The following is a 228501-nucleotide window of genomic DNA, read 5'->3' as shown; positions in this document are numbered from 1 at the left end:
CTAGTAAGGATTCAGACTTTATTCCTTCCATCTCTTTGTCTTGTCTTTTGACTTGCTATATAGCCTAGGATGGCCTCATACTCAGTATATAACCCAGGCTAGCCTTAACCTTTTAGACTTTTAAAAATGTGTATGTTGTGAGTTCGAGGCCAGCTTGGTCTACAAAGTAAAGTGAGTTCCAGGACAGGCTCCAAAGCTAAAGAGAAACCCTGACTTGAAAATCCAAAAGGAAAAAAAAAATGTGTATGTCTGTGTGGTGTACAGGCATATGTATTTGCAGATGTGTGGGCATGTACATGTGAGAGTGCATGACCACTTGTGCCCAGGTGTGTAGAAGCAAGAGGTTGGTGGTGTTGATAGGCTCTCCAGCAACTCTCTGCCTTATTCCCTGAGGCAGAGTCTCTCAATGGAACCCACAGCTCATTGATAAGGCTAGTTTACCTACCCAGTTTGCCCTAAGGGTCCCATGTCTCCTCTTTCTAAATTCTGGAATTACAGGCAGGTAAACACAACCACCCAGTAATTAAGTGGGTCTGGGAATCCAAATTCTAGCCCTCACATTTGCTGAGCCAACAAGTCCAAGCCTATTGCCCTCAGACTATTGACCCCCTGACTCAGCCATAAGTGTCCTGGGATTACAGGTGAGTTCCAGAAAGTCGGATTGTATTTTGAGTACCGTGGTTCATTTTGAATAAAGTTGGGCCCATCCATTGTTTGGGCAAAAAGTCTAAATCAAATCAACAACAGACACCAAAAATAGAAACAAAAAGCAACCTGATCTTTACTGAAATGTGTGAGCACAAAGGGGTATTTATTTGCATGAATCTCAATGCACATCTCAAAGTTATGCTTATCACAACCTAGACTCTCATAGTTTGTTACAGGATTTTCTTTTACTCTAGATCCACATCGGAACCCCAAAATGTTTTTTTACTCTTTTGGTTCTCTCCTTTTTTTTTGTTCCTTTCTCTTTGGACTCTTTTGGAGGCCCACCACCCAGCCCCCAAATAAATCACTCACAGAGGATTATTCTTGGTTATGAATGCCCAGCCTTAGTTTGGCTGCCCTGACACCCTCCTCCTCAGTGCCCCTCCTCTCCCAGTTGTCTCCTTCTACCTATACTCTGCCTGCTACCCACCTCTCCTCTCTGCTACCTCACTATTGACGGCTCAGCTCTTTATTACACCATCAGGTGTTTCAGGCAGGCACAGTAACACAGCTTCACAGAGTTAAACAAATGCAAAATAAACAAAAGTAATACCTCAAAATAATATTCCCCAACAATCCTTTGTTTTTCCAGACAGTGTTTCTTTGTGTAACAGCCCTGGCTATCCTGGAACTCCCTCTGTAGACCAGGCTGGCCTCCAATTTACAGAGATTCTCCTGCCTCTGCCCCCTATGGGCTGGGATTAAATGTGTGCTCTATTATGCCCAGCTAATCTCTCTTCTTAACCTTTTACCCCTATTCCACATGTGGACCTGGCTTCTCTCTCTTCTGCCCCCTCCTCTCGTGGTTCATTTTGCTCTCTGAATAACTCCATGCCTTTAGTAAACACATCCTGTCTGCCTCATCTTTGCCAGCTAACCCTGATCAGCACAACAGAAAGCTCAGAGGTTGAATCTTCCCAGGAAAGTATGGCACTGAAAAGATTAGCAGCTTTTTTCTGTTTGGTTGGTCTGTTTTGTATTTATCATCAATCCCTTTGCTGTTGCTTTCATACTGGGAATCCACTTGGCTTGTAGAGGAGCAAGAAGTCATCAAAAAGACTCTCATTCAGCGAGCTCAGGCCAAGGATATGAATCCCCTTCAAGCTCTTGTGTCCTCCTCCCCCACATCCCCAAAGCACAGCATTGTAAGGAAACAAAGGGAAAGAGGCCCATTCTGTCCTGAAAGAACTAGAAAGGACTTTATCATGTTTGTGCTGAATCTTTTAGAGAAGTAAAAGTGAGAAGCTATTTTAAGTGCTCACCCATTCCCAACCTAATCCTTCTGCTATGTCTTCCATCCCTTTTTTGTTTGTTTGTTGAGGCAGGTTTTAACAGCCCTAGCTTTCCTGGAACTTGCTCTGTAGAACAACTCCAGGGCATTAGACTCCTTCTGGCTTCTGCAAGTACTAGCACATCACATACACATAATTAAAATTAAATCAGGCTAGGCAGTGGTGATGCACACTTTTAGTCCCAGCACTTGGGAGGCAGAGACAGGCAGATATCTGTGAGTATCTGTGAGTTCGAAACCAGCCTGGTCTACAGAGCTAGCCTAGGACAGCCGGGGCAGATACACAGAGAAACCCTGTCTCAAAAAACAAAAAACAAAAAAACAAAACAAAACAAAAAAATTCAAATTAAATTTAAAAAAGAAAAGGCTGCGTTTACACAGCTTCAGAAAACTAAATACTAGAGGTTGGAAAGATGGCTCAACCTTTATGAAATTTACTGCCCTTGAAGAGGACCAGTTAATTTCTAGCACTTACTTTGGGAGGCTCACAACCAACTCTAACTCTAGAGGTTCTTCTGACCTCCACAGATCACTTCACTCATGTGCATGCATGCAATACAGACAGAGGGGGAGAGGGAGGGAGGGAGGGAGGGAGAGAGAGAGAGAGAGAGAGAGAGAGAGAGAGAGAGAGAGAGAGAGAGAGAGAGAGATCTCAGAGAAAAGAAAACCAAATACTGCCAGAAGGCTGATTTGAGCCTGGGAATAGGGGAAAATGGCAGAATACTTGCCTGGCCTGGCATCAAGGCCAGGCATGTTATGGCCTCCATCACAAGGCTAAAGGGAAAGGGGGAAAATAGCTCATTTTTAAAAATAGATGTTTGCTTTGTTGTTGTTGCCTTCAAAATCCCTCAAAGAATTGTTGAACCTTCTGAAAATGATTAGTGGTTTGTTTTTTCCTCAGGGCATCCTCCCGGAGCCTCCCCACCCCATGTTCTAGGACATCTGTGCAGCTGTCAGCCTGGATTTCCCTTCGATTCTTGGCTGAACATGTATCCTATTCTTTCTCAGGCCAGGACCTTCCTCTTTTGTCTATTTGTTTGCATCTTTGTTCTGTAATTGAGTCCTAAGAAAGGGTTTGCAGGTCAAAGTTTGTAAGGTACTGAATGTTTGCAGAAGTCTTTGTTCTGCCTGTATTTGATTGATCTGGTTTGGAAATGTTTCCTCAGACAGTTGAAGGAATGGCTCCATTGCCACACAGAAGTCTTTTTTTTTTTTTTTTTTTTTTTTTTTTGCTTGTTGCTGTTGTTTCGAGACAGGATTTCTCTGTGTAGACCTAGCTGTCCTCAAACTAGCTCTTGTAGATCAGGCTGACCTCGAACTCACAGAGATTCACCTGCCTCTGCCTCCCAAGTGCTGGGATTAAAGGTATGTGCCAATACCTCCCAGCCACGCCACACAGAATTCTTAACTGCTATTGATTAACCCAATGACATTCCCATTTAAGATCAATGTAAAATCTTTTCTTTCCTCTCTGCAAGTTTTTAATATCTTTTCTTAACTTTTTTAGACATTATGTTATTATGCCTTACATATGGCTTTTTTTGGTTGTTGTTGTTAATTTCCTGGGATGAATACCAGATGTTTTCCTGGTGGGAAAATGTTATTGTATTATTCTTTGATAATTTATTTCCTGTCACATACTGTCCTTCCCTGCCCTGCTGATGACCCTGTAGACTACAGACTGTCATATCCCCTGCCTTTCCTGATGCTTTCTGGCTAGTCCATTCTTCCTGCTGTGTCCCTCTTGTCAGTTACTACATCTACGGGAACTAGCTTCATCTCAAAGCCATAGGCCGGGGTGGTCTACACTGTCAACTTGAGAGTATCTAAAATCGCCTTGGAAACAAGCCTTTGAGTGCACCTGTGGGGGATTACATCAATTGGGTTAGCCTCTGGGCACACGAGTGTGAGACTGTCGAGGTCTGGTTCACTGAGGTGGGAAAACCTACTCTGAATGTGTGCAGCATCATTCCACAGGCTGGGTCCTGGCCCAAATGTGAAGGAAAAAGCTAAGTGAGCAGTAATGTTCACTCTTTGCTTCCTGACAGGGTGCAATGCAGCTAGCCACCTCCTGCCATCATCCTCCATGAACGAGCATGTCCCCTTGAATTATGAGCCAAAATCAACCCTTCTTTCCTTCCTTTTTTCTTTCTTTCCTTCCTTCCTTGAATTGCTTCTGGTCAGGGATTATGTAATCAATACAAAGGCCTCTGCTCCCTGGCTTCATTCTGACTGACCCAGTCCACTCTAGCCCCTTCAGAGCTTGAGATGCAACGGCTTCTCCTTGTTGCTAGTCACAAGACACTATACCACCCCCAGTTGTTCCCTTATTCCCTCATGCTCACAACTCTGTAAGGAGTCCCTTCACCACAATCTCCATCTGCTGGAACTCTGATATAATAATCTCTTTCTCCCTTACCTTCTCCGGCTGCCTCCTCCATCTCCAGCTTCCCAAGAAATAAGGGGCTTCCTAGATTAGTTTTATAACAGTGTCTTCCTGTCCTCTACTTTCTACCAATATATCACCTCTTGAGTATCCTTCTGAGGAATTTCCTTCTTCATTTTCCAAACCCTCCATGAATGTCTTATTTCAGCAACCATATATTTCATTTTCAAAATCTCCTTTATTTACCAATTATCTCCCTTTTCTCCAGATTTCTCTTTATTTCCGTGATACTTGATATCTTGAAATATATATATGTGTGTGTGTATCTCAAGTATTGCTATAATATATATATATATATATATATATATATTACATATATAATATATACTTTTAAAATAAATGTATTACCTTAGGGCAAAGATGAGAGAATGCTTGCCTAGCATGTGTGGTGCTCTGGGTTTGATGCCAAGGATACCTCAAAAATATTACCTTGTCTTTAGTTCAATGCTATTTGCATGATTACATAGCCTTTTCCAGAATGATCCTTCTGGAAACACTGAAAGACCCCATACCCCTCCCTCCAGCTCCTGAAAACCACCATTTACTTTGTTTTTGTAATTTTGACAGGGTGGAACCGTATAGTCTTTGCATACTGGTTATTCTTATTACATTTGTCTATTCACTTACTTTGTGTATGTGTGTGCATGTCAGTCTCTCCAGAACACGTGACCTGAGAAATGAACTCAGGCCTTCAGCTTTGTCGACAAGCGCCTTTACCCATTGAGCTGTCCCCCTGGTCCCAATTACTCTCTTCTAGCATTCCACTGCTGTGCATTCACACACCATGGAGATAACAGATCTTTCTGCATTGTTGCTGCTTTCTCAAAATTCCTTTGTTTTGGTATCTGCTTTCATGATAGACACATTCCTCAAATGTCAAGTGACTCCCACATAATAGTTGTTTGTTAACTCTGAATACTCAGGTGACCTTTGCTGGGGGATGGGGGTTCACTGTGGAATCATCAAGTAGGGTCCCTGTGCTTCAATAAAGGACCTACAGATGGCTTTGTGTGTGTGACATGGGATTTGCCCAATGGAAACCCTTCCACCTTCCTGCCTAGTATTCTTGGATCTGAGTGCAGGTGCTAGGCTGAGGCCCTCAAGCCCAAGGTGAACTAAACTTGATGGGAATATTTTTCTGGAAGAAATCCCTTGAGATGGAATTTTGGCATTCTGGGGTATGCATTTTCAGACCTGGTAGGTTCCAGTGCAATTTTGGAAGCATCCAAAGAAAAAGTTCAATGTGATTAAAAAGGACCAAGAGAACAGTGTTTATAAGCTTTAAATGTCAACATAATTTAATGCAGTGCTATCTTAATGGACTTAGTTTCCCAAGAGACAAAATCGACTGAAATAAATTCTGCTTTTCCGTGTATCCTGTTTGGCTTTGAAACTAGTGTTAACATCAGTTATCTGAAAGGAGAAATTCTTTATCTTCCTAGAAAACAACATTAGATTATCCTCAGAAGAAGACATTTCATTGGTAGAGGCCAAAAAAAAAAAAAAAAAACCCAAAAACAAAAGAGAAACCTTCAGAGAAGTGCTTGTTTTATCTGTATGAACCTAAGGAATTAGCAACTAAAAGAGAAGTTCCTTAAGCCACATGACCTTCGTAACTGATATCTGAGTTTATGGCTGAAATGTTTACAGGGATCAGCCCTCAGGGTGATGATTGGCCTGAAGGTCACGAGAGGGAAGTAGGCACACATATGAGGACAAGTAGCTTGTAAAGTAGCTGGATTACACAGGCCACGGCTGACCCGGCCCGTCTCACCCAACTAGTGAGCAGGCTTTTTCCTTTCTAAAAGTTGCTGCTCTTCTTACCCCCAAAGGCTCACTCTACACTGTCTTAAATTCCACCCTATACAGCAGACAGGAAGAAACTCTTTATAGACTCCAGAGAGGCCAAGGCTCAGCCAGAAATAGACATTTTCGATTCCAAAATGATTAGAAGGAAGTCTTTAAGTTTTCTGTCTCTATGGTGACAGCTTGATGGAGATAGTCGAGGACCAGTCTAAGAAATAAATACGCCTTGCCCTTTCAAATTCTGTAATAGCTGCTCAGGGAGAGCTCCCAGAAACCAATCATTTCTGTGCTGTAGCAATCACTTCACCATTGCCAAATGGGAGCTGGGGCTACTTAATGGAGGGAAGCTGAAGTGAGAAAACACATCCAAGCCATGCCACAGTGCTCCTAACTCATTCCTCCTCCCTGATCATTTTATCCTGTAGATACAGATGAATTTTGCTATGCACTTAAATGTTGTATGTTGGCAAATGTGTAATTCAACATTTGAGCTTTTATAATGTACTGTTTTCTTCACGTTGTCAGTAAGTACATGTAAGTGAAGGGTATTTGGAGCACTAATATAATTAATTACATCAGTGATGATTGGAATCATTATTTCTTTTTTTAGACAGGCTTTCACGATATAGCTCTGGCTGGCATGGAACCAGCTGTATGGAGTAGGCTGGCCTTGATCTTACAACAGCCTTCAAGCCTTTGCTGTAATGAAAGGGTCTGCCACCACACCTAGGCAGGCCATGCATTTTCTTTTTTTCGATCACTTAACCCTATATCTTGGAGGGTAGGGGGACATGAACAAACTATAGTTGATTCCTCCTTTTTACTGAAAACAAAGGCCTGACCAGATTGTGTGTATTGAGAAAAGTAAAGTAAGGCTTTGTTTGACTCAGCCCTTAAGTAGTTATTATACATGAGCATAATGGCCTCTTCTTGAAGCTCTCTAGGGAGAGGTGAGTCAGTGGAGTAGCAGTCTCCAAGTCCTCCTACCTATAAATGATGGCAATCACCCATCGTATTGGATACGCGCTCACACACACACACACACACACACACACACACACACGTTATTTATGTTTGGGGTGTGCTTGTTCTGGCAATAATCTCATATAGCACACATTACGCAGTGTGTAATTGAGAATGGCCCTGAACTTCTGGCGCCCTTGTGCCTCCTAAGTGCTGCCCTTAGCACCACACCTGGCTTCCTTCTTATTCTGGCAGTTATAAAATTGCTGCCAGGGCTCCGGCCTTTAAAACGTAGGATGGCACTAACAGTTCTGTTGGGAGTTAACATTTATTGAACACTCTTGCGTCCCAGTTGCTGGGCTGAGCACCACCCACACCATTCCACATCTCCACATCATAGCAATTCTATGCAGTTACTGTTTTTAACATTTTTATGGATGAGGGAAAGGAGGGGTCCATGTTTAATAGGAGTGTATAGAAAACACAAGAAATTGTCAGGAAGCCTGAGAGGTCACACTCTCAACCTCTGCACTGTACGGTCCCCCACCCGTGTTCTCTGACTTCAGAGGGGCAGTCTGGAATAGTGACTAAGTGGCTTTGGAGCCACAGTGCCTGGGTTCGATGCCATTGCCTTACTCACCACATCCTCTGGAGCCAGTTACTCAGCTTCTCACAGAGTCCCACTGACGTTGTGACAAGCTTAAGCCTGTCCCACAGTGAGCAGTCTGTGGATGTTGGCTTCTCTGGTTCCAGGCCTCTTGGGGCCTTGCTTGCTGATCCATCTTTGCTTCACCCCCAAGGCGGCAGTTCTAGCCTAGGCCGGGCTACTGATCTTCCCTTGGTAGCTTCCACATGGTAGGTAGGTGGCACTTCCACAGATGAATTCATGCCATCCAAGCTCAGAAGCTCCCAGTGACTCTACCACGACTTTTGTCAAGCCCAAGTGTGTTAGCATACTGGTCAGGTGTGTATCACAGCCTCCATGGGTTAACCCTGTCATTTCTTTCTACTCACAACTCTTTTCATATTAGGTTAGGTTCTGCCATCTGTCTTTCTAGACTATGGAAAAACAGGGTTTTCTTTGTGCCTTTTAAAAATGCCCTTGATCCTAGCACTTTGGAGGCATAGACAGGTGGATCTCTGTGAGTTTGAAGCTATCCTGGTCTATAGTGTGAGTTCCAGGACCACAGCTCCAAAGCCACAGAGAGACCCTGTCTCAAAAAACAAAACAAAAACAAGAAGAAAATAAATGCCTTGAGCTAGATAGTGGTGGCCCACACTTTTAATCCCAGAACTCAGACAGAAGGTTGAGGCAGATAAATCTCTGAGTTCAAATCCAGCCTGGTCTAAAGAGCAAGTTCCAGGGTAGCCAAGACTATACAGAGAAACCTTGTCTCAAAATAATAATAATAATAATAATAATGATAACAACAACAATAATGATGATAGATATTTTTTTAAAAATGTCTTTGTTTCCCTATTCAATTAAATCTTCAGGAGCTATCCTTGCAACATATCCTCTCTCACTCCACCCAACCTTTGATTAAGCCTCTTAATGACTACATGTCTGGAACCTCTCTGCATTTTGTTAATATGTATGTGTTTGTATAGAACTTGGTATCTTTCTGCTTTCTTTATTCTCATACAAGCAGTCTCTTAGTCTTCAAGATCAGAGAGAGATCCAGGATTCTCCTCCTCTTCTACCTTCCCTTCATGCTTAAGGCTTCGGAATGCTGTTGAGTGACCAGGGTGTTAACAACTAAGGGGAGAGAGAAAGGCCTGTTAGGGGCAACGCTGGGCTGAGTTCCTTTATGTCCAGGTAATAGGTAATCCTTCAGCCTGCAGCTTTGCACACCATGGTAGTATTCAGAGCCAGGCAGGCTTCTGCCTCTGACAAACAGAGCACCCTTTCAGTGGGAGCCAGAAAGCTGATCCCCTGACTCTCCGTTCCTGGGTGTGTGGCATGTAGAGTGGAAAGTGGCAAAGGACAAGCTGCCAAGATGTGTCTAAGGAACTCTGCAGAGACTGTGCAAATTAGTAACCCCACAGTGGGGAGATGAGTGTGGTCTCAACTAACTGTGACATCTGCCTCAGTAGAGTTTGCCTCTGGCAGCTTTCCCGATCCCGGGCATCTCCCCAGCTCCCTCCCCATCCTCAGCATCCTGTGATCCTTCTCCCAATTCCCTAAGAAGTCAGGAAGATCAGATCTGGATAGATGGTAAGAGGAAGGAGGCCTGGGGTCTTCAGAGGGCCTAAAGAGGGCCCTGAAGGAGCTGAGTCATGCAGCGCCCTTTGGCATGCTGTGCTAACTTCTGAGGTAGCATGGCAAATGGAAAACAATAATTAACCATTGTGCCAATTACTTCTTGGGTCCATGGCAGATGGAAAACAACCATTCATTGAAACCACTGAAACGAAAGCCAAACCATCCCACTTCTGTCAAACAACCGAAGGATGAGCTAATTTCATGGGGCAGTAGGTGTGGCTTTGCCTTCAAAGGGGTAAAATTTCAAATCCTTCCCAATCCTCCAGGTGCAGCCATGGGTTTCAGAGGCAAGGATACTTCAGAACTCACATAGTACACGTTAGGTATTTTACAAGAAGGACAACTTCATGTGAGGGATGCTTGCCAGCAAGCCTGAGAACCCGTGTTTGATCTCTGGGATACATGCAATGGAAAAGAAGACCCTCAAGCTGTCCTTTACTTCCATATGAACACTTTGTAACACACACACACACACACACACACACACACACACACACACACACACAGCAGCTAACTGAAAGGGAGAGAGGAAAGGTAACTTCAGAGAGCCACATGTGCGATAGAGGCAGGATGAGTATTTAAGTTCCCTGAATTTTCTGCATATCCACTGAGCTGAAAGGTGCCTGTAACCTGGGCTCGGGATATAGCTCACTGGTCTGGCCTAGCATGCAGAATGCCCTGGTTCAATGCTCCGTCCCCAAAAATAAAGTAAAACAAATGTTAGAGAAGGATGTCTGTACCCAAGCAAGAGGCTCAGCTTCAGCGAGGCCCTGGGGAATCCAGCCACAATATACAAATACAATACAACATACAAAATACAAATACAACCTTCCGGTGTCTCCTCCCCCTTGGGTGGGCCACAAAGCAATAGCATGGGTTCTCTCAGAAGTTCTAGGTTTCAGAATTTGCATGTAGATCTCATATGAAAGTGGGGATAACCGTGGGAATGAAAGACAAAAGCTGAGTAGTGTAACATAAAGTACAAACTGCCTTCTTATGTGCTTGGGGCATTTGATAGCAGATGAGACATTGGCAGGTCATGGATTCTCCCAGCCATCTACCGCTGACTAGATCTGAAAAGTCATTCAACAGTTGTGAGCCTCAGTTTCCCCATTCGAAAAATGAAGCCACTGTATACTCAATTAATGCTAATGTCTCTTTCACTCCTAATCATTGAGGAAAATATACAAGCCTCACAACATGAACAGAATTAAATTATATACCAAAATTAGTAACAGGTATGCACTGGGTGAGGCTGCTGAACAAGGAGGTGCCTGATTGCGAATTCATTCGAATATCTATTAGCCGCCTGCTCTTTGCCAAGCCCAGGGTTCTGAAGACAAAAGGCATAGCTAGCACTGCAGCCACCCTCAGCCAAGAGGAGAGACCTCCGAGAGGCTCTCTGCATCCAAAGATGATGTCTTACCTAACGTGGTGCAGGCCTGACCAAAGATCAAGTTAAGCCCATCTGTTCAGAAGGGTTTTGTTAGAGGAGCCTAAGCAGCAACACCCTGGGCTGGCCACCCTCACTCCCAACTGTGAGTATCGAGGGCTGAGTGGCTACTCTGGAACTCTACCTGAAGAACATTCCACCTCAAACTTTCTAGTAAAGGACATAGTGGGTCAGACAAGGCAAGGTGGATCAATGTGAATTCCAGACCAGCCTGGTCTACATGACAAGTTCCAGACTAGCCATGGCTACGCAGTGAGACCTTGTCTCTAAATAAACAAATTGTATAAAAGGTTAAAAAAAAAAAAATGATCCGTTCTAGGTTTCAAATATGTTAGATAGAACAAAAGGGCAGATACTTAAGAAACAGTCTTTTAATGTATGAATTAGGCCATTTGAGAAAAGATTTCAAGTAAAATAAAAAGAATTTTAACTGACTAATAAGGAAGAGTTTGATCTCTAAACGACTGGGCTGGGGTGGGAGGTGGAGGTGGGAGGGGCGAGATCTACGGAGGTGGGAGGGGCGAGATCTACCCCAGCCGGCCGCCTACATGGCCAATTCTGGACCCACCTGGGGTCCTTGAGGCTGTGTCTGTCTCACAAAAAACAAGAAGCTGAACCAAAACAATGTGGACAGCCTAGAGGATGGTGAGTAGTGGTGCCTATGACCAAAGAACATTCTACAGATGTGTGAAAATTAAATCTGTCTTAGACAATGGATACACACTATAGCACTGGAGAAATGGTCCAGTTAGTAAAAGACTGCCCTGAGTTCAAGGCTCTGAGTTCAGCCTCTGCACAAAAAGCTGATGCAAGCCGGGCAGTGGTGGCACACACCTTTAATCCCAGCGCTGGGGGAGGGGGGGCACAGGTAGGCGGATCTCTTGAATTAGAGGACAACCAGGGATACACAGAGAAATCCAGTTTTGAAAACTAACAACCAAAAAAAAAAAAAAAAAAAACCAAAAGAAAGAAAGCCAATGTGGTCATGCGTCCCAGAAACTGTAGGGATGGAAAGGGTAGGTAGGGAAACCCCTGGGACTTGTTGGCTAACTAGTATAGTCAAATTAGCAATCTCCATGGCTCGGTGAGAAAAAAAGGATGGGCGTGATTTAGGGAAATACCCAATGTTGGTTTCTGGCCTGCTTGTGTACCCCCAAACCATACACACAACAAGTACATACATACATATATTAATGAATTAACAACAGCAGCTATTTTTAGCTGGTAAAAACTATTTATACAAGATGCAAGGCCAGACAAATACATTTCCTTTCCTTTTTCCTTTTTTTCCAAGACAGGGTTCCTCTGTAGCTTTGGAGCCTATCCTGGCGCTGACTCTGTAGACCAGGATGGCCTCGAACTCACAGAGCTTCTCCCTCTGCCTTCCAAGTGCTGTGAATAAAGGCGTGTACCACCACCATCCGGCTTCATTTATTTACTTACTTAGGTCACCCATACCTCAGTGCTGCAACAAAGTCAAGGTTTAACCCTGACTGCAATCACAGACAACAATCTTAGGACATAGGATTAAATGCAGTGTATGTGAGAACCCTGGGTTGAGGTGGGTTTGGGAAGCCTTAAATAAACTGAAATAAGTCACTCATCCCAGAAATGCAGGTCCCCGTGCTTGCCAGTCATGGGCACAGAACGGCTACACACTGTGGAGTGGGACCTTGGGCCTTGCCTTGAGTCCCTGGATAAAAGTCTGGCATTGTTTGTCTTCCATGGAGTGGACAGCCTGTCCAACTTCACCCCCCTCTTCTACCCTTGTGACAGTAGTCTGCTACGTGTCCAGGACAGTAAGTTCCCCATGTTTTACCTCTAACTTCCGAGTAAGTGTTCTTGAGATAGATCAAACCGGATCAGGGCTCTGAGCTCTATGAATTTCAGGTGCTGTTCTTGCTTTCCAGGTTTGTCTCTCTGATTCATTATCTCTCATCTTTACACACACCTCTCTCTCTCTCGGAGATGTCAAAGCCTGAAGTATTTCAAAAAATTCTGAGATATAAAGGAAAACTATATTAAAATGTGTCATTTTTCCTTTTTTAAGTGGCAGAGTTAATTTCCTTTCTGTTTCCCCACTGTTTGGAGAGATGTTAACAGGCTATAGAGGATCACATGAGACCCTTTGTTTTACTCTTGCATGGAGATTTATTAAGAAAGACATAGGTTGGGCCAGCATGATGGTTCAGCAAGAATGCCTTCTGTCAAGTCTGCATGGCTTTATACACACATGTGCACACACACACGCGCGCACACACAGACACAAACACACTCATTCACACAGACCCACACATTAACATAGACACATATACACACACACAGATACACACACATTCACATAGACATACACACACACTCACAGACACAAACACACATATTCACATAGACATACACACACACACAGACCACACACACACACACATTCACATACATACACACAGACCACACACACACATTCACATATAGACCACACACACACACATACACACAGATACACACATTCACACACACACACACAGACCTCACACACAGACCACACACACACACACAGACCACACACTCACACACACATTCACACAGACACACACATTCACATAGACATACACACACACACACACACAGAGTGATTTTTTAAAAAGTCCACAGGAAGGCATAGTGGAATTGCCTGACATTCAGCATATTGTTGCTTTCTATGAAGTTGGCAGTGCTCACATCCCTGCACCACTCAGCTGTCTTCTCACCATCTCACATGATACCAATACATGCTTATTTGCACGTTAAGTGCCCTAGTGAAAAGACTCTTTGTACCAGAGAAGAACCAGTGAACAGTTTCTGTGTGTAAAGCCAGGCTCTCAAGATATATTTACAGTGGCACACCTGCATTCTCTATCACGTAAGACTCACCTTTGGAAGCCCCTCAGACTTTGGTCTAGAAAAACCCCGTGTGAGAATGAGGCTAAAGAGAAGGATTTCAGAGCTCAGAGAAGAAAAATAAAGTGTGTGGGAGATTTTCCCTCTAATTTTAAAAATAGCCTATCACCACTGTTTTCTTTGGCAGCAACAACTATAAGACTAAACAGCAGAAAGATACAACCAGAAAGAATTGTGGGCGAGAAGCCCGACCACTGAGTCTTGGCTGTGGAGGTGAAGGCCAAGGGTGGGTCTGGGAGGTCAGCAGCACAGAGCTCCATCCACACTGCAGTGGCTGTCTTTACCGTAAAGCCAGTGGCTAACCTAGAGCCAGGCTTCTGAAGCATTCTCAATGAGCCTCTCCAGTAGGCTGACTTGAAACCCTTTGTGTCATTTTTCTCCCTCCAGAGCGACCTTCCCTTTCTGCTTTTCTTGACCATTTCCTTTCAGATGATTTTTAATGCTTTGGACAAACGTCTATAAAAACAACCAAGAGGAGGTTGGAGAGATGGCTCAGCGGTTAAGAGCACTGGCTGCCCCTCCAGAGGACCTGGGTTCAATTCCCAGCACCCACAAGGCAGCTTACACCTGTCTGTAGCTTCAGCTCTGAGGAAACCGGACACCGTCACACACACATAAATACGAGCAAAACACTAATGCACATAAAATAAAATTAAAAAAATAACAAGGCAGAGTTTGCAAATGGGCTGAGTTTTTGTTTTGTTTCGTGACAGGGTATGTGTAGTCCTTGCTTTCCTAGAACTTACTATGCAGACCAGGCTTAAAGATCACCTGTCTCTGCCTCCCAAATGCTGTGTGCCTACACCTGGCTCAAATGGACTGATTTTGACAGTCCCATCTGTTTGGCGACGATGAGTCTTTTCTGGAGCTTGTTTATGGTGCTAGGAATGAACTTTCAGCCTGTGCTTCCTAGACAGGTGCTCAGCTTTAAGATAATCCAGCTGGGGATAAAATAATACAGCTCCCCCACCCCCCAACTAGTCAATACTCTAGAGCAATGCAGAGAACAGAGGAGTAGGTAGCAGTGGTACCTGAGCAAGAGAAGGGCTGAAGGGGAAAAGAACGAGCAAGCTGTCCTGCTTCAAAGTGGGTGGCTGGTTCTCCTCTCCCGTGTGTTAAAATGCCAGGCATTTCCTCTGGGCTTTGTGATCGTGTTGTGTCTGGAATAAAGGTTCTTGGAGCAGGTACAAACGAGAAGCTCACAAAGACTTGGAAGTAACATAAATGAATAAACCTTGTAGAGTCTAACTCTTACTCGGCTTGGGGAAAGTCCGGTCCCCACATAGGAGGCATTCACATAAAAACACTTTGCAAATATTTTGTAGCCCAAACCAAACACAGCTGGCCAGTTTGCCTCTGTGCTCACCACACTGCTCTCTTCCTAGAGAACAGACACTAAAGTATTCATTTTTAATTGTCACAAAAGTAATCGAGGGGAGGATTCTAGAACAAACATGATTTGCTGGAATTCTAAGAATTCTAACCCAGCTGAAATGAAGAGTTCTGGTGGCCTGTCTGAATTCTTCAATTCTGCCTTGGGCTGGGAAATAGAAAACATTTCCTTGTAAACCTCTCGGAAAGCTTTTTTTTACAGGTCAGATGTCACAACTTGCTGAGCCAGATAAAATGGAATGAGCTGACTCCATTTTACCAGGAGCCGTGTCTTTTTATAAATTAATTGCCCCAAGTATGCTGTTGTTGAAATAGAAAACTGGCTAATACACTATGCAATGATTATGTGTGTATGCACACACGTGTGTATGCTATGTGTATGTTTGAGTTCATGCATATGGAGGCTGGAAGGACAAGCCTGAACTCCATCTTTCAGGAACTACTTTATTTTTCTATCTATCTGTCTTGTCTATTTTTTCTTTTACATTTATTTGAGTGTGTCTGGGTATGGGGGGGATGGGGTGCAAATATACTACATTGAATATGTGGAGGTAAGGACAATTATTTGTGGAGTCTTCTTCTATCATGAGGATTCCAGCGATTCAACCTGGTTAGTCAGATTTGTCGTCAGTCACCTTTACCACCTTACTTTTAAGGACCATCTCTCACAGGCTGGTAAGTTGTCATGTAGGCTAATTAGGTTGGCTGGCCAGCAATATGCAAGGGATGTCCTGCCTCTGCTGCCCAGTTGGAGTTTCAAGTGTATACTAACATACCTGACTTTTTTATGTGGGTTCTGGGTACTCTGGTCTTCATTCTTGCAAGGCATGAGGTATCTGCCCAGCCCTGTTCTTATTTTATTTTATTTTTTCGGTTTTTCGAGACAGGGTTTCTCAGTGGCTTTGGAGGCTGTCCTGGAACTAGCTCTTGTAGACCAGGCTGGTCTCGAACTCACAGAGATCTGCCTGCCTCTGCCTCCCAAGTGCTGGGACTAAAGGCGTGTACAACCATCGCCCGGCTATTTTTAGTTTTTCAAGACAAGGTTTCTCAGTCCTGGTCATCCTGAAACTCACTCTGAAGACCATGCTGACCTCAAGTTCACAGAGATCCACCTGCCTCTGCCTCCTGAGTGCTGGGACTAAAGACATGCACCACCACCCTCTGGTTCCCAGTCTTGTTCTTAATATTGGTGCCTGTTATTTTAAGGTAGAAAGAAAAAAAATTGAGACAGAGTCTGTGTGCAGGCCTGACTGTCCTGGAACTCACATAAATTCTTCTGCCTCTGCCTCGGGGTATGCACCACTATGTGAGGAGGCCCTTAAGGTAGAAATTTTAAGCAGGAAAAAAAGAAAATACTACAGTAACCAGAAACTATTTCCTCAAAAAATTAAATACTGAGAAAGCCAAAGTCAATTGGAAAAATAAACAAACCTCTATAAGCCAACTTTGCTTGTAAACTATTCTCACAAAACTTGGCTAAACTTTGACAGAATTCTGCCAAATGCCAGGGTTCTATGAAAGACACCTTTTCTGATGTCTTAAAACTTGTAAATTATGGGCTGAAAGATGGCTGTGCTGGTCAAAGTACTCACTGTGCAAGCCTAATGACCTGAGTTCTGTCCCCTGGAGCCCTGGAAAGTCAGACTCAGTGTCCCATGTCTGTATGTAATTCTAGTACACCCACAGCGAAATGGGGGGCATTTAAGAGAATGCCTGAAGCCTGTACGCCAGCTCGTGTGAGTACACAGTGCAGGCACAAGCAAGCGAGACCCTGTCTTGCAGTGGACGGCAAGGGTTGACATCCAAGGTACTCTGTCCTTCACTCATGTGCCATAGCACACACAGATGTACACACACACCCATACACAAAAATAAACTGTAATTCACATTTCACTGCAAAACTCAAGTGAAGTCCTGGGATCATGCCTTTAGCCTATGCTCTTCTGGAGAGGACCAATCTGCAGGCTTCCTACTTACGTCAAACCTCAACTGGGGGAAAGCACTGCACCTACATGTACGTGTGTTCATTGGGCCTGCCCTGATAGCTGGATATTGATAATCAAAAAGAAAACATTACAGGACCACTAATAAGATGGTTCAGTGGGCAAAGGTACTTGACTCCAATTCTGAGTTTGAATTCTGGGACCCACATGGTAGGAGAGAACAAACTCAGGCAAGCTGTCCTTTGACCTCCATATGCAGGCAACGCACTTGTGTACTAGAGTGCACATCACACTCATAATAAATAAATGTAATAAAAAAAAGAAAAGGCTGTGGTGGTACACACCTTCAATCCCAGCACTCAGGAAGCAGAGGCAGAGGCAGACAGGTTTCTGTGAGTTCGAGGCCAACCTGGTCTACAGAGCAAGTTCCAGGACAGCCAGGGATAGACAAAGAAATTCTGTCTCGACCCACCCCAAAGAAAACATTACAAGCAAAATTTGACAAGCAATGGTCTTTGATGGGAAACGGTTTCAGCAATTAGAACATGAATTAGGTGCGCCGCTTAGTGGCCAGGCACGCCACCTAGTGGCCAGATGGCACAATGACGTGCTGCTGCAGGTGCTGGTAACTGCTGCTTGACATCTTGTAAAACTATCTCAGGAATGGTGGTGTCTAGTCCTGCAGATCACAACCAGATGTTTGCCCTGATAATAAAGTTGCAATTGACCTCTGTCATCAAGATTGACAAAATTTCCTTGTCAAACTGAAGAAGCCCCCTTTTCTTACATTCATGGAGATTTGTAAAGATTGATGACTTTGCATGCTTTCACATTTTACTAAATATGATGAGTAAAAGCAAAAATGCAAACAACAAAATGTAAAATAGAAGCATTTGAAATATCTGAAAATCAAGACTTGCTCTTCTGAAAGCCATAGCGCTGAATGGAGTCTGTGGGTAGCGCAGTCATATATACATCACAGCCATACTTTCCCTCCGTGCTGATGGTTCTGTTCAACTTAACTGCAAATAAACACCACACATCCTGCAGCCTAATTCACAGATGATGTGCAGTCAAGTTGCTTACAAGAATCCAGAGTTAATCAGAAGAACTAAGATGGCTGACTTAATTATGCATGCGTGCATGGTTAGGTGGTACTGGGGACTGAACTTTACCAGGCAAACACTCCACCACCAACCTCCATTTCTTGCCAAAAACCCAGATGTATAAAAGCTAAATAAAAATATCTTTAAAATGAGACAAAATAGTATTTTGGCATCAGCACAGCAGTTAATGAAACACTGTTATTTCAGAGACAGGAAACTGATGGGACTCTCTCTGTCCAGACAGCTAGTAGACCCAGGAGGAGACAAGACAAGCAGCTATAAACCAGGAGTAGTAAAGGAATGCTAAGTTGGAATGTGTGTGGTCCCCACAGGTAGATACATTGGAAATTCAGGCTGAAGGTTATGAACCTGGTAGTCACACCAGACCACTGACACAGGTAGAGTGTTTGGAGGAATGACTAACTGTTGTAATAGGGTTTTGTTGTTTCTGGTTTTTCAAGATGGGGTTTCTTTGTACAGTCCTGGCTGTGCAGGAACTCCCTCTGTAAACCAGGCTGAACTCAGAGATCCACCTGCCTCTGCCTCCTGAGTGCTGGTATTAAAGGTGTGCACCACCATAACCTTAAGCAGGAAGGAAAGCTGGGTGACAGCACCTCTACTCATGACATTGTCTTTGCCTATGTCTCTTTGACCTCACACACACACACCACACATCTGCCACCACCTCTGCCGAGCCTTGCTGTTCTTTTCAAGGTGCTCTGACCCACTTTAAAGAACTAAAAAGGAAGGTAAGTGTGGTGGTGGTGGCAGGCAGGCCACAGTGAGCAAGAGGGCACGGGGGGGGGGGGCAATTTCAAGGAGCCAGTCCTTTGAGGGATCAAATGCAGGTTACCAGATTTGTATGGTCAGTTTTTCATTATTGTTGTGTTTTTCGAGACAGGGTTTCTCTGTGGCTTTGGAGCCTGTCCTGGAACTAGCTCTGTAGACTAGGCTGGCCTTGAACTCAGAGATCTGCCTGCCTCTGCCTCCTGAGCGCTGGGATTAAAGACGTGTACCACTGACCATTGACAATGTTTTGCACTGAAGCCCAGGCTGGCCTTGACTTGTAAAGGTAACCCTCTGCCATCTGAACATTCTGAGATTTTTCTTGCTCCCATGAGAGATGATCATTTCCTTGTGTAACCCGAACCCAGACGCTGGGTCCCTTTGATCTTGTTAACCCTGATTTGGTCTGCTACTGCCTCCCTTCCACCACTGACTCACCTCGGTGTAGGTTCTCATTATCGCCTGTCAGTGCTTGTCTATATGACTTTATTCATAATTCCCTTCCTCTCAGTCCATTCTTTATGCTAGCAATAGGGTTAGCTTCTTTGAAACCTGCTGATTAAATTCTTTCACTCACTCCCACGTAAGTTCAGACTTGCATGCTTGCCTATCTGGGATAGTTGTGTTATCTTCTCTCTCTGTCCTTCCATTTAGCATCCTCAGTCCTACTTTTTGCTATGGGGTGTGTGTGCATGTAAGCCATGGGTTAATGTCAGGAGTCTTATTAATTTGATTCTCCACTTAATTTTTGGGACTGGGCCTCCCATTGAACCTGGAACTCTATTGGTCTGGCTCATATGGTTGGCCAGCAAGTTCCAGGGATCCTCCTGTCTCTACCTAGTCTGGGGTTACAGGTGCGTACCACAACCAGCTGGGTGCTGGGTATCTGAACTCAGGTCCCCACGCTTGTACAGCAAGCACTTTTACCATCTCCCCAGCTCCATAACTTGATCTTTTGAGATGGGGTTTCACTGTGTTGCACAGATTGGTATGCTGGACTCAACAATCCTGCTGTAGCTTCCTGAGTGTTGGCATTGCAGATGTAAGCCACTATGCCAAACTTCTGAATCCAGCCTTAATGTTTGCAGCCTTCCCTGCAAAAGCTCATTTTCTGGTACCTAGGGCTGTGTGGAAATGGCAGCTCTGCTGAGAGGACCAATGTTCTTCTTAATTCATTCCTACTTATATACCAGGACAGTCATAAGGGGGAACTGCTTAGTTCATTCCAACTCAAGTAGGTATCCCTCCCACGACTTCTCCCACATTTACAATACGCACTATAATTTCAAATCTTATTCTGAGAGTAGGGCTTGTGTTTTGGATTTATTTTTATGTGTACAGTTGTTTGTCTACATGCACGTCTGTGCATTGCCCTGGAAACCAGAAGAGGATTAGATCCACTAGGACTGGAGTTACTGATGGTTGTGAGCTAACATGTGGATTCTAACTGAACCTGGGTCCTCTGCAAGTCCAGCAAGTGCTCTTAATGGGTGAGTCATCTCTCCATCCACATCAGGGTTGTTTTCAATCACCAGTATGTTTTTCACACATTAATGTTCAAAACTTTTTTTCCCTCCCTTAAAAGGTATTTTATTTGTATGACTGCTTTAACTACATGTATGTATGTGCACCATATGCACGACTGGTGTCTATGGAGACTAGAAGAAGGTTATCAGATTCCCTAGACTAGGGGTTATGAATAGTTGAGAGACACCATGTGAAAGCTATGAAACAAATCCAGGTCCTCTGAGAAAATAGCAAGTACTCTCAACCTCTAAGCCATCTCTCTCTAGCTCCCCTTTCTTCTAATTTCTAACATTTTTACTTTAATTTTGGTTTTCCAAGACAAGGTTTCTCTGTGTAGCCCTGGCTGTCCTGGAACTCAGTGATCATTTTGCCTCTGCCTCCCAAATGCTGGGATTAAAGTCATGTGCCACCACCACCCAGCTCTCAGAGAAGACCCTGCTATGAGCTCCTCATACTCCTGTGTGTGTAATCCCAATGAACTCATTGGTTTACCAGCTGCACTTGGCAGTCACTTCTTTGGTCAGCTGGTGTCCTATCAGTGCTGACAGACATGCCCCTAGGAAAATCACACACCGCCTCAAGTTTTCTCCTTCTGGAGAAGCTGTAGCATACTTTTTGGTATCTCTCAGTTCATCTTTTTAATCCTGAAAAATAAATCATACCAATAAAGTGAATGTAGAATTTGGCCTTTAAAAAGCATTATAGAACAAAAAGAAAATTAATCACTAGAAGAAGGGAGCTCCTTGGGAGGAGTATAAACTGGGGAGGTAGACCAGATAAGCCACCCCATTCCTCTAAGGACGTGCAGTTATCTTAAATACCCCACAGCAGGTTCTATAGGGACCTGTAGTACTGCTCCTGTAATACCGCACACCAGACTAGAGTCAAAAGGAAAAGAAATCCTTGAACCTATGACCCCTCCCTAAAACATCAGTTAAGACGACAACAGAGCCTACGGGAGGGGAGCAGACTACAGTTGTTCTCCAGCAGAGATTCCCCTGGTGCCTGGCTGGGTGAACGCACTCCTCCTGAACATGCTTTCCCGTAGACTGGTACAGGGTTCCACTGCATGACAGACAGGTAGCCAACACATGGAATCCATTGAGAAACATGAAATGTGTTGTCCTCCCCAAATATACATTGCCTGTTAGGCAAGTGATCTGGCTGTTATGATGGTAGAAATTTGCAATGCCAGCTACTCTGGAGGCAGGAGCAGGGTAACAAAGACACTGGAGGAGGAAGATGAAACTTCCTAAAACATAAGGATCTCACCAAAAAGATTACTCAACAACGTAGTCACCAAAACAGCATTAGGTGACAAAAAGGAGTTGAATACCAGTAGTGGCTTTGGGCAGCATCTAACCACTTGAACTTGTTCTTGGCCACTCTAACCACTGAGCAGACCTTATTTATGTTTATGAGTTTTCCTTGCCACAAGCAAACTCAAAAGCTGTAGTTTAAAGCTAAGTATAAAATAAATCACTGGGATCCCATCCATCACTTACCAGCTCTGTGCTTGAGGAAAGGTATTTAAATTTTCTAAACTTCTATTTCTTCACTTATAAAAGAGAGAGAACACATATGACAGTGAAAACTGTCAACTGTACATAAAACAAGTAACATGGTGTTTGGCATATTGTAAGCAGCTAGAAAGCAGCAGCTATGATTCTAACTGCGGCTAGTATTCTGTACTACACTAAGTTATACAAGTCATATTAGAGCATGTGCTGACTCTAGGCAAAGTCTTTATGATATCATATTAGCAATAACAATTCCTGGAGACATAAAATAAAAACACTTAGAGGGCTAGAAAGATGGTACAGTGGTTAAGAGCATTGGCTCCTCTTCCAGAGGACTTGGGTTCAATTCCCAGCATCCACATGGTAACTTACAAACACCTGTAACTCCAGTTTCAGGGAATCCAACACCCTCACACAGACATGCATACAGGAAAAACACTAATGTACACAAAATAAATAAATCTCTTAAAAAAACACTTAATGTTGTCATTAATATGATCTTTAATAAATGGAATAATGCACCATTTTACAGCAAGCCTTTTTAAACCTAAAGAACTGCCTTAAAACTTCCTTTGCCAATGTCTCTGTCTCAATACAATCTTTGTATTTAGGTTTATATATATCAAAGCATTTACTTACACTTATTCATAGAAAACTCTTTAGTGGCTTAATGTCAGCGTTCATAGTGGCATCCATAGATAATACAAAAGAAAGTGATCTGCTTTATTTCATACTCACACTGCTCCATCAAACACAACTTATACAGCATAGCAAGGTCTCAGATGGCTTATACAAAAGCAAATAACTGAAAGTAATTATTCATAAATTCACACACGATATTCTATCTGTAATGTAAGAACAGAATACACCAACAAAAGATACCCGTTAACAAGAAAGAGGGTTCTGAGGAAGAGCCAATATTGTCAGCCTTTCTTTTTCTAAAAAGCACCCTCAGAAATGAATACTTGGTAGCTAATGTTTTTCTTGTCCATTCAGAAAAAAACATGGCAGCTAGACATCTCCATGTTTCAGCTATAACACCCTAAGAGTTAGTGTATTTTACAGTTATCCATGTAAGTTCACTTGAAAAGTTAGCAACAGAAAATTCAGGATGATTCCAGCTTACACAAACACTTATACAATACAATTTCTATAGAAATGAAGACATGACATACAACATCCTTTAAATAAATAAATGTTACCATGGAAGGAAAAAAAAAGCCACTTAAGTGAAACAACTCATTATTGAATTGAAACCTAATTGCTTTGAATTGCATGTTTTAGTCATTAGTTTTCTTACGTATACATTTTTACAAATGTTTCCTTTATATACTTAAGACTGATAACAAGGTAGGGAGCCTGAGACAAGACTGATTACAAATAACTTCACTGCTAAGATTTAAATATACAGCAGACCAATTTAGAGCTTAAGTTTGTCTGACTTAAAGAAAAATTGTTTGGCTTTGACAGTGTGAAAAACTGGTTACCATAGATCACCTTCTCAAAGCCATCAAGCCATTACTAAAGCTACAGCCATCAGCTCACTTTTACAAGTTTTATAATGCTAATTATCTCTTAAGAAAATTCTATCTCAGAGTAACTTTTCCTAAGCTCTGTTATTAAAAAAACAAAACAAAACAAAATGAAACATTTGTTCTATCCAGTCTAACCACAGAACCAAGAACAGAAGGTGTTTAAGCCAGCATTTTAATCCAAGGCTTAAATCTGCTGTGACATGTGGCCAATTAGTTGAGTCATTCCTAATATTCAGTAATTACAGAACTGGGCAAGTTTTTATGATTAATGAAATAAAATATCATGTTGATGTGAATTAAGTCAAATAATATAATACACTATGCAACAAACACTTTAAATATTCGACTTGATCTAATTGCTTGTTTGCTATCAACTGAACATTCTCAGTGTACAAACAGATGAAAGGCGCCCTGAGTTTTTAAGTAATACTATGTCTATAAGTGATTCTAAACCATGAAGATGTTTCTTAAATTTAAAATACAAACAAAATAGGGGGGACCTTTTTAAAAGAAAAAAAAACAGTCAAGTTGTAATTTCAAGTACAGTCAATTTTTGTTAAAATTCAGTTACAAACTGGACATCCTAATGAAGCAATTTATTAAAGATGCTTTCTGCTCCAGGTTTTAATGTGGGCTGCAAACCAAGTTTTACAAATGAATGTGTGTGTTTACAATGTTCAGTAGACACACCTCAAACATCATAGTAATAATAAAATTGGAATTTTAAAAAAGATTCAATAGATTTGGGGCATAATTTTAACATATAGTATAGCCTCTCTAATGTTTGTTTACTTTCAAATCTATATGCCATGAGATAAATTTTAAAGATTTACTCTCTACATAAACACCCAACTTTAACCACTTAAAAGTTAAATAAAAGTTGTTCTACTTCATCCACTCTATGCTGCAAAAACAACGGTAAGCATTTCAAAAGTGGTCTACAGAGATACAAAAATACCCATGGATTATACCTGATGTTTGTAGGGTCTGCTTTTGATAGATAATTTTGCATTTTGTGTTTAATATAGTACTTGATAGGAAGAAAAATGTACAGTATTTGTTGTGGCTCAATTGCAATTGTAAAACTCACTGTGACATGGGTGAGAGTTTAATGAAAATGATACACAATTATGTATGCATGGCTTTTCAGTTCTATCTGTGCAGATATAAAATCATAAAATACACTTTAATAGAAAATGTAGATAATACAGAAATTAAGTGCTGATTTTTGGGTGGTCTGATGAGTAAATCCAATGTCAAAAGGTAACATCTTTACTCTGAATTCTATCAAATTACTATGCTATAAATTAAGTGGAACAATTAATTTGAATACAACATAGAATTTTATATGCTCTTAAATATAAATAAAGTAGAAAAGACCTAAAGGAACTGGAAAATTTTATCTGAAGCCAACTAAAGAGCATTGCAGAGAAGGATGAACGACCATCTCTTCCCTTTTCCCTACTAGGTATGACAGACACTTCAAAGCAAACAAGAGAGACAGATCAGGTATGAAAGAAGAACTGTCCTGACATGACTGAAAGGCAGACAGGACAGGGACAGTTAGCATGAACCATGAGGGGTTTGAAGAGAGGAACAGCAGGTGTTCTGTCTCTGTGGGCACACAGGGTGTTCTTGTGCCCTGAGGGCGCCTGTAGAGAAGCCTCCTTCTGATGGGAATCTTTGTGTGATTGACAGCTCAGGAAGTAACAGGCTAGACAGGCATTATCAATGAGCATAGTCAGGAAGGGATCCTGTAAGGTGGTTTGGGGCAAAGTTTGCATAGTTCATAATCTAAAAAAAAAAAAAAGTTAAAATGCAATTTTATCTTCTGGAAAACAAAAACCACCACAACCCACTGCTAGTCAAGGGTGTGAACATAGAAAATTATATCCTAAGAGATTCCTGGGGTCTGTGGGGAGTGTCACACACTTCTAGAATGACAGGTCCAGAATACAACTAGCATACATAAGAATCTATCTTTTAAGGAGTTAAGGATAAAGCAATTATACGTTTAAAAAAAAGTCTGTGGGTAGTTGTGTACTAACATACACATGACCAGTACTAAGCTCAACACAGGTTTATAAAATATGGCATAAATACAATACAATATCAAATACTAGTGAGTGACTCCCAATGAAATATGTCTATAAATATAAAAAGGAAACAAATGCTTATTAATTTTTTTCCATTTTAAATGACTAGTTAACAGAGACTAAATATGCAGTATAACAGTTGCAACCTACCAGGTATTCCCTTAGGATTTAGAAGTCAAACTTGAAAATATTTTAAGTAAAAATATTTGCCAAAATTTGTGATAATTCCCACTGACTATTTGAGTGTTCCTTCTCTACTTTCTCATTCAGAACCAACATACAGTTTCTGGAACAAGAACACATAAAGTAACTACACCAACCTACTTTATATTTTTTTCTACATCTTACTTAGCTCTCTGGTTTAACAATTTTTCTAACACTGTTCAAAGCAGAAATTTTAAAGATGGAGTCAAAGGGTTGACAAGACTGAAAATTTACTTTTTAGGAGTCTCTGTCCCCACAGCTTCCCTCACTGTTTTCTTAAAATTTACTTTGCCTTTAGTTCTGCAATATAAGAATACTAGAAGATAAGTGAGGTGATTTTAAGATGTAGGTTGAATTTTGTACTGAATTAGTAACTGTTTTTTAAGCAATAATGATTGCAGACTTTGTTATGATTACCTAACTTCTCAAGTCATTAAGGTATCTGGCGTGGCTTATATACAAGCCACAAGTCTGCTGGACTACAAAATGTCAGTACATTACCCATCTGTCCATAAAGAATTCATCTATGTGTGTGGATGAAAGAGATGTGTAGAAACAGACCTGGAATTTTACCCCAGGTAAACTTGGACAAATTGGTTACTTTCTCTTAATTTTTGTTTCCTTGTTTGTAAAATATGAACACTAATTAAAATATGATTATTCTGAAGATGAAAAAAATAGTGTTTGTATATGCCAGTTTTTAGTATATGTCTTCACAAATTACTACGGTAAAAATGTTTTTAAATTAATACATTTAAATTTTTATTTAAATCATTTTATTCTATACATGAATCCAAATCAAGTTCTTTCCATTACTTAGTTCTGATATACAATTAGAATTTTAAGATTTATTTTTATTTTTTTAATTATGTGTACGTGTGTACGTGTGTGTGTATAGTGTTATATGCATGTTATTGGAGGCCACCAGAGGGAACTGGATGCAGGGATAGTTGTGAGCTGCTATGTAGCTGCTGTGAACTGAACTTGGGTCTTCTGTATGAGCAAAAAGCACCCTTAACTGCCTTGCCATCTATCCAGCCCCAGAACTGGCATTTTCTTAAGGGAGCTGACACTGCACTCTGATGTCCTGTTAGGCTGCTTTAAGATTATAATACTGTCCAGGGAAATATCTTTGACCTGAATGACTTTTATTCAAAAGGTCCAAAATTATTTTTTTTTAAATGTGAAATGTTTTGGTAAATTCAGTTTCAGCTTCAAGAGTCAGATAAATAAAGCTAACAAGTAATTTAAGTTATTAAAGGAATTTGTGTGCTGTGTACTATAGATTTCAAATTTTCTGGGTATTATAGATTTCAATATTTATTAAAATGACCTATACTTTCTACCTTTCCTATTTTCCAAGCAGTTATCATATATCAGTGAAAGGAATTATTTGTTTTAAATATATTTGCATGAGATGGGAAACTATACTTATTTCTTTTAATCTGCATACTAATTTTTAAAGCATTTTATAAATGCATTAATCATTACAGGCTGTTGAAAAATTCACAACTGACTGGTACTAATACAGACTACATCAGAATGAAAGACAATTTTCTGACAGTAAAAGATCAGCTAGGCTCAAAGGGTCATTTATTTTCAATGCTTCAAATTGGAAATGGAAAGAATATAACGTTTTTTGATTTAAAGTTGTCCCACAACTGAAAACACAAAAATCCTGAAATGCATCTGAAAGCCATTTGGACAAGAGAAATAAGTGAAAGACACAGGTTGTTACATAGATTAAAAAACAAACAAACAAACAAAAAAAAAGTGATTAACTGAAAGAAACTGTATGCTAGAAGGCTAAAACATATACTAAGAATCTGAGTTCGAAGCCAACCTGGTCTACAGAGCGAATTCCAGGACAACTAGGGCTACACAGAGAAACCCTGTCTCAAAAAAAAAAACCTGAACCCTTGACAAGAAGGCTAATAAGTCACACAAGGGAGAAAGGGATCCCGGGCACAGATAGGACAATCTTAATTCTAAGAACTGAGAACTCCAGTCAGCAATCCAGCTGAATAAATGTTGTCACATCAAAGAAGCACAGCAGATGGCAAGTCAAAGAAGCTTACAGGAGTGAGACACAAGCACTATGGACAGTGTGCTGGGAAAAGTGGGCTGTCTTAGTTAAATAGCAAGGGCAGAGGGTTACAAATAAGAAAGTGGCGTTCAGGACATGAGAACCGAAATCAAGAATTTGGAGATTTGTACTTTTAACCTTTTTATCTCCCCTGCAAAAATTTAAAACTCAATCAGATAATGGATATTAAGGATTCTGAGAATCTGAAAACACAAGAACAATTTGTTTGCAAATGAGCAGCAAACAGTGTTTAAGGAAAATTCCCGTATTTGACAGAAAGTGCTTTATTAAGACACAGAGCCTGTTTTACAGAATATTAATAACAAAAGAAGCAAAGGGAGTGTGATACTGGTATGTTATTACTAAAAGGCATCTCTGCTACAACATAAAAAATCCTGCTCAAAGAAGAAGATCGTGTGAAACTGGTAAAAGGAGAAATTATGAAAACAGGAACAGCAAAGAAAGTTGTTGAAAGAAAGTAAATCTTAATCTGCTCAATAGTCTTAAATTTGGCAGCAAGCCCTTCTTCCATGGGATCGGGCGTGATAGTTGACTGAGCTTTCCACACAGTGTTTTAGGTCATGGGAAGAGGAATCATTTTCACAGAAGCTGACAGGCTTTGCTGGGAAACAATAAAAGATACTATAAATTCAAAGCTATGAGTTTTTCTGACGTTATTATAAATAGGAAATGTAATTTAATTTGTGATGATCAGAAAAATCAAAGTTCCTACACTATATCACCTTTCCCATCTACTTATTTAAAAATTCCATGTAAGTTTAGTTCTATAAATTTTCTGATAAAAAGTATTTCTTAAATAAATGAATATGGAACATGAACATACATAGAAAAATAAAATGGAAAAGGCTAATATTTGCTTTCTTCTGTTTTGTTCTATGCTCTCTTATGAACTTCCAAAATCAGAACCAAATATACTTATTAAAATGCCTGGAAGGAAATACTTAGTATTTGGAAGGTTAAAAGACAATGGCATTTCAAAAAAGTTTTGGTAAGTCCTTTTTGGAGCCCTTTGGACAGTGTCTATGCATTCTCCCTAAGGCAAAAGGAAGAAAATGTTCATATTATTGAAGAATGGGGGGAAAGTTTCAGCAGTGGAAGAATGTGTGCCCTGCTAAGAAGAGAGCTGGTAAGAAAGCTTCTTTGTGGTCTAAAGACTATTGCACATTCAAATAAAATACAAGAGAGAAGAATGTCCAACAGACAATATGTTCAAAAACACATCAACATATAAACTAGCTTGTGCCCAGAAATAAAACACGGATACTAGACACCACTGCAGTCGAACCTGCCTTAATTTGCTTCTGTTTTAATGACCTTTAGAAAATGGTCCAAACTGATTATCAGCAATACATTGTTTTTGATTTTTTTCTTAAAAAAATATTTTGAGACCACTTTTGATACGCACACATATAATGTGGTCATAACAGACAAATATAACTTTAGCAAGACTAAACAAAAGTGCAAAACTTAAAAAACAAAATTAAAAAATATGGAAGCATAAGCTAAAATTTTCTGCATAGCTGAAATCTATTTAAAGCAAGTCCTTGTTGCAGGGGTGGGAAGGGGTGCTGACAGGAGGTTAAAGCAGTTTTTTTTTTAATGTCTTCTGCATGTTTAAATGATGCAAAAAAATAATTTCACTCCATAGGCTTGAAAACATCTCACAGACAATTCATCCCTATATCTTTAGACACCATGGTTGTGGCAGTGCCTCCTTCTGCAAGGTACACAGCAGTGCTAGACTTAGAATGAACTGCTCTGTCCCTGCCATTGTTGACCTCACAGTCCAGTGGTTCAGTAGAGATGACCCAGGTGGAGGGGCGCCACCGCTTAAGAGAATATGGAGTTTTCACACGTCTCTTGATCTTTTCACCTGATCCCGATTTTCCATCTTGTGTTGACTCACCTACTGAAAATAAAGTATAAGAAATGAGCTGCATGAAAGGACAATACTTAGAAGTAAAGGGTTGCCTGGATATAGATAATGCAGTTGACAGAGTGCTTGCCTGGCATGCACAAGGTCCTGAGCTCAATCTCAGTACCACAAAAATTCCGGTGGTGGTGCTTATCTGCAATCCTAGCACTTTGGAAGTAGAAGTAGGAATATCAGAAGCTCAAGACCATCCTGGACTCCCTACTTACTTACTACACAGGCCAGCCCGAGCTATGTAAGACTATTTTTCTTTTTGCCCCTGAGACAGAGTTTCTCTGTGTAGCTTTGTAGACCAGGTTGGTCTTGAATTCACAGAGTTCTGCTTCTGCTTCCCAAGTGCTGGGATTAAAGGCATAAGCCACCACTGCCAAGCTTTTCTAAGACTTTAACCAAACCAAACCAAACCAAACAGGATAGGAAAATAAAGAGGCTAAATTTCATGAACAGGTCCAACCATTTATCTGTAGAATCAAATGATGGATATTTCTTGAAATATATGATGCTAAGCAATGTTTTTCTAAGCAAAATTCAACCAAATCATTTTTGAGACTTAACTAAAAAATAACTAAAATTCACAAGAACTGAGAAAATTCAAAATTCTTTTTTTGTTTGTTTGTTTGTTTTTTTTTTTTTGAGACAGTTTTTTTCTGTGTAGCCCTAGAAATCTCTCTGTAGACCAGGCCGGCCTGGAACTCGCAGATCCACTTGCCTCTGCCTCCTGAGTGCTGGGACTAAAGATATGTGCCACCACTTCCCAGCAAGAAAATTCTAAGTCCTTTTGTTTTGGTATAGACTTCAACTTGCTAAAAATAAAAACAGTTACTATTTGACTTAATACTGAAAGGTGGGTTATGTATGGGGTGGGTGATGTACTCCTGTAATTCCAGGTTCTCAAGAAGCTGAGGCAGGAGGAAATTAAATTCAAGCCCAGCTTTTGGCCACAATGAGTTACAAGTCAAATATCACCACAAAAGGCCTTTAACATGTAATTTTTTGTTGTTGGTTTTTGAGACAGGTTTTTCTGTAGCTTTGAAGCTTGCCCTGGAACTCACTCTATACACCATGCTGGTCTTGAACTCACAAAGATTTGCCTGCCTCTGCTTCCCAAGTACTGGGATTGAAGGTGTGCACATGAAGGAAGCAACATGTAATAATTTTAAGATAGATGAACATTTCCCCTTAATTCTCTGTTCACATATTTGACAAGATGCTTTATGGAGACAGAAGCAAGCAGGGTGTACCAACTAGTTTGTAATGTAAACCACTCAAGTAAAAGGCTAGGTTTTCCTTTCTTTTTTTTTTTCAAGACACTCACTCTGCAGACCAGGTTGGCCTCATCAAACTCAGAGATCTTGTGCCTCTGCTTCTTGAGTGCTGGGATTAAAAGTGTGTGCCACTACCCCCTGGCTGAGATTTTCTTTTCTTTGTGGTGCTGGAGATGAAAACCTGGGCAAGTTTTACCTCTGAGCTACATGAACTGCCAAAGGCTAGATATTTACTTTTTTGAGACCTTTTTTCAATCCATTCTGTAGTTTAAGAAAGCATAAGACATGACTTAATTTTTCTTTCATAAATACAAACAGAAGAGAAGCCATTTTATGTAATAGTGACTGTTCAGAGACTGGTAAGCTCCCCTGTCTTGGGCTATAACTCTATTAGGGCAGGACACAAAAACAGCAGCTTAACTGTCTATGCTCCACTCCACGGCACTGCTTTGTTTAGTATATGAGACTCAATAAAAAGATGGCTAAGAAACTGACAACAACTTTAGAGTTTTCTGAAACTTCTCTTGACCTCTATGACTTACTGAGAGCTGGATGTGGTGGCACATGCCTTTAATTCCAGTACACCATGAGTTTAAGACTATCCTGGTCTATATAGCAAGTTCCAGGGCATCCAGGCCTACATATAGAGACTTTGTCTAAAACAAACAAACACAAAATACATAAACCTAAATGTTAATGTGTTTTAGAAATAAAAGTGGCTACTTGGTGCTCTGACACTAATAAGTACTGATTTAATCTCATTTGTCATAAAAGTATGTGAACCACATCATAAAAAAAGCCACCAAGTAAAAAATAGACTAAGTTGGTAGTTTTTCTGACTATTGTGATACTAGCTTTTTAATTATCAATAACCAAAGTGTGTGTGGGGGTAGATAGAAAGGAAAAGAAACGACCACTTGCCCCCACATTATGTAATTAATTTCGAGGCCCAGTCACTTTGTCTCTGGAAGTTATAAAGGTAAAGAATCCTAAAGGGTACTCTATGATCCCTCCACTTACTCTGTATACTGCTGCCATCCAAGATATTTGTGGCTGAAAGATCCAGAGAATTGGGTCTCTGTGCTCTTCTGGGCTTTGTTGGCCCAGGATCTGCAACTGTGCTTGTAACACCCTGTGTAAGTACATCTTGTTCTGAACATGGATTGCTGTTGTTGTTATTGGAATTAGTTCGGCCACCTTCTAGTGGCCGTTCTCTCCTGTCTACCAAACGATCCAGAACCCCTTCGTCATGGCCAGCTTGTTGCTCTCGTCTCAGTAAAGGTTCATGCTCATCAGGGCTGGAATTAATATTCAGACGGGTATCCTCACCAATAAATTGGTTCTGCAGCATTTCTTGAGCCCTATGTGCCACTATGTTGGCTGCCTGGCCAGATGGCACTGCCCCATTGGCATACTGGGTTGTGGCAGCATGGGAATTAACACTGTGGCTTCTACCTGCCACACCATTCATAGTTACTGTCACCACATGAGGTTCTGCTGCATTGATTGTATTCATCTTGGCAACTCCAGTTTCTACTTGCTTCAAGTTTGATTTGTGCTTGTTGCCAAATTTTAGCCGGGGTTCTTTTGTTGAATTTTTGGTGTTCAAAGGCAAACTAGTAGGTCTCTTAGGAAGGTTCTGCTGCTTAGGGAGAGGATAGATTTGGGCAGGTGGAACATCAGGAATTAAACATGCTTGGCCATTTGCAGCCTGTGTGAAGTCCTGCTGTCCAGTCACTTCCACTGCAAGCTTTATGAGTGGATAAAGCAAGCTGGAACTGGTACTGCTCAATGGGTCTGGCCCACTGAACTGCTTGAGAGAATGCTCCATGAGGTTCTCGTCAGAGCTCTCCTTGAGGTTCTTATCAACTTCTTTTGGGTCTAGCTTATTGGTCTCCAAGTCTTCTTCTGTCAGCTGTAAGCAGACAGGGGTTGGCCCCATTGACTGTGCAACATTTGTGGCATGTAAATTTGTTTCATCTGGGTACGGCATCTCAGATATAGTGGTCATGCCGGTACTTGGAGTGAGGCCAGTGGTGTTAGTGGTGGTTGTGTTTGTGGATAGGCTGGTGACACTTGTTTCAGGGCTGGGGATTCGAGCTTGTGCTTGCTGTCGTTCATAATTAATTGAATTTCGGTTCTTTTCTCCTATAGTCAAAGGTGTGCTGGACATTGAATGCTCAGAGGAAATATTCTTCACAATGCTGTCAGTGTGGTGTATGGAGTCTTCAATATACGAAGAAGAAGAATAATCAGGATAAGGCCCAATTTTTGGCACACGCCTATTATGTGATAGGTTGCTTGAAGAAAGAAAAAAGAAAAGGCATGACAATAAGAACATAAACTTATAACAAATTGTCCATTCTAAGTAAACACCACTTATTTCAAAGCCCAACTGTTTTCTCCTCCCCACCCCCACCGACCCTCAGACAAGGTTTCTCAGTATAGTTGACTGTCCTGGAATTCACTCTATAGATAAGGCTAGCCTCAAACTATCTGCCTCCCATGTACTGGAATTAAAGGTGTGTGCCACCACCTCTCAGCTTCAGTTACTACTTTTTATTTTACACTTTGCATTCTTTTATTGCACTTATTTACTTAATATGTATTGATGCATATAGAGATCAAAAGTCAACTTGTGGGAGTCAGTTCTCTTCCAACACGTGGGTTTCAGAAATCAAACCAGGTTGTCAGGCTTAGCAGCAAGCACTTAACCTGCCAAGACATCTCACTTGCTGTGCTTTACTCTTAACTCACATTCACGAGTTACTTCAAAATCCTAGTAAGTGTTAACAGCTTGCTGAATACAAATTTCATGACATTTTTACATAAAATCTGTAAGATTATGTGAAAAGTCTATAGTTCCAGATAGATAGAATTTTTATGGATGCTCATTATTTTGGTTTACAAGAGTTAATTTAGGGGCTGGAGGAATGATTCAGTGGTTAAAAGGCCTAACTACAATTTGATTCCCAGCACCTACATGATAGCTCATAAATGCATGTAATTCCACTCCCTGGAGACACACTGCCATCTCCAGGCCTTGGCAAGCACTGCAAGAACATGGAGCACTCACATTCAGACACTCATCTACATGAAATAAAAATAAAATCTCAAGCTGGGTGGTGGTTGCATGACTTTAGTCCCAGCACTTGGGAGGCAGTAGCAGGTGGATCTCTGTGAGTTCAAGGCCATCCTGGTCTACAGAGCAAGTTCCAGGGCAGTCAAGGCTACACAGAGAAACCCTGCCTTGAAAAAACAAAAAAAAACAAACCCAAAAAATGCTACCTTAAAAAAATACATAAAAGAGTTAATTCTCAAAATCTCTCCTATAATTTTATAATATCAACAAATAAACTTTTTATGAATTGTATACTTATACAAGTAGTATTGTTCTGTAACTAGAGGAACTATGGGATATATTTACTTTGTATTTCTGGAACCCTAGGCCCAATAGTATATGCACAACAAATATGTCATAAATTAGGTTCAAATAATGAAGTGATAAAAAGAGCATAGAATTTGTTCATTTTCCCCAAACACCTTCATTTAAGAGGCACAGACTAACAATGGAACATACCTTCCTGTGGTAGCAACTACCAGTGTAAGCTATAGAGGCATAGGACGACACTCAGAGGAACAAAAAGCTAACCAAGCAAGAGCTCGGCAGGAGAAAGAATAGGCAGGGCTGGCAGGCAGCGAGAACAAGGAGGAGGAGTGAGGATCAAGAAAAGGAGAAGGGAAGGAGGATGCCAGGGGCCAGCCACCTAGCCACCCTGCCACACAGCCAGACACAGAGTAAGAAGGAAAGAAAGATATATACAATAGAGAAAGGTAAAAAGCCCAGAGGCAAAATGTAGCTAAAGAGAAAAGGGATAATTTAAGCTAGAAATAAGCCAAGCTAAGGCCGAGCATCCATAAGCTAGAATACACCTCCATGTATTTATTTGGGGACTGGGTGGAAAAGAAATCAGGTACAATTCAGAGCTTCTCTTCAGTCACTGAGGTGCACAACTGGCATCATCACTCCTGGGAAGGGACAGCTCTAGACTGTCATGCTGTTATGTAATTATTTAAAATCTCATGAAGTGATCAAGTACTGGGAACATTAACAGATGAAAGCATTACAGAAGAGAATCAGCTGAAGGAAAAGAGAGAGGGTCCATAAAAGAAGACTGCTGTATTATAAGAGAACAACAGCAAGGAAGCAAAGGCTGTTATACAACCACGAAAAGGGAAGCTAAGGAGATAAGGAGAGGTTAAAGCACAGTAAGAGGAAGCCTACAATGCAAATGATTATTGAATGAACTGTTGTATACCTAGGAGACACTGGAGGTGAGAAGAGCCATTGTAAGTAGAGGTGACTAACATAAAGGGGGGGGGCAATAGATACACAGGGTTTCTTTTCATCAAAATTATTCAAAAATATTTCTTTCTTTCTTTTTTTTTTTTTTTTTTCAAGACAGGGATTCTCTGTAGCTTTGGATCCTGTCCTGGAACTCACTCTGTAGATCAGGCTGGCCTTGAACTCAGAGATCTGCCTGCTTCTGCCTCTGAGCACTAGGATTGAAGGTGTACCACTGCCCAGCAATTACAAAATATTGAAAGTAGGAGCTTGTGGCACATACCTTTAATCCCAGCACTTGGGAGGCAGAGGCAGGCAGATCTCTGCGAGTTCAAGGCCAGCCTAGTCTACAGAGCTACACAGAGAAAACCTGTCTCAAAAAAACTAAATAAATGTGGGAATGTTCTAAAGACTTTTAAACTTCATCTATTTCATGTATTTGCCTGCACATGCATGTGTGGACCATGTTCATGTGTGGCACCTGTATAAGTTAGGAGAGATAGGAGAGGGGGTCAGAATCCCTGGAACTGGAGTTACAGATGGTTAGGGACCACCATGTGGGTGGGTGCTGGGAACTGAACTAGGGTCTTCTTAAAGAGCAACAAGGGCTCTAACTGAGCCACCTCTCTAGTTCCTTCATCTGATTCTTGACAGACATATAAACTGCATGTTTTACAGATTATGGGGCAGCAGAAATAGAATGAAAATGGAAGCAGAAGACTTTTCTAACCCTTGTAAAGTGAGAGCACTTCTATTTAGAATAGCTAGTCTCTTTCTATTCTCCTTGATTTGTGATATGCAAGACACACAGCTAACACAGGAAATGTCTCATAAGATCATATTCACAGTGGGGTAGAAAGAAGAATTAGTGTGCTCTTTAAGGGAGAGTACTGGAGAGGCTGAAAGTCCTAGTGTGCGGTGAAACAGCAGGAGATAATACGCAGGCAAGTCACAAAGTCACAGTTCTGCATGCTTTAACAAATAAAAGAACGCTAATAAAAAACAAGAGATATACCACAAAATGTATGTAGAAGCGGTTATAAACTTTTTACAACCAGGAAAACATTTTACTTTTAACACACACACACACACACACACCGCCACATGCACTTTTCCCTTTTGGTTTTTTGAGACAAGGTTTCTCTGTATAGCAACAGGAATCCTGGAACTTGCTCTGTGGACCTCAAACTCAGAGATCTGAATGCTAAAGGCGAGTGTTAGCATGACTGGCTAATAAGAGTAATTTCTGTTACTGTATCTTTAGATATAAAATTACAGATTCACATCAAATAAATATTTTCAGTACAAGAATGGATATACAGAGGGGCTAGAGAGAAGGCTCAGTGCTTAAGAGCATGCATCCTCGTACAGGACCTGAATTCAGTTCACAGCACCACAGTTCACAACTGCCTAAGATCCCAGCTCTAGAGGGATCTAATGCCTCTGGCCTCCAGACACCTTAAAAAGACTGGGAATACTGAAACAACAATGAACCTTGTACTATACGAGCTACCACACTATTAGGCTGGCTTAGCAGCGTTTATTTCCTGTCCTTTACTTGGTCTCAGTTGCCAACACCATTAGATAGCCACAGGGTCTTACCGTTCATTCTGCATGGCAGTAGACATTGGGTTGACTGTTGGGCTCACAGACTTGTTTCTTTCCCATATCATCATAAGTTCAGCCATTCTCTCCTCAGCACACTGTGCAGTGAGCCGAGCCTCTGCATCCTGATCCCAACAGTCTTCGATTGTTTCCTTGAGTGATCTCACTGCCTATAACACAAAATAGACATCAAACAACATGCTATTTTTAACTGTCTTCAGGATTTTAATTTAAAATGTCAAAGAAAGTCAGGTTATATGTGTGTGTGTATGTGTGTGTATGTATGTATGCATGTATGTATATATGCATGCATGCATGTATGCATGGTTGTTTTGGTTTTGTCTTTTTCCCCCCCTTCTAACCCTTCTTCCAAGCCCTGGCTGGCTTGGAACTCATTATGTAGACCAGGCTGGCCTCCAACTCAGAGATCTACCTGCCTCTGCCCCTGAGTGTTGGGATTAAAGATGGCTACCATGCCAGGCTCCAAACTAATATTTTAAAAATATGCTGAGAGGTGGGGGTGGTGTGTGCCTTTAATACCAGCACTCAGGAGGCAGAGGCAGGTGGATCTCTGTGAGTTCAAGGCCAGTTTGGTATACAAAGTGAGTTCCAGAACAGCCAGGACTGCTATACAAAGAAACCCTGTCTCAAAAAAACCAAAATAGATAAATAAATAGATAAACTAAAAAATTAGATATTTTGAATGTTGCAGTAGCAAAAAAAAAAAAATAGTTATCTTAAGTATTATATGGTGTATGTACTCTCTCTCTCTCCCTCCTTTCTTTCCTCCCTCTTGACTGGCTTGTATTAGGGACCTCCTTAAATCTATTTTAAGTTTAAGCCTGAAATGAAGCATACTTAACTAAACGTAATATACTAAAAAAATAAGATGATCTATGTAGCCCTGCATGTCCTGAAATTCAGAACAGGCTGATCTCAAACTCAGATATCTACCTGTCTCTGCCTCTTGAGAGTTGGGTTTAAAGATGTGTACCACTATGCCCCAGGTCCTTATTTTATTATTTATTATAATGTCTATTTATCTATTTAGGTTTTAGAGACTTAATTAAGCTACATCTATAGCCCCAAATGTCCAATTTCAAACAAAAAAGAAATTGCAAAGGAAGCCAAGTACAGTGTTATACTTGAAATTTTAGTATTTGGGAGGGAGGTAGAGGAAGGAGGATCAGGAGTTCAAGAATAGTCTTGATCCTAGAATAAGTTCAAGAACAGATTGGGATACAGGAGATCCTGCCTAAAAACAAAAAAGAAAAAAATTAAAAAAATAATAAAAAAATAAATAAAAAAGCAAAGAAACAAGAATGTATTGCCTATTTACAGGAAAATAAAATCTTAACAGAAATCGAGGAAGTACACACATTAGAGGTATCAAACATTTCAAGTGAACTACCTTAAATATGTTCAAAGAACTAAAAAAATAATGGGTGAAGAACTAAATGTAAGAAAACCATTCTTTTTTCTTTTTTGTTTTTTTTGAGACAGGATTTCTCTCTGTAGCCCTGGCTGTCCTTGAACTCTGAGAGATCTGCCTGTCTCTGCCTCCTGACTGCTGGGATTAAAGGCATGTTGTCACCACGCATGGCTAAGAAAACAATGTTTAAAGAATTTATTTATCAGGGATTGACAGATGAGAACTGAACCCAGATCCTCTGCAAGAGCAGCAAGTACTCTTAACTACTGACCTTTCTCTTCAGCACCCCCACCCTAAGAAAGTAATGTAATAAACAGAGCAGCAATAAAAAATAGACACTGTTTTTAAAAAGACTTAAAATGATATTTTAAAGCATAATAACAACTATCAGTATTTATTTGAGTGGTTCAACATCAGATAATAAGCAGACAGAAAAAAGAACCTGTGAATTCGAAGATGGAAAAACAAAGTTATTCAGTCTGAGGACAGAAGTCAAAAGAATGAAGAAAAAGGAACAGAAACTAGGAGACTTCTGAGAAGTAATTCCCAACACAGGAGCAAACATATTGATACACAAAATAGAAGTTCCAGAAGGGAGGAAAAAGGGCAGGAGGAATACGTGAACACATGATATGAAATTCAAGTTTATCCATATACACAAGAAACTTGAATTCTAGGTAGAATGAATCCTATAGCTCCATGATAAGACAACTTACAATTAAAGTGCCATAAACCAAAACTGAACAGAGATCCTGACAATGAGATCAAAAGCCACTGGAAATCAGAAGGCATGAGCAAGGCATATTTAAGCACTGAAATAGAAAACAACTGTTAAGAAGAATTACATATTGAGGCTGAAGAGATGGTTCAGCAGTTAAGTGCACTGACTGCTCTTCCAAAGGTTCTGAGTTCAATTCCCAGTTATCAGATGGTGGCTCACAGCCATCTACAATGAGATCTGGTGCCCTCTTCTGGCATGCGGGCATGAATGGAGGCAGGATATGTAATAATAAATCTTTTTTAAAAAATCACATATCAAATAATTTCTTCAGTAATGAAGAAATAAGAGTCCCAGATATATTGAATCTAGGAAGTCACTGTGTAAAGAGGCCCTGTAAGAAAGTTAAATGGGCCTCTCCACACTGAAATTTAAAAAGTAATTACAGATATCTGTAAGAGTCGATAAGCTGTTTTGTTTTGGTTTTGGTTTATTTCGAGACAGGGTCTCACTATGTAGTTCTGGCTATCCTGGAACTCACTGTATAGACTAGACTGGCCTCCAACTCACAGAGACCTGCCTGCCTCTTTCCCAAATGCTAGAGAAAGAATGCCATTAAGCCACCTAAACTGCCCCAGTAAGGAAGTATATAGTTTATTAAAATAACTGCAGAGAAATATTTTTTTTTCTTTTTTGGCTGTACTAAATCAAGTTTAAATGGATTTGTTGGAAGTAAACCAAGTATTAAAAACCCCTTACATAGCATTTCTTCTAAATCAGAAGTAAAAAGTTTTCAGGTTAATCTGCGTATGTTGCACATCCTACAATGGTATGGCTGCCAACAAATACTTCAAAAGAATAGATCTTAGTTGTTTTAGTGAAATAAACAATTTAAGGAAGATGAAAAATAAAGTTGCAATTTATTATAACAAATTCTCAGAGATTTCATAGACAGTTTGCTATGAGGCTGGCAGCTCTGGGGAACCCGGGTAGAGTAGAATTCATTCTCTCACCTACTATCTGGGCCTCCTAAGGAACTGCCCAAGTTTGCACACCAAAAACTACATTGGGAGGCAATCATGTATATAAATTTAACAAGCTTTTCAATAGCCACATACTTAAAGATTTAAATCTCATTTGAGATTAATCTATTAACAAAGATGACCAATAAGGATAAAGTTCAGCCTATTTGAATGGAATTACATGGGGTTTCTCTAGTTTCTCTGATATGAAACAAATGAAAATATTCTATTCTACTGAGGTGATCTGTAACTGGGATGGGAAAATATATAGTAAAATGATTTAAATTACTAAATTTTCATTTTTTATTTAATTATAGTTAAGAAAATTAATTTGTACTAAGTATAATGATGTAATAAATACCTTCAGAAGTAATCATCATTAAAACCTTAAAAAAAGAAGAGATTACAGAGGAACTATGAAGCAATACAACATTTTAGAAATAAAAATATGATTGTAGGAATTGAAATAAAAAAATTCAATTTATTTATTGGGTGAGAATGGCAAATGTCGTGGTGTGTATGTGGTGGTCAGAGGACAATTTGCATAAGTCAGTTCTCTCCTTTCACTCTTTGGGTTCCAAGGACTGAAATACATTATCAATCTTAGTGGCAAGAGCCTTGACCTGTCATCCCACTAAAATTTAAAAAATATAATGAACAAATGATACAATAGTGCTAGTGAGAAATTAATGGATATCTCAAAAGGCAAAGCTGAACAAATGCTAACAATTAGAACAATGAACAACAATGAAAACCAGATGGAAGCTAGAGATGCAGCTTCAGTTGGTCAAGTGTTAGCATCCATGAAACCCTGAGTTAAGACTGACAGCACCACATAAATCATGGCAGCAGCATTTGTACTTGAGAAGTGAAGGCAGGAGTTCAGTTATCCTCAGCTAGAAAATTAGTATGGACTCATATATCCCTGTTTCCCAAACAAAAAAGACTTGGAATGTCAGGTAAATATCAGTTTAATGAGAATTCAAGGACAAAGAAATGTAAAGAAAGAATATCCAGAAGAAATGTGTGAAAAGAAGTGAAATTTCAAAACTGCAATGGCAAAATTGCTTCCTTGGAAAGCATTAGGAGAAGTGGCTTTGATGGAGGACATATGTCACTGGGGGAGGGTGGCCTTTGAGGTTTCAAAAGTCCACACCACGCTCAGCCTCACTCTTTTTGCCTACTGCCTCTGGATCTGATGTAAGTTTTCAGCTACTGATCAGCATCATGCCTGCCTGCCACCATGCTTCCTGCCATGATGACTATGGACTTACACTCTGAATCTTAAGCAAGCCCCCAATTAAACGTTTAATAAATTGCCTTGATCATTTGGTTTCTGCACACCAATAGGACGGTAACTAAGACCTCTCCAATATGTGAGAGGTGTAGGCAGGAAGATGAAGTGTTTAAAGTTATTCTCAGCTATGTAGGGAGTTTGAAGGCAGTCTGGGCTTAATGAGCTCCTATCTCAAAACAACAACAACAACAAATATACATATACAGAAAAACATGAAAAAGCAATGTAGGGTCTTTATGATATGGGTTGGTAGGTAAAAGCACTATTCATGCCAGCCTGACAACTTGAGTTCTGAGTTCAATCCTTGGAACCCATTTTAAAAAGGATTCAGTGTTATGCATACATGATCTCAGCACTTGTACTGTGAGATGGATGATGAGACAGAACCACCTAGAAGCTCACTGAGTACTCTGGAAGCAAGCAGTGTGGCAGAAATAAAGAGGGACTCTGCCTCAGCAATGCAGAAGGTAAGAACTGACTGCCAAGTTATCCTATGACCTCCAAACATGCACCACAGCATACACTCACCTGCCACAATAATGGAATAAGACTGGCCCACATCCAAATTCTCATTATGAAGATGGAAATTTTTTAAACATGCAAGGATTTGTAATGTCTGACGCCTAACACACAAAATAATATACATTACTTAAATGGAACTTCATCAAAAGAATAATATTATCTATAAGAGAAAGGCATAGATTTAAAAAAAAAAAAGTTTCTCCTAGGTAGAACCTAGAAAGAACAGAAAGGAAAGATGACAAGGACCCAAAGAATCTACTAGATGATGTTTAAAAAAAAAAAAAACTTTCCCAAACAGCAAGGGCTTAGAGCAATGAATACATTCCTACGAGTTCCTACGAATAAACACAATTCTAATGTTTTTGTTTCACTTAAGTTGGTTATATACCTACCTCTACACCACCACCCCCAATCTGTCTTTGACCATGTTTTGGGTTTTTTGCTTGTTTGTTTTTTGGTTTTTTGAGACAGGGTTTCTCTGTATTGCTTTGACACCTGTTCTGGAACTCAATCTATAGACCAGACTGGCCTCAAACTCAGAGATCCACCTGCCTCTGCCTCCTCAGTGCTGGGATTAAAGGTGTGAGCCACCACCGCCCAGCTTTGACAATATTTTACACCAAAGCTCAGGCTGGCCTTGAACGTGATTCTTTTGCCACGCCCAGTGATAGGATACAACAATGAATCACCAAAGCTAGGTGGCTCCTATTTTTGCTTCAAGAACATTTAGACATATCTAGTTCTAGTCAGAAGTCCTCGTTTTCTTACCAGGCTATTTTCTTTCCAGGCTTCTGGGAACTTGGGTCTCTGCTTTTCTCTAGATACAAGAACCTGCATATCCTCAAAAGTGGGATGGTTGCCAACTTCTGTCTGAAAAGCCATCTGGTATTCTGGTACAGATTCACCTGTGTATTTATAGAAAGAATGATAGAATTTCTAATTATCATAGAGGACAAAATAGAAGAGGTCTTTCTAGTACCAAATAAGCACAGAAATCATATATTTAAACCCTTTCAAGCATACATGCAAATTTCAGAGACTTTATTGTTGTTTTATTGTACTGTTACTATTAAGAATAGTCTCAATTTTACTGATAAATGAAATAGTAGAGATATTTTACTTAACTTATTCTTTGGTGTTGGGGATCAAACTCTAAGCCTTAAACATATAAAGTACATACTTGAATACTGAGCCTTGGTTTTCATTTTATTTGGGTTTTTTTTTTTTTGTTTGTTTGTTTTTGGTTTAGTTTTGTTTGATTTGGTTAGGTTTTTCGAGACAGGGGTTCTCTGTGTAGCTTTGTACACCAGGCTGGCCTTGAACTCACAGAGACCTATCTGCGTCTGCCTCCTATGTGCTGGGATTAAAGGTGTGCACCACCACTGCCTGGCAACCCTTGTTTTTAAATGCAGTGCAGTATTGTAACAACTTGGGCTCTGCTACATAGACTATAAAAACATATAATTATATATACCTTGATAGAGGGTAAGAATGTATGGACTGTTTTGACTATTCAAACAGAAATAAATAAAATCTTGCCATATTTTATAGAGTTTTTTTCAACTGGGTCATTATAACTCTTTTATTGTGCCAGTGAGATAAGGAAAGCAAACATTACTATTTTGCTGACAGGAAGATCGAAACATACAAGAGTTAAGTGACTTTTCCAAGGAAGAGATGGAACCAAAATGCCCTAACCTCCAACCCTTCTACCTCGTTATTTTAATATATTAGAGTGGCATTGAGGAGCCAGGAAGACTGTAATTCTCTTGTGTCCTTTGCCAAGATTTCCTGCCTACAGTGGTTCTCTACATGTGGGCCTCAAGCCCTGTGGCAACCTCTATTTCAAAAAATATTTATATTAAATTCATAGCAGTAAAATTGTAGCTATGAGGTCATAACAAAAATAATTTTAAGGCTAGGTGTCACCACAACATGAGGAACTGTATTAAAGGGTCACAGCATTAGGATTGTTGGGAACCACTGCTGTAGGCCACTGGATTTTATGAATTAGTTTTATGAGGTCTTCTGTATGGCTCAGTAGGTTTTATTTATTTATTATTTATTTATTTATTTCAAGGCTGGGTTTCTCTGTGTAGCCTTGGCTGTCCTGGAACTTACTCTGTGGACCAGGCTAACCTTGAACTTACAGAAAGCTGCCTTCCTCTGCCTCCCAAGTGCTGGGATTAAAGGTGTACACCACCACTGCCCAGCTTCAGTATGTTTAAAAACACACTTTATCACTTTTTTGTAAAAGTCAGAAATATTTCATCATAAGCAGCAAATTGTTCCTACTGATGGCACACACAGTTATCAAATACTGGTGATAGAATACATAGTGACATTTTAAAATTCTAGATTTAAATACTGCTTGTTAAGAGGAAAATTAAACAATGACATGGTCATTGTCATAATTTTTTTTATAGCATGGATATAGCTCAGTTGGTAGAGTGCCACCTAGCATGCAGAAGTCCTGAGGTTAGTCCCCAGCCCTGCACAAACCTGGTGTATCCCTGTAACCTTATCCCTAAGGTGGTGACAGAGAGGATCTAGTTCAGAGCCATCCTTGGCTACATAAGGAATGTGATGACAGCCTGGAATACATGAAACCCTATTTCCAAAGCAAAACAAAACTGAAGAATAATGAGATTTGATATATTCTGGCAGAATTAGAATAAAACCAATGACCTCATAAGGCATGGAATATTATCAACATTTAGAATAGTCTCAAATTTTATTGATAAATGAAATAGTAGTTTCAATGCTATATAGATACTTTACTTGTTCTTTAGTGTTGAGGAACAAACTCAAGGCCTTAAACATTCTAAGTATACTCTTCAACACTGAACCCTGGACAGTTTTTTCTTTCTTCCTTCCTTCTTTTTTTTGGGGGGGGGTGCGTTTTTGTTTTTTTGTGTCAGGGTTTCTCTGTATAGCTTTGGAGTCTATCCTGGAACTCCATTTGAAAACCAGGCTAGTCTCACAGAAATCTTCCTGTTTCTGCCTCTTGAGTGCTGGGATTAAAGATGCTAGCCACCACCACTCAGTCCTGGACAGCCTTTTGTTTTCTTTTCTTTCTTTTTCTTTTTTGGTTTTTCAAGACAGGGTTTCTCTGTGTAGCTTTGGTGCCTGTCCTGGCACCATTGCCTGGACAGCTTTTTAAAGTTTTCTACCATGGGACTGTATCTTATCCAGACAGGTGTTTTAAAATAGTTTTGACTGCTTTTAAATTTAGGAGTGAAATGTTGTAAGTAATGTTTAATACTTAAACTTATGCCTGAATTCTGATATCATATTAAGAAAATAAAGAAAAGCTGGGCAGTGATCGTACATACCTTTAATCCAGACACTCAGGAGGCAGAGGCAGGCAGTCTATGAGTTCAAGGTCAGCCTGGTCTACTGAAGAAGTTCCAGGACAGGCTCTAAAGCTACACAGAGAAACCCTGTCTTAAAAAAAAAAAAAAAAAAAAAAAAAAAAAAAAAGAAAGAAAGAAAGAAAGAAAGAAAGATGCTAGGATTTAGCACAACAACATACAAGAGGAGAGACTGAATTATCACTCACCAAAGAAAATCACACTAAATATTATGGTTCTAAATTTAGTTTTTCAATAAACACTTATCTGGAGCTAATTTTATTAATACACTGAGGACATAAAGATGTTAACCTCCTATGATAATGGGAGATATTAGCCTTAACAGATTTTCTTAAGACTTTAGTTACTGGATTGTTCAAGGGAAGTCCAATAATCTTATTTTCTTTCAAAAACCTGAAAGGTACCTGAAGACTAATTTTTAAGGTTGTCTTCTGACCTTCATGCATCATGAAGGCAAGCACTTGTACCCATGCCTCTACAGCCAAACATACATTTAAAATGGTAAATTCTTGGGGCTGGAGAGATAGCTCAGTGGTTAAGAACAGTAGATGCCCTTACAGAGAACCTGGGTTTGGTTTCCAGTACTTACATGGGAACATCTGTAACTCTAGTTCCAGGGTATCTAATGGCTACTTTTGAATTCCACTGGCATCAGACATTCACATGTGCACATTCATATGTGCAGGTAAAACACCCATACACATAAAATTTAAAAATCATTGAAGAACAATGGCCCCCATAAGATCATATATTTGAATATTTAGTCACTAGGGAGCAGAACTCTTTGATAGGAATAGAAGGATCAGGAGGTGTAGCCGTGTTGGAGTAAATGTGGTCTTGTAAAAGGCAACGTGACTATCATTAGGGTGGCCTTTGAGGTTTTAACAGCCCAAGCCAGACCCAGTCTCCCCTCACTGCTGACACAGATCAAGATGTGGCTCTCAGCTCCTCTCCAGCACCATGCCTACAATGCCTGCTGCCATGCTCCCACCATGAGGATAATGGGTTAAGCCTCTGAAACTGTAAGCCAGCCACAGCAAAATGTTTTCTTTTATAACAGCCTTAATCATGGTGTCTCTTCACAGCAATAGAACAGTGACTAAGACAATCATAAAAGTCAAAAACAAAATAATAAATTCTTCAGTTATCTATCAATATTCCTTTTCAAACTTCCCCATAGTTAAATCATCCTTCTGACTTAAACATTTAAGTTCCTGGTTGTTACTCTATTTCTCAAACCTCTTAATCAGATTTCTTCTCTTTGAATTTACTTTCTTGTTTTGTTTGTTTTGTTCTAGACAGGATTTTTCTGTGTATTCCTACCTGTCCTGGAGCTCACTCTGTAGACCAGGCTGGCCTTGAACTCAAGAGATCTGCCTGCCTCTGCCTCTGAATGCTGGCATTAAAGGTATGCATCATCACTGCCTGGATGAATTTACTTTTTTTTTTCCCTCTTGTTTGTTTTTCTAGATAGAGTTTCACTGTGTAACAGCCTTGGTTGTCTTAGAACTAGCTCTGCAGACCTTCAGAATGGCCTCAAACTCACAAAGATCCACCTGCCTCAGCCTCCCAAGTGTTGGGATCAAAGGCATATACCACCAATACCGGTCTTGAATTTATTATTAAATGTGTTTTTCTTATCCACTTCTATGGCAATATTATACGTATTGTGATTGTAAATTAATCTTTATCATCTACTAGATTGGATTAAGAAGTACCTAGGAGGGTCAAACATTCTGGGGTGTCTGTGAGGGCATTTCTGGACATGCTTAGATCGTAAGAGCTATGACATAATGAACATTCCTTTGATTCATCCATTGATGACTCTCAATATAATTATTAGAAGATGATAAAATTCGAGAGGTGGGATCAGTAAGAGGAAATTGGTTGTGGGATAGTATTCCTGGGGTGATATGTATTGTCTGGACTATTCCTACTTCCCGTCTCCCATGAAGAAGCTCTTCCATATGCTCTTGATACACATAAGGCTAAGCAACTATGGACTGAGATCTCTAAAACTTCAGTCAAAATTCTTCCTTTGTTTTCTCAGGTATTTGTACAGTGATAGTAAAAGTACTGTAAGTATCTCATGTAATTTTTAGTCATATTTTTGTTGTTGTAAAATAATATTGAGTACAAAAAACCTATTATTTTAATCATTTCTGAGTGTACAGTTCTGTGGCATTACATTCAATTTCCATTGTGCAACTATCACCATTATCCATCTCTAGAACTCTCTTCATAATGCTGAGATTCTAATCACTAAACAAAAAAATTTACCTTTGAATTTTAAACTTTTATAATCCTTTCTATTTTACTTATTAGTTTTTAATGTTAGTATACAAGTCAGGTGATGGTGGTGCACGCCTTTAATCCCAGCACTTGGCAGGCAGAGGCAGGTGGATTTCTGCAAGTTTGAGGCTAGCCTGGTCTACAGAGCTAGTTACAGGACAGCTTGGGCTACACAGAGAAACATTGTTTCAGAGTGGGGGGGATAGTACACAAAGTAATAGGCTGCTGATGCTGCTGCAACTGCTGCTTCCTCTTCCTTTTTTTTTTTTTTTTTCAAAACAGGGTCTCACTAGGTAGCTCTGGCTGTACTGGAACTCAATGGCCTCTTAACTCAGATATATACATGCCTCTCTGCTTCCCAAGTGCTGGATTATGCTTGGCCTCAAAGTGGCTTACTTTACATAGCACAATCATTTCCACATTCACGCATTTTCTTATTAATGCCATGATTCCATTTTTCTTCATGGCTGAACAAAATTCCATCACACACACTTTCTTTTATCCATCGTCTAATTCCAGTTCTTAGCTATTACGATTACTGTAGCAATGATGAAATGGGTAAATATCTCAGTCAAAAGGGCTTAAAAATATACCCTAAAGTGATATTGCTGTATTGTGGGATAATTTTTTGTACACTGTGAAGATGTGTTATTCTGATTGGTTTAATTAGAATATGAATGGCCAATAGGTAGGCAGTATCTCCAGGCACAGAGGACACTGAGAAGAAGGGAGGAAACACCAGGAACACAGAGTAAGCCAAATTTTCATAATTAACAATAAGTTTCTGTGTTGTTATTTGGGAGCTGGCAGGCAAAACAGAAAAATCCACCTACATTGCTTGGTCATATCCTAGGGTTTTTTTTTTTTGTTTATAAATTTTATTTTTTAATGCATGTATTTGTGCCCATGACAGACAAGTTTCTAGAGTTTCTACTTCCATCTTTAATGGGTGCTGGGGATTGAACTCAGGTCATTAGGTCTGTGCAGCAAGTCTTCATCAGGTGAACCATCTTACCAGCCCATATGGTAGTTCCATTTTTACATTTCAAAGAAACCTCCATATTTATTTCTGCAGCATCTGTGCCAATTTACTCCTGCCAGCAGTGACAATCTATTCTATATTAAATCATCATATATATGTATATACATGTACACACAAACATACATTTATATATATACATATTTATATGTTAAAATATTGTTCTGCAAACAAGATTTAATTGTCTCCTTACTTATAAAACTGAGGGGTTTTTAATTCCTTTTGTGGGGATTAAGCCCAAAGCACAAATGGAAGGCGGGTACTCTACCTCTGAGTCACACTCCAACCATTAATATTGCTTGTAATTGTTTATTAGAACCAAAGTAATAGTCACCCTTTAATTGTAGTACTTTTAAAACAAACACACAGAGAACACTGTCTCAAAAAATCAAAAAACAAAAACAAAAAACAAGTTTCTGGTAGCTAGAAGATGGCTCAGTTTGTAAAGTGCTTACTATATATGCAAGAGATCCAGGGTTCAGACCCCCACGACCCATGTAAAAATTTGGGCCTGGCTGGGCATTGGTGGCACATGCCTTTAAGCCAGAACTCGGGAGGCAGAGGCAGGTGGATCTCTATGAGTTCGAGGACAGCTTGGTCTACAGAGCTAGTTCTAGGACAAGCTCCAAAGCAATAGCAATACAGAGAAACCCTGTCTCAAAAAATCAAAAAAAAAAAAATAAATAAAAAAGTTGGGACTAGTAATATGTTCTATAATACTAGTGCTGGGAAGGTAGAAACAAATGGACTCCTGGAGTTTGATGGTCACTAACTGAATCCATAAGCCACAGGGTTAAGTGAGAGATCTTGTTTCAAAAGGCAGAGAGCCATCAAGAAGATATCTGGTAACAAATGTGAATATATATAGGCATGTACACCACACACACACACACACACACACACACACACACACACACACACACTTCTCTGGGAGTGGTGTGCATGTGTGCATGCCTGTAAAACCTGCACTCAGGAGGTAGAGGCATGGGGAATGCAACAAGTTAGAAACTAGCTTGGGTTATATAGAGAGTACTATTAAGCCAGCACTATATGGTGAGGCCCTGTATTTAAAAACAAAACAAAACAAAACAAACAAACAAAAAAACCCCCAAACAAACAGAGGAGCTAACAGACCCCCAGACTGATAGCTAGGAAACCAGCAATGGACGTACTCAGACCCCCCTGAACATGTGTCACAGCTAGAAGGCCTGGGCAGTCTAAGGGACCTCTGACAGTGGAACCAGGATGTATCCCTGGTGCACAAAAGGACTTTGGGAACACATTCCCCATTGAGAGATACTCCCTTAACCTAGAGGCAGGAGGGAGGGCCTAGTCCCTACTCCAAATGACTTTGACCAAACCAAACAAAAAAGGTGTGCCAAATTCCCAGTTGACAATTACTGCTGTTTTTAGAAAAATGTCTTGATTAACATCTGCACTTCCAATTTATTAAATATATGCTTTAAAAAAAAGACTTATTCTATTTTTTAGTTATATGAATGTATATGTGCATCAGTGTGTAGATAAGTGCATATGGGTACAGGTGCCAGAGAGACCAGGGGAGTTGGATCTTCTGGAGCCGAAGCTGTAGGCAGCTGTGAGCCTCCTGAGATAGTTGCTGGGTCCTCTGCAAGAGCACACTTGGAGCTGCTGAACCTTCTCTAAAGGCTCCAGAAAATGAGAGTAGCTGACTTATAGTAAGCTAAATAATCATTAGTTCATTTCATCATGTATTAGAATTATAAACTAATTTTATCTGTGTCTGTGTGTATGTATGCCACATGTACACTGGTGTCTGAGGAAGCCAGAGGGTCCCTGGCCCCCTGGAGTTGAACTGAGGGCTGAGGATCTACTATTGGAATAAATCTACTTAGATGATAACCTGGAGTCATTTTTTTGACAAAAAAATTTCTGATTTATTTTGTCTTGTTAGTGGTTTCTAATCTGAATATTCCATATTTAGATGGCAATGAACTGAAAGTTTAAAGGAAAAAAGACTACTACATCCAATTGAGTTGTTGAATGTAAGTGAGAAAGAAGATACAACTGTATCACTTCAAAACAAACTTGATAAAGCACTGGAGGTGGTGGCACACTCCTTTAATCCCAGCACTCTGGAGGTTGAAGGAGGGGGATCACTATGAGGTTGAGGTCAGCCTGGTCTATAGAGCTAGTTCTAGAACAGCCAAGGCTTCACAGAGAAACCCTGTATAGAAAATTCAAAATAAATAAAAACAAAAAAGCCCTAATAAATCTAAAAGCAGCTCTTACCCGGGAAGAGATCTGTACATCTCATGAACACCTCCCAGTAGATGAGTCCAAGTGCATACATGTCTACTTGCTTCAGAGCTGACTCACAGTCCCTCAGGTTCACAGCTCCTTCTAGCACTTCTGGTGCCATGTAGCGAATTGTGCCAACCTGGTAAATTAAGAGTGGTATTTGAAAGAAAAAAAAATGCAACATATCCTGAAGAGCAAACATTAGACCAAAAATAATATGTAAAATTTACTCCTGATGATGATACTATGCATCCCTAAGCAAGTCACTGAGCCCTTAGCTAGTTCCAGGACAGTCAAGGCTACATAGAGAACTGTCTTGAAAAAGCAAAACCAACAAATAAAACCCACAAGGCTGTAGGCTGTTCTGTAGTTAACTGCCTAACGTGTTGCCCACCTTTGCAGTGTAGTCAATAATGCAAAACAAAAACTATTAATTATGGTGATAAAATTGTGAAGCAAATGTATACCACTGAATAATTTTTAAAATTGCAAATCTGCATATATCTATGTGTGTGAAAGCAGAGAAAAGGATCAGAAAGGCTATGTTGACATTGTAACCACAGAGCAGACTTTCCTATATCAAACTTGGTAACTTTCTCTTGCTTCAAAAATCAATCCCTGGCTGGGTCTGGTAGCAGTTGTCTGAAATCTCAGCCCTTGAGGAGAATGGTCAACTCAAGGCCAAATTGGGCTATATAAAGAGAATGTCTCAAAAAAAAAAAAAAACAAACAAACAAAAAAAAAAAAAAACAAAAAAAAAAAACAAAACCAACAAAACAAAACCCAACAAATCTAGTAAGTTCCCTTTTATAACAAACAACAAAAAATCAATTCCGAGATAATTCTCTGTGATGTCTACTCAAATGAGCTGGAATTTTCAAAATGAACTGATCAACTTTACATGGGTTTTTATACAATGTATTTGGTGTTTCCCAATTCTAACTCCTAAAAGTCTGCAGCTAACAGTACCTGGGATAACTGTTGTGAATGGCATGATTTCACAGTATGGCAGTGTGATGCTTATAGACTCACCTCACTTATAGCCGCATTATCTTCTTCCCCAGGGCGCACCAGTCTATTTCCAGTTAGCCTCATGGACAAACCAAAGTCACTAATAACACATGTGCCATCATTTTTTACCAGGACATTTCTGCTGTTTAAATCTCGATGGGAAATTGCAGGTTTATAATGATCTGTTTGGATAATTTCAAATACTTGTTAATGCTTAAATAGAACTATTGGAGATTAAATTAACATGCAGATAACATGTAAATAAAAAATAGAGCTATTTTCAATCCATTAGTGGTCTAAAAATGAGGGTGGGGGAAAAAAGCTGGTTGTCAAGGCACACACCTGCAATCTTAGTACTGGAATGCAGAGGCAGGAAGATCAAGAGTTTGAGACTAACAAGGGTTACTTACACAGCAAGACTTTAACTCAACCCAAACCAGAATGCCACAATTTCAACTTATTACTACTTTCTAATAACTCCTCCTACATAGTTAATCAAGCACTGAACAGTCAACTGACTAGTTCTAATTGTAGTACAAACTTGTCTTTTCTCTCATTTCTTTCTGTTCTTTTTTTTTTTTTTTTTTCATGTTGTGGTTGGCTGGTTAGTAGGCTGGTGGTTTTTCAGACAGGGTTTCATGTAGATCTCCATGTAGTTATGACTCATCATTAAGGAAGTTTCTTTTTGCAGCAGATAGAGACCACTCCACAAAGCCACAACTGGCCAAAAGTAGAGAACGTCCCACCATGAAGTGCCTAGCTCCAACTGATGCAAGCACAACACAAAACCTAAGACTCAGAACATCATGAGAGCTGGAGGACCAGAACACCTGGTAAGAGACTACCTTCTATACAGGACAGGTAAGCTGCACCCATGAAATCCTAACAATATGGCAGCCTAAAGGAGACCTGAACAATGAAGACATTAGTTGATATGTAAACAAAAATGGGGGAAATCTCACACAGCTTCACAATAGAGAAAGAGTCATAGGTAACTAATGATTGCTGAGAGAGGGAGAATCAATTCTCTCACAGAAACAGTCCTTTAACTGGTTATCTAATACCAAGTGGTCAGCCCTAAAATCCACACACTTATGATGGATTCATCAGATGTTTTACTTCTATATTTACTTATTTATTTTTTGGTTCTTGAGACAGGGTTTCTTTGCATTGCTTTGGAGCCTATCCTGGAACTCACTCTGTAGACCAGGCTGGCCTAAACCTCACAGAGATTTGCCTGCCTCTGTCTCCCTAGCGCTGGGATCAAAGGCATGCACCACCACTGGCTGGCCTTTACTTTTTATTTATTATTGTTTTCTCAACATAGGGTCTCACTATGTAACTCTGGCTGTCCTAGAACTTACTATGTTGGCTGACCTTGAATTCACAGAGATTTACCTGCCACTGTCTCCTAAATGCTAGGATTAAAAGCAAGAGCTACTGTTTGAGAAAAATAGCTTTGTTTAAGTAAAAAATTTCAGACAGTGTTTGGCTTAAATCCTTGCTGAATCATACAAACCTTGAAAGAGGAATGAGGATATTTTAAATTCTGCTGTAAGGCTGCTTCTAAAAGGATTTATAATATTTACAAGTAAGGAAACAATGTCCAATGGCTAATGTGCTAAAACACTGAGGCAAGAGCATCAAGTTGCTGACATGGGCAATAACACATCAGTCTTGTACCAGGGAAGGATGTCAAGTAAATGAGCCAATACATTATTCAGAGGAAATTATTTATATATGAAGCATCAGCTAGAAAAGATGATCCATGCTATTATATAATGGAACAAAGATCTAAGAAATGGATACCTTAAAGTCTCCTCACTAAAGAGGTCAGAGACACTACTGGAACAGTGACAGGTTACAGTGTGCCAAAATGTGGTACAGGGAGTAAAAACTTGAGAAACCACAGAGACACAATTTTTGTAGTCATGCTAATTTAGGGGTGCCTGTTATTTGAGTATATATTGAAACAAAGTGAGAAAGCAAATGTATTTAAAATAAGTACTTTGGACAAATAGTAAAAGAATGCATGAAAGCTGAAGAAGATAAATTATAACAGGTAATATAATACAGTTCCAAAATACTGGCCAAGACTGTTTTCCATTCCTATTTAATAACAGAATCCAACATTATCTGAATAGCAATTTACTCAACAAAAACAAAACAACTATATTTAAGTGGGTGAGCATGGATTAGTTAAAAAACAAAACAAAACAAAACAAAATGTGCATGAGAGGAGCTTCTGGAGATGGTAGAGGACAACCCCCCCTTTCCCCTTGCTACCTAGAATATAGTGCAATGGACAATGAAATAATTATGAAAATAAAAGCCACATGCAAAGGATGGTAGAGAAAAAAAATACTGGAGTTTTGTGTCTAATATCATGCTGCCAAACCAGTCCTTGACATTCTTGCTTAATGTTCTGGTTTTGTTTGTTCCCGGGGACTGAACTCAAGGGCCTCATGCACACTAGTCAAGAGCTCTGCACTCTACCACTGGCCTATACTCTTAATCCTCTGTTCAGTTGTTTCTTCTTTCTTTTCCTTTTTTCTTTTTTTTGTTTGTTTGTTTATTTTTATTTTTCCCCCCGAGTCAGGGTTTCTCTGTGTAACAGCCTTGGCTGTCTTGGAACTGGATTTGTAGGCCAGGCTAGCCTCAAACTCACGAGGTCCACCTGCCTCTACCTTCCAGTGCTGGGATGAAAGGTGTGTACCACCACCACCCTGCCCTCCTCCCTTTATAAGACAGCTCTCACTATGTAGACAATAGTGGCTTAGAATCACTAGGTAGCCCAAGCTGGCCTTCAACTCACAATTCTCCTGTTTCAACATGAGTATGAGGATTGTAATTAGTATGTGACATTTTATTTGGCCTCTCTTTAGATTTTTTTTTAAACTGGTCTCACTATATGACCCTGGTTGGCCTCAAATTCAGATCAACCAGCCTCTGCCTCATAACTGTTAGAATTAGAGGCATGAGCCACCATGCCTAGCTCTCTTATTCTTATATGTATATGAGAAAGAAAAAAATGTTCTTTATTAATAAAGCCACAGTTATCTATCTCCTCCCTCCCCCTGACTCTAGTTAGCAGAATATTAATTTATAAAAAGATGTTTGAGTATTACAGCTTATGGAATACCATCCATGTATTATTAAAATGAACACACTGTAATTTATTCACATAAACAAAATAAATACAAGGAAAATATAACCAAGTCAAGAGTATTAACCACACTATGATTTTCCTTGTCTGGTCTTATGATATTAGGGATCAAATAAAGGGCCTTACATATGCTAAGGAAGCATTCTATCACTGAGATACACTCAATCTCAAATAATTTTTTAAAAAATAGCTATATGTATATTCTTAAAATGAAAGTCTTCAAATTCTTAATGAGATCCATGCTTTTTTTTCTTCCTGTAACATTCAAATACATTTCCTCATGATGGAGCTTTCAAATAATTGGCTAATATTCAAATTTTAACAATATAAATTACGGTTTTTCTTCTAAAATATGACTAAAATCTCATTCATCCTTACCTCCTCGTGGTAATTCTGTGTGAAGATAAGCCAATCCTCTAGTCACAGAATGAGCCAGACGGCAAGAGCTTACCCAATCACTTGTATGGAGGCTCAAATATTTGCATAGAGATCCCTATATAAAGGAAAAAGTATACCAAAAAATGAAATTAATGTGCTTCAACAAGGAGAGGTAAGTTAGGTAACCTTATAAAGGATTTGAATAGACTAGGATTCCATGAAGATCCAATGATAATGATAAGGTATTTCTGAAAAGAATTTATGTAAACTTTGACACAAGCTATAGTCCTGCGGGAAGAGAGAATCTTAACTGAGAAAATCTACCCATATAACCCAGGCTGAAGGCGAGCTTGTAGACAGTTTTAAGTAGAGATTGATGTGGGAGGGCCCAGCCCATTGTGGGTGGGGCTACCTCTGGGATGGTGGTCTTGAGGTTTTATAAAAAAGCAGATAATTACAAAACATAGCAAACAAAGAAACAAGCCAACTACAGTGGCCCACACCTTTAATACTAGCACTTGGGAGGCAGAGGCAAGTGGATCTCTGGAATTTAATGCCAGCCTGGTCTACAGAGTGAGTTCCAGGACAGCCAGAGCTACATAGTAAGAGCTATGTAACAACAAGAACAGTCCCCAAAACCAAGAAAGGATGAGCAAACCAGTAAATAGCACTCCTCCATGGTCTCTGCATTAGCTTCTACCCCCAGACTCCTGCCCCTTTTGGGTTCCTGTCCTGACTTCCATTGATGATGAACATATTAAAGTGTAAGCCAAATAAACCCTTTCCTCTCCTATTTGCTTGGTCATATTGTTTCATCCCAGCAATATTAATCCTAACTAGTACAGTGAAAGTAGGAACTTAAGTATTAATTTTTATGTTTCAAATATTAAAATTATGGATGGTTATTTCCTTTTTAACATTTCTTTGGACTATCATATAACTTGGGAAAATTAAAAAAACACAAAATTTTATAGACAATACTGTTACGGTTTATAAGCAGAACACACATGTCTCTTGTAAATCTATACAGTCAGTCCTCTACATCTGCAGGCTTCACACCGTAGGGTTCAATCAAGTATATAAAAGTATTTAGGGATAGGGATGCGGCTTGACGAAGAGTACTTGCTTAGTATACCCAGACCCTGTTTTCATCTCTAATAGAGTTAAGAAAAACAAACAAATAATAACTCCAAGAATAACATTATTTTTTCTTGTCTGATCCCTAAATAAACAATAAAACAACTATTTAACATGGCACTTACACTGTATAATCAAGAAATGATATGAAAGTTATATGCAAATGCTATATGGTATTTTTATGTAAGGGACTTGAATAGCTATCAATTTTGGTGTGTGTGTGTGTGTGTGTGTGTGTGTGTGTGTGTGTGAGAGAGAGAGAGAGAGAGAGAGATGTGTATGTGTTAGTTATCCCAGAAGCAACTGCCTGAGGATACTAAGAGATGACTGTGTATATGTACCTATTCCCCTCAAAGTATTCACCTACAAACTACAATGAGCTTCTGATAAGGCAAAGAGCTTACACAAGAATAAATGTCAATTGGGGTACTGCTAGATCTGATGAAAAATGTCTGGCAAAAGAAACAAAGAGAGAAAGTTAAAGAGAAGAGGGAAGGGTAAGGAAGAGAAGGTATAGGGGAGGAATGGAAGGAGTGAAGAAAAGAAGGGAAAGTTAGAAAAGAGATGAGTAAGGAGAATTATTAGTGTTCTGCTTTAGTTTAATATAGGGTCTTAGAATAATAGCCCAGGCTTGTCTTAATTCACAATCCTCCTGCCTTAGGCTTCTTTGGGTGTTAGGATTACAGGCATGTGCCATGCTATCTGGCTGAGTGATGTATTTGATTCAAATTCTGGCATAAGATCCTTATTTCATTGAAGAACATTACTAACAAGTTTATAAACAAGCAACACTGCTAAAAAATCTGATCAGTAGTACAATAAATGACAATATCTTTTTATGAAGAACTTACATTGGGATAATATTCCATCACAAGCAAATACTCCATGCGTCCATCTGCTGTGAGTCTCTCATCTCCAACTATAAAGCGAGCAATGTTGTCATGTTCCATCAAAGGCACTCTGTAAATGTTTTTTTCATTTATAAAATTCTGACGGTTGGCAAAAGAAAATACTTTTACAGCAACTGGACGCTCATCCAAGGAACCTTTATATACTGCTCCATATCGACCCCGTCCAATCAGCTGTAAATTTGTTTTTAAAGAGGCAAGGTATTAATTCATATTAAAACTGAACAATTAAATTTACTAAAAAAAAAAAAAAAAGAACTATAAAGCCCCGCTCTATGCAGCAGCTCTCTTCTGCTTTTAGTTTATTCCATTACCAAGAAGCAACTAATGTCTATGTAGAGTATGACTGAGGAAGCTCCTACCTGACTAATCTTCCAATACATGATAGCTAAACACTCTGGACAGAATTTTAAAACCCAAGAAAAATCTAAATACACTGAAAAATAAGCAAAAGCCATTAAGAGTCAAAAAGGCATCAAGGCAAAGAAGAAAGGAATGCGTATGGTGAGTTACCAGTTTCCAGAGGTTGTAGCTGGAAGGCAGACTGATTAGCTTTGAGCAGCAGAACCAAAAATAGTACAAGAGGGTCTTTTGAACCAAAGGAGATATTCTGTGGCAACTAGAGCTTCAACAGAGCGAGGAAGAAGTCTCAAAAGGAGAAAGCCAGAACAAGGGAATTCAGGGAACACATGGGACAGATTCTGGCTAAATATAATAACTGAGCTGAGATTTGAGCTTCTGCCCAAGAGACATGTTTGTAATATGTGTCCAACCAATTCAACTTCTTACAAAAACAAACAATAAAAAATCAACATGCAGAGCTGGAGAGAGTCAGTGCTTGATAGCACATATTAATCTTGCAAGGGACCTAAGTTTGGTTCCCAGCAGCCACCTCAGGTGGCTCACAGCTGCTTATAATCCCAGTTCCAGTAGACCCAGCATCCCTTTCTAGCATCAACAGCACTGACTGCACTCACATGCTCATACCTGCATGCACGCACTTCCACACATATAATTAACTTAAAGTTTAAAAAACAAGCACAAACAGAAATTAGTAAGAATCTGGGAGTTCCACAGACAGTATCTAGGACAGAATAAAAATCTACTCAATGCACAAAAAACAATAGTAAAATGTAACCAGTTCTCTTTATTTTGGGCTTCTGGGGACTTTTCAATAAAGCAGGCTAGGGAGGGAAATCTATTGCCATTTCTTTATACATGTTTATTGTATCATTATTTTATTCATTTTTTTGTTTTTGTTTTTGAGATAGGGTCTTACTATGTAGTTCTGCCTGTCCTGAAACACCCTATGTGGACCGGCTGGTTTCAAACTCACAGAGATCTGTCTGCTTCTGCCTCCTAAGCATTGGAATTAAAGTTGTGTGCCACCATGCCCAGCTTTGTATCATTATTTCTTGGTAAAATTCAACACACAAAATAAACACAGCCCTCTGAGAAAAGTGAGCAAAATATAGTTAAGCACATGCCTTTAGTTCCAGCACTCAGAAGGAAGAAGCAAGCAGGCCTTAAACTCTATTGTGAGTTCAAGACCAGCATGGTCTATATTGCAAGTTCTAGGAAAGCCAGAGCTACAGAGAGACCCTGTCTCAAAAATAACATTTTAGTTGGTACTTCTCTCAATGTTGTAAACTGCACATCATTTAAACCTTAGACCTTCTCCTTTACTTTTTTTTTTTTAACCTTGATGTTTTGAGGCAGGGTTTCTTTGTGTAGTTCTAGCTGTTCTCAACTTTTTCTGTAGATCAGGCTGACCTAGCACTCACAGAGGCCAACCTGCCTCTGCCCCCTGAGCTGGGATTAAAGGCATGCACCACCACTATAGCCCAGCTCCTCCACTTTGCTGCCCTGGCTGTCCTGGAACTTGCTACACAAACCAGGTTGGCCTGGAACCTGAGAAAATCCTCTTGTTTCTGCTTCCTGAACACAAAATTACAGGTGTACATCACCATGCCCCAAAAGACTTCTAACTAATTTGCTCCTGAGATACTGCCAGAAGAAACAGTACAAATCAGGAAAGCAGGTAACAACTGTGACAGCCAACAATCTATGCACAACCTCACCTCCAGCAGCTTCAGATTATCCAAGTCCAGAGAAGGCTCTGATGCTGCTGCTTCCATCATGTTCATACTGTGAAGACCTTGTTTTCGATCTCCTAGAAGAATAAGAAAACTTACTAATGTGTAGCCTTCTTAAAATGAAAATGTCACCTTTCTAATATTAACAGTTAAGAAGAGCTGTAGCAGGGGTTGAAACAATTCACTAAAATAGAAATCATTGAAAAATGAAGAATAAAAATGAACAGCACGAGAGCAGAACTCTATGAGATAATTCCATGGTGACTACTGAGTCATCATGAGTTAAAAGTACAAAGTCCAGGGGCTGGAGAGATGGCCCAGCAGTGAAGCACTGGCTGCTCTTCCAAAGGTGCTCAGTTCAATTCCTAGCAACCACATGGTGGCTCACAACCATCTATAACAAAGATCTGCTGCCCTCTTCTGGTGTACAAGCAGAACACTGCACACAAAATACATAAATAAAGTTTTTTTTAAAAAAAATGTGTAAAATCCTAATACCAAATTTTCAAGAAAGTGTTAGAATTACCCAAATGAATGATTAAGTGCTGATTTCCTAAACAACCCATCACACCTAAAATGTATTAGAACTGCTTAGATACCTGATGAGGAATTACCAGCTTCTTCATTAAAGAAAAAAAAAAAATGGCATTATGATTATACAGGTTTAAGTCATTATATTACAGATATAATACTTACAGATCTATGGCATCTGTATTTTGATTAAAAGAATTCAGTGGTATGAAAGTAGCAGTGAGTGGGGATTTAGAGTTAAGTTGTGGTTGGGTAAGTTTAAAACTTCTTGGGGTTGAAGAGATGGCTCAACTGTTAAAAGAGCTTGCTGCTCTTTCAAATGAGCTGAGTTCAGTTCCCAGCACTTAACATGAGGTGGCTCACAATCACCTGTAACTCTAGTCTAAGAGATGCAATGCTAATGTCTGGTCTCCTCAGGGAGCACACATGTCATGACATACAGGCACACACAGACATATGAATAAAAATAAAAATTTTAAAAACTTCTTGTAAAAACTGGGGGGAAATGCTTGTTAAAGCTACAAATGGGAGCTACTATAGCTCAGAGTTTTTGTTTGTATAAACATTTTCCACAGAGATTTAAAAACAAGACAAAAACAGGGCTGGCAAGATGGCTCAGCTGGTAAAGGTGCTTCCAACCAAGCCTGATGACCTTGGTCCCCACAACCCATATGATCAAAGGAGAGAACCAACTCCTGCAAGGTGTCCTTTCATCTCTATACATGAATGACACCTACCATTACACAATAAGTAAGCAAACAAATAAAAAGAAAATTTTAAATAAAGTAAATTCTGATTAAATAGTATGTTTACTAAATGAGACAAAAAGAAGTATTTTTTTTTTACCTGTCAACATCCTGTATCCAAAACATAAGGCGACTATCAAAACAGCTAATACAGAGACTGATGCCAAAGCAATGATTATTGTCTCATCTCGATTAAATGAATGAGGTGGACCTAAAAGAAAATAGAAAAGTATTTTATTTAATTCTGATAAAATAGCTTTTAGAAAGGCTTTATTAATATATAACCAAATCAGCAATATTTTTTCATGAAAAGAAATTACAGAAAAAAATAATCAATTTATGACAGTTATAAATGACATGTTTGATCACATAGATTATCTTACATAAACTTAAAATACTTGTCAGATACGGTCCTAATTATTAAAATACCAACTGGGCACTGAAAGAGTAAGAGTTTATACTGCCTTCTCAGAATCCCGGCATCCACATCACAGAGTTCATAACCACCTGCAACTCCAGCTCCATATGATCTGACACCTCCTCTGGCTTCTGAGTATCTGCATTCATAGACACATATCCTGCCTCTGACATTCATACTTAATTAAAAATATATAAAACAGCAACCATTTCACAGAACAAGACATTTAATCATACAGAACTTTGGATTATTATTATTATTTTAAGGAAGGGTATTTTGCCATGTAGCTGTGATGGTCTGAAATGGCCTTCACAGGCTCCCATATTTGAACACTACATCACCAAGCAACTACTTGGGAAGGGTTAGGAGGTGTGGCCTTGTTGGGGGAAGTGTGTCACTGGGGAGGTGCTCTGAGGCTTTGAGAGGCTTTCTATCACAACAATAGAAAAATAACTAAGGCCACAGCTAAGGCTGATCTTGAACTCGTAGCAATTCTTCTGCTTCTGCCTCCTAAATGCTAGGACTAAGGTTTGCACCACTAAGCCCAGCTTCACATTTTGCTTTAAAATGTGGCTTTGAAACATGTGTTCAGTAGGCTTTATCAGGTTGCTTGACTTTTGTGTGCCTCGTTTCCTTATTTGTGCCCTGTAACTCATATGTCAGTTATGAAGCTTGATGAGAGTCTAAGTGTTTAGCAAAGTATAAAGTTCTATGCAACCAATGGTAATTAAGATCTTTAGTACTGATACCATTAATGAAAAGGACATTTCTTTGTGAGCAGCTAAATCTAAATTGAACCTTAAGTTCAGTCCCTCCACTTGAGAAAAATTTCTCTGACATGAACCCATGTTTATCTACATGCAGAATGGAAACACACTGTAAATAAATTACAAGGCCATTACAAACATATAAACATTTATTTGATGGTTTCATCTTATGGGTCAGATCTTATCTACAGTAAATACCCTTTGGGATAGATGTCCACAAACTAGAATACACCTAGAAGGAATGGTACAAGAATGAAGATACAGATACTCTATAAAGAGTAGAAGCAAATTAAAGTATCTCACACAAACAAAGAGAAAATGGAAGGATACATTTGTCAGCATGTTTTAAACAGTAATAAGGAATAACTAGATCCAAGTAGTATATATTCAAGACAACAGTTTTAACAGAATACAAAACAATTGCTTCAAAGTAAGCAGTCTAATGTAGACTTATTTGTGTTCAAACTATAACTTTCTATAGCAAATAAGAAACCTCAATGGCAGTGTTTCTCCAGTGAATTTATCTCAAATTTTGCACAGCTGTACATCAAAGTGTCAAAACCAGTATTTCTATAGAAAAATACATTGATACAGTGAAATATTCTTAAATTATAAGACAATTACTAGGTACTAGCCAGATGGTGGTGGCACACACCTTTAATCCCAGCACTCAGGAGGGAGAGGCGGGTAGATCTACAAAGTAAGTTTCAGGTCAGCCAGGGTTGTTACACAGAGAAACCCTGACTCAAAAACCAAACAACAACAACAAAAATAGAGATAATTTAAAGTATTTGGGAAGGTATGCATGGGTTGTATGTAAATATTTTGCCATTTCATAGTTTATAGAGTCATGCTTCAGGGCATCTGCTGGATGTGCTGAAGAATGTCTATTTTTTTCTTATATCTCTGATAAAGTTTACTTTATAAATTAGGAATAGCAAGAGGTCGATTCCCAGCAATTACATGGTGGCTCAAAACCATCTATAATGAGATCTGATGCCTTCTTCTGGGACACATGCAGGCAGAACAGTGCATATATAATAAACATTTTTAAAAAGAGGTAAACAAAATAACTTACAAATACAGAGAATAATACAACTGTCAGCATCACTCTGATCCTTTGGAACCATTACTAATCAAACGAACTGAACACAGGCACTGGTGACACATAACCACAGTCAGACAACCGAGGCAGCTATTAAGCAACTACAAGGCAAGGAATGTGTCTTAATCACCGTTCTATTGCTGTGAAGAGACACCACGACCAATGCAACTCTTACAAAAGCATTTAACTAGGGCCCACTGGCAGCAGGCAGAGAGAGACTGGCCTGGTATGGGCTTTTGAAACCTTAAAGCCCACCCCCAGTGACAAACCTCCTCCTACAAGGCCATATCCCCTAATCCTTTCTACTCACATACCTATTCTTTACTTCCTCTTTAACTTTCTCTTGTTAGATCTCCCACGAGTATGTGTTAAGGGATTAAACTATGTCTCCCTCCCCAGTACTCTGTGATGGGGTTTGGAGATTGCACCTTGCAGAGAGCAAAGCTCTAAGGTAAAACTTTCATGATGGGATTAGAGCTTTAGAAGAATTATGTGGGAGGTAGTGGTAGATATCTTTAACCCCAGGACTTAGGTGGAAGCAGTAGGATTAGGGGTTCAAAGCCAATCTATCCTACATAGTGAGTTTGAGGCTAACTGGAGCTACACCAGACCCTGCTTTAAAATATTTTTAGAAAGAAAAAGATGTTTCATTTTCTTTTTTACTTCCAGAGTATCACAATAAACAGTAAACACTCTATCATTGAGCTACAACCCCAGGACCCAGCATGACTTTTTCATGATTCATCTAGTTCTGAATTGTAGAGGGTTTTTCCTCCTACTTAATGTCTTTTTAAGTATAAAAATGTTAACCTTAAAGTACAATCTATTTTCTTCTTTTGTTGCTTGTTATTTTGGCATCATATCTAAAAATCTGTGGTCAAACTCAGTCGTAATAATTAATCCCACTCATACATCACACATTCAGGCATGCTTAAGAATGCACTATGGGGCTGTGGAAACTGCTAAGTAGGAGAGTGTGGGGAGTACATATGTATACCCACCAAAACAAAGCATTTTATTCTCAAAAAACACCAACACCTCTAGCTCTACTCTAGCTGAGAGTAGCTCAGTATGGCACTTGCCTAACATGTGAGAGGTACTGCTACTTGTGAGGTGGGGAGGATTTCTTTCCTAGTGCTGGTGGTTCTAAACACTACGTATTTCTTCCCAGAGTAAAGGTTATTTAAATATACAACTGAAAATGGAAAAATAGAAGCATTAAATTCATTAACTCAAAATAGAGAGGGTGAAAAGGTGTTAAGGGACTTTTAAACATGTTAAATGCCATACTAATGGTTAAATGTCTCAAATTAGGAACATTCCACGTTATGTCATCTGGTCTAAAAACTTGACATTACTGAGAAACTGCCAGGAAAAATACTTTAATATGTGTATCTGTGTGTGTGGAATAAAAGCTTTTAACTGGAAAACTCCTCATTTTTATTTCTTTAAAAATTCTTTTAAAAAAGATCTGTTTATTTTAACCATGTGTGTATATGCATGTCTGTGTGTGGCTATGTGCATGTGAGTGCAGGTGTTCTCAGAGGCCAGAGGTGTTGGATCCCTGGTTCTGGGAACCACAAGTGGTATGAGCTTTTTTTTTTTTTAAAAAAAATAGTAATTCCTTTTAGGTAATATATGGTATATAAACCATACCTGAAATTTCTTACTCTTCAGTCCTAATATACCCTCTTTTTCCTCTTTTAGTTTCTTTGGATAAATAATCAGCCAAACATAAACAATACTAAGCATGCCTATGTGCAATGGCTGGGCTTTCACAAGCAAGAACTTCCTGAGTGCAGAACAGACAGGGACCTGCTGTCTGCCTCATTGGAGCCTGGGATGTTTCTGTTTACAAATCCTGGAGCCAGGCGGGGGCTACTGCTGGAGGCGGGCTGTCTGCTTCCTTACTACACTCAGCTTTTGTGTGGGTCTGTGTCAAAGAAAGAACAACATTGTTACATGTGCAGAAACCAGCAGGGAGAAGTTCAAATAAAACACCCTAGTGGTTATGTCAGCTGCTTAATCTTTAACCACTCTGTGCAGAGAAGCAAGTTAGAGCTGAGACTTTTTTTTTTTTTTTTTCAAAAAAATGTATTTTTTATAAAAGCAAAGGAAAATAGTTCCAACATTAAAACAAGTAATATAAGAAGAGTTTAGTGAATTTCTAAGGTTATTATTAAGATTGCTAAAATAATTCAATGCTGTATTACATAGCTCAGTATTTTCAACAAATATTTTTGTAAGTAATGAATGATACTGACTTAAAATGTGCATGGAATGGTACCTATACAATAACTACAATCAGATTAATGTTAATATATTTAGCATTGTAAAAAAAAAAACTAAATAGAAGATTTCACATTTCTTTTTGCTTTTCAACCAATTTTTAACACTGAATATTTAAGGCCAGTTTTAATTTAACTTGTCTGGTTAAACATTCTGACTAGTTCTTATATCACACAAAACAAAAATAACAATAAACAAAAACAGGCTATGGCTTGTTAATTGTCAAAGACATTTTATGTCTGATTTATAAAAGAACAGGAGAAAAAATGAACACACACACACACAGAGGATAAAGTTAAAACAAACAAAACAAAAGTCATAAGAGAGTAGAAAAACAATAGAAAGCCATCTAATATTTGACCTTTTTACCTTTTAGTTTCATTATTTGTAGTTTCCCCCCCCCCAAAAAAGTAAAAAGGTGTTTTATGTGATAGTATGTACACCTGACTGTATGTACGTGCACAAATCTCTCACAGGAGCTCACAGAGGTCAGAAGAGGGTATCAAATCATCTAGAACTGGAGTTACAAATGGTTGCAAGCCACCATGCAGTGCTCTCTTAATCTCTCCATCCCAGTGTTTTACTTTTTAAAATTACCTTATTCCTTTCTTTTCAGGTACTTAGTTATGAGCTCCCTCTTATTTTAACTTTATTTACTTTAAAATCTGTAATGAAGGTAAAGAAAATAGTCTGTAAAACTAAGAGTAATAGAAACACAAATACCTGATGTCACTTCTGTGAATGAGGTTCTAGAGTAGTCAAATTCATAAGATCACAAAGTACAAGGCTTTGGAGGAATCAAAGTAATGGGGAGTGATTAAATAAGTGTAGCTTCAATTTTGCAAAATAAAAAAGATTTTTAGAGATTGACTATACAACAGTGTAGACATACTTACAAGTGCTAAGCTTAACACTTAAAAATGGTGGTTTGTGGGGCAGGAGAGATGGCTCAGTGGTTAGATCTCACTTTTTTTCAGAAGAAAACTTATTTTTTAAAATATTGATTATATAAAAACAATTTTAAAAATATATATTAAAATATTTTATATATAAATAAAAATAAATTCATTAGTACAAATTTAAATATGTAAAGTATCATAACATTGGAATTATTTAGTAAGTTAGATCCTGAAATGTTTTACACTGAAAGTATTTTTTAAATGTGTCTTTTAATTTTTGAATGACATGAAAATATAGTTATTCAGTGAAGTGTCGTCTTCTTAACATTCCTATTCTCAACAGTGCATGTACACACACCTGTGTTCTTTCACAATTTCCTTATGTGTGTAAGATACAGAAACAAATAGGAATATATAGCCATATCCTCCTCTTTTCTGAAATACTTAATACTCCTTTGAAGCTTTTCTTGTATTTATTTAGTCTAGATATATTTTAAAGTCATTCTAAAACTTCATCTTATTTCTTTATACTATTGTGGTAAAGTAAGTTAACCTATTGTCTACTGTTGTACATTTAATTATTTCTTTTCTGTTTTGCTTTAACAAAATGCTGCAAGAATAACTTTGTTTCTAATCATTTCAAGTCAACACATTTACACTAATGTGATGGCTAATCTTGGGTGTCAGGTTGACTGCTTCTCAAATTATCTAAAACCCAAACAGCTGGGCACACCTGTGAGGCATTTCCTTGAATGGATGATTTGAGGTGGGAAGGCCCACCCTAAATCTGGGCCACCTTCTTGTGGCTGTCCACTTAAAATGACATGGAAGAAAGTTTATGCTTGTGGCTTGTTTGCCCTCACTGTCACTGGCAAGTTCATCTATTCCATTGCTGAGGCATTCCTTTGCTGGTATTAGAGCTTACTTCTTTGGGATTCCAATGTAGACTGAAGACTAGCAGCTTTCCAGGAATTCTCTGGAACTGTAGCACCAGGTAGGGACTGACTACAGTATACTTTGCCCTTTTGCCAGGCGACATCCATGGCTGGACTACTCAGCCCAGAACCTGTAAACCACTCTAATAGATTCCTAGACTAATATAACAAAAGACTAATTCCCAGAAATAGAATTCCTAAGTTTGGAATTTATTCTCTGTATTTTTCTTTTCATTGAGTGAATTAAAGAAATGTACTCGAACACCTTCAAAGAGTTATTAACCATGAAACATATCAATGAATTAGAACCATGACAGCATGAATAACACCAACCATACTCCTGGGAGATCTCTGTGATTATCTTAATATCTGTCCCCCAGAATCTGTAATCACATGAACTGTGTTCCTATGACATTACTAACAATTTTAATACTTAAAAGCCATACCAGTATCATGCTCTCTCTCACACAGTAATCTTTTCACATTTATTATCATGGAATAACTTTTAAATGTGGTTGCCGTGTGTGTGTGTGTGTGTGTGTGTGTGTGTGTGTGTGTGTGTGTGTGTGATGCTTAATCTAGGCTGTCAACTTGACAGGATTTTGTATTACCATAGAAACAAATCTCTGAACTTATCTTTAGAAATTTCTTAGAATAGGTAAGAAAATCCACCATAAATGTAGGTAGTGCAATTATGTAGGCTGCAGTCCATGTCTGAAAAGGAAAGTACAATGCTGCTTCCTGACTGTGGATACAATGTGACCAGCCACATGGCTTCTGTGACTATAAGTTACCTGTCTTGATGAACTGTATCTTCTAGATATGTAAACCCAAACGAACCTTCCTTTAGTTGTTTTGGTCAAGTACTTTGTTGGACAATGAGACAAATAACTAAGACATTATGTTCTATTTCCATGGAAATGAGAGAGGGATATTCATTTTCTTTTTCAAAACAAACCTGTAATAAATAGTCTTGTTCACATGGTCTTAAAACTGGGACAATTAGGGTCTTATTGCAACTTCCATTAGCAGCTTTACTGAGAAATGTTCCGGCCCTTTACTTTGTCCTAGGTCTAAGCCCTCACCTAGCAATTAAGAGTTTTAAGACATGGTCATCCCGGTAACAGCGGATCTTAAATTCTGTGACAGATGTCTTTTTAAAAGGAAAATTAAGATTGGGTCTTATTATGTAGTTTGGCTAGCCTGGAACTCAATAGGTAGACCAGACTGGCCTTGATCTTGACCAAACTGGCAAAGACCTACTGCTTCTGCCTCCCCAGTGATGAGATTAAAGGCATGTGCCACTAACCACATAAGATAAAATAAGAGATTACTTTTGGTTTGTGTATGTAGTTTCTTTCTTTGTTACATGTTTGCAGTGCTATGGAGTGTATGTAGGGCCCATGTATGTTAGGTAAGTGCTCAACCACTGAGCTATATTCCTGGCCCAACAGATGTCTTTGTAAGAAAAAAATAAAAGGAGATTTGAGACGCAGAAATGAAGGTCAAGTGATGTGAAAAACAGATGTTACAAGTATGCAGCTACAAACCAAATATCAACAGCCACACATCAGAAATTACAATAACACTGGACAGGTTCTCCCTCACAATCCTAGAAGGAATCAAGTCAATAAACACCTTGGCTTCAGACCTCTGGCCTCCAGAGTTGTTTCTTTTTTCCTTTTTTCCTTTTGGAGACAGGTCTCACTATGGTCTGGCTGTCCTGGAACACTGTGTAAACCAGGCTGGCCTCCAACTCACAGAGATCCACCTGCCTCTTCCTCGAGTGCTGGGATTAAAGGTGTGTGGCACCAAACCCAACATATACACATCCTCTTTTATAGTCTCAATTCAGAAAAAAATGTGGCTTTTGATAAAAGTCTAAAGGACATATATTTTTTATTGATTTGTTTATTTTTATTTTATGTGCATTGATGTTTTGCCTGCATACATGTCTTTTTGAGGGTATCGGATCCTCAAGACCTGGAGCTAGAGTGGTTATGGGCCACCATGTGGGTGCTGGGAATTGAACCCAGGCCATGTAGGAAAGTAATCAGCATTCTTAGCTGCTGAGTTACCTCTCCATTTCCTAAGGGATATAATCTTATGCCTCCTACTAACCCATGACATTTGTACTTGGCAGGCAATTTAAATCTATTTTCTATGAACCTTTTATTAACTTCCTATTATATGATACATGATATTCTCCAGTACATGTTCATTGGTGTGATTCTTTTATATTAGCAGACATTAGCTCACTAATCACACAATGTACTCAACCCATATAGTTAATTGGGTGTGGGCTTTTGCTTTTATTAAAGTGACAATTTTATATAGTATTTATTTCCAATGATATAAAACATGTTGAAATTTTTAAAGTTATGTGCAGATACATTTATACTATCAGCACTTGAAATTTACTCACCTACATTATAATTTACTGTGTGTTTGCCTACCATAGTTTGAATGTAACTTCCTATGTCCATACTGTGAAACTCAATATCCAATGCAAAGGTAGAATCTTTAAAAGTGTCGTGAGAATTTTATCCTTATGAATGGGTTAATAAAGTTATAGGCATTTTGTTCCTTAGAAAAAAGATGAATATGGTCACCTTTCTCATTCTTATGTCTCTTGCTCTGGAGAAACATAACTTTCACATTTGTGAGCTAAATAAATTTCTGTTGGCTATTATTATCCAGTCTCATGAATTTTCATATAGCAACACAAAACTGAGAGTAAAAATATATGTATTTCACTACTTTCCCCTGTGTCTTAATGCCTTCACCAGAGTAGGATGGGTATATAAGTAAGTCTCAGAATCAGAACACTTACATTTTGAGCACTTCAAAATAGTTTGTATAACTATAAAAATCAATAAGAGCATGAGTGAATTGATAAATGACAAGGAAACATGTACTATCAGTACTATAAAGAACATAGCTTTACAGCTGAACCATCTCCCCTTTAAGTAAATTTTTGAGACTATGACTGATTTAAGTGGAGCTTAATGGGCTATACTGGTAGAACCATGGAAGACAGGAGTACTGAGGGTGATCTGAACTGTGGGAACTTGGCTCAAGAGGTTTTAGAGAAAAAATAATATTGGCATGTGGCTTAGAAACTGATTGTGTGATATTTTGGTAAGGAATGTGTCTGCTCTTGTCCAAAAAAATCTGCCTGAGGCTAAAGTTAAGAGTTATGGATTCCAGTTTTGACAGAGATTTCCAGACAGCCTAGCCTAGTATTGACTGTGTTGCTTGGTTATTAGGAGCCACACTTATGCAGATCTTTAATAAAAAGGAGTAAGCTGAGCAAGGAAAAATGCAAAAATACACAATCTGAGGAAAAGGGGGCACCAAGGGAGTACAAAGGAGCTGAGTCCTGTGTTCAAGAAGATTAAAGAAAAGTCTGATGCTAAATGAAATAAAGAGAGTGGTGACCTCAGGGCAGGGCCCCACCCAGCTAAGCTTCTAATTGTGAGACCCAGCTAAGCTTCCAATTGAGAAAAGGAATTAAAGAAAAATTTAGGGCCTGGTGTGGTAGCATGCCTTTAACCCCAGCTCTCAGGAGGCAGAGGCAGGGGGACTTCAGAGTTCACAGCCATCATGGTCTACAGCGAGTTCAGAAAGCCAAGCTTATGCAATGAAGGAAACCATCAAAACAAAAAGCTGGTGAAAATGTACTAGACCCAGAAAGCAGTAGAACTTGGCACCTTTGACCACATGGTTCTGGTTTTAGGAGTCAAGGACACAAGACTCCATGACTAAGGAAAGCCTCTGAATGGAGGCCCAGAGGCAATTGTGTGAAGCTGTGAGGTTGAAGCCTGGAGACACCAAGATGTTGGAGATGCCATAGCCATGGGATACCTGCTGAGGGAAGCTGCTAACAGGAAATAGAACCAGCCCAAGAGAACGAGTGTGCTGCAGTCAACAAAGCTGGATGGAGTTGGAGACCTGAAGAGCATTTTGACATCATGCAGATGCAGAGTTTGGAGTTTGCCCTGCTGCTTTTCAATCTTGTTTTGGTTCAATGTTTCCTCACTATGTTCCCTTTCCTCCCTTTTGGAACAGTAATGTATGCCCTGTGTTGGAAGTATGTGATAAGATTTTTCATTTAGACTTTACAGGGGACTGCATTAAAAGATTACATGAGTCTCAGAAGAGACTTTGAACTTTGGGCTATTAAACAGTGCTGATACTATGACAGACTATGGGAACTTTTGAAGTTGGAATAAATGCATTTTGTATTATGTATGGCTAAAAGCCTACGGTGGCCAGGGAGTATAAAATGTAACTTGTTTTGCCTCTTAAACAAGCATCTTGATTCATCTTCATTCACATTTTTCTCATGAGTGCCCTTACAAAAACACTAAAAACTGAAGCATTATAAAGTTATATAGTAGCTCATGGCCTACTTGCGGGGCCCCATGCCAGTATTGACTTTCCTGGTTGTAGGCTTCTTTCCTAGCTTGGTATGAGATGAAGACAATTGTTGCCAGATACCAGAAATTATCATTTCTAATCTTAACAACACAGAATAAATTATAATGTTATTTCATAAACTTGGGTTTAGCTGCAATTCAATCTTTGTTTCTCATTGTTTGGCCCAACCTCAAAGTAATGAATAATGTAAGTAAAAGAAAAGAATTCTACATTTATAGTCTGGCATCCACACAAGAACTGCCAAGGTTCAATAGAATGAATTAGGTTTACTTAATTAAACATATATGTACAGTTTTTTGCCTGCTTTTCTACTAACTTAATTATCTTGTTTATATAGTTAGGGAGGTTAATTATAGCAATCCCAGATATCTTCTCATGAAAATGTTGTAATAAATTTCCAAATATTATAATAATGATATACTTCTTTATAAATGTGAATTTACAAATACTTGAAAATTTCTTAAAGGTATAACAAGATAAATAAATACTATAGCTATAAATTCATTCACTTAAAAACAGATTTTCTTTTTAAATTATGTGATATATATGCATACAGGCAAAATATTCACATAAAAGAAAAGTATATATAAAACTTAATTATATGATTTAAGAAAATATTAAACAAAATAATGAAGGAAACATATAATTCTTAGTGCAGTATTACACTAAGTAACATGGTTATTTAAAAAAAAAAAAAGAATCTATCCCCTCACCCAGCCCATTACAAAAAATAAATGGGCCCACTATTTGTGTACTGATGAAACACATCCTGGAGTCAGAGCACCTAGATTTCAATCTTGGCTCCACCACTTATTATCTATACAACACCAGGAAATTATTTTTACATATTTAAGCCTTAATATACACAATATAAGAGGGTAATAGTAACTATTTCATAATGTTTCTGAAAGGGTTAAATTAAAATTTAATGCATATAGAATAATAAAAGAGCAATGCCTGCCACATATTGAGGGTTCAAAGAGTCCCTGTTGAATCACTAAGCCCCTTACAGGTGTACTGGAGAAGCTGCTCCATGTATTAACTATAAAGGGAACAAGTTTAATCACTCAGATTATCCCACATGCAATAATATTCTTCACTATTTTAAAATTTAATACTAGTATTTTATTAATAAAAACCCATTAAATAGTTATCTATAATTACTGTCTTAAACCACTTGGAAACCATGCAAATAACAGGATTGTTAATGAATGAAGAAAGGACAGTGTGTAGAAAAAGTTAACAAATTCAGGTGGGGACACTAGGCATAGGAGAAACTGTGTGTTCTTTCTTCATAAAATAAGCTCTCAAAGGGAAGAAAAGAACTTTAGTTTTCTTAATTTCATAATTTTGTCTGAAGCCAAGCCTACTTTAAATTGTATGTCAAATAGATACAGGAGTACTTAGTACATTTTTTAAATTTAGATTTATTTGATGTGTATGAGTACTCTTCCTATATGTACGTGTACTATAGTGCAGTGCCTGCAGACACCAGAAGAGGGAGTGAATCAAATTGGAGTCACTATGTGAGTGCAGGATGTTGTACCTGGATCCTCTGGTTATCTCCCCAACCTGTAAATTATTTCCCTAGCTCCAAGGACTTTTTAGCACTTTTTAAGTTTTCCATATATTGAAAGCAGTCAAATATGTTCTAAAACTCTGAAAGAGACTAGCAAGAAGATAAAATCTTTGAAAAATGAAAACTGAGGTTAAAAAAAACCTAAGACAGTAGTTATGAACCCTTAAACCTTAGCTCTAGCCAGTTTTGTCTTAGAAAATTATCTGCTAACATTCTCCTGATTGAACAAACTTTCAGCCTCTGAGAGCCACCTCAGATCTCTATTACTAGGAATTACAGAAGAATATTTAGCTTGGATTTCTAATTATATAATTGTTAATATTTCTTAGTGATAGTAATTAACCTCCAAGGAAGATACAGTAACTATGCTTCAACTGCCAAAACTGAAAAAGCAATGGCTTTTATTTTTTGAACAGAGTGAATGACCTTATGAAGTAGAAATAGTTCGTGATCTATAGTAAGAGTAGAAATCTACATGTGAATAGACTGTAACAGTACTCACATATCTCTTTTCAACATTAATAATTGTCAGTATTTAATTACCTTAGAACACACTGCAATTATGTCTCATCAAAACTACCAGTAGACTTTGTCTTCTGAAATCTTTTGATAATGTCCCCATAAAAACAGGTAGTATTGATAGTCTATCACAATTTTATTAATATATGCTTACTTTACTGTTTCTAAAAATCTATGCAATACAGTTGTATAAGAATTTACAAAAGTCACTGAGCCTAATGGCATAGGCCTTTAATCTTAGCACTCCAGAAGCAGAGGCAGGTGGATCTTTCTCTGTAAATTTGAAGCCAGCCTGAATTATGTAGAGATCCTGTCCTTTTTTTTTTTTTTTTTAATCTCTTTATTTAACTGCAGTTTCTTTCTTTCTTTCTTCCTTCCTTTCTTTCTTTTTAAGAAATCTAAAACTGCAGTCTCTCTCTCTCTCTCTCTCTCTCTCTCTCTGTGTGTGTGTGTGTGTGTGTGTGTGTCTACAAGTGAGGAAAGAACTGTCCCTGGCCCCTGCCTCCCACCATCCTCTTGTCACACTCCCTCAATCATGTCTGGGTCTTTGATGGGAGAGGTTCCCCACTGTGACAGTCTTGAAGATCCCTGAGGATGTTCCAGGGGGTCAGATAGAAGGGTTCAGGGCTGAGATATGAATGACTATGTTTATAACTTCCCTCATACTTGGTGTTCTGTGGCCTCCCTCTTCTCCCCAACCCATTGATTTTGGCATGAGATTTAAAAAAAAAAAAAAAAAAAAAAGAACAGAAACACTTATTTCTGGGAAAGTGGGGGAGATGCACGTATTAGCACCCAGCACATATTTAGCATATTTGGCAAGAACACCCTCCCCATTCATTCTTCTCCACTCTGCAAATAGTTTAAAAAGAAAAAATTTAAAAAGCATTTTGACTTTCTTAAAATTATTGAGTTTAGTCCATCCAGCCTTGCCCAAAGGTTATTGGAAGGGGAGACAAGATGCTAGATGGGAGTCATGCCCCCATCAATACAGCAGAGGTTTGCTTGCACAAGCTAAGAACGCCTAAGTGATGAGGACATGCTGTCCTGTAAAATCCACTTCCCATCAGGAGGCCTAGAGCAAGTAGCCACCACCAGTTCTTTGTTATTACTAGGTCCCTTTGGCTCTTATTTCTCATATGGGTAAACAAAAATAAATCAATTAAAAAAATACAACCACACACACCAAAATCCCTTCTTCAAAGTATTAAAATTTAAGGATCACCACTACCAACAAGAACAAAAAACAAAACAAAACAAAACAAAACAAAAAAAAAAAACTTCAAAGCACAGCCAATAATTTTCTACAGTAGCAGAAACTCCCTCCGAGGAGGTAGATAACTGAGTCAGACAATCCTGTCCACCAAGTGATTCTATTGGTTTAAGATGAGGTAATAAAGCCATCCGGAGGGGCAGAAGGTGGGGATGTATGGGGCGGGGAGATGTCCCAGGGCCTCTGTCCAGGAGTCCCCATTTTTGGCATCTCTGGGGCAGGCAGGGCTGACTTCTCCAGATTCCAGAGTATTTAAGTGGGGTGGTGTAGATTTGAGAGAGACAGAGAAAGATCTGAGAAACAGATACTTGTTTTCTGTGTGAGAGGAAAAAGACAGAAAAAAAGAAAAAAGGAAAAAGAAAGAAAAGAGGGACACCCCACTCTCACTGCCATGTAGTCAGCACCCAACAATGAGTGTCTAGTTGGGGAGGGCACAACCCGTTTGCCCTTCTCTGTTTTGGAAGAGACCCTGTCTTAAAAGTAAAAACAAAATAAAAAACAGACAGCAAAAGAATTCACAAAATCTATAACTTTTTTTTTAAGTATAAACTAAAAGTACATAAAATACTTTTTCTCCATAGTCCTAACTTTATATACAAGTAATTTCTGAATGGCTCAGAGCAATTAGACACCCATTTATGGTCATACCATTGGTCACATCTTAAAAGCCCATTGGTGTTACATGCTTTACTTAATTACTAACATACATTCCAGAGTGGCTAATGAAGTCAGGAGCTACTTTTTTTCTGAAGAGAGTTTTATTTTTTCATCCTCAGTGAGCCACTGATTTTTTTTACTGTTTGCTCCTCTTTCAAATGACCTGAGTGCAGGTCCTGGGACCCAGATCAGGTAGTTCATAGCCTCCTATAACTCCAATTCCAGGGATCTGATACCCCCTTCTTGCCTCTGTGAGAAAATGCACACATGTGGTTGACACTCACACAGAACACAGATACATATAAATAAAAGTAAAGTATAGCTTTGTGGACTAGAGAAAAGGCACAGCAGTTAGGAGCACTCCTGGCTCTTCCAGAAGACCCACATGGTGGATGACAACCATCTGTGACTCCAGTGCCAGGGCATGTAATGCCCTCTTCTGGCCTCTGAGGAGAGACCAGGCATGATGTACATACACATGTGAGACCAAAGCACCTATAAGCATATAAATGTTAAGTGTTTTTTTTTTTTTAAGAAATAAGCTCTCCAGCTAAAAACAATATCCAAGGAAATAATCAGAACAAAGAATACTAAGTAAATACTTTCTGCTATTACCTAGAATGTAGCCTTACTATGTAGTCATGAAGTGTTTTCTTTACAAATTCAAAGAAGCTACAAGTATATTTTTCAAGGATATTTGTTTGAAAATGTGATGATATGATGGCATCTAACGGAAAGTTTTCTGGGTCCTTCTATTACTTTAATAAAATCAAGTACCTAAAATATTCTGATTTTCTTTTGGGGGGGGGAGACAGGGTTTCTCTGTGTAGCCCTGGCTGTCTTGGAACTTACTCTGTAGACCAGGCTGGCCTCAAACTCACAGAGATCTGTCTGTCTCTGCCTCCTGAGTGCTGGTATTAAAGGTATGTGCCATTACTGGTCGACATGATGCTTCATTTTTGAAGTGCAGAGATAAGAAACTAAAAGTGGTACTATATACTTAACAATGAGTAGAAATGAGGAGCTAATATATGTATGGGTGTTTTGCCTGCATAAATGTCTGTGCACCATATGTATACAGAAGATGGGCATTAACTTAATCTCTTCAAATATTTGTGAATTGCAAGCTTTTAATAATATTTCATAATTTGCACATTCACACAAACTTATTTATTTATTTATTCATTCATTCAGTATGTGCCCAACACTATAATACCAGAGACAAAAGGGCATTTTTTTAAGTTTTATTTTATGAATATGGTTGTTGTGCATGCATGTATATCTGTGCATCATATACAGGACTAATGCCCTCAGGGGTCAGGGGTCAGAAGACAATATCAGATGCTTTGGGACTAGAATTACAGATGGTGGGAGCCACTATGTGGATCCTAGAACTCAAAACTAGGTCCTCTGGAAGAGCTGTCAGTGCTCTTAGCAATTGAGCCATCTCTCGAGGACAAAAGGGCACTTTTTAAAAGAAAACAAGTCTGGTACAGTGGTATACACTTGTAGTTGCAAGGCTTGTGTACTGAAAACAGGAAGATTTTGAGTTTATTGCTAGCCTGGAATACATAGGGATTTAGAAGCCAGTCTGGACTAACAAAGTGCTCTAAGAGAGAGACAGAGGGAGCAAAAACAAAACAAAACATGTAGTTGTGAGCTACCATGTGGGTGGGTACTGAGAATCAATCCTGGGTCTTCTGCAAGAGCAGCCAGTGTCCTTAACTACTCCAGTCCACCAGAAATTTTTTTGTTTAGCAAAATATGTATTTTCAACATCATTGTGTACTTTTCATAATATTTATTGATATGTTTTCTTATTTATTTAGTTTTTTTGAAACAGGATCTCATAAAACCCAAAGAGGCCATGAATTTGCTAAATGGCTGAGGTTAGCCTTGAGCTTCGAATCCTCCTGTCTCCACTTCTCCAAGTACCGGGATTACAGGTATGCACCACTTTACCTGAGTTTATAGCTGTTTGCTTCAACAGTTAAATAATATTTCATATGAAATAGATATTTTCCACATTTATTCTCTTATTCTTAGCTATTTAGATGACTATTAAACCACAATATTGTTATCAGTAAAGTTTAACACTGAGACAATGTTAAAGCATCCATTTATTCACTTGACCCACACTGCCACTAGCACACTATATGTTGTGTGTGCGCATACACACATGTAGGTACCTGTGCACATACAGCTGTGTGTGCACTCACATGTATGGAAGCCACAGGACAGCTTGGTGTAATTCATGCACTGTCCAGCTTGTTTTCTGAGACAATGTCTCTCACTAGGACCTGAGGCTTTCTTATCTGACTAGGTTGGTGAGCCCCATTCTCTGCCTGTCTCCCCAGAGCTGAGATTGCAAGCCTATGCCAACATGCCCACCTTTTTTTTTTTTTAATGATTACTGGGGATGGATCATTTGCCATTAATTATAGGACAGTCTAGTCATTATAGCAGTTCAACTATTGCTTAATTAAAAAGTCCTTTTAGCACTTAAAAAATGTTTTATGGGGCTAGACAGATGGCTTGATGGGTTAGAGCATCTAATGCTCTTGCAGACAATCCAATTTTTAGATCTCAACACCCACATAGAGCAGCTTAGAGCCACCTGTAACTCTATCAATTCCTTCTTCTGGCCTCTGCTGGCACCTGCACTTACATCCTCAGATTGTTGTGGTAAGGACAAAAAGCTACCACATTCTTTGCCAAAATATCACAAGAATGAACTCTAGGCTAGTTGTTAAGATTGTTCCCCTCTGAAACCTCTTGAGTTGTCCTCCAATGCCCACAATACTCTCAGCACTATTCTTCCAAGCTCCTACTAGTATAGCCATTCAACCATTTATAGTATTGAGCCACTCTCTTATTAAAGAAAGTCTCATACATTCCTCCAAAAAAACACCATGGACAGGCCTGTCACAGCAATATGCCACTTCCTGGCACCAACTTCTGCCTCTGTTACTTTTCTATTTCTGCGAAAAGAACATGACCAAGGTAAGAAATAGTTTATTGGGCACCATCATGATAGGAAGCATGGTGGCATGCAGGCATGGTAGTATAGCAGTAGCTGAGAGTTTACATCTGATCCATGAGGCAAAGAGCTAACTGGGAATGGTGTGAACTTTTAAAATCTCAAAACCCCCAATGACACAATTCCTCCAACAAGGCCATACCTTCTAACCCTTCCCAAACAGTTCTATGAACTCGAGACCAAGCACTCAAGCATGTAAGCCTATGAGGCCATTCTCATTCAAACTACCGGAGTATGTATGATTAAATTTATACACTTAAGATATATGCACATACACATTATATATGACTATATACATGCATGCATGTAATACATGTGATGTACATATACATATTTTAAAACTCCTAGCTATATCAATAAGTTGCATTGCAAACTTCAATTACACAGTCTTACCTTCTTCCTCTATTCTATAGTTACATGTTTATCCTTTATGAAGGAATTTGTTGCTAATGTTCATTTTGTTTGGTTGAATTTTTTTGTTGTTGTTTTATTTTGGGTTTTGGCTTTTCATTTGTTATGTAAAACACGTTGGCCTCAAACTCACAGAGATCCACCTACTTCTGCCTCCCAAGTGCTGGAATTAAGGGTGTCCACCACCATGCCTGACTTGTAGTTTTCTTGATATTACTAATTTCCTTCCTTAAGAGGGTTTTAGTTTTCTGTTTGATGAGACGTGGTCTTGTTATATAGTCCAGACTGGCCAAGAATTTACCAGGTAGCTCAGGGTGGCTGTGAACTTACAATCTCTAGAGTTCTGGAAGTACAAGCACACACCACCATTTCCTAACAAAAGGAAAAATATATCTTGATTCAGACTTAGAAGGTGACATACTGATGCTTTGCTGGTGCTGGTGAATCTCTTGGAATTTTAGACAAAAATTTACAACATTGGAACTGTCTCTCACTTCTACTAACCTTGAATATTTATCTGTTTTATATTTTCAAAACTTGTAAAGCAAAGAATTATAAAGAAGTTACTGTAAATACTTACTGAGTGGTGTTGTATCAGGAGGTGGAAAATTCTCAGTAAAGTTGACATTACATAAATCTGTACTACAGCAGCAAAAACGGTATGTTCCATTCTGAATTGAAGGTGGGGTGGTAGTTACTACACATTCTTCATAGTGACACTCTTGGGGATCACCAATGTGAGACCAACATCCTACAGATCAATATTAAAGTAAGTCAGGAAATAATACTAAGTGAAACAAAAAACTATGAAATAATTGCAGTAATATGAAACTAAGTAATATATATCATAAAACAACCTGGAAAAAAATGGTAAAAGATACAACAGAAATTTCATGAGCAAAAAAGCAACCAACAACATGGTTATAAGTAACTGCACTATTATTATAAGAATTATTCCTAAAACAGTAAAGTCAAACTGTTTTAAATTGTCCTGTTTTAAAATAACAATATGCAATCATAACAAAGTGTTACTGACAGTTACTCTCATACAATTCTATAATAAATGTAAACATGATGATAATTTTGGAAAAATCCATAGCAATTTTAATATAGAGCCTTTAAAATAATCATACATTTTATGATCTGCTAATTCTACATCAAAGAGTCTACTTTAAAAAACAATCAGACACAATTTTTATATGTTTAAAGTTTTTTTTTTACTGCAGGATAATGCATTTCAGTGAAAACCTTAAAATATCACATTATCCAAAGCATGTAAGTAAACTGTGATACATGTACATAGTGAAATATAGTGCTGAAATGCAAGTATCTTCAGAACTTATTTATAATTACATGTGGGGAAAGAGCATGTAATTATTATATAGCGTTACTTTAATTTTCAAAGAAGACTGGTACACATGTAAATATTAAAGTACATAAAAATATATCTAAAGGGAACAAATCAGTATAAAAATAATACTTTTTAAGAGAACTGAGTTGTATACCTTGGTTTTTCTGAGTAGTTTTCTCCAACTCAGAAAAAAAAAATAGTTTTTCCAAACCTCATTCACATATATTAACTTATAAAGACAAAGATGTAATTAAAATAAAACATTATTAAAAGGCTAGGCGTGGTGGAACATGCCTTTAGTCTCTGTACTTGGGAGGCAAAAAAAGGCAGATCTCTATGAGTTCCAGGCCAGCCTGGTTTAGAGACCTTATCTCAGCCAATCAATCACTCAATCAATCAACCAACCAACCAGCCAGCCAATCAATTAGCCAATCAATCAAACTACACTAAAAAGTAAAAATTTTACAAATTTGGAACTTGTGGGTAAATATATAGGTATATGTACATGTTGGCATTCTTATTTGCTACTGTTCTGGATAGGATCTTAATCTACTGACATGTCTTTTCTGATAAGCTCTTACTGTATAAAAACATGCTGAGGACATAGCCCTGTGGCAGGGCGCCTGCTGCCTCTGTGCATGGTATTCTGTGTTTGACTCTCAGCACCCAGAAGGGGGGGAAAAACCCACAAAGAATTTTTAAGTTTAAAAAAAAAGGTATTACTTGCCTTGTTTCACAAGATTGATGTCCCCTTTTGATTTCTCCCATAGACCATAACATGTGCTACCTTTGGAGCATAATATTGTTCCATTTTCATGAGAGATTCTACTCTCACCTATCCCAAGGTCTTGTTGATAGGGATCTTTAAATGCACACAGCCGTTCTTGATTCTGGGAAGCTAAAAAAAAAAAGGAAAAAAATCACAATGATAAATTGATGTTACTTTGATCATACTATTAATTATGATAACCTTTTAAGATTTCCTATTAATATAACTTGAATAAAACTATAAATTTTCCTACTAAATTCTTCAAATTTAGTTACTGAATTAATTTTTAATTCTACATCCACCCAATAATTTCCTTTTTCAAGATTTGATTTTATTATTTTATGTGTGTGTGTGTGTGTATACAGGCACCCAGGGGGCCGGACGACTTGAATACTTATGTAACTGGAGTTATAGGTGATTATGAGCTGCCTGACATAGTTGCTGGGAATTGAACTTGGGTCCTCTGTAAGAGCAGTACACATGCTTTTTAATCACTGTATCATCTCTATCCACACCCTCCAGCAATTTCCTTTTGCCCATTAATTTTTACATTCAAGCAAGAAGAAATTTTTAAAAATATGTTTCCTGAAGAGAGTCTTCTTTTATTTATGTAACTTTTACCACTATTTCTACTATTAAATATTTTTGCTGCTCAGAAAAAAAAGACAAATATCATGTTCAATGGGACATGGTGTTGTACATGTTTAATCCCATCACTTGTCAGGCAGAGGTGGGCGATCTCTGTAAGTTAGAAGCCAGCCTACTCTATATAGCCTACATATGCAGGGAGAGAGAGAGAGGAGAAAAGGAAACAAACAAACAAACTAAAAACCCAAAAAACATAAAAAATCTGGCAATTTTGGCCAGGTGATGTGGCACACGCCTTTAGTCCCAGCACTCAGGAGTCAAAGGTAGGCGGATCTCTATGAGTTTGAGGCCAGCCTGGTCTACAGAGTTCCAGGACAGCCAAGGCTACATAGAAAAACCCTGTCTCGAAAAAAACAAAAAAGACATAACAAATAAGGAAAAATTACTGACCAATTCCCCTGCTAAACATAGATGCAAATGTTCTGAAAAACATGCCTGCAAACCAAATTGATGTTAACGAAAATGATCATTCACCATTAGCGAGGTAGGGATGGCTCAACATATGTAAATCAATATATGCAACAATCACATCAATACCCAAGGAGAGTTTTATCTCAACAGATGTAGAGTTTTGATGAAATCCAACATCCCTTCACAAAACCCCTGAAAAGACTAGGGATACAAAAAATATACTCAAAAGATACATATAACAAATATATAGCCAACATTAATTATACTAAATAGTTAAAAACTCAAAGCATTTCCACTAAAATCAAGAACAAGGCAAAGGCATTCACTTTCTTCTTTATTTTTGAGAGGTAGGTGTGTGTGTGTGTGTGTGTGTGTGTGTGTGTGTGTCTGTCTGTCTGTCTGTCTGTCTCTGGAGATCATGTGGGTCCGGAGGATAAAACTCAGGTTCATCAGGCTTGGAGGCAAGCCTGTTGAACACCTGTTGAGCCTGAAGGTAAGAGATCCCCTAATACAGGATCTCACTATGTAGCCTTGGCCTGCTTGAAACACCACTTGTCTCTGCCTTCCCAGTGCTGGGACTGATTAAAGGCATGTGCCACCACACTTAGCTCACTTTCTCCATTCTTACTCAATATACTGCTGAATGTTTTAGCTAGAGTAATGAGCCAAGAAGGCACGGGGATACAAAAAAGGAAAGGAAAAGGTCAAAGTATCCTATTGCAGATAATATCCTATATTTTAAACCTCCTAGCCATTAGAGAAATGCAAATGAAAACTACATTGAGATTATATCTCCCCAAAGTCAGAAGGGGCATAGTTTAGAAAACAAAAGCTGATGAGAAATAAGACAAAAGAGAAACCTTCTTTATACTGCTTCTAGGGATGTAAAGTCATCTAGTAACTGTGGAAATCAGTATGGACATTTCTAACAATAGATCTACCTAATGGTCCAACTATACCAATACTGAGTATTTACACCAAGGACCCAAGTCTGTACATCACAGGGTTATCTGCATATTAATATTTTTCAAGCACACTCACAAGAGTTAAGATATAGGACCAACATGGGTTGCTTCTCTATGTGTGACAGAGACAGATTTTTTTTTCAACCATGAAGAATAAAACTATGTCACTTATAGGAAAACAGATAAAACTAGAGATGATCAAATTAAGTGAATTACGAGACAGATACTGGGGTTAAAGCTGAAGATTAGATAAGCAAAGCGGTCAGCCTCAGACCAAAGAGGTGATCCTGTTCTCCAGACCACACTGCTCCTCAGACTCCACAGCTCCCCACCAAACCTCAGACTCCCATCTCCTCCTGCCTTATACTCCTCTCTAGTGCAGTGATTAAAGGTGTGGGGTCCCAAGTTCAGAGGTCACCTTTGTGTGAGCTTTGTTTCTCTTTTAGACTGGATCAATTTTGTGTAACTCGGGGTGGTCTTGAACTAAGAGAGATTTGTCTGCCTCTGTCTCCCTAGTGCTAGAATTAAAGGTGTGTACCAACACTGCCTGGCCTCTATGGCTAGCTAATGTGGTCAGCTTTGCACTCTGATCTTCAAGCAAGCTTTATTTGTTCAATAATAAACAAAATATCACGACAGGCATCCATTCACAAAACTATCAATTTAGGAAAGTCAAAGAATAGAGTTTACTCAATCAATGAGGAAGACTTAAAACAAGGAAGGAAATGGGGGATTTCAACAGAAACAAAAACAACCTTGGGTTTATCAACAGGACATCTAATTTAATGTAACATTTTGAGAGGGGCCTATACCTTTTCTATCTACAAAGTCTGGCATCTATAAATATAAAACTCTAGAAATTATAATTATATAGAAACATTCTTCAAATTAATTCTATAGAACTTTTTTTTTAAAAGATTTTATTTATTATGTATACAGTGGTCTGTCTGCATACCAGCAGAGGGCACCAGATCTCATTATACGCTACTATGTGGTTGCTGGGAATTGAACTCAGGACCTCTGGAAGAGCAGCCACTGCTCTTAACCTGTGAGATATCTCTCCAGCCCCACTAAACTTTTTCAGAATTCAAAAATAGCCAATTTTTATACTGGAAAGATTTAGGAGGGAAAAACATTACAGTGATAAATGAGTTTACTCATGGGTAGAAATTTGGTTTAGAGAATGCAAATAAAAATGAAGCTGTTACAATAAGACAAAATGTGGAAATGAAAGGAATGATTACTTTTCTGAACATCTGTTAAATTCACTATGAATGAATAGTAATTTCTCTGAAAGACAATAGTATCCATTGAAACCCAGGCTGGCCTGGAACATACTGTGTAGCCCATACTGGTCTTGAAATCAGTTCCTGCTCTAAGCCTGAATGCATGTGGATGAGTCACAATACCCAGTTTAGTAAAAATCTTCCAAGCTTCACTGCCATTCAACGTCTAAACAACCCAGAAGCCTCACAATACTTACCCCCAGTAACTGTGATGTACTTATCTGCACTGGAGAAGTCTAAGCATTTTATCTCTGCCCTGCAACAAAGTTCAGGGACTGATTCTGGGTATGCTTATGTGCTTAGCTTCTGTTTATCTAAGTGTCAAAATGAACTATCTAAAATAAACAGCACAGAAACCTTGCAGGCATGGGACAAATAACTGAATAGCTGAAGCAACAGTATCCTTTTCCCAGAACACAAATGCCTGAGGATAAACTGAACTATGATTTCAGAGTAGCTCTAGTTCATGTTCACTGTCCACCTCTTTCTTTCTTTCTTTCTTTCTTTCTTTCTTTCCTTTCCTTTTTTTTTTTTTTTTTTTTTTTTTTTTTTTTTTTGAAACAGGATTTCTCTGTAAAGCTTTGGAGCCTGTCCTAGAACTAGCTCTTGTAGACCAGGCTGGTCTCAAACTCACAGAGATCTGCCTGCCTCTGCCTCCCAAGTACTGGGATTAAAGGCATGCACCACCACCCGGACACTGTCCATCTTATTTTATTTTCTGAAAAAGTGTCCCAGAACCTAGAGCTCACCAAAGAGATGAGGCTAGCTAGCCCAAATCCAGACCACCTGTCTTTGCCTCCTTAGCAGTACAATTACTATACTGTGCATTTTTGTTTTACTTTGAGTACTACGGATCTAAACTCAGGTTCTCATATGCTTACTGGGCAAACATTTTATGAACTGAGTCATCTCAACCCCATGAATATCTTCCTTTAAAGAGTCTTTATTTTTATTTTGTATGGGTATGCATGTTTCCCCCACATGCCTAATACCTTTGGAGGCCAGAAGAGGGCATCATATCCCCTGGAACTGAAGTTACAAGGGGTTGTGAGGCACCACGTAGGTGCTGAGAAGTGAACCTAGGGCCTTTGCAAGAACATTAAGTGCTCTTAACCCTGAGTCATTTCTCCAGCCCCATGGATATATTATTTTAACAGGAATGCACCCCAGAAATTTACTATAAGCTTAATATTTTAAATTCAATTACAATAAATCAAGTAAAGACCTTTATTTTCCAATGTTACAATGAATCATTTTGTAAATTAAACAATCTCTTTTAAAGAATGGACTGAATATTGTCATAATTTCAAATTAAGAGCACACTGGGAGGTTAAAATTATCAGAAGACACCTTGAAGCATTTTTTGGATTTAATGCCATGCTGTACTCCTGAGAATTACAGATATCAGCATTCAGCAATGTTCCAGAACATAAGATCAATATATAAAAATCAACTATTTCTACCCATTAGCAGCACACAATCCAAAAGTAACAGCAAGATTCATACCCTAAAAACTAAAAACATTACTGAAAAACATTAAAGCTCTTAGCGAACATTTCATTTACATAGAATGTCAAGAAAAATGCTGTGGATGGCAAAACTCCCCAAACTTATCTGCTTATTCAATGCAATTCCAATCAAACAGCAGTTTCCTTTCCTGCAAAACTAGCAAGTAGCTTTTAAAACTTATATTGACATAAAAAGAACCCAGAACAGCTAAAATAATCTGACCAAAAAAATAAAGTTGGATGATTTCCAAACCTACTGCAAATCATCCAATGAAGACAGTGTGATATTCTCATGAAGAAAAACAGGTACATCTGTGGAACAGAAATTGGCGATTCAGATATACACCCTTAACTTATGTGGTAAATTAATTAAATGTTTTTGTTTTGAGACAAGGTGTAACCCAGGCTGGTTCTGAGTTTGTGATAGTCATGCCTCAGCCTCCTAATGGCTGGGTAACAGGCATATACTAGCATGTCCAGCTTGGTGAACTTATTTTTAAGACAATGCCAAGATAATATGAGGAAAAAATTAATCTTTCTAACAGTGTTTCAACTGGATAACCATGTACAAAACAACAAAGTTGAAGCCTCCTAGTTTCAAATCATTAACAAAATTAACAAATTAACTACAAATAACTCAAAGATTCTAAAATTCTATATAATCTTCAGAAAAAAAGCAGATACCCAACACATCTTTGTGACCCTGGAGTATGAAACAATATTGTACTATAGCAGTAAAGTCACAGCACAGAAGGTAAAACAGGAAAACTAAACTTTATCAAAATCTATAATTTCTGTGCTTCAGAATATACATACCAACCAGAAAATAAAAACAACTCACAGAATGGGGATGATAATAATAGGGAACTGATGCCCATTACATAAAAAAACTTAACACTTCCAACATATATGCCAGCAATTGTACTCCTAGAAATATAACCAACAAAAACTAGTACATGTCCATTGATAACCATATTGCTCATAATGTTGAAAAGTAGAGACAACCAATTATCTATCAACTAATGATAATTCAAAAGTGAAACAAGGATTTAGGATATGACTCAACATTTAAAGTGCTTGCTGCAGGAGCATAGGGACTTTGGTTCAGATCCTTAGTACCTGTGTTTTATTGCATGGTAACAAGCACCTGCACTCCCAAGCTAGGAGATAGAGACATAAGAACCTTAGGGATTGTTGAGTCAGCCAGTCTAGTCAATTAGTGACCTTCAGGTTCTGTGAGAGACCCTGTTGCAAAAAATAAGGTGGAGAATAATAGAGTAAAACACCAACATCAACCTCTGACCTATACGCACAAATAGACACACAATTAATGCTACAACATTGATGAATCTTGAAAGCATGTCCAGTGAAATAAGCCAAACACAAAAGGACACATATTACTTAATCAAATGCCTTTAATCCCAGTACTTGAGAGGCAGAAGCAAGCAGATTTCTGTCAGTTTGAGGTTAGCCCGGTCTACAAAGCCAGTTCCAAGACAGACAAGGCTACACAAAGAAACCCTGTCTCAGAAAAAGAGCTGAGTTAGGATTCCCCAGGCCTCACTGATTGGCCAGCCAGATTAGCTGAATCAATGAGTTCCAGGTTTAATGACAGATTCTGTCTCAAAAATAGTGGACACCTAACAGAGATTCCTGGCCTCCACATGCACACCAGTGCACACACACACACAAACACAGGCACAACACATAGAGGAAAAAAGTGAGGAATGGAGGACAAAAAGTAACTATAGCTGGTGGGGGCATGCCTTTAATCCCACACTGGGGAGGCAGAGGTAGTCCGAACTCCATGAGTTACGGGACAGCCAGAGCTACACAAAGAGACCCTATCTTGAAAAACAAAAACAAAACAAATCAACAACAACAACAACAAAAAAAAAACCCAACAACATAAAAAATATAACTATGATTTATATACTCAACTGTTTATACTTATTAGCCTTATAAGATAATTCCTTGCTGCAGGGATGTTCCATGAACTGTAAGAAGTTTAGCAGCTTTTATCCAGCTAATTAAGCAACCAGTCACTACAACCAGTAATACTTCCATTCATTCTTACAAACCCACCCCTGGCTAAAACCACTAAGATAGTCTGGGCATGGTAATGAATGGACTTTAATCCTAGCACTGCACCCCTGAAGCAGAGACAGGCATATCTGTGAGTTCAAGGTCAACCAGGTCCACATAATGAGTTCCAAGCCATCCAGGGCTATATGGAGAGAGTCTATCTGGGGGGGGGGGGGAGACACCCACTATAGTAATGGAATGAAACAGTATGTTACAGAATAACCTTAAATTACCAATGATAAACCATTACCTCATGTTACATATTAACAATTTCCTACTTACTTGTAAAGATAGTTAATCTTTGTGATCTAAAAATAAACAATATTTTCAACTACAAAATAAAAACAATCTTAGGGAACTTTTCTGATTGCAAAAAACTCTTCAAAAACCATCTATTTCTTCATTTGGGGGGGGAGATTAACTACTGTCATTTAAAATCCAACTTACCATATTATATTATGCTAGTTCTTTTATATATCTCATCATTTTTAATAACAATCTTCATAAACATACATATAATGTATAAACATGAAAGTAGAAAGTACTGGTACTTACAAATAAATAAAATACTTTTGAAAGTATATAGAAACTAATAAAACAGCTGCAAAAACTTCACTATATATTCTCATACTATTAGAATTTTAAAATAAATGTATATTTTACATGTTCATTTAAAAATCATTTCAATCAACCCAAACTATAAGTTGTTCTTGTATGAACATTCAAAGAGGCTCATCATCTGCCCAATTTTACTAGAAAGTGATACAAAATTCATATTTATTTTATTCTAAAGACTTAATGTTAGCACCAGCCCTGTTTTTTTATGTATTGTATATATACTCTTATACATAAACATACTTGTTTTAAGACAGGAACTTAGCCAGTCAGTGGTGGCACATGCTTTGTCCCAACACTCAGGAAGGAGAGGCAAGCAGATCTCTGAGTTCAAGGCCAGCCTGGTCTACAGAGCAAGTTCCAGGACAGACAGGATCACACAGAGAAACCCTGTCTCAAACCCTTCCACCCAAAAGTTAATATAACAGATATTTAATGACTCATGTACTGGAAAGGAAATCTTGAACAAGAGAAATATCATGAATGAAAGCTGGGGAAACTGTGTTAAGTTCCAATAACCATAAATAGTTCAAATGTTGCTGGAATGCACAATAGAAAAAGAGTATTATTAGAAAGCAGTACTGCAAATTAAGCAGGAACCAGGTGACAGGCTTGCCACAAGAATTATGGATCCAAACTGAACTAGAATAGGGTTTGACATTACACAATCAAAATTAACAACTATTCTGCATAAATTCCTTAGCCTTTTGAATATCTCAACCATACAACAGGACTAAGAAAAAATCCTCCAGGAATGTTACAAATATGAGTTTTAGATGTTTCAAATGTTTCAGTTGTTTCTAGATAATGTTACTTAGAACTGACAGGATTGCAGTGGTGCCTAGTTGGACATTCTGGTACCTAAACATGTGGGAAGAAGGAGGGGAATAACCAAGAACCAAAGATCATTCTAAAAACCTAAGCAATAACTTAGTCAGAAAAAAAAAAAAAAAGAGAAAGAATAGCTCAGAAGGGAAAAGTGTCAGTATAGAAATAAACACAATGCTGTGTGGGCATATGAAAACATTTCCAGAAGCACATTAAAAAATGGTGCCAGGTGGTGGTGGCGCACGCCTTTGATTCCAGCACTTGAGGGGCAGAGGCAGGCAGATCTCTGTGAGTTTGTGGCCAGCCTGGTCTACAAGAGCTAGTTCCATGATAGTTTCCAAAGCCACAGAGAAACTGTCTCGAAAAATCAAAAAAGAAAAAAAAAGAAAAAAAAGAAAAAAAGGAGTATTTATGATGGACCTGAAGAAAAAAAGATACCAAAAAACTAGAATGAGGGCTGTAACTGAGTCCATGTAAACAAGAAGGGTTAGGGAGGGGTAAAATTAGCAAGGCTGAATATATTAAGCTCCTCTTTGCGCAAGTAAAATGCACTACACCTATACCTGGGTAAGATCAGCTGTTCAAAAACATAGACAAATACATCAGTAATAGAAAAGATGGATGAAACAATAAGAATTACTTCTTAAAGACAGTTATGATGGTACACACCTATAATCCCAGCAACTAGGAGGCAAAGGCAGGAGTATCTGGAGTTCAAGTTCATCCATGACTACACAAAGTTCAATGTTAACCTGGGCTACTGGAAACTCCATCTCTAAATCAAACAAATAATAAATAAATCATTTTCTAAAATGCTACATTAGAAGTATAATACAATTTTTAGCCAGCAAAGTACTGTGAAGATGAGAAATGTGTAAATGAAGAAAAGAAATTACAGTATATCCTACCTCCCTCCCCTCTCCCCCAGAACTCCCAATTTGCTCAGGAGCTCTTGTCCCTTTCCCCTTCTCTGATGGACTATGTGTGTCTCTCTTAGGGTCCTCCTTGTTTCCTAGCTTCTCTGGTGGTGTGGGTTGTAGGCTGGTAATCCTTTGCTCTATGTCTAACTAATATATATATATATATGAGTGAATACATACTATGTGTGTCTTTCTGTGACTGGGTTACCTCACTCAAGATGGTTTCTTCTAGTTCCACCCATATGCCTGTGAATTTCATTGTTTTTTTTTCCCACTGAATAATACTCCATTGTGTAAATGTATCACAGTTTCTTTATCCATTCTTCAGTTGAGGGGCATCTAGGTTGCTTCCAGGTTTTGGCTACTACAAATAATGCTGCTATGAACATAGTTTGAACAGATGTCCTTGTATGAATGTGCATCTTTTGGGTATATGCCTAAGAATGGAATTGCTGGGTCCTGTGGTAGATTGATTCCCACTTTCCTGAGGAACCACCATACTGATATCCAAAGTGGCTGTACAAGTTTGCACTCCTACCAGAAGTAGAAGAGTGTTCCCCTTTCTCCACATCCTCTCCAGCATAAACTGTCATTGGTGTTTTTTTATTTTAGCCATTCTGACAGGTGTTAAGATGGTATCTTAGAGTTGTTTAGATTTGTATTTCCATGATAGCTAAGGATGTTGAGCACTTTCTTAAGTGTCTTCGGCCATTTTAGATTTCTCTATTGAGAATTCTCTATTTAGTTCTGTACCCCACTTTTTAATTGGACTATTTGGTGTTTTTAGTGACTAACTTCTTGAGTTCTCTGTATATTTTGGAAATCAGCCCTCTGTTGGGCTGCAGTTTTGTCTTGTTGACTGTGTCCTTTCTCTTACAAAGCTTCTCAGTTTCAGGAGGTATCATTTATTAATTGTTGATCTCAGTGTCTGTGCTACTGGTGTTATGTTCAGGAAGCAGTCTCCCGTACCAATTCGTTCAAGGGTCCCACTTTCTCTTCTAAGAGGTTCAGTGTGGCTGAATTTATGTTGAGGTCTTTGGTCCATTTGGACTTCAGTTTTGTGCATGGTAACAAAGATCTATCTGCAGTCTTCTACAAGTCAGCATCCAGTTATTCCAGCCCCATTTGTGGAAGATACTTTCTTTTTTCCATTGAATAATTTTAGTTTGTCAAAAATCAGGTGTTCATAGGTGTGTGGATTAATATCAGGGTCTTCAATTTGATTCCATTGGTCTACCTGGCATTCCTTTCTCCACTTTCTATTTTCTTAGGTCTCCTTAGTTAGGTATCTTACTGTCACAGTTTTTACAATGTTCTGAACCGGAACCCCTAAAGGCACCTACCCATCTCTATCCTAAACTGTGATTTCCTTAGATACTATCCTTTTATAATAAAGGGACCAAACTACCAGGAAGCAACAAAGTAACTAAGAAATAAAGAACTCACAATTTTTTCCTCTTGATCTCTGTGAGTTCCAGATACCCAGGGCTATGTATAGACACCCTGTCTCAAAAACAAAATCTTCATCTTAGGGTTTACAAAATACTATTCCCTGGACTCAATACAACTAATGTAATCACATCAACTCTGTTGCCTGTACCAGGGCAACACAAGACCAGCCCTATCAGTAATCAGACAAGAAAGGCAGAATGGTTCATGGGGCTCTATCATTTATTTCTGAACTACTAGCTTTCAATAGATTCTAGGAAAGGGAATCACAATCTTTAACTCTACTGAGACCACCAGACTACGATGGATAACTCCAAGTCACACAGATGGCCCTGGTTATCTTGGTAGGTCACAAAGCAGACATGAATGTGAAAGACCTGTGGGGGTGGAGGGAGTTTGGGCAGGGAAGGGCAGAGGAAACGGGAGGTGAGAGTGGTACTGTAACTAACTCAGGTCACCTGTAAGTGTAACTGAGGCAGTAATCACTGAGCTATCTCCCTAACTCCCTCTTTTTATTTTTCATTTTTATATTTTGCAGTGCTGGGGAAATCAAACACAGAACCGTTGGCAGGCCAGGCAAGCACTCTACTACTGACATATGCTCCAAGTCTTTTTTACTAGTTTTAATGTCTATTAAATTTTTGCCACATATGCCTTATTTTCTCTATCATAAATAATAACCAAAAACAGAAAATTAATTACTCAACTCCAATTTTAAGAATGGAGTGATAGCCGGTGGTGGTGGTACATGCCTTTAATCCCAGCACTAGGGAGGCAGAGGCAGCAGGAGCTCTATAAATTCAGGGCCAGCCTGGTCTACAGAGCCTGTCCAGGACAGGCTCCAGAGCTACAGACAAATCCACCTGCTTCTGCTTCTGCTGGGATTAAAGGTGGTTGCCACCACCGCCAGGCCAAATCTTCATTATCTAAGGCATGTATGTATGTATGTATGTATGTATGTATGTATGTATGTATGTATGTATGTATACAACATTCTGCCTTCATGTATTCCTGCAGGCCAAAAGAGAGCACCAAATCTCATTATAGATGGTTGTGAGTCACCATGTGATTGCTGGGAATTGAACTCAGTACCTCTGGCAGAGCAGTCAGTGTGCTTTTAACCTTTGAGCCATTTCTCCAGCCCCCCAAGGCTACTATTTTCTGCCTAAAGAAAAAAGCCTTGGTCAGTCATGCTGGCAAATCAAATGCATTTAATCCCAGCACTTAGGAGGCAGAGGCAGGCAGATCTCTGTAAATTCAGGGCCTGTCTGGTATACAAATCAAGTTCCAGGATAGTCAGAAACTCTGTCTGGAAAAAACACAGAAAGAGGGGGGTGGGGCTTAATAGCCAAGAACAATGCTTAAGGCCTAAGCCAATATAACCTCTAAGGATAGCTTTTCTCCTTTCCCACCTGCAAACCCACAATTTTCTAGGCTCACACCTACCTGTAGGTGTTGACTGATTTTACAAATGAAATTAGGAGGTAATTGAAAGTGGGGCTTGAATATGCTATGGTCCATTTTCACAGATATGGAACATTCTGGCTATCTGTAGAGACTATTCATAAAACTTTTGTTTTTGTTTTGTAGCCCTGGCTGGCCTGGAAATCACTGTATAGACAGACCAGGCTGACCATGAAGTCAGAGAGATCCACCTGCTTCTGCCTTTGCCTCCTAAGTGCTGGGATTAAAGGGCAGAACCAACACACACCTAACTCCGAATACCTACTTGTACATCTAAACAGACTACATAAAAATTCCACTTTTAAAAACTATAGCCAAAAACACTGAATAAAAAAAAAAAAAAAACTGGCAACATGAGCCTGGCAGTGGTAGCTCCTGCCTTTAATGCCAGAACCTGGGAGGCAGGGGCAAGTGGATCTCTATGAGTTCAAGCGTGGTCTATAGAATGAGTTCCAGGATTGCCAGAGCTATACACACACACACACACACACACACACACACACACAAAGCCTATCTCAAAAAAAGTTGCCAACAGTGCAATTTTAGTGCAGTAGAATCTGAATAATAACAAATTATAGGATCACATCTATAGTTTCTGTCCTTGGAATTATGCCCAAAAGTAAATAGTAGCATTAGTCCTAAATTACTAACAAATATTCTTTTGTCATTTCTGATACTGTCTGTAGCATGTAACAGTTGGACTTCAAGTGATGGTTTCAGTGAAGTAGAAATACATTCATATACATAGAGATAAAATTTTAAAAATGAAGTAAATTGAGAATTCTTTCAGTATCTTTAATGATCTTATAAAATACTTTTCTTAACAATTTTAAAGTAAAATTTATCAAGGATGAATGAATTTTGCCTAACAAAATGCCTCAATAATAAACATAAACTTGGGGACATTATCACTTCCTTCTCTGGTAAGAATTTTTCTTCTGTCCCCTTAAATATGTTCAGAATTACAAAAGAAACGTCTGTCTTTGTCAAGTTTTTATTTTGAAAACACTTGAAACTTACAAAAATTAATGGTTTTTGTAGACATTCTCTCAATTGTCCTTAATGTTAACATATTATGTAATCACAGTACAACTGTAGAATTTAGGTGTGTAGTTAGTTCATTCATTCATTTGTTCTTTAGTTATTTGAGGGTCTCATAATATTGCTGAGAATGACCTTGAGTTCCTGACCTTCCTTCCTCCATTTCCCAGGTACTGGGACTACAAATGTGAACTATGACACCTGGTTTTATGCAGTATGAGGGATTGAACCAAGAGCTTCATCTATGCCAGGCACACACTTTGCCAACAGAGCTACATCTCTAGCCATCTTGTCTTTAATCTTAGTTTTCTGAATCAGGATAGTCTTTTCTTCCCCTACTTTTTCAGCATAGTTGTTATTCACTTATAATCAGCTTCATTTGTTACTATTGATATAACTTTTGTATTCTCCCCACATCCTGGTTGACCTGCATGATTTATTTACTATGGAGCTCATATACCTACTTTAATGAACATTTAAGAAGAGAACTGTTTCTTCAACTAATAATTGGGACAAACATTCACTTAGTTCTTAGTAATAATGGATCAATTCAAGACATTCCAGACATGTCTAAACATAAGACTCTGTGTCTTAGTGTTCTAAAATGATAATGTAATAAAAACAAGATAAAGATGCAGATAAAAACACAAAAAATACTTATACAACCATTGTTTTATGATTCCCTTGTGTTTCCAAGATAGTTCAAATGGAATTCGAAATAAAAACATGGGTAATCTTCCTGTTTCCTTGTAGATCCTACGCCCTATTTCCTGTTTCTTTAAAATCTCAAGATAGAACATTGATTAGAGTGCCTGGAAAGGCCTCATTCTTACAAGAATCTGAATTTGTATTTTTAAAACACTTGTATGTATCTTACATGGCAGGGACAATGCTAAAGGTTTCGTATATATTTATCTGAGAGCATTGGAAAAGACCTATTAACTCTGGTATGACTCACACTGATTTGTCCAATACCTGACCGTATCTCACTATGTCAATATAGTCAACATCTGGTGATAAGGAAAAGCTAAGAACAGAAAAATTTTTTAAGAGTAGGGATGCACTCAGGAAGCTGAGGCAGGAGGATTACTATGACTCTAAGGCCATTCTGGGCTATATATTAAGTCAAAGTCAGCTGTAATACAGAGCAAAAATGTCTCAAAACAATACTGTCAAGACCAATCCTTTATGGGAAGCAATTTAACCAACTTGTATGATTAAGTAGATATTTAACAGTGGGAACTAAGAAGCAGCCATAAGTATATGCTTCCTGTGAAGAAATGAGAATATGAAATTATTTTGCCACCTAAAAAGTTCAAAGGTAAAAATCACTCCATAAAAGTATTTTATTGAGCATCCCAGGTTTGATCATAGTCAAGAACTATATTATTATTTTCACACAACAGAGGGATTTGGCTTTTCTCAATTAATCCTATTTGTGAAATGCTGTTAAAAGAATCTTTGCACAATAAAATGTGAACACAATATTACTAAGAAATATAATGAACAATGGGACTCAAAAACACGTGCTGCTCTTTTAGAGGACCAGGATTTGGTTCCAACACCCACATGGCAGCTTACACCCTCCTATAATTCTAGTTCCAAGGGTTCCAACACCTTCTGGCCTCTTGTAGGTGTGAGACATGCTCTCTACCAAATGAGCCACATCCCTAGCTCAAGTCAAATGTTTATGTCTGGGGTCTGGATGGCTCAGTGATTAAGAGCACTTACTCCTCTGTCAGAGGGCATAGATTCAGTTTCTAGTACCCACGTGGATGCTTACTGCCATCTGTAACTCCAATTCCAGAGATCTGACATCCTCTTCTAATCAACTCTGACCTCTGTGTGCTCACGTACACATAAAATAAAAGAAGTATTTTTCTATCTGCATTTTCAATAAGCACTTCACAAATACAAAAAAAAAAAAAATGGCAAAATTCATTGAGAACGGTCTAAATTTTTTAATTACTCTAAGTATTATTTTTCTATCTGCATTTTAATGAGCATTACACAATATAAAGAATGTCAGCCAGGCATTGGTGGTGCATACCTTTAATCTCAGCACTCAGGAGGCAGAGGCAGGAGATCTCTGTGAGTTCAAGGCCAGCCTGGTTTACAGAGTTAGTTGTAGGACAGGCTCCAAAGCAATACAGAGAAACCCTGTCTGGAAAAACAAAACAACAACAACAACAACAACAAGAAAAAAAATGTCAAAATTCATGTGAATAGTCTACATTTTTTTTATTATTCTTTTCTTCAAATAATATTAAATGGTAAGTTTTAAGAATATGATTTATCAAAAAAGAGACCATAAAAGAAAGAGAAAAGCTAGGTATTTTAGGGCCTTTGACAGCTCTCATTTCCTGCTCTTTGAATAAGAGGGCCACAGTTTTGTTTTCCCTTAGACCACACAATGATGTAGGCACCCTGCCAACACTCAACCTTTCCTTGTCTGGACTTCTAATGAGTGAATAAAAAAGTATGATGGCTTAGAAAATAACCATTCAGCAATAGTCACTACTCCATCTGATTTTCTTTTCAGGCTTTAGGGCCACAAAACTTCATTAGTATCCAAATTACAATATAATAAAAAACTGGAGACCAATATTCTAAATGAAGCTCAAAAAACGTCCAGATGGTATGACAGTAAAAGTTAGCAAGGAAAAGAAACAGCCTATAAAACAACTGAATCACAATAGTTTATTTTTTCTACTTTATTAATGTTTTAATTAAAAATATTGACCAGAAGTTCATACAATCAGTTCTGTGAAACATATACAATACAAAATAAAGTTGCCTTTAAAAATATAAGACAAAAAAATAGGGAGCAGAGAGATGGCTCAGTGGTTAAGAGCACTGGCTGTTCTTCCAAGGGTCCTGAGTTCAATTCCCAACAACCACATGGTGGCTCACAACCATCTATAATAGGATCTTATACCTTCTTCTGTCATGCAGGTATATTTGCAATTAGAGCACTCATTTACATAACACACATGAATAAATAAATCTTTTAAAAAATAAATAATATTTAAAACTAGAGTAAAGTTGCTTTTAAAAAAACCTAGAGTCACTACAGAGATTCATTTATGTGTTTGTATATGTTTTGTAAGTGTATGTGCTCATGCCTGTGTGTGTAGATGTTCTGGTAACAGAAGGAAAAGAACATAGAATTCACTATGGGCTGGAGAGATGACTCAGTGGTTAAGAGCACTGGCTGCTCTTCCAGAGGACCCAGGGTTCAATTCCCAGCACGCACATGGCAGCTAACTGTAACTCCAAGATCTAACTCTCTGACATAGACGTACATGCAGACAAAACACCAATTAAAATACAAATAAACTATTTTGACAGGAAGTGGTGGTGCAGGCCTTTAATTCCAGCACTTAGTTAACAGAGGCAGGCAGATCTGAGTTCAAGGACAGCCTGGTCTGCAAAGTGAGCTCAGGACAGCCAGGGCTACACAAAGAAAAAAAACTCTGTTGGGGAGAAGGGGTATTTTTTGAGATTACATTTATTTGCTTGTGTGTATAGTACATGTGTAGGTACACACATATGCCATAGTGCACATGTGGTCAGAGGAAAACTTGCAGGAGCTGGTTCTCTCCTTCCACTTAGGAAGGACCACTCTGTAGGTCCCAGAGATTGAACTAAAGTGGTCAAATTTGCAGTCAAGGCCAAGCCTGACAATATGAGTTTGATGCTCAGAATCTTTGTGGTAAAAAGAACCTACTCCTGAAATTTATCATTGGATCTCCAGAGTGCACCAAGGAATATACACACACATCCCCACACTAAAACAAACAAATAAATGCAAAAAATAATGTAAATATGGGATATGGGACTAGGGAGTATAGGTCCATTGTAGAGTCCTTTCCTAGAATGTACAAGACTCTGCATTCCATACCAGCACTAAAAAGAAAAAAAGAAAAAAAAAGTACAGGGGCTGGAGAGATGGTTCAGTGGTTAATAAGTATTGGTTATTCTTTCAAAGGACCTGGGTTCAATTCTAGCACCCACATGGTAGTTCACAACCATCTGTAACTCCCGTTCCAGGGGATCCAAAATCCAATCCTCTCCTCTGGCCTCCTTGGGTACCAGGCATGTGGTACATAGCCATACATACAGGCAAAGCACTCATAAACATTGTTTGTTTAAGTGTGTGTGTGTGAGAGTGAGTGAACGCTAAAACAAAATGGATCAAGGGTTAAGAGCACTGGCTGCTCTTCCAAAGGACCAGGGTTCAATTCCCAGCACCCACATGGAAACTAATAACCGTCTGTAACTCCAACCCCAGGAAATCTAATGCCCTATTCTGGTCTCCCCAGGCAGTGCACCAGACATACATGCAAGCAAAACACCCACACACAAAATAAAATTAGATAAAATCTTTAAAAAAAAACATTTTATGAAAAATTACAAAATTGAAGATAAAATTCATTAATAACAGAACTGTTTAACATTTTGGCAAATTTAGTTTTTGGCTTAGCACAAGACTTGCTTGGTATTTTTGAGACAAGAGTTTCTCTGTGTAGCCCTGGCTGTCCTGGAACTCACTCTGTAGACCAGGCTGGCATTGAATTCACAGAGATCCGCCTGCCTCTGCCTCCAAGTGATGTGTCCTAGTTTCCTTTCCTGACAAAAAGAAACTTGAGAAAGGGTTTCTTCACCTTTACAATTCTAGGTTATAATCTACCCCTGCAGGAAAGCCAATGAGTACCTTACAGCAACCAATCACATCTAGAGTCAAAATCAGAGAGAAAAATAAATACATGAATGCCTGCTAGTGCTTGGACACATCCCTTCACTTTTACTGTCCATGATCCCCTCCCTAAGACATGGTGCCACCCATAGTGGGCCAGGTCTTCCCATATCAATTAACATTGAGTAATTGAGACAATACCCCACAGATACACTCACAAACCAACCTGGTCTAGACAATCCCTCACTGAGCTTCTGTTCTCAGGTGACTGTACATTATCTTAAGTCAACAACTTAAACTAGACACCAGGGCTGGAAAAATGGGTCAGCAGTTAACAGTACTGACTGCTCTTTCACAGAATACAGGTTCAATTCCCAACACCTATATATCAGCTCACAACTCTTGTGCCAAGAGATCTGACACTCTTCTGACCTGTGAGGGTATCAGGCATGTAAGTGATACATAAGCATGCCAGCAAAACACCACATACATTAAAAAAGAAAATTTTTGAAACAACTACCATATTCAGTAAAAGGTTTTAATGTTTTATTTAAGTACATCCTCACAAAATATTTCTTCCCTTTTGGGGGGAGGGTGATGGTAGTGGTGGCATTGTTTTAGAGGGGACTTCTCATATAGCCCTGACTGTCCTATAACTCTCCACCTGCCTCTCGTTTCTGCATGCATATATAAAAGAACTGTACCACCAGACTGGCTTTTTTTATTTTATCGTATTTTATGTTATTGACATAGGATCTCATTATGTCTCCCCAACTGTCCTGGAATTCACAAAATCTACCAGCTTTACACTCAGCCCTCTTACTCTTTTTTGTTTTGTTTTGTTTGCTGATTTTTTTTTTTGTTTGTTTGTTTTTTTGAGACAGGGTTTCTCTGTGTACCCCTAGCTGTCCTGGAATTCTCTCTGTAGACCAGGCTGGCCTCAAACTCAGCCACCCACTTGTCTCTGACTCCAGGGTACTGGGATTCAAGGCATGTGCCACCACCACCAGGCAAGTTTCTATTTCTTTTAAATAGGAAAAAAAGAATTAGTCTGTTTAAAATTACACAGGAAAATGACAGAAGTTGGTAAAGTGGTAGTGCATTACTTGAGTCCCAGCACACTGGGGGAGGGGGGCTCAGAAGCAGGCAGATTCTGAGTTTGAGACCAGCCTGTTCTACAGAGTTCCAGGACAGCCTGGGCTAAATAGAAAACCCTGTCTTGAAAAGCTAAAAGAAAATAATAATAATAATAATGATGATGATGATGAAGGAAAAATAAGCAAATTTTGTTATCAATATTGTTTCTTGTTAACAAAAAAATAACAAGAGAGCTTAAGAGGCCTAAATTAATTCCAAAAGTCTGTTAAACCTACTTGATACAACAAAAATCTATGTTACTATGTAAAAAAATCCCTACTCCAACCTTCTATTCATTATCCCCCACCCTCCACCCCACCTCATTCTCTTTCAGCCACTCTTCTTTGGTCTCAAGGAAGTTTGGGGTTTTTGACCAACTGAATGTCTGGCTACAATCCAGCACTGGCTTAATGAAGTCCTGGCAACAGGGCTATTGGGCATTATAGACTTTCCCTAAAATAGGCAGGATACACAGGCAAAACTGTACTAACAACAGAGCTCTTTACAAAAGCTTTCCAATTCTTTTTTTGCTACATGTTCATTTTAAGAATTTCAAGCATTTAAGATTCCCAACCTTTTACACAGAGCAATCTTAAAGAAAAATGTGGACAGTCTGGAAATCTTTCAACAAAAAATAAACTATTAATTAAATGATACTATATTTGTTAAGTAGTATAATGGATACACTAAGAATCTGTTTAATATATGATTCCTTTATCTGGAACTTTTCAATAATTGTTTTTCCAAAAATAGTTCGTTTTGTTCAGCCTTTTGCTTTAAAACTAATAAATCTAAAAATACTCATTTATATCATGTTAATATATCATGAAAACAACATCTTCCTGATTTGTACTAAATAAAAGACTAAACACATCCAATACATAGTAACGATTACCAATCCAAAAGGAAGACAACCTTACTAAACATCTATAAATTCATTAATAAAGAAAACCACTTATGCTTATTCTCATTTCTGAATACCTTTCCCTCAAAGTGTTTCGGCAATGTTCTCAACATCCTGTGACCATATCCACTACCAGAAAAGTCACTGAATTAAAAAAATCTGATAAAAGTCTTTCATTCACCACTATACCATGCAACTAAAGTGAGATGAAATGTGAGGTTCTACTAGCAATCTTCATTACTGCTAGTGCTCCTTCACTCACTACTACTGAATTGAGTGGCATGCAAACAAAAGACATTAGCATACTGGATAGCTTGAATGGCATCTAACTGAAAGGAAACTGCCACCCTCTCCTTGGTTTAGATAGTAAGAATGTTATTAAAATGTTCATTTCACTATATACCCTTTTAAACTATTTGGAACTTTTTGTAATAGATTCATATTATTTGGGAACTAATTGTATTTTTAATGCCTTAAATTAACATACAAAGTAATGTGTTTCATTATGGCATTTTCACACAAACATGCCACTTTTTTTTTTTTTTACTTTGTTCTTATCATTTCCCCCTCCACTGCCCTCCCTAATCCTTCATTCCTCTTTTGCCGGTCCCCATCTCCTCCCATATAATTACTCCCTTCTGCTTTTGTGTCACATAAATTCTCTCAATTTGTCTTGTCCTCTCTTCCATCTTCGTTAAGATTTCTTCCTCCCTTTCTTTGAACCCCTTTCAATCCTCAACACACACACACACATACAGTCCACATGAGAGGAAATAAGGTATTCTGAGTCTGAATTATTTCACTTAGCATCCATTTCCTGGAAATGTCATGATTTTATTTATCTTTATGACTAAATAAAACATAAACCTCCACTACAAAGATAGTGTTTTTTGTGGAGAAGGGCTGATTTCCCAACATAAGTTTCATCTGACAGAAAGGACAAGTATTTTAAGGAAGAGTATGCAGTGATGCAAATTAGCTGAAGCTTTGTGAACTCTTAACAAGAAAGAATCAATGAGATAATGTGGAACAGCATCAACTCTGGACAGTTTCGTGCTCAATATGCAGCATGTCTCAGCCCCAGCCCTTTTGTTCACTCAAGCCTTGACTTCGCTCCTCCCCTCCCAGCACCCCTGAGCTTGGCACCTCTGAAGCAAGGTAAGCTCAAGGCCACTCGGTGGCTTAGTTGTACCCCACTCTCCTCAGCCCAATTCCCAGCCAGTGCCCCACATTATCTTTTCTTTTCTTTTTGGTGGGGGGTTAGACATCAGAGGTTTTTCATTCATAACAACTTGGAAAAACTCTATAAATCTAGTCCAATCATGAAAACTGACAACACCAACACCAAATAACTCCAAACACTATTATTTCAAAATAACTAAGAATAAAAAAATGTTGTACTGACCAAACAAAACTATAAAAGAACATTTCCTTATGATGGGGAGGGGGGGGTTAATCAACAAAAACCACAACAGGATCAAAGTGATACAGTGACTATGTGCCTATGTAGGGAAACAGAAAAAGTTACATGCCCTTTAAATGAAAATACAAATGACACATGGCCCATGTCTTTGAATGCTGCAATAACAGTCTTTTAAGAACAGGACAAACAGGAAGGTCCTCATTTGCAAAGAGCACAAGAGTAGAAATTAGTAGTCATTGCATTATAAACGTAGTCAGGAAGAGCAACTACCTCCATTCTTTTAATTTATTTCAAGGAAAGAATTTTCCATGTTTATAGTTTCCCATAAATAAAAAAAGTACACATAGAACCAATACACATTTGTAGTATATACTGAAACATGGAGTAACAGAGACCTCTAAAAGAACATTTCAGTGAAATAGTTTTTGGTATTTTTTTTTTTTAACTAATTCAACTAAAGAGTCTAAATGTAAGAGTTCTTACTATTCAAAAAAACAGTACACCACAAAAAGCATATGGGCAATGACAAAATATGATTCTTGGGACACCAGAAAAGAAAAGACCAGCTTGCTGATTCCCTTATCCATCCTGACTAGTCAATCTTCCAAGTCTCCCACAGGTCCTCTCCAAGACTTCTCTACCTACAGGTAATTTCTGAGATGAGCAAATTAGATCATAAATTATCCTGCTTCAAATTTTTCAGAAAGGAACCTAGCAGTGGTGGTACACACCTTTGATCCTTGATCCCAGCATTCGGGAGGCAGAGACAAATGGATCTCTGTGAGTTAGAAGCCAGCCTGGTCTACAGTGAGAGTTCCAGGACAGCCAAGGCTACACAAAGAAATCCTATCTCAAAAAACAAAAACAAAACAAAACAAAAATTCCAGAAGGGAAGGTAGGAATGAATATGACAAAATATATTTATTGCCAGGAGGTAGTGGTACATGACCTTAATCCCAGCATCTGGGAAGCAGAGACAGGATCTTTGAGTTTGAGGTCAGCCTGGTCTACAGAGTCGCAGGACAGCCAAGATTATACTAACAGAAGAAGAAGGAGAAGGAGAAGGAGGAAAAGAAAAGAAAGTGTGTGTGTGTTTATGAAATTCTCAAAAAATACACATATTTTCAAAAACATGGTCTCAACATGTAGCCCATGGTCTATGCAGACCATGTTAGCTGCAAAGTCACAGAGATCCCTCTGCTTCTGCCTCCTGAGTACTGGGATGACTGTGCCACCACATCTAAATGAAAGAAATATAAAGAAATATTCTTTAAAAGTTAAAAAAAAATTAAGCTTAAAAAAATATCTTTAAGAACTTTTTTGGAGGGGTTGGAGAGATGGCTCAGTGGTTAAGAGTACTGACTGCTCTTCCAGAGGACCCAGGTTCACTTCCCAGCACCCACATAATAGCTCACAACTGTAACTCCAGTTCCAAGAGTTCCAATGCACATACATTAAAATAAATAACAACAAACAAACACTTTTTTAGAGAGCTGCCTTTAATGCCAATGCTTGAGAGACAGAGGAATGTGGATCTCTGAATCAGCCTGGTCTACATTGTGAGTTTCAGGACAGCCAGGGCTAGAGACCCTGTCTCCAAAATAAATTTGTGTGTGTGCATGTGCACATACATAAAATAAGCTCGAGGAGCTAAAAGGATGGCATAATTTACTTGCTACAATGTAAGTTGTATTTTATTTTATGTTTTTACACTTCAATGAGGTTTGTTGGGGTTTTTTGTTGTGGGATTTTGTTTTTGTTTTCAGTGTTTTGGTTTATGGAGATAGAGCTTCTCTGTATAGTCTTGGCTGTCCTGGAACTAGCTCAAACTCAGATCCCCTTGCCTCTGCCTTCCCAGTGCTGGGATATAAGATATGTGCCCTCACAACCTGGAAAGTTTTTATATTTCATCTCACATTTCAACATATTTGAAACAGATTAGTCTTTTTTTTTTTTTTTTAATTACTCTGCCAACCAAGTGCTAGGATTAAATGCATGCCCTGCAGGATTAGTTTTAACAATTACTACACTTTCATAATCTAACTGACAGTATTCTTTCTTAGTTGTGCTTTTGGTTTGATTTAGTTTTAGTTTGAGACAGGGTCTCACTATGAAGCTCTAGCCGTCCTGGAACTCACTATATAGATCAGGATGGAACTCAGAGATTCACTTGCCTTTGACTACTGATTACTGGGATTAAAGGCATACATCACTATGCACAGGTTTTAGTGGTAACTTTTAAAATCTATAATGAGGGCCAGACATGGCTTTAATCCCAGTACTGGAGAGACAGGTGGATCTCTGAATTCAAGGCCAGCCCGGTTTACACAGAGAGAGTCCCAGGATTGCCAGGGCTACACAGAGAAACCTTGTTTCAAGAAAAAAAAGTTTCTTCTTGAAGAAAAATAGAAAGACATATTAATATGAATATACACAGTTTACATATAGAGTTCATATATAAACTATATATATATATGTGTGTGTGTGTGTGTGTATATATATATATATATATATATATATATATATATGTTTGTTTTAAGATGAGGATCTTTTATGTTGCCCAGGATGTCATAGAATACCTAGCCTTACTTTCCCACCTCAGCCTCCTAAATTGTTAGGACTATGTATACATATCCCTACACCCAATTTCCAAAAAGGTCAAGCATTAAAGTATCTTTGACAGACTAGTTATTGTATAATATGTGTTATCTAATAATTAAAATGGGGTTCCATTTCCTACATCCCTATGTTCTTTTTTATTTTTGTTTTTCAAGTATTTCCTATTCCATGACTTTTTCATGGTTAAGAAAATTGGCTTAACATCACTCAAGTCTACCAAGAATTAAAGTACTGCTGAACATGGTGGCACATGTGTATAATCCCAGCACTTAGACAACTACAGCAATAGGATTGAGATACCAAGGCCTATCTAGGCTATATAACAAGACCTTGTCTCAAAAAGACACAAACAAAAGAATAGACATAATGAGAAAATGTGGTATAACTGCAACTCTTAACATTATTTTTGAGATCTCATCTGTTCGTTTGTACTGTCACTTTAATTGACAGCATCTTAACTATTTATACTTTCCCTATAACCCTTCATCCCTATAAGATTGTCTTAGCCACTGTTCTATTGCTGTGACGAGACACCATGACCACAGCAACTCCGATTAAAGAAAGCATTTAATTGGGTATAGATTCAGAGGTTTAGTCCATTATCACCATGGTGGGACATGACAGAACACAGGCAGACATGGGGCCGGAGAAGCAGCTGAAACTTCTACATCCAGATCCACAGACAGGAGGAAGAGAGAGACCCACTGGATCTGACTTGGGCTTTTGAAACCTCAAAACCCACCCTCAGTGACACACTTCAATAAAACCACACCTACTCCAACAAGACAACACCTCTTAATCCTTGTCAAGCAGTGCTACTCCCTGATGATTAAACATTCAAATATATGAGCCTGTGGGGGCCATTCTTACTCAAACCACCACAAGGATAATGCCTCATTAGTTAAATCTCAAATTTTCAGTGCTAAGAATAGGAACTGAGCTATAACATATGCCAGATAAGCACCGCCTTCCTACCACACCTCAGCTCATCCTATTTATAACTAACTCATATTTACTAGGTGTCTGGTCCCAATGCCTTCTCCTCTTGGCTGCTCTTCCAAAGAACTTCATAATCACATCAGTTCTTTAGCCAAGCCTCAAGGAAATGTTAAGCCCTTTTTAGTACCTCTCCAGCAACAATGACTTGCACAATGTCTATATTGTTACTATCATTTTATTACTACCTATAAGTATTCTGTATATCTTATTCCATCTTATATTTTGGTTGTTATCCTGTTGCTGTGATAAAACACCACAACCAAAAACAATTTGTAAAGGAAAGGTTTTATTTGACTTACATACTTAGAGTCACAGTCCCTGGAGTGGCGCTAAGGCAGGAACTTAAACTGGACAGAAACCTGGAAGCAGGAACTGATTTAGAAGCTATGGAGGGTGCTGATTAATGGCTTGCTCCTCATGGCTTACTCAGCCTGCTTTCTTAAAGAATCTAGGGCCACCAGCTCAGGGATGGCACCACCACTATGGGCTTGGCCCTTCACACCTTCCCAGCACTTGGGAGGCAGAGGCAGGCAGATCTCAGTTCAAGGCAGAGTTTGTTTACAAAGTGAATTCCAGGACAGCCAGGACTGTTACACAAAGATACCCTGTTTTGAAAAACCTTAAAAAAAAAAAAAAAAAAAAAGTCCTACAGCCAGATCTTATGGAGACATTTTTTTCAATTGAGATAATCCTAGCTTGTGTGAAGCTGGCAAAAAAAAAAAAAAAAAATCTAGCCAACATAGTTGTTCTCCAGTTATTTACATAGAGATGGATGTCTAGCCATTTTGCTTAGATTGGTCTCCAACTCATGGGTGGTCCCCAACCTTAGCTCCTCTAGCAGCTAGGACTATAGGCATGTGCCACCATTTATCTAGCCAAACATGGACATTTTAACCCACAATTTAGCAGCTGAACACATACCATCAAATTCTGGAATCATAACTCACACTTCTGTACACTAACACAATTGCACATGACAGGTATTTAATGTATATATGATAAATGTGAAAAACCTGATCAAATAGAAAAATATTTTGCTAATAAACCAAGTATTACACAATTACTTTGAAGAGATTAATCAACTTTTCCTAACTCGCTAAATTTACAGAAAAACAATTAACAAAACATAAACATTAAAGACAACTCAATATGATCAATTCTGCCTTATAACGTGAAAATGTATTGAGAGGATATAATTAATTGAAATTTGGAAGTTGGGCATGACTAACAACTGTAAACCTAACACACAGACAGATAAGCCAAAACAAGAATACTGCCTCAAGTTCAAAAACAGTTCAAAAACTGGCAACACAGTTCCATGTTACCGTGGGCTATGTAAGCGGTCCTGTCTTCCCCCAAGCCTCCCCAAATGGAATAGAGACTTGACATGCGAGCTAGAGCTATAACCCAATGAAGTAGCATTTGCCTGACATGTGTAAGTTCCTGAATTATATATCAGGCAACAGAGAAATAAGCAACAGAAACTTTTTTGAGTTGTTTTGCTTTGTTTAGGTTTGGCTTGGCTTGGTTTTTTCTGTGTTGCCTTGGCTGTCATGGAATTTGCTCTGTATAGCAGGTTGGCCTGGAACTCAGAGATCCACCTGCCTCTGCCTCCCAAGTGCTGGGAGAAAGTTTTAAAAGTCAAAATAATCCTGGGTTGAAATGAAATTTTGATATATTTCAGGAATTTCTATGCCTAAATAGCTGTATATGTGAAAAAAAAATACCTGTAGCAAAACTTATAATAACCACATGAAACCAAGTACAGCATTTAACACAATGCTTCAAACTAGAAGGTTTGCAACAAATAACTTAATTAGATATTGTTAAAAGTGTATGCCAGTCAGAATGGTGACCTGTTTTATCTCTGGAGTCTACATGGTGAAAGAAGAGAACTTCCAAGTTGTCTTCTGACCTCTACACACATATGTGTTCATGTGCACACAAATGAATAAATGAAAATAACAAGCAGGGTGGTGATGGTGGTGTGCACATTTAGCCCCAGTCCCCTGAAGGCAGAGGCAAGTGGATCTCTGTGTTTCAGGACAGCCTGGTCTACAGAGCGAGTTCCAGGACAGCCAGGGCTACATAGAGAATCCCTGTGGAAAAAAAGAAAGGAAAAGAAAAGAATCAGCCTGCACTGTACTTGATACACAGCAGACACTCACAATGGAGAAGTTACTCTAGATAAATAGCAGCTCTCTCACTTCACTTGTTCTTTCAGCCGCATCTAATATATAAGCATTATTTTACAGGGGTTGGGTTATTTTTTGGTAAATCTTTTATAAAACTAGTTCCTTTAAACAACAATGAAATGCTCAGATGCTTTAGAAATTCACTGTTTCTCCAATATAATTCTCATGACAATTGCTAAGTACATGACTCAGCTGAATCTCACAGGAATCTCTCTCAGCACCTTAACAAAAAGATGTCATGTTCTAAACAACAAATGCTATAATTAGTGGCCTAAATAAGTCTAATAGGCTGAGAAGACTTCAAGAATCAGCTCACCTAGTTTACAAAATGAAGAATACAGACCAAAAGGACATCCTGTTAGTAATTTAGTACTAGTACTTGCTAACTTCCTTTTGATATTGTTATTTATTTCATCATTCAGAGTTCTCCCTCAAATACAATTAATATCCCCAAGCTAGATATGGTGGTGCATGTCTACAATCAAGTACTTGAGAATCTAAGACAAGAGGATAGAGAATTCCAGGCTATAATGGACTACACAGCAAGACCTTCTCTTAAAAAATTAAAAAAATAATAATTACAGGACTCTCCAATACCAAAATTACATTTAAAATGTATGAATTCATAAAGCTACAAAAAAGGATAGACAAGCTAGAACTGTTTAGGTAGAGATCAAGAGACGGGGAAGTCTACTAGATTTGTAAAGCTCAACTTACTAACAAAGACAACCATTTTGACTAACGATAAAGATGGAACCAAAGGCCAAGGGCCCTACTCTTTAGCTAACCTGATAGCTTTTATTTTTAATTTTATGTATTTGAGTGCCCTGGTAGTTTGAACATAACTAGCCGCCATAAACTTACAAGGAGTGGCACTATTAGGAGGCATGGCTATGTTGTAGTAGGTATAGCCTTGTGAAGGAAGTGTTCACTGTGGGGGCAGGCTTTGAGGTCTCATGTATGCTCAAGATACTGCCCAGTGAGGCACAGCACTTCCTATTGCCTACAAGATGTAGGGCTCTCAGCTACCTCTCCAGCACCTGCCTGCACACCACCATGTCCTGCCATGAAGATAATGGACTAAACCTTTGTAAGCTGTCACCTCACTTAAATGCTTTCCTTTGTAAGAGTTGCTATGGTCATGGTGTTTCTTCACAGGAAAAACAAAAAAAACAAAAAACAAACAAACAAACACCTAACTAAGACAAGTGTTTTACCTTGACTTAAGTTTGTGTACTATATGCATGCCTGGTGCCATTGGAGGCCAGAAGAGGATACTAGATCCCCTAGAATTGGATTTGCAGATGGTTGCAAGGTCCATGTGAGTTCTGGGAATAGAACCTGGGTCCTTTGTTAAAGCAGGCTGTGCTCTTAACCATTAAAACATCTCTCTAGTCCTCAACCCAATATTTTGCTTTTAAAAGAATGACTTAGTATGGCTGGAGAGATGGCTTGGAGACTAAGAGCATTGTCTATTCTCCCAGAGTTCCTGAGTTCAATTCTCAGCAACCACATGGTAGATCACAACCATCTGTAATGAGATCTGGCTCCTTCTTCTGGCCTGCAGGCATACACGCAAACAGAGCATTATATATAAAATAAACATAAAACTTAAAAGAACAACAACAACTTAGCCAGGAGTGGTGGTGCATGCCTTTGCAAGGCAGGCAAATCTCTGTGGGTTCTAGGCCTGCCTGGTCTCTATAATGACCTGGCCAGAGCTACACAATAGAGAGAGCCTGTCTTTAAAAAAAAAAAAAAATGGGGGGAATGGGGAGGGGGGAGGATTACTTGAAGGAAATGGAACTTCTCAGAAAACTAAGTATATGGGCAAAACAACAATTCCTATAGAGTAGCTATATAAAAGGGAAAATCTTTTAGTGCTAAAAGATAAATTTATAAATTAAGATTCTTTATAACATTTCATCAAGCTAACACATGGGTTTTGGCCAAAAGACAAAAACAACTTAACAGCCATATCCATGTAAAACTGCTTCAAAAAGTTAAGGAATAATTTTATTACACTGGTTTTAATCTTGCTTTCTTATCACTACAATATTGCTTTTGGTATAGTCACTAAATATAAAGTTACTCTGGTCCCTAGGGATTCTAATCACTATGAACACATGGAAACATTATAAACACATCCTCAACTAAATTATGTCATCATCACACTCCTACTCAACTGTTGTTTTCCACAACTGAAGCTTTGCATCTTCAAGGAAAGGTTTTATTATCCATCAACATTTGAACATGACAAATGAAAAGAAAACCTCAAAATCTGTTATACTTTATAGATAAATAAGAGATTATAACTGATACAATTTAGTTGATCAACTATTGCTAATAAATAAATATAAAATTTTACATATCTAAAATATTTTTGATTGTTGGTTCTTTGTGCTGTTCGCTTGTTTTAAATGCATGGTTTTGGTTTTTCTATACAGGGTTTCTCTGTGTAGCCCTGGCTGTCCTAGAACACCCTCTGTAGACCAGGCTAGCCTCTGTCTCCCAATGCTGGGATTAAAGGCATGGACCACCACTACCCAGTTTTAATGTACTGTTCTTATGTAGTCCAGATTAGCCCTGAATTTACTGTCACGACACTGAACTTCTGGTCCTCCTGACTTCCTTACCCATCATGCCCCACAGTTTATTCAGCATTAGAGATTAAACCCAGACTTCCCTGCACACCCAGGGAGCTACAATGACAGCACATCCAAGTTCTATGTTTATTTGAATGGGAGTGGAGGGTATTTTTTGAGACAGAGTTTCATTACATTTCCCAGAGTGGCCTTGAATTCCCAAGTGCTAAGATCACAGGCCACCACACACGGTTTCCAAGTCCTTTTATACCTTCAGGTTAACACTGTGTGTTATATGAATGTCTTTCTTTGGAACAATAGAGTTCTGACTTAATCTCAAATCTCCCACTCATTTACAAAAAGAACAAAATAATACTAATGGGTTGAGAGCTCTATGGTAAAACTCTTACCTAGTATGCTTTAGACCCTGGATTTAAAGCTAAGTCATAAAAACACAGGAAAAGACAAATAATATCGCTCAGTCTGTTTAGGGGACAGTGAGATAACAATAAATATAAAAAGAACTTAAATATACTAAACTCTCAAAAAAAAAAAAAAAAAAAAGGCTGGGGCTGGAGAGATAGCTGAGAGCACTTGCTGATCTTGTAAGACCTTAGTTCAATTCCCAGTACTCAGAAGACAACTCCAGTTCCATGGGCTCAAAGGGCACCAGGCATACATGTGGTACGCATACATACATGCCAGCAAGACGTTCATACATATAAAATAAACATAAATAAATCTTTTTTTTAAATGTTTATACATTCAAGGTCCAGCCTGGTCTACAGAGCAAGTTCCAGGATAGCCAAGGCTACACAGAAAAACCCTGACTTGAAAAAAATAAAAAATGAAAAATGAAAAACAACTGTTTATATGACTCCTTCCTTACTCCTCAGCAGAACTCACTGTGACTCTTGTGATGCAGTTCCATATGTGAAACTCAAAGAAGTAACTATACCAAGTAACACTCCAGAAATGACAGTGATTGATCCACAAAGACCTTCCTCACTCTGATAGCTTCCTCAAATGAGGAAATTGCCTCAGCCAACCCTACAGATGATCAACTGTAAACGATTCACAATTCACCATATAGAAGGATAGTTACTCATGCTTGTTATAGTGCTAAACAGAGCAGGATGCTAAATTGTACCTTTCAAGAAAAGTGCTAAAGTAATCACATGTTTACCTCTCATCTTTCCAGACATTATTCTTCACTGTTAAAGATTCATAATTCCTTGGCAACACCCCATACTTTAATGTAATTAATTCTTTTTTTGTAGTACATTAGATGTACTACTCAAAAAATAGTCTATCCATATGTGGGTTTTCTTATTGTTGTTGTTATTTTGTTTGTTTGTATGTTTTTTTTTTTTATTTTCCACAGAGTTTCTCTGTGTAGCTCTGGCTATCCTGAAAGTCATTATGTAGATTCATAGATTTACTTGACTGCTGGGATTAAACGCATGTACTACTATACCCAAATTACATTGTGCATATATATACATTTGGAAATGATTAAAACAAGCCAAGTGGTAATGGGTCATGCCTTTAATCCCAGCACTCAAGAGGCAAAGAGATGCTCTGAGTTTGAGGTTAACCTGGTCTACAGATCCAATTTCAGGGCTACACAGAGAATTCCTGTCTCAAAAAACCAAAAACAAAACTTAAAATGGCAAATCTTATATATTATAATGTATTATAACAAACCCTCTAAATAATATATTTTAAATGGCTAAATTATGTGAATAAAAAAAATCAGTAAAGTTGCATTTATTTTTGTTTTTAAGGACTGGAGAATATACCTCAATGTTAAGTACTTGCCTAGCATGTACAGAATTCATGTCTTAGGTTCAATTTTTAGCACTGCTCAAACAAAATGGCAAAAATCAAGACACACATTAACCAAAGTTTAAACATCAAGCCATGTTCGTTGGCTCAGGCCTACAATACCAGCACTTGGGAGGCTAAGGCAAGAACACTGCTAGAGGTTATAGGCCAGACTGGGCTACAAACTGATATTCTGCTTCAAAACACAAACAAAAAGCAGCAGTTTAAATAATTAACTAGGTCTAACTGATTTAAAATATATGATATCTGGGTCAAAGACTGAGCTGAAACTAACTTTGGCGTTATTTACTTTAAATTTAAAGTCTGGGAAGAAAAATGGCAAACACGATAACAGACATTTAAAAAAAAACCAGGGTCTCTCTATATAGCCATGGCTGTCAGGCTGGCCTAAACTCCACATGCCTTTGCCTTCCTACTACTGAGATTAAAGGTATCCCTGCCCAACCCAGATGAACTAGTCTTTATTAAAACTTCTAATTATTTGGAGTACATTCTGAAGTTCTTTTCAATCTTAAATTTTTAGCGTATCAACTCTTTTCAGAGCACTCCTCATATATATATATATATATATTTGGTGTGCATAAATTCTTCTATTTTCATTGAAGTACAGCCCTACAGAGCCCTTCTTTACACTTTTGTTGGGCTAATTCAACACATGCCCTCATTATAAAACATTTTTTAATTAAATTATGTTTTTCTCAGTATAGTTTGTTACAATTTTAGAATGCCTCAAAATTTCCCCAGTCTAAGGTAAATCTGAAATACTGGGTCTGGGTGCAGCTCAGTGAGACAGTTTGCCTAGCATGCACAAAGACTTGTGTTTGAGCCTCATCAGTGTATGAGAAAGAAACAGACACATAATAAGCAAATATATTATTCAAAGTGCTTATATACCTACTAAAACCTATGTGGCCCACTGGCTTTTCTCAGGCCACGCCCTCGATTCACAAATAAAGACATGGAAGCCAAAAAAAAAAAAAAAAAAAGGGGATATCTGCCCAAAGTAAACAACTAGCAGCAACACAGCAGGAACTGAAGACTTGCTGTTCTAGCTGCACACTTCACTTAGGCATCATTCACTTCAAAGATAATTAAAGGCTGGGAGAGAAATAGCAAAGAGGGAAATCAGCAAGGAGAGGAGCAGCAATAGAAATGAGTTCAGGAGAAATAAGTCAAAAAGCTGAAAACTGACTACACTTGGCTGTTAGAAAACCACTGCTAGCTGGGTGTGGTGGCTCACTCAGTATCCTGGGCATTAGAAAGACTGAGCTGGGAAGATTGCCCCAAGTCAGAGGCCAGACTGGGCTACAGAGTGTCAAGCTAGCCAGGTTACACAGCAAGACACTAACTTTATAAAAAAGCTAAAGAAAGTAGTCCTGAAGGCTTCTGCACTGGGAAGCTTAGGGTAGGGAAGCCAGGAAGTTTTGTTTCACTGATCTTTTTAAAAAGGGTTAGATGGGAGAGGAGTGTTTTAAAAGACACAGGGATGGGGGTGGGGGTGGGGATGGGGGATAGGAAGCAGGAAGAAATTTTAAAATTCTAACAGCCCACCAAGTGCCAACTTTTGCTTCAAATAACAAGCAATCTAACCTATATCTCACCATCATGGCATGAGATGGCTGGGCACAAGCAGGTTGTCTTTTCTTTGTATCACCCTACTATAAGATTTACAAAATAACTGCATACTAGATGTTTGTGGGCTGGATACTTCAGTTCTGCCTTCTAGATCACAGCTATCCTAATACTCCTCTACCTACCCTTCTGGCCACTCCAGTCATGCATATTTGAACAAAAACTGTAAAAGATTAAACTCTTTTTGTTAAGCACAATATTAACAATAAAAGTGAACATATATGCATGTTTACTTAAAGTAATACAGTCGAAATTTCTCTATCCAAGTCTTAAAAGAAATTCATACTTTCTAGAAGTCATTAGCTCCATATAGCTTAGGTGATAAACAAGTGATAATTAAAATGTGAAATAACTGAGATTTTGAAAGTACACTGGTCATATTTTCTTCTCTGATCACTTTTCCTATTTGAATTTCTTTTCATAATACATAGCACTCATTTTATAAAGATTAAATTCATGTTCTTTTTAATATATTTTATAATTTTATCAAGAAAATTCAAAATAAAGTTATTTTATAATACTAATAAAATACCTGCTTACTTTAAAAATGAGTGAGATCCTTTTTGTCAGGACTGGAGAGATAGTTCAACAGTTAAAAGCACCAGTTGCTCTTCCAGAAGACTGGATTCCCAACACCCACATGCTGGGTGATTCATCATCTCTGTAATTCTAGTTCCAGGGTACCTAAACTCCCTCTTCTAGCCTCTGCAGGCACCAACCAGGCATGCACATGATACATAAGATACACATGCAAGCAAAAACCCATCCATATAAAAGTTTTTTAAGTCCTGTCATTTATTACCAGCTTATTTCTAATTCCATAGAAGATATCCATAAATCGTGTATGTATTCTTATATCCATCTCACAGATTAAAAACAAAAATGTTTTAAAACAAGTCTATCTTATATCTCATCACTTGGGAAGGGTGGGAGAAAGTAAATTCCAAGGCCAGCCTCAGCTCTACAAGTTCAAAACTAGCCAAGCTACAGGAAACCTTGTCTCATATAGATAAATACAATCTGCTGTACTCGGTCATCGTCATTGCTTTTGAAAAGGACTAAAAACTAAATCATTCAGACCCAGGTTTTAGAGCCAAACATGGTATATGTCTATAATCTCAGAACTTGAAGGACTGAGGCAATTTTTATGCCAGCCTGCACTATATCATAAGACCTTGTCACAAAAACTAGAAAATTTAACTGTAAAGGGAACACAGTTTAGCAATATGTAGTAAGTCCTTATGTGTGTTACAAAAGATATTACTAATGAATTTCTAGATAGTCAGCTTGTTTTTTCCAACAAGCATCCATCAAATCAGAATCCAGTTCTTATTCTGTGAATATAGAAAGGTTATATATATATATATGTATATATATATAATTGGTCCACCACAGAATATTAGTTTATACTAAAACCAAAACAATGTTACCTAATTTAGTTTGGCGTTAATCCTTTTATACTTCATCAACAATAATCATAGAATTTATAAAAATTAAAATCACTTAAGGACCATCAAAATGGCTCAGTGAGTAAAAGCACTTGCTGTGTAACCCTGGCAACCTAAGTTCCATCCCTAGAAACTACATAAAAACCAGATGCAGTGGCTCCCATCTGTAATTCCAGCACCCTACTATAATAGGAGGCAAAGACAGGAGAACTAGCAGGAAGCTCACATACATCACAATAACACCATCAGAAATAACATGAGGTTCTTCCTCAAAAACAAGGCGAAGGACAGAACCCTGAAAAGATGTCCTCTGATCTCTACATGTGCACCCACACTCACATGCATACATACACAAAATAAACAAGCAAGTATTTAAAACAAAAAAAGCCACTTACATGTGTATGTCTGACAGTGCCATAATAAAGGCCATTGCTTTGTATGCTAACTAAATTAAAAGTAATTTTTAAAACACACACTTCTTTCTACTAACAACTTTTGGTCTGGGGAGAAATAGGAAGAAAATAAAATGCCAAAAATAAGAATACACAAGGCTGATGATGCAGCCCAAGAGTGCTTCCCTGTCACATTTAAGAGCCTGTTCTGATTCCCAGAACCACAAATAAATAAATAGATAAATAAATAAATAAATAAATAAATAATACCAATTAAACTAACATATAAGACTGAGCAAGTAAAGCCTTTGTCACTAAATAATGTACCATTCTTAAGACAGAGATAAAGTTGGCTATTAAGAAGGCTTAGTGGTGCTGGGCAGTGGTGGTTCACACCTTTAGTTCTAGCACTGGGGAGGCAGAGGCAGGAGAATCTCTATGATTTAGAGGCAAGCCTGGTCCACAGAGTGAGTTCCAGAACAGCCAGGACTGTTTCACAGAGAAACCATGTCTAGGGGGGGAGGAGGAGGAGAGATAAGAAAGAAGGCTTAGTGGGGGAAAGGTGCTTGCCAATGAGCCTGACAACTTGAACTCAGTCCCCAAAACCCACATAAAGTTAGAAAGAGAAAAATGATTCCACAAAGTTGTCTCTGAACCTCCATGTGCATGTTAAAATAAAGTTCCAATTCCTTTCCATTTGTTTTAAATATTTATTTTATGTGTACAAACATTTTGCTTGTATGTACATGAAGTAGGCCTGGTATCTGCAAAGGCCATAATGAGGTCAGATCTCCTGGAACTGGAGTGATAGATGGTTTTGAGCTGCCATTTGGGTGGGTGCTGAAAACAAAACCAAGTTCTCAGCAAGAGCAGCAAATGCCACAGCCTCTAAGCCATCTCTCCAGCCCTCCAATTCCTTTTTATACTTCATTCATTAAGTATTTCTTAAACATCCTCTATATGCACAGCAATATGGCAAATTACAAAGCAATCTCAAATAAGAGGCTTGGGAATATAGCTCAGTGATAAGCATGTCTGCCTGGTACACAGGAAGCCCTGAGTCTAAACCTTAACATTATAAAATGATTTGGGTTTTTTGTTTTTTTTTTTTTTTTTTTGGTTTTGGTTTTCAAGATATGATTTTTCTGTGAAGCCCTGGCTGTCCTGGAACTCAAGAGATCTGCCTGCCTTGATGCCTCCCGAGTACAAGGATTAAAGGCATGCACCCCACCCCAACTGCTTGACTGAATTTTGTACTGTGTATACAATTATCAGTTGGGAGAAGACAATACATAGAATTGATATTCACCAGCAAAGTTGCATGAGTAGGAGCCCAAATAAGTGGTGTGGCCAGTAATAAAATTAACTCATTTGATCCAACTTCATTTAGTACCTAGAACTTACCCATCAGAAACCAATATTCAAATTCTTCTCTTAAATGTTTTTTTTTTTTTTTTTTTAAGTTGGACTTCAGCTAAGGCTGCATCTCAGTGGGAGAGGGCTCTTGGATCTCCAGAACCAAATGAAAGGAAAAGAAAAATACCAGCCTTTTAAGCAGGAAAGGGTTAGCCCTATTACATTGCACATACAACACCATCACAAACATCACAGGAGATACTCCAGGATGTAGAAACCAAAGCTTGTATGATTTTCATGCAAAAGCCCATTCAAACGGTAAGAGAAACCCTCCTTGTGCTTTTCCAAGTTCTCTGAGGTAGACTGGGAATTTGAATTCTTCCTTCCTCTGTGGTATACTATGCATCCTTATGTTATATGAAGCCTCATTATATGCACAATGTACTGTTTTATATACCTTGTCTTTTCACCTAGAGGCATGATTCGGTAGGCCAATGGGACATTATAGGAACAGAGTCTGGAAATATGCCAGTGGGATTGAGGGTGCCTTCTTACCCTTCTGTTGTGTTATTGCCTTGACAAATGCTCCTTCTAGGTAAGTATTACTTTCCCTTCAGGTTTGGGCTCACAAAGACACAGATAAAATGAAATAAATTATTGTTGCATGATATGAAGATTTTGTGGCTGCAAATTATCTTGTAACAGAAAATCACTACTCTAAGAATCAATTAGCACTGATGATACAAAGCACTTGTTCTCAGATGCATCCTTTAAAACTTTTTAGGGTTAAAAATGCACCCCCCAAAAAAGGTATGTCAATTCAATATAATTAGACTACAAAGAAAAATCCAAACTGGGAAACACAATGAAGATTACTAAAATTGCAGTAATTGACAAAATTCACTAACCACTCAATAATGCTAAAGATGACTCTCTCATTCTAGACAATTATAGTCCTAAAGAAATGTAAAGCCAAAATATAAACAACAGGATTATTTCAAATGTATTACAAAGCTGACTCTTAAGCAAGCCTAAATTACCTAATTAAAGCTAGCAGTGCATTTAATAATTTTTTATTAAAATAATTTATTTTAAGCAACTTTATTTTCTAAAAAATTCCAATTTTTTTGCATACCAACTATTCTTAGAATTAAGGAGTCCAAGAATTAATTAGAGTAAAAAAGGGATTCAAAAGAAATTATTTATCTAATAAACCAGACCTGGTGGCTCGAACCTATATCCCAACAATTAGGAAGCTTAGGCCAAGAACTTGCATCCAACCTAGACTACACATAGTGGCAGGACACACTGCCTCAAAACAACACCTAAACAATCCCAAAGAATGACATAATATCTATTAGTCTTGCAATATTATTTCCTATTGGACTACATTAATTGCACCTAGCAGCTACACAGCTTCATCAATATATACCAAATATACACAGACTCCCTAGTCACTTAGTACTTAATGAAGCTGAACCACTACCCAATCTACTATCAGGCAAAGGTTGGCTTTTGTTTTTTTTCTATGATAGGGTTCTCTATGTAGCCCTGGCTAGAGCTCACTAGGTAGACCAGGCTGACCTCCAACTCACAGATATCTACCTGTTAAACAAAGTTTTGACATGTTCTGAGCCACAGCAGTGCATGATCAGTACCTGGACCATTATTTTATAAACATCCAAGCTTCCTTTCAAATCTCATGCTCCAGTTCCAGAGAGAGAAAATTGTTGCTGGCTCTGCTGCTGCTGCTGCAGCTATTAGCACTGAGGAGGTAGGGAAGGATACAGGTTATAATCCTGGCTCCTCAATTTACTGTGTGATGAGTTACTTAAAATTCTCTCTCTCTCTCTCTTCCTCTCTCTGTAAAAAGGGGGAACAATAATAAAAAACCTAGGATACAGAACTGTAAGGAGGGTCAAAGGAAAAAATAAATGTAAAGCTCTTTTAATATTTGCTGCTACATAGCAAGAATTCAGTAAACCACCAGCTATTACGCCTCTGAAATCCAGCATCAAAAATGCCATCATCTAGTACTATAATACACATACACACACACACAAAGACTAAAATCACTTTTATACAAGGATTCTTTAAATATAACCATTTTAAAAAGAGAACAAAATTCATTTACCAAATAGAAATTATTTTGAAATCAATGTTACTTTTTCTCTGATTTTTTAAAATCAGTTCTGGTCACAAAATGATGAGCACAATACTACAAATGAGAACCTGCAATCTAAAAAGGTAAAAAAAATTTAAAAAACAAAATGTTCTTGTATTTCTGCTTGCAGAATACTGCTTACGTGTCAAGGCCATTTTTACTCTTTTCATATTTTACAGGAACCACATGACTTGTGGCTAGAGAAATTAAACAACTAACAAAGAAATTTTGAGAAAAACTGTTCAGTTTTGCTTCAAAAATAATTGAAATAATACCAAATACTAAAACATCAAGTTTTAAGATGTAATCTAATTAGATCTTCCAATGATTTTTAACACTACATAGATTACTAAAATACTAAATAAAATGGACTGCAGAGATGGCTCAGTCTTTAAAGGCTAGGCTCACAACCAAACATATAAGATACTAAATATTAACCAACAATAGACAATAATATCAAATTCACAAAGGAAACTTCAAATTTGCTTTCAGTATTTTCCCAGTACAGACCTTTAAAATGTAAGTTAAACAAGTAATTGTGTGTCTAATACAGCAATGAAAATTTTATTGAATATGAAAATTACTTTTAAAACATTACTTTGTCTACTCATTTTAAATGCATATTTCATGTGATTAATTTAAGAATTCATTCCTGAAATTTTCTAAAAGCAAATCACGAAAATTGTTGCTTGAAAATAACTGTAGTGAGAAAATTAGTTGTTTTTTTTCTCTCAAGGCGACTGAAAAGGAAATGGCCAAAGGAAAGGGGAGTACCCATTTCCTTTCACACGTTAGTAAATGTCAAAGAACTTTCAGGAGTCAAATCTCCTAGAAGTCTGATTCGAGGTCAAAGTTGTCTCAATGACAGGAAAGCCAACAGACGCCAGATGACTAATAGTAAAGTTATCAAAACACTTGTGTGCCCAGCAGTAATTACAAAAGCATACAAAGTACAAATGTCCAGATGAAAAGACAGAGAATAGTTAAGATTCTTGGGAGCAAAACAACATTAATGATGATAGCAAGAAACAGTATTATACAACGTATCAACATCTCACACTCCAGCTTCCTCAACATTTATTCTATTCATCAGGTAACATTTTTAAATAACGAAAAGTAACATGGATTCCCAAAGGAGTGATCTAAATGTATAAATAAGGTTCAATCAAGTGTGTGTTTAGTTCTTTTAACTGTAAACCAAACCTGCTTCTTTACATAAACAAAGCAAAACTACCACCTCTGGCTCCAAAATCTTCTAATAGAGACAGTTCACTAGTGATTAAAATATTATTTTTAATCCTTGCATTACCTCACAGCTAAAAATGTCAAGATACCACACCCAATATGTCTTTCCCCCCCCCTCCGTGGGGGAGGGGTCAGGGAATACCGAAGTGGGGACGGGAAACTACAGGAAAACAGGACTGAAGGTGATTTCCCTGGCAGGTTCCTCCACCAGGAACCGAGCGCACACGTTGCGAAGGGCGAGCACAGGCCTGGGCCATTGCAGGCTCCCTCCCTCGCCACCCGCTGGGATAGGAGCCCAGACGCGCCACCCAGGGCTACTCACCAGCCGTAGTGCTGACCAGCAGGACGGCCCATAGTAGCCAGGGCACCCGACAGGGTTGCTGCAGAGAGGAAGTCATCCCTGGGCCAGCCAAGAAGCAGGAGAGCAAAGAAAAGAAATCTGGAAAGTAAATGCGGGCGGAGAAATCCGGCCAGGAGGCTGCTCGTCTCTTCGTCTGATTTATCCTGCCCGGATTACAATGCAGTTTGAAAGGACAAATGGCAGATGCGAGGACCTAGCTGTAGAGCTCTCATTCCACTGCAGAATTTCCCTTCATTTCGCTCCCTCGTGGCTGGGGGGCTTCATTCGCCTAGGACGGGGTGCCTTGGCTCCCCAGACTGAAGGCATGTCCGTGGGGAAGCAGGGAGCCCAGAAGAAATCCCTGCAATTATTTCCCTCGTAGTTTCACGATATCAAAAAAATACCCAGATCTGGGAGAAAACATATCCAGAGCGCCGGGGGTGGGGTGGGAATAGAGGGCGGTGACTCGACGGGGGCACTGAGGATCAGAACAAGTTCCCGACCGCCGGGGAGGGCGAAGCGGGGCAGGCAGCGGCACCCGGCCGCCCGGGTCGCATCGCTCCCGAACCGGAGGACAGCAGGCTTCCTTTTAAAGTTTCGCTTCGTCGCTCCCTTCACTCGGATTTCGACATCAACAAACCCTCTCCGCCGACTGGGTCGAAAAAGGTGCCTGCCTCCATGGGCGAGCCCACAGCCTGCACGGAACAATCGCGCGAGGGTCGCGCAGGCCGGGCCTCGGGGCGCGGGGGAGGGGAGGGTCGCGGCGGCCCGGCTAGCCCCGGAGCGCGACACGCGGGGACGTGCGGGGCTGCCCCGGCTGGCCCTCCGAGGGCGCTCGGCCCGCGGCCTCGCTCTCGCCTCAAGTAAATTCCACCCTGGAAGCCCGGTCTTCTGCCGTCGATGGCTCGCGTGAGCGAATCACGGCACCCCCCGAGGAAGCTGTCGCCGCCGCCGCCACCGCCGCCTCGTTCTCCGCAGCTCTGGGCTCCGGGCGGAGCTCGGGCGTCGCGGGCCGAGGGCGGGGGGCGGCGGGAAGACGGACGTAGGTGGCCGAGGAAGGGGTGGGCAGCAGAGCTTGCGAAACACCCCGCGCCCCTCCGGGAAGCACCTCCAGCGGCTCCGAGCAGACCAGACACAAAGGGGGGAGTCGCCGCAGCTGCCAGTCTGAGGCGCTCCCGGTCACCGGAGTCGCCCCGCCTCCGCCGCCGCCTCCTCTCAGTCTCCGGCTCTCTACCCGACCCCTGTCTGTCTCGGGCCTGTGGTGCAGCGCGGGCGGCGGCGGCGCCACTGAGCCGCACTGCGCCTGCGCGCCCGCGGCCCCGCCCGGCCCCGCCCCTCGCCCCCAGCTAGCTGCTGTAGAGCGAGGCCCTGGCGAGGCGTCTCTCCCCGGTGCGGCCCGGGGCAGGGTGGGGCCCGCGTGGGGCGGGCAGCCTGGGTCCCTCTGCTTACACACGCGTCCCTTCCGCACGTGGATGGTGTGGCGAGCTGTGTGAGCATGTTAGAGCGGGCGGCCACATCTTTTGTTTAACGTAGGCCAATGCTGCCCTGGGATCTGGGTGGAAAGCCTGGAGGACAAACTGCCGCTGCTGTTGGTAGCGGCGGGCGCTTCCTCCTCGGTTTCCCCGGGAATCCCGGGCCCGAGCCGCCTTTTCCCGGGAACCGAGACCCGGGGCCCGGTCGGTTTCCCCTCCCTCGCGGCGCAAACAAAAGCCTCAGTCGTGAAGACCGCGAACCTGAGGTGTGCGCGCTAGTCGGGGACGGCCTTTGCTCGAGCAGCCGGCCCCGCGGCCTTCTTAGGTGACAAGGCTGCTGAGCGATGGCGAGGATGGAAAGCCGGCGAGGAAACTTAAAAATCGCACTCGCCGGCCTGCTGTGCGAGCGTGAGCCCGCACCTCTCCCGGGGAGGGCTGCATTCACAAAGGCTGGAGGGGCTTTGCGGGGCCTGTGTAAGGGAAACTGCGGCGGGCGCAGGGTTGTGGCCTCCAGGTACGGAGGGGGAATCCTGTCTCCCCGTCCAACCGAGAAGGTCTCTCCCGCACCGCAGTTTCCTACGACCGCTTTTAACCTTTTTTTTTTTTTTTTTTAATCTTAGTTTGGTTGGACTCAGGCAACCAGGATGGGGGTGGGGGACATGAATATCCCCTGCGGGGGTCAGCCGACTTGGGTGGGATTTTGCTAGGGGAGAGGGGAGAAGGTGACGTGCTTGGCGCCATGATCGGAAGTCTGGGTTTAATTCTTTAACTGCGAGGTGGAAAAATTGCGTGGGAGGGCGATCTTAAGAGATGGAGTCTAGCCCTCCCTTCTCTCGGTAGGCAGAAAGGCTGTTCTGAAGGCTGGTTTTGCCGGTCTTTCATTGTGGCTACAGGCTGTTCCAGAATACATTCATAAATACACTCCTCAAGCATTACTGTTCGCTTGCTTGTTCAAGTCTTTTATCTTTTTATCTGAACGTGATGTTAATAAATCACATTCCTTAAACTGGTTTCTGTTATCATAGTAAATATCTGCTATAATTAAGAGTTGTGGTAATACCTGCCCAGGGCTCTTTTTTTAGATGAAATATTTTTATATTGTTTATGCTTCAGGCACAGAGAATTTTTTTTCTATGTAATAAAATCCCTTTTGAAAAATAAGGAGCATATTCATTGACTCTTTAGCTTTACTACCATATTTTCTTTTGCCTAAAAGGCCTAAAATAAGGAACTGGCATTTTTTTAACATTTAGCTTTCAAAACATGAAATCTAGTTCTCAGAGAAATGACAGATGTTGAAGGTGCAGGAAGTTTATTAGCTGCTGAAATACAATTTTTTTCTTCCTAGAATTGAGGTCAAGTACTTTATTATTCAATTATTATTTGCATAAAATTTTCCTAAGAAGAATTAAGTGCCCTTGTGCATGTTATAAATGTGTAATAAATTATGTAGGAAAGATGTCTTATGAAATTCATGTGGAAAAAGTTCATGCCACTAACTTAGCAGGAATAATCAGTAGACCTCGGTATGCAGCCCTTGTTCCTTTTCTATTGCACTTGCAGTCACTGTCTGAGTCAAAATGTAACTATTCACAGCGAGAAGGAACATCAGAAGAGTTAAAATTTAGCAATGACTTAATCTACTACAAAAGACAGACAACACAAGTCTAACTGATAAAAAACAGAACCAATAGGGCAGTAAGGTCTGGTATCTAGTGATCAGGATGGGCTGGGTTATAATAACATCCCACAGAGCTTGTTAGCTTATTGAGACAAAATGTACTTAACCCTGTTTTGTGTTTGGTAGAAGCATTAGTGAACCTATCATGAGTTGCTTTTATATGCAATTTAAGAACATCTCTGTGGAACCAAGGAAGACAGGACTACAGAATATGCAGTAGACTGAAATTGTAACATAGTTGCAAATGAAGCTTCAGCCCATCTGCAGGTGCTCTGGAATTGGAGTGGCTTTTCAGTGTTGTCCTAACATGTGGCAGGATACCAGGTCTCTATCAACCAGTTGTTTTATAGAGACTGCAAGGATGCATAGATGGTAATCTTAGTCAAGAACCCTCAAGGACACAAGAACTGTCAGATACCAAGGCTTAGAGAAAGAAGGTGTCATGTAGACCTATGGAACTCAGCATACTTTTCAGGGACTCTCTACTCATTGCAGTCACTGAGGTCCCTGGATTAGTGGATGATTCACTAAGACATAGGCTTTCAAGATTGCCAGAGTAAGAATCATAAAATTTAATTGCTGGATGTTCAATGTCTTGCTCTGGCTGTTTAAAAAAAAAAAAATTAAAAACTATTTTCTACCAGAAGTAATGTGCATTCACATTTCATTGGCCAGTGAAGTCACATGGCCAAATCTAACATCAGAAGTGTTGGAAATAGAGTCCTACTATATCGCTAGAATGAGAGCCTGAGAACTATGTAGAGCTGTAGCATCATCATCATCATCATCACCACCACATCCAAGGGCTCCAGTTACCAAAAGCCCAACAAGCAAGAATGTATTCTAATATACAGGGATAACAAGGTAAGGAACCCAGAAAGGAGGGGAAACAACACAGAAATCCAGTAGACAGATCAACTCCATCTGAAAAAGTGATGGATCCTCACTGCATATTATGGTCCTTCATGGAATCTGTCTTTCCTTTAAATTATAGAACTGACAAAAACAAAGCAAGACCCCAGGAGAGGGCATTAGTTTGGGTATTTTAATTGAGATAGTCTCAACACACTGCCCTGGCTGCTTGAACCTGCCACTGCCTCTCCAGTGCTGTGATTACAGATAAAGCCAATGACCTGGCTTAAACAGATTATTAGAACTACTTAAGAAAAGTCCAAAGAGAGTTCATGTTTTACCAGTGAGGACACAAAGGGGTTGCCATAGCTCAGAAATACGGAATTCTTCTAAAATTAAACCTTATGATCATTTTTTTAAGCATAACTCTAGCAGAGAAATAATGAAAATATCCAATGGTTGGCCTGGAAATATCTACCCAGACCATTGCCGCTCACTCAAGAAGACCAGAGTTTGCTATTTGCATCCATGTCAGGTGTCTCACAAACTCCTGAAGCTACGGCTCCAAAAGATCAAACACCTCTTCTAACCTCCAAGGGGAGATGCTCACACATGTGCACATATCTTCACACAAATACATTCACACACATCTTCAAATTAAAAAAAAAAAAGCTGCTTAGAAATTATAGGATTTAAAGCTGGATGCTGGTTGCACATGACTTTAGTCCCAGCACTCAGGAGGAAGAGGTAGGAGTATCTTTGAGTTCAAGGCCAACCTGGTCTACATAATGAGTTCCAGGACAACTATTTCTACATAGTGACCCTGTCTCAGACTCCCACGTCCACCCCCCAAAAAAGAAATCCTTCGAAGACTTAAATTTTCCATAATTTAGCCAGGTGGTGGTGGCACAAGCCTTTAATTCCAGCACTTGGGAGGCAGAAGAAGGAAGATTTCAGTATGTTTGAGGCCAGTCTGGTCTACATAGTCAATTCCAGGACAGCCAACGTTATACAGTAAAATCTTATCTCAAAAATGTTTTTGAAAGAGTCTAGTGTGTTGAAGACTGGAAGACAAAGTTAGAAAAGTAGACCACAAATTGAGTGTAGATGATTTGCCTATCTGCTCTGAGTTCTATTCCCTTCTCTTTCTTTTTGCTTAGGAGCTGATTCCCGAAACTAAATCATCAAGATTCCTTGGCTTACCGACTTCTGAGTAAGCCAAATGGAATTTAGAATGAGAAATGACCTCTATAAGGTTGGATAGTTGAATACTTCATTGAGTTGTTGGTATTGTTTGGGGAAGTTTAGGAGGCACAGCCTTGCTGGAGGGAGTATGTCACTAGGCAGTAGACTCTGGGATTTATACAACCTTGTCCTACTTCAGGTTTGATCTCCTGCTTTGTGCGTATGGCAAGATGGGATCACTCAGCTTCCTGTTCCTGCCACTGTGCCCTCCTTTGCAGCCATGCCTCCTCACCACGATGAACTCTTACACCTCTTGAACCATATATTCTAAATAAACTTGCCCTTTTATGAGTAGCCATACTCATGGTATGTTACAGCAGCAATAAAAAAGTGACTAATACAGGATTTTACATTCATACTCCTTAGAAATGCTCAAAGTCCTGGGTGGTGGTGGTGACATACACATTTGATCCCAGCACTTGGGAGGTAGAGGCAGGTGGATCTCTGAGTTCGAGGCCAGTCTGGTTTACAGAGCAACTTCTAGGACAGCCAGGGCTATATGAAGAAACCCTGTCTTGAAAAACCAAAAATAAAATTAAAAAAAAATGAAAGAAAGGAAGGAAGGAAGGAAGGAAGGAAGGAAGGAAGGAAGGAAGAAATGCACAAGGTCCTCTTTCATTTATCCCTGTATACCAGGCTCCATACTAGGAAGTTTTGGACACAAAGAAAACAGTCAGATTATCTGCTCTGGCAGAGTTCCACGTTACCGAATAAATTCACAGCTCCTCAAGCACACAGAACCTTGAGCCTTTGTACTTGGTTTTTTTGTCTGCCAAGAGCATACTTTACCCTGATTGTGTCATTAATTCTCACCATTCTTCGGTCAGGTTAGACACGAAGACCAGCAAATGGCTCAGCAGGTAAGATGCTTGTCCTCAAAGTCTGGTGATCTGAGTCTGATCACCTGGACCCACACAGTGGAAGGAGAGAACCAAGTCCCAAAAGTTGTCCTTTAACCTCCACCAAGTGTCATGGTACTCAAGTATCCTTACACATACACATGCAAATTTAAAAAATAAATGTAATACTTTAAAAAAAATTCCACTGACCCAAGATCTCAAAAAGAATAATTATTTCCTCTTTACATTATTTCTTTTGTAAATTTCCTTTTTGTTGTGGAAAGAAGATTTCTCTGGGTGGCTAGCTCTGGTTGTCCTGGAACTCACTCTGTAGACCAGGCTGGCCTGGAACTCACAGAAATCCATCTCCAGAGTGCTGGGATTAAAGGCATGCAAGGGCTTCTTTTGTAAATGTCAATCTAATCTTGCATTGTTACACTGCATTTTCACCACTTGTTTTCATTACTAGATGGCAAAACAATTTAAAATGAGAGACTGTAACTGTGCTTGATTCATCACCGTTCCTAGCAAGATGCTTAGTAGCTGTCCTCAAAAACACTGTTGAAATAAATTGTTCAAGACTGTCCCTAAAACATGAGAAACAAGCTGGGCATGGTGGTTGGAGGCCCTTAATCCCAGCAATCAGGAGGTAGGGGTAGGCAGAGCTCTATGAGTTTGAGGCCAGCTTGGTGTAGATAGTGAGTTCCAGGACAGCCATGGCTACAAAGTAAGACCCTGTCTAATAATAATAATAATAAACTAGCAAAAACGAGGACTAAGAATGGTGCTGAGATCTTGAAGTTCCTGGAATCTATTCATCTTCTACTTGTTCTTTTTAATTTTTTTCTTTAATTTATTCCATGTGTATTTATGTTCTGCCTGCATGTATGTCTGTGTGAAGTTGTTGGGTCCCCTGAAACTGCAATTATAAGCAATTATGAGTAGCCATGTGGGTGATGGGAACCGAACCAGGGTTCTATGGAAGAGCAGCCAGTGCTCTTAACTGCTGAGCCATCTCTCCAACCCCTTTCTATTCAATCTTGAGGTGGGATAGTTAAACAGTTAATGTTCATAGCCATAATCTTTTTATTTCTAGCTATATTTTAAAGCTGCTTTTATATTTCATCCCTACATCAAAATAATCTTCAGGTTATATTCACAATTATTGTGCTTTATTAAGGTTTATGCTGTGGAGTGTGATGGGGGTTGAAACAGAGTCTCACTATATATACAGGCTGGCCTCTAACTCACAGAGATCCACCGACTTTTGTCTCGTAGATACTGGGGTCAAAGGCACACACTGCCATACCTTATATTATCCCTTTAAGTATTCTGTTTTTACTTGCTCATTACTAGAATACAAATTTTTCTACTTAACATGAATGGCAATATGTGAGAAGAACGTGTGTGTCTTCCATGTGTCCCTCAAACGTTGGACTCCCATCTTAACATTCAATAGAGACCATGTCTTATAGAAGCTGCTAATCAATCAACAGCTCTTATCAAACCCCTTCTGGAACCTTACTTTGGAAAAATGCCCAATCAGTATTCATCTCTGAAGGCTCTGTGCCTCTCAGTGATGAGCACAACTGTCATCTAATGTTGTCATGCCAAAGCATAAAACATTTTCCTCTCTTTCTTTCTTTGTCTTGGTTAGGTATTTTGTTTTGTTTGAGACAGAGTTTCACCATGTAGCCCTAGCTGTCCTGGAACTCACCTTGTAGATCAGAATGGCCTCAAACCCACAGATCTATCTGCCTCTGCCTCCTGAGTACTAGGATTAAAGACATGTACCACTACTGCCCGGCATCCTTTATTATTTCATACAGTTAATTAATATGTAAAAATCATACTTCCTTAAGAAGATTTATGACATCAGAGAACCTCTGCTGCTACAAATCCAGAAAGTGTCCAATAAATCATAACCAAAGTGAAAAGCCAACTAAAGACATAAAGCAAGACAAATACTTGATCCTATATAAGCTTCTTAGGACCTAGAGGATTGATGGGAGTGAAGAATCATAATGAATATCCCATTTACTGCACATTCTACAGATATTTGATAATTTTCCAATACTTTCTCTGGTTATTAAGCAAGTCCACATTTTTCTCACCCAGAGGCTAAGGCTGCTGCATAAGCATTTGAAATGCACTCAAGTTTAAAAACAAGACCTTCTTATGGCCTTGCATTCTAGTTTTTCTGGCTTTTGATAAATATTTATCTGGCCCTTCATACTGACCTCCAAATAACTGTGCTAGACTATCTGCTTTCAGAAATTACAAAGATAATTTCAAGGGCACAATTTGTGCAGTAACGAAGCTACTGTAATACCCACACCCCCGACCTTCACCCTGAACAAGATTAGTACACATCCATCCTTCGTAAAGGCTTCCTCAAAGAGAGACCCACATCCAAAATGAGTTCCATCTTTCTCAATCGAGAATTCCCCTAATTAAAACCAATTAAATATTTAGAGATGGCTTCCAAACAAAACTAATTATGCCTTAAAATGTGAACTTCTATTTGAATAAATCCCTTCTTCCTTGGAGTTAAAGACCCCCTTTTTTTTATGTGTATGTGTGTGTGCCTGTGTATGTCACACATATGTTGGTGTCCTTAAGGTCAGAAGAGAGTATTTGTTTCTCGGGAGCTGGGGGTGGGGGTGGGGGGAACTTGACCCGTTTGCTGAGAATAAAACAGTTAGAAGAGGAGAAAGTTTTCTTGACTGCTAAGCCATCTCTCAAGATTCAACTTTTGTTTTTTGTTCTTTGTTTGAGACAAGATCTTGCCCTTTAGCCTAGGCTAGCATGGAACTTACGACATAGTTAAGGTTAGCCTAGGGTTCACAGCAATCCTCCTGCCTCTGCCTTTCAAATGCTGCCATACCTGGTTAAAAGATCAGGTTTCCAAGTCTCTTCTGTGGTAGGAAATCAAATCATACAGCAAATTTATATAATTTATTTTTATTTTATGTTCATTGGTGTTTTGCCTCCATGTATGTCTGTGTGAGGGGAACAGAGCCCTGGAATTGGAGTTACAGCCAGGTGTGGTGGTTGCAAACCTGAAATCCTTACATTCCAGGGATGGAATAGGAGGGTCAGAAGTTCAAAACCACCCTTGGCCACATACTGAGTTTCAGGTGAGCCTATCTCAAAATTAACCAACCAAACAAAAAACCCTATAACAATAAAAATAGCATTCAAAGAATTGGAGAGCTGGCTCAGTGGTTAAGAGCACTGGCTGCTCTTCCAGAGTACTTAGGTTCAATTCCCACACCTACATAGTAGCTCATAACTGTCTGCAACTCAGTTCTAGGGAATCCAACACACCCACAGAGACATACATACAGGCAAAACACCAATGCACGTAAACTAAATATAAATAAAATTTTAAAAGAACATTCAAAACATCAATTATAAAGATAATAGTTCATAAAAAGACTGGATACTCTCCTACTTCCGCCAACATGACACAGTATCATTGGCATTTTTGAAGTATTAGTGCAGAGGCTGGAAAGATGGTTCAGTGTTTAAGAGCACATATTGCTTTTGCAAAGGACCGAATTTGGCTCTAAACCTATATCAGACAACTCACAACCGCCTGTGACACCAGGTACAAGGGGATCCATTGCCTCTGACTTCCAAAAGCACTGTATTCATGTGCACACGCATACATACACACACACACACACACACACTCACAGACACACAGACACAAATGCACACATATACACCACCACAGACACACACATTCACACACACACTCACACACACACACTCACAGACACACAGACACAAACGCACACACTCACACACACACACTCACAGACACACAGACACAAACGCACACATATACACCACCACAGACACACACATTCACACACACACACTCACACACACACACACACATACTCACAGACACACATATACATATTCTCAGACACACACATACACACATTCACAGACACACACACACAGAGATACAGACCCTCACAGACACACACATTCACATACACGCTCACATATGCATACACACACTCAGACACACACCCTCATAGACACACACAGACACATACTCACACACATTCACAGACAGACACACTGATACACTCATATACTCAGACACAAACACACACAGACACACATTAAAATAATACACATAAATGTAAAAACCCATTACTGCCTTCTCCTAACTGACTCATTCCTTTTTGAGGCGATTGTTTTGCTGATAGTTCTCATATCAATAATTTCCCCTTATGTATCTGCTACCTGATGGGGTTGTCCTTCTGTGTGTATATTTCTCTTACTGGTTGATAAATAAGACACTGTGTGGCTAGTGGCCAGGCAGGAAGGATAGGCGGGGCTACCAGAGGAGAATTCTGGAAAAGACAGGCAGACAGCAGTCTCCATGTAGCTCACCAAAGGAGTAGCAGATCTAGACCATTCTCTGGTAAGATAAGACCACGTGGAAATACTTAGATTAATAGAAATGGGTTAATATTTAAGACAGAGCTATCCAATAAGAAGCCCAAGCCACTGGCCAAGAGTTTTATAACTAATAAAGCATCCGTGTGCTTATTTGGGGCTGAAACAGCAGCGGGACCCTGTCAGGCCAGAAAACTCATGCTTACACCTACCATCCAAAATTCTCTTTAAAAAATTCCAAACTTGTCTGGGAAAAAAAAAAATCTCCAAACTGCCAGGTGGTGGTGGCACATACCTTTAATCCTGGGAGACTAAAGCAGGTGGATCTCTGTAATTCTGAGACTAGCCTGGTCTACAAAGGAAATCCCAAGATAGCTCCCAAGATAGTGAGACCCTGTCAAAACAAAACAAAACACCCTAAAAAATAATCTCAATACATCTATTCTTTTGAAAACATGGAATAAAGGGTGAAACTATTAGACTTCTCATTCTTTTCTTCCCTCTCTCAAATGTCACACAATAGTTTTTCCAGAAACTAAAAATAAATATCTTAGGAAAATGTAGCAATTGCAAACTATACAAAAATGGCTTTGTAGCTAAGCATTACTCAGATGTACTGTTTGCCAAGTTTCTATGCAAAACATCTGTATGAAATTTTATTTGCCCTTATGTTGCCTTCCTACATATCCCTATAATGATTTTTGTTGTGTTCCTAGATACAAAACTTTAGTAATAAAAAAATATGGCCACCAGGCAGGGGTGTCAAATGCCTTTAATCCCAGCACTCTATAAGGCAGATGCAGGCAAATATCTGTGAGTCTGAGGTCAGCCAGGTCTACAGATCAAGTTCCAGGACAGCCTCCAAAGCAACAGAGAAACTCTGTCTCAAAAAAAAAACATATATACGTGTGTGTGTGTGTGTGTGTGTGTGTGTGTGTGTACATATTTACTTATTTACAGAGGGAATTTCAGAGAAGTAATTGGATCACAAAACAGTTTTCTAGTTAGAGGGTTAACGATCAATGTCACACTTCAGTTGTCCACTATTTACCCACTTAAGTGTAAGGGAGGACAGGCTTCAGCTTAACTCCTCAGCCTAACTCCTTCACCATATTTCTGTCTTTATCCCTTGCTTTAAGTACTCTCAATTCAGAAACATTGGAAACATTGGATCTCTTTTTAAAAGTGTATTTAACTTTTATTTTATGTGCATTGGTATCAGATCCCCTGGATCCAGAGTTACAGACAGTTGTGAGCTGCCATGTGGGTACTGGGGGGAATTGAACCTGGGTCCTATGTAAGAACAGCCAGTTCTCTTAACCACTGAGCCATCTCTCCAGCCACCTTGAATCTCTTTTTTGTGTAGCTCTGGGAATTGAACCCAGGGCCTTGCACATGCCAAGCAAGTGCTCTGCCACTGAGCTACATTCCTAGTTCCTGAATCTCTTACAGTTCTATTAACTTAACAAATCCGTTCCCAAAGTCTGTTTTCTTTATACACACACACACACACACACACACACACACACACACACACACACACTTACTTTAAAAACAAAAACAAAAATCAGGGTCTTTGCTGTCTAGTCTGTTCTTGAACTCCTGGGCTCAAACAGTCCTACTTCAGCCTCCTATGAGCATGGACAACAGGTATGTGCCACTATGCCTTGCTCAAACTGCTCTCTCTCTCTCTCTCTCTCTCTCTCTCTCTGTGAACTCACAGAGATCCACCTGCCTCTACCTCCCAGAGTGCTGGGATTAAAGGCATGTGCCACCAACACCCAGCTTTTGGTGTTGGTGGTTTTCTTTTTGAGACAAGTCTCACTTTGTAGCTCAGGCTGACCTCAAATTCGCTATCCTGCTGCCAACCTCCTGAGGCATGCAGCACCATGGGAGTTTCCCACCAGTTGTTAATCTCTTCCCCCAGACAGCTCAGCAACTGGGAAAACTGATACTTATCAGAGGAAGGAAAGCAGCAGTTGACATCCAGGCAGAGGTCAGACTATCTTTTTCTCGAGATAGTGTTTGCTCTTGAGGGTGCCGTCATCTTCCCTAAAAATTCCTTATATTTTCTCTAAACTTCCTTACATCCTCTGCTTCCTTCTCCCCAGTGGAGAGGGTACACAAACCTCTACATTTCCTTGGGTTATTGGGTTTTTACTTTATGCTGATATGCCTGTTTGTGTAATGAACTTGCATGTTGGTTCTTCTGTTAGTCTACGGTTGCTTAGTTCAACAGACTCCTTTATTTGAAAGGTTCTTTGACACCTACAAACTGTACTAGTGGCTGCCTGGTGTTGGAAGGCAGTTGTGGGGAGTTGGTAGTAAAGGGAAGTAACTGCTACTAACTGAAGAGTGTCTTGTTGCTATGGTGACACATGCTGTAGGATCAGCATTTGGGAGGCTGACATAGAAAGATCACAAGTTTGAGGCAAGCCTGAACTATAGAGTGAGGCCCTCCCCCAACTCAAAAACTTGTGGGTTGGAACATTGCTCATAGCATATGCAAGGCCCTGTATTTGATCCTCAGCATGGTATTTCTTTTGGGGTAATGAAAACGTTCTAATCTTTCTAAAATGTATTGCAGTGGTAATTCAACAACTCCATGAGCATACTAAAAACCATTCTGTTGGACCTGCAATCCCACCCAGCATTGGGAATTCCAGGCCAGGCTGGTCTACATAGTGAGTTCCAGGCCAGCCAGGACTATACAGAGATCCTGTTTACAAACAAACAACTAAGAGAAATGGGGCAAGCAGGGTGGCTCAGAGGGTAAAAGCACTTGCCACTAAACCTGAAGACCTGAATCTGATCCTTGGAAACCAGGAGGTAGGAGAGAGCTGAATCCAGAAGGTTTTCCAATGATCTTCACTTGTGTACGTACACACACACACACTCTCTCTCTCCCTCATACACATCCTATAAAGAAACAATATTTAACCAATGGTGGTGGTGCTCATCTTTAATCCCAGCATTCCGCAGGCAGATCTCTGTGAGTTCGAGGACTGCCTGGTCTAGAGAGAGCAAGTTCCAGGATAGCCAGAGCTGTTACATAGAGAAACCCTGTCTCGAATAAAACTAAAAAATAATTTTTTTGAGACAGGGTTTCTTTGTATTGCTTTGGAGCTTGTCTGGAACTAGTTCTGTAGACCAAGCTGGCCTGGAACTCATAGAGATCCGCCTGCCTCTGCCTCCTGAGTGCTGGGATTAAAGGCATGCGCCACCAACACCTGGCCTAATTTTTTAAAAACTTTAAAAAAATAAAAACAGTATTTAAAATGTAAGTGAAGAACAGTATTTAAAATGTAAGTGAAAAGCATTTTGTCACTAGCTACAGAATTACTAAGAGTCATACTTAAAAAGGACAGGAGTTTAAAAGCAATGACAACAAAACACTCCTCTCGCTCTGTCATTAACCTTAGAAGCAGTATGAAATCAAAATGATAAAACTGGCCTCTTCTTTCCCATGATCTTTTGTCTGATATTATCTGCATATTTATAAACAATTTGGTTCTTTGAGAACAGTGCCAGAGACCTTAAGCTGTTTTAAGATATAGACAGGGAACACAAATACAAAACTTAGCAAACAAAATCTTAGCTTTAGATCTCAAAGTGGGTTCTGTACTTTGCTATGATCTCCAGTGACCTTTCTACTCCCCTTTCAACCCTTGAGCAGTGTACTGAGCCTGAGAGGGAGCTGTGATAAGAGAATTTCTTATCGTGTAGTGCAATGAACCCTCAGCTGAGATGCAATCTTGTTGTTGGCAGACTTGCTTTCATGTTTTTTCCCTCAAAGAATTCTTACCCAGTAATTCCAGCATTCAATCCCATACATTTTTACAGCAGCCAAGGTGATGAAACCGACATGTGATGGCAAGGAGTCACACTGGTCTCCCAGTACCAAGACTAGGGAAAGAGAAATTAACAAGAGCAGAATGGCAAACACATGCCAAGAGTAAGGAGTGCAGTCATTGGCTCACTAGTTATACTTAGAAAAATCAGCAAGCATTTTTGCAAATATCGCTGCAACAACAGGAAGGTGCTTGCCTTTGAGACTAGGTCCAGGAAAGTAGATGTCTAGAACTTCCTAGATCCATCAGTGAAGTGAAGTTTATTTAAGCTTTTTTAGATTACAAATCACTACATGTTGTTATTTTTATTTTTGTACTCCTTCTTTTTCTTTCTTTCTTCTTCTTCTCTCCCCTTCCCCCCATTGGCATCTCCATGACTGGTCTAGAGCATGTGTCATTACTGTCATAAAAAATGGGTCTGAGAGCCAGCGGTGGTGGTGCACACCTTTGATCCCAGCACTCGGGAGGCAGAGGCAGGTGGATCTCTTTGAGTTCGAGGCCAGCCTGGTCTATAAGAGCTAGTTTCAAGATAGCTTCCAAAGTCACAGAGAAACCCTGTCTCAAAGAAACAAAAAAAAAAAAAAAAAATAGGTCTAGGGATGTAGCTCAGTGGTAGAGGCCCCTAGTATCCCCCCCAAAAAATACAATATAAAATGTATAATTATTAAATAATAATATAAAATAATGATAACAACCTCAACATTTAGGATACAGAAATAGAAAGACAGTCAAAAATTCAAAGCTGTGGGTGGTACTGCATGCCTTTAATCCCAGGACTCAGGAGGCAGAGGGAGGTGATCTCTATGAATTCGAGGCCAGCCTGGTCTATAGAGTGAGTGCCAGGACAGTCAGAGCTACACAGAGAAACCCTGACATGGAAAACAAACAAACAAACAAACAAAAAACAACAATAAACTGTAAAAAGAGTTGTGTTTTTAAAATATTCAATTTATGAATAGTTATCCCTTAAAATTTTATTTATTTATTATGTATAATGTGTTCTGCCTGCATGCATTCCTGCACACCTAAAGAGGGCGCCAGATCTCACCATAGATGTTTGTGAGCCACCATGTAGGTGCTGGAAATTGAACTCAGGACCTCTGGAAGAGCAACCAGTGCTCTTAACCTCTGAGCCATCTCTCCAGCCTGAAAATAGCTATTTTAGTTTGACTTTATTTGCTCAACAATTGTGTGTGTGTGTGTGTGTGTGTGTGTGTGTGTGTGTGTGTGTGAACTGTATGTGCACTTGTGTATGTATTGATGTATGCCCATGTGTGTGCATTCTTGTGGTCAATCTTGGGAGTGGTTCCTCAGAAACCACTGTTCTTTGAGACAGGGTCTCTGCCTGGGATATGGTACTTGCTAATTAGGCTAGACTGGCTAGCAAGCCCCAAGGATCACTTATGTGTATCTCCCAAGTGCTGAGATTACATGTATGAGTCTTACTTTCACTGACAGTAAGGGAGTGTAGAATGCTGGGAGGTCGTTCAGTGTCTGCCTCCTCATGTAGAGAACAAGTATACTCAAATGCATCTAATTCTCATAATCAAATGTACCTACTTCTCATAGTTGTTGTGGGAACTAATGAACGACTTCGAACTGCTTTGAAATCCCGTATGAAAGACACTTGATCTTTATCCAAGAGAGACAGATAATGCAGGTATGGGAAGTCACCCCTACCTCAGAGCAGAACATGGTTCTCACTTGTTCAACTTAGACATCTACTTGGCAAATGTAATTCAGCAGAGGGGGTGCTGTTATGCAAATTTTAAAAATATATGTTCTTCCCTGAACTTCAGCCTCATTATTTACAGAGTACCAACAGTGAGTACACACAAAGTGATCAGTTTAGCGCCTAAGCAAATGTAGCACATCAAGCTCTTTTGTGTAGTATTGAGATTTTTTTTTCTTTCCTTTTCTGCAGACAAAAAAAAAAAAAAAAATGCAATTGTTAGTCTGTTCCTGGAGACAGATTTCTAGTTCTCAGGCTCAGCTAAAGAGCCTTTACCCCCTGAGTCACCACACTGCCCCACTTAACTCTTTTCAGCACAAAATTCTAGATGAATTGTATATGTCCCAGAAACAAAATCTAGGGTCTGTTTGTTTGTTTTGAGACAAGGCTGACCCCTAGGCTGGCCCCAAAATCTGTTGGTGAGTATCACCTTGAATTTCTGATCCTTCCAACTCCCAGGTACTGGGATTACAAACATGTGCCCTTAGGTCTGGCTATCCAACTGAAAACAGTTGGGTATATACTTTTCCAATTCTCCCCTTTAACTGATGTTTCTGTGAATGTATCTATGTGTGTGCTCATACTATTTATATAGTATAACCTATATAGCTGACATGTAAGTATGCACAGGTACATGCATAGACACCCATACATATTTATACAGATATACATATGTACCCTCCAAAATGTTCTTATCAGATTATTCAGTTACCTATATTCTTTACTTATTTAATAATCAGTAAGCTAGAGCTGTAGTTCCTGCTTGGAAGAGTGCCTCCTTAATATGCAGAAGGCACTGTGTTTGATACCCAGGACCCTATAACAGGGAGCATAGATCTACAGGTGGTAGAAACAAAGAAGGAGTTCAAAGTCATCTTCAAAGCTGGGCAGTGGTGGTGCATGCCTTTAGTCCCAGCATTGGGAGGCAGAAGCAGATGGATCTCTGTGAGTTCAGGGCCAGCCTGGTCTACAGAGGGAGTTCCTGGACTGGCTCCAAAGCTACAGAGAAACCCTGTCTTGAAAAAAACAAAAGCAAATAAACAAAAATACCAAAGTCATCCTCAACTACACAGTGAGTTCATCCAACCTGAGTTACATCAGACCTTGCCTCAAGAAAGCAACTAACAATCTTCTGTAAATGGGGTTCCAGGGGATCTAACACCTACTCTCAGCTTCCATGGGCAATGCATGCACATGATGCAAAACACCCATGCTGGGTGGTGGTGCTGGTGCACTCGCACTCAGGAGGCAGAGGCAGGCAGATCTCTGTGAATTTGAGGCCAACCTGGTCTACAGAGCAAGTTTTGGGACAGCCAAAGCTACACAGAGGAAAGCCTGTCTTGAAAAAAAACAACCAATCAATCAAACAAAAAAGACTTAACAAACAAATAAAGCTTAAAAGATGTTTTTAAAAGCCAGGCAGTGGTAACTCATGCCTTTAATCCCGATGTTTGGGAGGCAGAGGCAGGTAGATCTCAGTGAGTTTGAAGTCAGCCTGGTTTACAAAGTGAGTTCTAGGATAACTAGGACTGTTGCACAGAGAAACCCTGTCTCAAAGGGGGAAAAAAAAAAGGTTTTAAAAATAACCAAGAGAAAAAAAAAAAACAACAACAAACAAAAAGCATTTTCCCAATGGTTAATGACATGCCACGTGTGTTCCAGTGCTTAGTGGCTGTTTGTACAGTTTTAAAGAAATGTCTATTCAGATGATTTACTCCTTTTTGTTGCTATTGTTGGATTGTTTTTGTTTGTTTGTTTTTTAGACAGAGTCTCAACAGCTATAGCTGACCTAGAACTTAATATATAACACCAGGCTGGCCTTAAACTCACAGAGATCCACTTGCCTCTGCCTCCTGAGTGCTGGAATTAAAGATGTGTGCTCACCACCCACACTGCCTGGATTGGGTTCTTTAGGCATTTTGGAATTATTAGTGCCTTGTATTTATGTGTGTGTGTGTGTCCTCTACTTTTAGACAAAGTCTTATTATTTAGCTGGCCTTGTTATATAACCCAGTCTGTCCTCAAACTTGATATCCTCCGGCTTCAGTCTCCCCTGGGCTGGGGTAACAGACATATTTACTGGTTGCTTTGTTTGTTTGTTTGTTTTGTTTTGTTTTGTTTTGTTTTTTGTTATGAGCAGTTTTTCCTGCCAGCCTGGTCCTTCAGCCACGTCAGTCCCAAATAAGACACAGAGACACTGTATTAGATATAAAGCTGTTGGCCTGTAATTAGCATTTCTTATTGGCTAGCTCTGTCTTAAATATTAATCCATTTCTATTAATCTAAATGTTTCCATGTGGTCTTATCTTACGGGAGAGAGGGTCCAGATCTCTTCCTTTCCAGGCCCTACATCTTGACTCTCCTCCACTACATCTCCCAGAATCCTCCTTGTCTCCTAGTCCTGTCTATCTTGCCTTCCTACTTGCCAACAGTGCTTTATTCATTAACTAATAAATAAGAGAAACATATTTACAGAATGACATCTCTCATCATTTTTCATCTATTTTTTTAAATGTATTCATTTATTTTGAGTGTTTTATCTGTGTGTTTGTTTGTGTAGCTCTCACATGCATGCCTGGTCCCCACCAAGACCAGAAAAGGGTGTTAGAGACTGGGACTGGAGTTATAGGTAATTTTGAGCCATCGTGTAGGTGCAGAGAATGGATCCAGGTTTGTTTGTTTTTTTTTTTTTTTTCCGGTTTTTCAAGACAGGCTTTCTCTGTGTAGCCCTGGCTGTCCAGCTGGGCCCACCTGCCTCTGACACCTGAGTGCTAACATTAAAGGCATGTGCCACCACTGCCTGGACTGTCTCTTTTTTAAGATTTATTTATTTTATGTGTATGAGGGCTCCCTCTGCGTGTATGCCACCGTACCCATTATAGATGGCTATAAGCCATCATGAGGTTGCTGGGAATTAAACTCAGGTCCTCTGGAAGAGCAGCCAGTGCTTTTAGCCACTGAGTCATCTCTCCAGCCCAAGAGTTTTGTCTCTCAAGACTTTTTATCCATTTTGAGTTAATTTCTGTATATAGTATATGGTAGAATACTTTTTCTTTTTGTTTTGTCTGTGGATATGCATTCATTCTAGCACAATTAATTAACAACACTGTCCTTCCCCTACTAATTAATGATCTTGACATCACTGTCAAAACTTCATTGATCTAATCATGTCACAAACTTATTAGTAAACATGCATAATTTTTATGTTTCTATATGTCTGTTTAAATAAATTTAATTTAAAATTTGAAAATTAATTGACTTGGAGAGGTGGGGGGAAAAAGATGGGGAGGTACAACTGCTGTTGGGATATAAAATGATAATAATAATAATAATAATAATAATAATAATAATAATTTAAATATCGTTTTTAAAAGGCCACCTTTAATCCCAGCACTGGAGAGGCAGAGGCAGGCAGATCTCTGTGAGTACAAAGCCAGCCTGGTCTACAAGAGCCAGTTCCAGGACAGTCTCCAAAGCCACAGAGAAACGCTGTCTCAGAAAACCAAAAAAAGAAAAAAAAAGAAAAGAAAAAGAAAATTAAATAACTCTAAAATAATGAGTCTTTTCATATTTATGTATTTTATTTATTTCTAACTTTTTATTGATTCTTTGTGAATTTCATATCATGTACCCCAACCCTACTCATCTCCAGGTCTTTCCACATCTGCCCTCTGCCCTTGTAACCTCCCACCAAAAGGAAACAAACAACAACAAATCTTGATGTTGTGTCCCTGTGTATCACACAGTTTACACTTTTGCCCAGACAGCTTTACTTGCAAGTGTTCATGCAATGAGTCATTTTGTGTGATTCAGGGCCTCTGGCTTCTGCTACACCATCAATAGTCGATCCGACTCTCTCAGATTTCCTGAGGCGACTTGTGTCATGGAGATCCTGTAGCTTTGGTTCTGAAGGACCAGCCCCTTCATGTGCTCCAGCAGTTTACTGATGGGGTGGATGCTGGGGTGGGCCAACTCCTGCTCTCCTGAACCTGCATTTCAGGGCAGCTCTCCTTCACTGCCGTGTGTGTGTGTGTGTGTGTGTGTGTGTGTGTGTGTGTGTGTCCTTCACTGCCGTGTGTGTGTGTGTGTGTGTGTGTGTGTGTGTCTCCCTCACTGCCCTGTGTGTGTGTGGGGCAGCTCTTCCTCACTGCCCTGAGTGGGGAGGGGGGTGACAGCTCTCCCTCTCCCTCACTCACACCACCAGGGCCAGCTCTACTGTGCCACCAGGCAAAGTGTAGGAACCACCCCAGTGAGTGGCCAGACCAGCTCACCCGATCTCACGCCTTTGGGACCAGCTTTCCCACACTGTCCAGAGGAGGGACGGCTCTGTCTCGCCCACACCACCAGGCTCAGATTTACTGTGCTGTGTTGTAAAGACTATTTCAACTGGGCAAAGATGTGTTACGCTAGTTTATGCTGCAGAACATCACCATGGCCTCAGCTTGCAGCACAGGCTACTCAAGTCAGGCTGATCCTCGCCTTTGCAGATCGCCTCTCGTGGCAGTGCACAAACCATTCCCCCTCTCTCCCTCTCCCATCTATCCACCACATAGTTGCTCATCATAGTGGCACTTGACCCACACAGCTGTAAGTGGGGCTTCTCCAGTGTCTTCTGCCACCACCCACGCTGTGTGGCAGCAGGCAGCAGCCTCTCCGTGGTAGAGGGCCAAATAATGAGTTGTTTGCTTGTTTTTAGAGAAAAGGTTTCTCTGTGTAGCCTGGCTCTCCTGGAATTTACTCTGTAGACCAGCCATGCCTGATCTCAGAGATCTGCTCGCCTTTGCCTCCCAAGTGCTGGGATTAAAGACGTGCACCACCTGGCTGAATGAACATACTTCTATTTCTATTTCCAATTCCATTTCATTTAAGTACTATGTACTATGTGGCAGTGTGATACTGTCAGGGTTGTTGTTACTTTGCAGTTAAGTTTTGAAGTCAGAAAACCTGAGTTCTTTGTTCCTTTTCAAAATTGTGTTGAAGCTGTGTGGTGGTACAGAGGCAGGCAGTTCTCTGTGAGTTCCAGGCCAGTGTGGTCTACAGAGTGAATTCCAGGACAACCAGGGCTACACAGAGAGACCCTGTGTCAAACACATGCTGGTGCGCGCGTGCGCGCACGCACACACACACACACACACACACACACACACACACAAGGTCTCTTTCCTATATTAACTTTTAATTTTTTATTAAAAAAAAAAGTAAGGCCAGGACTTGCTATAATCTCAATTCAGTATTCAAGAAGCTGAGGAATTTCAAATTTAAGGGCAACCTGGGGGCTACACAGCAAATACCAGGATGAGACACTGTTTCAAAAGAGCTGGGATGGGAGCTGGAGAGATGACTCAGTAGTAAAGGGCTTTGACTATTCTTCCAGAGGACACTGGTTCAATTCCCAGCACCTACATGACAACTCATAACTGTCTGTGACTCCAGTTCCAGGGGACTTGACATCCATGGCAAAACACAATTGCACATAAAATAAAATAGATAAAATAAAAGCAAATACAATAAAATAAATAAAACGGCTGGGCAGTGGTAGCACATGCTTTTAATCCTAGCACTTGGGAAGTAGAGGCAGGTGGATTGCAGTGAGTTCAATGTCAGCCTGATTTACAAAGTGAGTTCCAGGACAGTCAGGGCTACACAGAGAAACCCTGTGTCAAAAAAAAAAATCAAAATTAATTAATTAAAATAAATAATAATGAAATAAAAATAGAGGGAGCTGGTATGCGAGGTGGGAGGATTGGGGATCATGATAAAACTCAGCTGGACTTGTTCCTATAGTTTTCATTAATATGACTTTCACAGTGTCAGAATTATCAACAAATCTCTCAGATCTATCTTACTGACTTTAGCTTTGTGATCTAGCAACAGGTTTTTTTTTAATTGGACCAGGTATGTAGGTTCTCATATTTAATAACAGTTAAAAGAAGAATGTGTACAGGGGAATGGGATACACATGCTCTTTACACAGAGGAGCCCCCTTATGTGGACACCTACCTGCAGCAGAGCTGCTTTCCTAGTGGGCATGAGAGGAAAAGGTTCCTTTTTAGAGGTAGGGATGGAACCCACTGCATTTCTCCCACAAATGTGCAAGATGAAAAGGCTATTTCCAACATCAGTGAGGAGTGACTAAAATGCAGATGAATAAAAGAAGGAAGGGAGAGAGAGGAGGACATGGCAAAAGCAGTCTGGAGGAGGCCTGGAGAAGCCAACTGAGCCTGCACTAAGAGGTCTTAGTCCTGGTCAGTGCCACCCTGGGACTAGCAATGAGTTATTGAAAGGTTCAGATTTCAAAGTTTGTTGGATATTTGTCTCCTGTGTGCAACTTAACAGGAAAGTCAAGTGATTTCATTGAACTTAACTCTTTTCTTCAGGAGCAGTGACAGAGCTGGGAGACTCAGCTCAGTGGAGAGCACCTCCCTGGCAGACAGGAGGCCGTGGACTCCATCCTACAATAAGATAAAACAATGGTCAAGGAATCTAGCATTTAGAAATCTAGCACTGGAAAACTCATTTTCCAAATGAGTTACAATTTTAAAATTCAACTAAGTTTCCCTACTTACTTACTTGAAAGTTTCTTGAGAAAGAGCCACAAGGATTCTTAACTCCCAGTCCTCCTCTCAGAGAAGCTCCTTCTTGGCAAATAACACTCACTGGAGGAATTCTCATCACCAAGGGAAAGTGGGGAGAGATCAGCCCTGGGGTGTTTAGACTGCACACTACAGCTGCATGATCAACTGCCTGTAGCGACTCAAGCCAAGTCATAAACAAAGGGAAAGCCTAGCTGTGCAGGACTCAACTTGATAGGAAATCAAGGAAATTCAACAACAATCTTCCAACATTACACAGCTTGGACTTCTGCTTTTCAAAACACTGCACTTTTCCCCAGTCTTTCTTTGAACCTTCTATCGTTAGGTTATGTCCCTTCCTGTGGATTCTTCAGAAAGTCTGTCCTAACGTCTTCAGGATGGTCACATTTGGTGCAGAAGTGAAATGAAAAGAAGGCCACGCCTCCTCAGAATGCCTGGATGGTAGCCCAGCTCTGCATCCTTGGACTAATGACCAAAATAGTTTCTGGCTGTGCAAGGTGACCCATGTCTTCAACCCCAGCTCACAGACAGAAGCCGGCACATCTCTTGGTTTTCGGCAAGCCTGGTTGACATAGTGAGTTCCAGCCAGGCAGGGCTACATGATAAGACTGTCTCCAAAACAAAACAAAACAAAACAAAACAAAAACCATTTTTTTTTTTCTGGACTAGTGAGAGTGCTCAGTGGGTAAAGGCATTTGCCTCCAAGCCTGACAACTTGAGTTCAACCCCCAGAACTCATGGTAGAAGTGGAGAAATCCAACTGTGGAAAGTTATCCTTCAATGGCACACACATTTGTGTCCATGCGATCTTTCCTCATTACTCAGCCAGGGTCAACTTTACAGTTGCAGGAAGGCCCTGGGTACTGTGAAATGCTGTATAGAGGGAAATGCAGTTATTAGTTTTCCACTGCAGAACCACCATTATTACACCGTCTCCATGGCTCAGCACCCTTTAATTTCCCCTAAGATTAAGATCAGTCTCGGTTTCACTATCATCATATATTGAACAAGCACCAGAAAATTTCTAAGATATAATCCCTATCTACCCAGAGATAAACAGTCATCTTTGACCCTTCTCTCTACCTTTCTCTCCCCTTTTGCCAGGAACCCAAAATTCTTTTTTGTTTGTTTGGTTTTTGTTTTGTTTTGTTTTTTTGAGACAGGGTTTCTCTGTGTAGCTTTGGAGCCTGTCCTGGAACTCATTCTGTAGACCAAGCTGGCCTCAAACTCATAGAAATCCACATGCTTCTGCCTCCCAAGTACTGGGATTAGAGGCATATGTCACCACTGCCTATCAACCCCCAAATTCTTATGCTGGACTACAACCTTTTGTCGATCTGTAAAGTAAGACCCCAACTAGTTTATATAGATAGTGCTGTCGCTAATTACTTATCCATAAGTGGAGTATTTCTGTTTCAAAAGAATTGTTAGGCTGGGCATGGTGGTTCACACCTATAATCCCACTACTTAGGAGGAAGATTGCTAAGAGTCTGAGGCAAGTCTGGACTACGTAGTAACTTCTAGGTTAACCTGGGCTAAAAACGAGGCCTTGTCTCACAACAGCAAAAGGAAAAGTTGATCTTATTTCTCCCACCTAACCAAAGTTTCCTTTATGTTTACCCCGAAAAACCCTCCCCATCCTCCAAATTCCAGCCACTCTGTAGCCTCCCCAGTGAGAACACTGGGGGAGTTGCCATTCTCTCCTGCTCCCCACCGCCCTTTGCACTCACATTCCTATTTTCTTTGTAACTTTAAAAGTTAATACATGTGATGGTGGGAACCTGTGAGGCAGCTGCTCCCATGATTCTGGAAGATGAGGGGAGGACAGGGCTGGCTATGTGGTTGCTGAGGGAACCTCAGTGCAGGTTGAGTGTCACATACATACTAGGACAGGAGTTTGCCAAAATTTGTTCTGGACAACAGTTCTCCAGGCAAGAAAAATGTCTGGTGCCCCTCAAGCTCCATCGCTGAGTATAGGCCCTGTATAATGCCACCCTGCCTTCTCTGTGGAGGAAAGTGAGGATTTCAAAGCTTACCTTCACATTAATACCTAGACAGTCCTTTCCTTTGTCATGGTGCTGGCAATCAAACCCTAGCCCTTGTGTATGTTGCCTTCCTAAGACAACGACTCTTTATGTAGTTCGGGCTGGGCTCAAACTCTGGAGCTTCCTGCCACCCAAGTAGTGTGATTTCAGGCATGAACCATCATGCCCAGATTCTCTTTTCTCTCGAAAAAGGGAGTATGGTTTCATTAAACAACACGAATACGTTTATGTGCTCTTAAGTGCATATTTAATTAAAAAGGAGTGAATTTCATGCCACTATGACAAGTTTCATGGGGGCCCGGAGAGCTGGCTCAGCGGTTAGGAACACTGGCTACTCCTGCAGAGGACTGGGGTTTGGTTCCCACCCTCCCACTCCCCCACAGGGTGGTTCACAACCATCTGTAATTCCAGCTCTAGGGGATTCAACACTTTCTTCTGACCTCCCCAGGTACCATGCGCAGATATGATGCACATGCATACATATAGGCAAAACACATATACATGAAGTAAAAAATTTATAATAAAAAAGGATGTTATTATTAACTCCACAGAGGAATGATATATTATGGCTCCCACGTTCAGAGGTTTAGTACATCATGCTTGCTTTATGTGAGGCAAGGCATGATGGTGGTGGTGATGATGGGAGCAGGTGACACAGGCTACTCATTTCATGGCAGACAGGAAGCTGAGAAAGCAAAAACAGGAAAGGGCCAGGACAAGATATAGTTCCCAAGCACATGCTCCCCAGTGACCTATTTTTTGTTTGTTTGTTTTTTATGTATATAGTGTTCTGCCCACACCAGAGCTCATTATAGATGGTTGTGAGCCACCATGTGGATGCTGGGAATTGAACTCAGGACCTCTGGAAGAGCAGCCAGTGCTCTGAACCTCTGAGCCATCTCTCCAACCCCCGATTGTTTGTTTTTTTTCCAACTATTCTTCACTTTCCACTTTTAACTTCTTCACTAGTATCATCAGAGTTTGAATTCATCAATTGATAACTCTGTTGATCACATTAGAACACTCAAGATCCAATCACTTGCCAAAATCTCTCAGCAGGAGCCTCTAAGAAGTATTTCATAGTCAAAGTTTAGCAATGCTCACTTTTTGAAGAAATCCAAATCTGACACAAGTAATACAAATAAATGATATTGAAATGCAAATTTCCACCCAGATGATGGTGGTGGTGGTGATGGTGATGGTGGTGGAGACAGAGGCAGGAGGATCTTTGTGTGTTAGAGGCCAGCCTGGTCTACAGTGCAAGTCCCAGGCCAGACAGGGCTGTTACACAGAGAAATTCTGTCTGGAAATATCTATAATAATAATAATAATAATAATAATCATCATCATCATCATCATCATCCTAGCACCAGAGATAATAATAGTAACAGCTGTAATTTGATGATTATCTAGGGCATTGCAGAGATAAATTGAAAAAAGACATTTGAGTGATCCTCAAACCCAGTGGTTCTCAACCTATGGGTCATGACCCCTTTGGGGAATTAAACAATTTTTGCAGAGGTTGCTTAAGACTGTCAGAAAATACAGACATTTGCTGAGCAGTGGTGACACACACCTTTAATCCCAGCACTCGGGAGGCAGAGGCAGGTAGATTTCTGTGAGTTCCAGGCCAGCCTGGTCTACACAGTGAGTTCCAGAACAGGCTCCAAAGCAATACAGATAAACCCTGTCTTGGGAAATAAAAAAACAAAAACAAAATAAAAAACCCCACAGATATTTACATTATGATTCATAAAAATTACAGTTATGAAGTAGCAATGAGAATAACTTTATGGATGGGGGTCACTACGACCTGAGGACCTGTATTAAAGGGTGGCAGCATTAAGGAAGGTTGAAAAACACTACTGTTCAAGCAAATGATTTTGGGGAAGATGTTGAGACAGGGTTTTGGCCTAAACTGATCTCAAACTCATAATTCACCTGCCTCCACCTCCTCTGTGCTGAGATTACAGGTCTGGCTAAGGAGGTTATTGACTGTCCTCAGCTATAATTAATTGTCAGAGGTGGATATATAAAGATAGTCAAAATATAAAACATGAGTCCTCCCACTGAAGGGACCAGGCAGATCACTAAATGGTCACTCACAAGATTAGAAAAAGGAGAATGGCTCTCAGTCACTTAGTTAACAAAGTGATTGCAGCCAGAGGATGTGAAGCCTGCTGTTCTCTCCTGATGAGCCTGAATTCTCCTATCTGTCATGCAGTTCCTATGTGCACAGAGCTAGAACAAGTTATGGATGGACTGGGGCTCAAAAGAAACCAGGTGTCTTAGTTCATGTGTGCTTCTATAACACAATTTCTGAGACTGGGTAAGCTATACTCAACAGAAATTATTCTTCATAGTTCTGGAAACTGGGAAATCCAAGATCAAAGAACTGGCCTATTTAGTGTTTGCAGAATGCCCAGTGTCCAAAATGGTGCCTGATAGTATATCCTCCCCAGGGAATGAACTCTGTATCTTTATGTGAACTGGCAGAAATGGTGGAGGGCATGAGGGCTGGCAACTGTGTGTAGTTTTTTAGTTTGTTTGTTTGTTTGCTTTTGTTTTTCAAGACAGGTTTCTCTGTGTAACAGCCCTGGCTATCCTGGGACTTGCTCTACAGACCAGGAAGGGACTTGAACTCAGAGATCCATGTGCCTCTGGCTCCCAAGCTGGAATTAAAGGTATGCACCACCAGCACCTGGCTACTTGTTTGTCTGTTTTTTAATTTATTTTATGTGCATTGGTGTGAAAGTGTCAAATCCCCTGGAACTGGAGTTACAAACAGATGTGAACTGCCATATGGATGCTGGGAATTGAACCCGGGTCCTCTGGAAGAGAAGTCAATGCTCTTAACCACTGAGCCATCTCTCTAGTCCCAGTCCCAGGTGTTGATATGTTTATGCACATGTACCCACATGGGTATGCATGGACATATGTGTGCATGCAGAGGGCAAAGGTCATTGGTTGAAAAGGAACCTCTTGCTAATTCAGGAACTCATTTATTGACTAGACTGGCTGACAGGCTTTCTCCTGGGAGCCTCATGTCTGCATCTCCCAGTTCTGGGATCACAAGAGCATTATATCCCACTGGGGTTTTTTTTAAAACAGTTGCTGGGAAGCCAAACTCAGGTCCTCATGCTTTTGCATTGGGAATTTTACTGACAGAGACATCTACCCAGACACCTAATAACTTCTGTTTAACATTTTTTTATTTTAGTTTTAAGTGTTGTCTGTGCTTCTGTGTGTACATACACATGAGTGCAGGCACCCACAGGAGCTTGGATACACCGGAGTTACAAGCAGTTAGCAGCCTCCCAGCGTGTATGCTGTAACCTAAACTCATATCCTCTATATGAGCAGTACTAACTCTTAGTCTAAATACTTTGTTTAATCTTTTAGGCCTTGCAACCCTCATTCATGAAGAGGTAGTAAGGATAGTTATGTCTATCCAACCTCTACAGTCCAAAGTTCCAAGTTATCCATCCCCCATGCCCTAGCTCCTGGCTCCTGGTTCCTGAATAGATCTTGAAGAGAACAGCTTTCTGTTAGGATTACACTAAATGAACAGTGTGGCTATTTTAGTAAAGGAAAATATGTAAATACCTTAAGTATGGAGCCAGAAGAAGGAGAGGAGAAATGTGATATGGAGAGAAATTCATACTTATGAAGCCAATCCCATGAGATCTTGGGAAGGACTGATTGTTACATTTCTTCCTTGAGTCACTCAAATGCCAAGTTCAATGAGAAGACCTCACAGGCACTCACATTAAATCCATTGTCATAACTCCATTTCCGATGTAGTGCTTTCTCTTTTTCCATTAAATCAAATACATCCTCACCATTTAGCTTTTGCAATTGCTAATCCCTCTCCCTGGAGTCCTTTTTTCTTTCCCCATTTTCCCACATTGCCTGCCTTTACTTTCTTCAGTCTCTTGCTCAAATAACATAGCACTGGAAGGCCTTCTCTGTTCACCCCCTTTGAAAGGTCTTCATTATATTATCCTGATTATTTTTTTTCTCCATATAATTTGTCACTGTAGAAAGTTTCGTTGTGTATTTATTTGGGGTCTGTCTCTCCCATTAAAATGTATTCTCCAGAGGTTCTCAGTAAATACTATTAAGAATAAGGAGCTCAGAGCAGTGAAATTATCAGCCTTAGCTTCCCAGCGTCATGACAAGAGTCTAATGACCCCATTCCCAGGCGAGTGGGACTTGTGACATTACTGAGTGGATACAAGAGCAGAACAAATGCAAAGAAGCCACAAGCAGGGTGAGCGCTACTCGCAAATGCGTGTTTGTTTGCCTGTGCAGCTTCATGGATGTCGGCAGAGACAAGAATCTCCCATGTCAGGTGCAATGGACTTTTTTTTTTTTTGCTTTGGTCATAAAGCATAGCATACTCATCAGCATACTGAATGAAAATGAGGATGTGGTGGTGGTGCATGCCTTAAATCCCAGCGGAGGCAGAGTTCAAGGCCAGCCTGGTCTACAGGCTCCAAAGCTGCAGAGAAACCCTGTCTCAAAAACAAACAAACAAAAAGAAAAGAAAGAGAGGAAGAAAATGAGAACATGACTGCTCCTAAGAATAGTTTTATTATAGATATGAGGGAGAGAACAACCAGAGGCGTCTGGAAGAGTCCAGACTGAACACTCCCTCAGAATAGACCAGGCCATGAGAAAAAAAGAAGTGGACAGCAAGAGAGAGAGAGAGAGAGGAGAGAGAGAGAGACAGAGGAGGAGAGGGGGAGAGAGGGGAGAGAGAGAAAGAGAGGGGGGAAAGAGAGAATTGGAGAGAGGGAGAGAGAGAGGGAGAGAGAGAGAGAGCACATGGGAACCAAGTGAGCTTATAGCCAAAATGGCAGAGTTATTTGGAGTAGGAAGCTTGGGGAAAGGAAGCCAGCCCCTGAGTCAAAGAGGTTTAGGTTAGGGGTGGGGTGAGAAGTGTTGGGAGGAGCCACAGATACTGAGTGAGACTTCTCTAGGGTTTCTTTGGGATCTGAAACATACTTGCTTTGTTTCTTTTGTTCTCAAATTCAAGGGATGGAGAGAAGGTTCAGAGGTTAGGATTGTACACTGCTCTTGCAGGGACCTGAGTTTGATTCTAGCACATACATCAGGCATTTCACAACTCCCTGTAACTGCAGCTTCAGGGAATCCAGCACCTCTGGCCTCATCTAACAATTGCACTCATTTGGGCACACACCCCGTAGCCAGATTTTTCTTTGGGCCACCAGCTCACAAACAACAACACAGAGACTTATTATTAATTAGGAAAGCTAGGCCTTAGCTTAGGCTTGTCCTACTAGCTCTAATAACTTAAGTCAATCTGTTTATATTAATCTATGTTTTGCCATGTGGCATTACCTTTTTTTAATCCTGCATCTCCTGTTTCCTCTTCATGTCTCAATGGTGAATCCCACCTTTCTTCTTCCCAGAGTCCTCTCTGTCCCTGGAAGTTCCAGCTAATCTCTTCCTGATTAGCTATTGGACATTCAGCTCATTGCTAAACCACTTGGAAGGCACCTTGGCAAAGAAACATTCACAGTGTAAATAAATATTTCACAGCATTTACCCCTTTCATCTAAATAGAAAGGAAATATTTTAACCTTAACACACACCCCATTTCCAGAGGATTAAAAAAGAAAAAAAAAAAAAAAGAATAAAATGTCTCAGGAGATTTTCTTTCATTTTTGTATTTTAAAAATTGTCCTTAAAATGAGAGATGCCAGCAGGGTATGGTGGCGCATGCACTTAGTCCCAGCATTTGAGAGACAGAGACAGGTGGATCTCTGTGAGTTTGAGGCCAGCCTGGGCTACACAGTGCCAGTAAAAGGTGGCTCAGTGGGTAAAGGCACTGGATGCCAGGCGAGGCAAGTGTGACAACTTGAGGCGGAAGGAGGAGGGTGACTACTCCACAAAGTCATCCTCTGACCTCTCCATTTGTTCTGTGGCTTGCCCCCCACCCCACGCACACCGAGAAGGAAGGAGAGACCAACAGCTCTCTTTAATTATAATAAATGCACCCGTAGCATATGTTAACCATGAGGAAACTCGATGAGAGAGGTCTATGGGACTCTGTATTACATTTATAATTTTTCTGTAACTGTATTATTATCCCAAAATAAAAGCTTTTTTTTTTCTGAAATCACAGAAAATGGGAGAAAGTGACTCTTCCAGCACAGCACAGGCTGCAGCACTCACTTTAAAATACATTATTCCTCCTTGAAAGCATCCTAACTTGAGGTAAGGGGGCCCGCAGGGTGAAGAGCCCTTAGAAATGGACATTTAACTCTATACACCCTGGCTAAGGGCAGAACACATTAGCATTCGGTGTAAGGAACTGATCATTTAGGAAGAAAACTTTACACAGTTCACATAGGCAACATAAGGACCTGCCTGTCCTTGCCTGTGGCTTTATTCATTTGTCCTTGTTTTCTGATAGAAGCTGGGATCTGACATCTGAAAGAACATTTTCCCACTGATTTCCCAAGCTAGCCTGGGGCCTCCCAGAACCAGGGGGTGTGCCTTCAAGCAGAGCGTGCTGATCTTGGGGAAGGCTCACAAGAGTGTGATTATGCTCAACAGCTTCCTGCCCGATTTTTCCTTCCTCCACTTGGCCGCACAAGCACAAAGTTCTGAAGATAAAAGGCTTCCATCAACACCAAACCAATGGATTTTCCTACTATGGTTAGGTTAGGTTATAACCACAGTTTCTCTTTTCTTTCTCTCTTCCGTCCTTCCCTCCTTCCCTCCTTCCTTCCTTCCTCTCTCTTTCCCTCCCTCCTTCCCTTCCTTCTTTTTATTCCTTCCCCCTCACTTTCTTCAAATCTGTTTAAAGTCAGGATTTTTACTTCCCTGTGCTATTTGCCAGAATTTATATTCCATAAGTGCAGCTAGATAGAATTCTACATGTTTCCAAGATGAGTGGAAGAGAGCACCTTAAAGCCTGGCAGTTCCTTTTCCAATTTCTAAGGAAGGGAGGGGTCACGAGCAATAGAAAGTCTTTTTCTCCTATTGTGTACTTCACTGATACCCATGACGGCAGTTAGGTCTCTCTAGAAAAACACAACCCATAGAATGACTACATATCAAAACCGGGTTTGTTAGGTTGACTTGCACAATATGGTCTGGGTAGTCCAACAATGACTGTCCTCACACTGGAGGGGCTGAGAACCCGTAGCTCCTCAGGCCACCAGGCTGGATGCCTCAACTAAGCAGGCATTCCACCAACATGGCTCCCTCTCTAACCCTTCTCATGCTGAATTAGATCTTGGGAAGCCATCTCTTGGAGGTTTGCAATCTGCTGGAAGAGGCAGCTATGGCTGGGTAAGTAAACAGCTGCGTACTTGAAGTTTCAGGTGGAGGGATGTGGTTGATGTTAGAAAGGTGGTCAGAAGGCCTGAGAGGAAGGGCTCCAGACAGTGAACGTGAGCTGGACAGTGAGCAGTCAAGCATCCACTGCTCCACTCTCTGAGAAAAGAGCCACTGTTTGACTTTGTCACCGTGGGAACATCACAGAGTGTACTTACAAGTCTAGATGGTATGGCTCAGCACACGCCCATGCAACATGGAAAGCCTATTGTTCCTAGGCAACAAACCTGTACATCTGGTTCCCTGCTGACAGCTTTAAGTGCATATCTAAAGAAAACAGGCATGGTCACACATGCCTGCAATCCTAGCACCAGAGTGCTGAGGCAGGAGAACAGTGAATAGGATAAGTGTAGACTACATAGCAAATGCCTTGTCCAAAAACAAGAAAGACAAGCAAAGGAGAAAGTCAGGTTGTGTGGTGCATGCCTTTAATCCCAGCACTTGGGAGGCAGAGGCAGGTGGATCTATGTGAATTTGAGGACAGCCTGGTCTACCTAGAAAGTTCCAAGATAGTCTCCAAAAGCTACAAAGAAACCCCATCTGGAAAATAAAAATTATTTCTTGTTAAAAAAAAAAAAAAAATTCCTGTAGGGCTGGAGAGATGAATCAGCAGTTAAGAGCACTGACTGGCTGATTTTCCAGAAGTCCTGAATCCTGAATTCAATTCCCAGCAACTACATGGTGGCTCACAACCATCTCTAATGGGATCTGATGCCCTCTTCTGGCGTAAAGAAAAAAAATTCCTGTGATGGCACACACCTTTAATTCCAGCACTTGGGAAGCAGAAGCAAGCAGATCTCTGTGAGTGCTAAGGCTAGCTTGGCTTACAGAGTTCCAAGATAGCCAGTTACACAGGGAAACCCTGTCTTGAAAAACAAAACAAAATTAAAACAATAACAATAACAAAATACAACAAATCAAAAACATGGGGAGGAGTTCATCCTGACATTCTCTGGCTTAGTTCATCCTTTTCTGTGTGTTTCTATGGGCCTGATGCCTCCCATGACGTCATCACCTATACCTTGTTAAAAGTAACTCAAGAACCATTTGCTTTCTCGCCTTATACTCCACAGACTTTAGTTTTCTTTGTGGATATGTGTTTGTGTATTTTTTGTTGTATGTGCATGTACTCCTGCTGGAGTTTGCATGCACACATGTGGCAACCAGAAGTTTATGCTGAGTGCCTTTCTCAATGGCTCTCCACCTTCTTCCTTCTTTCCTTTCTTCCTCCCTCCCTCCTTCCCTCCCTTTTTTTTTTTTTTTTCCCCATTCTTTAAGAATTTATTTTTAGCCAGCAATGGTGGCACATACCTTTAATCCCAGCACTTGGGAGGCAGAGGCAGGTGAATCTATGAGTATTTACCAGCATGCATGTTAGTGTACCATATATGTACAGAGCCCATGGGAGCTAGAAGAGGGCCTTAAATAGGCTTTACCATAGAAATGTATCTCTAGTTCCAACCTCTAGTTCAGATAAATGAAAAAAAAATTCCTAACAAGTTTTGGAACACTGCTGATCCATAAACAACATTTTGGAAGTCATAAAAATCAGCTGGGTTGTGGTTTTGAAAGAGGTCCTGTTTGTATGGTAGAAAAATGACTGGCCTTCTTCTAGGATACCCATAAGTCCATCCTTTCCGGGCTTGGATGCTGTGGTTTTACCCATGGGCTCCAGCTAGTCGCCTGCAGATGGCTAAAGGGAAAAAGAAGGCTGTAACATGGCAACATGTCAAAGTCTTACCACGCCCCCCTCCCCAAAGCTGAGATTCCTGGCAGTCAAAGAAAGGGTTTTTCTCCAGAACATAATTACAGTAATGCTCTGGCCAGCCAGTCCCTGGGTTTCACGGAGTGGGAGAACATCTGTGATTTGGGAAGTAGAAAGAAAATGCAATTTCAAGAACTGATGAGAGATTAAGAAAAATTAAAGAGCAAGCAAGACAGATCTTCCAGTAAAGGTACTTGCCACAAAGCCTGGCAACTGAGTTAATCCTCAGGACCCACATAAAGGCAGAAGGTGAAAAACAACCCCACAAAACTGTCTTCTGACTACTGCACATCCACTAAGCTAGTTGCACTCCAACATGCAGGCACAATAATAATTAATACAGAATTTCAAAAACCATTTGAAGTTTAGGGAAAGTAAGACTCTAAGGAAGACGGGACAGGTGAGAGGGGCCGGACATTCATTAATGTCTGGGCACTTGAGTTAGTACAGGAAGATCACTTAAATTCAAGTCAGATTTTAACAAATATCTATTAGCCTGGGTGCGGGCAGAAGCTACTGTCTTCTGTCTCTTCAGGGTGCCATGCAATCCTGACCACGGCCAGGCTAGTAATAGATGTCTGAAAAATAATTTTTGGCCAAGAATTTCATAAAGATTTAAAAGTATTTAAAAATAAAGAACTCAAATAAAAATAAATAGCATGCACTGTTCTTAAAAAACAAGATTTTTTTTTTAATTATGACTTTAAAAGATACAGGGAAAAAGGAGACACCATGATGAACAGGAAAGCAATATACAGCACTTAATAATTGTAACATCTTGCTGTAATGACTTCATCTTTTTATAGCCATGATTTTTGCTGAATTACTTGAAAATAAATTAGATGTCAGGATACTAGATGTTATCCTTAAAAACTAAGGTTATCCTACATAACTATAATACCATTAAATCTAAAAATAGTACAATTCTTCCAGATTATTTACTACTTCCCTATCTGTCTCCAAGATCTCTGATCTCTTTTCCCAAGGAACCAGGATATATCAAGGCTCATACACTGCATTTGACTCTTTCAAATCCCCTTTAATCCAAACCAGAAGTCAGAAAGCCTTTCCAAAAGGTAGGTAGTATCTATTTTAAACTTGTGGGGTGTTTGCAAATACTGAGTTCAGCTGGAGCCACACACAGCTACAGCTATACAGTCAAAGCTAATACTCCAATGAATGAGCACAGCTGCTTACATATTTGATGCCTACCTTTAGCCATTCTGGTTGCTAGTCCACCATTCCAAGGTACTTTGTTTTGGTGTATGAGTGTCTGTACACAATCATGTTTGTGAAGGTGCACACATGTCTCCACCAGAGGACCGACCACATTGCATGTTGTTCCTCAGGCACTGTCTATCTTTCTTAGTTGAGACAGGTTTTTCTGGTGGTCTAGAACTCACCAAGTAGGCCAGGCTGGTTGAGCAACCCGTTTTGGCTTCCCCAGTCATGGAATTAAAAGATCCTGTCTTCTGGGAATCCTAATGCTTGCAGAGCTGGGTTATTCTCAACCCTACTCCCTTTTTTGAAGTGGAGTGAATGTAGAGTTAAGGAAAAGAAGCCCCTAGAGGAAACAGGGCTCCAAAAGGTAGATACCTCTTTCCCCCAAGTAATTTCCAATGTTTGTGTTGCACATGCAGATCTAAATGTTTGGTATCATGATGGAAAATAGACCCAAGGTTGGATTAAAATGTAAAATTCTCTTATAAGGCATACTGATGGGGAATGTTCTTCTGTGTATGTTTCTCTTATTGGTTGATGAATAAAATAGTGACTGGCCAGAAGAGGTAGGAAGATAGGGGGGCCTAAGGAGAGAATGCTGGGAAAAGGAAGGCAGGGAGACTTCAAAGAGACACCATGTGGAGACCAGGAAGAAAGGAGGTGCCAGGTGTTCTCTGGTAAGATAAGGCCAGGTAGAAATACACAGATTAGTAGTTACGGGTTAATAATTAAGACAGCTAGCTAATAAGTAGGTCTAGCCATCAGCCAACAGTCTTAGTATTAATATAGTGTCTGAGTGTTTATTTGGGGCAAATCGGCTGTGGGACCAGGCAGGGCAGAAACCTCCATCTTCAGCACACAGGGTAAGAGTGTGAAACCTGAGATTGTGCAAGGTGCCCAACTCCTGGCAGTAAGAACTACTATTCCCTTCTACTGGCACTGATACATGAATCAGCTTTGAAAAGTGATGGCACACACTGTCCTCTCATTCATAGCCAAAGTGCTCAATTACTGGGATACCCAACTAGCAGCCAATCCAGGGCTGTGTTTATGAGCATGTTTGCCTTTTGTTACTTCTTTCTGGAGATAAACTCAAAGCTATGCTAAAGTTTACCTTTCAACTTTGAAGACCGCATTTCCTGAGAATTTAGGGAAATGATTATTAACAATCTTAGCACTAGAATCCCTTTGCTTGTACCAGCATAAGTCAGACCTTGGGGAATCATTTTCAAAATTATTGAACGATGGGGCAAATATGGCTTGGTTAATACCAAGAACAGCAAGCTCCATTGGTCAGCTATTCCAAGCCTCATCTGCAGAGCAGGGGTAAGTAGGTTCATGAAGACTGGAAAGGTGTTTTGCATGTGGCTGAGCACAATTTATTTTCCTGCTGTCACTTCCCTAAAGCTAGGAATACTGGTTTGTTCCACACTTAATTTTTTTTTTTAATTTATATATGGGTTTGTCTTTGTTCTACCAGTGCTGTCTGTCTACATGCCAGAAGTGGGCATCTCCTACTATAGATGGTTGTGAGCCACCATGTGGTTGCTGGGAATTAAACTCTGAACCTCTGGAAGAACAACCAGTGTGCTTACCTCTGAGCCATCTCTCCAGCCCCAAAATTATTCTTTTCAAATGAGGTTTAAAAGGGAGGGGAGGGGGTGGGCCAATAGTTGGGCAAGGTAGCTGAAATCTATAATCCTAACGCTTGGGAGACATAGGCATGAGAATGCCAGGAGGTAAGCCAGCCTGAGCTAGTGATGGCTGAACTAGTGTACTCCCATCTAAACAATAGCAAGTCATTAAAACTTGACTTCTAGCAGGGCACTGGGGGTGCACACCATTAATCCCAGCACTTGGGGGCAGATGCAGGCAGACTTCTGAGAGTTTGAGGCCAGCTTGGTCTACAGAGTGAGTTCCAGGACAGCCAGAACTACACAGAAAAACCCTTTCTTGAAAAATCAAAAAAGTTGACTTCTAACATAAATGGCCCCAGGACAAAGCAGATAAGACAACCGAGATGGTCTGTCTAGTGGATAAAAGATTAACTTTGATACCCAAAATCCACATGACAGAAATTATCCTGAAGCCTCTACACATGTACCAAGGCAGGCAGGAATTCATATTAAAAAGTTATTTTTTCAAAATAGAAAAACCTAGCCTATTTCAAGTTGAGTTTCTGAAAACATCTCTGATATTTATTCTGGAGTCTTGCTATATAGCACATTGGCTTAATGTATAGTCTAAGCTGACCTCAAACTTAGAGCAAGTCTCCTGAGTGCTAAGATCACATGAAATGTCATTCTTTTTTTCTGATAGGGTTTCTCCATATTGCTTTGGAGCTTGTCCTTGAACTTGCTCTGTAGACCAGGCTGGCTTCGAACTCAGAGATCCGCCTGCCTCCCAAGTGCTGTGATTAAAGGCTTGTGCTACCAATGCCCGGCAAGAAATACCATTCTTTAATTTTAGTTGAACATACAAGTTTTCTCTGGGTTATACATTCACTATAGTACTTAAGGCTGTATTATATGCCAAGATAGGTCAGGAACAAAGGGACAGACAAGAAAACAAAACCAAAATACCCTTTCTTAAATATTTCAAAACTCAGGTTAAATGTAACTTATTTAGTTTGCTGCTACCCATATTTGTCTCTATAATACACCTGGACTAATAAGCACGAACCAAGCATGTAAATGGCCTTACTCATGCTAAAATCCATTACTTCAATGCTAAACGCAAAACATTTAAAGAATACTGTGACAACAACTGCAAATAGTCACCTTAGTTAAAAGGGGACAAAGCTCAGCTGCACTTTGTGAAACTGAGGAGCCAGACAGCAAGGGCAGACAGTTTATTCCAAGACTTGAACGTCTGAGTGGAGAATTTTCTGTTGGTGGTAGTATTGTGGCTTCACTTACACTAGACAATGCTTTACCTACTGAACAATATCCTTAGCCAACAGTCATTATCTAATGAGATTTACAGGTAGTTGTGGTATCATACCTCAACACACTAGGCTAGCTTGATGTACAACAGTTGAGACATAATCTGAAACTAAAAATTATGCAGCCCAAAGAAATAAATTCAAGTATGGCATTTAAAGTCATAAAGTCACAACAGCCCATCATGCTGTTGTGCTAGATATGATCTCAATACTTAAAGCTGAAAACAGGTCAGGTGGTGGCAGCACTGGTTTTTAATCCCAGCATTCCAGTGGTAGAGGCAGATAGATCTCAGTGAGTTGCAGACCACCCAGATACACTGCGAGATCCTGTCTAAAACAAACAAAAACCCCAAACCATGACCAATAAATAGGACATAACCCCTGAAACTGAGTCAGTGTTTTTAGGGCAGTTATGAATTATTTTTATTATACTTTACAGAAAGTTTAGCATAAAATCAGCAGGGGTTCAGTGCACTGGCTCAGCAGTCAACAGCACTTGTTGCTCTTACAGTGGACCTTGAGTCACATATGGGCTTATACCATCCATAACTAGTTCCAGGAGATCCAATGGACTCTACTGACCTCCACAGGCACAAGCATGCATGTAGTACACAAATATATAAGCAGGCAAAATACACACATCCATACGCACTGAACTGCATAGGGACTGAAGCTGCAGTTCAGAAATGAGGTTCTGGGCTCCATCTCCAGCCACAAACACAAGAGTTTAAGAACTATTTAATTTTACCCTTTAAGAATAGGGAACTGAAGGGGGAGCTCATAGACTCCAGTCTGATAGCTGGGAAACCAGCATAGGACCAACCCCAGCCCTCTAACATGGGTGTTAGTTAGGGGTAGTCTATGGGGCTTCTGATAGTGGATCAGTGTTTATCCCATTCCATATAGAGGAATACTCTCTTAGCCTAGACACATTGGGGGAAGGGTTAGGGGGGATGTCTAGGCCCTGCTCCAAATGATATGACAGACTTTGTGAAGATTTCCCATGGAACGCCTCACCCTCCCTGGGTAGCAGACTGGGGATGGGATGGGAGTTGGGGACAGGAAAGGAGTGGAAGGAGAGGGAACTGGAATTGACATGTAAAACAAGCTTGTTTCAAAATTAAAAAAGAATAGGGAACTCAAGGCTGGAGATGGCTCAGAGGTTAAGAGCACTGACTGCTCTTCCAGAGGTCCTGAGTTCAATTCCCAGCAAGCACATGATGGCTGACAACCATATGTAATGAGATCTGGTGCCCTCTTCTGGCCTTCAGGGATACATGCAGAAAGAACACAGTATACATAATAAATAAATCTTAAAAAAAAAAAAAAAAAGAAAGAAAAAAAAAAGGGGGGGGGAGAACTGGGACAAGGAATGTAGTTCAGTTGTTAGATCACTTAGCAAGCACGAAACTGTGGATGGGCTCCCCAGCACTTCATAAAACCATTGTGACACATCTGCAATCCTAACACTCGGGAAGAGACAGGAGCATCAGACGCTCAGTCATTCTTGGACACAGAGTCTAGGCATAAGACCTCATCTCAAAAAAAATACATCCAAAGTAGTGAATTATAAAATTACAACCATTCTCTTCCTTTCTGAATCAGGTCAACACTCTGCTCACTCAGTTTTAAAATACAATAAGACAAAGAAAACATACAAGATCTTAAATTGGCCTTAATCATCACCTTTAAAAGGCTATTTCTAATTTTAGAATTTCCACTCATTGACAACTTACTTTCCACAGTAACAATCAAAATCTAATGAATGTCAAGTAAAACAAAAAGGGCTCAAGATTCTCTACCTAAAATATAAAGAGATCACAGAACTGCCTTATAATACAAAGAAAATATTTTTATTTGTATATCAAAGACTATAAGGTTAATAGTTGATAATAAGACACAAAAACGGATTGAGAAGCTACAGATAATCATGGTTGGATTCACCTCCCTTGATTATTTTATAGAGCATCTGATATGCTCCTATTGAATCTTAAGCATGATGTATCCAGGTGACAGAATTATAGTTCCTTTCCATCAGTCCTCAGCTTCTTTCTTTTTTTTCTTTTTCTTCTTTTTCTCTGGACTCTGAAAAATAACCAAGAAGAATGCTTTTGAAAATGACAGTATATCTACTCTTTAGACAATTTTTACTAAAATCTAAAATTGCAATGCCAGGAAAGCAAGCTCCAAATGGTGAGCTTGGGGTATGGTGGAGTACAGAGCATTTACTTTATATGCATAAAGTCTTCAGTTCAATCCTTAATACAGTAAACACACAAAAATCAAAGCATATTCCTTCCTCCCTTACAGCAAATTCTTTTCATGGTAAAAAAATCAAAAATAGCTCCTAACAAAAATACAATTAGGCAGCTTTAATTTTCTACTACAGTTTCCTATCAAACACCTTGTTATTTCTGACCAAGAATAGAATACCTTAATACCTATACTTAGGATTTGTTTAAAATGCCCTGCAATAAACTCAAGACAAACAAACAACAACCACCAGGCGGTGGTGGCACATGCCTTTATAATCCAGGACTTGGGAGGTAGAAGCAGGTGGATCTCTGTAGTTTGAGGCCAGACTGATCTACATAGCCAAGTTCCAGAACATGCTCCAAAGCTACTCAGAGAAACTTTTATACAAAACAAACACCAACAACAAAAGAATCCAACCAACCAAACACAAAACAAGCAAACACCAACAACCAAAATTACATACAGGAATGGCTGTGCTGGTGCATGGCTCTTCCTCAGAAAGCGGCTCTTCCTTAATGTGTTTCTTTTTATCCTTCTTCTTCTTCTTCTTTACAGACAGCTCCTCTTCTACAACCTGTTCCTCCTCCTCCTCTGCTTCTTCCTCCACCACCTCCTCCTCCTCTACTTCAGCTAGTATAGGAAGAATTAGAATTGTATTTAGACTTTTGTCCCCCAAACCCTAAAATATTTTTCTTTCTGTCAGTCGTTGCTTCAGTGTTTTATTACTATGATCATTTTGTAATTAGAAACTTCTAGTAGGATTCTCCTTATCTAATAGCATCAACCATAAAATAATATAGACCAATCTCAGAATTTCTTCATGATGAGCTATTACATAAAAGATGTCAACATTAAAAACAAAGGTTAATTGATTATGTAGCCTGATGATTTGTAAGAGTCAACCACATTAGAAAAAGTCAAGAGGTGGGAGTTCTGCAGCTTCACCTACTTAAGAATGTGGTAGAGAAATAGCTCAATAGGTTAAGTGCCGACTGTACAAGCATAAGGACCTGTGCTTAGCTATGTTCTCTAGCACCCAAGGAGGAACACAGGCAGAGTGCTACAAGCCAGTAACCCTACACAGCTGGGAGCAAGTAGAGACAAGTGTTCCTATAACCTGCTCATCAATCTACACAATCACAGAGGTGGTAAGATCAAGCTTTAAAAACAAGAATAAAACTAAGCCAGAACATACCTTATGCTAACCTCTAATCTCTAGAAACACATATATATACACACAGGGACCCTATAGTCTTAATGAATCTTCAGTGAGAGATGGGTGAGTCATGAGTAAATAATATACTAGACAACAGACAATAATAAATACTAAGGATAAAGATGAAGCAGTTAGGAAGATTACACATGGATAATTCAACAAGGGTCAAAGATGGAAGATAGTGGTACCAAGACAAGAGTATGAAAGAACATTGTGAAGCATGTATTTGTGTAGATGACTAGCAGGTGCATGAGGGCCAATGGACCAATATACCACTGAAATTGCTAAACAAGATAACCACTCTGGGATATGCTTTCAATGACTAAAAATAAGGCTGGTTTAGTGTTTTAGTTTTTCAAAAATTTTCAATTAGGAAAATAGAAACACAAGTTAAATAAATCTTTTATAGTTTTTCTACATCTATTAAAAATACATTTTGACAACAAAGGTATTTACAAACTAATTATTGGATCTGTTTTACTCTGATAGCAGACACTCAAAAGAAGGTGTAATAAAAGGGGAACTTGATTATTATCAACTTGACTTGAGATACTTTCTTGATAATGAACAGCAGACTGCAATATGGTATTCTTTTAGTCTATTCTATGAACCGAATAATGAAGAAAACCACTGTGGCATCAATCTACATCTCTTCTTCTTCAGGTAACTAAAATTCAGGATGCCAATTTAGAGGGTACCTAACTCTACCAATAGTTAAAAGGATATATACCGTGAAATCTAATTTAACAATATCTTAATTTCACAAAGAACAGAACGGCATTAACAACGTAAATTGTCACTGAATGCAATGACATTTCAAGATATTTGAAAGTTTTATTGAAGGCATTAAATTCCAATGAGGGCCAGCATTATGGCTCAGTGGGTAAAAGCATTTGGGAGAAGTCTATGGAACTGAGTCTGTTTAATTTCTGGACTCAGTCATACAAGGTGTCCTCTGTATATACTGTACCATGCGCCGCCATCCCCAACAAAATATATGCCAAAAATATAATATTCTTTTTTTAAAATTCAAACTAACCTTTAATTTTAATCTTGGCCTTTTTTGCTTTCTTTTCAGTAATTTCATCCTCTTTATCTACCTCTTCTATTTTGCGTTTTTTAGTTGCAAGTGTGGAGTCACCAGAGGGATCGTATGTCTTCACTTCACTGGAAAAAAAAAAAAACCAAATAAATTGTGGAAAATCTTTACAGACACCCATAACTGTAATATTCAGGAAAAAAAGCAAATGCTGTAGAGGGACCAAAGCACACAATGCTATTTCATTTTAGTGGCTGAAGGGTAGTTTAGGCAAGTCAATCACATTCAAGAAGTGACCCAAATAAATCCTGATTTAGTAATCCAGGCACTTACTACTACATACAAAAAGGAATAATCAGCTGGGCAGTGGAGGCGCATGCCTTTAATCCCAGCACTCGGGAGGCAGAGGCAGGCGGATCCCTGTGAGTTCAAGGCCAGGTCTACAGAACAAGTGCCAGGATAGGTTCCAAAGCCACATAAAGAAATCCTGGCTCCAAAAACCAAAAATGAAATCACTTTCCAATTAACTAGAAAGTAAAACTGCACTGAATAAATTTATAGAGCACAAAGTAACTTAAACATCAAACGCAAGTGTTATCTATCAATATTATTTAAGACAAATCTTTACCACAATCCTTAGTATAGTGACAAAGGTTGATATACTGATCCCTCACAAAGTAAATTAAATCTCATAGCTGGTATTTTTTTTTTCTCTTATAGCTAGTATTTTAAGTGCATCAAGTACATGAAACAAACTGAGCAATGGTCTGTCTAACAGAGCTGTATAGATGAATGGCTGCTCAACTTTTATGACCTGTAAACATTTACCATTTAACAACAAAGAGTCACACAAGCCAAACGATGGGCTATAACTCTATATGCTTAGAAATAATACTCTGTCCACTTATACTCTATAATTTCACTAAAATTCACACATACCTAGTGATGGTAGTATATGCCTATAACCCCAGAAAACGGGATACTAAGGAAGAATAATTTTGAGTTCCAGGCCAGCTATGAGAGTATATATGTATACACACACACATGCATATACATAGCTAATACTTGGTTTTAAGAGACATGGTCCTGTGTAGCTCGGACTGGTCTCCAACTTGCTATGTTACAATGATGAATATTATAAATTTCTACCCATAACGCCTTCATTTCCAAAGTGGTTTACTGAAGGACCTTAATATACACTGTCAGTTTATCAAAAAGGATATACAACTCTGTTTCAATCAGTGTAACGTACAAACATCCCTCAAATGAGAACCAAAATACCCATCTACATACAGGTATGGACTGTATTTTTTAAGCTGGCTTAGGGTTTCATTGTTAAACGAATGACACATTTTAAGTGAAGTGACTTAATTAAATACATGTTTATGAAGGACCAGCAAGAGGGCTCTATGAAGCATTTGATACCAAGCCTGAAATGACCATTTCAATCCCTGGAAACCACATGGTGGTAGGAGAAACAACTCCTAAAAATTGTCCACCTGAATGCTGTGGCTTGCCCACCTACAACCCCCCAAACACACACAAATACATGTAAAAAAATAAAAACTTATCTATGATTTAAAAAGCAAACAAACTAAAAGGCAAGTATGAAAAACTAAATGACAAGGGAAATTATACATGTATATAATAGACAACATGGTAGTGACTGTAATCAACATGTTCCTGAAAATTGCTAATATTTTAAGTAGTCTTAACAAACAAAAAAGATCTAGCTTAACTTAGTGATTCCACAACTGTATAATTTCTCAAAATACTGACATAATATATGATTTTTATTTGCAATTTTAAACAAGACTTGACTTTTCTGTATGTGTGTGTTCTTTCAGTTGAGAGCTGCTATGTGGATGCTTGGAATCAAACCCAGGTCCTCTCCAAGAACACTTAAGTGCTCTGGAGCCATTGCTCCACCCACATCAGCTTTTAAAACAGTTCATGTTATGTGTATAAGTGCTTTGCCTGTGTCTGTATATGTACAATTGTCTCTGGTTGTGAGCTACCATATGGGTACTGAGAACAAAATTCTGGTCTTCTGCAAGATGACCTTAACAAATGGTTTTAACTGCTGATGTATCTCTCTAGCCCTTTTCAGGATTATTCACACTGAGTTTTACAATAATAAAAAAAATGGTAGTCAAAACACATAAATAACCAGTGACTATCCATTCTATAATATTCTTCTTATACTTTACCTTTTGTGTTCATACTTTTCTGCTTTCGCTAATGCCTTTCCTGTTCCACTTATTTTTCTTATCTAAGAAGAAAAATGAAAATTACTAAGTCAAAATCTACAACACGTCCTACTGGATAGCACACAGCAGCATGTGTTAATTTTCTTTGCTAATTTGAGTAAGCATTTCAATGGAAACATTGTTTAACACATCTGTTCTTGGCTAACGTAAAGATAAACCAACAGTAGAAAACATACTATTAAGCATGCAAAACATATGAAAAGATGCCATGTTAACTGGTGATTTTGTGCCCATGAAACTGTATTTCATTAACTTTTGACAGGTTAACATCTGCCACACAGGGTATGGCTCTTACCCCTCTGTCCTCCAAAATTCTCAATCTGGCCTCTAATTTGGCTCTGTTCTCAACTCCCATCGCAGAACTGGAATCTTCACCAAAAGCATCATATCGGATAGCCAAAACTGTTTTGGCTGCCAGCATTCGAGAAATCTATTTAAACAAAGCATAAAGTCAAAGACAGCAATGTTCCTTTTCAAAGAGAGTTTGTAAAACCTTCACAATCTTTACCCATGAGAAAATCATAGTAAGTTACCATATAATCTAAGCTATGAATGAAAGTTCTAGTCCAGTCTTTCTCTAGCCCTTTTTGCTTCCACTCAGCACCAAGTTTGATAACCAAGTACAATCCCCATGACCTATACTAGGGAAGGAGAGGACTAATGTCTTCAAGTTGTTCTGACCTCTATAGGCACCACCCAAATTCGTAAAGGAATCTCTTCAGAGCTGTTACCTAGCACATGTGAGGCTTTAATCTCAATCTCAGACAGAGGGAGAGAAAGGATAAGCTTAACCAATGTCTAAGTATTTGTGGACTTTTTTCAAACTAATTTATAGTGTCCCTTACTTTTATTAATGTGCTCTGAATTTCACAAAATTTCAGTTTAGCCCATTCAATACAGAAACAAAGAAATATGTGAAACAGACATCCAAATCTAGCTTTTCAAAAAAGTTCAGCACATTGTATATGCTACATTTAATATAGACTGGTTTTCTTGACAATGTCAAATTATAATTTTATTATCATTTAATGTGTAAAAATGCTTTTTATGTAAATACTGTAGTAAGCTGAAGGAAATTAAGTTTTAATGTACAAAGAAATTAGAGTTGGAAAACATAAGTAGGGGGGAAAATACAGCTGGGGGGGTAATGGGGGCTAAAAAGATGGCTCAGTTATTAACAGCATTTGCTGGTCTTACTGAGAACCTGGGTCTGTACAGTTCAACATAGACATGGCAGCTCACAACACCAAGAACTCCAGTTCCCAGTGATCTAACATCCTTTAGCATCAGAGGACCAGCGTGCACATAATAGAACACATTCGTATGTACAGGAAAGCACACACATCTTGGGGGGAAAAGAGGGCGGAAACCGTAACTCACCTTTCCTTTGTGTTTGGGACTCGACTGGCCTACAAGTGAAGCATGATAAATGAGCCCATACTTAGGGGTATCTCGTCTAGATTTAAGGGCCCTGAAAAGTGCCTTTTCTGCGCCAAGAATCTGAACTGTAGAAGCTGCATGTTTGGCCAAATTCAAAAGAGAACCTAAAAAGTAAATAAATGGAAAGCTATGAACTAGAGACTTGAAATTCTCATTCATTCTCATGCTCATGAGTGATATGAGTATTAGCAATTTGACCCATCTTCTAACATTCTGAAAATCAAGTATGCTATTGCTACAGATATATTAGATCATATCAATGACTTAGTCATTATTTATTTTACCCTTGCTGTAGAGATGAATTTCTAGGGCAGGAGAAATGACTCAGTGGTTGCTAACACTGGCTGTCTCCAGAGAACCCAGATTCAATTTGCAGCACCCACATGGCAGCTCACAACTGGATGTAACTCAAGTTTGAGGGAATCTGACACCTTCACATCAATGTACACAGAATAACATTACATAATTGTCTTTTTAAAAAAGGAAATACATGTGAGCATACTAAGGTAGTTTGCTGCATTTCATAGTGTTGGTAATACAACATTAATGATACAAATCATTAGAAATACACTTAAAGAACAGAGATTCACATTCCAGCTAGACTGCGTGTCTCTTAATGCTATGTTATAATAGGTAAAGATCAGGGAAACAGCACATAGGTGTCATGACCAAAACGCAAAGCACTTGAATAGCGTTATTTGCCTGATACTACTGAAAGAATTATACCAGCTTAAGAGATGTGCTGTGATAAAGTCTAGCAATGTGTTCAGCTAATACTGTAATTTTAAAAATGTTCTCAAACCTTGGTCTCATGAATTTTCTTTTTGATGCCAAGGCCTAAACTTATGACTAAAATATAACTAACTGTAGCTTTCTGACTAAGGACCACAGTCTCTCAGAAGAGGTAGTGACTGAAGATGCCCTCATAATTCAAAAAGAAATCAGGCAAAGCAACAGGAATCATCATTGTACCATGGTCCTTAGTCTGCAGTATTACACACTTGTTTACAAATTACATTCAAACCATCACCTGCATGAGCAATGAGCCGTGCTCCAACTAATTCCCCAACCATGACTGTAACATTAGGTGCGATGGCCATCATTCGATTTTGCAGATATTCATACAGCTGAGTTCTATATTCAGAAATTTCAATCACCTAAAATAAGGAATTAAAGGAGGAAGTCACAAATGTTATGAGTATAATTCATTTAGAAAATATTAGATTCCAATAGATACATATAGAAATGCACTGGTAACTTACTAATGGTTCTCAGTATTGCAATTGCTGGGTCAAGATTACACAGCATGGGAGTTTGAGGCCAGCCTAGAGAGCTCGGTAATAACCAACTCTAAAATAAAAAAGCTAGGCACACAAGTGCATGCTTATAATCCCAGCACTAAGGAAACTACGGTAGAAAAAAAAAAAAAAAAAAAAAAAAAAAGAAAAGAAAAAAACCCTCAGAATTAAGGAATCTAATCGGTACATCTTTGCAATCTTAAGGAACTGGGTTAAATCACTTTTCAAAATCTAATGCTCAGGCCAGATGTGCCTTAAATTCCATACTCAGACGATAGGGAGATCTCTGCAAATACTAATCCAGCCTGGGCTACACAACAGTGAGTTTCAGAACAGTCAGGGCAAGGCAGGGACCCTGTCTCATAAGACTCAAACAAAAAATAATGCCCATAATATAAATTACTTCACTTCCCTATGTACTGCACCACATACAAAAGATGGCATCAGATGAGGTAGTGACTGAACACCTTCATATATTGTCAGGTGAACGATAAATGCAAGAATCATCACTGCCACCAGTAAACCATCGAACACCTGTACAGACTTCAGCTATAGCCTCTGGGTATAGTGTACCTGGGTGCACAGATGTAGAATGTTGCAAATGTCTTCCTCAGACACCTCTGTCCCCATAGATATCTCTGCGGCAGCTTTCACTTCAGCTTCTACTTCCTCTGACAGCAAGTCAGACAGAGTAGCAGACGCATAGTTTTTCCTGTCGCCTATACAATGTACAGGAGATAAAGCACAATCATTCCTGGGTATTATAAAAATAGCAAAGTGGGGAGGGGGACAAACATGCAGAGACAACCCAAATAGTGGTCATACAAATGCGAAAGAGCCTGACTTTGGCTTTCCTTATGTAAGAATAATTTAAAATTAAAATTTCTGTCAGATGGTGGCAGCACACGGCTTTAACCCCAGCATTTGGGAGGTAGAGGCAAGTGGATTTCTGTGAGTTCCAGAACAGAACTCTTACACAAAGAAGCTCTACCCCAGCGCCCCCAATTCCAAAAAAAAATTTTTTTGGGGGAAAAAAAAAAAAAAAGAGGAAAAAGCATCTTATAAAGCATATTTTAGAAGAGGTGACATATAAGAATAGGATTAAGAGCCAGGCAGGTCTCTGTGAGTTCAGGGCCAGCAGGGTCTACAGATTAAGTTCCAGGACAGGCTCCAAAGCTAGAGAAACCCTGCCTCGAAAAACCAAAACCAATTAAGGATAGAATGAATGTGAGGATGCACTGGATGCAATATTCTGAAGCTATATATTCTGAAGCTGTATGTGTGTGCTTTCAAGAGAGGGTTTGTTTCTTCGTATAGCCCTGGCTGTTCTGGAACTAGCTCTGCAGACCAGCCTGGCCTCTGCCTTCTGAGTGCATGTGCTGCCTCCACCACCCAGATCAAATGAGACCATACTTTTGCTGCACTTCACAGCTAGAGCTAATATAATACTACACTCAGAGGTTACTCAAGACTCAACATTATTATTATTATCCTACTGTATACTCAACCTGTTTTTAACCTGTTCTTCTAAGAGAACAGTGCAATAATCAACTTTAGTTGCCTTGGATTTCTCATGTAATCAACTTCTATAACCCAAACTAATGCGTAGTTGTAATCTTAACATCTACCATAAAAGTTGAAAGCAACATTTATGGATACTGGTTCATAAACATTAATTTTTGTTATCTGGGTCAGTTGGGATCATTTGGAGCTAGTGCCTTTATCTAGTATTTGTAAAGAAGGTACTTTAAAACTTCAGTAATCTTAAGTACTTATCAAATTCTACTGGCTTATATCAATTCTAAGTTATATTCATTTATTTCAATAACTTATAAAGGGCAAACAATTGACTCACCAACTTTCTGTAAACACTTGCAGTATGTCAAATTATCTGAAATAATTTTCCCTAACTCAGGGAAGTGCCAGCCATACCACTCCCTACACCGCATAATGTAGTTGTTTAGTTCTTTATCCAAGTCATCTAATAAGGCTGCAAAATGAAATAAGGACAGAACTAATGAGGAACTGCTAGTAGTTAACATACATAACAAATTGTCTCGAAGCATTCATTTTCAAGCATTTAGTGGATTTATACCATACAACCGTCAACACCATCTGTTTTTATAATAGTTCCATTACCCTCCAAATTGAAAATCTTACACACTTAAAAAACAAAAACAAAAACCAACCTCTGGGGCCATGTGATGGTGAGTGCCTTTAATTCCAGCACTGGGAGGCAGAGGTAGGTGGATCTCTGTGAGTTCCAGGACAGGCCACAAAAACCTTGTCTTGAAAAAACCAAAAACAAAGAAAACAAAAACCCATATAGAACAAAACAACTGCAACCTTTGGAACCAGTTGTGCTGGCACACATCTTTAATAACAGCATTCTGGGGGGGGGGGGGGAGAAGATATATGATGATGTTGGAGTTCCAGGCCAGCATTGTTTACATTGCAAGTTCCAGGCCAGTTACGACTACAGTGTGAGACTCCATTCCCAAATAAAAAACAAACTGTAGACATTGTAATGATCTAATCTGTGGAGTCACTAGCAGCCAAGCCTGACAACCTGAGTTCAATCCTCAATCCACCAATATGGTGGAAGGAGAAAACAAGAATTCCAAAAGTCCCTCTGCCCTTCACACAAATGATATGTGCATGAGGTTCTCCAATTCCCAGGAATCTGAAACAAAGTCTACCTGGCATCTCTCTCTTTTGTGTTTGTGCCTGGTACCCCTAAAGAGGGCATTAAATAGGATCCCTTGGACTTGAATAGTTGTGAGCCACTATATGGGTTCTGGAAATCAAATCCTGGTCCTTTGCAAAAGCCACCTTTCAGCCTTGTTTGGTTCCTATTACAGGTAAAGTTTTCACCATTTTGGCATATATTATGTTATTCCTTTTAAAGGTCAAACGGCATCTTGTTGTGTCTACCTGGATTCTGTTTATCCATTGATTGATAAAAATTTTCCTTTTCAGCTAGTATAAATACTACGAACATAGGTGTAGTTCCCCAAAAGACTAAGTCCATGATTTTAAATCTTGATACATTTAGTAGTAGAATTGTTGGTCAAACTAATTTATTACTTGCATGTTTCTGAAAATTGTTCAATTCCTAAGAATCTAAATAAGCCAGGTGAAAAACAGAACATTCACACAGACCCTTCTTGCAGTTTTAGCATTGATGGAAAACCAAATCAATCAGTATAATACAACATTAACAACATGGTTACCTCACAAGAGTCAAACTAAATCATTTTTCTACTCTGCTTTCTCAATTATCTACTCATTGAAATTCTAGTTCATTTAGTAATGACAGCTGGGCAAAAAACAGAACTAGAGATCAGACTTTGATATACTTACAAATTGCCTGAACAATCATTGTGTCTACTTTATCAGCACTGAATTTCAATCTGTATCGAGACAGGCTGGGGAGATGAAGAGAAATAAATTAGATTGCATTTTAACAAATCACATCTCCCCCCTATTCCCTTGATCTGTGTGTTCAGGTGAGTGGGTACCTAAGCCTAAGTTCAGGGTAGAGGTCCACCTTGTTTTTGAGCCAGGGTCTCTCACTGGACTGGAATATGCAGAGTAGCTTAGTAGGCTAGCAAATGAGCTTCAGGGACCTGCCTGGGATTTTAGTGATACTAAGCCCAGGATTTTTATGTGGATTCTGGGGGACATTTATTTATAGCCTTCAAATGCATGCTGTAGGTACTTCCTTTACATTGTAGGACATTTTCAGTATCTCTAAGTCTTACCTGTGGGCCAATCCAAGACACATGGCTGCCATCTCACGGGGTTCTACCCCAGGAATCAAGCCATCCATTTGTGATCGAATTCCTCTCATAAGTTCATTAACAACAGGACTATGGATACAGCTGAGATTCAATTTTTCCTACAGGAACATTTATATTAAATGAAAAAAAGTTTTCCTGAAAAATTGGTTGGTTTTCAGGGTGACTTTGAAGAACTCACTAATATAGGACATACTGATTTCAAACTCAAAGTAACAATTAGGAGGCCTTAGCCTCCTGAAATTATAAGCATGTGCTACCACACTGAACTGTAAAATGTGATTTTTTAAAATAGTTTGATTGGCTGGAAAGATGGCTGCTCTTGGAGAGGACCTGAGTTCAATTCCCCACACCCACACAGTGGTTCGCATCTGCCTGTAACTTCTGTCCCAGAGGATTTCGTGTTCTTTTCTGACCTCCACAGGGACCTGGCATACACTTACATGGCAAAGAGACATACACAAAGACAAAATACTTGTACACTAAAAATGAATGGAAAAATGTTTAAATTATGTGAGGGTCATCATACAATGCTAACAGACTCTATGAGCAACAGGGTTAGAGCTTATTTTATCCCTTTTTTGTTCATCTTTATTTTCTACAATGTATAGGGAATAACTTATTTCTGCAACTTTATTATGTATTATGCTGACCATGAGAATCATGACAACATACTGCAGAGGTCAGGCACTGTAGCACTTACAGGCACAGGAGAACTATGGCTCTTTTACCTTTATCACCCCTCCTAGTTTAGCGTCAGCCACAGCCAGAGGTTCATGGGCTTCTTTTACTATTTTCTTCAGAAGTTTCTTCAGTTGCTTATTGATTTTGCCTTCCATCAGAGCTGTGAATGCTTTTCAGGAAAACAGAAAAATATGTATTATAACTGAGAGCTCCTCATATAAATTTTAAAGCAAATATATCCTTTTAAAAGGTTCAAATGTTTCTTTTAAAATGGAAATGACCCATGTAGCCAAACAGTGTTGGTGTATGCCTTTCACCCTAGCCCTTGGGAGGCAGAGGCAGGTGCACCTCTGAGTTCTAGGCCAGCCTGATCTACAAAGCAGATGCCAGGACAGTTGCACATAAAAACCTGTCTTGAAATACCACAAACACCAATGTGTATGTTTTATAAAACATTCATAAATGCCAGGCATGGTGGTGTAATTTGGTCCCAGCATTTCAGAGGCAGAGAAGCAGGAGGATCAGAGTTAAACTTGTGATCCTCCTTTAGCCTTCCAAGTGCTGTGATCTAGGAGTGTCCCTAACCCTAACCCTGGCTATTTCATTCCACCTTCTAATGCTGTATAAACTGGTTCCAACAGACTTCTTCCTTTTATTCTTTCCCTACTTATATTTTTTAGTCCTTTGGGGGTGGGGATGGTATTCGCTTAGCACACAAAAAGCCTTAGGCCTGATCCTCAGCAACACATATTTTAAAATAAAAAATTTGAACTTCATGTTTATTGTTTAAGCTTCAATGTTTGTTGTTATTTTACCTACATGTGTATCTATGCACTACTTCCATTTCTGGTGAATGCAGAGGCCAGAAGGCAGCACCAGATTCCCTGCAACTGGGATTACAAACACCTGTAAGGTGCCATGTGAGTGCTGGGCTACTCTGGAAGAGCTGAGTTCTTTGAGTACTCTCCAGCCTGTTTCTATTTTGTAAACGTATATAACATCCAATTTTAATTAACCTAGGACAAAAACCCTTCCCTTAAATATGTATTTATCAAGGTACAAAAATCCCTATACTAGACTTAACTCTAGATTCTATTCCAGGTTATCATCTGCAAATAGTTACCATTTCATCAAAACACACACACACACACACAAAAAAAAAAAAAAAAAAAAAAACAAACAAAAAACAAAAACTCATATATTTTAAGAAATAACTTCAGAAGCTGGGTGTGGTGCTCCATGCCTTTAATCACAGCACTCAGGAGAAAGAAGTCAATTTCTTGTGAGTTTGGGGCCAGCCTGGTCTACACAAAAACCCTGCCTTGGGGGAGGGACAATGAAACAGCTTCAGGGGGCTGGAGAGATGACTCAGTGGTTCAATTCCCAGCTAACACATGGCAGCTTACAACCCTCTGCAACTGTAACACCATGGGATCCAACTTTGGTGTGCAGACAAAACATCTATATGCAAAACATTTACATACAACAAATAAAGCTTTAAAAAAAGAAAAGTAACTTCAAACAAAAACCAGGCCAGAAAGACAACTAAATGGGCCAAAGCTTTTGCCAACAAGATGAGCGCCAAGTTTGACCCACCTCCCAGGATCTATTCTAGTGAAGAGAACTAGCTCACTAGTTGCCCAATGTTAGAGGAATAAATAACTCTATTAAATGCCATAAAAGAACTTCTGATATATTAATATCATAGCCCACTAGACTCTAAAGCTACAAAAATTTAAATAGTATAACTCTGATCTACAGTTACTTAGCTTTGGCCAAACTGCTTTATAGGACCAGGGAGACAGTTCAGTAGGTAAAATGCTTGCCATTCAACCCTGCATAACTAAATTAAGTTTCCGGATTCCATGTAAGGAGAAGTGATGTCACAAAACTGTTCTCTCATTTTCATGTATGTATCATGGCATGTGTACCTGCTCCTCCATACAAACTCTCATGGGACCTGGGATATTGCTATTTGGAGTGCTGGGTCTGATCTCCACTACTTAGAAGGTAGAAGAAGCAGAAGACCAGAAATTCATGGTCATCCTCAGTTGTAAGGCTATCTATCTTAGGCTACATACACCTTGTCTTAAACTAAACAAAAAATTGTCTTATGAGGCACAGATAATTAACTACTGTGGAAAAACCCCACCTGATTTTTATCAGATAAGGCATTTTAGAGGTTTTCATGATGGCATTTCTGACATAGTTCACTTATTTTCCTCACTTCCTTCCTCCAAAAATGATCATTATAAACTTTTTGTGTTTTACCATTTATAACATAACATTTTTCTCATAGGACTGTTTTAAAGATTTTGATCAAGTCATCAGCACAAGACAAAAATCAAGCAAACAACAAAACCCCAATAAACAAAAGTCTTGTCTAGTTCTAAACCATTCTTTTTTTATAGTCCTTTGTTCTGAAATTATATCAAACAATCAGCTGATTAGTGACACAACATGCCTGTTTACCCATCACGAGGCCAATTTTATATATTTTAAAAAATTCTACTTCCCCTCAGTTTTGAATATTGGTATGCTTTTTTACACTCTGGAGAGCTTTATTAGCACGTGTTATTTCAGGAAGCTATTCTCAACTATCCCCTAAATTAATTAATACAAGCATTAGACTGTGCACATGACCACATTACCTTGGTCCCTTGTAGAACTGCTTTTACTGAACTGTGCTTCAGCATTAGGCTATTGGTTTCCACAGGGAGATCAATTTAAGCACTTGTCATCTCTCATCACATGGGGGAAACCAGCCCTATGGTGAAAAAAGCTAACTCAATGTTGTCTCAGTGGTAGTGACGAATGGGTTAGATCACTTAAAATTCAGTTCCAATAAGGATGCATCATTGACAACATTGAGGAAGATTAACTCAGACAACTGAAGAAAACAACCTTTTAATAAGAAAAAGAAACTGCCAAATTTTTAAAGTAGAAAAAGGGAAGAAAATAATACTCTGTCCTCTTACTTTACCTGCTAATGCTTCTGCTGTATCCTGAAATTTCTCAAAATGTTTTAGCTTTACTCTGGAATTGAAAGAGAACAAATACATTGTTGGAACACAGTGATTCTGCAAAGCTATACAGCCATGAAAGAAGCTGGGTGTCTCTTTAGCACACACTAGCAAAATAAACTTGGGAGATGTGGCGACACATGTCTAATAGAAGCCACAAAAGTTCAAAGTAAGGCCAGTGCAGGTAACTACTTAAACCTTGTTTCAACTTATTTAAAAAAAATAAATAAAAATAAAAGAGCAGGGTGAGATTGCATATGCCTTTAATCCCAGCACTTGGGAGGCAAGAGGATCTCTCTGAGTTCAAGGCCAGTATAGTCCACATATTAAGCTCCAGGCCAGCCAGAACTACAAAGAAAAAACAAACACAAAAGTTGGAAATTTAGTTCCATGTTAAGGCATCTCCCAGTGTATCCAAGGGCCAGGGTTCTATCGTCAACATCACCAACCACCAAATAGACAAACAAAACACCAACTACAAGTGAAAAATAGCCCATTGTCTACTAGTGGTGGGAGCATGCCTTTGATCCATCCCAGTGCTCTGGAGGCAGACAGAGTCAGCTTTGAATATAAGGCCAGCCTGATCTATAGAGTGAGTTCTAGACAGCCAGAGCTTTGTGAGACCCTGCCTCCCACGCCCCCCAAAAAGAAAAAAGCATATTGTCAGACTTGCTTTCCGTTATTGTCTACACAGTTTATATTCATAATATTTTCTGTACAAAGAAATGCATTAATTAATCCATTGTTGTCTCAGTGGTAGTGACGAATTTTTGTTAAATCACTTAGACTCAGTTCCAAAAGGAATACATCATTGACAACAATGAATAAAGATTAACCAAGCAAAACAGATGCCTTTTACAAAGAAAAAATTAGTCTTCTATGTGCCTAAAAAGTATTATGAATAGAGGTTTTCTTACCTGGGAAGGTAAATGCTGGTATAACCCATCAAACACACACTTAAAAGCACAAAGATGTAAGAACAACAAAGTACTGCTTGGGTGATGGTGATGCTCGCCTTTAAGCCCAACTCTCAGAAAGCAGAGGCTTGTGGATCTCTGTGAGTTTGAGGCCAGCCTGGTCTACAAGATCTAGTTCCAGGACAGCTAGGATTATTTATACAGAGAAGCCCCGTTAAAAAGAAGCAAACAAACAAAAAACAAAACAAAACCCACCCCAAAAAAGAAAGTCCTGATCTTATTTTTTTTTTGTCCTATTCTAACCTGGTTTCTGCATGTATATAATATGGCATCTACATCTCAGAACTTGTCTAAATGTTCAAGGATCCAGACAGTAAATCACTAATATTTAATAGCCAATTAATCTGAAGTTTCATTATCCTCAGTGTATCATGAACATCTCTCAATTCATTCAATAATGTTATTGCTGATGAAACACCACAAATGATGACTATATTTCATTTTGTCCTTTCTCTGGGTTTATCATTCTTTTCTGCATTTATTAGCAGTACCAGATGAATGACCCTCCTAATCCGCAAGTACCAATAGGATCATAGTTTCTTCTTAGGACCACATCACCTACTAGGCTATTACACAAGGTGATTCAAGGTGAAATAGCAACCCTGACTCTACCTTAAGTAAAAACCTATTGTCTTTTCTAATCCATTAGTTACCATTGTTGTATTTTACTTGTCAAAAGACCTTGAAGAAACATGACATGCTTTTCAAGGACTTACAACCTAATTAAGTTATTACACTCTAGAGCTAGGAACAAATCAAGTTAGAAAGTGTTTGAAATTATGTCATAAAAACTAAAAGTCTTCCATGGTTTGTACGATTACTGCCCCACCCCTACCCTGTTCCTTTTGATTTTTTTCTGAGTTAGGGTTCCTCTGTAATAGTTAGGGCTATCCTGGAATTCTCTTTGTAGGCCAGGTTGGCCTTGGACTAACAGAGATCAGTCTGCCTTTGGCTCCCCAGTAATGGGATCAAAGGCAAGTGCCACCACTATCCCACTACAATTAGTGCATATATATATATATGATATATCATATCTATCTATATATATATATATATCATGCCTTCAAATGTCTCATAAAACATTAATCTTGGGGCACTGACCACTGTAGTCTACAATACAAAACTGTCTATTTTCTAAAAACCAATAAGCTGAAAAATTACATCCAAAAGGGAGATACCCACAAACTAGTATAAATGCCTAAATCCCTAGATTTAGTATTACTTACATTTTATTTGCTTTTTCTGGAGTTTCAAATTCTTTCCACAAACTATCAACCTCTTGAAGTTTCTTCTCATTCAGAACCTGCAATAAACCAGTTTTCATTAAATGGCAGTTTAGACATAACAGTTACACTCTTCAAGTTATAATCATTCATGACAAATATGGGCAGAGAAATATGCTTCTCTTACTGAAATGAGCTAGTTCTTACAAAGTATAAGTTATGGCCAAATGAAACCCAGTTACAATCTTTGAGAACCCTTCCTGTATTTTTTTTTTTTTTGTTTGTTCCTAAACTCTTAAACATACTTTTGTATTGATACACGTTAAGAACAGATTTCTATAAATGGAGTTAAATAAAATAGGTATACTTTGGGGGCTGGAGAGATGGCGCAGAGGTTAAGGACACTGGCTGGTCTTCCAGAGATCCTGAGTTCAATTCCCAGTAACCACATGGTGGCTCAAAACCGTCTGTAATAAGATTTGATGCCCTCTTCTAGCCTGAGGGCATACATAATAAATAAATCTTAAAAAAAAAAAAAGAGGTATATTTTGGCACTAGGAAAATATCTCAGTGGTAATTTGCACTACTTATCTAGGACTCAAGTCAGGTTCCCAGCTCCTATATATGGTAAATCATTAAAATCCCAGTCATGACTACAGCTCCAGGGGTATTTATTGGGTGACTGTCCTCCTCAGGTACCTGCACTCAACATGCAAACACACAAATATACACATACATAAAATTAAATCCTTGCTTGACCTCTCCAGTGATGGATTATAGGCTATGTGCTACCACACCCAATTTATGCTTTGTGCATGTTAGGCAAGCATTCTTATCAACTAAGCTAAAATCTCTGACCCGCTTTAGAGACTTTATTTAGGTTCACATAAAATCAAGAGTAAATAAATTAAAGATTTTTGTTTCAACACCAATATTCTATATGATGAAGCAACTCCAAGAACAGGATAAGGCAAATCTACCATTCCCTTTTATCAAACACCCCTGAAACTGGGATGTTTTACAATTAATGACATGTTTATCTGTCATTGTAAAAGAGCTTGCTAACCACGGCATAAGACAATATACAGTTATGTATAATTTTAGGGCAATATAGCTGGTAATTATCAGACCTGTATCACAGAACAGTCACACATTGCCGAGTGGTAGTGGTGCACGCCTTTAACCCCAGCATTGGGGAGACAGAGGCAGGTGGATCTCTGTTAAGTTTAAGGCCAGATTGGTCTACAGAGCTACACAGAGAAACCTTCTGTCTCGAAAAACCAAAACAAACAATCAAAAAAAGTAACACAGTAACACCCATAACCTCATAGACATTTTCCATGAAAAGAAAGCATTTCAATTATTATGAAACTTTTTGGTTAAGGATTTGCTGTTATTTAAATTTAGTCCCAGGACTGAAGATGTCAGCTCAGTAGATAAGAGTGCTTACCTAGCAAGCCCTTGGTTGGCTTCCCAGAACTACAGATGTGGGGAACATGTGTGTAATCTCAGCATCGTTAAGGTGAAGAAAGAGAAGGCCAAAGTTGGGTTATCCTAGACTACACTGCACTCGCACGCACACACACACACACTTAAATGCAATCTCTAGCTGGCAGGTGGTACATACCTTTAATCCCAAGCTTAGGAGACAGAGGCAGGTAGATGAATCGAGGCCAGCCTAGTCTACAGAATGAGTTCCAGGACAGGCAGTGCTACACAGAGAAACTTCACACACACACACACACACACACACACACACACACACACACACACACAGTAATCTCTATACACTTTTAATCTTTTAAAAATTTCATTCATCCATTCTTTTATTTTGGTTTTTTGAGAAAAGGTTTCTTTGTATAGCCTTGGGTGTCCTAGAAATAGCACTGTAGACCAGGTTGGCCTCAAACTCAGAGATTGAGATTAATGGCATGTGTGTGTGTGTTTTGCCTGGACACCACTTGTCAGGAGTTGGATCCCCTGGAACTGGAGTTAGAGGATTGTGAGCTGCTATATAGGTGCTGGAAATTAACCCAAATCCCCTGAAATTACAGCCAGAGCCCCTAATGGCTGAACCATAACTTAATCCTAAATTTAATTTCTTTACAGCTTAACTATGAGATATTTCCAGAACTTGAAAAGTTGGTTGAAATCAACCAAACTTGAAAAACTGAAGGAGTCAAACAACTGGAGATAACTGCAAAGCTGTTAACGTTAAAATTGTAAGCTACCACTTGTACTATATATCATCCACCAGTTAGATTACAGCTACTGTATTTTGTATGTGATCAAATTTTTTCAAGACAGGGTTTCTCTGTGTAACAGCCCTGGCTGTCCTGGATCTGGCTTTGTAGACCACACTGGCCTTTGAACTCAGCCTCCTGAGTGCTAGGCTTAAAGAAGTCCACCACCACAGCACAAAAAACTCAAGATCCAAAGATGTTTCACTACATTCCATGAACAGTAAAATATAGTTTTTAATTAAAGCAGATTCTACACAAGTCTCATTTCTTACATTGTTCAGTCACTGTAACTATATCCAATCCTCACCAACTATCAAGAAAATAGAGAATTCTTGAGAAGTTCACATTTTCTTCTAGTTAAGTACTTGGAGATAACATTTGGATTAACAGAATTGCCATATTTGAAAGATTTTGTCACTCTTTTAAGATTTATCTTATATATGTGAATGTTTTGCCTGCATGCATGCATGTGCACCACCTGCACACCTAGAGCTGGAGGAGGTCAGACTAAGGTTCCCTACAACTGTAGTTACAGTTGTCAACCACCACATGGGTTGTGGGAATCTAGGTCCTCTGCAAGAATAAGTGCTCTTAGCCACTAAGCCATCTCTTCAGCCTCAAGATGTCATACTTAAAAAACTAAAATTAAAGCAACAAATGTAATAAAATAGTTATTTGTAATTTTCCAAATATTCAGAAAAAGTTAGGGCAAACAAAGCTTTGGCTATTGGTCTTTTTGTTGTTCTTTTTTTTGAGACAGGGTTTATTTGTGTAGCTTTGGAATCTGTCCTGGCACTTTCTCTGTAGACCAGGCTGACCTCTGGAGAGCCGCCTGTTTCTGCTGTGATTAAAGTTGTGCACCACCACTGCCTAAAGTTTGGCTATTGTATTCCCAATCATGCCACCACATATTGTTACTAAAGTTTTGTTTCACAGTTGTCTAATATTACAATTAAATTTTTTAATTAGTCGGGTGGTGGCGGCTAATGTCTTTAATCCCAGCACTTGGGAGGCATGAGGATCTCTGTGAGTTCAAGCCAGCCTGGTCTACAAGAGCTAGCTAGTTCTAGGACAGTCTCCAAAGCCACAGACCCTGTCTGGAAACCCCTCCCCACAAAATTTTTTATTTTAATCGGAGAATGGGATTGTTGTATAGATTTAACTGGCCTTAAACCCATGATCATCCTGTCACAAACTTTAGGCAATACAGATTATGCCTTGCTGCCTCCAAGTTTAATCACTGATTTTCATACAGGGAAATTGGAAACATATACATACAAAATCGTTCCATTGTTGGACTAAGATGTAACAATTTCTAAGTAGAAATAGATTATAGCTATTGTTATCATAAAAATCTTTGGCACTGTTATATATTGCTTGCTAGTTTAAAAACACTTCTGTATCTTAACAGTCTCAATACCCTGACATATTAATAACTCAGATCTGCTTCAAAATATATTATCAGTAAGGGAGCAAGCTAGAGGTAACACTGTTAATGCTAAATCACTGGAGGACGACACATCTCTGAATTCGAGGCCAGCCTGGACTAGAGCGAATTCCAGGGCTTGTAGAGGACCCATCTTAAAACAGGCACTGTTTCACCTAGCACTTTTTGCTCCATATTAACACATAAATTCAGAAAATGAAAATTTTCTATTAGTACTCTACCTCATTGCTCCCTACATCTCTGCAGCATCGGAGGGTACAAAAGTGCCATAGTTCTATCATTCCCATTTGGATAAAATTGTAGGCTAATTCATAAACTTTCTCTATTTAAACAAAGAACACCCATATTCCCATCACCCATCCAGATTTCTAACCTAAGCTTTAAGTTTGAATTATGAACTCCCTGATTTACACAATTACATCACATCTTATCTACAAGCCTCACACAGTCCAAATTGAAAATCAGCACTGTGACAATCTTCCTAAATGAAAAACTCCCTTCAATCCTGTAATCTACATCCATGCCATTTTATTTCAAGCAATGTCACTGAATGGGGTGTGTGTGTGTGTGTGTGTGACTTGACACCTGTAGGCATAGGTAGAGGTTAATGTAAAAAAGGGAGTGCACAGGGTCCAGATTGATCAGGTCATGAGGAGAGGGGACAGAGGGACCAAGAGCCACGCGGCCACGAGATTAGCATACCGAAATGCCTGGGTTATACAGGAATCAGAGACCCTGGTGTATGGTTACAGGAGGTCCCTGTAACCAGTGGACTGGCAGCCAGTGTAGGCTCTCATAATATTAATAGGCACCTTAGGCATTTGTCCTGGGTTTGAGACCTAACACTCATGTTGTCTCCATTAAAGCACGAGTCCACCGCTTCCTTTCGTCTTCCTGTTATCGTCATCAAATAAAATAATCTCTTAATAAGACAAACTACACTAAACGACTACTCAATAGCTTCCAACCATGCCTGGAAGGACCCTGATCTTGGTCTCGGGCTTTAATCTAATTGGTCTAAATAGTGTTCTGGGTCAGCCAAAACAAATAGCAGGATCCTGCCTCAATAAATGAATGAATGGCCTGGCGCTGGTGTCACACGCCTTTAATCCCAGCACTCTTGAGGCATAAACAGGCGGATCTTTATAATTTCGAGGTCAGCCTGGTCTGCAGAGCGAGTTCCAGGACAGGCTACAAAGCTAAAGAAAAACCTGTCTCGAAAAACAAAACGAACAAACTAAATGAATAGTAATGATTGATCTTACGTTGGAGGTGCAGCTCTGTGACAGGGAGCTAGGAAACAGGTACAAGGACTTGGGATCTATCTACTGTGAATATCGTATTAGGTGAAGGCTTTATTATCACTTGCAAATTGGATCTTGCCCATTTTTTGAACTGAGCAAATCCTCTAAAGCGTAGTCCGCTGGGCCACGTGTTCACCTCACTTGAACACCAGGCCCTTGGCTTTTCACATCCTTTCGTAGCCCAGGAACTTAAAAAACATCCAAGTGTGCTCACTTGTTCCCGCCTCTCTTTAAGTCTTATCCCGAGCCCTGTATGTCCCACACAGGGCTTTCGGTTCAACACCTCCATCTGACCTACCTTAAAGATGGCGTAGCCAACGGACGTTTCAAACAGGACCAACATGGTGAGGCCGGGTCACGGCGCTGCGCGGCTAGCCGCGAGCTCTTATCCCACTGCAAAAAAGCCTAACCTCTCGGCCACTGAAGGCCCGGCCCGCCAGACCTCAGAAGCGAGAGCGCAAACGTGGTCGCCTCCCTGGGAGCTGATGGACCACGCTGCACAAACGTCCCACACCTTTCCGCATGGAGTACCAAGTGCGCGAGTCTCCTTCTCTAAGGATTCTGGGATGTCAACGTAACGTCCGGCCGATCGCTGCCACAGAAAGTGCGGTCACTTCCGGGTTTTTCCCGCCGACAGAGTAGGTAGAGGTGGGGGGCACGAAAATATCGCGGTACTTCTGAGCCCTGAACCGAATTTTGGCACTGCCAGTTTACGCGGTTATGTAAGGGCGAGCAAGTTCTCTGTAATATATGTGTTATTTTTTAAACATATACATATGTACCTAGACATTATGTATATATAGATTATACCACGCCCCGTAAATGACATTTTATCTTTAAACAAACACAGAAGTAGCCGGGCGATGGCGGCACACACCTTTAATCCCATCCCAGAGAGAGAGGGAGGAGGAAGGGATAGGGAAGGGGGGGGAGCATGAGAGAGAGAGAGAGAGAGAGAGAGAGAGAGAGAGAGAGAGAGAGAGAGAGAGAGAGAGACAGAGAGACGGGGGGGGGGGGGGGGGGAGAGGGGAGGGAGACAGAGAGAAAGAGAGAGAGAGATCCCTGTGAATTCTAGGCCAGCCGAGTCTTCAGAGTGAGTTCCAGGACAGCCAGAGCTACACAGAGAAACCCTGTCTAGAAAAAAATTAAAAAAAGGAAGAAAGAAATTTAGAACTGACTGGATGAGTGTCTGATGTTGACATCTGGAATTTAAAATGGTACTTGTCTATTTTTGTTTTTGCTTTTATGTCAATGCATACAAATGCAATCCACAAGATTTAAAAAAAAAAAAAGCCTGGTGTGGTGGTGCACACCTTTAATTCGCTATCACGAAGCTGAGGCTGGCAAATCTATGAGTTCAAGGTCTGCCTGGTCTACACAGTGAGTTCCAGGACAGCCAGGGTTATGTGGAACTTGTCTCAAAAAGCTTAAAAAATAAAATTGATAACTTCTGCCTCTAAACTTGACTTCCTTTCCAACCTTGCCTTAAAGAGAAGACATCAGAATGACACCATGACTTTTTCTTTAGTATTTTATTTAGACAGGTGTTGTGGCATAAGCCTTTAATCCCATCACTCTGGAATATCGAGTTTCAGGACTTCATAGAGAAACCCTATCTCAGAAAACAGAAACGTTTTATTTAGGGGATGAAAAGATGGTTCAAGGATGCCTAAGAGCACCTTTCCTTTTTTTTTTTTTTTTTTTCTTTTCTTTTCGTTTTGGTTTTTCGAGACAGGATTTCTCTGTGGTTTTGGAGGCTTGAACTCACTCTTGTAGACCAGGCTGACCTCGAACTCACAGAGATCCACCTGCCTCTGCCTCTCTGAGTGCTGGGACTAAAGGCATGCACTACCACCACCGGATGTTAAGAGCATATTTTCTTGCAGAGGACTTGCAATTGTGTCCCATCATCTACACTGAGCCTCAGAACCATCAGTAACTCCAGTTCTACGGAATCAAATACCGTCTTTTGACCTCCATGGGCAACAGGCACATGTGGGGTATGCCAGCATACATGCAAGCAAAACAAACACTCTTATGAAAAAAAAACTTTATTTTATTTTATGTGTATGAGGTTTGCCTGTTTGTACATAAGTACACTGTGTAGTCTCTGGTGCCCACAAGAGTCCTGGAAGTGGAGTTGTAAGCAGCGACCTCGATGCTAGGAACCTAACCAGGTCCTCTGCAAGAGCAGCACGTGCTTTTAACCTCCAAATCATCTCTAGCCCCAACACAGGACTTTTTATAACCAAGTCCATTCCTGGTTGTTCTTTATCTCTCATCAAACTGGTTGTGAGCACAGATCTCATTTATGGCTGTAGATATAGATATCGTATGTTTTTCATTGTGTTTAAAATTTAAGTGGGTCTCTGTAATTTCTTTTATGGGAACTTTCAGCCTCAGAGGCCGGGTTTATTTTGAAACAAGGTTTTTAAGTATGTCAGACTGGCCTCAAACTCGCTATGAGCTGCGAATGACCTTGAATTCATGTTTGTTTGAGACAGGCTCTCTCTAGTAGCCCTGTCTGTCTGTCCTGGAACTGTGTACCAGGGTGACATGAACTCACAGAGCTCCACCTTCCTCCACCTCCACAGCATTGAGATTACACCCAGTTTCTTGTTGCTGGGGACAGAACCCAAGGCTTGGTGCATGGTAGGCAAACGCTCTGTTAACTGAGCCACAACCACAGCCCTATTTTGTTTGTTTGTTTGGTTTTTTTCTTTGTTTTTTTTTTTTTTGGAACAGGGTCTCCATTAATAGTCCAGGTTGGCCTTGAATCATGGTCCCTCTGGCATTGGCCAGCAGAGTGCTAAGATTGGATGTCTGTGTGACCGTGTATGTTCAGTGACTAGATTAAAATATACCAGTTCTGAAAAGACTGACCTGTAAGCAAATAGAAACCTAGGGGGCAGGCAAGAGCACAGTTTTTTTTTTTTTTTTTTTTTTTTTTTTTGATTAGAATGACTGATAAATTCTTCATATTTAGAGAGACAAGGGAAACCAAACATGTAAGGGAGAGGAGAGGAAGAGAGCAACAATATAATGGGGCCAGAGAGTAACACCAAAATAGCTTGATTTGGGAAGATGGATAAGCTAGAAGCACTATGTCTGTTTATAGTTCTAACTCCTACTATTTTTTGCAACTTGTGTCCTTAATCTAGCAAGTTCTATCGGCAGTTTATGCTTCCTGTGTCTAAATAACTATGTGGTGTTATTCATCATATAAGATCTGATTAGGTAATTCTTTTGTTTGTTTGTTTTTGTTTTTTTGAGACAGGGTTTCTCTGTATGCCTTGGAGCCTATCTTGGCACTTGCTTTGTAAACCAGGCTAGCTTCGAACTCACAGAGATCCACCTGCCTCTGCCTCTGCCTCCCGAGTGCCTGGATCAAAGGCGTGCGCCACCAATGCCTAGCTTGATTAGGTAATTCTTAACATTTAAATAAAGGAATGCCTTTTCAGGAAGTAAAAGCCTTTTCCTTACATCTAAACATTTGTATCTGCCACTTACATAATTCCCTCAATGCTGTTCTTCAGAGCAGCATTGGATATTGGCCAAATAAAGTAATTGTCTGAAAAGTCCCTATAGTACCTTATTAAACAAAATACTGTGGTACAAAGAAATATTAAAAGGAAAATATGGGAGGCTGGACAATGGCTTAATAATTAAGAACACTTGCTGCTTTCCCAGGGGACCAGAATTCAGTTCCCAATGCTCACATAAGGTAGCTACAACTGCCTTTAACTCCAGCTCCAGGGTATCTTTGTTCTTTTAGCCTCCCTAGGGACATGCACATATATGTTCACACACACACACATATATATATATATATATATATATATATTACATTTTGAAAAAATATGTGAGAGTATAGGTAATAAGGAATTACAGTTTTAATATGGTAAGATGGCAATAAGAAAGATGGTTCTAGCCAGGCTGTGGTGGCACATGCCTTTAATCCCAGCGCTCGGGAGGCAAGACAGAAGGATCTCTGTAAGTTCAAGGCTGTCCTGGATCTAGCTCTTGTAGACCACAATGGTCTTGAACTCACACAGATCCACCTGCCTCTTCCTGCCTCTGCCTCCCGAGTACTGGGACTAAAGGTGTACACCACCACCAGCTGGCAACAAAAAAAATATATTTCTTTTAAAATTATGTGTACATGTGTGTATCTTTGTTGGGATATATGCATCATTAAGTGCAGACACCTTTGGAGCCCAGAAGAGGGTATTAGAAGTCTGTAAGCTTCCCAGTGTGAGTGCTGGGGATTGAACTCAGGTCCTCTTCAGGAGTAGTCTGCACTAATGGCTAAACTATCTCAGCAGCCTCTTCTCTCTGTTCTGGATGTGATGTGACCTGCTGTCTCAGACTTCCCTGAGGTAATGGATTGTAACCTGGAATTCTGTGCTAAAACAAACCTTATGTTCCCATGTCCCCTCAGTTGCTTTTTGGTCAGAATATTTTTATCACAGCAACAGGAATGAAGCCAAAACACACATGGAGGGAAATACCCAGCATCCACTTATGGACTCCATACTTATACATTTGGATGGGAACACACACACACACACACACACACACACACACACACACGCACACACACACACACACACTCACACATATATATCATACATATCACACACAAAAGAATATATTTTTCAAAAGTACATATATACCACTAACCAAAAGTGGCCATACGCTAGGACTTGGGCAAATTTCAACAAATTTTGAATTCTATAGAATATGTTTTTTGATCATAGTCAAATTAAGCTAGACATTAGCAACAGATTTGTAGAAAATTCCTTCATGTTTTAAAAACTCAGCACAAATTTATAAATAATCCATAAGTCAGAGAAGAGATTACATTGAATATTAGAAAATGAAACTGGCTACAACATGTCAAATTTTGTGTTTGAAGCTAGAGGTTACTTAGAGTGAAATTTTTAGTGGTGGTGCATGCCTTTGATCCCAGAACTCGGGAGGCAGAGGTAGGGGGAAATCTCTGTGAGTTCAAGTCCAGCCCGGTCTACAGAGCTAGTTCCAGGATGGCTAGGGCTGTTACACAGAGGAACCCTGTATTGAAAAAAAAACAAAAAAATAAAAATATTATAGCAAGATGGTGGTGCTGTGCGCCTTTAATCCTAGCACTCAGGGAGGAAAGAAACAGGTGGATCTCTGTGATTTTGAGGTCAACCTGATCTGCAAAGTGATTTCCAGGACAGCCAGGCCTGTTACACAGAGAAACCCTGTGTCAAAAAAACTAAACAACAACAACAACAAAAAAAAAAGATGAAGAAGAAGAAAAAGAAAGCCAAAGTGAGCCTTGGGTATAACTGAGTAAGCAAGACAGGAGCTCTGCAAGCATGAGACCATTGGTTTGACCCCAACATCAGAAACACTGCACACACACACACACACACACACACACACACACACACACACACACACACACACAGAGCTGTGGAAGATTTCAAGTCAAGGGAACCACTGAAATATAGATGAAATGCCTTTGGGAAGATACTCACTTTTTTAAAACTTTATTTTTGGTTTTATATCTCTTCTTTACCCTTCCCCTTGAAAAAATATCTCTATTATAATAAATCAGTTATTACTGATATTTTTGTTACATTTCTCAGATGTGTTATGACAAGATGGTCGAAATTTACAATTTCAATGGTGGAAAAATAATTGATGGTAAGGACTGGAATATGAGCTTTGGAATAAGGAGACAGAGAAATATTACAGGATATCAGATGAGTTATTTGGAAATGAAATTCACTTGTGATGACGACAGAACTTCAGAATATAGGAAAGCCAGTGAACTAGAATATGAGTCTGATGGCTGTCAGCAGGGAGCAGGTCGGGAGTTGGTATTGAAGAGACTTGGGAATATGAAACACTTGGGCCAGTAGAGTGTGGTGGAGCAGACCTGTAACCCTAGCACTCAAAGGATGAGGCAGGATTATCAGCTTGAGTTCAAGGCCATCTTAGGCTTCAGAATAAGACTGACTCAATAAAATAAAATAAAAGGTACTAAATGAACTCCCATCAATCCTTTTCTAAAAGGTTTCCAATAATATCTTTTGTTTTGCTTTTGGGCAGCATCTCAGGTGTCTTAGGCAGTACTCAAACTCACTATGTAACTGAGAGAACCTTAAATTTCTGATCTTCCAGGCTACTCTTCCTGAGGATACAAGTTTAATTCCCAGCACCCACATGGCAGCTCACTATATCTGTAACTCCAGTTCCTGGAGAGTAGACACCCTCATATAGGCATACATGGAGGCGAAACACCAATGCACATAAAAGAAAAATAAATAACTATTTGTTTACTTATTTTTTTTTTCAACACAGGATTTCTCTGTGTATCCCTGGCTCTCCTGGAACTCACTCTGTAGACCAGGCTGGCCTCGAATTCACAAAGATCCACCTGCCTCTGCCTCCCAGTGCTGGGATTAAAGGCATGTGCCACCAACACTCAGCTTCTTTCTTTCTTTTTATTTGTGTGTGTGTGTGTGTGTGTGTGTCTGTGTGTAATAAAAAAGAAAGGAAGAAAGGAAGAACATGGAAAAAAAATTCTGATCTTCTGACCTCCACCTCCTAAGTAACAGAGCCGGTAGGGTAGGGGTGGGGTTGGAAGTATAGCTCAGCTGGTAAGAGTATTTGCATGGCATACATGAAATCCTGGGCTCGTCTTTCGTACCACATGACTGGACATGGTGGAGAACACATGTGATCCCAGCATTGGGTGATGGAGGCAGTGTGATCAGAAGTTGAAGGTCATCCAAGGTTATATAAGGAGTAGGTTTTAGATCAGCATAAGATTCATGAGACCTCTACACAACAGAGACCAGGGTTGTGGAGGTGGCCCAGTGGGTAAAGTGCTTACTGGGAAATCGTGGGGAGCATAACCTGGATCCCAGCACCCCCATTAAAGCCAGGCGTGGCTCTCCCAGTACTGTGGGGAGCAGAGACAGACAGGAGGATCCCTGGAGTTTGCTCACCAGGGAGTCTAGCAATAGCAAGCTCTGGGTTCACTAGGAGATACTTAGGGCATATTGGCTCATGCCTGTAATCCCAGCATTGAAAAGATAAGGCAGGAGTATCAGTTTGGGTTCAAGGCCAGCCTGGGCTATGCAGGGTGTGTGTAGAAATTGCAGGGGGCCAAATTCAAGGCCTGTACAAGTGTTCTACCACTCAGCTACACCTAGCCACTTTCATAAGGGCTATGAGGAGCCCTTATAATTCCATTTTCTTTTTTTTTCTTTTTGCTTTCTCTATGGTTGTAAGTCACCAAAAGAAAGAATTGAAATCTTCGGGGGTGAAAAATCAGGATTTAAACACTTGTATAAATTGTTCAATTCTCCCACCATTTTCTGATCTTATGAAACAAAGTTAAAACTATTACTTCACAAGATATATGTATGTGTGTGTGTATTCATGTATACACATATGCATATATATGCCTGTGTATGTAGATGTGTACATACAATACATGTGCAAGACTCAAAAGGGGTGCCATTCATTTAAATGTGTGAATGTTGTAGTTTGGATTTTAAAAATATTTATCTTTTATTTAAGTGTATATGTGTGAACCTGAATGAGTTTATGTATACCATGGACATGTAGGTGTCCACAGAGGTCAAAGGACATTAGATCCCATGATTGTGAGACACCTGATGCGGGTGCTGGGAACTGCTTTGTCCTGCAAGAGCAGTAAGAACTCTTAACTACGGAGTCATCTCTCTGTTGCTGCCTCACCCCTCTTTTTAGTGTGAGACAGTCTCATTATAAAGCTCTGGCTGTCCTGGAACTTGCTATATGTAGACCAGGTGGGCCTTGACCTCACAGAGATCTTCTGCCTGCCTCTATCTAGAGTGCCAACATTAAAGGCACATGTCACCATAGGGGTCCTGCAGTTTGGATCTTAAATGTACTTCAAAGGCATATGTGTTAAAGGCTTAGTCACTAAAGTGGCAACATTGGAAGGCAGTGGGGATTTTAAGAGGTTTGGCTTTGAGGAGAGATCTTTAAATTACTGGGGATGGAGTTTTTAAGAGGAAAGCAGGAACCAAGTCCCTTCTTTCTCTTTCATGTTTTTTTCAGCCAAATGGTTGGTTCTACATGTGTCCATGTGCTGTGCAACCTTAGCTCAGCTCAAAGCAAAGCGTGCAAGTGATCATGGATTAGAACATCTGAAACTATGAGTCAAAATTAACCTGTTCAGTCTGGCATGGTGGGGTACACCTTTAATCCCAGCACTCCAGAGGCAGAGGCAGGAGAATCTCTGTGAGTTCCAGTCTAGCCTAATCTAGGACAGCAAGGGCTGTTACACAGAGAAACTCTGTTCCAATAAATAAATAAACAAATAAATAATTTTTTGGACAGGGTTTCTTTGTGTAGTTTTGGCTGTCCTGGAACCCTCTCTGTAGTACAGGCCGGTCTCAAACTGCCTCTGCCTCCCAAGTGCTGAGATTAAAGGCATATGCCATCACCACTTGGATAAACCTTGTTTGTTTATATGTTGATTATTTCAGGTGTTTGTTACAGTAACAGACAGTTAATATGAACAGGGCCTGTCATTCAGTGAATGTTAACTTCATTAACTTTGATATGGCAATGATTTCTAAACCTCTTTGTTTCCTCTCTCTCTTAGAATATGGAAATTTACTAGATTATTTTTTTAAGTATATGTTGTTTTGCTTGTATGTGGACCACATGTGTGTTTGTTGCCTGCTGAGAGCATCAGATCCCATGGGACTGGAATTACAGAGTTACAGATTATTGTGAGCCACTTTGTGGGATGCTGGGTATCAAAACTGGGTCCTCTGCAAGAGCAACAAGTATTGTTAATCTTGAGCCAACTCTCCAGTCCTATTTTATTTGTTTATTTGGTTTTTCTTTTTTTAATACTTTTTTTACTCTTATTTTATGTACATTGGTGTTTTGCCTGTATGTATGTCTGTGTAAGGGTGTCAGATCTTGGAGTTACAGACAAGTTGCTACCTGCTACATGGATGCTGGGAATTGAACTCAGGTCCTCTGGAAGAGCAGTCAGCATTGTTAACCACTGAGCCATCTCTTCAGCCCATTTGTTTGTTTTTCAAGACAGGGTTTTCTATGTAACCCTGGTTGTCCTAGAATTCACTTTGCAGACCAGGCTGGCGTTGAACTCAAGGATCCCCCTCCTTCTACCTCCCAAGTGCTGGGATTTAAGATGTGTGCCTTAACTGGCAGGTTTATTATTGTTGTTGTTATTATTATTATTATTATTATTATTATTATTATTATTTATACAGTGTTCTGCCTACATGTATGACTGCAGGCCAGAAGAGGGCACAAAATCTTATTATGAATGGTTGTGAGCCACCATGGGATTGCTGGGAATTGAACTCAAGACGTCTGGGAGACCAGCTAGTGCTTTTAACAGGGTTTTACTGTGTAGCCCTGGCAGATCTGGAAGTTTCTATGTAGATCAAATTGGCCTCAAAATCAGGGATCTTCATGCCTCCTGGGATTAAGGGTATCCAACTCAACCCACCAGTTTACATTTTCTCCCTCCCTGCCACCCTCCCTCCCTCCCTTCCTTCCTACCTTCTTCCCTCCCTCTTTTCCTCCCTCCCTCCCTTTCTTTCTTTCTGTTGGTTTTTGGACTACCAATGCAGCCATCTGACAGGTAGCTTTCTTTTTTGTTTGTTTGTTTTACTTCCCCACAGTGAGAGCTGACTTTACCATTCTTCCTGTTTCCAAAACGTTTACACTTCCCAAGTACATCTACTTCCAGCCCTGCTCCTTTCATTGTGAATTCCAAAAAGTTAAAATTAGTTTAGTAGATTTTGCAGAAATGAGCTCCAGCTTTTCCCACTGATGTTTTCATTTTAGAGCCCACCTCCCAAACCATTTTCCCCACAGAGAGCTGGTTCCACTCGCCCCTTCTTGAACCATTTGTCTAAATCCGGGAAGTTTCTCATGCTCCTTCTAGTCAGCAGTTCTCAAAATATGGCCTGTGTTGCATGGACTTTAACATTGGGTGTATAGAAGTGATGATTCATTAAACCTTTGTTATCTTAGCATGGACCAAGAGGTCAACGTCAACAGTACTGGTTATGATATTCACTGCAGTAAACATTCTGAAAAGCCAAAGCCCTAACACTGTGAACAAAACAAAAACCGCTTTCACCTAAGGGTATTCCTTTTTGTTTTCTTTTGGGACAGTGTTTCTCTGTGTAACAGCTCTGGCTGTCCTGGAACTCACCCTGTACACCAGATCCACTTGCCTCTGTCTCCCGGGTGTTGGGATTAAAGACATGCACCACCACACCTCATTATGACTATTCTTTTTATATAATTTATTTAAATTCACTTTATGTGCATTGGTGTGAAGGTGTCAGATTCCCTGGAACCTGAGTTACAGACAGTTGTGAACTGCTATGTGGGTGCTGGGAATTGAACCCAGGTCCTCTGGAAGAGCAACCAGTGCTATTAACCGATGAACTATCTCTCCATCCCTAAGACTATTCTTTTTAAAGAAGTAAAAGTTAATTATCTGAAAAGTTAATTAGACTGAAGGACTTCTGTGAGTTCAAAACCAGCATGGTCTACATAGTGAGTTCCAGGACAGCCAGGACTATATGGAGAGAACCTGCTTAAAAGAGAAAAACAAAAGTTAATTATTCACATTTTCTTTCTTTCTTTCTTTCTTTCTTTCTTTCTTTCTTTCTTTCTTTCTTCTTTCTTTCTTCCTTTCTTGGACAGAGTTTCTCTGTGTAACAGTCCTGTCTATCATAGAACTTACTTTGTAGTCCAGGCTGGACTCAAACTCAGAGAGATACACCTGCCTCTGCCTCCCAAGTGCTGGGATTAAAGGCAGGTGCCACCACTACCCGGATTTTTGTTGTTGTTATTTGTATTATTTTCTTGAATATTTTTTAGGCTTAAAAACAAGTTTAGAAGGGCTGGAGAGATGGCTCAGGGCTTAAGAGCACTGGCTGCTTTTCTAGAGGCCCTATGTTCAATTCTAGCACCCACAGGGCAGCTCACAACTGTCTGTAACTTTAGTTCCAGGGGATCTGCCACTCTTGAAGACACACATGCAAGCAAAACATCAATAAAATAAGTAAAACAAACATGTTTAGAAATAGATCATATATAGCATTCTGAAAGTAAGTAATTGGGAGAAAAATATCAGTACCATGCAATTTGGTAATCATAAGATAGCAAAAGTGGTTTAGCCTTGTCCTCTCTAACCACAGATGTCTGCTTGTTTCATGGTCCCAAATGCAGATTACAATGATTAGGTATTTAGGCACTGTGGTGGTTTGAATGTAATTGGCCCCCATAAGCTCATAGGGAGTAGCACTATTGAGAGGTATAGCTTTGGTGGAGTATGTATGGCCTTGTTGGAGGAAGTGTGTCTCTGTGGAGGTAGCTTTGAGGTCTCATGTATGCTCAAGCCATGTCCAGTGTCTCAGACCACTTCCTGTTACCTGTGCAAGATTTAGGACTCTCGGCTACCTCTCCAGCATCATGTCTATCTGCACACTACCATGTTGCACCAGGACTAAACCTCTGAAAATGTAAGTCACCCCAATTAAATGTTTTCCTTTATCAGAGTTGTTGTGAGGCCTTGAAGTGGTGGCATATGCCCTTAATCCCAGCACCCAGGAGGCAGAGGCAGGTGGATTTCTGCGAGTTCCTGAACAGCCGGGGCTGCAAGAGCTAGTTTCAGGACAGACTCCAAAGCTACACCAAAAAACCCTGTCTCAAAAAACAAAAAACCAACCAAACAAACAGGGTTATTTGTGGTCATGGTGTCTCTTCACAGCAATAGAAATCCTAAGTAAGACAGGCACAAGGACTGAGAATGTAAAAAGTAGGTCCTTGTTGGTCGGGAAGGAAGGTAGATAAAGGTCCAGGAGTTGTTCTTGTAAGACAGAGATTTGAACACCCTGAGTGCATGAATCTATCATCACTCACAATAAGCTTGATGAAGGACATAGCTTTAAAAAATGTTGGAAGAGGGGTTGGAGAAATGGCTCAGCAATTAAGAACACTGGCTGCTCTTCCAGAGGTCCTGAGTTCAATTCCCAACAACCACATGGTGGCTCACAACCATCTGTAATGAGATCTGGTGCCCTCTTCTGGCCTGTGGCGGTGGAGGTCAGAGTTCTTATCTGTTCTTTTTCTGTCTTCTGGGTCCTGGGAATCAAACATAGGTTGCCAGGTTTGGCAGCAAGCTCCCCACTGGAGTCCTCTTAAGAGCCCCAAGCACATAGGTTTAAAGATAGTGAGCTTCTCATTTTCTTTCTCTGTATAGTGACACCTCACCTGGCCAGCTGTCTCCTGGGTAGCCAGGTGGTGCTTCTTATATCATCATGGCAGCAGCAGATAGAACATCAGAGAAAACCTTAGGAGGATAGCTGTGAGAGAGACTGTATATCTTTCTTGATATGACAAAGGGATTTTGCAGATATAAGAAATGCAGCCAAAGACACACACACATATATAAATGAATTTATATATAATGTTTTCATATGTAACACACACACAACCTTGCTGTATACCTTACCAGCCTTGAAATCTGTTGCTTCAGCCTCTCAGGTGCTGAGGTTACAGGCTTGTGTTACCACACCTGGCTGAAGTCAAAAGATGCTGAAATGAGAAGACTAACCTGGGTTTCTTGGTTAGGTTCAACGTAATCACAAAAATCCTTGTAAGAGAAGGAGACATTTGTGTCAGAATCACTGGGAAGGGGGGGGCATGACCATGGAAGCAGACGTGACAAAGAGAGAGGAGAAAGAAACAGTAGAGTTGGCCAGTGGTGGCACACGCCTTTGATCCCAGCACTCAGGAGGCAGAGGCAGGAGGATCTCTGTGAATTCAAGTCCAGCCTGGTCTACAGAGTGAGTTCCAGGACAGCCAGGGCTACATAGTGAGACTTGTCTCAGAAAAGCAAAATAGAATAAAATAAAACAAACAAAAACCAAAAAGAAAAGAGAGAAAGGAAGGAAGGAAAGTGTAGGGAGAGGGAAAAATTGCTCAGCTGTTGCCCTTGACAATAAAGGGGCCAGAAAACAGATTTCACATTCACTCTAGAAGCCAGAAGCCAGAGCAGGTAAGAAAACAAATTGTTGCTTAGAATATCCAGGGAACCAAAGCCTAATACATGTCTTGATTTTAGGATCTTTTTTTTTTTAATTATTATTAACAGTGTTTTGCCTGCATGTATGTCCACCACATGTGTGCCTGGTGCTCTCAAAGGCCATAAGAGGGCATCAGATCTCCTGAAACCATAGTTACAGACAGATGTGAGTTGCCATGTAGAGCTCCCTAGTCTTCTGGAAGATCAGTAAGTGCCTTGACCCTCATGTTAGGATTTCTGGCTTCTAGAATTGTAAGTACTATAGTTTGCCCTGTGGTTTCTTCTCCCAAGGATTCATGTGTTAGAGGCCCAGTCTCTAATAGGGCAGTACCAAAACCTTACAGAACCTTTGAGAACCAGGACTTGGTGGGAGGAAATTAGGTCATAATGGCTTTGCCATTAAAATGACTTAATGTTGGCTTCAATGAGTGGTTTAGTTCTCATGACAAAGGGTAGTTAAAAAGAGAGAGGAGAGAGGAGAGGAGGGGAGAGGAGAGGAGAGATAGAGAAAGAGAGAGAGTAGGCTTAACATCTGAGTCCCTCTGGCCTCATCTGTGACTTCCTGCTATTGTGATACCATTTGTTTCATAGTGGTGTAGCCAGAGGCCCTCAACAGAGCCAGGATGACATTGGTGTATTGCTCTTAAACCTTCCAAATGGTGTCCTTTATGTATTAATACAGACTGCAACATCTTGTTAGAAAGCAGAGTAAGACAGTAGCATAATACATTTGAGTTGTAAATCATGGATCAAAACATAACAGATTTGTTTAAAATTGTGCATTTCCCTGTCTACTCCTTTGCCTTCTGCCTTCACTAATCCTTTGTAAGGAAGAGTACCTCTCCTAGGTTCCAGCTAATCCACTATAGGAGAATAAAATCGATTTTTTTTTGATTCTGCAGAGAAACTGAAAGAAGGCATGCACCACCATACCATCACACCTGGCTACAGAGATGGCATTCTTTTTTTTTCCAAGACAGGTTTTCTCTGTGTAGCCTTGGCTGTCCTGGAACTTACTCTGTAAAGCAGGCTGGAGTCAAACTCAGAGATCTGCCTGTCCCTATCTCCTGAATGCAGGATTAAAGGATTAAAGGCATGTGCCATTGTGCCACAACTGCCTGCCTCAAAGATGACATTTTTATTTATTTATTTATTTATTTACTTATTTATAAGGATTTCTTTATTTATTTAATACATGTACAGGGTTCTGCCTGCATGTCTGCCTGCAGGCCAGAAGAGGGCACTAGATCTCATTAGGCATGGTTGTGAGCCATCATATGGGTGCTGGGAATTAGACTCAGGACCTCTGGAAGAACAGCCAGTGCTCTCAACCACTGAGCCATGTCTCTAGCCCCTTTTAATTTACTTTTTATTTTTCCAGACAGGTTTCAGCTATCCTGGAACTTGTTTTTTAGATCAGTCTGGCCTCAAACTCACAAAGATCTGTTTGCCTCTGCCTCCCAAATGCTGGGATTAAAGACATGTGCCACCACCGCTGGCTGTCAGAGTTGGCTTTTTAATAAACTTGTTTCCTTCTATCAATTCCTGTTCTTCTTCTCTACCAATTTAATCCTTCCCAACTTCAGATTCCAGTCACAGCTCATGGTAATTGTTAAAATACCAACAAGAGAGCTGGGCGTTGATGGCATATGCCTCTAATCCCAGCACTTAGGAGGCAGAGGCAGGTAGATCTCTATGAGTTCAAGGCCAGCCTGGTCTACAGAGTGAGTTCCAGGATAGGCTCCAAAGCAATACAGAGAAACCCTGTCCCAAAAACACCAACAAGAAACTTGTACATTAATTTTGTTATGTTACAATGCTAAATGATAAATGACATCATTTAAATATTCTGTGAATAATTGTAGCCATTTTTACCTTGTATGGTGGCTATTTCTGGAAAAGCACACAAGATTGGGTATGAGCTTGAGGCAGATGGGAACCATCCTTTCTCAAATAAACAATGGGATGTTGTAGGGAGGCCCCACATAAATCATACCAATTTTGTGTTTTTACAGCAGAGCTAACCAAAGTCATAAATGGGGATTTATTTGCAATCTCAAAGTTAAAAATATACCAGCTGGCCGGTGTTGGTGGTGCACGCCTTTAATGAGTTAGAGGTCAGCCTGGCCTACAGAGTGAGTTCCAGGACAGGCTCTGAAACAATACAATACAGAGAAACCCTGTCTCAAAACAAACAAACAAACAAACAAAAACAAAAACAAAAACAAAAAAATCCTTTTTTTTTTTTTTTTTTTTTTTTGAGACAGGGTTTCTTTGTGTTACAGCTCTGGCTGTCCTAGAACTAGCTCTGTAGACCAGGCTGACCTCTAACTCACAGAGATCTGTTTGCCTCTGCCTCCCAAGTGATGAGACTAAAGGCATGTGCCACCACCGCCCTGCTGAAAAATGCATTCTTCTTATATAGATGCAAATTGTTAGCTTTTTCAAAGCCTGCCTTGCCTAGTAATTAGTGCTCACCAATAAACTGCCCATAGTTGAGCTGACATTGCTTAATCAGGACTGAACCCTTTCTACAATCCTGAATCTCTTTAACCAAAGATTAGCTGATCTTATTTAACATGCTCAAGGTTCATAACACTCTTCATTCTGTAGCATAGCTATTATTCATAGATTTGTTTTTTTTTAGATATGGTAGAACACATCTAATTCCAGCACTTGAGAGGTGGAGGAGTAGGAGGCAGAACCATATCCACTAGTTTGGGGACAGCCTATTTCTATCATGAGAGGACATCTTTCTCTATCATGAATCTGAAAGTCAAAATACAAACAAGCAGCCAGGCATGATGTAGGTCACTTTAATCCCAATACTCAGGAGGAAGAGGCAGGCAGATCTTTGCATGTACATTAGTCTACATTTGAGCTCCAGGCCAGCCAGAACTACACAGTGACAGTCTGTCTCAAAATGGAGCAAGACAAAATGCAAGCAAACAAACCCTGCTGAATAAACAATCTTTGAGATTTATAAAACATCGTATATTAATGTGCACAATAGGCTTCATTGGAACATTTCTGTATGTTTTTAATGTACTTTGAGCGTATCCATCTGTCTCATTTTCTGTCTTTTTTTCTCCTTCCTCCTGCTCCCTTTCCTTTGAATCTGTTTTTACATTCTTTTAATTGTTTTAAATTACATTTATTTACAAGTGTGGACATACATAGAGCATGGCATACATATGGAAGCCAGAGGAAACATGCAGGAGTTAGTTCTCTTCTTCTACCATGTGGGTCTCAGGGATCAAACTTAAGTTAGACTTGGAAGTCCTACTGAATTGTTTAGCTGGCCATTAAATCTGTTTTTTGTATGGCTCTCATAATAGGTTGGTGCAGTCTCAGTAATCTACTACCTCATAGATTTGCCTTTCTGAACATGTCATATTAGAATCGTGTTTGTGAAATGCCTTCTTTCACTTAGCATAGTAAGTCAAAGTTCATATTGTAGCATGTATGAGCACTTCAATTTTATAGCCCAATAATGTTCTACCATACTGCTTTTTTAAATTATATTTTATCTGTGTGTATGCACATACATGTGCCAAGGCATGTGTGAATGTGGAGTACAGAAGACAACTTGGAGAAATTGGTTTTCTCCTATTATCATGTGGGTCCTAGAGATCCAACTTACATTCTCAGGGTTGGTAGCAAGCATCTCCACCCAATGATTCATCTTACTGGTTCATATATATATATGCATATATATATATATTTATACACACTACACACACACACACACACACATACACACATGTCTTTGGGGCATGACAGTGCATGGTTTTCGTTCTCTTTTTTTAAAAAAAGATTTTATTTATTTATTATACATACAGTGTTCTGCCTGCATGTGTGCTTGCACGATAGAAGAGGGCATCAGATTTCATTATAGATGGTTGTGAACCATTATGTGGTTGCTGGGAATTGAACTCAGGACCTCAGGTAGAGCAGCCAGTGCTCTTAACCTCTGAGCCATCTCACCATCCCCAGTGCACGCTTTAAAAAAAAAAAGATTTTATGTGTGTATTTTGTCTGCATGTTTGTGTTCACTATATGTGTATAGTGCTTGTAGAGACCAGAAGACAATGCTGGATCCTTTGGAACTAGAGTTACAGTGGTTGTTATCTCCCAGGTGTGTACTGGGAATCAAACCCAGGTGCTCTGGAAGAGCAGCCAGTGCTCTTAATCACTGAGCCATCTCTCCATCCACCTAAGATCTGTTTTTTTTTTTTTAAATCATCCATTTATTTGTTTTTTGAGACAGGGTTTATCTGTGGCTTTGGAGGAGGCTATCATCCATTTATTACTTGACAATAGAGTATTTTATTTATTTATTGGTTTTTCAAGACAGGGTTTCTCTCTGTAGCTTTGGAGCCTGTCCTGGAACCTGCTTTGTAGACCAGGCTGGCCTCGAACTCACAGAGATCCTCCTGCCTCTGTCTCCCAAGTGCTGGGATTAAAAGGTGTGCCACCACTGCCTGGCTTGACAATCAGCTATTACGAATAAAGTTGGGTGAGCCTTTGTGTACTTGATCTTGTGTGACTGTATGTTTGCATCCTTCTTGAGTATGTGGGAGAATTGCTAGGTCATATAGTTATGTTTTACAGTTTAAGGATATTTCTATTTTCTGTGTATGTGTGTGTTTCAATTTTCCCATAGGCTTGTTACTACTGGTTATTATCTTTTTTTTTTTTTTACAATTAACCATCTCAGTGGATGTAAAGTGGTATCTCTTTGTAATTTTCTTTAAAATTACTTTTTGATGTTTGAGATCAAGTCCAGACCTGTGCACATGCTTTAGTCCTTGCCATTATTACTGTTTTTGTCTTGAGAGAAGTTCTCACTACACACCATAGGCTGAGGCTGGCATTCCAAGTCTCCTTGCCCTTTAGATTAGTGATGACTGGTGATGTTGAACATGTTTTCATGTCCAGTTGTGTATTTTAATTGGAGATATAACATTCATGACTACAGGAGGAAATTTAAAAAAAAAAAAAACCTTTTTTTTCCATATTTTGTTAGGATTCGGATGTTGGTACAATACCCACCATCAAAGCAAATCAAAGACCAAGCTCTCTGAAGAGCTTCAGTGGCACAATGCTGGACACGTTAGGATGATGCTGCTCAAGGCTCAAATCACCCACTTCATGTTCTTGATGGTGGCTTACAGCTCAGGGATGGACTCAGCATAAAAAATATAGACTCCTTCACAAACTTGCACGTCGTCTTTTCATAGGGGTCATGCTAATCTCTGTGTCTTTCCACTTGTAGTATATGTGCTGCCTAAGTGAACACTCTATTGGCCATCTTTTAATTGGGTTGAGTTTTTATTGCTGAGTTATAACAGATTTCTTTATATATTGATTTTATGTTTTGACAAGTACTATTTTCAAAAATATTTCATTTTTTGCTGTTTTTGAACACTAATGACAAAAGTTAAACTTTTGATGAATTCAAAATTTTTAGTTTTCCTTTGGTAATTTGTGCTTTTGGTGCCATAGCTAAAAAACCCATCATTTATCTAATCCAAGTGGGGTGGGTGTAAATGAAGTTCTTAACTGGTCTAAGTAATAACAACTCGGAGTCAGATATAGAGGAAAATGCTGAGAGATCAGAGAGAAGAAGGAGCAAACCACCACCACACCTTACCACACCTACTTGGTGTCTCAGTAGACTAGAGAGTGAGTTCCTTTTTTTCCCTGCTTATATCCTGTTTCTGCCCAGCTACCTCACTTCCTGGCTGTCTGTACAGACCTCTAGACCTCTATAGTTTGCTAGTGGCAAGTTCCATTCTCTGACCTTCAGGCAGGCTTTATTTGTGCAATCAAGATATCACCACAGGTGGGATATTAGAAACTTGAAATTCTAGTACTTGAAAGGCAAGAGCTGAGTTCCTGGACAGCCTGGGCCAAATATAAACACCCTGCCACCAAAAACATAATCAACAAATAAAAGCCATAAAGGTTTGTATTCTCTCCTAAGAATTTCACTTTTAGGTCTTTGTGCTGGATAGTTTTAGTCAACTTGACAGGAGCTAGAGTCATCTGAGAGGAGGAACCCTCTCAATTAAGAAAATGCCTCTAACCTGGCAGTGATGGTGCATCCCATCATCTAGGAGCCAGAAACAGGAGGATCTCTGTGAGTTAGAGACCAGTGCGGTCTACAGAGAGAGTTCCAAGACAGCCAGGGCTATATAGTGAAACCCTGCCTCCAATGACAACAACAACAAAAAAACCCCACACATACACACACCACACAAAGAAAAAACAACCAACCAACCAAAACAAAAAACAAACAAACAAAAAACCCAAATAAACAAGAAATAAAATGCCCCCATAAGATCAGGTTGTAAACAAACCTGTAGTGCACTTTCTGCATTAGTGATTCATGGGTGGTTCACAAGGCTAGTGGTCCTGGGTTCTATAAGAAAATAAGTGAGCAAGCCATGAAGAGCAAGCCTGTAAGTCAGTAAGCAGTACCCCTGCCTTGAGGTTCCTGCCCTGTTTGAGTTCCTGTCTTGGCTTCCTACAATAATGGACTACAATGTGGAAATGTTTTCTTTTTGGTCAGTTTCATTGCAGTAACAGAAACCCTAACTAATAATAAAAAAAGAAACCCTAACTAAGACAGTCTTATGTACACACCTTTGAAACATTTTAATTTTGTATATACAGTGAGATAGGGATTCAAATTCCTCTTTCTGCATGTGAACATTTGGTAGTCTCCTTACCAAACTATTGCTATTGTCAATTTTTAAATGTTTGAACGTGTATAGGTGTTTTTGTCTGCATGCATGTCTAAGTCATATGTGGGAGCCTGGCCTGGTGCTGACAGAGGCTAGAAAAAGGCATCGGGTACTCTGGGACTGGAGTTACAGGTAGTTGTGAATGAGTATGTGGGTGTTGGGAATCAAACCCTAGTTCTTTGGAAGAACAACCAGTGCTCTTTGGCTGCTGGACCATCTCCAGTCGCTTAATTACTAACTATAGAAAATATTTTTTTACTAATATCTTGTACTGTGAAGGGTTATTGATTTACCTTGTAATTTTCAATTTTGTTGGTCGGTGGTGGCACACAAGGGGGGGGGGGCAGAGGCAGGTGCATCTCTGAGTTTGAGGTCAGCCTGATCTACAAGAGCGAGTTCCAGGAGAGGTTCCAAAGCTACACTGCACAGAGAAACTCTGTCTCAAACAAAACAAAACAAAACAAAATTGTTTTTCAGTTTTACTCCTTTTACTTATATATCTTTAATCCACATTGAATGCCTGCCTGTACAAGAAGGTCTTGGTAGTCAAAGAAAGAATTTTAGGTCTTTCTGTGACGAAAGGCAACTCACTAATGGTTGGAGGTAGCTTCTTCTGCCCACGACTTCAAAACTTTCAACATCTTTCAAAACTGTCCTAGAGCTGAGGGCAGAGGTAGGAGGATCTCTGTGAGTTCGAGGAGCCTTATCTACATAGCTGATGAGTTCTAGAGAGGCCAGGGCTGCTCAAAAAAGAAAACAAAAGATGTGTCCTAAGGGGTCGTCGTTTCGTAGTGGTTTTAAATCAAGGTCATGAGTGTGCTGGCAGCAAGCAAGAGGAGGTAATAAAAATATTATACTGTCGATTCACTATATTTAGGGACGGGTGGCATGGTTGGGAGGAGACAAAAGAACTAACTCGGTTTAGTCCTCCAAAGCGCGCAAGGTGTCCGAGAGGGAGGAGTCTAGGACGTCAGTTTGACCCCAAGCATTCAGCCTGATGGCGAAGTCCTGCTCTCCCTCGGGGCCGAGACAGCGGGCCGGGTTCTCCGATCGGCAGAACACACAGCCGTTCTCTTGCTCCCGGCAAGCAATTTTACAGGCCAGACGCCCCAAGGCCTTCCCCAAGGCGTTTTCCCGCCTCCTTTTCCCGTCTTCCCAAAGTCTCATTTGCGCGCAGCGGAAGTGACGCAAGACGTAGCGGAAGTCCCTGCAGCCGCGGTGTTGTGCTGTGGGGAAGAGACAGATTTGTAAACCTCAGAGTGAGGTTCTGCCTGCCGGAGGCCGCTGTGGTGCGGAGACCCTCGGGTGAAGCCACCGTCACCATGTCTGACCAGGTACCGGGCCAGGGCATCGGGGCTCAGGGCTGTCGTCCGCCGGCCGGCCCGGGAACCGCGGCGCGGGGGAGGGGACGCAGCTGGGGGAGGGGGCTGTGCTGGGGAGGGGGCCGCGAGGGACGCCGAGCGCCCGGCCGAGTCGGGCCGAGCCGCCAGGGACCGCGGGCTCCGGGGACACCCGCCCTCCGCCGCCTTCTCCGCGCTCCCCCTCCCGCTGCCCGGCGCCGCGGCTCTCTCGGCGGCTCCCGGGCTTCTCGCGGGTCCGCGGGGGCCCAGGCCCGCTCCCCCGTCCCTCGGAGCGACCTAAGAGAAAACGACCGTTTCCCTGGGGAGGACTGATGGCAGAAGCAGGGCCCCAGGCCTAGTTATGTAACGGGAGAGAACCCCTGACTGGGAGGGTAGGTGGCCCCGAAAAGCGGCTCGACTCCACTTTGGGTTCTTGGTCTCAGAGTGGGGGGCGGAGAGGAAGCCTTGCCTGTGGTCCCTGGGACCCAGAAGACGCTGCTTTCCGTTGTGTTTGCCGGGAGGGCCTGTCCGCCGCTGCTCCCTTTCAGTCTTTCTTTTTTTTTTTTTTTTACCATCGGGGGTGCGGAGCGGTCGGCTCTTTTTCTGTACTTTGCATTTCTTACTCGGGATTGGTCCATCATTCTCTAGTTGTAGGAGCGCTCAGAATAACCGAGAAACAACGAAACTGGGTTAGAGTACCATAACCAACAAGCCATTTCATCTGGGCATTAACCTGCAGATGATTGGTACTTTTTCAAAAATGGCACTTTTCAAAAACATGGTAGCCAATTTTATACACATAAACGATCTTGATTATACGCACCCCCCATATGACCCTCTTCCAGGTGATATTTTTGAGAAAAAGAAAAACTGCAATGTAAGTTGCAGAATGTTTACAGAAAGCTGCCAATTAAAATAAAATGCTATGTCTCAGTATTAATGTTAAGAATTTGCATGATATTTGCATTCAAATAGGAGTACTGTCACCTAAATTTTCCTTCATCCCATTTTTGTTTTCCAAGTGTGTGGCTGGTTTTTAATACATAAGATTTTTGCTGGTTTTCCTTTTTGTTTGCTTAGACACTTTGAATTTTCCATTTTTTGACATTTATATCTATAACAATAATTATTCAGAAAACTTTTTCATTCAACTCCACAATGTAGTTGAACTGTTTTTATTTATTTACTTATTTATTTTAGTTTTTTGAGACAGGATTCTCTGTGTGGCCTTGGCTGACCTGGAACTTGCTCTGTAGATCAGACTGCCCTCAAACTCAGATTCCCCTGCCTTTGCTTCCTGAATGCTGGGATCAAAGGCTTGCTCCCCCACTGGCTGAGGTGGTTCTGTTTTTATAGCCTATCCATACCGTAGATTAGTTGTGGGGTGGATTTGTTTATAATAATCTGGATTAATTTCTGTTTACTCTGGATAGAAATGAATTTATGAATATCTCCCCAGACAATTACAAGTAAGGGAAGAGAAGGGAGGAAAGATGATCTGTAAATGCTTAGTTTAGCTTAGGATATAGAAGGTGTGTCAGCCTGAATTCAAACTAGAGCAAAAATAATTCTAAAATTTCTAACTCTGTATATTTGTTTTTTCAAGACAGGGTTTCTCTGTAACTTTGGATCCTACCCTGGAACTCTCTCTGTAGACCAGGCTGGCCTCAGAACTCACAGAGATCTGCCAACCTGCCTCTGCCTCCCAAGTGCCACCACCGCCTGGCCCAAAACAAGTCTTTAATTGAGCTATACAATAAAGCAATATGCAACAGTATGAAATAGTGCTACTTTTAGGAATTTTGACTTGGAAAAAAAAGTATGCTAACATTTTAGGGATTATTTAATTATTTTGTTTTCCAAGACAGAGTTTCTCTGTGTAGCCCTAGTTGTCCTAGAACTTGCTCTGTAGACTGGCTTCAAACTCAGAGATCTGCTTGCCTCTACCTTCTGAGTGCTGGGACAAAAAGGTGTGTGCCACCATTGCCAGGCTGATGGAATTGTAAATAATTTAAGAGTGTGTTACTAGATTTAGTAACTGTTGTTCTAGGCTGATTAACTACATTACTATTAGTTTTCAGAATAAGTTCAGTATTGAGTGTTTTAGAGATGAAGGTTAAATGAATCCTTACCTTTAAGAGACTAATAAGTGAAACCCAACAATGTAAGCTCTTTGTGAACATAATGCCCACTTATTTTAAACTGAAGCTACAATTGGGCATGATTGCATACACCTGCCTGGAAAATGAAAACAGAAGGATCACTGCCAGCTTGGATACACAGTGAGATCATCTCAAAACTAAGAGAAAAGCTGAAACTATTACTCAACTCCAGTATTTTAAGCATAAGATAAAAAGCTTTGAAGAGTTGCCTCAGAAAAGAAAATGTGTACTGGAACTGGAACCTAAGGTATCCTTGTTCAAGACAAGCACATTATCACTGACCTACACCCCAGCCATAGAAAATACACTCTAAGGCTACCTTCTAGGGACAGTAATCAATCTCATGTGTTGCTATTACACAGCAGTATTTGGGGACTCCTCACTTATTAGCCTTTTTGTTTTGGTTTGTTTTGAGACAGTGTTTCTCTGTATTGTTTTGGAACCTGTCCTGGAACTCGTAGGCCAGGCTGGCCTTGAACTCACAGAGATTCACCTGCCTCTGCCTCCCAAGTGCTGGGATTAAAGATGTGTGCCACTACTGCCCAGCTTTTTTTTTTTTTTTTTTTTTTTTTTTTGGAGAAAGTACTATAGGTGTCATTGATACATGGTTCTCTGAAAAGATGAGCAGCCTATAGTCATTAATAAAAGTTTGCTTAGCCTAATTTCACATTTCATCAAAACTAGAAGTATAATATCAAAGGGGTAGAGTAATTTAAATCAGTGTTTTCCCTTTTTTCTTATAGTCTTGTAGTCTAGTTTTTCATTTTATATGAAACAATCAAAAGCAACTTTACCTTTAGTGCAATAAAAACAAAACGAAAATCAGCCTAATTGGAAATAAACTTCTACCACCTAACTTTGCAAGTGGGTCCTGTATTATATCAATCAGCCAAATCCCTAAAGTCAGCCCATTTCTCAATAGGAATAAGAAAGAACTTCCAGTTATCTTTAGTTTACCTTATGACTTGTTTTCTATTGCCATGATAGCATTTGTTTCTACAGTGTTCTTTATAGGTTTTTTTTTCTTAATCTTTCCTGATTTTGGATATGGCAGGAAAATATGAAATGGTTATATATTAAAATGTATACTTTGTATGCCACTCTAATCATAGAACATATTAAACTATATCATCTGACTTCATCATCTAGTTAGTGGCATTTCATGTCCTGGAAGAGGAGTGTTGTGTAGTCTTGTTATCTTTCTGACTGAGGTGTTGCTAGTGTACATTACAAACTATTAATAATGAAGCACTTCAATTAGAATATAACAACCATTTCATAGTATATTTTTTAAAAATAGTTTTTAAATTTACTTATCTTTATTTTGTATGCATTGGCATTTTTGCCATTGGTGTTAAAGTCCCCTGGAACTGGAGTGACAGACAGTTGTGAACTACTGTGTAGGTGCTGGGAATTGAACCTGGGTCTTCTGGAAGAGCAGTCAGTCTTCTTAACCACTGAGCCATCTCTCTAGCCCCCCCCCCCAGTTTTATAGTGTATTGAAATAATATGACAGTTATGGTTGTAGTGTTCATAGTTGCATAGTAGAAATTTCAAAACTATAAAACTTTTTTCTTTTTTGAGACAGGGTCTCTATGTAGCCCAGGGTATTCTGGAACTCCCTATTATATAGGCCAGGATGGCCTCTGCATCCTGGGATTAAAGGTGTGTACCAGTACACTCTGCAAGTAAAATGTTTTTCAAATAATTGTGATACTCCATAGTAGTTAGATTAGCTCTGATATAACCCTTACATATAATAGTCTTTAAGCATCTTTCTAATTTTTAAAAGGTTTATTTAATTTTATGTATTCTGCTTGTATGTATGTATGTGTAACATGTATGCGTGGTACCTCTGGAGGTCATGATGTGGATGCGGAGAATTGAACCTTTGTCTTCTGGAAGAGTAGCCAGTACTGTTAACCACTGAGCCATTTCTCTAACCATACATTAGGATTGTTGTAGACAATAGTCTCTTAAAACATGGTTTAGCATTCTCTTCTGGAATTCCTTGAAATTGTGACTATTTTCATAGAGATCATTCATATATATGATTTTTTTTTTCCGAGACAGGGTTTTTCTCTGTATTGCTTTGGAGCCTGTCCTGGAACTTGCTCTGTAGACCAAGTTGGCCTTGAACTCAGAGATCTGCCTCCCGAGTGCTGGGATTAAAGACATTCGGCACCAATGCCCAGCAATCAATCATACAGTTTTTAACAGAGACTTATAGGCAAGTCCACAAAAATAGTTACTGAACCACCTTAGTTTTGTAGTTCAAAATTTGGATATTCTAGCTGGGAGGTGGTGGCGAATGCCTTTAATCCCAGCTCTCAGGAGGTAGAGGCAGGCAGCTTTCCCAAGTTTCAGGCCAGCCTGGTCTACAAAGCGAAATTCAGGACAGCTAGAGTTACACAGAGAAACCCTGTCTCAAAAAACCAAAACTAACCAAACAAATAAAAAAGGATATTCTGGCCTGTTATCAGGAGGCAAAGGCAGGTGGATCTCTGAGTTCAAGGCCAGTCTGGTCTACACAGGAAGTGCCAAGGCAGGTTCCAAAGCTACAGAGAAAGCCTGTCTTGAAAAACGAAAATAAACGATCAAAAAGAAGAGCACATTAAGAATAAATTCAGCTGGGTAATCACAGTATATGCCTTTAATTCCAGTGCTTGAGGGGCAGAGGAAGACTGGCTTCTGTGAATTAGAGGCCATCCTGCTGGTCTACAGAATGGCCAGGCCTATACAAAGAAATCCTGTCTCAAAAAACAAAACAAAAAATTGGATATTCCTGCAACATATCTTTAAAGATATGCTGTGATCTCTTTTTCTTCCTCTTAACTCTTCTCTTTGCATTTAGTGCCTTTTTGGAGTTAATAGGATATGAAGGAAAACACAGGAAGGAGGGTGGAGTTATGTTCTCTTGCCTTATCTAAGGCCAGTTATTTAAAGGTTTGCTGAAATTTACAGATTGAAGACATCTGTGTAACCTACACCCAGATCAAGTAGTTATTTTATTTTTTAATTTTTTTTTGAGACCAGAATGGTTGTGAACTCAAAGTAATTCTTCTGCCTTTGCCTCTGCCACTACACCCTGCATAATACTGTACTGTATTTCTAAAATACATAAATTAGTTGAGTGCCTATAATTCCTGTAAAACCCTGCCTCAATCCTTTGGAAAGGAAAAACAAGCAAACAAAACCAACACAGTAGTTCAAACTTTTTATTATTACATCTATTTTTTGTAGGTATGTGTTTGTGTTTATATACACATGCCATTAGTTCACTTGGAGTTTAGAGGGCAACTTTGTAGAGTTGGTTCTCAGGAATTAATTTTAGGATGATGTCAAGCTTGTCAGCAAGTACTTTTATTTACTGATCTTTCTAGCCCCCACACATTAGTGCTTGTGTGTTTGTGTGTGTGTGTGTGTGTGTGCATGTGCATGTTTTCAAATTTATATGTCCTATAAGTGTATGCCCCATGTGTTTGTGTGCCCAAGGAGGCCAGAAGAATGCATCAGAGTCCCTGGAGGTGAAGTTACAATTGGTTGTGAGAGAATTGAACTCTGGTACTTTGTATAAGCCCAAGCTCTCTTAACTGCTAAACTTCCTATGTATATATCACTGAATGTCATTGCTACATTACATTCCAGTCTGTTTTTACTGGAAGGTATTTATACAGAGTTATGTAGGCCTTTTTTTCCCCTTGAGACAGGTTCTTACATTGTAGCCCATGCTGACCTCAAACTTCTGATAGTCTTCCTCCACCAGCCTCCTAAGTGTTGAGATTACATCTGTGAGCATCCATCCAGTATAGACTTGCTTTAAACATAATCCAAATGATACTTGCTTATAGTACTATTTTGTCAGGATTGCTTTTGGGTGAATTACAGACTGTCTGATAACCTGTACGTTGGATAAGTATTGCGGCTAGTTTTTCTCATGAAACAAATGTAGACACATTGCTTTGGTGTATTAGGTAGGAGAAGATGTAGAAAGTATTCATGCCTCATGTATTATATAGGACCATTTACAGATGAAGAAATAATAGTACATTTTTTTGTTTCTCTGTGTAAGCCCTGGCTGTCTAGGAACTTTTTGTATACTGGACTGGCCTTGAATTTAGAGATCCACCTGGCTCTGCCTGAATACTGGGACTAAAGGTGTGCACCACTGGGCACCACTGGGGTTGGAGAGATGTCTCAGCAGGTTAAGAGTGCTGACTGCACTTCCAGAAGTCCTGAGTTCAATTCCCAGCACCTCGTGGGAGCTCACAGCCATCTATAGTGGGATTGATGCCCTCTTCTGGCATAAAGTTGTACATGCAGACAGAGCACTCATATACATTAAAAAAAAAAAAAAATCTTAAGGAAAAATAAGGTGTGTACCACTGCCACCCTACTTTTTTTTTTTTTTTTTTTAAATATTGTTATTGGATATTTAGAAACAGGGTGTCTCTGTGTAGTCCTGGCTGTCCTGGATCTTATTCTGTAGATCAGGCTCACCTGGGAGGAAATCCTGCCTCTGTCTCCCAACTGCTGGGATTAAAGGCTTGGGCTACCACTGCCCAGCTTTCGAAAAAGTTTTATTATGGAAAATTTAAATATGCATACAGTGCATCTCATGTTTATTTTAATCTATAGCATTCTGCCCTATTCCATCTTATTTTTGAAGTCAATCTCAGACATTCATGTATAAATAACTTTTAAATTTTTCTTTTTAATTATAATCACATCATTTCCCTTTTCCCTTTCCTCCCTCTAAGGCCTCCCTGGTAGCCCATCTTGCTCCTTTAAATTTATAGCCTCTTTTTTTTTTTTAAATTGTGTGCGTTCTTAAGTACATAAATACAACCTGCACAGTCTGTATACTTGTGTGTTTTCAGGGCTGACCATTTGGTATTGGATATTCAGTTGGTGTGCACTTCCTGGAGAAGACTAGTGTTTTATTTTCGTTTTGTTTTTTGGGACAGGGTTTCTCTGTAGTTTTGGAGCCTGTCCTGGAGCTCTGTCTGTAGCCCAGGCTGTCTTTGAACTCTCAGAGATTTGCCTGCCTCTGCCTCCTAGTGCTGGGATTAAAGGCACCGGCTGGGCATAAAACTATTGTTGACCTCTTGACATTCCTTAGTAGTTCTTAGTTGTTCTTTTGGGCTCCCCTCCCCCATCTACATTAGCATGTCTATTGGTGTCACCCTTGTTCAGGTTATGTATCAGCAGCCATATTGATAAGACTTTAGTGGGTGTGTAGCTTCTGACATTTCTAGGAGACACAATCCACAGTTTCACAACAAATTTCCTGTGAAGGGCTTTTACTTCCTTTAATAATGGTCACTATGCTGTATCCTACTTCCCCCCCCCCCCCATTTGTTTTTCTTTTCTCCCTAGCTTGCTCTCATGCACCTCCTCCCCCCTTTTTCCCTCTATCTCTTTTTCTCTCCCTCTCTCTTTTGGGTGAAGTGCAGAATCTCACTATGTAGTCCTCACTCACTGGCCTGAAACTACTTATGTAGTAGACTGGACTGACTTCAAACCACAGAGATCTGCCTGAGTGCTGGGATTAACCGCCTGTACCACCAGGCCTGGTTTTGTATCCTACTTTTCAAAAGGGAAATAATAATATTATCAAGAATTAAATAAATAGATGCTGGAGAGATGACTTAGTGGTTAAGAGCATTGGCTGCTGCTCCTCAGAGGACCCTGGTTCAATTCCCAGCACCCACATGATTACAAACATCTGTAATTTCAGTTTCTAGGGCTCCAACATCCTCTTCTGGCCTCTGAGTACTACATGCATGTGGTACATAGACATTATATGCAGGCAAACCACCTATACACATAAAATAAGTGAAATATATTTTAAAATGGCACACTGCGTTAATCCTAGCATTTAGGAAGCAGAGGCAGGAGGAGCTCTTGAGTTCAAGGCCATCCTGGTCTAGTCTGTATCAACTGAGTTCCAGTACAGACAGGACTACATAGAGAGACCCTGTCTGGAGGAAAAAAAAAGTGTTTTCCAAGAATCCCTTCTCTTTCGGTAAGAATTAGCAATCCTGCTGGGCAGTAGTAGCACATGCCTTTAATCCCAGCAGTGGGGAGGCAGAGACAGGAGGATCTCTGAGTTCAAGGCAGAGAAACCCTGTCTAAAAAAGGAAAGAAAAGAAAAAAAAAATTAGGAATCCTAGTGTGGTTTAAAGGACCAGCGATAGATCAGTAGGTAAATGAGATGCTCTGTCCATGTGACTGAATTGTATGTGTACTGACTGCCAGAGTACATCTTGTGAAGATTGTTAGACTTGAATAGTACAGTATGAATTTAGAGCACTTAAAAAAAGGCAAACTGTGTTTTCCATATCTTCCAGTTTAGTCCACTTCCCAGAATCAGCTGTCTGTTTCTCTGTTGTTCCTTGGAGAGCAGAGCTATAGTGCTTAGTTCCTAGTAAATTTCTTTACCTTCCCAGTTAGGAGGGTTCAATCTCAATGATTCAGCCTGAAAATTTGTCATGACTTTCTTCTGCTCTATTGGCTGAATATTCTTGCCAGCCATGTATGTCAGTCTGCTCTCTGGAACTGTCCTTTCATTGATGACCTACTGTCCCAGACTTAGCACTGAATGTTTTCACTGTTGGGTAACTAGTGTGCTGTATTCTATATTGACTTTTTTTTTTCCTTTTAATATAGGACAGAGAAGGAAAAAGAGCATACAAGACACCAAGATTTTGGAAACAGATTCTTAGTTTTTTGTTTATTTATTTATTTTTTCCCTTTTGACTATGATCTTTTTTTATTTTCTAGACTGTCAGTAGAAAAAAGAAAGTCACTGGGTCTACTTTGATCTGGCATACACACCTTTGATCCCAGTACTTGAGTTTGAGGCCAGCTTCTGATACATAGTGGGTTCTAGGATAGCCAGATATATAGTGAGACCCTATCTAGAAAAAAATTGAAAAAAAGAGAAAGAATGAAAGAAAGGGGAAAAAAAAAAAAAGAGTCCATGAGAAGGTGCATGACTGCATTAAGGCTGTTGTACAAGTGGTAGAGATGTCTGTTCCTATTGTGGTTCAGTGATTGTGGAGAATGGGTGGGCTTCAGATCCACTAAGAATTGTCACAGTGATGAATGATTAAGTAGGAAATTTAAGAAAGAGAAGCCAAAGATAATCTCAGTGTTTGTTGTAGTCAGGTGAGTATATATGGTAACTTGTAATTGGGAATCCAGGAAGAGTTTTTTTTTTTTTTTTGATTGATTGATGCTATGATTGGCTGACTTTAGTGCTGCTGAACTCAGAACTTTTTGCATACCAAACATGTATTTTGCCCTTGAACTATGTTCTCAGCCCTGTAGTTGTTTTTGATTTTGGTTTTTGGAAAAATGAATTAAGGCTAACAGGAATTAGAAATAATAACTTTAGTTGTAGATATTTAACGTGCTGAAGGGACACCAATTGTAGATACTCAGGCCCTTGGATAAAAGTGTGTGAACTCTGAAATTGTCAGGTTGGAGAGGATGATGTTAGTATTTGTGTTTGTCCTATTTTTCTTTGTTACTATTATAAAACCCTGACCAAACCAGACCTTCCCTAAATTTCTGAGTCACAAGTCAAGCAATTCAAATAGGAACTTGAAGGCAGGAACTGTGAAGCAGAGGTCTTGGAGGAATGGAATGTGCTTACTGGCTTTCTCTCCATGGCTTACTCAGCCTGCTTTCTTATCCAGTCCAGGACTTCTTGCCCAAGGGTGGCACTGCCTTCAGTGTGCTGGGATCTCCTGAATCAAGAAAGTACCCCCACAGTCTTGCCCACAGGCCATTCTAATGGGGGCAGTTCTTCAGTTGAGGTTCCCTCTTCCCAAAGCACTCTAGTTTGTGACAAGATGACAAAAACTAATCAGCATGGCATCTAAGAGGTAGTCACCCAGGAGCAAGAAAAGCAGAGGGCTGAAGGCCAGAATTAAGGAAACAACTGAGTTGAGAAGATAGTGCAGTATATTAGAAGCCAGAGATGGAGAAATTTGAGTGACCTTCAGGTTTAGCACGAAGTTGTCTAGTTGAGGTGATGACATTGTTGAGTGGAATGTTGATGCATACCCCCAGATAACAACAGCTAGTAGAGAGTAAGAGAGCCCATAGCAAATACTGACTTGTGCTATGGCTCTGTGAAGACACTTCACTATTAGACTTCAGTGGATCTGTAGGGTAGATCTCTTTGAGTTGATTTCAGTAAAGACTTTACCTTTATTGCAGGCAAAGGAAACTGGGACCTTAAAGGGCTGAAAATGGAAGAAGGGTGATGGCATATTTGGGGGTGGTGGTTTGAATGAGAATGGCCTCCATAGGCTCACAATTTTGAATATTTGATCTCCAACTGGTGACTGTTTGGAAAGGATTAGAAGGTGTGGCCCTATTGGAGGAGTTGTGCCACTGGCGGGGTGGATTTGAGTTTTCAAAAACCCAGCCATTCCCACTACACACTCTACGGCTACCATAACCTAGGGAATACTGGACTATCTTCTTTTGTGCTAACCTAAACAAAACTTCTTACTTGCTCTTCTCTCCTTAAAGGGACTTAAGGATTTGGTTGCCTTTTATTGCTCTTCACCACAGAGAATATGCTCTTTGCCCTCTAGATACTTGCAGGAAGAAGCAACTCTCCAATGAGACTGTACATTTATAGGAATGTGGCAAGACAGTATTTGAAGATAGTCTTCTAGTTTTCAGGTGAAATACATGACTAAAGAAGTTATTTTGCTTGCTGCCACAATACTTAGTCCACAAGCATTGAAAGCTCTGCAGAATGAAAACCAGGCATTCTGTTCCACACTGTCACCTAAGCATTTCCTTAGACTCTGGACTGATTTGACCTTGAAGAAAAAAGTTACTTGGAGCTTGGTATGCTTACCCACTTTCTCCCCCTCCCCACACTTACTAACATATAAATGTTTTTTTTTTTTTTTTTCTGAGACAGGGTTTCTCGGTAGCCATATAAATGTTATTTTTATACATGATCTCTCCCCAGACCCACTGCTCTCTTTGTCTCCCCTCTACCTCTATTGCTGGTCCTTTTCCTCCTCCTCCATTTCTTCCTAATACATATATTCTGTTACCTTCTCTTGTTATTTCCCCTTTACACATACAAATATGAACTTTAGATTTCTACATTTGAGAGAAAACAAACCATTTATTCATTGGTTGGGTTGTTTTTTGTTGTATTTAATTTTTGAAGTTTTTAAAAATAGATTGTAAATAGTGATGTCCTTTTAGATAATACAGTTGAAAAAGACTCTACCCATTCCACAGGCTGTTTTTACTCTATTAATTGTTTTACTGTATAGAAACTTTAATTTCATGCAATACCATTAGTCAGTTCTTGGGATTGTTTCCTGTGCTATTGGAATTGGGTTCTGTTCATTTCTAAATGTCAAAGACTTTAGTAGTTTTAACTGCACTGGCATGTGCTGTAGAGATAGCTTCTCTGCTTTACTTGTAAAATTCAGTTTGTTAATTCCTCTCCTTCTCCCCTTCCCCCAGACTGGGATTCTCTGTGTAACAGCCCTGACTGTCCTGGAACTTAATTTGTAGACCAGGATGGCCTCTCCCAGAGATCTGCCTGCTTTTGCCTCTTGAGTGCTGGGATTAAAGATGTATGATGCTTGCTTGGCTCCTTGGCTCTGCGAGAATGTGGATTAACTTCCTTTTTTGGGTGGGTAGGGGGGAGACAGTGTATCTTTAGCTGGTCTGGAACTCTAGGCTAGGCTAGCTGCAAACTCACAGAGAACAGAGATTCACTACCTGGCTGGATTAGCTTTTTGAATTAGTACAAATAGCAAGAATATTTTGAATATTTAAGTTGAACTAACTTGTTATGGTGAACTAACTTGTTATGGTGAAGTGTGTGTGGGGGGGCTCCTGTATCAGGAAGAGTGGCTTAACTGGGGAGCTTTATGCTAAGATTGTTCTCATCTAATTTAATTTCATTTTGCAATACTCCTTTATTTGAAATGTGTAAATCTTTTTTATCTTTCCATGAGTCTCCTTTTTCTTACTTTCTCATTCCTAGATTTCAGTCCAGTCTCCTCCACCCCATTTTGTTGTCACTGTTTTGAGTTCAGTCAGGCCTTACAACTTGTAAACTTGGATGAAAATGCTTTAGATTGACACTAGTACTTTGATGTATTTACTTATCTTGTTACAGCATATTGCCTCAGGATAGGCTGTGAGAACATATTCTTGGATTCAGAATATTTTGCTAAGAACTCTACGAGGATGACCTGGTTAAGAGGAATTGGCTTTAGGGCAAGAGTTTCCAAATTGCTTCTCTTGACAGCAACATCTTTGTTACTTGGTAACTTGTAGAAACATTCTCAGGGCTGGGGTTCATAGATTTGTCTTACGTCCTTAAGGTGACTAATACATTAGTTAAGTTTTAGATTCTTACTATAGGATATGATGTTTAAAGAAAAATGCTTAGGGCCTGGAGAGATGGCCCAGCTGTTAAAGAGTACCTACTGCTCTTCCAGTGGACCCGGGTTCAATTCCTAGCACCCACATGGCAGCTCACAACTGTCTGTAACTCCAAGATCTGACACCCTCATACAGACATACATGTAGGCAGAACACCAATAAAAATAATTAAAAAACGCTTTATTCATCTTTAGTGGATGGGGAGTTTGAAGACTAATTGAGTATTGGGGAAATAAATGCTCTCTCAGGTACAGAGCTATGTTACCTGGAAGAAATGGGTGTTCATATGCAACATAGTACTTAGAAATTTTTAATCTGGAAATTTCTTTCAGGAGGCAAAACCATCAACTGAGGACTTAGGGGATAAGAAGGAAGGAGAATACATTAAACTCAAAGTTATTGGACAGGTGAGTTTCATTATTTGTCTCATTTGACAGTCCGCCAGTGTGTAAAAACATGGAAAAAATATTAGTTAAGACAAGCTGTTTAAAAATTGCATTTTTACTTATTGTATATATGTCTGTTGAGGTTAAAGAGGCTGATACTGTTTTTGAGACAGTTTCATTTTGTAGCTTTTGCCTGATCTTGAATTTACTATGTAGACAGGCTGTCCTCAAATTCAAGAGAGTTGTACTTGCTTGTTCCTCCAAGTGCTGGAATTACCTGGAATGTGTGGTTTTTTTTTTTTTTTTTTTTTAAAGATCAGAATTAGTGAAATGGTACACTCTTACCATCAAAGTATGATAGCTTTCCATATTCTTCTAAATGTGAGATCAGTGCCACTGTAACAGTTTTGCTTTTGCATTTCTTTGGTCGTTGAGAAAGTGTAATGGGGGAGAGTCTGCTTACTGTGTGTGTATCTATGTGTGTAAGTGGTAGTGTGGGGGACTGACCCTAGGACCTGGCACAAACCAGGTAGGTGTTCTACCCATGAACCATATTCCAGTGCTCTTTTTACTATTTATTATTACTTTGAGTGTGGTATGTGTGAATGCAGTGGGCACGCTCAGTTGCTTATGCTCACATAGTGGGAGTTAGAAAAGGATGTTAGTGTCTTCTCTTACTCTTACGCTTACTCCCCTGAGATGGGAGTTTTCACTGTTCCTGGACCTGGCTGATGATCAACAAGTTTCAGGGCTCCTCCTGACTTTGCAATAGCATTAAAGTTTGTTTGGCTTGGACTGTTTTTTAGTGTTCATATTGGGATCTGAACTTGGATCTTCAGGCATGTGCTATCTTACCTGTCTTACCTACTGAACCTTTCTTTACCCTCTACCCTTCATTGTTTTAAAATATTTAATATTAATTTATTTTTGTGGGTGTTTGACTGCATATATGTTTGCACCACCTGCATGCCTGGTATCCATGGAAATGGAGTTGCAGATGCTTGTGAGCTGCTATGTGGGTGCTGAGAAATCAAATCCAGGTGCGCTTAACCTCTGGGCTGTTTTTCTAGCCATTGTCAACACCACCATCAACACCGCCATCATCATTATTTGAGATATAGAATTCACTTGGTAAACCAGGCTGGTCTTGACCTCTTAGAGATCTGCCTGCTTGTTTCTTGAGTGCTGGGATTAAAGGATTGTGCTCTTACCTGCCTACATTTTTTTTTTTTTTTTAAAGATTTTAAATTGTATACTTCTGTGTGTCAGCATGTGAGTACAGGGGCCCAGAGAGGCCAGAAGTGTCAGAACCACTAGAGTTGAAATTACAGGCATAATGCTTGGAATCAGTTTCAGGTCCTACACAAGATAAAAAATCTGAACCACTGAGCTGTTTTTCTACCCCCATCCTCATTTATTTTTAAAAGTGAGGGGGGGGCTGGTGTTGTTGGTCCTTTTTCTCTTTGACTCTTTGGGGGGGGGCAGTCACCCAGCTCCCAAGTGAATCACTCACGAAGTCTTATAATCGCCCAGCCTAAGCTTGTTTCTTGCCAGCTTTGTTTTTTGTTTGTTTGTTTTTTTTTTTGTTTTTGTTTTTGTTTTTTTGAGACAGGGTTTCTCTTTGGAGCCTATCCTGGCATTTACTCTGTAGACCAGCCAGCTTTTCTTGACTTTAAATTACCCCGACTACCTTTTGCCTCTGTGCTTTTTTCTTTGGCTGGCCCCGATGTCCTCCTCTCCTTGTTTTCTGGGTCTTCCTCTTCCTAGATTTCTTCTATTTTTATTCTCTCTGCCTGCCAGCCCCGCCTATCCTTTCTCCTGCCTTGCTATTGGCTATTCAGCTCTTTATTAGATCATCGGGCGTTTTAGTTTTAGACAGGCAAAGAAAGTAACACACCTTAAAATAACAGGCTGGGTTGGTTCAGTGATTAAGAGTACTTGCTCTTGGAGAAGACCCAGCACCCACATGGCAGCTCACAATAATCTATAACTGCAGTTCCAGGAGATCCAAGGTCCTCTTCTAGTGTCTGAGGGCATGAAGAAGCATATATGTGCAGACATACATGCAGGCACAAACACCCGTACACATAAAATAATAAAAAGATTCTCAGAGCTGTGTGTAGGGTGGCACAGGCCTTTAAGCTCAGAGGCCAGCATAAGCTTGGACTATATGAAGTGAGTTCCAGGATAGGGCTGCTTAAAAAGATCCTGTCTGAAGAAAACCTAAAAAAGCAGCTCAGCTTCATGGCTACCATAAAAATGCAGAATATTTAATACTTCAGCAGGGACAAGCACCAAAAACAGGTAAAAATGTTACACAGGTAAGGAGAATTGAAAACCTAGTATATTGCTAGTATAGTTTCTACTGAGAACAGTTTCATCATTCTTCAAGAAGAGTTACTGTGATAGACCCAGCACTTCTGCTCCTAGGTTGTGTGTGTATTAGCTACTTTTATTTTCTTTTGCTTTTGTCTCAATATATAGTTAAGTTTTATTAAGTAGGATCTTTATCTGTGTGTGTGTGTGTTTCCCAGTTAAAATTTTCTTTACAGTACATATTTCTTAACTGCAAAATTAGAGAATTCTTTTTATCAAGAAGAGAATACAATGTACTTGAAATTCTAGCATTCTGAAAGCACTCTGAAAGCTGAGGCAAGAGGAGCGAGACCTTGTCTTTAAAGAGAGAGGGCTATGAATGCAACTCATGTTAGAGTACTCATCTAATATTTGCAAAGTCTTGGGTCTTCAGCACAGCAAAAGATAAATTATTATAAAGAGGAATAAAATATCTTAATGTTAGATTTGTTTTTGTTTTTCAAGATAGAGTTTCTCTTTGTAATAGCCCTAGCTGTCTGCTAAGTGTTAGGATTAAAGGAGTGTGCCACTACTGCACACCTTTCTTAAAGTAAAATAAAATAAAAACATAAGAGTCTCAACGTAGCCCAGGCTGCCCTGGAATTCACAGTATAATCCAGTTTGGTCTTGAACTTGTGTCTTGTCCTCCCATGTGCTAGTATTACAGACATGAGCCACCATGTCTGGCTAGGAATTATATTGCATTAGTCATGCTGTAGATATTTTTTATCTTTTTATGAAATCATAATCACAGATATATTAAATATCTTGTGAGTATAATGTATATTCATGGGGGTTAGATTTGAAATTTTTGTTCTGCTTATTTTGCTTGACAATCTGGGTGGAAGTATCTAGTTAAACAAATCATTTTAGTAGGAGGGATACCGGGGTTGAATCTAAGGCCTTCTGTGTGCTGGACAAGTACTCCACTGAGTAACATCCTTCAGTTTTCCCAAACCTTCAGTTTGACTTACTGAAGTTTTTTTTTTTTTTTTTTTTTTGCCTTTTTCCTTTTTTCCTTCTTTTTTGTTTTTTTGAGACAGGGTTTCCCTGTGTAAGCTGGCCTCCAACTCACAGAGATCTGCTGTCTGCCTTCAGAGTGCTGGGATTAAAGAGTGCACCACCACTCAGCAATTTACTGAAGTTTTTATTCATGTTAGAGAAAGTAGCTCCCATAGTCACTTTTTGGTAGAAAACAATTTCCTATGTTATTTTAAAGTTTATATTTTTCTACTTGGGCTGACTGCCTTCAGGAATACTTTAGTTGGTATGAATGGGATAGTATGTTTTGTTTTGATTGCTTGTGAGGTTGTGTGACAGTTCATTTTATTTTTACAGTATTTATTTTGATGGATATACTATAATGAAGGAATGCATTCTTTGGCATGCAAATTTATTTTTTTATAATTGTTTGCTAAAAAATAACTTGGAATTTGATTAGATTGTTTTTAATGAAACTAGGAATGCTTAAAAGAATATTTTAGTGGAAAATAACTGACAAGGCATAATTAAATAATTTGGTTCAAGTTAGCTAAGTAGTATAGAAAAAGGAGGAATAATGTTTCCCTTTATCTTCTTAGGATAGCAGTGAGATACATTTCAAAGTGAAAATGACAACACATCTCAAGAAACTCAAAGAGTCATACTGTCAAAGACAGGTTTGTATTTTGTGACATTAAATATACTGCTTTACCATAAAGTTTTCCTTACTGAAGTTTGTTAAAAGACATTGTATTTTCACCATTAGAGACTTAAACACCCTAGTGTTATCTGTCATTAATCATACACTGTTCTTTTCCTCTTGTGAGCCATTACAAAGTTTTAATTAGTAGGATATAGAAAAAGTTGAAAGTAACTCACTTTTAATGGCTGCTCAAATGGATATTTTTGCCTGGATAGTTTACATCCATATATAACAATATGAGAGGCAAGCCTTTCTGGTGATTATTGTGAAATTTCCCCGTGCTTCTGTGAGTTTTAGGCAATATATCAAATTTAAATCTATGTTTTCTTGGGGCTGGAAATATGGCTCAGCAGTTAAGAGCTCTGACTGCTTTACCAAAGGACTTGGGTTCAACTCCCAGATCCCACTTGGTGGCTTACAACCATCTGTAGCTCCAGGCCTAGAGGAACTGATGCCCTCCTGTAAGCACTGGACACACATGGAGTACATACAGAAGACAAAACATCGAACTACATAAAAAATACTTAAAATAGTTTTTTCTTCATAGATAATTTAGATTGCTGCTAATTACATTTTATATTTTCAAGCATATTTCAGAATTATCCTTTAAAAAGAATCTGTATAGGGGGCTGGAAAGAGGGCTCAGTGGTTAAGAGCACTAGCTGCTCTTCCAGAGGACCTGGGTTCAATTCCCAGCACCCACAGGTAAGCTCACAGCTCTCAACTCCAGTTTCAGGGCTTCTGACATCCTCACACAGATATACATGGGCAAAACACTAATGAACATAAAAAGAATAAATTACATTCACACATAAGTTTGAGAATAAAATCTTCAGCTAAAAATGTTCCAGGATAGCTAGGATACCCTGCCTCAAATATGCAAATATGTATATGAATGTAATACTGTAATTTATGCTGGGTATGATGGGATATACACCTGTTATCCCAACACTGATGGGGTGATAATAGGCAGGAGGTCAAGAGTTCAAGGGTGGTTATTTTCCTGCCTGAGCTGCATGAAATCCTGTCTCATAAAACTAAAAACAAAACAAGAAAAATAATACATTCGAGATAGGCACAGTTGAATTTTTTGTTCCTTTGATTTGAGACAGGATCCCTTAACACAGCCATGGCTATCCTGGAACTCAGATATTTCTACCTCTGCTCCCAGAGCCTGGGTGCTAGGATTAAAGGTGTGTGCCATCACATCTGGGGTGTTATTAAGTTAAATGTATTTGTTTGTGTATGGTGTTTGCCTGCATGTATATCTGTACATTCAGTGTCCTCAGATGCCAGGAGAGGGCATTGGATCCCCCAGGAATGGAGATACAGTTAGCTGCTATGTGGGTGCTGGGAATTGAACCTGAGTCCTGGAAGAGCAGCTATTTCTCTAGCCCTTAAATAGGTGATTCTTGATTTGTACTTCCTAGTGAAGTTATTTTCCTTTAAATGAATTATCTCCCCTTTAGTTACCATGTTGAAGTGTTTAGAAAAATACAAACATGTTTTGTGGCATTTATATTATATACCTGTGTGTCTGCCTTTTGCATTACCAAATTCTTTGGATTTAATGTTTAAAACCGGTTGTGCTTATATAGTTAGAAGCTAGTAAGGATATATATCCAGGTCCTTATTTTCTTTTACACTAGCTCAGACTTAAGGGGGAAGTGAATACAGTAGTGGTTTAGAGGATAGGCTTATCAAATCATTTTGGGATAAAATTCTTAGCTTCTTTTGTCTACAGGCCTTAAGCTCCCTAGTTGTAAAATGAAGGTAAGGTGGTAATAACCTCTTGAGTCTTTGCACAGAACATTATAATGCATATAAAGTACTTGGTACAGGATAGCCTTCCTAACAAATAATTAGTCCTCATTATATGGTAATTATGGTTGATTGGGCGATCTGATTTCATGACTAATGTAGCTTGTTAAGCCTTTATGCCTGCCCATCCTCCCTCCCTCTTTTCTTTTTCTACCCCCCCCCCCAATATAACCTAAGACTTGTATACACTTTCTTTCTTCTCTTTTTTAGGGAGTTCCAATGAATTCACTCAGGTTTCTCTTTGAAGGTCAGAGAATTGCTGATAATCATACTCCAAAAGAAGTAAGTATGATTTCTTTTCTGAATCAAACTTTTGAAATAAATCAAATTTAGTGATAGAGCATGTGCTTAGTATGCATGTGTTCCAGAGTTTGATCCCTAGCACTAAAATAAAAGAAAAAAGTTTTAAAAATTGGTATTTACTATGTATATGTTCATATACACGTGTTCATGTGGGTCGTGATGCATATGTGGGAGTCATTTTTCTCTAACATGGGCATCCTAGGAGTAATGGAGCCAATGGCCATCTCAACAACCTGGGCCCCCCCCCCAAAAAAAAAAAAAAGGATTTTTTACTTGGGGCTCAGAGGTTAAGGCTATTTCTTCCCTTGCAGAGGATCTGGTTTCAGTTCCCAGCACCTACATGATATATAACTATTTTGATATATACTATTTGTAACACTAGTTCCAAGGAATCTGAAGCCCTCTTGACTTCTTAGGTAACAGGCACAAACATGATTATATATGTACATTCAGACAAAAAACTCATACACAAATGAAGAAAATATATCTTTTTTTGTTTGTTTGGTTTGGTGGTTTTTTTTTTTTTTGGAGACAGTTTCTCTGTATAACAGCCTTAACTGCTCTAGAACTCTATCTGTAGGTCAGGGTGGCCATGAACTCACAGAGATTCACCTGCCTCTGCCTCTACTACCTGAGTGCTAGGATTAAAGGTGTGTACCACCACCACCCAGCTGGAAATAAAATTTTTTTGTTTCATTTTTAAAGATTTTTTTTTTTTTATTGTATATATAGTCTTTTGCCTGCATGTGTGCCTGCCTGCCAGAAGAGGGCACCAGATCTCATTATAGATGGTTCTGAGCCACCATGTGCTTGCTGAGAATTGAACTCAGGTCCTCTGGAAGAGCAGCCACTGCTCTTAACCTCTGAGCCATCTCTCTAGCCCCTGGAAATAAATGTTAAAAAAGAAAATGTTTTTCTTTTAGGGAGATGATCTTACTCATTGCAGTGTCACAATAAAGGCACTTGCTACCACCATGTTTTGCATTCCATCCCCAGAATCCACATATTGGAAGGAGAGAACTAACTCCATAAAGTTGTACTCCTGACCTCCACACACAAGCCATGGTATATTTGACTGTTCTCTCCCCACATCTCAAACATACATACATACCTATATACACAAATAATAAAATGAAAATGTGTTGAGTTGAGATTCCCTTGTGTACTTCCCAAAAGTGCACTAAGAAGAGGGTAAAGCAAAGATTGAGTATGGGATAAGGCATCTATGATAACCCTATTAGAGACAGACACATCTTAAATATGATCAATTTCTGGTACTTTGGTGTGATAGTGACCTCAGAGACTGGACTTAGGAAATTAGAGCAGTCCTTCTGGTCCTTTTTTGGTTTTTAGAGTTTCTCTGTGTAACAGCTCGGTCTGACCTTGACCTCAAACTCAGAGATCTGCTTGCCTCTGCCTCCTGAGTGCTAGGATTAAAGACATGTACCACCAGTGCCTGGCTTAAGGTCCTTGTTTTTTAAGAGTGTGGTTTTCAACAGTCTTTTGAGTTTGTTTACAAAGTGTTTTCATAATCGTGATTGTAAAATCATTTTGGTTTAAACAGGCCATTTTTCCCACTTAGCTATTAGTTTTGAAAGTCATGATATGTTTGACTGTCTTTTGTGGCATTTAGAGCTAATTTTGCCATTAAAGGTTTAATTTACTTTGCTAGTTCTGTTTTCAAATCTTAGAATTTTCTATTTTAAAACAAGTTTTGGTAGGAATATTACAGAGTAAAGTGAATATGACATGGTGTCTCTCTGTCTCATTAGGGACAATGTTGGTTTCTTTTGTTATGTTTTTTGGGATAGGGTATCTATCCTTCTACAGAGCCATGGCTGTCCTGGAACTCACAATGTAGACCAAGATTGCCTTGAACTCAGAGATCTATCCGCCCCCTCCATCTCTATTATGAGTAATGCTAACTTTGTTGACTCAGTTAAATGATAATTGCCAGATTAATTCACTATAAAGTTACTGTGTTAGGGTTCTCTCTAGAAGAATAGAACTGATATATAAAGAAGATTTATTAGAGTGGTTTACAGGCTGTGGTCCAGCTATTCCAACTGTGCCTGTCTATCAAAGGGAGGTTCAGAAATCCAGTAGTTGTTCAGTCCATGGGGCTGGATGTCTCAACTCATTTTGAATATTCTGAAGAAATGGGCTCTAATACCAATAAAGGAATGAACTTGCCAGGGAGAGTGGGCAAAGGGGCGAAGTTCAGAAACATCCTTCTTCCATGTCTTTTATATAAGCTGCCACCAGAAGGTATGGTCCATATTAAAGGTGGATCTTCCCATCTTTAGAGATCCAGATTAAGCTAAACTGGGTGTAGTTTTTAGAGGCAGGCAGGTCTCAAAGCTGAATAACAGCCTATGTGGTCTATACAGTTGAGACCACACAGAAACCCTGCCTCAAAAAAACCAAACCAAAAAGATGCAGATTTTTGAGACAGTCTCCTAGCCCAGGCTGGCTTGGAACTTACTGATGACCTATACTCCTTACCTTCTTACTTCTACTTCCCAGGTGCCGACCTCACAGAAGAATTTCAACCTCAGAGGGTTTTATTTACAAATGACACTTGTTTAAAATAGTGGCCACCTAATTGCAGCCAATGTAAAAAGTTTGCTTTTATGTTCAGTGTTAACATATTTCTCTTTTCTTTCAGCTGGGAATGGAGGAAGAAGATGTGATTGAAGTTTATCAGGAACAAACGGGGGGTCATTCGAGGGTTTAGATAATTCTTTTTATTTTTTTTCCTTTTCCCTCAATCCTTTTTTATTTTTAAAAATAGTTCTTTTGTAATGTGGTGTTCAAAATGAAGATTGAATACTGGCACTCCATCTCTTTAGACCATCTGGTAATCTGAATTCTAGTGTTCAATATTCATTATTGGTTGTTTTTGTTGTGCTGATTTTTGGTGATCAGACCTCAGCTCCCTTAATATTGCCCTTCTTATTTTAAAAATTTCATGTGTGCACAGAGCGGCCATCCTTTTCAGGACTGTGCATTTCAGGTTTGTGATGATAAAAATATCAACTCGTAGGAGCTTTCCTATGACCTCCAATTGGCCCTGAAGCTCCAGCATGCAGTTGCTTCACTCCTGGACTGCAATTTTCAGTAGGAGACGGAAGTTTTTCAGAGAACTCAACTGTGGGAAAATGATCTTTGCTCAGCTTGAAGCTACTTTTGAAATCTGAGGGTCTGGACCAAAAGAAGAACATCACATTTGTAGTCAAGATGACAGATACAGTGAGAGTAACAACTAACTCCAAAGATGGCTTCACTGGAGAGAAAGAAAGCATCCTAAGAGTAAGACAGGTTGTCTGAAGATCCCAGGAAAGCTGTAATTTTCATCAGCAGTTAGGAAAGTTACTCATGCAGAAGTGTATGCAACAGACACTGCTCCTTTTGATTCTGTTTGTACTTTTTGGCCTGGGACATGGGTTTTCAAGGGACATCGTCTGTACCAGCTTCATTAAAATAAATAAACAATATTTGTAAAAACCGTACTAAAGTTCCTTTTATTTTAAGAGTTTTTTAGGGAGAAAAATGAAAATAAGATTTACCTCCCCCGAGTGTTTTTTTTTTTTTTTCCCTCCCCCCGAGACAGGGTTTCTCTGTGTCCTGGAACTAGCTCTGTAGACCAGGCTGGCCTCGACCTCACAGAGATCCACCTTCCTCTGCCTCCTGAGTGCTGGGATCACCTGGCTTGAGTGTATTTCTTTAGTTCTGTATAGTAATGACCTTAATGACTTTGAAGCAATGGAAGTTACAGGAGTACCTTGTGAATCAAGCATTTAGTTACGATCACAATGCCTTTTTAAGAACTGTACTGTGAAGTCTTTTTAGATTGTGCTATTCTTGGATGGTGCACATATGATACCATTACTGGTTTTATTTTTTTCCTTTTAGAGTGCTTTTAAAATCTTAATGAATCACAGAATTAGATATATATGTACATCCAATTTTATGTTAATTCTAAATACAGTGTCACCTGCCTACTTT

The 228501-nt window shown here is 39.5% G+C and overlaps 3 protein-coding genes and 5 non-coding genes across 10 annotated transcripts; 1 reads left to right on the top strand and 7 right to left on the bottom strand.

The window, feature by feature from the left end:
- Window positions 1-29369: 29369 nt before the first annotated feature.
- Bmpr2 (bone morphogenetic protein receptor type 2) lies at window positions 29370-122421 on the bottom strand. 2 transcript variants are annotated; one of them, XM_051190287.1, is made up of 13 exons: window positions 121824-122421; window positions 81594-81764; window positions 80096-80266; window positions 61281-61391; window positions 59889-59980; window positions 57751-57981; window positions 55763-55877; window positions 52240-52400; window positions 51199-51346; window positions 42991-43127; window positions 37229-37401; window positions 32302-33581; window positions 29370-29989 (listed from the first exon to the last, which is right to left on the bottom strand). In XM_051190287.1, the coding sequence occupies exons 1-13, from the start codon at window positions 121897-121899 to the stop codon at window positions 29745-29747; spliced, it is 3111 nt and encodes a 1036-aa protein (XP_051046244.1). In that variant the 5' UTR covers window positions 121900-122421; the 3' UTR covers window positions 29370-29744. The 2 variants fall into 2 exon arrangements, with proteins under 2 accessions (XP_051046244.1, XP_051046243.1); XM_051190286.1 differs by having other exon boundaries at window positions 29370-29992; window positions 121824-122277.
- A 39290-nt stretch (window positions 122422-161711) lies between these two features.
- On the bottom strand, window positions 161712-184566 carry Nop58 (NOP58 ribonucleoprotein). Of its 2 annotated transcripts, none has more exons than XM_051190284.1 (15): window positions 184399-184566; window positions 179110-179186; window positions 176867-176919; window positions 173931-174052; window positions 173164-173300; window positions 172763-172827; window positions 171255-171389; window positions 169973-170118; window positions 169132-169258; window positions 168042-168205; window positions 166957-167091; window positions 166602-166663; window positions 164392-164519; window positions 162600-162766; window positions 161712-161965 (listed from the first exon to the last, which is right to left on the bottom strand). In XM_051190284.1, the coding sequence occupies exons 1-15, from the start codon at window positions 184441-184443 to the stop codon at window positions 161915-161917; spliced, it is 1614 nt and encodes a 537-aa protein (XP_051046241.1). In that variant the 5' UTR covers window positions 184444-184566; the 3' UTR covers window positions 161712-161914. The 2 variants fall into 2 exon arrangements, with proteins under 2 accessions (XP_051046241.1, XP_051046242.1); XM_051190285.1 differs by lacking the exon at window positions 184399-184566 and adding an exon at window positions 176535-176650.
- On the bottom strand, window positions 168992-169073 carry LOC127226577 (small nucleolar RNA SNORD11). Its single transcript, XR_007834905.1, has one exon. It is a non-coding gene; the product is annotated as a small nucleolar RNA SNORD11 (small nucleolar RNA).
- Window positions 169835-169917, bottom strand: LOC127226578 (small nucleolar RNA SNORD11B). The gene has a single exon (XR_007834906.1). It is a non-coding gene; the product is annotated as a small nucleolar RNA SNORD11B (small nucleolar RNA).
- On the bottom strand, window positions 176670-176755 carry LOC127226576 (small nucleolar RNA SNORD70). The gene has a single exon (XR_007834904.1). It is a non-coding gene; the product is annotated as a small nucleolar RNA SNORD70 (small nucleolar RNA).
- Window positions 177645-177731, bottom strand: LOC127226575 (small nucleolar RNA SNORD70). Its single transcript, XR_007834903.1, has one exon. It is a non-coding gene; the product is annotated as a small nucleolar RNA SNORD70 (small nucleolar RNA).
- On the top strand, window positions 184442-228010 carry Sumo1 (small ubiquitin like modifier 1). Its single transcript, XM_051190639.1, has 6 exons — window positions 184442-184674; window positions 204991-205327; window positions 218277-218351; window positions 222266-222343; window positions 224401-224472; window positions 227162-228010. The coding sequence occupies exons 1-6, from the start codon at window positions 184442-184444 to the stop codon at window positions 227228-227230; spliced, it is 864 nt and encodes a 287-aa protein (XP_051046596.1). The 3' UTR covers window positions 227231-228010.
- Window positions 202440-202543, bottom strand: LOC127226567 (U6 spliceosomal RNA). The gene has a single exon (XR_007834897.1). It is a non-coding gene; the product is annotated as a U6 spliceosomal RNA (small nuclear RNA).
- Window positions 228011-228501: the final 491 nt, after the last annotated feature.

This window comes from Phodopus roborovskii, unplaced genomic scaffold (genome assembly GCF_943737965.1).
Source record: "Phodopus roborovskii unplaced genomic scaffold, PHOROB, whole genome shotgun sequence".
NCBI lineage: Eukaryota > Metazoa > Chordata > Mammalia > Rodentia > Cricetidae > Phodopus > Phodopus roborovskii.
Note: the sequence above shows the minus strand (reverse complement) of the source record. Positions and strands in the feature narration are given on the sequence as shown.

What these genes read in the sequence shown, in the direction of transcription:
- Bmpr2 (XM_051190286.1), bottom strand. Translation starts at nt 121,899, where the DNA reads ATGACTTCCTCTCTGCAGCAACCCTGTCGGGTGCCCTGGCTACTATGG. An exon ending in TCCTGATACAACACCACTCA is followed by an intron (nt 61,392 to 80,095) that starts GTAAGTATTTAC and finishes ATTTTCTTTTAG; the next exon opens with GTCCACCTCATTCATTTAAT. An exon ending in TGGATACAGGATGTTGACAG is followed by an intron (nt 59,981 to 61,280) that starts GTAAAAAAAAAA and finishes TTATTCTTCTAG; the next exon opens with GAGATCGAAAACAAGGTCTT.
- Sumo1 (XM_051190639.1), top strand. Translation starts at nt 184,442, where the DNA reads ATGGTGAGGCCGGGTCACGGCGCTGCGCGGCTAGCCGCGAGCTCTTAT. An exon ending in AAGGATTCTGGGATGTCAAC is followed by an intron (nt 184,675 to 204,990) that starts GTAACGTCCGGC and finishes GCATTCAGCCTG; the next exon opens with ATGGCGAAGTCCTGCTCTCC. An exon ending in CCGTCACCATGTCTGACCAG is followed by an intron (nt 205,328 to 218,276) that starts GTACCGGGCCAG and finishes AATTTCTTTCAG; the next exon opens with GAGGCAAAACCATCAACTGA.
- Nop58 (XM_051190284.1), bottom strand. Translation starts at nt 184,443, where the DNA reads ATGTTGGTCCTGTTTGAAACGTCCGTTGGCTACGCCATCTTTAAG. An exon ending in AATGATTGTTCAGGCAATTT is followed by an intron (nt 171,390 to 172,762) that starts GTAAGTATATCA and finishes TTCATTTTGCAG; the next exon opens with CCTTATTAGATGACTTGGAT. An exon ending in GGCCAAGATTAAAATTAAAG is followed by an intron (nt 162,767 to 164,391) that starts GTTAGTTTGAAT and finishes TTCCTATACTAG; the next exon opens with CTGAAGTAGAGGAGGAGGAG.